This window comes from Callospermophilus lateralis, chromosome 1 (genome assembly GCF_048772815.1).
Source record: "Callospermophilus lateralis isolate mCalLat2 chromosome 1, mCalLat2.hap1, whole genome shotgun sequence".
NCBI lineage: Eukaryota > Metazoa > Chordata > Mammalia > Rodentia > Sciuridae > Callospermophilus > Callospermophilus lateralis.
Window position 1 is genome coordinate 157,388,207 of NC_135305.1, and position 237,879 is coordinate 157,626,085.

Below are 237,879 nucleotides of genomic sequence, written 5' to 3' on the forward strand. Positions count from 1 at the left end.
AATGTGTTTTTATCTTTATGTGCCAATAACATATCATCCATATAGTGAAATATTTGTAGTTCAGGATTTTGATTTCTAAGTGGTTGGATTGCTTTGTTAACATAAATTTGACACATAGTTGGACTATTAGCCATCCCCTGAGGGAGTACTTTCCATTCATATCTCTGATCAGGACCTTCATGATTTAGTGCAGGGATATTAAATGCAAAATGTGGACTATCCTCAGGATGAATTGGAATTGAAAAAAAACAATCTTTAATATCTATAGCTAAAACATACCAGGTTTTTGGTAAAGCAGACAATTGGGGAATCCCTGATTGAGCAGGTCCCATAATAACCATCTCTTTATTAATGGCTCTTAAATCTTGTAATAATCTCCATTTACCAGATTTTTTTTATGACAAAAATGGGAGTATTATGGGGAGAAACGGAAGGTTGTATATGTCCCTCTGTTAATTGTTGTTTGACCAGGTCATGTGCTACTTGTATCTTTTCTTTAGTCAAGGGCCACTGAGGAACCCACACTGGTCTGTCTGATTTCCAAGTAATTTTGATTGTCTCAGTGGCCCTTTTTGAAAACCCAATCCATGTCTATTTATTTCTTGATCTATTTGAATTGGTGCTGTCATACCTTGTTCTTGTTCTCTTAATCTTTTTTCTTTTTTAAAGCCTTGTCTAGCCCTAGTAGTGGGCACGTTAGGACTGATGTTATTTGTTAATGTCAAGCCTAATTGATCTAGGACATCTCGTCCCCATAAATTTATAGGAAGATGATCCAATACATAGGGCTGTATAGTTCCTTCACATCCTTCAGGATCCTTTCAATCTAATACCATTGCACTTCTATGGGGATTAGTCGCCACTCCTAGGCCTCGAAGCATTTGAGTGGCTTGTTGTAATGGCCAATGTTTTGGCCATTCTTGACGAGATATGATGCTGAGGTCAGCACCTGTGTCCAGCAGCCCATTAAAGTCATGTCCTTGAATATTTAGTTTTAGCATGGGGCGAGAATCTAAATTTAAAGACAGCATAGCCCAATCTACACCTGTGGAGCCCAATCCCCTGGTACTTCTTTCTACAGTACGACTGGAAAATTTATCATGTAGGCTGGGTACTATTAGTAACTGTGCTATTTTATCCCCTGGTGAAATTACTGATATACCTCTTGGAGAACTAGCTATAATTTTTATTTCACCTTCATAATCGGGATCAATTACCCCGGGACTTATCATAAGTCCTTTTAGTGTAGAATAACTGCGTCCCAATAATAAGCCTACTGTTCCTTGGGGAAGAGGTCCTTTTACTCCTGTGGGAATGATTTGAATTCCCATCTCTGGAGTTAGTACTGCTCTTGCAGAGGCGCAGATGTCCAACCCTGCGCTCCCACTAGTTTGTCTGATGAGGGATTTAATGGATAATGTGTCCTGGGTACTACCTTGATGGTGCTGCTGGGTTCCTCCATTGCCCCGTATATTTGTGGTTTTGGGCCCCGGAGCATTGGGCCCTCTAGTTCGTTTTTTGGCAATGGAGCCTGATGCCTTTCTCCACGATATCGTGGGTAAACACTTGGTCCTTGTCCGTTTTTTGATAACGGAGTGCCCTCTATAGTGGTTTGAGAACGGCATTCATTAGCCCAATGTCTCCCTCTACGGCATCGTGGGCAAATACCTGGTATTTTATTCCTTTGATACCTAGCTTTGTTAAACCCTCCTCCTATGGGGCAATTCCTTTTAAAATGTCCTGTTTGATCACAATTGTAGCATGTTTTTGGCCTGGCATCTAAAGCCTGTTGTACTGCTGCTAAGACTTGCCCTTGTTCATTAATGTCTCTACATAATTTAATATATGTGTTTAAATCTTCATGTTTCCATGGTCTAATGACCTCTCTGCAGCAACGATTTGTTTGGTCATAAGCCAGTTGTTTTATAAATGGCATTGCCTGTTCTACATCTCCAAATATTCTAGAAGCTGTCTGAATAAGCCTATCTACAAATTCAGCGTAAGGTTCGTTAGTTCCTTGTATTACCTTAGATAACTGTCCTTGTAAATCTCCATGCCCCTGTAAAGTTTTCCATGCCCTAACCGCATCTACAGCAATTTGTGCATATACACTAGGATCATATTCAATTTGTTGCCGTTGACCCTCATAAGGTCCCTTTCCTAACAACATTTCCAGATTTCTTTGAGGGTAACCGGCTGCTGCATTTCGCCTAGCTGTCTCCATGCAGAATTCCTCATTGGCAACCTTCCATAACAAATATTGTCCTCCATTTAGCACAGATCGACACATGTTAGCCCAGTCTGCTGGTGTCATGTCCAAGTTGGTAATAGATTCGACCATACTTATGGTGAAGGGTGCTTGCGGGCCATAGGTTGTTACAGCCTCCTTTAATTGCTTCACTGTTTTGAAATCTAAAGCACGGTGAATTCGTTGCCCTCCTGCCTGCTCAAGTACAGGGCATGCTAATCTTTGGGATCCTGCCTCAGGATTTTGTCCATCAACTACGGGAGTTGAGGGCCGCTCAGCTGTAGGTGGAGCTGTTGGTTGAATTACGCCCTCTGGTGATAGAACGGAGTTAGTAGCAGCCTCCTGTTGTAACTCCCCACTTGATGGTCGTTTTTCCTCTAAGCTTTCTTTCTTCAAATTTTCCTCTATCTGACTAGCTGGAGAGACCTTCTCTTTTGCTTGACCTGACATGTTTTCTACCACAGTTTGGACCTCTAATAATTTACTTAACAGTTTTTCGGTTTGTTTTTTACTAGTTTCTAATCTACTATAAAGGTAACACAACCCAATAAAATAGCATAAAACAAAACCGAAACAGAATGAAACAAAAACGGAGCAAAGAATAGTTGTATCAATTTTCTCTTTCTCAGGGCCAAACGACTTCAAACTTTGAGCCAACCATTTTTCCCAGTTTGCCTGAGAAAATTCTAGGGATAGGTAGCTTGAAACAAAAACAAAATAAATCAAAAGAAGAACACATTGTTTTTTGAAATGGTCACCCATTCTGTCGCCTTCCCTCAGGGGCGAGCAATTTTACTCACCTCCAAGCTTCAGGTGTTCCCCATACGGCTCACCAGTTGCTGCAGTCTGGCTGGGCACAAGATCACGAGCCACTCAAACAGGAACAAACTTTATTTTTGAAATAACCGCCAATACCACATATGTGCCCGGGAAGATTCCCGATCCACCCACGCGGCGTTCCGCCGGTCTCCTCCCGGCTCTTAGCAATCAACTATGGGGGTTGAGGGCCACCCAGCACATGCTGTCTCTGTATACATAGGTGGAGCTGTTGGTTGAATACTTATACCCTCTGGTGATAGAAAGGGGTTAGTAGCAACCTCCTGTTGTAACTTTTCCCCTGATAGCCCTTTCTCCTCTAAACTTTCTTCCCCTATCTGACTAACTTGAGAGACTTCCTCTTTTACTTGATCTAAAATGTCTTCTCCGTGACTAAGCAAACAAGATCTTATCAACGTCCATAATGGCAATGTGCCAACTGGCAGAGTTCCTGAGCTTTCCTTTTCTATCCTTTTTAAATCTTCACCATGATGGTTCCATTGTGATACATCCAACAACCCCTCTTTAATGAACCATGGGCTACATTTTTGTATCGTCTTAATGCCCTGTTCTTGATTTTAATGAGATGCCTCTTTCCTTTAGCAATTTACTTAACGCCCTTTCGTTTGGTTCTTACTAATTTTTAATCCCATATTTCTGTGATGAAGATACTGCTCACTAAGATAATGCAAAACAAAACCGAGACAAAACGAAACAAAAATTCATTGTATCAATTTTTCTGTTCTCTTGAAATGTCCATCCGTCCTCTCGCCTTATCTGTTCTCCTTCGATGTGAGCCCCATGCTGGTGGGGCGCAGCTTGCTGCAGAGGCACGCATTCCCCCCCCCGCCCCCGCCCCCGCGCGGCCACACGCATGCCTTTGAGCAGCTTTTCTCCCGGCCTATTTATTTCCAGGGACAGGCAGCTCAAAAATGAAACGAAGCAAAACAAAACAAGAACACACTGCTTCCTGAAATGGTCACCCATCCTTTTACCTTATCACTTGCTCCCAAGCATCCTGAAGATTCCCCATATGGGCCACCATATGCCGCAGTCCAGCTGGGCAAATGACTGAGAGGTGACAAGCAACTTGAAGGTTGAAGCAGGAACTACTTTATAGCAAGTGAACTCAGCGGGAACTGAGCGAGAATTCAAAGTAGTGGGCTCCTAAGGTAGCAGAACCGCTTCTCTGCCGGAGGCAGAGGTATATATACTTAACTAATTACACACAGCTTGACCCAATTAACATCATCTAGATACAGCAGTCAGCCAATAAGGAATCATCATCACAAACCACTCCTCCTGGCAAAGTGCCAGGCGCCATCTTGACTGGATTTGCATCCCCAACACATGTGGCCTTTGGAGTCTTGCTGAGAGCCATAGCCAAGTAGGAATAACGCATGGCATTTTTGGTTGAAAGGTGACCCCAGCAAGCCATTGAGATGATAATGATTATGTTAAGATGTGCATTCAATTGGAGATTAGACCCCTGCTGTCTGCCTAGGCCTGCTACTTTGGAGCTCTCATGGGACTCCAGGAGAGTTCCCATTGGTTGGGGAAGTGCGGTAGGAGGGAATTCCGGAGGAGGGATTTCCTGTTGGTGAAGCGTGTCCAGGGAGAAGGCTGCATGCATGGCATTCGCGGGAGGTTTGGAAATAAAGCTTGTTCCTGCTTGAGTGGCTCCTGATTTTGTGCCCAGCCAGACTGTGGCAGACTCTGATTTTTTAAAATTTGTATGTGAGGGACGGGCATTGGGGAGTGAACCCAGGAGGGCTACGTTCCAACCCTTTTTATTTTATTTTGAGACAGGGTCTCACCTAGGTTGGCTTCATACTTGTTATCCTCCTGCCTGAGCCAAGTTGCTGGGATTAGATAAATTACACTACCACACCCAGTCCATCATTACTTCTAATGGATGAATAATATTCCACTGTGAGGATAAACACATTCTGTTCATGCAGTGATTAGTTGATGGAAATTTGTGAATCATATTGCTATGAACCTACTTTTACAAATTTCAGAAATATTTAATCTTCTCAAAGGGCCACCAAAGAAAATAGTGTTTAACAAAATATAATATTTGAATGGCTGAATTTCAGCAAGTGTGGGTCAAGAGCTTTTGAATATCCCCTAGACTTCGCTCCCCTTGGCACATACTAAACAATCAGTACCTATTGGTTGAATTATAATCTACTCTCTGTCTCTATATATTTGCCTATTCTGAACATTTCATATAGGTCTGTTCATACAATATGTGATCTTTTGTGTCTAGCTTCTTTCCTTTAGCGTAATGTTTCTGAGATTCATTCATGTTGTAGCATGGACAATACTTCATTTCTGTTTGTGGCTGAGTAACATTCCAATGTATGAATAGACTACATTTTGTTTACCCATTCATCTGTTAATGGGCACATGGGTTCTTTTTTTAAAAATAATTTTAGTTGTAGATGGGCATAATACCTTTATTTATTTTTTATTTATTTATTTATTTATTTTTTATTTGTATGGGTGCTAGGATCAAACCCAGTTCCTCACATGTGCTAGGCAAGCACTCTATGACTGACAACCCCAGCCCCACATGGGTTCTTTCTACCTTTTCACTATTGTGGATAAAGCTGTTTTGAGCATTCATGTATACTTTTTTGGGTGATCTTCCTTTTGGTTGTTTTGATTTTGTTTTTTGATATTGCCAGGAATTGAACACAGGGCCTTGTGCTACCAGGCAAGTCATCTACCACTGAGCTACCCTTCTCCCAGCCCCTGAACATATATATATATATATATATATATATATATATATATATATATATATATATATTGATACTTTGATACTGGGACTTGAACTCAGGGTTGCTTAACCTCTGAGCCACAGCCAAAAATATTTTATTTAGAGATAGGGTCTCACTGAGTTGCAAGTGCCTCGCTAAGTTGCTGAGGGGATCCTCCTATCTCAGCCTCCCAAGTGACTGGAATTAGAGGCATGTGCCACCGCACCCGGCAAACATGTTTTCCATTCTATTGGTTGTATATCTAGAAGTGGAATTTATGGGTCATATGGTAACTCCAAACTAGTCATCCCATTTCACATACCCACCAGCAATGAATGATGTGGACTATGCATCTAACCGAGGACCTAGCTCGCTATTTAATTGTGTATCATATTCAGAAATATCATGATTATAAAACAAATAAAAATTATCAACGATTTAAAAACATCCTGAGTAATGGATGCTCAGGGTCATGATTTTCTATATTTCTAAACGCTACATATCCTGGTGAGGACTGTGGCAAGTAGAGCCCATTTTCCCTGTTGCTGACATGGCATATTCAGCTCCCACTACAGATGGCAAAGGCAGCATCATCACAGAACAGCATGCCTTAGCTGCTGCTCATCAGATCTAAAACTTCTGGGAGTGACAGACTCTACCCAGGGTGGTTGTGCAATTTTAAGACAGCACGTTAGAGGAAATGGGCGAGTGCTCTGATTCCTCCAAACTAGGGAAATATAAGAAAGCCAGTCCTCCTGCGTGCATACAGAAGCACTGCCTTTTGATAATCCAAAAGAATCCAGCTGAGAGGGAAGAAAATAACTCCTATTGAATAAAATGAGCCCTGATTTTGAAAGAGTCAATGAGAGTCTCAATCAATACGGAAGATTCCGGGTTATTAACTGAAATGCTAGGGAAACTTGATCACTAGCTTGGCAAGTATTACTAAATATTTCCAGATCCAAAGTAACATCCCAGCTTCTCAAACTAAATGGACCCCAATCCCTGGGGAAGGGAATTCTCCTCATTGTCTCTGGACTTCCTATTTCATCCAAAGTGGACATCACCATCTGCAGTTGGAAGGATCAAAGCACAAATCAATTCCCTAGAGCTAGGTTTACATTTCTACCATCAAATTTTGTCACTTGCTTGGTTGAACCCACTTCCTGTATCTCTTTGGTGATTATGAGCAAAAGATAATTCATGATTTTCACAAGTATATGACTACATTTACACTCACTTTTCTCTTTTGTTTCTGGGCACCCTGACTTATTCTCAATATCAGAGTAACTGTCAATGTCCAATAGAAGCAAAAACATTATTTGTTTGTTGTCTTTGCTTATTTACGGGATGTTAATTCCTTGCTTTGTAAAAATTTCAGACAGTTCATTTTGAAAGAGTTTCTGGACCTGTGAAGTCTGGTGAATATCTAGTGCCAAATAGTGGCAACATATCAGTTCTCTACTCCCACGATAATGCTGTGTGACAACCATGACAAACTACAGGGGTATAACAATGAGCTTGCTTGCTCACATGTTGGGGCAGCTGGCAAAGGATCCCTGCTGCTCTTGTGGGGAGGGACTGGCTCACAGATCTGGAGGCTGGCTGATAGATGATCTAGAATGAATGTAGTTAGGTGGCTCTCTTCCTCCAGCCAGCCTCCCCAGGGAGAGTACTTGTGGTAAAGGTCCTCAGTTCAATGGTGCCACGCAACAATACTTCTGCCACATTCTGCAAGCTAAAGCATAAGCCAGTCCCGATTCAAGGGTTCCTTAGCAATAGGAACAGTAAGTCACATGTCAAAAAGCCCAGATACAGGGAAAGATGAAGAATTGGCAAAAAAAAAAAAAAAAAAAAAAAAAATTACAACATACTGAAGATAAGTCCTTTTTCATCTTTGTTTTCCTCTTTTCTCCTTCTCCTTCTCCTTCTTCTTCTTCTTTAGCAGTGCCAGGAATGGAGCCCAGGCCTCCGTCCAACACACTGGCCAAGTGCTCTACCGCTGAGCTCCATTCCAAGCCCCTGCTCACTGCTGGGGTCCAAGTCCCAAAGAATGAGAATTTTTTCCCTTATTTTTATTTTGAGGCAGGATCTCGCTAAGTTGCTCAGGGCCTTACTAAGTTGCTGAGGCTGGCCTCTAACTAGCTATGCTTCTGCCTCAGCCTCCAGAATGGTCCCGCAGTCAGACCGTTCTTAAATTTCAGCTGGTTTAGGCAAAGCAAAGGGTGGGAGCCAAGAGAAAAAGATAAGACTAGTTTTTAATCACAAAAAACATTCTCAGAAATAGCTTTAGGTATCGATTTCATCACTTTAGATTTATTATCCTAATTCCTTTTTGATTCTTTCACCCAAATATTTCATTCCTCACATCTAATTGGGGTCAGCTGTGAATAAAACTTCCTAATATTAGAAATCAAAGTCAGAATGTAACTTTGCAAAGTCTTAGTGATAAATCAGAACAAATTGGAAGCATGTCCTTAGCCCTTTGTACATAGTCTTTTAAAAAACACCCTTATTTGTATTAGAGCTTAGCATATAATATGTGCTTGATCTAATGCCTAACCTGATTTGAGGGAATGATTAATAAGTTCTCGTCAAGTCAAATTTATTAGAGTATTCAAAGTGGTTTCATGTTACCAAAGCAAAGCATTGAAGCTCCTGTTTCTCATAAGATTCTGGAACTTCTGAGTCTTATCCATTCAATCTTAAAAGTTGGATGATTCTTGATGAGTGTGTGGCATACTCCTGTGACTCAGGAGCCTGGAGCAGGGGGATCACAAGTTCCAGATCAGACTTAGCAACACAGTAAGGTCCTAAGCAATTGAGTGAGCGAGACCCAGTCTCAAAATAAAAAAATAAAAAGAGCTGGGGGTGTAGCTCAGTGGTAAAGTGCCCCTGAGGTCATCCCCAGTACTAAAAAAAAAAAAAAAAAAAAGAGAGAGAGAGAGAGAGAAGAAAATACAAGTGAATGATTGTTTCACTCCTTCTAATGGTCTTGAACCACAAAAGCAATTAAGTTGCCAGAGAACATTTCAAATAGTTTGCTCACTTTAAGTTCTTTGAGAGGTATTTTATTCATTGTGTGTGTGGAGAGCAGAAAGGATGGGAACATTTTTTTTTTCAGAAAATTAATTTGTGTCAATTAATGAATAAAAGAATGAACTGCCCCCCCCTTTTTGCTATGGATTAAACCTAAGGCTTCATGCATATTAGGCAAGTGCTCTAGGTTAAGCCTCTAGCTCCAAGAATGGACAATTTTTTAATATCTTTATTTTATTTTCATGTGGTGCTGAGGATTGAACCCAGGGCCTCACACATACTAGACGAATGCTCTACTGCTGAGCCACAACCCCAGCCCCAAGAATGGACATTTTAAAAAAAATTTGTTTTAACTAGTTATACACGACAATAGAATGCATTTTGACACATCATACACAAATGGAGCACAACTTCTCATTCTTCTGGCTGTACATGGGGCAGAGTCACACTGGTAGTGTAGTCATAAATGTGTATAGGGTAATAATGCCCATCTCATTCCACTGTCTTTCTCTCCTCCATACCTCCCCTCCCCTCCCCTCACTTCCCTCTGTTCAATCCAAAGTTCCTTCATTCTCTACTCGCCACCACATTATGGATTAGCATCCTCTGTCAGAGAAAACATTCGGCCTTTGTTTTGTTTTTTTTTTTTTTTTTGATTTGGCTTATTTCGCTTAGCATGATATTCTCCAGCCCCATCCATTTGCCAGCAAAAGCCATAATTTCATTCTTCTTTAAGGCTGAGTAATATTCCATTGTGCATATGTATCACATTTTCTTTATCCACTCATTTGTTAAAGGGCATCTAGGTTGGTTCCATAGTTTAGCTACTGTGAATATAGCTGCTATAATTTTTTAAAAATATTTTTTAGTTGTTGATGGACCTTTATTTTAGTTATTTGTATGTGGTGCTGAGAATCGAACCCAGTGTCTCATGCATGCTAGGCAAGCACTTTACCACTGAGCCACAACCCCAGTCCCGAGCTGCTATAAATATTGATGTGGCTGTGTCACTGTAGTATGCTGATTTTTTAAGTCCTTTGGGTATAAACCAAGGAGTTGGTAGCTGAGTCAAATGGTGGTTCCATTCCAAGTTTTCTGAGGAATCTCTATACTGCTTTTCAGAGTGGTTGCAACAATTTTCAGTTCCACCAACAATGTATGAGTTAACCTTTCCCCCACATTCCTCACCAACAGGTATTGTTGCTTGTATTCTTGATAATTGCCAAAGAATTAACATTTTTTTAAAAGGAAGAAAGTCTCCAGAGAAGGAACTCTTTAACCTAGAGGAAAAGAATTTGTTCAGAGGAAAAGAATTTGTCCATTAAAAATGGACTCATATTTATGAAATCTTTCCAGCCTGGCTTTCCACCATCCACATGTCTAGAGAAGAATAATCCTGAGAATAGACATTCAGGAAAGCAATTCTTCAACCTAAATGGTATCTCAGGGAAAAAGATAAATTTTAATCAGCAAAAGAAAATTTTAGAGTTTTATAGTAAAGGACTAGGGATGTAGTTCAGTGTCAGGGTGTTTCTGGATTCAACCCCCAGTTCTGAAAAAAAAAGTTTTAGAATCATTAAATAAAATATTTTAAAAGGCTGTGGGTGTCGCTCAGTGGCTAAGCAGCCCTGGGTTCAATATCTGGTACCAAAAAAAAAAAAAAAAAAAAAATGTAATATAGAGCTAGGAGCTAGGGTTCAGTGATAAAGTGTTTGTTTAGTATGTGCAAGGCCCTGGGTTCAAACCCCAGTACCACAAATAACAACAAAAACAATATAAGGTTGTAGTATAAAACTTTAAAAAATACAAGAAAAGGGCTGGGTTTGTGGCTCAGTGGTAGAGCACTTGCCTAGCACGGGTGAGGCACTAGGTTCGATCCTCAGTGAGGCACTAGGTTTGATCCTCAGCGCCACATTAAAATAATTAAGTAAAATAAAGGCATTGTGTCCACCTGCAACTAAATTTTTTTTAAATACAGGAAAGGATTAAGCAGAAATAGTACAATTGACTGTCATTCCTCCACCCAGTGATAAATTCCATGTCATTCTATATTTCCTTTACCTCTGCTCATTGCTCCACATCCACACTTAGAACAACATCTAGCATGCAGTTGGCTTGTAATAATTGCTTGTTAAATATCCCAGTTATTGGATTGGATCCCTATTGAGGGAAAGCTAAACCAAGCTAATTCTACCTTAAAAGCAGTTAGAAGTCATGCACAGTGGCCCACACCTGTAATCCCAGCAGTTTGGGAGGCTGAGACAGAGGATCATGAATTTAAAGCCACCCTCAGCAATTTAATGAGGCTCTAAGCAACTCAGTGAGACCCTGTCTCTAAATAAAATACAAAATAGGGCTGGGAATATGGCTCAGTGGTCAAATGCCCTGGTATGTCCCCACACATGCCAGAAAAAGCTGTTAGAATATAGATAATAATTGTGTTAACCCTGTATCTTTTGGTTTTCAATTTTGTGGGACTGAGGAAGTTTATAGAGAAGCCCAAGATTTGGAAGCTACATGAACTTTTTCTGGCCTCTGGAGCATGGTATAGATTGTCAAGACCCTTTAAAAATTTTTTTTAGATATTGATAGACCCTTATTTTTATTCATTTCTTCATATGTGATGCTTAGAATTGAACCCAGTGCATCACACATGCCAGGCAATTGTGCTACCACTGAGCCACAGCCCGACTCTTATTCTATCTGAAAGCTGAGTTCCTTGAGAATAATGAACAAGTCCTTTTTTTTTTTTTGTAGAAGCCTGAAATTGTTTTAATATTTATTTATTTATTTATTTTAGTTGTAGTTGAACACAACACCTTTATTCCATTCATTTATTTTTATGTGGTGTTGAGGATTGAACCCAGGGCCCCCGCACATGCTAGGCTAGATGATGAGCATTTTTTCATATATTTGTTGATTGATTCTATATCCTCTTCTGAGAAGTGTCTGTTCAAGTCCTTCACCCATTTGTTAATTGGGTTATTTGGAGGTTTTTTTGGGTGCTTAGCTTTTTTTTTTTTAATTTTTTTAATATTTATTTTTTAGTTCTCGGCGGACACAACATCTTTGTTTGCATGTAGTCTGAGGATCGAACCCGGGCTGCACGCATGCCAGGCAAGCACACTACCGCTTGAGCCACATCCCCAGCCCCAGTGCTTAGCTTTTTGAGATCTTTATATATCCTAGAGATTAGTGCTCTATCTGATGTGTGAGGAGTAAAAATTTGCTCCCAGGATGTAGGCTCTCTGTTCACCTCACAGATTGTTTCTTTTGCTGAGAAGAAACTTTTTATTTTGATTCCATCCCATTTATTGATTCTTGGTTTTAATTCTCAATGTTTATAGCAGTACAATCCACAATAGCTAAACTGTGGAGCCTACCTAGATGCCCTTAAGTGGAGGAATGGATTTTAAAAAATGTGGGGGCTGGGATTGTGGCTCAGTGGTAGAGTTCCCACCTAGCACGGACGGGACCAGGGTTCGATCCTCCACACCACATAAAAATAAAAAAAAAAAAAGATGTTGTGTCCATGGAAAAACTAAAGATAAATATTAAAAAATTCTCTCTCTCTCTCTCTCTCTCTCTCTCTTAAAAAAATGTGGCATATATACACAACGGAATTTTATTCAGCATTAAAAGAGAATAAAATCATGGCATTTGCAGGTAAATGAATGGCACTGGAGAAGATAATGCTAAGTGAAGTTAGCCAATCCCAAAAAACAAATGCCGAATGTCTTCTCTGCTATAAGGAGGCTGACTCATATTGGGGTAGGGAGGGGGAGCATGGGAGGAATAGATGAATTCTAGATAGGGAAGAGGGGAGGGAGGGAAAGGGAGGAGGCAGGGGATTAGCAAGGATGGTGGAATGTGATGAACATCATTATTCAAAGTACATGTATGAAGACTGGAGTTGGGTGTCAACATACTTTATATATAAACAGAGATATGAAAAATTGTGCTATATATGTGAAATAAGAATTATTATGCATAAGGATGTGGCTCAGAGGTAGAGCGCTTGCCTAGCACGTGCGAGGCCCTGGGTTCAATCCTCAGCACCACATAAAAATAAATAAATAAAGGTATTGTGTCCAACTACACCTAAAAATTTTTTTTAAAAAGTAATTGTAATGCAAAAACAAAGTACATGTATAAAGGCATGAATTGGTATGAACATACTTTATATACAAAGATACGAAAAATTGTGCTCTGGTGAAGGTGTTCCTATACCCGCTGTCTGACAGGGTTACAGCGTGGAACCATTAGGAATGTTAAGTGTTTTGTTTGTAATACTCATGATATGGATAACAGGGCATATGTCAATCAATAATAAAAATTCGTATTGCCTGAGATTGCAGGAAAATTCCTAGAATGAGATTAAGGATACAATGGAGACAAGCCATGAGGTGCATTTCAATGTCTCTCAGGATACAAACAATGGTGTTATTCCTCAAGCCTGAGCAAGGAGAAATATTTATCCCATGATTAACAATTTATACTACCCACCCCACCCCCATCTTAAAGCCACAATCTGTATAGTAGCCTAGCTACAGAAAAACAATTGCTGTTCCAACAGTACAAGGACAATCATATGTAGCTTATGGTATCCTCCTAGGGGGCAAGAGGCTAATAAAAATACATTCCCCAACCAATAGACCCTCCTTTGCTTTACACAGAAACTTATGATGAAAATGGAAAACACATAGTTAATATAAATGACAGATGAGTTGAGGTGTAAAGCCTGCCCTTTAGTTAAAGATTACAAAGACATAAGAATTGGTGTGCTTTGACCAAGGATCAAGGAAGTTCTTTAAGAAAGCAGTTGAATAGGTCATAGGAAAAAAGGAAATTACCTTGGAAATTAAAAATAGAATAATGTAAAATTAACATAGATATATTTTAGAGGCACTTCAGTAGACTTTCACTACTTTAAGTGTGTTTTACTGGGATTTTAGTTTAGAAGTAAGAAAACTTACCAATAATCATAAGTATGCTTTAAAGTTAAAGGTTAATGAAGTAATTATAGGTATGCTTTAAAGTTAGAAGTAAATAATAGGTCAGGAGTCATGTAGTCTAGTTGTGTCGCCTAGCACTTAGTGATTGAGGTGAAAACGTAAAAGCTTAATCATGATTGTCTAAGGTTACAGAAAAATATTTTGAACAATGTACTCAATATCTTAGGTAATCAATGTATGTCAGAAAATATTGTAACTATTGAAAATCATGTAAATCAAAAAAGTTTCAGGCTTTGAGTTAATGGAAGCTATCCATTAACTATCTGAAAAAACACCTGTAAAAAAAAGTATAAAAATTAAGATCCCCCCAGAGGCAAGATGAGATGTCTTCTGAAGGTTGCTCATAACTTGCAACCTGTCATCCTGACTCTGCTTCTTTCGCTGATGCCACTCCTCCTTCGGGATCACCCTGGACCCTCACTCTTCCTGCTGGGGCTGGACCTCGGCAGTACTCTATATGTGTAATAAGAATTGTAATGCATTCCACTGCCGTGTAATTAAAAAAATCAAATCAAATCAATAAAACTAAAAAAAATGAAAAGAAAAAAGAAAGAAAAAGAAAATGTTTAAATACAGACTCTGATTTAGTTGGTCTGAGACAGGCTGGGGATGACTAGCAAGTCCCCAGGTGATGTTGAGGTTGCTGGTTCTCTGACCAACTTTGAGAAGTAAGGTACCATCACACAATGCTGAAGAATAGCAAAATAGGTGCCTACTATTAAAACCCCAGGGCAATGAATAAATAAATAAGATCTCAGGTTTCTGTGCTATAGATTCAACAGAGGTATTTGGCTGGGTTTCATATGGAGTTATCTCTTTAGCTGATCTAAATCATCTCTATTTTATTTTTAATGTTTATTTTATTTATATGTGGTGCTGAAGATTGAACCCAGGGTCTCACACATGCTAGATGAGCGCTCTACAGCTGAGTCACAACCCCAGCCCCATCTTTGTCTATTTTTGAAGTGCCAATAAATAGACAAAGCCACATTCATTATTTTCTCTTTCTTCATCTCTTCTTAAATTGAGGTGAAATTTTCATAACATGAAATTAGTTCATTTCATTTTTAATGGTACTGCATCAAACCCAGGGCCTTGCAGGTGCCAAGCATGGGCTCTGTCAGGGAGCTACACCCCCAGACCAAATAAACCATGTAAAAATGAGCAATTCAGCCAAATGTGGTGGTGCACACCTGTAATCCTAGCTACTCAGGAGGCTGAGGCAGGAGGATCATGAGTTTAAGGCCAACCTCATCATTTTAGACAGACCCTATCTCTAAATAAATAGATAGATAGACAGATAGATAGGGCTAGGGATAAAACTTAGTAGTAGAGTACCCCAGTGTCACAAAAGAAAAAAAAAAAGAGCCTTTAGTGTGTTTACAACGGGGTGCAACCATGACTTCTATCTTATTCCAAAACATCTGCTTCCTATCTCTATGGATTTACTATTCTGGATATAGTATTCTATATCCAGATGAAAATGTTCTGAAACTTTACATACAAAGGTAGAGGTAATGGTTACATACACTGTGAAGATTCTAAATGCCACTAAATTGCATACTCCATCTGGTTAAAATGATGAACTATATTATGCTATGTGATTTTACCACAGCAAGAAAATATAGACATCTGCACATTCTAGTTAAAGCCTCTTTTTAGTGATTTTTTTTTTGGATGTAGATGGACAGCTTCCCTTTATTTTGTTCATTTATGTGGTGCTGAGGATCAAACCCCGTGCCTCACACATGCTAGGAAACACTCTACCGCTGAGCCACCACCCCAACCCCTCTGGTGATTTTAAGAAACTATTCGAGGCCTACATGACGAAGAAACCTAGACTGCTTATCCCCTGAGCCTACTTGTTTTCAGCCAATAAGGCAACAACCCATTTTTATTTTTTATTTTCTTGGTACCAGAGATTGAACTCAGGGGCACTTGACTACCAAGTCGCATCCCCGGCTCTTTTTTAAATTTCATTTAGAGACGGGATCTCACTGAGTTGCTTAGTGCCTCACTAAATTGCTGAGGCTGGCTTTGAACTCGTGATCCTCCTGTCTCAGCCTCCTCAGCTGATGGGATCACAGGAGTGGGCCACCACGCCGACCAACAACCCATTTTTGACATGACACTCTATAGCAAAGAAATCAAAGATCAAGATCTGCTCCTCAAGGTTTGCAGTCTAATTGGAGAAACAAAATTGTCACATGAGAGCAAACAACCTATCACCAGATAAAAAATAATAATATGTGCAAAATGAAAACAGGTAAACATTAGCATACAGTCCGGGAACTCTCTACATACAGCTCTGAGGATTCTTTCCTCCCTGCATGGAAAGCAATTTTTAAAAATGAACCATGCAAACCAGGCCAGAATAGGCACTTTGTTAACCTATTCAAAATGCAACATCTCTGTTCTGAAATCAATGGTGAAGTTGCTAGTTCTAATGTTGTACTTTGAAGTGAGGCTCATGTAATTGGACTGCCTGGGTTTGAACATGGCCTTCCGACTATGTGGAACTTGGGCAACTTCTTAACCCTCTGTAAATGAATATCTCAGAGTTATTGCACATGCTGAAAATCACATCCCTTTCAATATATCATGATTCAGACTTTTCAATAATTCAGATAGACATTTTCTGAAACAGCACAAATTATTGAGATTTTATTTAATGTCAAAAGAAACTAGTGTGTTGCTAGGCTAGTGGTACATGCCTGTAATCCCAGTGACTTGTGTGCTAAAGTTGGAGGCCAGCTTTGGCAACATAGTGAGACCCTGCCTCAGAATAAAAAAATAAAGACTGGGGATGTATTTCAGCCGTTAAGTGCCCTTGGGTTCAATCCCCAGTAGCAAAAAACAAAACAAACAAACAAAAATTGTGCATTTTTTTCTCTTCCAGGGATTTGAACAAGATTTCTTTTTTGGTACCAGGGATTGAACTCAGGGGCACTAGATCACTGAGCCACATCCCCAGCCCTATTTTGTGTTTTATTTAGAGACAGGGCCTCACTGAGTTGCTTAGTTCCTTGCTTTTGCAGAATCTGGCTTTGAACTTGCAATTCTCCTGCCTCAGCCTCCCGAGCAGCTGGGATTATAGGCGTGCTTCACTGCTCCTGCTCTCGAGCAAGATTTTTAAAGTCTCTTTCAAAATCAGGTTGAAGAAACCTAGACAGACAGAAAAAAAGAAAGAAAGAGAGAGAGAGAAACACCTCATAGATGGGATGACATCAAATTAAAAAGCTTCTATACGGCAAAAGAAACAAGAATATGAAAAAAGTCCTTACAGAATGGGAGAAAATCTGCTACCTATTCTTCAGATCGAGGATTAATATCCAAACTATAATAAAAAACTTAACAACAAAAAATATCCCCCAAAATAAAAACAAATACCCCTATTAATAAACAGACAAATGAACCAAAAAGACACTTCTCAAAAGAGGAAATCAAATAGCCAACAAATATATGAAAAAATGTTCAAAATCATGAGCAATTAGGGAAATGCAAATCAAAACTACACTGAGATTTCATCTCCAACCAGAATGGTAGCTATCAAGAGTAAAAACAATAATAAATGGTGGAGAGGATGTGGAGAAAAATACTTTTACACTGTTAGTGGGATTGTAAATTAGAATAACCACTGTGGAAATCAGCATGGATTTCCTCAAAAGATTAGGCATGGAACCACCATGTGATCCAGGTATATCACTTCTTGGTATTTATCCTGAAGAATTAAAGTCATCATGTTACCGATACCTGCACACCCATGTTTATAGCAACACAGTTCACAATAGTCAAACTATGGAACCAGTGTAAAAGTCCATCAACAGATGAATGGATAAAGAAAACGTGGTATAGTATGGGTGGTGGTACACACCTGTAATGCCAGCAGCTGGGGAGGCTGAAGCAGAAGGATCACAAGTTCAAAGCCAGCCTCAGCAAAAGCAAGGCACTAAGCAACTCAGTGAGACCCTGTCTCTAAATAAAATACAAAATAGGGCTGGGGATGTGGCTCAGTGATCGAGTGCCCCTGGGTTCAATCCCTGGTTCTAAAAATAAATAAACAAATAAGGGGCTGATTATGTGGCTCAGTGGTTAAGTGCCCCTGGGTTCAATGCCTGGGTGTGAGGAAGGTCGGTGGACTAGGTGAATTTGATCAGGAAAAATATTTTAAGTAAAAGATCTGTAATTTGGGGCTGGGGATGTGGCTCAAGCGGTAGCACGCTCGCCTGGCATGCGTGTGGCCCGGGTTCGATCCTTAGCACCACATCCAAACAAAGATGTTGTGTGTGCTGAAAACTAAAAAATAAATATTAAAAATTCTCTCTATCTCTCTCGCTCTCTCTTAAAAAAAAAAAAAAAAAAAAAAAAAAGATCTGTAATTTGGGAAAAGGTAGGGAAGCATAAGAGAGCCAAGACTAGAAAGATAGTAGGGTGAGAAAAAAAAAAAAAAGTTGGCAGCAATTGTCTTATCTGTTCAAAGATTCTGGAATAATATCCATTTTCTTCTTACATGTTGCGATTAGTCAGCCCAAACTGACTAATTGCAACATGTAGCACATAGCCTGGGTGACTTAAACAAAAGAAATGTACTTTCTCCCAGGCTATGAAGGTCAAGGCCAAAGTGCTGGTCAGTGCAGTTTCTCCTGAGGACTCTCTTCCTGGCTTCCTGTCTCCTCACTATGTCCTTACATAGTGGAGAAAGGTTGCTTTCTCCTTTTCTTCTAGGGATATCAATCTTCATCTGTCCTATTAGATCAGGGCTGTCCCCTTATGACCTCATTTGGCCTTAATTACTTCTTAAAGGACTTATCTGCAAATATAGTTAGAGCTTCAACCTATGGTTGGGGGAGGAAGGGACGCCGTTCTGTTTACAGTATTTTCTGAAAAAATTTTTTTTGTGTGTGTATGGGGGGTGGGTACTGGGAATTGAACCCAAGGGGGTTTTACCACTGAGCTATATCCCCACCTTTTTTATTTTAAATTTTGAAACAGTTTCTCTATAAGTTGTCCAGGCTGGCTTGAACTTGCCATTCTCCTGCCTTGGCCACCCAAGCCATGATTATAGGTGTTCTCCACCATACTCAGCAGCATTTTCCAAGTTTCTGTGAAGAGCATTCATTACTTTTATGATATGAGTATTTGTTTGTTTGTTTGTTGCAGTGCTAGCCTTTGAACCCTTAGCCTCAAGCATTGCTAGGCAAATACTCTACCACTGAGCTATAAAAGACTGAAATGAAAGGAAAGGGGGTACTCCTAGAGGTACTCAAAGGAGTTGCTGATCGGAAAGAATGTGAAATTACTTCCCTAAGTTAAACATAGGAATAGGGAGCCCTATAAATGCACAAGTCAGAAAGGGGTTCTAATTTGAAGGATAGGGTGGTGAGTTTCTCTGTCTCACCTGAAGTAGGATGAGGTCTCAAGTGCCTGCAAGAGAAGCCATGAAGGCAATCATAAAACAAGGCTGGGGACACTGGATGGTCAGGTTATCTCAGAATACCCCCAGGAAGTCTACACTCAGGTCACCCCAGCTAGGATGATTTCTTCCTCTTTGGAATTAATGGAATATCAGTCCTTGCCTCACATTTGGCACATCTTTTATTTATCCATTCATTCTGGAATAGTTTATGAATATCCTTTGTTCAGTATCACTCAGGGTAGGGAGTGAATAGACCAGATGTGGGGTTCAGCAGTGAGTAGGGAGGAAAAGGAAGAGATGAAGAGTAATGGAAGAGCTACCCACCCCCGCCGGATTTTCCCCCTGACAGATTTCAGAAACCTTCAAAATTATGTAGCTGATTGCTAATATGTCTCACACAAACAATAACTATTCCTTCTTCATGCAAAAATTTTTAAAAATGTCAATATGAAATTGAAGATAAAAATGTATCTGGCAAACAGGTGCCAAGCATCAGCTGTCTTTACAGGTAACTGAGCATCTTATGATTGTCTCCATTGATAATGGAAGTAAACATTCAGCTAATCTCTTAATTCCCCTACAGTCACCCTTGAGTAATAGGAAAAAGATGGTAATCTTTTGAATTTGATTTTTCCTTTCCAAGTACGAATTATCCTGTGAACATCAATTACAGGACTTTGCTACTTTTTTTTTTTTCCAGATAAAAGACTGAGGAGGAAATTAATTTGGAAAACATCCTGTCAGGGCTGGGGTTGTGGCTCAGTGGTAGAGTGTACACTTAGTACACTTGAGGCACTGGGTTCGATCCTCAACACCAAATAAATATAAGGATATTGTGTCCACCTAAAACTAAAAAATAAATTTAAAAAAAGAGAATCTGGCTCTCAAAAAAATCCTGTCAATAATTTTCTATATAAACATTAGTGATTAAATAAGCATTGAAAACATAAACATGTTAGGGAAAATAAGAATATTATGACCACACTATATTTGAAGAGTTTGTCAAACTTCTCATAAGACCAAAATCAAAGACTAATTTTTTTTTTTTTTTTTTTTTTTTTTTGGTACTAGAAATTGAATTCAGGGGCACTCAACCACTGAGCCACATCCCCAGACCTATTTTGTAATTTATTTAGAGATAGGGCCTCATCATTGCTGAAGTTGGCTTTGAACTCCTGATCCTCCCAACTCAGCCTCCCCAGCTGCTGGGATCATAGGGGTGCGCCACTGCACCCAGCTGAAACACTAATCCTTTATTTTGTAATTTTTAAAAAGTTTGAGGGCTGGGGATGTGGCTCAAGTGGTAGCGCACTCGCGTGGCATGCGTGCGGCCCGGGTTCGATCCTCAGCACCACATACAAACAAAGATGTTGTGTCCGCTGAAAACTAAAGAATAAAAATTAAAAAAAAAATTGAGATGAAATTCACATAATATGAAATTAACCATTTTAAAGTGATCAATTCAGTGATATTTAATATATTCATCATTTGTACAACTACCACCTATATACTTATTCCAAAATATTTCCATGACATAAAAAGGAAACCCCTGACCCATTAAACCCCTTTCTCCACTGAGTTACATCCCCACCCTTTTTATTTTTAATTTTGAAACAGGTTCTCTATAAGTTGTCCAGGCGGGCATGAACTTGCCATCCAACAGTTGGCTTTCTGTCTCTGTGGATCTACCTATTCTGGACAATTGAGACAAATGGATTCATATGTGTGACTTTTTGTGTCTGGCTTCTTTGACTTAGCATGTTTCCTATGTCATTCATTTCAGCCTGAGACCCACGCTGGCTTCATGAAAGAAGATTTGAGTTGTGAGAAAACGCTAGGAAATTTTAAATTAAAGAGACACGACTCTAATTACCTTTAAACCAGCTCCAGGGGGGCTCCTCCTAGCTCCAGCCTCCAGCCACCTATTGTGGTATCGAGGTTTACTGAGGAGGCCAGAGAGAGAGAACACACCAGGGAGTGGACTTTTATTGGGGAACAAAAAATTCTGGGGAAAAATCACATCCAATGAAGATTAAGGGGGCAGCATCCCAAGGTCAGGGGTGACGATTGGGTCTTTGGAGTACTGGCCAGACATGCCTCTGCACAGACAAGCCCTCAGACCTAGAGAAGGGTGAGGAAAGCTCCGACACAGCTGTGTCTAAGCGCCTCTCACCCAGTCAGGGAGGTAACTCAAATCACGTGCAAGGATGGCCTCCCACAATTCATGTTGAAATGTGTATCTGTACTTCATTCTTTTTATGGCTGCATAGTATTCCATAATGTATCTACAACAACTTTTTATTTCATTCATCAAGTGATGGACACTTGTGTTACATTTATCTTTTTGCTATTATTTTTAGTGCTGCAAAGAACTTTTACAAATAAGGACTTGAGTACCTGTTTTCAATTTAGGGGATATATACCTAGGAATGGAATTGATAATTCTTTTTAAATTTCCTGTTACTCTTAGAATACAGCATAGCCTAGGCCTGAACTGCTTGATGAATGATTTTTTTTTTGACAGAAGCAAATTTTTTTAGCAGGGTAGAGCGGTTTTGTATATCAAGAGCTACAGTCTGACTTATTCATCAGACAGTAAAAAAAAATTCTCAAGAGATCTACATGCAATATACATGTTTTTTAAAGATTTTTTTAAGTTGTAGTTGGACACGATGCCTTTATTTTATTTATTATTATGTGGTGCCAAGGATCGAACCCGGGGCCTTGCATGTGCTAGACAAGCACTCTATTACTGAACCATAACCCCAGCCCCATGCAAGCAATATATTTAAGAATATATTCAAACTGAATGTGGTAGAGCTCACCTGTAATCTCAGCCTGGGAAACTTAGTAAGACACTGTCTAAATATAAATAAATAAAACTATGTTTGAAAATGTACTTGTTAAGTTGTTGTTGTTGTTTTGGGTATCAGGGATTGAACCCAGGAGCATTTAACCACTAAACTATATCCCTAGTCCTATTTTTTATTTTGAGACAGAGTCTTGCTAAGCTGCTTAGGGCTTTGCTAAATTGCCAAGGCTGTCTTATGAATTTGTGATCCTCCTGCTTCAGCCTCCCAAGTTGCTGGATTTACAAGCATGAACTAACACTCACAGCCACTTATTAAGTTTTGACAATCATAGGAGCTCTGTGTGTGTGTGTGTGTGTGTGTGTGTGTGTGTGTGTGTTGCTGGGATTGAACCCAGGACCTTGTACATTCAAGGCAAGCACTCTACCAATTGAGCTATATCCCCAGCCCAAGGAGCTACCTTTTCATATTCAAGAATCAGTTCCATGGGGTGGGGGGGACATGGGTGGATTAGATGAACTCTAGATGGGGCAAAGAGAAGGGAGGGGAAGGGAGGGGGAATGGGGGTAGAATGAGATGGACATCATAACCCTAAGTACATGTATGAAGACACAAATGGTGTGACTCTACTTTGTATATAAATACAGCTATGAAAAATTGTGCTCGGGCTGGGGATGTGGCTCAAGTGGTAGCACGCTCGCCTGGCATGCGTGCGGCCCGGGTTCGACCCTCAGCACCACATGCAAACAAAGATGTTGTGTCTGCCGATAACTAGAAAATAAATATTAAAAAATTCTAAAAAAAAAAAAAGAAAGAAAAAAGAAAAATTGTGCTCCATATGTGCAATAAGAATTCTAATGCACTCTGCTGTCATATATAACAAGTTTTTTAAAAAAATTTAAAAAGTATCAGTTCCAAACCAGTCACTGTTGAAAGCATGTTTATTTATTACAACATGACTAGCCACTCTTATATATGCAGACAATAACACATTTAGCTTGGTTAAAAAAAAATGTTCAACTCAAGACAAATAATGCATAATTTCATTACATACAGAATCTAAAGAAATTGAACTCATGGAACAGAGAGCAGAAAGTCGACTGACAGGAGATGGGGGTAGGAAAAGTAGAGGGGATCAAATGACACAAAGTTTCAGTTACAAGAGGAATAAGTTTTGGACATCAAACATACAGGATGGTAACTCTACTTAATAATAATAAATTATAAATATGAAATTTGCTAAGAAAGTAGATTCTAAGTGTTCTTACCACATACATACACACAGGAAAGTAATTCAAAGAGATGATGGACATGTTAAATAACTTGATTGTGATGATCATTATACAATGTATATCAAAACATCACATTGTACACCTTGAGTATATACAATTTATTTGTCCATTATACTCTAATAAAGATGGGGAAAATGTAAAAGATAAAATAATAATAAATAAATAAAATAATAAATAATAAATAAAAAATAATAAATAAAAAAATAATCAGCTCTACCCAAGATAAAGGAGACACAAACCCAAAGAGGAAAGATGGTATTAGTTAGATGCAATATTAGCCAAGATTTAAATAAACTGATAAATAAGTGATAATCATGGCACAAGAATCATGTCTGCTGGGTGCAAGCTTCTAATCCTAGATACTCGGAAGGCTGAGGCAAGAGGATCTTAAGTTTGAAGGAGCCTGGGCAATTTAGGGAGATCTAGTCTCAAAATAAAATTCAAAAAGAGTGCACACCTGGAATCCCAGTGACTCAGGAAGCTAAGATAGGAGGATCCTAAATTCAAAGCCAGCCTAGACAAAGTAGCAAGACCCTGTCTCAAAATAAAAAATAAAAACAGCTGGGGATGTAACTCAGTGGTGGAGTATTCCTGGGTTCAAGCCCCAGCATCAAATTTTAAAAAATTTTAAAAAAGAAAGAATTGATTCCTTTCTTTGTAAAATTGATAGGTTGGCAGGAATGTAAATTGATACAAACTTTCCCTGGTCAAAATCCACAGTGCTTATCAAATCCCTAAAAAATGTTTATATTCTTTGAGCCTATTATCCTTTCTGGGATTTAATTTAAGAGAAAAATCATGAATATTTATGATAATTTATGAATTCATCATTCACTGAAGTGTTCATTAAAATGAAAAATTGGAAGCTATCTAGAATCTATAAATAGAGATTTAGTGACATGAATTATGGTTCATTCATATGAAGGAATATGGTGAAGCCAAATTATTTTGTAGGCAATATGTAATGACTTGGAATAATGTTTGTGTCATGATATATTTTTAAAGAGAAAATAATATGTACACTACAATACTAAAATTTTCCAAATAGATCTATGCATAGAAAAAAAGTCAGCTTCCCTGCTCTAGAATATGGAAATAATAATATGCATCTCATGTAAAGATTACAAGAATAAAATAAAAACATCCAAGTTCTAATGCTTCACATATTGCTTAGGTTATTTAAAAAACTCAGTAATTAATTTATAGATAGATAGATAGGTAGGGAGAGAGAGAGAGAGAGAGAGAGAGAGAGAGAGAGACAGAGACATACATACATACATACATAAAGATATTATAAACAGAGTCTCACTCTGTTGCTCAGCCTGGTCTCAAACTTAGGGCTCAAGTGATCTTACTACCTCAGCCTCCTGAGTAGCTGGAACTACAGGTGTGAACCACTCAGTAAATTTAGTAAATGTTAACTATTGCCATTGTAGTTGTGGAAGGATGTATATGTACATGTACATCAACATGCTAACAGAAGTTATCTTTAAGTGGTGGACTTGTGAGTGATTTTTAATTTTCTTTTGCATGTTTTTCAGTAGTTTTCACAATTAACATTTTAATTTCATAATCAGAAAAAATAAAGAAAGCATTAAAAGAAAAACATTAAGACTTTATAGCCATATAAGACTTTATAGCCATCTTTTCAATCAATATAATTCTGTTCAGGATAAATCTCACTTTCTTGGGAGAGTAATTCCATAGCGAATACCATAAAGTTTGAATATTTTTGGAACATCATTCTGATCTTTGCTAGTCTCTCTTCAGGAAAGAGTAGATGCAAACAGCCAATGGAAAAATACTTCTATTAAGTCAGTTCTACACACACACACACACACACACACACACACACACACACACACGAATGCAGATTGAACCGAGGGATGCTCTGCTACTAAACTACATCTCCAGCTCTTTTTATTTTTATTTTGAGGCAGAGTCTCCTTGAGTTGCCCAGGCTGGCCTTGAGCTTCAGATCCTCCTGTCTCAACCTCCTGAGCAGGGGGATTACAGGCATGAGCCATCATGCCCAGCTTCTCCACAATATTTATATTTTTCGTTCTTAGACATAAAATAAAACGTTCAGAGCACTCCTTTAGAGGCTTGTCAAGAATTTTAGAAACTCAGGGATTATGACAGATCTGGACATTCCTCTCCCTACCTCCCATTAAGTACTAGGAACTAAAAAACTCAATGATGAGTCATCATTTACAGAAAAAACAAAAAGCAAGAGAGTTGGATTATATCATTTCGACGCCCTTTTTACCTATTCTAGTAACTCTATATGACTCAGTCAGGCATTTAAGGTCAATTGAAAGATATTTTTTCAGAGTGACTTGAAACGTGGATTTTTCTGAATCTAAGTATTGGAGTTTCAGTTTTGAGACTTTCTAGTTCACACCCAGAAATAAAAGTGTCAAAGAGAAAATTCCAAGAACTTTTCTTTGGTTTTCACTTCCAATGCAAGTAGTTAAAAAGAAACCGTTCACAGAAAGATTCCTCTATTTAACCATCATTGGGTATGGTGTGAAAGCCCCAAACTTCCCAGCCTTTTAGTTGGGTGAGACTGGCAACATTTTCAGCCAATGAAACGGCTCCTATTTCTCAGCCACAGTGATAGGTCCTGTAATAGGCACATGACCCTTGTTAGATCAATCAGAAGCAACCAGATTCAGTTCTGGGGGTTTCTTTATACATTCTTTCCCATTAAAGGAGACTGGGTACGGTTGTGGCTTGGAGCGGGGACCTCTCCTCTAGACTCTTGCTTGGGAAAACCTACTTGGAACTGCGAATCTGAGAAATAAATCGAGTTCTGGTAGCAGTGTGAAAGTGCTAGATTAAGCTTGGCCTAAACGAGTGTTGCTGAATTGGCCTGTTTAGGCAGTTCTTCACCCTCTGTTTTTGGTGCAAGCATCTTTGATTCATAATTTGGATCGGTCACTTAAAACTAAACAATTCTAACTGACATAGAAGGAAAGAGTGTACAAAATTCATAATTAATTATAATGAAACTACACTGGATAATATTTCCCAAAATTTTTTAGTTATAAGTGGACACAATATCTTTATTTTACTTTATGTGGTGCTGAGGATCGAACTCAGTGCATTCTTCTCTCTTTTTTTAATTTTTTTTAATTGTAGTTGGACACAATACCTTTATTTTATTTATTTTTATGTGGTGCTGAGGACCAGACCCAACCTCACATAGCAACCTAACCTGGGTTCATTCTCAGCAACAAAAATAAATTTAAAATAGGCTTAACGTAGAACTCATCCTACTTCAGGATTTTTTCCAAGTGTCAAATGGTAGGATAATTAGCCATTCAAATAAAAGAGGCCATTCTAAAGAAATAACTCAATAGAATTGAGGCAGTTAAAACAAAAACATCTTCAATGTAAGGCTCGAAGAGCTATATGTTGGAAATCTTGCCAACAGTGCTTGGAAGAAAAAAGCTATTTTATTTTAGCACAGACATAGTCAGATGTGAATATGATATTTGGGAATATCATTCAAATTCATGGTTTATAATCATGGTATATAAAATTGCTACAAGTATTGTGTCCCTAGAAGGCATAAGGGTTTCAGAATGAGGCTGGATAAAAGCTTGAAATTTTGGGGAACAATTGTGAGGCATGTATATATTCTTGTATGACTGTAAATGAATGTGATGATGGAGAAGAGTTCTAAATTTTTTTATGTTGTACAACCTGAAACTGGAATTTTTAAGGCAACTCTACTTATTACGACCTAATAAGTAGAGTTGCCTTAAAAATAATGTTTTTAATAATGTTTGCCTTGTTCCTTTATCAGTTTATTTAATGTTTGTATTTCAATGTATCTGTCCAATTTGGCTATAAATGGGCAAGAGCGTCAGCCTGTCTGCCTTGGATTGTAAACTGCTGGGGGGGAGAGGCAAGGTTTACCTAATTTTCTCTGTGAATCATTTACCATGACATAGCAGGGCACACAATTATGGATTTAATAAGGGTGTTGATTTTGATCTTTAGGATGATGGTTAGTCCCATTTATTATCTTCTTGATCCTGCCAGCACTTCTAAGAGTGTGGGGAAAGTTGACTTGATGTACTTTTAATACATTGTGATCCCTGGAAACTTATGTTAAATAGGATAACTGAGATCTATCAGTGATGTCTATTGGTAAATGCCTGAAGTTTTATATTTTCACTCTTCTGTAGCTGTTTGATGTGATATATATATATATATATATATATTTGGAAACTTGAATGTTTTAAATTTTGATTCACTTCATATGAAACTCAAAAGTTCTGTTATTCAAAATGATGGCTTTTAAATAGAGAATTTCAAATCTCATTTTGACTTTTACCAATTGTTATTAGAAACAGAATACTTACTTAATATTTATTAGTATGATTATGGTTATTCTTGTTTCTTTTATAATTATTTTTTGTTGATGGACCTTTATCTTATTGATATGTGGTGCTGGGATTTGAACTCAGTACCTCACACATGCAGGCAAGTGCTCTAGCGCTGAGCCACAACCCCAGCCCCTGATTATGGAATGAACTGGAACCAGGGTTTTTTTTTTTTTTGCATGCTAGACAAGCACTCTATCCCTAAGTTACAACCCTAGCTTCTTTCCATACCCCCACCCCCACAAAAAAAAAAGAAAGAAAGAAAAGAAAAGAAAAGAAAAGAAAGGAAAAAGAAACCAAAGGATTAAAACAGGAAGAGAAAAAGTCCAACTTATGGTATAGGAAGCTAATTTGTTCACAAGGTGAGAAATGCATTGGCAGAGAGCTAGACTAACAGAGGGAGGCAGGAGACAGGCGCCCTTGCAAGAGGTGTGGCCTGAGCAAAGTTCAGGGGCTAAGGGAATGGAGAAGTGTCTCAATGTGAGTGGCACATACGGGATAGAGTTGCTTGGATATGGGATTTATGGAGAAAGTGAAAGATGACTCCCAGATTCTTGGTATGGATTCCATATATCAAGATAAGGCACTCAGGAAAAGCAGCAGAGTAGGAGGGAGGTGGGGCAATGAGAGGGTGGATTTGATGGGCAGCTGAAGATGAGGATGGTTAGGGCATAGGACATTGTTGATAGGTCTAGACTTGGGGGCTGGAGGTGTGGCGCAGTGGCAGAACATTTGCCTAGCATGTGTGAGTCCTGGGTTTGATCCCCAGTACTAACAAAACAAAACAAAAAAAACAAATCTAATCAAAACAAAATACCCAGATCTAGACTTGGAATTCCTGAGAATGATTACAGTGTCTGGAGCGTCAGGGCCCGCTGGATGAGGTCCTCCAGGGAGAATCTGTAGAGTGAGAAGTAGAAAGGCCCAAAGAATTTGTATGAAGACCACAATTCAAAGGGTGGATGGAGGAGATCAAGAAGAAAATGGCAGAGAGAGAGAGAGAGAGAGAGAGAGAGAGAGAGAGAGAGAAAGAGTAGATGACAAAAATATAAAAGGGAGGAGAGTTATTGTGTGCATATTTGATGATTGTTTGCATCAGTAGTTCTCAACTGGAGTGACTTTGCCTTTTAGGGCACATTTGGCAATGTCTGTGGACATTTAAAATTATCACAACAGGCAGCGGGGCGAGTGTGCTACTGGAATCTAGTTTTTAGAGGTAGGGATGTGCTTAATATCCTAGAATTCACAGGATGGCCCCTCCCTTCTCAACAAAGTATCAGTATTGCCAAGATTGAGAAATCCTGGTGAAAAGTTCATATTTTCCTTACTTAGTATAATGCTGTGTGCAGCATTATTCAGAACCTTATTACTTTGTTTTATAGTAGCTAACAATCTGTTATATGTCAGGTACTATTGAACGCACCTTAAAAAACAAACACTTAGCTAGATATACACCTGCAATTCTAGCAACTGGGGAGGCCAAGACCAGAAGATGACAATTCTGAGGTTGGCTTCAGCAACTTAGCAAGGCTCTAAGCAACTTAGTGAGACACTAACTCAAAATAAAAAATAAAAGGGGGGCTGGGGATGTGGCTCAAGCGGTAGCGCGCTCGCCTGGCATGCGTGCGGCCTGGGTTTGATCCTCAGCACCACATACAAACAAAGATGTTGTGCCTGCCGATAACTAAAAAAAAAAAAAAAAAAAAAAAAAAGGGGATGTGCTTCAGTGATAAAGCACACTGAATTCAATCCTCAGTACAAAAAAAAAAAAAAAAATCTTAATTGCACAGGGAAAGTATTCTGACCCTGCATTTATTTCATGGAGGTGAATTGTTTCTCAATACTCTTCAGTGTTTACAATCACCATTAAAAGATTGTGAATTCAGATTTACTGTACAAGAATGAACTTGTTATGCAAGATCTCTTTATTAGAAGAATAGAAGTACAAGTGAACCTGACATTGGACTGGGGATAAGAGTTGCTAACTTTCATCACTGTTCACTGATCACTGTGAAGACAGTTCAGTGGTGGTTCAATTTCCCAAGATATGAAAAAAAGAAAACTATCCTGTTCTCCCTACTAAGGAGGATTATGGAGGGGGAGCATGAAAATTGTCTCTACTTTATTTATTTATTTTTTTACTCTCTGGAAACCACTTTAAAATTCTGTTTCTGTTTCATTTTCAGTATTCTTCAAACATTCAGCAAAGTTGAAGACATAGGCTCCCAGTTAATAATCCTTAACTCCATTTTACAGATGGAAAAATTTAAAGTAGAAAATTACATGTTCAAGGCAACAAAGTGGGCTGGGGATGTGGCTCAAGAGGTAGTGCACTCACCTGGCATGTGTGCGGCCCAGGTTCGATCCTCAGCACCACACACAAAGATGTTGTGTCCGCTGAAAACTAAAAATAAATATTAAAAAATTCTCTCTCTCTCTCTCTTAAAAAAAAAAAAGGCAACAAAGTAATTCACTGGCAGAATTCCAAAAAGATTCCATGAGCCCAAACCAAAATGATTCTCTAGAGCTGCAGAGATGGTTTTCTAAAGTGCAGTAACTGTTGTTGAAACCATTTTTAACTTAGTGGAATTTGATCCAACAACCCAGCCAGGATTCAGATGAGACCTGGCTTAAGCAATCAAATGAAGACATACATTTTCATTCTACCAATGAATACACTTTTTATGACTTGTCCACAGCCTTGCCATTTGCAAATTTAGGCTAAACTAGGTTGGTCTTTTAAATCATGATAGTTAAGCAATGGCTACAAAGATGAATTACCTTGACTAGGTTAAATAGTTATATTTGTGAAAGTGACCAAGGACAAATAGAACACAGTGAACTAGCTTCAGTTCTCAAATACTTTCATTTGGCTCATATCTAGGCAACCAGAGTCATGCACCCATCTAATGATGCAATTAAACTCAGATGGGGGGTGGGTGGGGAGTGGGTAGAGAGACACAAGTTCTGGAGATGAGACAAGAATGGCAGAATATAGAGAACTGTTAAAACTGGGTGATGGGTACATGGGGGTTTCATTATAATCTATCTACTTCATATATATTTGAAATTTTCCAAACTAAGAGTTTAGTGCAGCAAGTTGTTAACCAACTTCGCAAATACATTACTTTTATTGAAATTGTGTGATGTTTAAAAGCACAAATATTTGTCAATCTTCAGGTCTCCACTCCAAGTAGTTAAGAATTTTTTTTTTTAAGTTTTCCAGGTGATTTAAACATTCAACAAAAATATATTTATGTGATTGCATTGGATTCCGCTCCTGGAGGTCTACTGGGGGTCCCAGGAATCTGGCATTATATCCTACCTTTATTTTATTTATTTTTATGTGGTGCTGAGGATCAAACCCAGGGTCTCCCACATGCTAAGCAAATGCTCTACCACTGGGCCACAACCTTAGCCCCATAATGATATTATTGAAAGGAAAGCAAGGAACCGGGAGACGGGCGAGCAAGAGATGAAACACAGAGACCAGGCAGAGATACACATAGTTTGTCACAGCTGACAAGTAAAAGCCATCTCTCCATAGATGTAGAGAGGCAACACAGGCTTAGGGTTTGAGACTTTTATGGGGGGAGGCTCAGGGATTAGAGCTGGGTGGGCCCTAATGTGGGCCGTTAAGGGTGGTTTTGGTATGAGGGAATGGTGGGCCTTTCTCTGAAAGATCCTTGGGTGGGAAAGCAAAACTTTTTCTTGAGATGGCAGCTGTCACTTAAAGATGGCCATCCAGATGCTAAGCAAGGGCCTTACAATTATTATTGTAACTACTTTATTGATGTATAATTCACATAGCATAGAATTCACTTATTTAGATTTCACAATTCAATTTTTACTATATTCACAGAGTTTGGCAACCATTCCCACAGCCAATTTTAGAACATTTTCCTCATCCAAAAAGAAATGTGAGCTAGCCAGTAGTGCATGCCTGTAATCTCAACTATTTGGGAGGCTAAAGCTAGAAGATTCAAAGTTCATGGCTGGTGAAGCCAGAATTAGACAAGCAGTCAGTATAGGTAGGTAAATCTGGCATTACAGGGCAACTTAACAAGACTGTCTAAAAAACTTAAAAAAGGGTTGGGGTAAAAGTTGGGCATGGTGGTGTAATGCCAGATTCGTGAGACCCCAATAGACCTCCAGGAACCATATCCGATGCAATCATACAAGAGTCTTTATTGCAACTGGAGCCTGGACTCACAACCGTCTGCAAGGCAGCAGTGCCGAGGAGTGAGTCCTGACCCTTAGTTCAGTGAGGATTTATAGGTTTTTTGGGGGGATACTCTATGCGTCACAACATCACACAGCAAATCATTTCACACCATAGGAAATCAAACAACAACTCTTACAATTGATTAGCACATTCATTGGCAGTGACCAGTCAGGTAAGGGTGATTGGTTAGTTCAAATGGTGGATACATTTGAACTGATTGGTTTGGGCCAAGAGGGGCTGCAAGAGTGTATATGCTAAACTTGCAAGGTCAAGGGTCATCCCCCCCTTCCTTTGGACAGGCCCTGATCTGACGTATAGGCTGGTTTTTCAAAAATGGAGTCACATCAGTTTCTCAGAACATCAATTTAAAACGGCACCTGGGATTTGAGAGCCCTTTGTTGTCCAAGTGTTTTCAATAAACCTTGTTCTTAAAGGCTTAGCCTACTACTTGCAGTTTGGCTGCTAGAGGAGACCCTAGGTCATTATCATCCAGTGGGCACAGTGAACCCAGATTTAAAGATAGGTCGTTAGTGTAGTTGGGTAAATGCGGTCTAATATCCAGTATGATAAAGAAAATAGAAACCATATTGAGTGGAGTTCAAAAAGAAGATGTCCGATGTGAGCCCAGGAAACCAGAACAACACCTGGGGAAATTAAAATGTTAATATCTCCAAGGCTTAGGGTCCATCTTAAAGAACTGTCAATGAAGTAGCTCTCAGCAAACAGGGACATGCTAATCAAAACACCCCAGGCCCTCCCTGCCCAGTTGGTCCACCAATTTCCCACCTTTTGGCCTTCTCACCTGCATTCTATCACTGCAGGAAAACAAAGGACAGGAATGTGGGGGAACTAAAAGAAGACCTTACATATAAAAAAGGGAGGATCTCCTCTTTCCATGAATTCCTCCTTTCCGGTCCCCTTTTTCCTGGGGGGCCAGTCTTTTCTGTTACCCTTTAATAAAGCCTTCCACTTTCCCCTCTACACTTGCCTCCAGTGCTTCTCTCATATACTTGAGCATTTGGGAAATAAGGATTGGTAAACAGCAGTAACAAGGAGGCAGTGTTACCACCAGTTATCAGTGACAGTTCTGCTCCCTCATATGTTGAAATTTGAACATTAGAGAAGTACCCCAGGCAAGCACATAAATCAGGGTTTATTTAAAAAAGGGGTAACATAGACCTCTCCTGGGAGGGAGAAGAGGGCCATAGCTGGTATCCCCTGAAGCGAGGTGTTCTTGCCCTTGGTATGTGTCTTAGGCTTCCTTTGTTCTCCTGCTCTCTTCCCCTTATCTTTTCCTTCCGGTGTACATAACTAGGCCCAGCAAATGCTCCCTGAGATGGCCAAAAGGTGTGAAACAAGTGGGCTGAAGAGGGAAGGACAGGGTGGAGCAGCCCAGGACACATTAATTAACAACTTTTATCACTCTCTGTAGGGAGGGGCCATTCCTGGGACTGGTTACCTTAGTAACAGGTGGGAGCAGGGGCAGGTTCTTGATAAGGGTGGAGGAAGGGCACAGAAGGAATTAACATTTCAATCCCTCAGAGTATAGTCTCCAACTTCCCCAACTCACTCAAAATTGGCCTCCTTGATCCGCCCATATTCCATTTACTTACTGCCCAATTCCTGCCTCAGCAGGTCAGGCAGGAGGAGTGGGAGGAAGACCTGAGGCCTTGCTCTGAGGTTTTAACAAAAGCCTTCCAACCATAGGCGTTTTCATATTCACCATGGCCCTTCCAGCTCTCCGCGCCCCGTAAACTTGACCCACGCACTCCAGAAAGCCCACTCTGCAGAAGCAGAGCCCTCAGGTGACGCTAACTTCCATTTCAGTCTCCTAAGAAGGAGGGTATGGAAAGCCCCTTCCGCCACGCCCACACTCGCCCATCTGGGCTCAGGACGGAGCAGAGTCCTCCTAGGTCCGCCCGCCTGCGCTAGAGGCCCCACCCCTCCCTGACCCTTCATTGGCTCTGTTGACCGGCCCCCCTACCTTTGGCTTTCTATTGGTCAACAAGGCCGCCGCTCAGCTTTCTTCCCGGGGCGTGCGGCGAGCGTGACCACGCCCCTCACGTCCGGACGCTAGGTCGTCTCGGGAGGCGGCGTAATCACCGCCTAGGAGGAAGGAGGTCGGCTGTTCGAGGAGCTGCTATGGTGTTGAGTTCCCCGGTATCGCTGACCGAGCCGAGGCGTTCGCTGCCATGAAGGTGAGCGGTTGGTGGAGCTGGGCAGGCCCTCCTCGCCTCTCCTGTACGAGAGGAGTGCCTCCTTTCTTTCCGCTTTAGCGGGTACCCCACCGGCTCCTCGGAGACCTCTGCGGAGGGTGGTCTCCGGCCGGCGACTGGGGCCCTGGGTTGGAGCCTGGTCTCCCGGACCCTCGAGCTCGCATGAGCGAGCCTAAGGAGCCGGGAGAGGCCGTGTGGGCCCGGCGCAGAGAGGGGCTTTCCTCGGGGGCAGGAGGCAGGACCAGTAGTGCTCGCTTTAGCCCTCCGTGGCTTTGCCCACGGCATGCCCTCTCCCTCCCCGAGTCCTTGAACTAACCCAAATGTCGGGAACATCACGAGACCAAAAGGAAAAAGAGTGCCGGGAGTGAGGAGGCTGGGGCCAGGCTAACAGGCTAGAAATGCCTGGGATAGGGGATCCCACCCTCAAGGAGTTCTTGGTAGGTTTAACGTTGGGACGGTGACCTGGAGCGCCAGCAAGGTAGATGTGGCTGCATCGCCACTAGGTACGCAGCAAGTAATTTGACAGCTTTTCTCCCAGGTGGGAGTGAGAGCGTGGGAGCATCACTGATGAGAAGTTTAAGAAAAGGGGGCAGAGGGGAAATTCTGGCCTACTTTTCAGAGACGATTCTCTCAACTTGGTCGCTGAGAGTTCTAAAGGGCTTCTCCATACAGCGATCAATTCAAGTATTGATTCATTTGCCGAACTCAGATGAAGTGGGATGAGTCATAAGGTGGTGATACGCTTCCAGACATGGACGGTTTCATTAATCTCAATGAACTGTGTTTGATGTGGGTAAAGAAAATAATAGTGAGCTGTTTGTTAGGTTAACTACCTTCATAAAGCCTCGAAGTTTTACTGTGGAAGATTGAAAAGGGGTAGGGACAAGTGGGTAGGGACATTCAATAAATATTTTGTTGAACACTCTCTGTTTTGGCCAAGAGGAAGACATGGTGAGTAGGAATATTTCAAAATACAGTTTCATCCTTAGTAAAGAAGGATTTTGCTAATCGAAAGGGAAAAGACATTCGCTTGGCAGCTAATTACATTTCAAGGCAGAATGATCTAAGTTATCCACCCCCCCAAAAAAAAAAAAAAAAAAAAACAGGCAGGAAAAGATACCTGACTGCAGGAAACAAGATTTTTGGAATAGGTAACTTTTGAACAGTGCCTTGAGGTATGAAGATATTATAAGAGTATTTATAATTCCCATTTTAGTTATAAAATATTTCAACTTCGGATACCTATTAAAATATCTAGATATATTTTATTTCCTGAAAATCATTATCTTACTGTTAAGATTTAAAATCAAAGCAGGGGAAAAAAGACAATAATAAACGGAGGTCTCATACATATACCTCAAAAATATCATTGACTTGTTAATGTTAAGTTTTTATTTTTAATATTTTTTTAGTTGTTGATGTTTATTTTATTTGATATGTGGTGCTGAGAATCCAACCCAGTTTCTCACACATACTAGGCAAGTGCTCTACCAGTGAGCCACAACACCAGCCCACCTAATGTTAAGTTTGTGCCCTCTCAAGGAACTAGATAGATACAGAAGGAGAATTAGGAACAGGCCCAGTGTTGAAATTTTTAAATATGTTCTTTAAAAACAAGTGTTTTTGAACTTAAGTGGAAGATACTGCTAGGTTGAAATTTTTAGAAACAGTTAAATGGTATTTGGAAACGTAGAAAAGATATTTTCTGAAGCACATTGCAAACTTGGGTAGTTATATATCTATGCAAGATGATAGGAATCTAGCTTTCATTTTTGGTTTTGTGAAACTGGATTTACAAAATTTAGGATTGGACTTTTTTTTTTTTTTAATATATTGAAACTGTGTAATTGTGGATATTATTATCTGTAGATTTCTGGGAAAGACCAGTGACTCCTGATGTCATGGAATGGTAACATGAATATTCATGTAAGCAAATACTTTGTATTTATTTATTTTTTTAGTTGTAGTTGGACACAATATCTTTATTTAGTTAATGTATTTATTTATATGTGGTGCTGAGGATTGAACCACAGCCTGGCATGTACTAGGCCAGCTCTACTGCTCCCCCCCCCCCCCTCCACGTAAGCACATAATTTGAGTTAGGATTAAAGTTACTTCAAAAGCTAAGTGACTAGATAAAAATACATCTTCATTCAATCCCAGGAATATGTGGAATGCATGTATTCTTTTATTTTTTTGATTTGTTTAGAAACTGATGTTTTGGCATCAGTTTGCTTCTTATATGAGTGAAGGACTAGAATTCATCTGCTTACCTCCCCACAATGGATTGTTTTAAAAATCTAAATTAGTGTCCTATGTTAATTTGATTTTGCTCCTCCTTTCTGTTTTTCCAAGTTTATATTGATCTCATCCTTAATTGTGCTAATCACATTCATTATTCCTAGCTCAAAATGAAGTTGTCAAGGATAAAGTAATCTACTAACTGTAATTTCCTGTTGTGTTTTTTTTTCTCTGAAAGGAGGGGGAGTGGTGCTAAGGGTCAAGTGTACTGTTTTAAAAGAAAAAAACCCAACATGAGGAAGGCAACATTTATGGTTTATACATGCTTTACCTTAATAAATCTATCAACTTGCCTACAATATTACATTTTAAAGGCCAACATCTGTTTTAGGATATAGCATTTATTTTTTTGTGGTATAGGGTTGGATATTTTATTGTTAAAAAGGCGGAGTTCCTATGTGTTGTATTTCATTTGAAGCAGCAATTTGAGTAAGAAGTCCTTTTACATTCTAAGGACTGTGTTTCTCAAGTGGCTCTAAATAGGGTAAAGATTTTGTTTATCTCAACTACTTTTTTTCTGTTTCTTTTTAACTTCTCTAGGAAGGTTTAACTGTACTGAAATTTAAACTATAAAATGTGTTCTTTTATATCACTGGTACAAAGATTTGAAACATCTTTTTCTTATTTTTTAACAAAAGTGCATTCACTGAATTTTATAAAATTAAAAGTTGTCCATAATTTAAAACAGAACCCATAGTTATTTCTTAATAATAGCTGAGAAAATTAATATTCCTGAATATGAAACTTTTATGTTCATTTTTAAGATAACTGTAAAAATATTACTGCATTTAGATTTAGAATTTTCATAAGCAAAGTAGTACACTCTTAAGAGATGGCATTATTACTGCTGTTTACTTAATCAAAAACAAATGACTTAGATTATTTTGTTTTTATACCTAACTTTCCCTACCCTCTGTGCATGTGTCCTCCCTCCTGTGTCAGTCTTCATGGAATCTGCCATCGCTTTTCTAATTCTTTATTCTGAATAGTCTGGGTGGTTAGTATTACATTTGATGGAATCATTAAAAGGGCTTCTATGCTAATGCAGTTGAGAATAGGATCCAAAAATTTGTAGTAAACTTCAGTTAATTCTTTAGATTATTTTGAAATATTTTTACATGGATTCTAAAAGGACATTAGATCATGCACACAATCAAAAACTGCAGAACCTGAGGCCATTTGAAAACTGGCACTCTGCCACAGAGAGGGCTGGGCTATTGCTCTTGTAAACAAACAGAACACATTTCCTCTTGGTTTAGTTGACTGAAATAATGATTCAGAATGAGTTTGTATTGTTTGAGTCTGATGAACCTGAGAGAGTACTTATAACATTGGTGGTCTATTGTTGTGGAAACCACAGTGCTGGCAATTGTCACCTTCATCCAAATTATATAGGCTTGTAGGTAGTACCTTCCTTTTGCTCCTGCAGAGGGGTAGGACAGTTTGTGAACACTTTTAGCCTTCCTGCTACCTGGAGAATATAGAGGAACTTTGATGTTGGTGAATTTGAGTGAAGGACTAAGTATGCTTGGCTCAGTACATTCAGGATGAGCTCACATCTGCCCTCTGAGAGAAGATGACATTTTGGTTTCCATTAGCTAGCTAGGTGGTAAGCTGCCCTTGATTAATTATGCCAGTGGCTAGAAGGCATATTAAGACCAGTTAGTTGGCTGTACAGCTGAAGTCATGTTCTCCAATTGGTGTTTTCAGTACAAAAGCAAACATTTTAATTTTCATTTGTTTCTTTGTTCACATTGGGAGTTATGGGTATGAGCTGCTTTAAAATCTTGGTGCCTGGGCTTTGGGGAAAAAAAAAAAAAAAAAAGGCCAGAAATGTCATTGGATGCTAGAATAACATAAAGAAAACTAATTGTTAGGGGCACTCCAGGTGGGTTTTAGAATTTCTTACTACAAACTATGTAAGTTTTTAAATGATGTCTGGTTCTTAACTGATGCACAAGACAGGAAGACCATGGTTTCATGACTGATCTATCAGAACCAATTTTGGTCAAATGGTTTAGATAGGAAATAAGCTGCAAACACAGCTAAATTCTCTGAGGTTGGGATTTTGTGCCAGGCATAAATTATTATGTTTCAAATTACATTCATGGTCAAGGGAGGGAATTTAGCATCTCTGTAGATTGCTGTTCTAACATCTTGGACTCGTGATATAGCCTATATAGCCCTGCTGTCAACCATGGCCCTGAGTAGGGCATGTGAGTCCCAATCAAGACTTAATTTCTAGTGATCCTGACTTTTGTTTTTTTTTTAAATACTCTTTTAAAATTATTATTATTTTTATTTGTTCTAATTAGTTACATAGGACAGTACAATGCATTTTGACACATTGTACACAAATGGAGCATGACTTATCATTCCTCTGTCTGTGCATGGTGCTGAGTCACACACAGTATTTATGGGTTGGTGTAGATAGGGTAATAATGTCTGTCTCATTCTACTGTCCTTCCCATCCTTACTGCCTCACCCCTCACCTCACTCCCCCCTGCCAAATCCAAAATTCCTTCATTCTCCCCCAACCCCTGCGCAACCCTGACTTTGGCTTCACAAATAGAATAGTTTTTTTTTTTTTTTTTGTAGTGAGAATTGAACTCAGAATGCTCTACCACTGAGCCACAACCCTTACTCTTTTTTGTTCATTTGTTGGTACCAGGGATTGAACCCAGAGGCACTTAACCACTGAGCCCCCATCATCAGCCCTTTTAAAATATATATTTTATTTTGAGACAGGGTCTTGCTAAGTTATTTAGAGTCTTGCTATATTGAATTTGCCATCCTCCTGCTTCAGCCTCCCAAGTTGCTGGGATTATAGACATGTGCCTGCGCCCTGCTCATTTTGTTTTATTTTGAAACAGGAATTCAGTTCCTTAGGCTGTTCTTGAACTTGCAATCCTCTTGTCTTAGCCTCCCGAGTTGCTGTGATTACAAGTGTGCATCACTGTGCCTGGCAAAATGAAACATTTAAAGGGGAGCCAGGTAGATGAGTTCAAGCCTGGAAATATTTTTCTTTTGGGTGGATTCTTAACTATTTAACGATGAAGGACAAAAAATAGTTTAAACAGTAGGATTGCGCTCAGGGCTACTTTACTACCAAGCTATATTTTTTGCCCTTTTTATTTTTTACCACAGGGTCTTGTTGAGTTGCCCAGGATGTGATCCTCCTGCCTTAGCCTCCTTAGTAGCTGGAATTGTAGGAAAGCATCACCATGCCTGCCAATGGCTGCTTTTGACACACCCTGAAAGTCATACTTTCTCTCTATAGTGGAGATTTCATACACCAAAACATGCATGAGTGTTAGGAAACAAAAGCTTGGGTAAAGAGTGAGTTAAAAGAAGAAAATCACCAAATTTTAGCAAAAGTAAGAGGGAAAGGAACTAACTTAATCAGATCAAGTTAAAAAAAAAAAGCTGAGCATTTCTGCATGGACTGGGGGAAACTGTGGACTGATGTGAAACTCTAGGGATATGTCCCGTTACTGCAGGCATGGCTAAGGTATTTGTCTCAGAAAGGTAGAGGCACAGGCTTCAGAAGTACCTGTGGCCCCTTTTGTTCAGTAGTCTGTGGATGGTGATTTTCCAGTGGAAATAGAATAAGCAGGAAGGAGAAATCTTCAGACTGAATATCCTTGACTTAAAAATTTTTTTTTTAGTTGTAGATGGATATAATACCTTTATTTATTTTTATGTGGCGCTGAGGATCAAACCCTGTGTTTCATACATGTGAGGCAAGTGCTCTACCACCGTGCCCCACCACCGTGCCCCAGTCCCAGTTTTTGACCTTTTAACTTTGGCTGTATATCAAAATCACCTGCTTAGGTTTTTTTTTGGCCCAGGATGAACCTCAGACCAGCAAAATAAGTCTCTAGGACTGAGACCCAGGCATCAAGATTTTTTAAAGGATCCTTTGATGAGTCCATGCAGCCAAGATGGAAAACCTCTCCCTGTCTTAGGGCAGTTTCATAGCCTTAGGCAGTTCTTAACCAAGAGGCAGTGACCAGTCCCTGAGGTACAGGACTAAAACTACTCCAGAGTTGGGGAGGTTAAATCACTAATGAAATTACTTCCATTACCACACCAGGATGCCAGGAAAATGGGGTTTAATAGGGAAGTGGAAATAAGTTTTTCAAACACACTTAACGGTAAAGAAAGGTATTTCACATAAAACTGGTGATTGGGGCCTCCGTTTCAAATTTCTGAGCTATCAAGAAGGTTGGAGTGTTGCAAATGCTACTTTGAAGATGAGAGCCGTGCATACATGGATACCTTTCAGTATTCTAAGAGTATGCTCTCTTTTTTTTTTTTTTTAATTTTTAATTTTTTTTGAAAGAGAGAAAATTTTTAATATTTATTTTTTAGTTTTCGCCGGACACAACATCTTTGTTTGTATGTGGTGCTGAGGATCGAACCCGGGCCACACGCATGCCAGGCAAGCACGCTACCGCTTGAGCCACATCTCCAGCCCTAAGAGTATGCTCTTAATGCATGACGTATTATTGGTTTATTTTGTCCAAATTTAAATTCACAGATCCTAATGAGGCTGCAACCTATACTTTCCAGTGTTGTTTTTTCTCCTTCTCCCAGACCCCCTTTTATACCAGGGATTGAACTTGGGGGGCACTCAACCCCTAAACTGCATCCCCAGCCCTGTTTTGTATTTTATTTAGAGAGAGCATCTCACTGAATTCTTCAGCACCTTGCTTTTGCTGAGGCTGGCTTTGAACCAGCAATCCTCCTGCCTTAGCCTTCCAAGCTGCTGGGATTCCACACTGTGCCCAGCTGCTTCTTTTATTCTGTGATGTCTTTGGCTAACAGCAGTAAAGTACATCTACACTGCACTGAGTATTGGGTTAGAGCAACATACTCCTGCCTGGGATATTTTGGAGGTTGTCTTGGGCTTTTTTGTTTTTAAATCTGGAGATGGCTGAGGGGAGATAAAAGTATTCTTTTTCGTTATTTTCTTTTTGGGGATGTAGAGGAAATTCCTATATTCTTGTAGAAATAATGAGGAATGGGACAACATTGTTACCTTCTAATACTGACCTCTACACAGAGATTCCACCTGTTTTCCCCAAATAAATTCTCTGTTCCCTTCACTAGATCTGTGTAGATAAAAACGTTTTTAGCCTGAAGAATTTTTTTTTGAGAGAATATATATATATATATATATATATATATATATATATATATATATATATATATATATTTAGTTAGTTAGTTAGTTAGTTTTTTGGTGGACACAACATCTTTGTTTTTGTATGTGGTGCTGAGGATCGAACCCTGGCCGCATGCATGCCAGGCGAGCGCACTACCGCTTGAGCCACATCCCCAGCCCTAGCCTGAAGAATTTTTTTTTTTTTTTTAAGAGAGAGTGAGAGAGGGGAGAGAGAGAGAGAATTTTAATATTTATTTTTCAGTTATCGGCGGATACAACATCTTTGTCTGTATATGGTGCTGAGATCGAACCCGGGCTGCATGCATGCCAGATGAGTGCGCTACCACTTGAGCCACATCCTCAGCCCCAATAGCCTGAAGAATTTTGATGATCATTCTCATTAACATAGTTTGAAAAATTATATCCTTCCTTAACTTGTAAGATTGTTTCTGGTAGAAAGGGTGAAGTATGACTTTTTAGAAGTACTGCCTTTAAAAGGGAGTTTCATTGAGGTTTTCACCTGCTAAATCATGATCTCTTTTACTTTAATTGTTCTTTACAAGAAAACAATTTGAACCACTTAATAGTGTGCAAAATTTAAATAATGTTACATTGCCTGTAAAGAGGTAATACAAAGAAACCTTTTGCACAGGTGTCAGCCATGTGGAACTAGAGTCCTTGGGAGAAAGAAGGTTGTGGTCAAGGAAACATCTAGGGGAATGAGAAGAGGGATAAAAGCAAATAGGCCTCCTAGCTTATCAGTAGCTATATTAGCAGGAGGCTAAAGCTTCCTTAAGACTTTGTTTCTTTTGACTTCTATAATGAAGTGAAATTTGCCCAGTGGCAGTTCTGCAGTTGAATTCCCTCCTTTCTCCCAAAATTATGTGCAATTTGAATTTTTTAAAAACAATATGTTTTCAGTTGTTTTAACAGGGCTTACTCTTTTCTTTTATTATTTTTAAAAATATTTTTAAAAATAAAGGTATTAGACACAATATCTTTATTTTTATGTGGTGTTGAGGATCAAACACAAACACATGCTAGGTAAGCGCTCTACCTCTCAGCCATGACTGTAGCTCCCTATTTTCTTTTTATTTAACAAGATCTGAGTGTTTTCAATGCCAAATATTCTTTGGTAATACCAGAAGATTATCTTTCCAAATAGCTTGAAATTTTGGTGCCTAGAGGAATGCAGGTTGAGCTTCTCTTATCCAAAATGCTTGGGATTGAAAGTCTTTCAGATTTTGGTGTTGTCTGTGGAGGCTTCACCTGTTAAGTGTCTCCTATTCAAAAATCCTATGAGCATCTCTTATTAGAAAATTCAAAATCTGAAACTTTTCGAGCATCACGTTGGTGATTTCAGAATTTCAGATTAGAGATTCTCATCTCTAGATGTGAGAACTGTGTTCCTACAGTTAGTTAGTTACCCCACCAGAGTGGCATTCCCTGGGGATCACAGACAGCCCAGGTTCCACTTAGCTTTAAACTGTGGCACTTGTGTTCCTTTTCAGGCGGGTGCCACATCTATGTGGGCTTCGTGCTGTGGGCTGCTGAATGAAGTCATGGGAACCGGAGCTGTCAGGGGCCAGCAGTCAGGATTTGCAGGAGGCACTGGTCCTTTCAGATTTACACCAAACTCTGATTTTTCCACCTACCCATCAGCAACTCCGGAAGGGCCTAATATAGTTTGCAAAGCCTGTGGACTTTCATTTTCAGTCTTTAGAAAGAAGGTGAGTTGGATGACTTGTTACATGCAAGACACATGGGATAAGAATTATTAATCGTAGTTTATTTTGAATAGGTAATGAATTTTTTCTTATAAAAATATGAAAACTTGGTCCCATTGACTTTTTTTCCCATTTAGAGAGGTATGCAGTCAGGGATTATATTCCTGACGAGTGTTCTACATAGACAGTTATGTGTCACATTGTCAGGCATCCTTTTGTCTGAACTCTGACCTGTTTGTACCATTTCATTCTTCCTGATGACACTTATTTTTTTGAAGCAAGAGATTTAATTAATCTGCAGTTTCATTCAGAGATGATTTACTATAATTCCGATCTCAAGTTTCAAAAAATTTGTCTCTAACCATGCTCTTAACTCACATGAAGAAATGAGTGTAATAAGCTAAGTGCTGTTTAGAGGCTAAACATAAAATGGGCTTAAATTCAGCTCTTTTCACTTTTCTTTGATCTTCATTTCAGTCTTTTGAATATGCAGAGAAAAAACTGTTAGCTTATGAGAATAGCGCACCAGGTAGAAGTGGCCACAGCTGAGTCTGTGAAGTTCTCTAGGGCATTGGTGTGGGTTGTGATTAAGGCCACGTAGGTGACAGGTTCCTGGATTAGTGGGTCCTCTCTTGAATTGACTTGGAAAGATCGGTTGCCTTTCTCTTCATTCTCTGTGGGATTCATTTTTTTTTTCCTCATCTTGAAGTGAGGAAGTCCTTCAAATGGGAGACCAGGCAGAGAGTGTGTGGCTGTGCTTTCTGCTCCATGTGGTTCAAGTCAGCTGTGTTCTGCTAATTACATGTTTGCACCAAGGGGCGGGAAGGTTTTAATTCATTAACACAAGAGTGTCTTTTTCCTTAAAGTGCAGTATTTGAACTTCAGTGAATCCAGACTGCCTTGGCATCGACCGTGTTGAATTTTGTGGCTTTTGGAACATTAAGATTCCTGTGAAAATGGTGCCACAGGGGATTTCATAAGAACTAAAATTTAAATTTTAATAAAGGCAAGAATAAGGCATGGTTTTCATAATAGCTTGTATCTTGCTATCATTAAATGCTTCCCTTCTGTCTCTTCAGCATGTGTGTTGTGACTGCAAGAAGGATTTTTGCTCCGTTTGTTCAGTTCCGCAAGAAAATCACCGTAGATGTTCTACTTGTCACTTATTACAAGAGACAGCCTTCCAGCGCCCTCAGTTGATGCGACTAAAAGTGAAGGATCTTCGGCAGTATCTCATTCTTAGAAACATACCAATAGATACTTGTCGAGAGAAGGAAGACTTGGTAGATCTAGTACTGTGCCACCATGGACTAGGCTCTGAGGATGACCTGGACACAAGCAGTCTGAATTCTTCACAGTCCCAGACTTCTAGCTTTTTTACACAGTCATTTTTTTCAAACTACACCGCCCCCTCTGCTACTGTGTCTTCCTTTCAGGGGGAGCTTATGGATGGAGACAGCACCTCCAGATCTGGAGCACTGGCACAGGTACGAGAGGGTGATAGATTGCCAGGGTCCCTGCATGCTTACTCTTGGCCATATTTGGTGGCCTTTAGTGCCTGATGACTTCAGATAAACCGGAAGTTAGGATTTGGAGCGGTGGTTCCGCACCCAGCTGAATTGGCACTTGCAGCCTCTCTTGCAGCATGTGGTCTTTTGTGTAGATATAGGGTGGACCCAGGGTCCACTGCCTGGAGTGTCCAAAAATAGCTTGTGGATTTCTTGACCTTACTTCAGCACTAAATAGTACTGACAGAAGCCGGGCATGGCAGCATACCTAGGTCATTCCAGCTACACTGGAGGCCAAGGCAGGAGGATTGCAAATTTAGACAAAGCTGGGCACCTTATCTCAAAATATAAAATAAAAAAGGGCTGGGGGCGTGTAGCTAAGTGGTAGAATGCCCAGTGTTCAATCCCCAATGCCAGACACACACACACAAGTGATGACTAAAAAAGCAGCATGTACATATTTGCATGACTATTTGTACAAGTGTAACCATAGAAATAATCAGTACAGTAAATTAATCTGATGCCCCCTCTCTTGACATTAGTGAAATTTTTCCTAGTTTAGATAATGAAAGAGCCATCTAAGTAGAAAAATGTAGTTATTTACTAATTTTAATTTGAATATTATCCCAATGAGATTCTTGAACATCCTGGTTGAATAATATGTAAAGATTTGTAGTGGATATTCCCTGGTGTGAGTGATTATAAAATGTTGAGTTAAGCCCGGCACAGTAACATTCACCTATGATTCTGCTACTTGGGAGACTGAGGCAGGAGGATTGGGAGGTTGAGGCTAGCCTGGGCAACTTACGAAGACGTTTTTTCAAAAATCTCCGAAAATAAAATGATTTTTTTCCACATTTAATTTTCATCCCTGAAGAAAGGGGTTTTTGTTTTGTTTTTTGGGAGTGAGGGGTACTGGTGATTGTACTCGGGCACTTGACCACTGAGACGTATCCCCAGACCTATTTTTTTTTAACCATTTTTTGTTGTTGTTTTTGTGCTGAGGATTAAACCCAGGACCTGTACATGTGAGTGCATGTTGAGTCAAGCACTCTACCAACTGAGCTATATCCCATGTTGTAGACGGACAAAATATCTGTTTTATGAGGTACTGAGTATCGAACCCAGGACCTCATGCATTCGAGGCAAGTGTGCTACCACTGAGCCACATCCCCAGCCTTGTTTTTATTTTATTTAGAGACAGGGTCTCACTGAGTTGCTTAGCACTTTGCTTTTGCTGAGTCTGGCTTTGAATTTGTGATCTTCCTGCCTCAGCTTCCTGAGCTGCTGGAATTACAGGTGTGTGACACCACACCCAGCAAGAAAGGGGTTATTAAAAGTAGATTTTCATCTGTATTTTACTCAAAAATAAGCCCAAACTGGGAGATTTTATTATTTTCTCAAATAAGAACTGGCATAATAAGACTTTTGTATCCTTTTCGGGTATAAGATGCCATTTGGGAGATGTGGGTGGTTGGATGCTACAGTATGGTACCTATGAGTCAGTCAATTGGGAATTGACCTAGACTACAGTAGAACTGTGGTTGAAATGTATTTAGAGAAAAGATGTGCAATGTGTAGTGGCATGTGCCTGTAATCCCCAGTAGCTGGAGGACAATGGCAAGATCCAGGCCAGCCTCAGTAACTTAGTGAGACCCTGTCTTTAAAAAAAAAAAAAAAAAGCCTGAAGGTATGGCTTAGTGTTCTAACCTCAGTGTTCAAGAATAGGGCTGGGGCTGGGGCTCAGTGGCAGAGCACTTGCCTAGCACATGTGAGGCACTGGGTACAACAATCCTTGGCACCACATAAAAGTAAGTAATTAAAGGTATTGTATCCATCTACTCTAAACAAACAAAAAACAAAAAATATCTGAAAGGCATATGATCAAAATTAAAGGGATTTCTGTTTTCCTTAAAGCAGACTGATTGTTGAGGATTTTTAAAAACTAGAACCAGCACAAACACTCTGAAGCAGATTAGAAAGCCTCCTTTGGAATTAGAAGAAGTGTGACTTAGTAGGATTGAGACCTTTCAAATTGGATGCCTATGACACTGGGGTGGATCCTGGTCAAATTAGCTTTCTGTCTGTCTGTTCAGTTAAACTAGCCTTTTGCATCTTGTAGTGTTACCTCTTATCCTTGGTGGCTTTGGCATTCCATAATGGGATGTTTCTCAGGGAGTTAGTCCTTTGGTTTTATTACAAATTCTCTCCATCCCTCCCTTCTTCCCCCTCTCCCCACCCCATGAATGTTTCCACATAACTTGATGGAATATAAATTCTTTTTCTTCTTAATATTTTTTAGTTGTAGTTGGACACAATACCTTTATTTTATTTATTTTTATGTGTTGCTGAGGATCAAACCCATGCTAGGCAAGCTCTCTACCACTGAGCCCCAGCCCCAACCTGGAAGGTAAATTCTTTACAGTCATGTGGGGCCCAACTCTGTGGGAGGGGCAGCAGCATTGAGGATCCAGAGAAGATGTGGAGTGTGCAAGGTATTTGGGTCATCCTTTTTTTTTTTCCCCTCAGTACTGAGGATGGAATCCAGGGGTACTGTATTGTTTTTATTTTGAGATAGGGTCTAAGTTGCATTGGGCCTCCTTGCTAGATTATGAAGGCTGGCCTGGAACTTGTGATCCTCTTGCCTCAGGCCCAGTTTGAATCATTCTTAAGGATGATCAGTGGAAAGCTTTTCTCTCCTGATAAATATTGGTTGATAATGTTAGGAAAACATGATTCCTGACCTAATCAGATGCATCATGTGTATAGGTACAAAGTGAAATAGCTTCAGCAAACACAGAAGACGATGATGATGATGATGACGACGAGGATGATGAGGAAGAAGAAGAAGAAAATTTGCAGGATCGGGTGAGACCACTTATAAAATTTTCCCCTAGGGGCTATGGTGGTAGCTCAGTGGTAAAGCACTTGCTTTACATGTGTGAGGCCCTGGGTTCAACACTCAGCACCACATTAAAAAAGATAAGTAAAATTAAAGATATTGTGTCCTTCTACAGTAACAAAAAAATTTTCCCCAAGGCCTGGGGACATAGTTATGGTACATTGCTTGCCTAGCATGCCTGAGGCCCTAGGTTTGATATCCAGCACAACCCCCCCACCAAAAAAAATTGCTTTTCTAATATTTGTGAGCCAGCAGGAAGGGCAGGTGCCCATATAGACTTCTCTAGGATAGCACTGGTTTGAATGTAAGACAGTACATTAAAACCCTTCAAGGACTTCTGAGAAGACTAGGAATCCCCAGTGGGGATTGTCTGGTAAAAGGGGTCTGGACTCGTGGGAACAGAGGTAATGGGACACTCTGATTTCAGACCCTTGGGCTCTCCAAGAAGCGAGTGAGAGCTTCGCTGTCTGACCTGTCAAGCCTTGAAGAGGTGGAGGGGATGAGTGTGCGCCAGCTGAAGGAAATCTTGGCTCGGAATTTTGTCAACTATTCTGGCTGTTGTGAAAAATGGGAACTGGTAGAGAAAGTTAACCGGTTATACAAAGAGAATGAAGAAAACCAAAAGTCATGTAGGTTTATTTTTTCTTTTTTTCCCCTATAGTATCTTTCCTTAGGCTTTAAAAAATGGGGTTGTGTCAGACTTAGTTTTGGGAAAACTATTTACTTTTTATTGAATCTGAATTAATTATATGAGCCTGTGTATAGAACTGTTGGATAGTAACATCATGTGATGTTGCTCTGAGACCACCCTTACCAAGTGTGTTCAAGAAATTATTTGTTGACTTGAAAGGTCCTTTCATCACTCTGTCATTTTAGTGTTAATCTTAAATCCTGGCTGTGATATGGCATCCATTGACAAGTTTATGCTCAGAATAGGCAGGAAGTCTTTAGGCACATCTACTTCCAGGGCAGTGCCACAGTGGCAGGCTCAGGAACCAGTCCACAGAGGCTTTAGAGGTTGGAGGCCACTGGCTGAGGAATGGCATCCTGGCAGTGTAAATCTTCTTGAAGAGTTAAGAAGATTTAAGAGTTTTTTGGTTAACTGTTTAATTTAACCCTAGGTCAGTCTGCTTGGTGGACACGAATTTTGTTTTGAGCAAGCTGGGACTTTCCTATCTTGACTGTCTTGATGCCACTTATGCCAAGATTGACCTAAACAGTCTGTACTCATAACCTGCTGCTGGACTATTTCCTTTCTTGGGCCCATAAGTTGTAAAGAGTTGGAAGGAACCATCCTACCCAGGAGAGGGGGCCAAGGCCCAGATTCCAATCTTACTTGAGTCCTCAGATGCCTGCGCATCTGCCATTTTACGCTATATATCTTCTCTGCAGGTCCATACCAGTCATGGACCATGAACTAAGACCCCACATTACAAGATCTCTTGACATTGCAGGCTGTGAAGTTTATTTGTCTTAAATCAAAATATTTCAGTCCTTCAAGCTTGAATTCTGGTTCTGTTCTAACCATGTTTCCCATTGCTCCCCTCTCTGACCTGTAGAAAGGGAAGCCTCCAAACTTCTAGCTGTAGGGTCAAATCTCAGCCGAGGTTAACTTTTTAAAACTCATTCATTGCCTTTCTTACTCAGAGCCTGGATTTTCTCAAAACCTGAGTATGAGTCATGGAGCCAGAAAGGTCCGTCTTGTTTTAGGTAGATGGACTTCCAAGAATAAAATGGCAAAAGTATTTCTAGGGTTGTGGCTCAGTGGTAGAGCAGTTGCCTAAAATGGGTGAGGCATGGGGTTTGATCCTCAGTACCACATAAAAAACAAGTAAAAATAAAAGTTAAATTCTAAAAAAATTTTTAAAAAGTATTTCTAAGGCTTCAGGGGAGGGGACACAGAACTACTTGATATAGGCAGAAGGGTTAAAAGTTTAAGGCCAAGACTGGAGATGTAGCTTACTGGTAAAGCATTCCTGGGTTTAATCCCCAATACTAAAAAGAAAATAAAGGGAAGGGGGGGCGGGGGGGAAGAGGCTCTTTTTTCCTACTGAGATGAAATTCCAAAGTGGCCCGACTCCTAGTCAAGTGCACAGTGTTGCATATCTGTCATCTCAGCACCTGGAGAGGCTGAGGCAGGAGGACTTCGAGTTTCAGGCCAGCCTGAGTAACTTAGACCCTATTAAGTAAAATAAAGTATTAAATAAATAAAAAGGGGGGCTGAGGAATATAGCCCAGTTGGTAGAGTGCTTACCTTACATGCACAAGGCCCTGGGTTCAATCCCTAGCACCCCACCCACTAAAAAAATAATAAATAAAGGACTGGGGATGATGCAGGTAGTAGCGTGCTTTGGGCTTAGTCCCCAGTACTACCAAAAAAGGGGGGAAAACCCATTGTGGCCTGACTCCGGTGGCCCACATTTAGAAGGCCAGGCTGGGGTTTAAGTTTCTTTTTTCTAAGTATAGAGTCAATATGTCCTTATGAAAACACCTTAAATTACACCAAGATATAAAATAGAAATAAGTAGCTGACATTTGTTGTGCATCTTACCTGGCCCTAAACACAAAACCTTAAGGTGTAGACTCGGCGATTTCTAATGAAAAGAACCAAAGTACACAGAGGTCAGGGATGGTTTCTTGTACAGCACTGTGCTGGTATCGGGCCTGCGATGGTCACCCAGCAGGTGGCTGCTCAGCGGTGGGCAGTGCAGCAGGGCAGGAGGCCTGGTCCACATCTCCAGCTCTGTTGCCTTTCAGATGGTGAGCGGCTGCAGCTGCAGGACGAGGAAGACGACAGTCTGTGCCGCATCTGCATGGATGCTGTCATCGATTGTGTCCTACTGGAATGTGGGCACATGGTCACCTGCACTAAGTGCGGCAAGCGCATGAGTGAGTGTCCCATCTGCCGCCAGTACGTGGTGCGAGCTGTGCACGTGTTCAAGTCCTGAAACCAAGGTTCTCCCCAGTGGGACACGCACCCCCAGACTCCATCCCAAACATTTCAGTGCACAGAAGGGACTGGAAACTTACTGTTCAAAGGCAGAAGCTATTTTTAAAAATTATTTTCACTACTTATTGGGGGCATAAAGTTTCATCCTAAGTTGAAGAAACATTGGTCCGCGCCATGAGCCTGCCTGCGATCACGAGCTTCCTAGGTTTTACAGGGTTCTGTCACATGTCCCTCGTGAGCGCTAGTTGTTGAAGTCAGACTGTTGACACGTGGGCATCAGCTCCTGCTCTCTGGCGAATACTTACCCCATTCTTGTTTCCCTTTGATCCTATGTTGGAAACTTCTGTTCTCTTTGGGTGAGGTGAGCTCACTGTCCACAGTGGCTCATGTGGAATGTGCTAAGCAGCGGCCCCTTTGAATGTTCAGTTTATTAGTCATGTATATTTTAAATGCTAATATTTGAATGTAAGTTTCCACATTATTGCCATTTCTGGGTTTAAACATAATTGGGAACAACTGACATTCTGGTCACCTGTCAGGGCCTTAGATGAAACATGTCCATTTTTGTTTAGGTGCAGCTTTTTATGCTGTGCCTAGCTTCTTACATTAGGAGTGTGTGTGCTTGATTTTTTGTTAATGTGTAATCAGTTTACACTGTTTTGTATAGTGAAGGTGTATTTTTAGTGCTACCTGGCTAGCTAATTTCAACTTTAGGAATAAAATTAGATTTAAAGGAAATGTTTTTGTTTACATTGTCTCAAGTTCCTGATTCATTTGCATACAGTCTGAATGGTATCTGCAACCTGGGTCTAGCATCCTCTTCAGAATAAATGAGAGCACCTTCAAAGATATCATATCAAATTGCAATGCTTATCTTTGCTGCTTACTTACCAGAAAGGTCAAGTACTGTTTAGCTGTGTGTTAAAATCGGGTGTTATGCTAGATGTTGTGTAGTTTCCAGCAGTTCTCAGTATGAATCTGGATAGATTCTGAGAAGTTAAAAGACTGTACAGAATCTCAGTTAAAATGTGGCTGTAGCTGGGTACAGTGGCACACACCTGTAATCCCAGCAGCTCAGGAGGAGCTTAGCGAGACACTGTCTAAATAAAATACAAAACAGGGCTGAAGATGTGGCCCAGTGGTTGAGTGCCCCTGAGTTCAATCCCTGGTACCCTCCCCACCCAAAAAAGGTGGCTGTATCAGGACCTGGGGTGCTGTTTAGTGGTAGAGCACCCTGTAAGCATACACAAGGCCTGGGCTCCATCTGATACTACCAGGGGGGGAAAAAAAGACGGTTATGTCAGAATAATTCGAACCTAGCTTGGATGTCAGTTTCTTTTAACCTTCTCAATACCACACAGCAAATAAGAAACTTCAGATAATTATGTTTCTTTCCTTAGGTCCCGTTTGAATCAGGGTGTGCTTTTGGTTGATCCCAGCTGTGGATTCTTCCTATTGGTAGAGGGCAGATGTTTTTAGAAATGGCCAACTTAAAAAGTTTCCAGTTTTTTTTTTTTTTTTTTTACCATGAAGTTGGTAACTCATGCCTCATGTACTGGGGGATCTACTAGTAGACCTAAAAATAGCTTTGAACTTAGGGCTGAAACATGCCTTTCTGCCCTCCCCCCACCCTTATCAAGGCCCTGAGGGTATTTTCAAATGCTGAACCCAGGCTGGGCTGGCAGCTCCCAGCTTGAGCGATCTATGTAAGCTACAGCTTTGCTGCCCATTCCCTGCCACAGCTGCAGGGGCACTGGCACCTGGTCTACATTTCAAGAGTGAACTCTTGAAATTTAATATTACCCCTGCACCCCCCGGCCCTGCAAATCTCTAACTTGGTGGTGGGAAGCCTTTAAATTCAGGCCAGCAAATGATGGTACACAAATTCAGATTTATTTACATGTTAGCTTAAAACATGCTTCTTATTCTTGACTTTTGGATTTATATAGTTGGACACAATACATCTGTTTTATTTATTTTTATGTGGTGCTGAGGATTGAACCCGGGCTCTGCATGTGCTAGGTGAGCGCTCTACCACTGAGCCATAACCCCAGCCCAAATGGTGGATTTTTTTTTTTTTTTTTAAAGGTAGTGCTGAGCTCACTTGGTTTAGTGACAAACTGACAGAGATGTTTAGTGCAACAGGCTTGACAAAGTATGGACAGCCCTTTTGTATCTGTGGATTCAACCAACTGAGGATTAAAAATATTTGAAATATTATACTAAACATGTACAGACTACTTTTTCCTTGTCATTAGTTCCAAAACAATTAGTTATTACACTGTAACAACTATTATGTAGCATTTACATTGCATTAGGTATTATAAGCCATCCCAAGTGACTGGGAATATATAGGAGGAGGATGTGTGCACCATTTAGTAAGGAACTTGAGCCATTGCAGACACCAAGGGATGGCTGCTAACTTGTGTGGCAGAAGGCCAGTCATTTCCCCTGCAAGTTGCATGTTTTAACTGGCATACCATGCATCTTTACGTTAATTCTTTGATTAGGTAATGTCACATGGATAAAATTATGCAGGTCCACACTGGAATATAGTGAAGTGCCCTTATCCTCCTCTTTTTTTTTTTTTTTAAATATTTTTTAGTTGTTGATGGACCTCTATTTTATTTATTTTTATGTGATGCTGAGAATCGAACCTAGTACCTCACGCATGCTAGGCAAGCTTGCTATCACTGAGCCACAACCCCATCCCCCTTATCCTTCACAGTGAGAGGGTAGTCATTTGAAGCTCCACTGTACCTTCCTTCATCAGCATCAAGTTCCCTAGACATAGGACCTCTCCCCTGAGGTGGGAAGCTATGGTTCAGCACAGCGAGTGCAGTCAAGCATGTGACTCTTTCACTACTTTATCTGCCCTGTGTGGGCCTACAGCTGTTGGCAGCAGGTAGCTTAGGCTGGCTTCACCCTAAGTTTATTTTTTTTAAATGGAAATCTTTCATTTTTAAATTTTTTAAAAGTGAATTATTTATTTTTTTAGTTTTCAGTGGACACAACATCTTTATTTGTATGTGGTGCTGAGGATTGAACCCAGTCCACATGCACACCAGGCGAGCACGTTACTGCTTAAGCCACATCTCCAGCCCACCCCAAGCTTATTTTTAAAAGGTCTATACAGAGACCTTGGATTTGCATTGGGGTGAATCTCACCAGGCTGTTTAGTATTCTTGTGGCAAGCTCACCTATGGCCTGTCTTGCATGCTTAGAATATGTCAGGTCATTGCTGTGGGTCCCTAGCAAGTGGCAGTCCTGCCACAGGCGCTTCTCGTAGACCTGTGTGCTTCAAGAGTCCTTATAGGAGAGGTACTGCCTTCTAACAAGGAACTCTGCTATATTTTAAGCAGTCACAGCTGCAGCTCTGAGCCTCAATGTTGGCTACTAACAAATGAATACAAGGACCTCTGAAAACCACTATTACTCTTAAAGCTATTTCCCAAGGAAGAGAATAACCCAAGTAGCAAGGTAACTATCATTTGCAAGTTCAGAGAACTAAGGCTGCTAAGAAACAGAACTGTGTCTCTCCATCATGAGCCATCAGGATGAGCAAAGATAAGTTACACTTTTATAAATAAACCAGAGTGTTGACCAATCTTAATTCTGTAAAGTGGACCACCAAGTTAGTTATAGGGTGCAATGGCTTCAGTGTCATTTTGCCACAATGGCATAATAAGATAAAGGAGAGTAAATAAAAAATTGGACTGTTGCTGGGCATGGTGGCACACACCAGTAAGGCCTGAGGCAGGGGAGGTTGAGGCAAGAGGATAACAAGTTCAAGGCTACCCTGTCTCAAAAAGGGATGGGGACATAGCTGGACTATTAGAAGGAAGGGATTGTCTAAGGGGGACAAGGTTTTATGTTCTTGACTATTGAGAAAAGAAGTTGGTTATCCTCCCCATCTTCAAATTCGCCACAGCAGTTATTTCTGTACATGATTACGAGGTTATAAGACCCTACTTAAAAAAAAATTAAGTGATCTAAAATTATTTCTAAGAAGCCAATCCTGGCAATTGGGAGGCTGAGGTAGGGGTATTACAAATTCAAGGCCAGCCTCAGCAACTTAGACCCTGTCTCAAAATGAAATATAAAAATTGGGGCTCAATGGTTAAGAAGCACTGGGTTCAATCCTTTACCAAAATTAAGAAAAAAAAAAAATTCGTCACTAGTTTTTCTGCCACCTGGGTAAGTTACCACATAACCAGGTGTCCTCTCTAGCTACTTTGCAGGAGGGGAACCTCTCCTTGAGTTGTCTCCTGTGGGAGATTTTTTAAAAATATATTTTTAAGTTTTAGGTGGACACAATATTTTACATTTATGTGGTGCTGAGGATCGAACCCAGTGTCTGGTGCATACTAGGCGAGCTCTCTACCACTGAGCCACAACCCCAGCCCCGTGTCTCCTGTGGGGGATTTGAGGAGATGATGCCCAACCCCCACAAATCTTGGAAACTTCTAGGGATAGGTGATACCAAGCAGCCATGGAAGTTGTTGTACAGATATGGCAAGAGGCCTCCACACAGGTGAGCTGCCCTGCCCCTTAGGGAAAGTCTGTTCCTTAATTTCTATATTTGGCCATATTACTTTATAGTCCAGAAACAGCTGAAGGAAAAAAAAAAAAAATCATGTACTCTGAGGCTGCTAAACTTTTCAGATAAAAGAGAAATTATATTGACCTACAGACCCTGAGCTTTCCAATTAAAATTCCTAGTCCTCTCCTCAAACAAAAACCCCCGAACACAAAGATTTTTTTTTTTTTTTACAACTGTTTATACAAATTCAACAAAGGTAAAATCGCGTCAGGGAAAGTCTAGGAAACACCACCATACGACAATGGCACTTCTGAATGCAGAACATTACAACTAGGAAACAGCCAGGTTACGAACCTAAATGAGAACTCAACTCACACTTCAAAGGAGAGGAAAAAAGGAAAAGAGGCTGTGTGGGCGCATTTATTCTACTTCTTGTCTCACGGTATAAATTAGATCTATGTAGAGTACAAGAGCTCATGCTGGAGCAAAACCCTCCTGAGTGCAAAGGCTGAAGTCTGATTTGTAAAATTTCAAAAAAGGTGGATTCTCTCAGAGGAAACTTGGCAGAGTGTCTTACTTCGACTGTAATTTACATCTGTCCATATCATGCTCGTGTAACTTCTTGACATACCAAGCAGGCTCCCCTTCCAGTTAAACATGCTTTTAAGTGGAAGGTCTTGGCCCACTCTGTCAGATCTGGGCACATTTGTAGATGAGTTCTTTGTGTTGATGAAGTACAGGTTAAGTTCTCTCCTACCTGAAGGAAACCAGGAAAGTTGGCAATCTCAAAACAATAAAAACACTGGTATGCATTCAAACCTTGCATAAATAACTTTTAACAATTTGTACAAAAATAGTTCTGCATAATGTAAGATGTAACAAAACCAACCAAACAAAATGTGTCAAGACGGCAGCAGATGTGGTGTGTGGTCCACTTTATATTGACACCAAAAACCTCAGCATTTCAAGGAACAAGGTGTCCAAAACAAAAACACCACAGGGGGTGGGGTAGGGAGAACGCCTAAAGCTCATGCTTCAAAGAAAATTCCTCCAAAGCCCATCTTCCTGCAACGGGAATGTCTTCTTGTAAAGGCCGCTTAACTGTGGTCCAGAAAGCAGTGCAATTACAACACAGAAAGACCAGAGGGAAGAGTCTGGCTCACACATCCCCAAATGGGTGGCTTCTCCCTTGGCAAGACTTGCAAAATGGAATCGTTCTATGGTCTGTTGTTCCAAGTTCCATGAGAAATAAAAGCCCTCGTGTTTTGTGAAGTCTTTCCCCTCCCCGGCTGCGCCCACCCCCACCTACCCCATATTTACATACTTGTCCATGGACTAACTCAGTTTTTGCAGGAGTTTTTCTTCCACTTGCCCAAACTGGACACTCACAGACATTTCAGCTATGAACTGCTCACAGCCTTCCTTGGTGACTTGCTTGCAGTACCTCAGGTCAATATGACAGATATTTCCACAGCGTTTGAAGAAGGACAGGCACTGATCAGTGACCTTATTGCAGTCTACAGGGAAGACAAAATTATGTTAAAAAAGAAAATGTGAGGTAGGGGAAAAGGTGCATTGTACAAAGGCTCCTCCTGGCACTCTACAGTGGAACCAGGCACAGCTCTCTCATCTGCCTGTTCCCTTTCAGATAATGCTCAGGGGCCATTGCTGGATCAGAGAGAATATTCTGTAAGGTCATCTTGGAATCCTCCTTTGCCTCCTGGTTCATTTCCCCTGTTTTTTTTTTTTTTTTTTAAATTCTGAATGTCTACCTGTGAAGGATATGCCCAATATGCTGGAAGGGGATGGAGAGGTTCTGTCCAGAGAATAAATCAGAATGTATAACCCTAAACCACATAAGGCACCCCCCCTCAGCTACATATGTCCATATGTCCATCAATTTAAACTTTCTATTTTCCTTGAAAACTGAATCCACGGTCAGTTGCCTTAAATGTCAGTCAACATCTGAGATTCACCATACAGCAAAAGGAATGATTTCTTTTAGGGCAAATTAAATGGAGGAGATAATGATTCCTACCTTCCTCTAAATGGTGTCAACCCAAGCTTTCAATTCTGCAAATATTTCAACAAAATTGATACAGGTGCACTAAAATAAGTTGGAAACCATAAACAGAACATGGGGACAATGTGCTATCTTTTATACATATAAGCTGTCCTATAAAGAGAACAGGGCAAATGATCCCTGGGATGCTGGGACATGTAAAGAGAACTCATAAAGGCAGTGGGAATTCATGAACAGGGAATAGGTGGTGCTGAGAGGCTGTCTACACCACCTGCAGAGACATTGACAATGAAAGCTGGGCAATTTGCGAAGGTGGGAGAATTGACAAGGACCTTGGCAAAAAGATGCCTCTCACTTTCTCTATGGCAATCCCTTAATCTAACTAATCCTTCAAAAATGTTCCCCCAAGAGAGCCACATCCCCAGTCCTATTTTGTATTCTCTTTATAGTCAGAGTCTCACAGAGTTGTTTAGCGCCTCACCTTTTGCTAAGGCTGGCTTTGAACTTGCGATCCTCCTGCCTCAGCCTCCCCAGCCACTGGGATTACAGGTGCCCTGCTCACTTTATAATCTTGTACAAAAGTCAAAGGAAGGGTATTATATATGCTAACATATTATTCCTTCAGAAAAAGATGCCCTCAAAACAATACTTGATTCATTTTAAGTGTAAAGATAAGGATTTTAGCAGTGATAAAATATACTTGTTTTCGCTACTCAAAATTTGACCTGAGGCCCTATATTGAACAGGTCTTTTCCCCTGAGATCCAGTTATCCTTAGATGGCAAGAGTTGCTTACGGTGTTCACCTAACCCGGACAATATGAGCAAACTCCATGGATGACCAGCTAACCAGGGGCTCTGGTGTCAGCTGGTAGGGTGCACCTGTCTGTGGAAGTCTGAGAAACAAGGCTGGAGGAAGTCTAATACAAAAAAGGAACCTCCCCACAAGAGTCCTTTCTATTCAGCTTTCTGAAGGGACATGCCTTTGGGCTTCAGCTTCAGGGATTTTTTTTTTTTAAGACCAAGGGGGCTGGGTTGTGGCTCAGTGGTAGGAGCTTGCCTAGCACGTGTGAGGCCCTGGGTTCGATTCTCAGCCCCACATAAAGATAAATATGTTGTGTCCATCTATAACTAAAAAATATTAAAAAAACAAAACAAAACAAAACTTCCCCAAAAAACCCAAGAGCCAAGGAGCATGCTGGCTGACATATAATCCTCCAAGGAGGTGTCAAGGCTGTCTGCAGGAGCTAGATAGATAAGCACAACAGAAAGGTAAGCATCAAGACACAACTGAGGCCACTTGACAGCTCCAGGACTTGTCCAGCAGGCCTCTCTAGCTAGGGGACCATTTCATGGGATGAGTGTAATGGCAGTTGGGGTGGGAGTACAACTGGACAGCTCTGGAAGGACCCCCTTCGGGAGGAAGGTGGGTGAGTCTGGAAGATTCTCAGGAGGACTCAAGGGAGGGGTCTAAAAAAGGTGCCTGAGTGTGTCAGCAATGGCAGCCAGGAGAAGGGACTGCCTACAGCAGGTGGGGCCATTCTCTGGTGTAACGGACTCTGACCAGCAGTTCCAAGGCTGGGAACTCACCCTAAAGAACACAGTATACGATTATCACCTGTGATGTTTTCTTGTCAAAAATATCCACATTGAATTTAAGCAAGTCTAGAGTTCACAGGAAAAATGAAAACAGAACAAGCTAAATACCACAAAGTCAACAAATTCTGAATGTGCACATTCTTCTAAGAAAACCGTAGAAAGACTAGGGGGACTGTAAGGCTTTTAAAAATTTTTTTTGATGGCTTTTATTTATTTATATGCAGTGCTGAGAATCAAACCCAGTGCCTTGCACATGTGAGGTAAGTGCTCTACCACTGAGCTACAACCCCAGCCCTTCAAAGTATTTTTTTAAAAATATTTTTAGTTGTTGTAGATGAACACAATACCTTTATTTTATTTTTATGTGGTGCTGAAGATTGAACCCAGTGCCTCACCTGTGATAGGCAAGCATTCTATCACTGAGCCACAACCCCAGCCCTAAGCAGCTGTTTTGATAATGATTTTTTAAAAAAATATTTATTTTTTAGTTTTTTAGGTGGACACAATATTTTTTTTTTTTAAAGAGAGAGTGAGAGAGAGGAGAGAGAGAGAGAGAGAGAATTTTTAATATTTTTATTTTTTGGTTATCGGCGGATACAACATCTTTGTTTGTATGTGGTGCTGAGGATCGAACCCGGGCCGCACGCATGCCAGGCGAGCGTGCTACCGCTTGAGCCACATCCCCAGCCCTGACACAATATTTTTTTAATCTAATTTAATTTTTAATTTTTTTTTCGGACACAATATATTTTTTCATTTTTATGTGGTACTGAGAATCGAACCCAGGGCCTCACACATGCTAGGCGAGCGTGCTACCACTTGAGCCACATCCCCAGCCCAGATAATGATTTTTTTTTTTTTTTTAAAAGGGCTGGAGATAGAACCCAGGGTGTCATGCATGCTGGCAAGTGCTATCACTGAGCCAGACCCCCACCTTATCTAAGGATAGCTAACTGATAACAGGAAGAGGCCTGTTGAATATGGGGGCCCTTCACCATGAATAATGGAAAACAAAAATATATGGAAATAAGCATATTTTATCAAATAGGCAAAATCCCTCTCCTATTTACACTTTTCTTCATTTGACTTGCAGGGTCAGCCATCTTGGTATGTTTGAGGGATTAATTAGAAGAGTAAGCAATGCCTTTAGAAAAAGTTAGAGGTTACTTAAAGCATATTTTTTGTGCATCTCCTTTTTGACAGTTTTCCCGTCTTCAGTCTCACTGAAGAAAAGGCTACATTTGGTGATTTTTAATCTTTTTAGGTGTGGGACTATTGTTGTAGTCCTTATTCTTAGCAAATATACACAGAAGTATGTAAAGATGTTTAGGGGTGAAATGATGTTTGTAAACCTTCAGACAACTAAAAATAAAAAATATGTAGAAAAAGCACGTGTGACACAATATCTACAACTGCTGCATCTAGCTGGAAGGAAATGTTTCATTTGTACCATTTTCCAGTTTTCCTGTATGTTTGGACATGTTCAAAATACAGAACTGGTGGTGTGAGGAACGATAGGTGAAGAAAGATGTTTTTCCTCTACTTTTGTAACGGCGAAAAGTACAAGAGTCCAATGAAAGTAAGCTGATTAAAGAGATACAAACCTCAAATAGAACAGTCCATAATAAAGAAGCGTTCCTACATGATAACAAAATTCTAGACAAAACATTCAGTGTAAAAAGTAATAAATAAAAATGATCTGTTTGCAGATGACATGATCTTACACAAAGAAAAGAAAACCCTAATGATTCTACCCAAGAGGTGTGGGGGAGAGTGCTTTTTTTTTTTTTTCTAATAAACTAAAATTCAACAAAGTTGCAGGATACAAAAACCACACAAAACTAACACCAATGAACAATTATGAAAGGAATTAAGAAAACAAACATTCACAATAGCATCAAAAAGAAGCAAAAAGGGGCTGGGGATGTGGCTCATGTGGTAGCGCACTTGCCTAGCATGCGTGAGGCACTGGATTCGATTCTCAGCACCACATAAAAATAAAATAAAGATATTGTGTCCACCTAAAACTAAAAAATAAATATTAAAAAAAGAAGCGGGGGCTGGGGATGTGGCTCAAGTGGTAGCGCGCTCGCCTGGCATGCGTGCGGCCCGGGTTCGATCCTCAGCACCACATACAAACAAAGATGTGCCTGCCGAAAACTAACTAACTAAATAAATATTTAAAAAAAAAAAAAAAAAAAAAAAAAAGAAGCAAAACTTAGAAATAAATTTAAACAAGGAAGTGAAAGACTTGTACATTGAAAACCATAGAGCAGTGCTGAAATTAAAGATACATAAATAAAAATATTCCATCTTCATGGACTGTTCATGGATTAGAACACTTAATACTGTGAAGACATCACAGAGATCTATAAATGCAATGAAATTGCTATAAAATCCCCAATGTGTTTTTTGCAGAAATAGAAAAATCCATCCCCAAATTGATGTGCAATGCGATGGACTTGAAATTGCCCAAAATTCTTGAAAAAGCTAGTTTAGAAGACTGCTCTGATTTTGAAACTTAGCTGCAAAGCTAAAGCAATCAAAACACTTGGTACTGGCATAAGGATATCATAATTGAGAACTCAAAAACAAACTCTTGACTGTAGAGTCAAATGATTTTTGACAAGGATGTCAACACCGTTCAACGAGGGAACAGACAGTCTTTCCAGTAAACAATACTAAGAAAACTGAATATCCATATGCAAAAGCATGAAGATGGACTCCCTACCATACACCATATACAAAAATTTAACTCAAAATGACCTAAACATAAAGCGTAAAGCTGTAAAACTCTTCTAAAAACAGAAAATCTTAATAAGATTTGGAAAAAGACTTGGGAAAAGGAGGAAAAATTGGCCTTTAAAACTATTCTATGTAAATGACACTATTATAAGAGTGACAAAACCACCCAAAGAATGGGAGGAAATATTTGCAAATCATTACCATCTGATAAGAGGTTAATATTCAGAATACACAAAGAACTAGACAACCTGATTAAAAAAGTGAACCCTGAAAGCATTATACCAAGTGAAATAAACCAGTCAGCCATAAGAAGGACTGGATGATTCCACTTCTATGGGGTATGTATAGGAGTGGAATGGAGTGCTTAGGGGGACTGGGGTTCTGCCAAATGGGTATACTTTTTTTAAAAAATTTTATGTTTTTTTTTTTCTTGTAGATGGACAGCATGCCTTTATTTGATTTGTTCTTATTTCTATGTGGTGCTGAGGATTGAACCCAGTGCCTTACATGTGCTAGGCAAGCATTCTGCCACTGAGCTACAGCCCCAGCCCAGGTATAGCCTTTTTGACTGGGTGATGAAAAAATTCTGAAAATGGATCGTGGTGATGGTTAAAAAACTGAGTGTATTTCATGTCACTGAACTGTATACCTAAACATGGTTAAAAGGATCAATTTATTTACATATTACAATAAAATTATTTTATTTTGGAAGCTAGCTACAATACATAAAAACTTAGCAGGTTTAAAAAAGCTGAACCCTACTCCTAATCCTAAACTTATTCCTAAATGTCTGAAGAGAAAGCAGGGAAACACCTCCAAGGGATTTGACACTATTTGTGGATCATGAACATGTCAACTGCAATCTATTTTGTGGCAGAGACTTATTTTATAATTAACTAGTTATAATGGTGGGAGAGGCAGGAAAAAACCACCAGAAGAGACTACAGTAATATACCTTAATATACTTCATGGTTAATAACAAGAATGCAGAGCTCCATCTGTGTGTAGTGAGATGAAAAGGTGACTTCAATGTATTATGGTGGAAAGATAAAATACCCAGAGATGATTTACACACACATATCCCCACCCCCTATACTTCCTGAACTACACTATTTAGGGGAGGGGACTTAGATGGAGATCTTTGCTACACACCCACAGTAACTAAGCCAGAACACGAAGAGTCACATCAAGCACTGAGAACAAGACACCTTCTAGCCCTTCTCCAAAAGGCAAGTCCAACACCAGTCCAGGCCAATGAACGGAGCTTCAAACCGGTGCCTCTAAGGAGAAACCTCTTTTCAGCACAGCTCTTTTCTTTGCCTCTAGGAGTGGGACAATCCCTGTCACCAAAATTTCATGAGGAAAGGAATGGTATCCTAGGTACAGTGGGATCTCACCCGGCAGGCAGGCCTGGTGTGCAGCATGGATGGTGGTGGGGGTGTTCATCTGCCATGAACCGGGATGTAAAGACAGACAAACAGTGAACCCTGAAGAAGCAAAACCCCAAATGGAGTCATGTCAAAATGGAATTTAAATGAAGTGAGGGTATGCTTTAATACTTAGTAATTTCACGGGAGAAAAAAAATAAAGATTTAAGTTTCTATTTCTTTCTTTTTCTTTAAATCTCATCCAAATGTGACACTCCAACCCAAGCCATCCTAAGCTATCAAACCAACACTGCATTAGATGAGTAAGGTCAGGCAGCACTGCCTCTTGGCTACTGTACCATACATACATACAGCCAAGCTCCCAGTCCTTCAAAACCAACTCCCGCCCCATTAGTAAGTGAAGGAGTGAGGATTCCATGGTGTGACAGACAAGGAACAATGGAACTAACTGAAGTTTTTTTTTCTCTCCCACAACAGGCCCTAGATAGCAGGGCCATGAGGAGTACACACAACAACAACAAAGGCAGAGACTGTTCCACTGCTTCCGCCTGGCCACTGGTCTCTAGATAGAAGCCCTGTCACCATGATCCTTGCCCCATGCCTACTGCTGTCCCCTACCCTGGCTGGAAGGCATCAACTCAGTTGTACACCTTCAGGAAGTTATCCCTAGCCTGTATGTTGGGTTAGAAGCCACTGCCATATGCTCTTACTGCTATCAATACTATTTTTTTGGTAGCTGTTACTGCATTTCCAGCAGGGACTTACATATGAGTCTCCTCTAGACCAGGCTGTTTCACTCCCTGGTGTGCCCTAGCACCTAACGCTGATAAGAGTGGGCACACCATTTTCAACAAACATGAAACTCCCACTGTGTTCTATAGACTTGGGAGGAGGGGGAACCTCACCTGACAGGTTGATCTCGGTTAGAGAGTCTCGGGTGGTGGTGCCGACAGCGGTAAGCAAGTTGATGGACTGGTCGGTGACATGGTTACAATAACTAAGGTGGAGTTTGGAGAGCAGAGGCATGTGGCGGATGATGAGCCGCAGGGAGACATCTGTGATGTCCAGCCCTGCCAAGCGCAGCTCCACGATGTTCCGGAGCTTACTCCGATTGTCCATCTGACCTGGTGGGGCAGGAAGGAAAGGGGCAACCTGTCAACCTGACAGGAGATCAGGTCATACTGACATGACTTTAAAAGGCCTACAGACAGATATAACAGTTGAATTTCATTTAGCCACAAAGTGCTTCCTCCTAAAACTAGAATTCTAACATTTAAAAGTCAGGAGTCTACATAAGGAGTTAATTTCCAGATTTTCTAGAAAAAGCAGAAGATCTAGAAACCTGAACTAACATTTGACTCAGCGGCAATCAGCCAACTGAAACAAGGTGGCCCAGCATCACTGCCCCCAGTACCTTGGGCACCATGTAACCACCATGACCCAGACAGTGGACCGGGAGTGGGCTGTGCTAAAAGCTCTTCTCCAACCACCCGGAGGCTCAAAGAGGTCAAGCCAGCAAGAGGCAAGTTAATATGGAAGCAGCCAGAGTGTGCTGAGCCTCAGGTGCAGAGTCTTGGCACATGCAAAGGAGCCTCTGCCTCCTCCTGGATCCCCTCTGTGCCCAATGCTGACTGAGAACACAGCAGCAGGGACTCTTCCCTGTGTCCTCTAGAGAAGGGCTGACGCTAGAGGAGGCTTCAGGACACATGCACAGGATCCAATGGCACAAGTCACCCCATCCACAGGACCCCCTTGGCACAGTTCTGGACTGGAACTTACCTGGCCTGTTATCTGTAGGTGGAGACAGGAGATCCCGCATCTGGGCATCCTTTAGTCCTTCTACCCACTGGACATCCAGAGTCCGGAGCAATGGACAACTGGAGCTACAGAGGGCTGAGACTGCGATCCACGAGCAGCCCGACAGCACCAAGTCTCGGAGCCCTGGAGGGACAGGGAAGGAGTCATGGGCCAGATGATAAACTCTAGCACCCATGGCTTCCCACTCGGGTCCCTGGCCCAGGGCTCACCAGGCAACCGGTTGATGAGCCAGCTCAGCTGCTTCTTGGAGATATTGGTCCAGCTAAGGTCGAGGGAGACAGGCTGTCGCCGGATGATGCCACTCAGCATCAGGGGCGTGATGGACTTGCAGTGGTTCAAGTCGATGCGGGTCCACAACCGCTTATCGCAGCACCTGGGGGCCCAGCAGGAAGGACAGCATCAGAGATGGGGGCTCATTTGGGGAGCCCCTGCATGGCCACCAAATCCAAATGGGAATCTGTTCTCTGCACCTTTCTGTTTAGCACTCATCCTGTCCACATGTGGACACCTCTGCTCTGATGGCCACAGGCCATCAGTGGAAGGAGCTGGCATCCACTCTCCATCAAGTATTTCCTGCGGGCCTTACTACATTCTCTAAACCACCCTGTGAAGCAGGTATCATGCCTATTCATACATGAGGGTGAGAACTTGGCCAAGGCTACAAAGTTGATAAATGTCAAGCTGGGTCTAAAGCTGGTACTGGCACCCCTTGCTCTTAACCTAGGCTAACTCTAGGGACAAGGATTCCACTTGGTCTTTACTGAGCTGTAGGGAGTTAAATCAGGAAAGAACAGGCTGACAGGAAGTCCTTGGTGGACAACAATTAAGCTCTATCAGGGCTCGGCAGGAGAGAGTACCATAATTGACTAGAGTGGGGATACACGCCCAAACGGGCCATTCCAGGCTGAGCCAAGCCTTAACCGAGAGCCTAACACAGGGAAGCCCCTCACCAGCGGTTCCAGGTCCTGCAGACCCGCATGCAGACACACAGGTCTTGGTGGCTGAGGTAGCTGAAGACGGCCATCCACACCTCCCTGTGCATGACATGGGCTGCCCCATCATCCAGGGGCAGTGAGTCGGGTGGGGGGCTGATAGGGGGTGGCCGGATCACGTGGCGCTCCATCTGGATGCACTTGGGCGGGGACACAGAGGGTGGGGGCCGGGAGATGACTCGGGGTGGGCTGCGCAGGCTGGGCCCCAATGGGTGCCTCAATTCCCGTGGGGTGCCATTGAGCCCCTTGCTGAAGCGGTGGGGGCGCTCACAGAGGCCCAGGGGCCGCTTGGGTTCCTCGTTCTCACTCTCAGGTTCTGACTTGATGGGCTGGTGGTTCTCATGGGCCAGGCTGCTCTCTGTCTTTTGGATCTCATGGTTGAGCTCCTTGCTCAGCTCCTTGCTCAGCTCCTTGTTGGGAAGCCGCCGTTTCCGACGCATCTTCACCTTTTTCTTCTCCTCTGGGCCCTCAGCCCCCTCATTGCTAGGCCCAGCCGTGGGCGAGCTGGAGCGTGAGTGGTCACTCTCCCTGGTCTTGGGGGGCGCCTCAGGCAGATCATCCTCTGGTTCCTGCTTGAAGCGCCGGAGGGGCTTATTGGCCATCCGGTCCTCTGAGTTTTTCCAGGATCTCCGCTATGGAAGAGAGGAGCCAAGGGCCAGTGGTCAACCCGTACAGTTCCGTGTGGTGCCCACCCCAGAAACTCCCAACCCTTTGCCACGGGACTCATGAACCACCCAGGTGCTGCCTATACCTCTGACAGCTGGGAATGGGCTGGGAGCACAGGGAGGAAGGGAAGATGGTACCTTTTTCCTGAAAAGTTTATCTTCTTTGCCAGGTTTTAGCTGTCATGAGGAAGAAAGGATGCAGTTTGCTCATGGGTTAGAGGAAGCCAGTCCCCTCTACATCCAGCCCCACCACAAGCCCAGACTCCAGAGCAGGGGCTGGAGGGATGCCTTTCCCACAAATGCCATTTTCTCCTTCCCATCTGACTTTCAGTGGACCTTGTCTGCTGCTTTCAAGGAGGAAGCTGGAAGTAGAGTAAGGCCAACTGTTCCCACCCGGCTGACATCCTTCACCACAGAGACCCAGAGAATGTAGTCACCCATCTCACGTTAGCCTCGGCTCCAGGAGCGCAGGCCTAGGAATATCTCACAGTGGGCTGGAGCCAGGAGGTTCCATGCGCCACCTTGTGGCCAGTGAAGGCAAGGCCAGTGGGTGGAGCAGGGCCACCAGGATCCTCAGAGGTTTCAGAGACTTCAGGGTTTCCTGGGCAGCTGCGCCTTCAGCTTTGATCCCAACCAACCAAGGCTCTCCTCAGAGAGCTCCCATAGACCTTGGGACCAGGGGACAGGGTGGGGGACAGCCCGGGACTCGCAAGTCCCCATGGCCTGGGGTGGGGTGGGGCATGGGAGCACCTGCTGCTGGAAGTAAGTGAGACTGGATCTCCACCAAGGGCTGAGGCTGCTGCCTAGAGGGGGCCTCGGCGAGAGGTGAGAGGAGGAACCGGGGGACGTTTGAAGCGTCGAGGCCTAAAGGGGGTGGGAAGAGGAGTGACTTGCTGTTTTTTCTCCCTTCTTTTGGGATGGGCTCTCAGGACTTGGGTGACCTGCTCAGGGCAACAAGAGGCCAGGATCCCGAGTTCTACCCATTGCCCATCCCTTCCCCCACCCTCCACCCTGCACCCAGGACAGCCAAGCCAACCCTCTACTGCCCAGGGCCTGCCCATTCGTACTCGTTTGCGTCCACTCAGCTCTTGGGGCTTCTCATATTTCCTCTTCCTCCTTAGGTGTACATCGTCAGATTTTCGGCGCAGGATGCCATCAGGGGGCACCTTCTTGGGGTGCTCGTCTGACCTACGCCGGGGAGCCTCTTCACACTCACTCCTCCGCTTGACAGGCTCTGGTCCTTCCTTGTTGTCCCGGTTCATCTTCTGCTCCTTGAGCAGGGAGCCAGGCAGGTTGGAGGCATATTTAAAGCCAGGGCCACGCTTTTGCTTGTAGGCCAAAAAGAGAGAAGAAACAACCCCACTGTATATCTTTGGACTTGCTCTTCCTCCTCCCCAGGCTGCCGCACCCCACCTGCCTGACCACCCAGGGACAGGCTGGTCCTGACAAGGCCCAGCCTGGCCCCGCCCGCCCGCCCCTCTCCGAAGATCTCGACTTGGTGCCCGCACTCACTTTCCCGGTCTTGCCGGCATGGTTACACTTGGGACACTCCCAGCAGTTTGGAAGTTCGTCGTTGACCACACCCTCTGACTCCTTAATCTGGAAGGACAGGCCAGGACTCAGCAGGCAGAGAAAGTTGCTGAGATGGGGCCTTGAGACACAGGGTCGCTATGTCTTCAACCCCTCCCAAAAGCCATGTTCGTTCCATTTATAAAGCCAAAAGAAAATACAGCAGTACAGAGCTGGTTGAGATGGGTAGTTCTAGGTTCAAATGCTCACCCTTTCTGCCTCTGAATGGCTCAGCCATCGTGAGCCAAGCACCTCATCTCTGTGGCCCAGTTCCCTGGACCATGAGATGGAGTTTGAGTGCCCTTCTCACTGGGGTTTGAGAAAATTCAATGAGGATAGAACAGCTCAGGGTCTGACACACGGGACTTAGTGCAGGTTGAATCCTGTGTATGAGCTGAGGCAGAAGAGAAATGACCAGGCATTTAACAGGAAGGGCTAACTTCCAAAGCCTCAGAACTCACAGCACCCCTGCCAAGAGGGGTGTATGTGGCAGAAGGAGAGAAAGGCAAGTGAGGTAGGAGACTGACATAGAGCTGAAGGACTGTCCTCGGCAGACCCTGCCCGCCCACGGGTTCTGACACCGTATTTTCTTGGCACAGAGGACACAGCCCAGAGTGGGCTCTTCCTTTCCAAGGTAGAACCTGCTGCCTGAATCAGGCAGGCACAGAGGTCACCCGGAAGGTAGTCCTGCCCTCGACACACCAAGGGAACCGGTTCCTGATGCAGAGGCACAAAAAGGCAGCCATCTGTCATTCAGGATCCACCCTCCCTGTCCCAGGCATGGTTCTCCCAAAAGCCAGGACTCCAGGGAGCAGCCACCTCAGGCCCATGTCTTCTGTCTGCTAAAATGCTGGGATCCCTCTGTGAGTCTGAGGTACTAGAAGGTGTTGTGGTGATGGGTTCTTTCCCCTAGGAAACTGCTCCTGACTCTTCTTGCCCTGGGCTCATCACTTGATACAGAATCCCCCAGATTCAGGGTCCTCTAGGAATTCAACATGCTACCTGCATCCCACCATGTCACCAGTGCTCTCCAGGAAGGAAATCTAATCCCACCCTACCATGCCATCACCACCAGACACCCCAGGGTGGGGTGAGGAGATGCATGCCCAGTGCCCACAGGGCCACTTACCTTAAGGCATCCAGGGTGGATGATCTCATTGCAGATGGAGCACTCCATGAGCATGAGGTTAAACTTGCCCTCTTCCTCTTCCACTGTGTCCTCCTTCCCCGCCTCGCCACACACAAGACACACAGCAGTGTGGGGCAGCACTGGCTAAGGAGCCGGGAGACACACAAGTCAGCAGGAAGGGAAGAAAGACCCTCCTGAGGACCAAGTCAAGGGCACTGAGCTACTCTCCTGTGCCTGCCAGGAGACTCCAGAAAGCTGGCCCAGGCACATTCATTCATCCATACACTTACCAGATTGTTACCTCTACATGCCAGTCACTCTGTAAGAGCTAGAAACATAGCAATGAACAAGACAGATCAATCTCTCTGCCATCCTGAGCTCTCAGGTAAGGAAGGCCCACAGAATGAAGAATAATGGAGTACGTTAGATGGAACAAGAAATACCAGGGGAAAAATAGAAGGGGGACTGATTTTAAATGTGGAGGTCTCCCATTTGGAAAAGACCTGAAGGAGGTAGGGTGTGAGCCTAGTCCAGATGTCCAGAGGGCTGAGGCTTGCCTCACCAGCAGGTATCAGAGCTCAGTCCACAGTATGGAGGTCCTTAAGACTTTTACAGGGAAAGGCTGTGAGGTCAAAATTGTGTTTAGAACTAAAGTTAAAAATACTTTTCCCTCTGCAATGTGTTGATTTTTGCATGGATGGTGCAAAAGCACTGGTGGATGAAGCTGCTGGCTCCTCAGCACCAGCAGGCAGGCAGGCCCAGCTGTCCTGGGAGTTGCTGAGGACTTGGGGCCATGTGCACAACGAAAAGATCACCAGCTCCATTTAGGACTTTCTGTGATTTTATGAAAACTTCAACCCTTGAGCATACACCTTCTCACACAGGAAGGACACACACAGCACTTCTGCACACTGAGGGACCTTACTGAAGGACATACTCATGTGGCTTATCTTGTGAGCTCAACTGACCACTTTCTCCAAAGAACATCATTTTTTTTTTACTTGAAATAAAGACTGAATAAACCACTGGATACTGGTGCGTTTTCTTGAAGACAAAAGAAGTAAAAATCTGTTGTTTCCAGGGGAGGAGGAGGAAAAAAAAAAAAACGCAGCACTTGGTACAAACAACAAAATTCAAGTATTTGAGGGAAAATGAGAAGTTTGGAAAACTTACATGAGCCATCATGAACTGGAAGGCTTCCCAACCCTGAAAGGCTTTTCTGATGAGATTAGGAGTGGTATTACCAAATGTCACACATCTATATATCTATAGATAAATAATATAATGGCATGTGCCAATATTTTGGGAAATCTGCCTCAGTGAACCAATATTTTCCAAGTGACCAATGAATAATGTTACAACATACTACATAAGCAAGATGAACTACTCAAAGGGCAAGAATAATGACTTGTAATGTAACAGTATGAAAAATCCTTGATACAGTTTCAGACTCCACATTGCAACTAACCTTTAAGTAACTGCCACCCATTCTGGTGGAGTATAAGAGTATCCATGATTATGAAATGAAGGCTTTTAATATACCCCATCCCTTATCCAACTACTTATTTGTATAAGGCTGGATTTCCCTCATTCTCCTTCTAAAATAACATATCCCAACAGATGAAATATACAAGCAAACATGAAAATCCAGGTCCTTTCTAATGAACTAGACTTAAAAGATTAATAAACAATGTCTTTCTTCCTCTAGTTATTTTAGTTTTGGAAAATATAATTGGTCTTCAAAAAAATGTTATTTTGGTTAATATATAATGGGTTTTTATTTTTAAAATGAACTTGAAACATTTTTAAAATTTTGTTTTAATTTTATTATTTTTTTAGGTAACACGAGATTTATCTTTATTTTTAATCCAAGAAACAAGTTCCTTCAAAATTGTGACTCCTCAAAAGTTTCTATTCAAGAAGTGGAAAATGTCACCCATCTATGACAGACTCATTTGAAGGGAAGGCTTGAAATGATTTCCACCAAGTCACAGGCTGAGGTAAAGAGTTCCATGCCTACCACCTCTTAGGCTAGCCCCACGGTAGCTCTCAAACCTGTAGTGATTTTTTTCCTTTTTTTTTTTTTTTTTTTTTTTTTTTTTGGTATTTTTAGGTACACATGACAGCACAGTGTATTTTGACATATTAAACATACATGGAGTATATCATCTAATTAGGATCCCATTCTTGTGTTTATACAGGATGTGCAGCTTCACTAGTTGTATATTCATGAATCAGTTTTAATTTTAAAAATAGCAAATGTCAGTAAGTAAATACTTCACATGAAAACGAGAGCTCTTTGGGGGTCTTTGTAATTTTTAAGTCCACAAAGTTTGAGCACTATATACCCCTCCCTAAGGAGAGGGGCCAGCTTAGACCTACTCTCCTTTCTGTTCTTGCCTGGCCTCCTACACCCATTAGTACCTGCAATGTAGCAAAACCACACAGTTTTTATTAAACTACTTCAAATAAGCTTGGGTATACTCCACCAATAAGTGTGCTGGGGATGAACTCAGCCAGGGCCTTATGTAGGCTAAGCAAGCGCTCTACCACTGAGTCACACCCCCAGCCCAAAATGTCTTTACAAAATGGCATGAATACTTGAACTCAAATAGAACACAAAAGACAAGAGCATCATCAATTGTTCAACAAATACTTAGGGAACACCTGCTACAGCCTGATCCAAGGTACCCAGGGGCATAAGAACTAGCAGTCAGCTGCTCCCCTGCAGACACCTGGGAAGACAAAGACATAACTCACTGAAATTCAAAGGAACATGGAAAAGTTACATTCAAGGGCTACCTGAAGCAGCAGAGGCTTACTTCTGCAGAACAAGAAAGGCAGAAGGAACCTCAAGGTGAACAAGGCCAGAGAAGGCTGCGCAAGAAAACTTCAGCATGGGGAGCAGGTCAGAAAATAGACCCCCATAGAAATTGGAGTTAGGGTGAAGAACAGCCATGATGTAAGAAGAGAGTCTGAGAAAGGGGACTGACTTGAGATGGGTGAGAGGAAGCACCAAAGGGGAAACTACTGTAAAAATTCATGAGGGAGCCCACCCGAGGCAGGGAGAGCAAGGCCCTGAAGGAAGCCACTGGGGACAGGGAGCCAAAGCAGGGAGGCTGGCACATCAAGAGAGAAGGACCACAGAAGGGGTCGGAGGCAGATAGGTCACAGGTGGGCAAAACATGGGATACTGAAAGGCAGAAAGACTGAAAGAGCTGAAAGATACAAAAAGGCAGAAAGACTGAAAGAGCTGTCAGAAGGGCTTGAGAAGCCAGAAGTAGCCGAACAGGAGACAAGCAGAGTCGGGGTACTCTCTACCAACATGATCAAACAAGCCGGGACTCCTGGCTGCAAAGATAAGGTGGCATACAGCACAGGTCTCCTGTGATGACTAGGTCCAGGGCCAGGGGAAGAGAAAAGATAGTCATGTCTTCACTGCCAACAGACTAAGTTTTAGGTGATACTGTCCTCAAAGTCTCTATAGGCAAACCCCTTAAAATCCTGACAGAATCCAATGGGTCACCTGAACCCTCTTCTCCAGAAAAATGCACGTACACACAGACAAAAATCTGTATTTAATCTAGGGGATTAATACTGAGAATAAATAAAAAAACTTGTATAGCTCATCAACAGAATACCGAAAAATCCTACTAAAAAGGGGGCAAAGGACTTTAAATAACATTTCCCCAAAGAGGATACACAAACAGCCAAGAAGTACATGAAAAGGTTCAAGGCATGGTGGCACATACCTGTAACCCAAGCTATCAGAGGCTGAGGCATGAGAATCACAAGCTGGAGGCTAGTCTGGGCAACTCAACAAGACCCTGTCTCAAAAACTGAAAGGGTTGGGATATAGTGCTTGCCTAGCATGTGTGAGGCCCTGAGTTCAATCTCCTAAGATCCCTCTCCCCCACCAAAATTCTGTCAGAAGTTACAACAGAGAAGAACCTTGAGGATATTATACTAAGTGAAACAGGCCAGTCACAAAAGACAAACACTGCATGGGCCCACTAAAAGGAGGCACCTAGATTAGTTAAACTCTTAGCATCTGAAAATGGAATTGTGGTTGCTGGGGGCTATGCAGAGGGAAAAGGGCAGTAGTTGTTCAATGGCTGCAGGGTTTTGGTTTTAAAAGATGAAAACGGTCTATCCAGGCTTGGTGGTGTGTATCTATAATCCCAGCAACTCAGAAAGCTGAGCCAGGAGGATCTAAGTTGAGGCAACTGGGCAACTTAGCTGGAGATGTAGCTCTGGAAAAGTATCCCTGGGTTCAATCCCAGTATCCCCCTCAAAAAAAAAAAAAAAAAAAAAAAAAAAAGTTTTAGAGATCAGCTACATAATAATGTGCATATATGGTTACCACCACCTTGTACTTAGACATGTTAGGGTGGTAAATCTTATGATATGTATTTTTTGACCACAAAAACACAAGCAGAGTATGTGTGCAGGGTGAAGGGAAAATGCGGCTGGGTTTGGAGGGACATCAGTACTTAGGGAGAAAGGGCTCATCCTCTGTCAGGCTGGGCCTGCAGATGAGCTCACCAAGGCTAAGGAATCCTGCCTCTCCAGCTGAGCTGGCTTTTCAGGGAGCAGGGGGATGATCACTCCCACAGGGAGGACCACTGGGCCTCAGGGAGCAGTGCTCCAGGGAAGGCAAAGTGTGTGGGCATGCGGAGGAGGGAATTGAGAGCAAATCCCTTGCCAGTCCACACCAAGGTACCAAAGGCTGCATCCACCGCCTGATCCAGGTAAGGCCAGTGGCCCTGGGCCACCCTGGAAGAAGTGGCAAGGCAGTCTGTAGGTCCTAGCTCCCGGGGCCTCCATATCACTCCTCTTTGGGACAACTCCCTCAGGAGGGACACTAACCTTCTACATAGACTTCTGTCTCTGAGGGAAGGACAGGAAGAAGAACAGGCCCAGAACCTTCAAGAACTGGACCATAAATGCTGGCTACAGGGTCAGAGATAGGACAGGCTGCCCAGACAACTTCAATGGGAGGGACTTTGAGGTTCCTGGCTACCTCAGAAAGGGAGGAGTTACAAGACCACCAGACTATGAAGACACAAGAGCCTGACGTGTGTTCAGCAATGGGAGGTCTGAAAGGAGCCCTGGCCTGAGCCCCCTCCTGCCCACCGAAAACTCCTCTTGGATGGACGGGCCAATGAGCAGAGGGTCATAAAGGGCTGAGGCAGTGGGGCAACCCAGGACCCGCGGCTAAGAGCGGCACTCACCGCGATGCACTGCCGCATGATGCAGCTCTGCTTCATCCGCCCGGGGCCCCCGAACTTCTTCATGTCCTTGCAGAAGTGGCACTCTCCGCACTCGGTCCGCAGGCAGGCCTCGCACTTGCGGCATCGCGTCCGGCGCCTGCGAGCTCCTGCTGTGGTCCTGTTGGCGGCCAATTTCACCGCGGAGGCTGGGCCCAGCTTGCCCTTGGGCCGACCCACCGCCCGGTTCTGCAGGAGAACAGACAGGATGGATGAAATGGGAGGCTACCAGGGTGGCCGGTCCCCTAGGAGAGAGTATGAGCTGTATCTCCCAGAAAGAGATGCTGAAGCCCTAAGCCCTGGGGACCTCAGAATGTGATCTTATTTAGAGAAAAGGGCCCTAGAGAGGTAATTAGGCTCAAGAAAATCATGAAGGTGAATCCTAACCCTGTATGACTGGTGTCCTTCTGAAAAGGGGGAAATCTGGACACAGGCAGACACACCCGGTGGGAACACATGTGAAGACATAAGGAGAAGTGGCCATGTGACTGCAGTCTTGTCTATAAGCCAAGAGACACCAAGTATTGCGGGCCAAAACCAGAAATTGGAGAAACAAGGAAGGTTCCTTCACTAGAGCCTTTAGAGCAAGCTTGTGCCTGCCAGCTAACACCTTGAATTCAGGCTTCTGGCCTCCAGAACTGTGAGAGCTTAGGTCTGTTAGGACAGCTCTAGGAAACTTACAGGGACCCCCCACACACACACACCTCTGCTGGCAGCGCACTCTACCTCAAGACCTTTCAGGTCCCACACCTCAGGACAGGGCCCCACACACCCCCTCTAGCTTCCCCCTATCTGCAGCCAGGCTGTGCTTCCCCAGAAAGGCTGCATGGGGCCAGAAGTTGTCCTCTGTTCCCTGTGCCAGGAACACCAGTCCCCTCCCCACAGTACCTGGCTAATCTACACATTCTGCAGGACCAGCTCATACACTACTTTCTTCTGGAAGCCTCCCCCCCACCTGTGCTGCATTCGGTGCTCCTGCCATGGGCCCTGTCACAGCACTCATGACTGGTAAGCATCTGTCTCCAGCTGGTCTTCCCTCTGAGGTGGGGCACGGGAGGGAGCTCAAACACTGCTATATTTCTATGAAATGGCCTGTCACCCCAACCCCTGGGAAAACAGGAACCTGAAGGGCCCCTAAGTACTGAAACCCTCCCTAAATGAGAAAATAGAACAGATCACAGAAAATGGTGTTAAATTCTTAACAATGAAAGAGAGCTGCAGTTCCTGCCTCCAGTTCCCACAGACCCCAGCCCCAGAGCCTCCTGCAAACTCAGGAAGCATGGTGGAACTGCTAGGACACTATCCACCAAGGATCTGAGGTGGGGGAGTTAGTCCTGTCTGAAGCATCCTTCTCAAGAACACGACTTTGCTGGGACACAGTACTCTGTAGGGCACACGCTGCACTTACATCAAAACCCTCTAATTGGCATCCAATGCTAAAGCCTGTTTTAGTCAACTGACCCCCCCTTCAGTATGGTGCTATCCTTTCAACTTTCATTGTTTATCATACTTGGAGGGGGAACCCCAATCCTTCTGTTACAACTCCAGAGAGTTGTAACTGCACCCTATGCCAGTGAAAGGGGTCTTCCTTCCAGAAACCCCGACCCACAACACAAACAAATCCCCAGAGTCAAAATAATTCCCCTGGGGTCAAAGGCAATGCCATTAGTATGAAAGGTGCAACGAGAGGCACAGACAATATGGCTACTCCAAAGCAGAAGCCCCAGGAGTCTCCCCCTCTCCGTACAGCCCACCATGCTCTCTTTTCCCCCTAACAAGGCCCTGTGTCCTGTTACCAACTCAGTCCTCAAAACTCTGAAACCTAGGAAATGACCTTAGCTTTCTGAGAGCCTCAAATAGGTAGAGCAAATAGAAGGTAGAGCACAGTCCAGATCTAAGGACAAAACCTGAAGGAAAGGGCTCAAACTTAGAACTTTAGAGCAGGAGAAGGCAAAGACCAGCTGCTTTGGTGAAAAACTGAAGAAATTCCAGAAGTCCAAAGGAATGTCTGGTGGTATCAAGGGCCAGGGAGGCCAAAGGGGCTCACCTTCCCTTGCTTCCCAAAGCACATTCCCATCCAAAGAAGAACATTTCCCACCTATGGAAAACAAATCTGCCTGGACTTCATTGGCAACTGAGACATTCTGGAAAATGACAAAGCAGATGACAGGCAATGCTTTGAAAGAAGTCCTGTTTCCAAAGGTCGCTACTGTGCCCGCCAAATCAAGCTAGAAAAGCTTCCTCTGTGGTCACCAGTTGTCAGGAAGAAACTGAGCAATGGTGAAGTACAGGAGCTTATAAAAACCAATGAGAGGGGCCAGGGTTGTGGCTCAGTGGTACAGCACTTGCCTAGTGCGAGTGAGGCACGGGTTTGATCCCCAGCACCACATAAAAATAAACAAAACAAAACAAAACAAAAATGAAAAAAAATCAACAGGTGAGAAAGCCATTAGAGGGTCTCCATTAAAAAGTCCATTAAGAACCATCCAGGAAATCTGGTGAAGGTAAAATAATAGATGATAGTGACACCCAAAGAATAAAAAGGAAGGTGAATTGGTCAAAGTCATCTCATTCTGTCATGAAGCTTTTGTCCTAACATCTTTGGTGTGCTACCCAGAATTTCAAACACCTAACTTGGCCCAGTAAAAAAAAGGATGGCAACCAGACATTCACTCACAAACATGCGGCTCAACCCAAGGCCACTTTCCCAACTCAAAAATTGGAAAACTCTGGGCTGGGGATATAGCTCAGTTGGTAGAGTACTTGCCTTACATGCACAAGGCCCTGGGTTCGATCCCCAGCACCCCCCACACACACACACACACACAAAAAAAAAAAAAAAAAAAAAAGGAAAATTCTGGAACATACTCTTTAGTATTCCAATATCATTTCTCTCCATGGCAACTCAAAAGCATCTCCATTAAAGGAAAAATTATCAAGGTCATTCACTCATTCATTCATTCATTCCATCAAAACTTGAGTCCCTCCCAGATAGTGTCCTCTAGAAAATTTATGGGTATAACCTCCTCAATCCCTCATCTCAAAAGTACTGTGCCATGGTACACACCTGTAATCCCAGTGACTCAGGATGCTAAGGCAAGAGAAACGGATGGTCAAAGCCCACCTTAGCAACTTAGTGAGACTGTCTCAAGATAAAAAGATCAAAAGGGTTGGGGATGTGGCTCAGTGTTGGAGCACACATGAAGCATTAGAAAGGTTCTGGATTCAATTCCCTGAACACATAAAAATACATACACAAAAGGAGAAAAGCAGAGGACTCAAACTCCCCGATTTAACAATTTATTACAAAGGTCCAGTAAACCAGACAGTAAGACACAAATACAAACAGATCGATGGAAATAAACTCACTTTTTTGACCAACTGATTTTCAATAAGGGATAGGTGCCAAAATAATTTAGTAGGGGAAAGAATGACCTTTTTCAACATATGGTGCTGAGACAAATGGACATCCACGTGCAAAAGAATGAAGGTGGAACCCTACCTCACACCATATACAAAAATTACCTAAAAAAAGGATCAAAGCCAGGCATGGTAGCACATGCCTGTAATCCCAGTGGCTCAGGAGACTGAGACAGGAGGATCATGAGTTCAAAGCCAGCCTCAGCAAAAATGAGGTGTCAAGAAACTCAGTGAGACCCTGTATCTAAATAAAATACAAAATAGGACTAGAGATGTGGCTCAGTGGCCCAATGCCCCGAGTTCAATACCTGGTACCAAAAAAAAAAAAAAAAAAAAAAGGATCAAGACCTAAACACAAAGCTAATGTGATAAAATTTTTACAAAAAGATATAGATAAAAATCTTCATGACTTCAAATTGTCTTTTGGATACGACACCAAAAGCACCAGTAGCAAAAAAAAAAAAAGTAGATTAGATTTTACCAAAGTACACTACATGATTAAAGAGCCCATCAAATGGGGGAACATATTTGCAAATCATCTATCTAGTAAAGGGCTTGAATCCAGAATATAAAAAGAACTCTAACAACTCAGCAATAAAAAGACAAAAATGCCAACTTAAAAATGGGCCAAGGATTGAAATAGCTATTTCTCCCAAAGATATACAAACAGCCAATAAGTACATGAAAAGACACTTAACACCACTAGCCAACAGAGTGTGCAATCTGCACTTGGGATTCATTCATTAACCCCCTCATTCACACATTCACCCACCTACCCACCCACTCAAATGCTTTCTGGCTGTGAATTATATGCCAGATTCAATGCTAAATGCTGGGACTACAGGGATGAGTAAAATGCGTTCCCTACTCTTAAAGGCCTGAAAGACACGTGACCACATAAATACAATGCAGTGTGATTATAAGATTACAAGCTAATGCTGATTGAATTTCTTCAATATTTGTATCAACAACCAATGAGGTAGGAATTACTATTATCTCCATTTATAAATGAGGAAACTGAGGCATCTGCCCAATGTCACACTGCCGATAATTGAAGAAGTTGAAATATGAGCCCAGGCAGATATGAGATATGGAGGTAGATATGACCCCAGCTCATAGGGAAGGCAGGTTGGGAAAAGTACCCCAGACCACAGGAGTTGGTGATTAGGTGGACCTCAGAGGGAGAACAGGACTCTTCTGGCCAAGGCTGGGGGTGGGGTTAGAATGGATATTCTGGTCAGAGGGAAGAGTAAGACAGAGATGTGAAACTACATGACACAGTCAAGGAACTGCAAATAGCTCAACAGAGCTGCTGGAAAACAGCTCTGAGGCAGCAGGAACCTAACCTGCAGGGCCTCATATGCCACACTAGGGAAATGCACCCTATACGACTATGTGACAAGGCCTAATGCACAGGAGCAATAGGACTGTATTCTGGCAGCAGTGTGGGAAATGGATATTTTTTGGGTAGTGAATGAAAGGCAGATCAGCTGAAGATTATGAAGGTATGAACAGAAGCAACAGACAGGGCGACAGGGGAGCATGATTCAGGAGACATCTTAGGGCTCAGTGGCAGAGCGCTTGCCAGGCTTGTGCAAGGCCCTGAGTTCAACCCCTAACACCATAAAAACAAAACAAACAAACAGGAAATATTTTAAAGACGACCTAGTTTTAGACTCAAGTAACTTGAGGGAATGTGGGAATGCAGACAAGAAAAATCCTGGAAGACTGAGATTTTTAGCTGCAGGAGCATGGGGGCTCAGGAAAGGAGGGAAACAGTGACTCTGGAGTGGACCTGTGGACTCTAAGGGACACAAGGGACACCCAAGGAGGGTGGGGAGCCAAGCTAAGATACACATCTGGGAATCAACACCACATAGGTGGTTAGACTCATGAGGCTGTCTGGGGAAATGGGCAGAGTTAAGAGACTCATGGAACCCCTCAAGACTGAAAATATTCAAGACGAAGGCAGGAAAGGCTGCCCAAAGGGCAGAAAAGCAGAGAAGCAGCAGGAGGTGGTGCTATGGCAAGAGCTTGGGAAGAGTCTCCAGAAGGGAGTGGTCAGGAGTTTCCACTTCAAGAGAAGTGAGGAAAACAATAAAACTTAACTGAATGCTTTTACAGTTAAGACAGTTTTAAGTTTCTCACCAAACTACCCCTAAGGACAGCACACCTTTAGCCCTAGGGTCTCTCTGAACATACTAATGTTGCTTCCTGCTCCACGGAATTACTTCAACACTGTCTGTCCTCAAATCCTCTCACATAATGGACATCCCAGAAAAGCCTGGATTTGACCAGAGTCGCAGGCCCTGAACACACCTGCCAGATTCCAGGGAAGGCTCTGGTTTATTTATGTACTGACTGTAGGGAGGAAGAGAATAAAAACACAAGAATTACCAAAACACCCAGGGGACGAGGACCTCAGGAGAATCTGAGGAAAGATAAGGACTTCTTCCCCAGAAAAATGCAGATGGGCACCAAAGTCACCAAATTTTTACACACATTTTTGGGAAGGTTCAGGGACCTCTGCTTTAAAATTTTACTATTTAAGAAGCTATGGTGGGTAACGCAGTAGTATCACCACATAAATTTCTGAGGGATTCTCTTCTCCATAATTCACCAATTCTTACTATTTTCAATGACAAGTTGCAGTCATTTTTATTGAGGGGGAAAAAAGAAAGCAATTTTCACTTCAGGGTTGAAAAACACATACTCCAAGATGGAACAAAAATTCTTACCAACAGAGCTTCTTTAAGGTGGGGGTGGGGGTGGGTCTCGGTACAACTTTCACCTCCCCAACCTGGAAAGCAGAGCTTAAGAATTTTCCAACACATTCTGTACCACAGGTGCACACCAGCAGAGTAGGCAAGGAACCCCCTACCAACGTGGCTCAGTGGCCATTATCCCTGCTATCCTATAGGCTGTGACCCTTGGGAGAACCCAGGAGGCTAAGGGAGGGCATGGGGTAGAGTCCAGCCCAGCAGGGCAGGCCCGATACTGCCCAGGACTGAACACTAGTCTCAGGCGGAGATGAGGGAAGAGCAGACTTTTGTGGTGGCACAGCCAGAACTCTGATGAGGAAAGGGCACCAGAGCTTCACCAGTGGCAGGGATGGCCAGAGCAATACCAACTCCCCTGGAGGGCCTGTGTTCAGCAGGTGGCTGATACTCATGTACTTCCACATCCAGGACTTGCACCACTTCCTCATGAATTGCCTTTTCCTTTGGTGCCAAACCCATCAAGAGCATAGGGTGAGGCTGGCAGACAGAGAGACTCAGAGAAGAGCCATGTCTAGGGCCTATGATGCAGAAAGTTGCAAGTGCAACAAGGGGAAGCACCTCTTTTCAGGCCCCAAATCTCTCAGTGAGAAAAACTGCAGAGGAAAGTGGGGGAGGCAAAGGGCACTGAGCCACAGCTTGGAGTGTCCCCATGTGCAGGGTACTTAAGCAGACAAAATCTCTGAGACTGAGAAAAATTGCTGCTCACTTGCTGAGCTTGGACGTCATCTTCCTCAATGAACCTATGTGGAAAAAAAAATCATCTTAAACTGAATATCAAAATCCAGGGAGAATTTCTGTTGCTAAACACCACGGATGTTCCCAACCTGGCAGACCCATGGGAACAGGAGGAAAACTACCTGGCTACAGGAGTCCAGGTACCCTCCTAATGGCAGTCTTGCTTGGTAGCATCAGAATTTGAAAACATTCTTTAAAGCCCAGACATGTAAGTCTTATCCTGTGCAGTGTTAAAAATTTTATCTACCACAGACCAGAGGGTGGGATCAAATTTTAATAAACAGGTAAGAAGCCATGCACAGTGGTGCACACTTGCAATCCCAGCTACTTGGGAGGCTGAGGCAGGATAGCTCAAGGCCAGCCTGGGCAAGGTAGTAAAACCATGTCTTAAAACAAAATATTAAAAAAAAAAAGGAGGGGCTGGGGGTGTAGCTCAAGTGGTAGAGCATTCCTGAATTCAATCACAAGTACCACAAAAACAAAACAAAACAAAAATAGGTAAAAGGAAACTCAATCTTGACACACCAAAGCCTAATGGACACTGAACACCAACATCCTATGAATGACCAGATGCCACAGGAAAGGTCAACTGTTGGCAGGTGAGGTGGACTCAAATCATACTGCAAATGTTCAAACCAAGAACTGAGGTGTGAACAACAAAACAAGAATCAGAGCCATTCACACACCGTGCTACTGAAGCAACAGAAGTTCCAAGTAAAAAAATCACTTGAATGCCCCTGGGTTAATCCAGTCAAAAGACCAGTGAAATTCAGGAACACTCAGAAGGTGCACACGCTGAAAAATGTCAGCACAGTCAAGAAACCAAAAGAAAAAAATTAACTTTGTTAAATAAAACCACTTAACAATATGCATGATACGATTTAAGTGCAGCCTATGTGGTACTTCCTCAATGACGCCTAATGTTAGGAAAGAAGAGTTCCCACATATTTCATTAAACATTCCAAAACATCTTTATTTCACTAAGGAAATGCATCAAGATTATAAACAAGCATCTTATTCACCCAGTCTGTCCAATGCCCGAAAGATAACCCATCCTGTTAATTCCTTGCACAAGTCTACCTGGCCTGCGTCTTGTTACAACTATTATTTTGCACATTACACTTGGTAAAACCACAACTTTCTTCCCCCACGTCCTAAACACGAACCTTCCCGGAGTAAATCCACGCCGTAAACACACCCAGGGCTTTGTTTTACACACAGATTTCTCGTCCTGGTCCCGAGATATGTCCCTTGCCTTCAAAACCCCACCGAGGCCGAAGCCTGCCATCTGGGGTCAGGGCTTCCTCCGCTGCCGCCTCCCGGGCGCACTCGCCGGGTTCCGGATGGCCCGCGCCGGCCGCGGCTCGCACCCCTTCCTGTCTCCGCTGCCCACGGCGGGCGGGCGGCGAGCGCGCGGCGCCCAGACAAAAGCTCGGGCCGTCGGGCCCACGGGCCGCGGGCGTCCTCCAGGCAGAGGCCGAGGGTCCCAGCGCAACTTTGCCGACGGGGAAGAAGGAGGCACCGGCGCCCGCAGGTCCGGGTGCGCCCGGGGCGCCGGCACGCGCGTGGGCCGCGGGAGAGGGCGCCAGGGAGGGCGCGGCGCGCCCTGCGGCCGCCCGCAACTTGCCCGCGGGCCGTGGCCCGCGCCCCGCAGGCCGGCCCGACGGCGAGGCCCGGCGGCCCACATTGTCCCCGCGGCGCCCGGCGGCCACCCGCGCGCACGCTCGCCCGCACACGCCCCCTGCCCGGGCCGGCTGCGGGGCCCGCCCGCCGCGTTCCTCCACGCCCCGCTCCGGCCGGGCCCTGGCGGCTCCGCCGCCGGCGGCTGCAAAACTTTCTCCTCATCGCCGCAGTGGCGGCGTCGCGGCCGCCTCGGCGCGTCAGGCAGGCGGTCGGGAGGTCTGGCGGCGGGTCCCTCCCTCAGCCCCACCCCGGGCCGCCGACCTGGTCCGGCTCCGATTCATAGTCGTCGTCTTCGGCGCTCACGGACATGGCCATGGCTCATGGTGGGCCCAGGCTCGCGCGCGCTGACATGGCTGGAGCGGCGCCGCCGCCGCCGCCCGCCGGGAGCAGGCTCGGCTCGCCCTGGCTCGGGCTCGGGCTCGGGCTCGGGCTCCCGCTGCCGCGAGGAGGGAGCCGCCGCGCGCCTCGCACGCCCGCGCGGGAGGGGGCGGGAGGGGCCGGCGCGGGGAGGGCCGGGGCGCTCATGCATATGCATGAGGCGAGCCAGGAAGGGGCTGGCCCCCCGGGCGGGCGGGCCAATGGCGCGGCTGCGGCGCTCGGGCCGCACACAAAGGGAGACCGGCCTGCGGTGACACGGGGGCGGGCCCGCCGAGGGCGGCCCCTCGCGGCCGGCGCGCGGGGACTGGGGCTGCGTGGGGGCGTGCCCCGTGCGCCGCGGGATGCACATGGGTGGCTGCACGCCGCAGCTGCTGCAACAGGAAATGCACGCCCGGCCTGGGGTGGGGTCTTTTGTGTAGTTCTGCGGGGCGTTGCACTGGAGCCCCCGGGCGCACGGGCCACCGGGGGGCGGCCCCGCGCGCGATGCCAGGCGCGGGTCTCTACGCCCCCAGCAGCGGGCACACGGGCTACCGGATTTGCAGACGCTCCGGGATCAGGACCTGATGCCTGCGAGTCTGAGCGTCCTCTACCCAGAGCCTGCGGGCGGGCCTGCCTGGATAAAATCCGAGGACCTGGTTTCCCAGGACGCGGGTGGTTGGGCTAAGCGGCCCTCTGGACGCTACCCTTCTGCCTCAGGTTTGCGTTTCACGGAGGAGATTCGGCGTCAAACATGGAGTGGTGCAAGCTGGAGCTTTCAGACTTCGGAGCTGTCAGAACGGCCCGGACTCTGCCCTGAGGTGGGCGCCCCACCCTCTTGGACAGGAACCTGGATACTTTCCTCCTAAGCTTAGGAGTCGACCTCAGGAGGGTTGAGGGCGCTGCAGACTAGAGCCCAGTGCTCCTAGGAGACTGGCAGGTCCCTGGGCTGGCCTGGAAGGTGTGGGTTTCTAAATCTTAAACCGTGAAGGTTCACTATGCCTACTTCAAAAGCAGCCCACTCCTGCAGAAAATTGTCACTAGAAATCCAGATTGATATTCATTGCAAAGGAAGTCTATCCAGCACTTATGCCAGCAATCCTTACTGTGAAAGAGTTCATGACACCCTAAATGGCTAATGATGTTACCTAGGTCAAAACCGTAGTTAAACATCACCTATGGAGCAGGATGACTTAGCTGGACAGATGGCACACATATCATCCATCCATCCATGTGATGTGCACACCTGCACCTCAGTTGCTCCACCTATGAAATGGGAAGGATTTATGGAGAGATGGGTAACCTCTGTAAGAGATCAGAGGCTATTCCAAGAATAAACCTATTAGCTGTGAAATCTAGTGATCAACTCTACAATGATCATCCAACTGTTACTCATGCCTAGGCCACTGGTCAAGAAATTCAGAGAACAGAAGGGCCTGTAAGCTGGTCATGGCCTGGGCTTTTAAAAAGGAAGAATGTGTGTGGAGACCTTATAAATAAAACTTGGAAGGCTTCTAACAGAGTCGGCAGGAGTGAATAAGCAAGCAGGGATGTCAGTTTTACTGAGTGGATTTTAAAGTCTGAAATTTATACACCCAATGACACTAGGGAAAAAACCCAGCACACTTGCTCTTTACTGAAACATCTCTCTTCTCAGTTTCCTTCCTAACCTCTTTTATTTTTCACAGTCCACTCAAAGTTACAATGAAAACAGGTTACCTGAAAGGTAACCAACTTTTTAAAAGCTATTTTGTCTGGACTGAAGTCTATCTCTGAGCTCTTAGGGACCACTCCACCCAAAAAGAAGCCTTCTGAAGAAATTGGAAGGGTCTGATAAAATGTTAATCATTGGGCTGGGGGGCAGAGAGCTAGCAAGCTCAAGCCCCTGGGTTCAATTCCCAGCGCTACAACAAACAAAAAAACAACTAACCATACTTTCCCTTCATTATAATTGGTCCAACCTGCAAGGGGACAGAGACATCCAGATGATATGATACATCATGAGAAAAGTCTGGAAGCAGGAATTTATTTTATAGGTCTCTCCTGTTACGAATCAGGAATGCAAATCTATTTAATAGAATTGTCCTTTGAGGACTCTCAAAAGCTCACTCCTGTATTTAAGGCAGTAAAATGGCATTGGCACAGTTCGATGATCATGGTTCAAAGAAGAGAAAAAGTGTGGACAAACAGAAGCTGCACAGAATACAAACACCCTTTTCTATTTATAGCATTTCAGAGCTACCTTACCAGACTGCCCCCCCCCAACTTCATGGATAAGGAAATGGAAGACCCCAAATTATGAAACAGCTCTCAAGCTCAGGGTCCCTTATATAACACCATCAGAGACAGCACCCCTCCTAGAGTGCAGGCAATAATAACAGCTAATAGTAACTAAGCAGGCTTAAGGGCTAGACCTGGCACTGTGCAATGGTCATGATCTCATTGAGATCACAGGCAGGTATGGTTTAAACCACCCTGTGAGCTGTGGATAGTTGTCCAGATAAGTGAAAGGACCTGAATCTGACTCTGTGAGCCACCCCTGCCTGGGCTCTTCACCATGCCACTCCACTGCCTCATGCCAGAGGCAAGAGTAGAGGATGCCAAATAAGATCAGTGTCATAATTGAAGTGACACACTCAAGACTTAGGAAATTCTGTATTCTTGGTTCAAATCCAATTCCAAGGTGGGCAGGTATGGCTCGGATGGCGAGCCTGCTGTCTGATCTGCCAGGGTCAATGGTGGAACCAGGAAGATATGATTAGGACTTGACAACATGATGGGTCCTCTCTAAACATTGAGAAGGTGCCTGCTAGCCACTATCCTAACACCTCCCACAAATTTTCTCTGACACTGGCCAAAAGCTTCTTCCCTCCTCTATCTGTCTCAACCAAGTTTCCTTTAGTTAACTGGTCTGTATAATTATCCAACATCTGTTTTGTATTGATAATGTTTCGGACTGTATGTAAAATGCAAATTATGCTACCCCCTGCCTGGCACAACTGCCACCTTAAAATGCCTTGTTTATGCTGAGCCTTCAGCTGGTCCTTTGTGAAACCCTCTTGATCTCAACAAGGATTTGACCCAAAGGACTGAAAGCTCTCCCTGCTCACAAAGCCAAAACTTCCTTATGTTCTTAGAAAGAGCTCCCCAAAGCGGTTGCCACCCAGGCAGTTGTACTTGCCCTGAGCCAGGAGGATCCAGAACTTTCACCATGTGGTAAGGAAATAAACAAGGACAGATGCCAAGTCCTCCTTGGTCACACCTGCCACCCACTTCCCTGCTTTCTCTGGATGTCACTTAATTTTCTGGACTGCCTATCAGATCCTGAGACCTCAGGAATGGCCCCTGGTTGCCCAGAGGTTCTGCCCAGACACCCTTGTCCCAAGGACAGGGACAGACAATATGCTAAGATGAAAAGAGAGAAGTAGTATAATACCCAAAGCAGGGAGGGCTGTATGTACATGGTAGTACAGCCATGATATGGAGTATGATGCAGCAGCCCCTATGCCCAGCCTCTAATCCCAGCAGCTCAGGAGCTGAGACAGGAGGATCTCGAGTTCAAAGCCAGCCTCGGTAATCGTGAGGCGTTAAGTAACTCAGTGAGAAGCTGTCTCTAATAAAATACAAAAATTGGCAACTGGGGTTGTGGCTTAGTGGTAGAGCATTTGCCTAGCGTATGTGAGGCACTGGGTTCAATTCTCAGCGCATATGTAACTGAATAAATCAATAAAAATCTAAGGAATGAATCTTTAAAAAAAAAAATACAAAAATTGGGCTGGGGATGTGGCTCAATGGTTGAGTGCCCCTGAGTTCAATCCCTGGTATCCCCCCTCCCCACAAAAAGAAGTTACAGAAAAGTATGCACAAAATGTATCACTTTATATTAAATATGCATCTATAAATATGATACTATATATTCTGTTGATTCATATTTGGTATATGTATGTTAATTTACAGTAAAACACCTGGAAACATCAATTCCAGATTAATTATAATGAAGAAAGAATTAGGGTAATGAATGAGGATAAGGTCAGAACTGGGAGAGACGGTACAGGAGGATTTTGGTCTATATGCAATGTTTCATTACTCTTAATAATTCAGACATTGGGCTGGGAATGTGGCTCAAGCAGTAGCGCGCTTGCCTGGCATGTGTGCGGCCTGGGTTCGATCCTCAGCACCACATATAAAGATGTTGTGTCCGCTGAAAACTGAAAAATAAATATTAAAAAAAAATCTCTCTCTCTCTTTAAAAAATATTCACGAATTCTTTTTTTTTAATTTTTTAAGAGAGAGTGAGAGAGGGAGAGAGAATTTTAGTATTTATTTTTTAGTTATCGGCGGACACAACATCTTTGTTTGTATGTGGTGCTGAGGATCGAACCCAGGCCGCACGCATGCCAGGTGAGCGCGTTACCGCTTGAGCCACATCCCCAGCCCCACTCACGAATTCTTTTTAATGTTATAGTCAAGAAGACAGAATGAAGGTTTATTCATATTCTCCTTTATTTTTCCCATAAAAAAAAGGGAGGAAAGGCCAGTGCGGTGGTGCACACCTGTGATCCCAGTGGCTTGGGTGGCTGAGGCAGGAAGACTGCAAGTTCCAAGTTAGCCTCAGTAACTTAGTGAGGCCCTAAGCAACATAGTGAGAACCTGTCTCTAAATAAATAAAACATAAGAAGGGCTGGGGATGTGGCTCAGTGGTTAGGTGCCCCTGGGTTCAACCCCTTGTACACCCCCCAAAAAAAAACAAACAAACAAATAAATAAATAAAAGAAAAGATCACCATCATCCCAAGGACAAGTATTCCATCCCCCGACAGCACCTTTAGTGATCCCTCTTAATCCCCATCCTCTCCTAACCCCTAGAATGGACAGAGGACAGGCAGACTAGTCAAAGCCTGGACTCTGGGCTTACCAAAGCTGGAGGGTCTCTTCAGTTTGTGTCCCCTTTCCTTGTATCCACGTCCAAAGAATGATATCTTCTTTCTTTTCATCTTAGTCACAGCCAAAGCTTGTGAAATTATTTTCCAGAGATTCAGGACAGGGAAAGAGAATCAATTCTCTTTATGTCAAGTCCAATGACTACCCTCCTGAACCAATGAACACCGTTTGCAAACGAGTCCCTTAGGAGGGGACAGAAATGACAGAGCATGCCTGCAGAAGACCACTTCATGACACAAATCAAAATTCATGTTTAGCAAGCAGTAGAGAATGCACTCCAGTTATTTTACTGTACTTTAGCATTTGTCTGTCTGGTTTTCAATAGGTTTTCCCCTGTCTTAATAGCAAAAGCAAAAGGTCTTTTGGGGAGTTATTCTTCAAAGCTAACAGGAAGAAGAGGAATTTTAAAATCTCATTTTGTAGGGTTACTTGGATTGGTTCACCTGTGTGCTCTGACAGACTAGGGATTGCAGTGAATTCTATTAAGGAAATTACTAACACTATTTAATTGCTTTTTATATTCCCCTTGGAGAGTCATTCCATGAGCATTTAAAAACTTGTCATATGGGTCCCTCTACACAACTGAGCTTTCTGTTTAGTGGGGGTTCCTCTCCTAATCACGTCTCCTTCATCACCAAATCAACCAATAAATATTCATATGCACTGGAAGATGTGTGAGCATGCACAGGATGTTTTAAAAATCAGGTCATTTAACAGGCGGCTGGAATTGATCTGAGAAATGTTTCTCTACCATCCACCTCATTTTCGATGCCTTCTCTAACTTTAGAAAGTTACTTTCCTTCTTTATTCATTTCCCACCAAACTCTACACCAAGGATGAATGCTCACACAACTTGAATGAAACTAATGAGTTCATTTTACGTCCCCTTCCAGGCTCTGGGGGTGTAACTGAGGGCAGAGTATGAGGCCTCAGTTCCAACCCAAAACTATAAAGAAAGAAGAAAAAAAATATATAGGTATACAATATTTTATATATGTGTGTATGTGTGTGTGTGTGTGTGTTCATTTATTTATTTATAGACCATAGCTCCCCCTTGGTTTCCCTGTTAACTGAAATGCCCATCACATTGTCTCCCTGCCAACCCCTGAAAAAAAAAAAGACCTCGAAGAATCAGGATCTAAAGTTCTATGGAACTTGGACTCCAAAGATCACTCCAAATGGGATGGTAGAGGAAACAGAAAAGGAGCAGAACTGTGGGTAAAATATGTTGATCACTTATAGCCCAAAGCTGGACACCTCTCAAATGCTCATCAGCTGATAAATGGATAAACAAAGCTTGCCCTGGCCCTACAGAGGAGCACGATTCAACTCTAACCAGCAAGGCTGCACTGAGGGGTGCCACAACGCCATGAGCCTTGACACTGTGATCCTGAGCGAAAGAAGCCCAGCACAGAAGACCATGTACTGTGTGATCCTGTGTTTATGAACTGTCCACAGAAGGCAAATCCACAGAGGCAGAAAGCAGACTAGCGGGTGCCAGCGGACAGGGGAAAGGGGAGTAGGATGGACAGTTGATGGGTCCAGGGTTTCCTTTAGAGGATGATGAAAATATCTGGATTTAGATAGAAATGGTCATGTGACATTGAGAATGTACTAAATGTACCAAATTGTTCACTTTGAAATGGTTAATTTCATGTTAAGTAAATTTTCCTTCCAAAACAGGCATATTGTCCATGTATATGCATACACAATATATACATATCTATATATACATATACTTCTTTCTTCAGCAGCCACGTTTTCCTAGCTTATTAGCTAAACTGGCCAAAATGGAGGCAAAAAAACTTAGGAATGAGGATTAGTTCTGATCACCACTGCTGGCCTCCTCCACCCCAAGGTCTTTGAATGAACTTTCTTTGTTTTCCAAAGGTGGGGGCCATCTTCCTAGGGCTCTAACAACACCATTCCCATTCCTATTCCTATTCCCATTCCTGAAAGGAACCCAGCTAAGAAGGTAAGCTTTGCAGCTAACCATACCAAAGCCATAGCTTAATCACCTCTTAAAGAGCTGCTAACAGTCACTGTGGGGAGCCGGAAGGGCTCAGACTACACTTGCAGGTCTCAAATACACACAGGTCAGTACAGCTAGGAGCCGGGATAGAAGAACACATCCTCACACAAGCACTGTATCTCCCTCCTCTCTCTCTCTCTCTCTCTCTCTCTCTCTCTTTTTCCTGTTATGGGCCTTTCTTTGTTTACCATTATTATGCTTTGTCTTTAAAAATGGCTCCAATAGGCCAATCTGCCTCATCTATGAAAATCCATGAATTTATGATGACAGTCATCAAAACAGAAAGAGCTTCACCAATCTCAACTGTCACTATATGAAGCAGCCACTAAACTAAACAATACCTTTGAAAATTGGCATTTAAAGAGGAAAAAAATAATCAAATATGCCTACTGCCTTTCCAGGAGGAATGTATTTTAGGGTAACCCTGATCAATGAAGGAACGCTCTGCAAAAGAATGTCCCCTGATTCATAGGCAAAAAGGGTACGCTTCAAAAATCATTTTCATCTCCTGATAAAATAATTGATAGAAGAAATAATGATCAAGAAATATTGAAGCCAGCGCTGGGAGCGGAGGTGTACACCTGTAATGGCTTGAGATGTGAAGGCAGGAGGGTCCGAAAGTTCAAGCCTAGCCTCAGCAATTTAGCAAAGTCCTGTATTTAAAAAAAGGCTGGAGGGGCTGGGGTTGTGGCTCGGTGGTAGAGCACTTGCCTAGCATGTGTGTGAGGTTCAGTTCTTAGCACCAAATAAAAACAAATAAATAAAATTAAATGTATTATCCACAACTAAAAAAAAATTTTAAAAAAAGAAAGGCTGGATGGAATGTGGGTCGGTGGTAAAGCACTGACTGATTTCAATTCCCAGAATCTCCCTGCCTAAAAGAAGTACTGAAGCCAGCAATGAATGGTTGGCAGTAGGGGAAAGAGGAAGGGTAGCAGGAGCCCAGTGAAACCCCATCCAGATTCTCTAGGAGAAGAACATTCACTAAATAATGAAGGATCATACTACCATTGTCTTAACTATAATATTTACTTTAAACAAGACTTTTGATCAAATTTCCAGCTTGCAGAAATTGAGAGATAAGTGAGTTAAATGACACCATGAGGTCACACAAACAAATGCAAAAAGTGGGATGGTCTAGAAGACATGTGGCTTTGTGTCTTCTACAAACTGCCATGCTGAGAAAAGTCTAGATGAAAAGAGAAAATCAAGAACTGATTCAATTTGTTGTCCTAGATTGGATTCTGATGTGAAAAAAGCATTTGTAAAAGATTATCTGGAAGGTCTGAGTATGACTAGGCATTAGGCAGTACCAAGGAATTATAAATTGTGTTAGGTGTGTACCAAGGAATTATAAATTGTGTTAGGTGTTTGGCTATATAGAAAATCTTTCCCCTTTTTTGCTGGGCGAGGTGGCGCACGCCTGTAATCCCAGCAGCTCAGGAGGCTGAGACAGGAGGTTTGGGAGGTCAAAGCCAGCCTCTACAAAAGCAAGGCGCTAAGAACTCAGTGAGACCCTGTCTCTAAGATTACAAATTCAATAGCTTCAGCAACTTAGTGAGTTATTATCTCAGAATAGGAAGAAAAAAAAAAAAAAAAAGACTGGGAATGTGGTTCAGTGGTTAAGTGCTTCTGGGTTCAATTCCCAGTAACCCCCCCACCAAAAGTAACACCAAAAGTAACCACCCTTTCACACCCATTAAAATGGCAATTGTCAGGAAGAAAAAAAAGAAAGAATATAAAGAGTATTGGTGAGGATGTGGAAAAATTGGAACCCTTGTGCACTTTGGCAGGAATGGAAAATAGTGTAGTCATTACAGAATAGTCAGACAGTCCTTTAAGTTAAACACAGAATTATCATGTGACCTGACAATTACACCTGTGGGCATACACCAAGAGAATGAAAACAAGAACTCAAAAAGAAATGAATAATAAAATAAAACTTCCTTTCATGCACTAGATTCCCCAGAAACTTCCTTGATGCTTTGCTGCTGAGTTATTTGCATTGATATTTTCAGTGATTTCCAACAGGTTTGACGGTCACTATAACTCCTCACCCACTTCCTTCCTTCCCCATCTTTGATAAATGAAGCCAAATCAGGTGAGATGTTTGGGGGCTGGGGGTTCAGTTCAGTGGCAGAGCACAGAAATGGCATGTTCATGCTTACCACGCTCAAGGCCCGGGGTTCCAGCCCCAGCACCATAAAACAAATATATGAATCTCCCCTGTCTTCACCCAATCTTGCCCTTTTTGTCTTTACATCACATAAACTAGGAGGATTATCTAAAGGTATCAGGAGACCAAACACATACCCATCTTCATGACAACTTATTTGCAATATAGATGGCATTTGATGACTCATCCCCAAAGTCTAAAGGGCTTGTCTTTGCAAATAATCACCTCTAGTGCCAGCAGGCTTTCTAACAACTCCATCAAAGGCAGAAACATTCAGTATCTCAATGGCTCTCCAAGAATCTGTCCCTGGCATTATTAACACAGACAGCTGAGCAGGTTATCAGAAAGAAAAAAGAAATCCTTGTCTACAGACTTTAATTATAGGTTATTTCAGCTGAACTCCATCTTGAAGTTCCAATAACATTGTACTAAAAGATACAAATAATGTTGGCTGAAAAAAATCCCAGGCGCGATATTTCCAGTAAGATAAAGGGAAATGCCTCAATTTGAAGGACAGGAGGGGCTAGGAAGTTAGAGGTGTTTTCTTACTTCTTTTCCAATTAATGTTCTTTTAGCAGCTGGCTGGGACTAGGATACAAAAGTTCAAGTACGGATGGAGTAAGTTAAGTCACCAAAGAGGATACAGAAGCATCCAGAAGCAGTGGAAAAAAAAAACAGAGATGAGAGCTGGAGCTATAGCTCAGTTGGTAGAGGGCTTGCCTTGCACACACAAGGCCCTAAGTTTGATCCCCAGCACTCAGGGGGAAAAAAGAAAAAGAACAGAGATGAGACTGAGTTTGACTTCATCTTTTAAAAACTCTAGGAAAATTGTGCTATCGAGTTCATTCATTCATTTAAATATCTCCCAGGCCTTGCTACATTGCAAGCAATCTTGCATTAATAGGATATAAAATGGATAAGGAAAAAAATACATAAGAAGAGCTCTAACCTCAAAAGCAAGGGGACACCGAGGACAGGTTATGTTGACAGTGAACATACAGAGGAGAATGTGGAAATTGAAAGGGAAAAGAAATTGGGGAAATCTCTCCATCAGGATCTTGGCAGGAATTAGAGGGTTAATGCTCATGGAGGAGAGTGTAATAGAAGCTGGAGATGCACCCTAAGCCTAGGGACAATGATGAGCCATTACCCAATGAGAAAGAGAACACAACTGTTAACAGAAGAGTTGAGCAGGTCACATGGTAGAAGCTGTGGTCTTCCACAGTGGGAAACAGTCCACCTGCAATGATCCTACAGGAAGGAGACTGGGAAAATGGACACCTCCCTCCATCTCCTCCTACCTTCCCTTTCCTGGTAGAGCCTCCCGCCCACTAGCTGTACTCAGCCAAAAGCCAAAGGCAGGGAAGCCCTTTGCTGTAGCCCACAGAGCAGGTGAAGGAGGAATTTGGCTGGGCCTGGAGTGGAGGGATCTGTTCATGGGGAAAGGAGGAGGATGTTTTTGAGAAGAGGAATAGTTGGCGGGCAAGGAAAAGGAAACTGTGGAGAATCTGGTTCTGCTGCATGGGAGGGAAGACAAGAGGCAATCCTGAGCACCTGAGGTAGAGCTCCAGCTGGTGACGTGGGCACCCCAGGATAGGCCCAGGACTCAAAATGTGATTTTAAAGAAGATGGAGATTCAATAACAAGGCTAAGGGATGACTGTGTTAGCCTCAGAAACTCCCATGGTGTATTCTAATCCCTGGAACTGCTTAAGGTGACTGTGCTCATGATCACGCTCCATCAGGGTGATCAGAACCCAACGACAGGAGTCCTTATATGATGAGGAAATTAAGACCAAGATGCATCCAGAGGGAAGGTGATGAAGACACATAGGGAGGTAAGGGTCAAACATAAACCAAGCAAGGGCCGGCCTGGAGATCTTCCCTCCCAGCCCTCAGCAGGAACCAGCCCTGTTGACACCTAGAACTGCCATCATTTAAGCCACATGGTGTATGGTACTCTGCTACGGTGGCCCTGGCTAACTAACAAGGGTGTGATCAGATCTAAACTTGGGAAGTTTCGGGCTGGGGATGTGGCTCAAGCGGGCGCGCTTGCCTGGCATGCATGCGGCCGGGGTTCGATCTTCAGCACCACATACAAACAAAGATGTTGTGTCCGCCGAAAACTAGAAAATAAATATTAAAAAATTCTCTCTCTCTCTCTCTCTCTAAAAATAAATAAATAAAATTGGGAAGTTTATACAGAAAGCTGGGAGACAGGAGACTGGAAGCAAAGCTGCCATTCCATCTTAAGGATGTTGAAAATCATCCCATGTTCGAGTTTCCAGGTAGAAACGAGGACACTAACCCCAAGTACCTCCTGTCTCAGTAAATGGAACACCGGGGAGCCATGGAACACTTCCCCCTACCCCAAGAGCAAAATAAATCAACTCTGGTCCTGTCCATTCACCCCCAATATGCCAGCACCCATTCTCTTGATCACCACTTGCCACCACCCTAAACCAGTCCAGACCTGTAGCCACAGTCTCCTAACTGGCCAATTGCTCCCAGGTGCCCCAACTTCAAACTGTTCTCAATCTTCCCCACTCAGGAGTGCTCCCCCACTGGGCTACAGCCCTTTCTATGCTAGTTTTTAAGAAGTTTCAGTTTCCCTCCCAGGGGAGGGAAGAAGCAGGAAATAAGTGTGAAATGGTCCAGCGTTTGAATCCGGTGCATCATTGGTGGTTACAGCTGCACAGCATGGTGAATGTCAACACCAGCTAAGCGTACACTTGACAATGCTTAAAACAGAACTTTTATGCAACATATACTTTAATCACAATTCATAAAAATTCAACTCTTCAGAGTATAATCCTTCTAATTATGTACTTATTTGTGTGCCTGACATAAAATCTCTAAGTTCCATGAGGACAAGGAAATCTTCTTCATCCAATACCTAACCCAGGAGTGTATAGAGGTAAAGGCTAGTCACTCGTCCATTTGGGAAGGCAAGCAATGAAGAATCACAGCTGATTCTCTGAACTCGTGGCTGCTGCATTCTATAAAATCACTCCAAACACTGCATTAGTGAACACCAGGCCGTCACTCCAAGGGAAGATACAGAATTAGGTGCCTTCCAGTCTCTGGTCCCAACATTTTCCTCAATCAATGTATCACCTTGTTTTTTGTGTTTCTCTTTGAAGGCGCCTTTTAAATATATATTGCTGATCCATTACATTGAACTTGGGACCAACAGCGCCACAACCCGTGCCTGAAGGAGGCTCATCGAACACCTAGCTTCTCTGCACTGCAGAACCTCCTTGCACTCGGTAACAACAGACACCAACCGCCACAGGTCGGGGGGCATTTGGAACAGCGAAATCACCAACCAAAAAAGAAAAAAAAAACTAGAATTTTGAAAAATGGGACACCTGGAAAAGGACCCTTCTTTACAGTATGAGACCTGCAAGCAGAAGGTAGAGCACTGCCTCCTCAGTCCCGCTGCAATGCACCTGTCATCTGGCTCATGTGCATGTCTGCAAGTGATCACAAAAGCACTCCAAATATTGGTTTGGGGGCAACAGATAAATTTTATGGAATAGGTGATCACCCCCCTTAGAAGGGCCTGAAGAGGATGTTGATGGGCCCCTGGTCAGCAGACTTGCCAGCAGGTACAAAATACTATGGTTTCTCACTAACAAATCTGGACCTGGAGCCAACACTGACTTCCGGAGACCTAAGTCTCAGCTCCTGAGGAACTTGGATGCTACAGCATGGTTCAGGGATGTCCCCTGATGGCCCATGGGTTAGAGGCTTGGTCCCCAGTGTGGCGCTCTGAGAAGGTGATGGAAACTTAAAGAAGTGGGGTTTAGTGGGCAGTCTTCTGGTCTCTGGGGCTGTGCCCTTGAGGGGGATGTTAAGACCTGGCCCCTTCCTCTCTCTCTCCCACTTCAGCCACAGGGGGAACAGCTTTGCTCCACCTGAGCTAGGATGGGCTCAAAGCAATGGGGACAAGTGATCATGGCCTAGGAACTCCAATACTGTGAGCCAAATATACTCTCCCTCTTTTTAAGTCGACAGTCTAGGTATCTGTTACCCTCACGGAAGATTACACATGGAGTCTCCCTTTACCACCGACAACTTCTTCTCAACTGGGTTTTTCTGTGGTTGATATTCATATGTGAAAGTCCTACAGGTTGCAGATTAGGAGCCCCTCACCACACCCCGCCGGGGTCGGCTTGCTTTGCCTGCTTTTCTTAGCCCTCTTGGGCTCCTCTGTTCTGGCCCAGCTACTTCTGTCATCTGTCTCTTCCCGTCATTCTCTCCTAACAGACTTTCACAAGGCCTATCCAGCTCCCTGGAGGCTGCAGGGACAGGGTACCCCAAACCCCTGGCCCTTCATGCCCGTTCCTCCTACCTGGACCCCATAGCAGAACGTGTAGCCTTGGCCGCCTCAAGCCCCAGGGGCACAAGCTAAAACACAAGCTATAGGGCCTGGGGCTTCTCCAGCTGGGCCAATGTGGCAGGGATGAAGGAGAAATGGCTTTTTTAAACCAGTCCCCTCCTCCCAGGAAACATCAATCCACTTCAGCACAGCCATAACTATTTCAAAGAAATTAAGCCATCAAAGTACCCACTCGAGATTAAGTTTTGTACAGGCAATTTGTAGTCTAGGGATGCACGCTGTCTCTGCACCCTTCGCCCTCCTTTTGGTATTCTCTATTTCCGTCGGGAGCCGGAGGGGGGCCGATTCAGGGTTACCGAATACATATAAATCATAATTCTAAAAAATTACAATAGCTACCAGTATAATTTTTTACAATGGTAGGTTGATACTACAGAAGCATTTCACAGGCAGCATCTCACAGGGATCCTGCCAGGACCACTCAATGAGCCCCTTTAACAGATGAATAAACTGCGGTTTAGACTTATCCTTTAGAATAATTAGTCAATCCTCAGGTGCATCTGACCCCAAAGCACATCCAGGTTATGCATGAGAATGACCTGGAAGCTTTTAGAAAGTCCAGATTCCCAGGCCTCGCTTCAAATCTACTGGATCACAATGTTCGGGGCAGATCCCAGGAAATTATATTTTTAATTTTTTTTGTGTGGGGGGAGGTACTGGAGATTGAACTCAAGGGCACTGGACCACTGAGTCACATCCTCAGCCCTATTTTGTATTTTTATTTAGAGACAGGGTCTCACGGAGTTGCTTAGCACCTTGCTGTTACTGAGGCTGACTTTGAACTTGCAGTCCTCCTGTCTCATCCTCTTGAGCCACTGGGATAACAGGCATGCACCACCATGTCTGGCAGGAAGTTATATTTTTAAAACAAGGTCCCCAGGTGAAGGGGATGCCACCAATCTAAGGACTGGTCATCATTAGACCACATGCCTTCCTAGGAAATGATGAACCCTGAGTAGGGGACGTGAAAGGGCAGCCACTGCCACAGTTGCCCCTCCTCATCATCAACTGTACATTGTCAACTTAATGACTCTGTGACAGGAATTGAGAGGAGGACACGTGTGAGACAGGAAGTACACGGGGCCTCACACTGAATGATGTGCCTCCTCTTCTGGGACAGGCCACGTGTTACATCTGAGGAACCCCAGCTGGATCAGGCCTCCCAGATCTCCCTGCCCCACTGTAGAGGAAGGGGAAGAGAAACATACCAAAACCATGGGTGGCAGGGCAGCAGGTGGTGTGTCGCTTCCTCCTGTAGCCTGCAATGTCCCCATAAGAAAGCTGATCCAGTAACCACTGAAGAGGGCTGTCCCCATATCCCCTGCCAGAGCACTTGTCCTATACACCCCAACCCCTCTGCTCCTTTGCTCCAGAAAAACTGCCAATAATTTAAATTCAAGTGGCACCTGCTTTGGCCACTGCCTCCATAGGCTCACCTGCCAGCACGGCCCTGGCCCAGCTCCTCTCCTTCCCCAGTCTACTCCTTTGGGAAAGATCCAGCAAGATCCAGGAAAAGCAACCGGCTGAGGAGCAGTTCAGCTTGCTAATAAGGCCAAGGTCAGAGGCCGGGCTTCAAATAAGCCCAGCTCCCTTCCTTTGCCTCTGGGGTCACAGACAGGGCCCTGAAAATCCTGCCACCTGGTCATAAAAGGAAGCGGCTAGAGTGTAGACAGATCAAAACAAATCCAACGCCATTCGTGAAAACAGCCAATCGGGTGAACAGTGATGGATGGTGACTCGGTGGCATCTCAGATTTGAAGGACACCACATCAGAAATGACCTCAGAGCCTAATCAGTTCCAGAAAAGGGCTTTGTTCTCCTGGAGGCAAGGTGGGAGATCAAAGCATTTCTTGCTAATCACCATTGGGCATTAATTACTTGTTAAGAAACCCGACCCAGGAGCAGAACCCACTCCGGGCAGCCTCAAGGAGCACCCTTGATCTTTCAACCCAACCTGCATCAAATTGGGAGGAAGCAGACTGCAACCCTGGGAACCCAGAGACCCCGGGTGGCCCAGGCAGCCAGTCGTTCAGTTACTTCTTCCTTTCCTGTTAACTTTTTAACCCCACCAGCCAGGAAGTGCAGAAACATAATGCCTTCCCCTCCCCACGCCTCCACCACCTTTCATTAGGTTCTCACAGCAGCCGTAACAGAAACAGGCAGATCGGGACAAACACCTCACCGCTCACAAGCCATGTGACTTGAGGCATACCCCTGAACCTCTCTTAGCCCCTTGGTCTCCTTGACTGGACTGCACAGCTGAGACTATCCACCTCCTGCCATCATTGCAAAGATAAAGGAAATCTAAAAACTGCATTTAAAACTTGATGCTGGGCTGGAGGTGTAGCTCAGTAGTAAAGCCTTGCCTAGCACAGGTAAGGCTCTGGTACCATCTGGTTCCAAAGAAAGACAGAAAAAAAAAAAAAGGGCTGGGATTGTGACTCAGTGGCAGAGCACTTGGCTAGCACATGTGAGGAACTGGGTCAGCATCACATTAAAAAAAAAAGGAAAAAAAAAAGGAAAGAAAAATTAAATAAAGGTATTGTGTCCATGTATAACTAAAAAATTAAAGAAAGAGAAAGAGAGAGAGAAACAAAATAGTCTATCCATACAATGGGATATTATTTGGCCATAGAGGGAGGAGGACTAGTCCATGCTTCATCACGGTAGACCTCTAAAACATTAGGCAAAATGAAAACAGTCAGATACAACAGGTCACCTTCTGCATAAGTTCACTTATAAGAAATGGGCCCCACAGGCAAACCCATGAATGAAAATAGAAAGTAGATCAGAGGTAGAAGGAGACCACGGGGGAGGGGCCGAGCACTGATGAGGTTCCCCTTTCCTTTGTGGTGCTGAGGGTGGAACTTGGGGCCTCACACACCCCAGGCAAGGGCTCTCTACCACTGAGCTACATCCCCAGCCCCGACTGATGAGGTTTCTTTTGGGGGTATAAACATGACCATAGATCATGGCGATGGTCATACAAATCTTTGAATGTGTCAAGAAAACACTGTTTTATTACACTAAAAAAAAAGTGCTGTTGGACACCCCCTGTCCTCCCTCCTCCCTCCTACCACTTCTTCCCCACCCAGCCCTTGATCCTCCCTGCAGTGTTGACCAACCAGCCAAGCTGAACTGTGCCCACTGAGTGTTTGGGAACCCACCCTCCCCAGGAATCCCAGAGAAGGTCTGTGCCACCAGAAGCCATCCTCCTGACCTAAGCTTTTGGAGAAAAGGGAAAAGAGGTTTGTTTGTGTGTTTTGGTTTTTTTTTTTTGTTTTTTTTTTTTTCTACCTATAAAGCCCTTGGAGGGTGGGGTTAGGGTCTCAGCTCCAGACAGGGCCAGTTGTCTGCCTGAAGTGATTCAGGGGTCCACTGGGGCCCCTTTATTAATTCTGACAGTGGATGAAGGCGGGTTTGTCCTTTCAAAATCTTGTGTTCCACACACCCTAGTGCCCCTCCTGGAGCAACTGCCAGCTAGGAGGGACCCGGGTGTGGAGGACAGGCAAAGCCTTGCTTTCCTCTTTAGACTCAACACACCTATGGCCCAGCCCATTGGTTTCAAGATGCTGTGCCTGCAAGCTGTTTGTGGTCTGATAAACGGCATATGCTATTGCACACACAGGGGAAGGCAGCTTTGTGACCCTGTGCACCTCCACAAGCTGGGAAGAGGGGAAGCCCTTTCCACTCCTACCTCCACATGGGGTCCCGCTGAGCTTCAGAGAGAACTCACACCCACAAGTAATGGGCTCCTTTCCAGGTAATTCCACACCCAGAAATATACCCTCTAAGGAGATAATCAAACAAAAGTGAATCATCTAGAATAGCACTATCCAAAAGAGCTACAAATAAGGTGAGCCACATATGTACTTCTCAACTTTTTTAGCCATGTTTTAAAAAGATAAAAAGAAACAGAAGAAATGAATCATTTTTTGTTGAACCAATATATCAGAAATATTGCCTTTTCAACTAGGGTTACCAGATTCAGCAACTAAAAATACAGTGTGTACGTCATGACATTCCAGGTAAATGAGTAATCGTTTTGAAGATAGTTATATCCCATGTAACATTTGGGATATACTTATACTAAAAAAATTTTTTTATCTTAATTGTTATCTAAAATTCACACTTGGGCTTGGGGTTGTAGCTCAATGGTTGAATGCTTGCCTCGCATGCATGAGGCACTGGGTTCGATCCTCAGCACCACATAAAAAAATAAATAAATAAAATAAAGATATTGTGTCCATCTACAACTAAAAAAATATTTTAAAATAAAAATAAAATTCACACTTATTTACTTTTATTTGTTGGCACTAGGGATTGAACCCACAAGCACCCTAACATTGAGCTACATCCCCAACCTATTCTAATTCTTATTCTATTTGAGACAGGATCTTTACTAAGTTGCCCAGACTATGCTCCTGCCCCAGCCTCCCAAGTAGCTGGGATTACAAATTTAAGTCTAAACTTCTTCTTACACATGAGGAAAGTCAGGTTCAGGAAGCTTATGTAACTTGCCCAAGAAAATGGCAAACTGAGTGTATTTGGATGGATGGTAGATGGAATCATCCGTGCACAACCCACCCCACATGGCCTTTGGAGGGATGGACAGCAATATGTCATTGTCTTCTCTGCATGGTGGATTTTGAGATGGACATCCACCGACCATCAAGCACTGACTTGTCCCAATAAGTGACTTTACCTTTTTAAACCTCAGTTCCCTTTTCTGTAAAGTCACTATGATCTACCCCCGTGACCTGCTAAAGTCCAGATAAAACAAAGAATGCAGAGGAGTAGACAGCAGCAACTTGCTCCTAATAAGTTTCATTGATGTAAATGTTATCATTCTTTCTAGTCTCTTTATCCTTTCCTGATTAGACATTTTTATGTGCAGCACTGAGCAGTTAAATGAAGATAAAAATATTATGTTCAAAAGAAGGGAAAACAGTCTATGGAGCAGCTGGACGAAAAGGGATGATGGAAAGAAAGAGGTAAAGGAGAGAGTGAATGAGAGAGATAAAAATCCACTTAAAGACAAAGTGAGACATTGCTTCCCCACAATTATCTGGGTGACCACCAGGGGGCACTACTTGCAGCTTTCACAGCTAGGTGAAAAAAAAAAAAAAAAAAAAACGAGCCCTTTCAGAAAACAAAAACTTGTGATGAACAAACATATCACTGAAATCATTCAATTCATGATAATTGGGGTGCTCTCTCCCGAGAGCCTCCTGAAAAAGATGCCAATATTCACAGAAGGTGTCAAAGGCAGTGGACAATGTTCTCCCCAATGTGAGCAGTTTGCATCTTACCTTTGGAGTCTTCTTTGGCCAACTGACCACAGGGACACCAGTGATGGCCAGATTAGGGTCGTCATCTGCATGTTCTTTCAGGACATTCTGTGGCCAAACAAAGAAACCAGCCCAGGGTGAGGGGTGGTGTTTGAAAGAGGCTGAAGGCTGGACCTAACCCAGCAGAAGACTGAAAACTCTCTACACACACCCCCACCCACACCCACATCCACTGGCCTATCTACCACCATCCACTGTGCAATAACCAAGTCACCAGGGTTCCCTGGGGTCCACAAAATACACAATATCCTCTGGGTTCAGTGGTACCCAACTGTAATTCCAGTGGCTCAGGAGGCTGAGGCTGGAGGATCCCACGTTCGAGGTCAGCCTCAGCAACTTAGTGAGACCATCTCAAAATAAAAAATTAAAAAGGGCTGGGGAAGTGGCTCACTGATTATGTGCCCCTGGGTTTAATCTCTGGTACCAAAAAAAAAAAAAGACTGAGGATGGAATCCCCCAGACAAATGCTGGCAGAGAAGTGGGCTGTGTTGGACACACCAGGAGGGGTCTCCAATGTAGTGCACTGTGTCCATTCCTTTGTTAGCAATTTTAAGGTTCTGCACAGGTAACTGATTCTACCAGATTTTGGCCTACGTGCAGCTGATTTTAGAACCTCTTTCAGGTGTAAGATGCCATTCTACTGAGTAGTCCTAACTTGCAGCTGAGATGACCAAGACTCAGAAAAGCTCAAAAGAGCTTCCTCAGGCAAGGAAGGGCAGGGCCCCGAACCCTGCCTTCTAGTACCCGACTTTCTGCCCCATGAAATGTGGGTATGTGTGGCAGAATCCACAGCACACCTGATAAAACATGTGTAAGGACACTGGCCTGTTGTTACAGGCCATGAATTCTAGATTGTGCTACTAGGACATTTAAGAACAGAATAAATCACACATGAGCACTTAACAGGAATAACAGAGGAACCCAAGATAAACACAGACAAAGATCATTTTAACTCACTTTCTCTAATCCACTTCACCAGAAATGACTCCAATTCAGTTCTGACTTACTTTATTTACTGTCCTATTTTCTCAATTGTCATTTGGTTTCCTAATTTTTCAAGATGTGCTTAATAGGGCTGGGGATGTGGCTCAAGCAGTAGCGCGCTCGCCTGGCATGCATGTGGGCCCGGGTTCGATCCTCAGCACCACATACAACAAAGATGTTGTGTCCACCGAAAACTAAAAAAATAAATATTAAAAAATTCAAAAAAAAAAAAAAAAAAAAAAAAGATGTGCTTAATAACATCTCAGACCAGCACGAAGAACTCCCTTCACTTCCCACAGGAGGTCGCGACAGCATGTTGGTGGAGGGAGTTGACTCTTGGTCTGGATGTTTAAGTTCAGATCCCAGCACAGGCACATGCAGCTTTCTTGAAGCTCCTCGATCAACATCAATGACATGAAAGCTTGATTTACTGGTATGAGCCCAAGGCCCAGCACAATGACTGCAGTAAGTTTTCAGGAAGTGAAATTTAAAAGAAAGCAAGCCACATATCTCAAAAGGAAAAACTGACCAGTATTCCTCAAAACAGTCCAGGTCTTCAAAAACAAGGAAAGGCTGAGAAACTATCACAGTTCAGAAAACCCTAAGGAGACTAAATTCAAGATGGTATCCCAAGTGGGATCCTGGGACAGAAAAAAGGACATTAGGTAAAAACTGAGGATATGTGCCAGGCATGGTGGCACACCTATACTCCCAGTGACTCAGGAGGCTGAGGCAGGAAGATGGAAAGTTCAGTCAGCATGGACAACTGAGCAAAACCCTCAGCAACTTATAAAATTAAAAAATAAAATGGGCTGGGGATGTGGCGTAGAGGTTAAGATTCTCTGGGTTCGGGCTGGGGATGTGGCTCAAGCGGTAGCACGATCATCTGGTATGCGTGCAGCCCGGGTTCAATCCTCAGCACCACATACAAACAAAGATGATGTGTCTGCCGAAAACTAAAAAACAATAAATATTAAAAAATTAAAAAAAAAAACTCTGGGTTCAATCCCCAGGACCACACACAGTTGCTCCTTGGTATCCATGAGGACTGGTTCCAAGATGTCCCATGGATACCAAAATCTATGAATTTGAAAAATCCATGAATTTTCAACTACCATATATAAAAAGTGTTGCAGCATTTGCATATAACCTATACCCATCCCCCCAGACTTTGAGTATTGATTTTTTGGTACTAGGGAATGAACTCAGGGGCACCCTACCACTGAGCTACATTCCCAGTCCTTTTTTAAAAAAAAAAAAATTTCTATTTTGCAATAGGGTATCGCTAAGTTGCCCAGGCTGACTTCAAATTTGCAATCCTCCTGCCTCAGTTTCCCCAGGCACTAGGATTACAGGCATGTACCACCATGCCCAGCTCAACATCACCCCCAATACTTTAAATTATCTCTAGATTATTTTAATACTTAATCACAATGTAAATGCTATGTAAACAGCTGTTGCCTGGTATTTTTGTGCTATTTTTTACTAGTATATTTTATTTTTTATTGTTTTAAATATTTTTTAGTTGTAGATGGACACAATACCTTTATTTTATTTATTTATTTTTATGTGAACCCAGTGCCTCACAAGTACCACTGAGCCACCACCCCAGGCCATATTTTATTTCTTAGTCTCTCCTCCCCATTCTATTTTCAATGCAAGACAGGCTGAAGCTACACATGGGGAGCATGCAGAGACAGGAGGCCACCTGTACATTGCCAAGGAATCACCAATAGACATGGTTCAACTTCAGCATGGTCCTCCCACTGGGTAAAAGAAAAGGCTACCAAAAAGTTTGCAATAGTGAAATGACCCATCCCTGGGGAGAGAAGTATTTCATTACCAATATTTAAAACTGGCCGTTCACTTTTTTTTAATATTTATTTTTTAGTTATAGGTGAATACAATATCTTTATTTTATTTTTATGTGGTGCGGAGGATTGAACCCAGTGCCTCACGCATGGTAAGCGAGCACTCTACCTCTAAGCCACAACCCCAGCCCAGGCAGTTCACTTTTAATTGGTTTTATTTTTCAATTTTTTGTTTGTTTGTTTATTTTATTAGGTGCTGGCGGTGGAACCCGGGGCCTCACACACTGTATGCCCTACCACTGAGCTGCATCCCAGCCTAATTCTTGGTTTTAAACATACTGCAATGGACCTCTTTTTACTTGCCATTTCCAAGTCCTATCTGCACTGTGGTCCACCACTCAGGGAGGGCTTGGACTGGCCAGGTGAGAGGGGTGCAGGGAGAGCCTTGGGGGTACAGGGCTGCACCTTTTGCTGAATGATGACAGTAAGAAGTTCTGAGTATGTTCTCTATTCAGACGACTATAAAAACTGTCTCATGTCACTCTCATTTGACACCTGTGACCACTCTAGGACAGGGACTGTCATTTCCAAGTCACAGATGAGGAAACTGAGAGATTTAGATAGATGAAGACCACAGAGCTAGTAAGAGGTGGAACATGGCTGAATCCTGATGGAGAAAAGTATGGGGGGGGGGGGGTGAAGCTCAGTTCTAGGGCATTCCTAGTCCCCCCTGAGTGGTGGACCCTGTGAGGCCCTGGGCTCATCCCCAGTACCCCCCCACCCCCCCACACACACAAATGGCAATATCATTTAGCCTATATTAAATTTTATAAAAATTTTTAAAAAAGAGTAGGGAGAAGCCCATGTTCAGAGCAGGGCTATTTGTAATAGACAAAAAGAAGGGGTTCCAGTGGTGGATGAATAGATACATGAAATGTGGTCTATCCATACAACAGAATATTATTCAGCCTAAAAAAGGAAAATTCTAACCTGTGCTTCAACCTAGATGAACCATGAGGACAGACAAAAAAGGACCAAGGCTTTATGATTCTACTTACATGCAGGACCTGGAAAGGCAAATGTACAGAATGGTGTTACCAGGGGCCGGGGAGATGCAGAGTAAGGCCTTAATGTTTCATGCATAAAGAGTTTCAATTTCAGTTGTACAAAAAGGGAACATACTTAAGGCCACGGAGCTGCCACCTGACTGTGGTCAGGATGGCCAATTTAATATTATGGTTCTTACTACAATTTTTACAAAGTGGTGAGGGCAGTAAGGATTCTAAGCCATGGACTCAGAAATTCTAGAAAGCACAGGGTAGGGATATGATACTTCACTAGTTGAATTGTTACTATAATATCTGGGGGTGGGGGTGGGCGGGGGTGGTCTTCTTCTCTGAAGACCTGGGGTCAAGTTCTGCAATTTATGGGGTCAAGTTCTGCAATTTATGCTTCCTACAGTCTCACTAGGGATAGAACACTGACATCAACTGTGAAGCCATCCATAATTTTGTTACCATTCTTAGGAGCTGTTTAAATCCCTGCTCTGCATAACAATGTAATCCTATCTTGAGGCAAGACTGATTCTCCCCACTTCAAGAGAGGTTAAGTGACTTGCCCACAGTCACATAGCTAGGAGGTGGTAGAACTTGGAGTTATCAACCAAAACAAAGGAACAACAACAACAACAACAAAAAAAACAACACCCAAACCACTAATACTTGGGAGGCCAAATTGGGAGGATTGCAAAGGACAAGTTGGGCAACTTAAGAGGCCATGTCTCAATAGTTTTAAAAACGGATAGAGATGTGGCTCAGTGGTAGAGTGCTTGCCTCACATGCAGGAGGCCCTAAGTTCAATCCACAGCACCCCTTCCCTGCAAAATCTTTAAGAGGTCAACACTTCCACTGGGCTTTCTGTCCCCTTAGCCCTGTCCTGGACTCTAGAGGGGAGAGAGGATGAAAACCTCAAAGGCCTCCAGGATCCAGGCAGTAAGGCGAAAGATGTACGGAGACTAAGACAAAAAGAGTGGTGAAGCCTGTCCAAACTGGAGACCACGTGCCCCATTTAAAGGAGTCACTAGCTGGGCTGGGGCTGTAGCTCCCCAGCAGAGCACTTGCCTAACACATGGTGAGGCAGGGGTTCAATCCTTAGCTCTACAGAAAACTAAATAAATACAATAAAGGCCTTCTGCCCACCTACAACTACCAAGAAATTAAAAACAAAAAAAGTCACAGTCGACTCAATTCCAGCCTACTCACTTCCCATGGATAGGAATGCCCCACCGGATCTCTGATTTTTTTTCCAAAGAAACCAAAGATCTAGAGTTTTACTTAAAATCTCTGTATTTTAAAATGTTGAAAATTTTTAAAAATATTTTTATTTTAGTAGGTGGACACAATATCTTTATTATGCTTATTCATTTTTATGTGTTGCTGAGGATCAAGCCCAGTACCTCACATAGGCGCTCTACCACTGAGCCACAAGCCCAGCAGGTTGAAATTTAATTAAAAAAAAAAAAAAAAAAAAATCAACCAATGTAAGTCGAATGTATGGCTGAAAACAATGCAGACTCGCCTTGTATTCTTTGAGTTTCCCTCTGAATTGTCTCAAAATTTCTTGTGATTTCTGTGTCAGAGATGAATTCAGTAACTCACAAGCACAGAGGCAGAGGGAAGTCTGGTTACAAAAAGTAATTACTGGATTAAGTGTGGATAACAACTAATAAATAATGATCAATAATAATTTATTTTTATGTATATACATATTTGTGTGTATATATATGCATATGTGTGCATGTGTGTGTCTGTGTGTGTATATATAAAATATATAATATAAAATTTTTTTTTAAACTTCCTCCTGGAACAGAATTCTCCCTAAGTACTTCAGGGAGACAGTCCTCTCTCCACATGTGGCCACCAGAGGGTGCTCTTGGCTCTTCCCTCAGGGAAGTATTTTCTTTTGTAGGTGACAAGTGGGATGGGTATCCTAATAGGAGATTTTGTCTTTGAGAAATAGACTGTTGTGGAGGGAATCATGCCACTGGCTTCCCTAGGCTCTGCCTGAATTTATACATTCCCTGGGGCTCTCGAAAGCATGGTATAAGCAGGCAGGTTGCCTGCAGCTCAGTCCCCTAAGCCTTCAAGCCTCAGGCTGGGAAAAGCCCAGGGGTGGCCCTCTCTGCTGGAAACTGCCCCATGTTTGACCCATGGAAGAGAACCACAGACCATGGATGGCTGGGCTTTGGCTCCCCCTTATGCCAACTTCTCTCGAAGAGCTTAATTAGTTAAAAATGGATTCGGCCCGCTGCTCCCCAGGGTGGGGCGTTAATAATTAGAAACTCCATCTATGCAGTGACTAAAAATACCACCACTGTGATAACAAGGCAGAGGCAGGCCGCAGGAAAGCAGCACCAACCCGGCTGGTAAAAGAGAGAGCAGCTGGGAACCCAGCTGCCTCAGGGGTACCCGCCCCCCTGCCAGCAAGAGCCAGTGCCAGGTATTAATGTACCTTGGCTCTCTGGGCACCTCCCTCTGTTCCAGCCTAACCATCTTGTGCCTGCTCCTAAAAACCCATCTGTAGTGGGTTGAATTGTGCTCCCTGCCAAAAGACAAAAGTGAATGCAAGCTTACTTGGAAAAAGTGTCTTTCTTTGCAAATGGAATGGCTACCTATGAATCAGGTATGGAGTTTGCCTAGGTATCTGAATCTGAGCCCTAGGTCCCTGTCTTCTCTCCTTTGTTCTCCTGAGATTTCATGGCTTGTTCTGTAATCAAACTGGAAGCCAGTCCCCTACCACTGGCTCCCGGCCTTTTGGTTTCTCTGAAGTGGTTAAGGCAACAGGGGGCTGGGGCTGCAGCTCAGTGGTAGAGCCTGTGCTTAGCATGTATGAGGCCCAGGGCTCAGTCCCCAAGCAGGACAAGAAAAAAAAAAAAAAAGAATCCAGAAATGAATGTCTGGGCTCTGTGCCTCACTGTTTTGTAAATCAGCAGGACCTGAGAGGGACAGCTTAAGTGAGAAGGTATGTTCCAGAATCAGGACTTGATGGTCCCAAGAGAAAAAGCTAAGCACGCTTGTTCTCTATGGTCCAGAGTTTGTCACAGGCTCTTCCACGTGACTCAAGGCCAGCCTGTTTTCATTCCATGGTGAAATAATGATACAAACAACATCAGTTCTAGTTTACTGTGCATTTGGCCCAGCTGAAGGCTTTACACCGGTCAACCCTGATGCAGGTCTTTCTGTGTGCTCCCCAAGGGCACCCAGCTCAGGATGGATGGCACAGGGAATTCCACCTCCCTCCAGAACTTTTTTTTTTTTAATATTTTTTCTAGTTGTAGTCGGACATAATACCTTTATTTATTTATTTTTATGTGGTGCTGAGGATTGAACCCAGCGCCTCACACATGCTAGGTGAGCGCTCTACTACTGACTCATATTCTCAGGCCAATAATGTACTCTTAATTTAGGCTTAGTTTCATATTATGTTTGGAGTTTGATATAAGAACAGTACAACCAATCTCAATTTCAGTGTTAAGGAAAAAAAAAAAAAAAAACACTTGGGGCTGGGGTTGTGGCTCAGTGGCAGTGTTTGCCTGGCATGTGTGAGGCACTGGAATGGATCCTCAGCACCACATAAAAAATTAAATAAAGGTATTATGTCCACCTACAACTAAATGTTCTTAAAAAATTTAAAAATAAAAATAAAGGCATTGTGTCCACCTACAACTAAAAAAGTATTTGATTAAAAAAAAAAAGGCAGATGTTCAGGTACAGTGACTCAGGCCTATAAGCCCAGGGACTCAGGTGGCTAAAGCAGGAGGATCTGAAGTTGAGGCCAGCCTCAGCAACTCTGCATCAAAATTAAAAAAATTTTTTAAAAAGCTAGGGATATGGCTCCATAGTAAAGCACCCCTGGATTCAATTCCTGTCACCAATGGGGGCAAAAAAAGAGAGGGAGGTTAAGACACAAAGGCGGTTGTCCACAGTGAGTGGGCATTTCTACCCAGAGGAGTGTGTCATCTCAAGAAGGAGGGTGTGACATGACATTATCTTAATGAAGATGGGGTCAGCAGCACTCATGGGAGCAGCTGCAAAATCACCTTGCAAAGAGGTATCTGACAACATCCCTCCACCTCCAGCCTTGGTGGTCTCTGTCCGAACCCTTCACAAACCTTGCCTTCTAGCCAGTTATTTTTAAGTCATTTAGAATCAATTTGAAGAGACTAGTCCTGTCCCCAAAGAACTACATGCCCTCCTCTGCTGCCATCAGGAGTCATGGCTATCTCCCTAAGTTCTAATTGAAAGCAGAGATGCTTCTTGGAGGGACGGCACACAGATCAGGGTGGCCAATCCAAGAAGGAAAGATGATGTCTTGGCTTCATAGTGTACCCCTCGAACATCCTGAGCACCCACGGCCTCCCAATGCAACTACAGGGTCTTTGGAGACTGAATCAAGCTGAAATGAGGTCATAATGGATTAGGTTGAGCCTTAATCCAATGACTGGTATCAGTCATTGACAGCACATAGAGAAGACAGCCACTGACAGTCACTCATCCCCTGGGGGAGTTGGAAGTGACACAACTACAAGCCAAGGAGGACAGCCAAGGATGGCCTATAGCCACCAGGAGCTGGAGAAGGCAAGGAAGGGAACCCAGGAGCCTCTGGAGGGAGCATGGCCCTGGTCACGAGGCAAGTAGCTAAGGGTAGAAACCAAATGTGAAGCTGGGCATGGTGGTGCAGGCCTGTCTCCTCAGGAGACAGAGGCAGGGGGATGGGGTAGCCTCGGCAATTTAGTGACAAACTGTCTCAAAAAATAAAAAGTGCTGGGAATATAGCTCATTGGTACAGTACCCCGGGTCCAATCCCCAGAATCAAAACAGAACAAAAAGAAAGAAAGAAAGACACCAAACGTGACTCCTGATTTCCCATTCTTCCCATTTTGTACAGGCCAACTTCCTGACACCTTTGTTGGAATAAGTGTCCTGCAGAAGGGAGTCACTGAAGGCACCTGGTGCCAACTTCCTGGAGGATTCCACCCAGAGAGGAAAGAGACTTTCACAAAAATACTGGAATCTCCTTTCCTTTCATAAATCAAATTAAATAAAGTGGTTACTTCAGCTTGAATCTAAATAAACTCCAGTCTAGGCAAGTCACCAAGGTACTGTCTTGCCCACAGCATGGCTGAAGGGGACAAGTGCAACTTTAAAAAGTTCTGTCCAAAAAAAAGAGTAGGAGGGCTGGGGCTGTAGCTCGGCGGTAGAGCGTTTTCCTGGCATGTGTGAAGCACTGGGTTCGATTCTCAGCACCGCAAATAAGAAATAAAAATAATAAGAAATAAAATAATAAGAAATAAAATAAAGGTCTATCAACAATTAAAAAATAGGGGCTGGGATTATGGCTCAGCAGTAGAGCACTCGCCTAGCACGGCGGGACCCGGGTTCGATCCTCAGCACCACATAAAAATAAAGGCATTGTGTTGTGTTGTGTTCATCTACACCAAAAAATAAATATTAAAAAAAAAACACTAAAAAATATTAATAAAAAAAGAGTAAGATGGATTTATAGGTATGAACACACAAAAAAGAGAGTTTCCAGGGAGAAAAAGAAATCACAGAGCAGTATAAACTAATTTTCTTTTTCTTTTTTTTTTTTGCTGGGGGTGAGGGGGTGGGGGGGTACCATGGATTGAACCCAACGGTGCTTTACCACTGAGCCACATCCCTAGCCCATTTTAAAAAATATTTTATTTAGAGACAAGATCTCACAGGGTGGGGGTGGGGGGTTGCTTAGAGCCTAAGTTGCTGAGGCTGGGTTTGAACTTGTGATCCTCTTGCCTCAGCTTCCCAAGCTGCTGGGACTACAGGCATGCGCCACCATGCCAAGCCTAGAACAAACTATCTTTATTTAAAAATTGGGGGCCAGGGTTGTGGCTTGGTGATAGAGCGCTTGCCTAGCATGCATGAGGGACTGCGTTCAATCCCCAGCACCACATAAAAATAAACAAATAAAATAGAGGTATTGTGTCCATCAACTAAAAGAAAATATTTTTTAAAAAATTATACAGTCCTCCCAGCAGCCGTTCATGTCCATGGATGCAGCCAAGGATCATATTTTATATATATATATATATTTTTTTTTTTTTTAACTGCATCTATACTGAACATACACAGACCTCTTTTTCTTATCATCCCCTGAACAATACAGTATGACAATTAGTTACCTAGCATAAACATCGCCTGAGGGGTTATAAGTTATCTAAATATGATTTAAAGTGTTTAAGAGAGTGTTTCTAGGCTATCTGCAAATTCTCTGCCATTCATATAAGGAGCTAGAGCATCCATGGATCTGGATGTCTGTGGGGGCCTGGAACCAACCTCCCAGGGATTGCAATGGACGCTGAATGTGTTTAAATATGTGGGGGTGAGAGGAAAACTCTAGAAGTCATCCTTTTGATGGTTAGTTACCTGCTGGGTGTGAGAAGAGGGGGATATTTTCTATCCTCAGATGCTAATTGTTTGTTAAATCTTTTATTTGGATCATGTAACACTGTCACGCTTACAACTTGACAAAAATATTGGGGAGGGGGGGTACGAGAGATTGAACCCAAGGGCTCTTAATCCCTTGAGCCACATCCCCAGCCCTTTTTTCTATTCTATTTAGAGACAGGGTCTCACTGAGTTGCTTAGGGCTTTGCTAAGTTGCCCAGAGTTGCTGAAGCTGGCTTTGAATTCTCCATCCTCCTGCCTCAGCCTCCCAAGCTGCTGGGATCACAGGCATGCCCCACCAGGCCACAAAAATAATTTTTAGAAGCAAATGTCAGAATTTAAAACTGAGTCACAATAAAATATCCAGAACAGGTAAATCTGGACAGAAAGCTGGTTGAGGTTGGAGGTGGGAAGTGATCTCTAATGGGCATGGGATTCTGTTTGAGGTGCTGAAAAGGTTCTGGAACTAGACAGAGGTGACAGTTGCACTATATTATGAATGTACTTAACACCGCTGAGCTGGACACTTAAAATGGTAAAACTTGTGCTTGCTGTATTTTCCTACAATTAAAAAAAAAAATTACAAATGAAACAAAACAAAACAAAAAAAGTGGGGGCGGGGGGGGTGGGGTAAAAGCCAAAACTAGCCATCAAGGAACTGAACCAGAGTCAGAAAGAGCCCCTCCAATCCCAGGGGCTCTGGTCACCGTGAGCCACCATGAGCAACACCTCTGAGATTCCAGAGGAAGACAGAGGACAGAGACCATTTTCTGGAACACAAGCCAAAGATCGAAACTAGTCAATCACCAGGGAGAACCACCTCTGGCCAGAAGCAGGAATCGTTCAACAGCAGCAGTGGAAGTGGGCATCAGCAGTGACTTCTGTCTCCAATCCAATTCCTGAGCTGTGTGTCTTTCCCCCACCTCCCTCAACCAAGGCCAAAGAATCCCTGCCATCTAAGAGAAAACTAAAGAGACAAGAGCACACAACTGGGAAGAAGGGGCTGCCCACTTTCTGTGACAACAGTCCCCAAGGTGAGTCCCAGGTTCAGAACCTTGTCAGGGTTTGTGGGATAGTGAGGGGCAAATGGCCTGTCCAGACAACCAGGAACTTTCTGCTCTTGAAGACGACTAGACTCGCCTTCCCCTCGCAGGCACCTGACCACAGAGCATTGAGACATTAGGGGAACTTCTGTTTCCCTGGGGCCCTAAGGAGGGTAGTGCACCCAGTTTACAAGCTCTTTAGCCTGAAAGAGCCGCTCAGACAATGCTCAGGAATATAAATATCTCTAGAGACAGCTAAGTTCAATAAATGAGCTAAGCGGCTAAGGTGTGTGAAAAAGAGACTTCGCAAAACTAATGGTAAGCAGCAAGTGACGCTCAGGGAAACAGTAGGGAGTGGTGGGGACTGGGACACACAGGGTCAATTGCTACCCTCCTGTGATTGCAGTCAATAAGGAACGTGGACCAGGAAACTTATATAACTCCCCATCTTTTTTTCTTTCTTTTTCTGGCACCAGGAATTGAGCCCAAGGGTGCTTAACCACTAAGCCACATCCCTAGTCCTTTTTTACATTTTATTTAGAGACTGGGTCTCACTAAGTTTCTTAGGGCCTCGCTAAGTTGCTGAGGCTGGCTTTGAACTGGTGATCCTCCTGCCTCAGCCTCCAGAGATACTGGTATTACAGGCCTGCACCATTGCACCCAGCTCCATATTTCTTAATGTTGACAGCTATTTACAAACTATGTTTCATACTCTGTAAGCCAAATGCAATCCCTGGAGTCTAGATTTGACCCCAGGAGTTGCCGATATACAACTTATATTCTTGGACCAAATCTGTTGCTTGTTCTATAGAGAAGACCAAGCAGCCACCTCAGTGTCTCCCTGAATGTGGGTGACCTCTTGAGAAGTGAGAAAATCTCTTTCTGTATATCCACTAAAACAAAACAGTATGGCAACAGCAGGCACACACCCCACCACCACCACCCATTGAACAGCAAGTGTAGCCTAGGCCAGTTACTTTTAACCTCTCTTGTTCCTCAATTGTCTCATCTGTAAGATGAAGATAATAAAAGTAGCTCAGTGGTAGAGCACTTGCCTAGCATGTGTGAAGGACTGGGTTTGATCTTCGGCACCACATAAAAATAAAGGGTATCATTGTCCATCTACAACTAAAAAAATTTTTTTTTAAATCATCTTTTTTTTTTTAAGAGAGAGAATCTTTTTTTTTTTTTTTTTTGTAGATGGATACAACACAATGCCTTTATTTTTATGTGGTGCTGAGAATCGAACCCAGGTCCCGCCCATGCTAGGCGTGCACTCTACTGCTGAGCCACAATCCCAGACCTTTAAATCATCTTTAAGAAAAAAAAAAGTAACACCAAGGGTTGCTAGTTTACACACAGAAACACCTGCACTACACACAGTCACTGATAGAATCACACATACAATCATGAGCTGCCACTGAACCTCAGGGCAGGGCACTGGGCTCTTCGCATTTTGTTTAAGACCCTGCCTGCCCCAGGCTTCCTCCACACCATCAAGAGGTCTAGGCTGGATCCAGCCTTAGAGGTACATCTGGAGGTACAGGTGAGGGCCAGAAGCGGGGCCAAGTCTCATCTCCAGAAAGAAATCTGACCACTCAGCTACTAGGATAGGACACATGAGGTATTTTATAATAATAATAAAAATTAAAAAGGGGGGTTTTCCAAAAGTACGGACCATTTCTTCTTCAGATGAATCAGTTTTTAAACCATTTGCAATATTTCCAGAACACAATGCCATTCTTTATTTTATGATTGATGAAAATACCTTTGTTTTCATTTTAAGGGATCTCAGAAGGAAAAAAAAAAAAGTAGCCACATGAAAGAATCCTAAGGTTTCCTTTAGGAAATCTAACTTAAAAAAGCACAGTTAGGGCTGGGGATGTGTTCAGTGGTAGAGCGCCCACCCAGCATGCACAAGGCATTGAATTCGATCCTCAACACCATATAAATGTAAAATAAAGATATTGTGTCCACCTAAAACTGAAAAATAAATATTAAAAAAAAAAAAAAAGGCTGGAATTGTGGCTCAGTGGTAGAGTGCCTGCCTAGCATGTGTCAGGCACTGGGTTCGATTCTCAGCACAACATATAAACAAATAAATAAACAAAGGTCCATCAATAACTAATAAAAATTTTTTTTTTTAAAAAAAGCACATTTAGAGCCAGATACCATGGCACATGCCTATAATCCCAGCATCTCAGGGGCTAAGATAGGAAGATTTCAAGTTCAAAGACAGCTTCAGCAACTTAGAGCCTGTCTCAAAATAAAATTTAAAAAGGGCTGGGGATATAGCTCAGCGGATAGTGCCTGCCAAGCATACATTAGGCCCCAACTTTGATCCCCACTACCACAAATGAATTTTTAAAAAAGCACAGTTAGGAATGGGGATGTAATTCAGTGGTAGAGCTACTGGGTGAAGAGGTTGGGAGTGGGCATAGACAACACACAGCAAGATTAGGAAATGGGCTTAGGAGCCCAAGATATCTCTGTCTCTCTCTCTCTCTCTTTATTTTTTTAAAATCAAGTCTTGCCATTTCTTTTTTTTTTTTAAACTTTTTTTTTTAAGTTGTAGATGGGCACAATACCTTTATTTATTTATATGGTGCTGAGGATCGAACCCAGTGCCTCACGCAAGCGAGACAAGTGCTCTACCACTGAGCCACAATCCTAGCCCGAGTTCAAGATCTCTTAATGTTGCATGTAAAATTTTATAGATTTTTGGAGGGTGGAGAGTTTTATTTTCATAAAACGCTTAAGAGGTCAGCAACCTCCAAAACTCATAAAGTAATGAAAAAGACCCATTCACAAGTAAAGATCTGCTGGGGATGGGGGCACAGGGGAGGATAAGAGGAAAGCGGGGCAGGGATCATGAACTGAAATAGATTTCCATGCATGTGGCTTACTCTTAGAGCACCTGCTTGGCATGCAGGAGGCCCTGGGTTCAATCCCCAGCACCGCAAAAAATAAAACAAGGTTGGAGTTAGGGGTTTTGTACACCAGCACCCTCTACTAATAGCACCTGCCAGGCTACCTGATGCAAATCCCAGGTCTTTGACCCCCAAAGTTCAGTCCTTGGTCAGTGAGCCCCTCGATGGCAGGAATAGTCCTAATAGTTCTGTACCCCAGGGCCCAACACAATGTTTCCTGAAAGAATGAACCACCAATTCCTAAAGAACAGGCAAGTTCAGTTTGCAGCCCCAGAAGGCAGGTGGCTTTCCCTGGGCATCAGACATTGTAGGAAGAAGCCCAAATGTCTCTGTAGCCTTACACCAGAGCCTTAGCCACACTGAAACAGGAGGCAGTTCTATGTGGTTGGATACTCTCTCCTGCATCCTCATATCTGAGACTTCAGGGAAGTCCCTTAACCTCTCTGAGCCTATACCCTTATTGGTTAAATGAAGATGAAAACAAAGACCTCTGAACCTCAGGCCATCATGTGATAACCACATTAGCTGGAAGAAGACCATTGGGATATACAACCTATTCACATGACACAGAGGCACACTCCAGGGACGCAGCCATAGTGGCAAGTCCTTTTGACCAGGAGGGAGAAACCAAATTACTGCACATTCAACCCCTCGGCCAGCAAGACCTCAGCCTTCCAACAAGTACAATGAAAGAATCTGCTGCCAACCACAGAGCCAGCTGCTACCAGGAAGTCCCTCTGCAGCCATTAATGGTGACCCCTGCTCAGGTGCCCTAGGCAGTCCTGCCTGGACAGAGGCCCTCCCTGCACTTGGGTGATCCTCTGAACATGTGCACTAAGCCATCCTGAGCCAAGCTGCCCACTGTCACAATGGAAAGAACCTGCCCATCTCCCCAGCCATGACCCCTGCCCACCTTCACGCCCTCCAGGAGGGCCTGGGGGTCCTCGATGCCTTCGGGGACACACTTCTTGTTCTCTGGGAGGGACTCAAGTTTCTCCACCAGGGCTTTCAGGCCCTTCAGTTCAAATTCGGTGAGGTGGGTCCATTTGGTGGAGACCTCGGTGGCAGGAGAGCCGCTGGGTGTCTTGGGGTAGTCTATGGGCATCGTCGTAGACTTCACGCTGTCCTCTGACTCATTGGACAAGGTCCTTTTGAGGAACTGCATGGCAGGTGCTTTAGGCTTCTTGCCAAGGTTCTCCTGCTCCTCGGAGGGGGTGCTGGTGGGGGAGGCAGGGCCATCGGCTGGCAGCTTGGGCACCTTATCTGCCCCATCCCCCTCCTCCTCCTTCTCCTCCTCCTGGGGCTGCTGCTCACAGGACTCCTCCTCCATGTCCAACCAGGAATCAGATGAGAAGCCGTCTATGCTGGCCTTTCTTGGGGCATCTGCAGGGGTAAGACAGACAATGATCACCAACCCCTGTGGAAGTTCTGGAACTCCTTTCTCTACACCCCCCCGCCCCCACTGTAGAAATCAGCCTTCTCTGAAGATCCTGAGGACCTCCACCTCCCGACTTCCAGAAAGACTGTGGTTAGCTGGACGTAGGTTCACATCCCAACTCTGCTTCTTCCTGGCTATGTGTTGAGAGAGGTTGTTTCACCCCTCTCATCATAACTGGCAATTTATTGAGTGTATAAAAAAGACCATGTGTCATCTGATTCCAATGGTATGAAAAGTCCCTAATGATCCTGGCACAGTGGCACACACCTATAGTCCCAGCCACCTGGGAGGCTGAGATAGGACTACAAATTTAAGGCCAGCCTCAGCCACTTGAAGAGGCCCTAAGCAACTCAGTGAGACCCTGTCTTTAAATAAATACAAAAAAGTGGGTGCAGAGGCTGTAGCTCAGTGTAAAGTGTTTGCCTCGCATGGAGGCACTCGCCTCAATCTTCAGCACCACATAAAAATAAAGATACTGTGTGTTCATCTAAAACTAAATAAATGGGCTGGGGATGTGGCTCAAGCGGTAGCGCGCTCGCCTGGCATGCGTGCGGCCAGGGTTAGATCCTCAGCACCACATACAAACAAAGATGTTGTGTCCGCCGATAACTAAAAAAATAAATATTAAAAAATTAAAAAAATAAAATAAAATAAATAAAACTAAATAATGGCTGGGGATGTGGCTCAGTGGTTAAGTGCCTCTGGGTTTAATCCAGAGTCCCTAATGTATAAATCTCTACAGACAAGAAAGTAGATTAGCTCTTGGTGCAATGGCACACATCTGTTATCCCAGTAACTCGACGGGCTGAGGCAGGAGGATCACAAGTAAGGATCATAACAGCAAGATCCTGTCTCAAAAAAAAAAAAAAATTTTAAATGGTCTGGGGGTGTAGCTCAGTGGTATACTGCTTAACCAGCATGCATGGGGCCCTGGGTTTAATCCCCAGCACTGCAGAAACAAAATGAAGAAGGGAAAAATAATAATAATATAGTAGATTAGTAGTTGCCTAGGGCTGGGGTATAGAAGGAGAGATAAGGAGATGAAAGCTAAATGGCACCGCTTTCTTTTTGGGTGATGAAAATGCTGTAAAACTAATTGTGGTGACAGTTGTTCACACACCTGTGAATCTACTAAAGTCCACTGAACTACACACGTTAAATGGGTAAATCCTATGATATGCGAACCTCATCCCAATACAGCTGTTTTAAAAACACAAGGTGTGGGCTGGGGATGTGGCTCAAGCGGTAGCACGCTCACCTGGAATGCGTGCTGCCCGGGTTCGATCCTCAGCACCACATATAAAAAACAAAGATGTTGTGCCCGCCGATAACTAAAAAATAAATATTAAAATTCTCTCTCTCTCTCTCTACCTCTCTCTACCTCTGTCTCTCTTTAAAAAAAAAAAAAAAAAACACAAGGTGTATGGGACACAAGGTGTATGGGCTGAGGATGTAGCTCACTTGGTAGAGTGCTTGCCTCGAATGCATAAGGCCCTCGGTTCAATCCCCAGCACCACACACACACAAAAAAACTGCAAGGTGTGGACTGAGGGTGTAGCACAGTGCTGCTGTGCTTGCCATCATGCACGCAGTCCTGGGTTTGATCCCCATCCCCACAGGAAGGGGGGGAAAAAGGCAGCTGGGCTCTGTGGCCCACACCTGCAATCCCAGCTACTTGGGAGACGGAAACAGAAGGACTGCAAGTTCCAGGCCAGCCTAGCAATTAGCAAGACCCTGTTTCAAAATAAATAAATAGCTAGGGATGCAGTGGCAGAGCACCATGGATTTAATCCTCAGTCCCAGTACCACACAGAGGAAACTAAATACAAGGCAAAGGTTGAGGATTAATCAAGCTGCACCGAGCCAGCTCCAGCATGCAAGTGTCAGACAATAAACCAGATGCCTCCCTAACTCCTCTCCCTCTCTTTGGCAGAGGCGCCAGAGGGCCAAGGGCAAAACAGTGGCAAGAAAATGTAAACCAAAAGTGGGCACTGATTACCCAAACAGCCTCGGTAGTCCTCTGTGTCTGCTAACAGAACTAGAAATGTTCTTCTATTACCCTAAATATCCAAGCAAGAGAACAGACTCTCTGTTTCCAGGTTTGGAAACTGCCACAAAATCAGAAGTCCTTCCACTCTCCCCAGCCTCTGGACCCCACAGGAGCAGGTAGCTGCTGCAGTCACTGAGGACATCCTGCTATTTCTGGGTTATTTCCCATCTCTCCTGCGCAGCTGGGAGCCCCCAGAAGAGAAGGTTGTGAGGCTTCAGGATTTTCCAACACACCGATATTGCCATCACCTGACTGAACAAGACTCCCAACAGTTCCCACAGACAAAGCTGACATCCCAGGTGGCAAATGAATGCTACCCTGTAATGACCCCAGCAGGAACATTCGTTGCCATTCCATGCCCAGCCTGAACCCCCACAAGTCAGCAAGGATGGGAGCCAAAGAAGCAGAGGAAGAAAGCTTATGGGGGAGCGTGAATGTGCTACACATCAGAGACTGCAGGAGAAATCACGAGACCTTAGGAGAGAGGAACCAATCTCACATCTGAGATGGGATATATGACATCCAGGAAAACCCCTCAGCACTAGCAGCTCAGCAACACAGATGGGAAGAATTGTGCTCTTCCTACATATTGCAGGTCACGGCTCACTGTCACTGCTAGACACAACTCCAGAGCTGGCATCTATGAGTCAAGACTCAAGGATAGGGCTGGGGATATGGCTCAAGTGGTAGCGCGCTCGCCTGGCATGCATGCGGCCCAGGTTCAATCCTCAGCACCACATACAAAGAAAGGTGTTGTGTCCGCCATAAATATTTAAAAATTCTCTCTCTCTCTCTCTCTCTCTCTCTCTCTAAAAAAAAAAAGACTCAAGGATAAGCTGGGTGCGGTGGCACATGCCTTAATCCAGCCATTTGGGAGGCAGAGAGGCAGGAGGACTACAGGTTCGAGGCCAATCTTAGCAACTTAGGGAGATCCTTGTGTCAAAAAATAAAAAGGGCTAGGAATGTAGCTCAATGGTATAGTGCCCTGAGTTCAATCCCCAATACCAAAAAAAAATAAAAATAAAAAAAGATTAAAAAACAGCCATGCAGCAGGGATGATGTCCCTTTAAGTACCAGTGGCCGTGCAGGGCACAGCAGCTGCAGCTCTGAACACTCCCCTGTGCCTCCAAGCTAGCTTCGCCACCACTGCTACAGCACAAAGGCAGCCTGGGTTGTGTGGAAGGCCTGCGCACGGGCCTGCTCAGTTAGAGCAAAACCCAACCCCCAGGGAGTGTCTGTGTGGGGGTGTCAGCTGGTGACCACAGGGGAAGAAAAAGAACCAGGATTCTTTGTTCTGTGGGACAGTCCTGCTTCTGTAACCTGCTGGTGACCTGCTACTCCCCCCATCTGCATAGCTGTAAATTGGAGGTGACAAAGTGACTCCTTGGGGGTCATGGGTTCTTTTTCTTGGCTGCTGTATTCCAGTTGAGAACCTGACAAGGTTGCCTTCCCCTGAGGGACGTCTAGGATTCTGCCCAACACTCTGGCTCAAAAGAATCCCCTGAATCCCAGACTGTCCCCAGTCCCCAATGAAGAGACAACTCTTGCCCCAGCCGTGAGGGCTGTCCGAGGGCTCCGGGGGACACTCACCAACGAGCATGGACTCTCTCTGGTATTCCTGAGTGAGGTAGGACCGCTGGGTCACACAGTACACATATCTCTCCAACACATACCAGCACATCTCATAGTAGAAGGGGTAACGGAACTTGGGCTGCACCTAGAAGCAGAGACCAGGTGGGCACAGGTCAGTTTCTGAGGGCCACGGGGACAGGAGGGAGAGAAGCGGGGGCAGGTTCCACAGGTTGGGGTCACTCTTATCATCTTAGCAAGAGCACAAATGGCAGCAGGGAAAAATGGGGGATGTCACTGGAGGGGAGGGGGGAGGCAGGCGCTGGAAGGGAGGATGCCAGCAGCATGCACCGATGAGGCAGAGGAAGAAGCCTGGGTGAGGGCATCGCTTCAGAGGTCCCCAGGCTGCACGCCCGGGAAGGTGGAGGGCTTGACTTCGTGCTTCTGTGAGATGCAGTCAAACAGAGCTGTCCCCTGCCCTGCTGACAGTGGCTATGGGAATCTGTAGGTGGGAGCCCAGCCTGACCCCAGCTTACAACATACATGGGCTCCTTTGTTCTAGAATGTTCTTGCGCAGACTCTGCTGTCTCTCCCTCCCCATTGAAAGGGAGAAACCCACCCCAAGCCTTACCCATCTGCAGACAGGCTATGGAACACCCTCCTCCTGCACTCTGGGAGGGAGGCTGTGGGGAGAACCAATGAAGATGGGGTGTGGCCTCACCTACCTCCAGGGGCGGGGGCCTCAGGTGTCCACCTCCTGCTCCTCCCCACACCACTTGTGCTGCCCCAGCCTGTATTGCTACCAAGGGCTCCCTGGGGCACAAGTCCCTGGCATGACGCAGACATCCTGACACCAGGGCGCACACACCTGGAAGTCCACATGGAGGCCCCCTTGGATGTTTCTTATGGGGGGAAGTAAAGGTGAGAGAGTGAATGGAATCTAAAAGGTTTGGTTCCCCAGGGGTGGGGGGAATTCCAATGGGTGGCAGTGTGGGATCTGCACAGTGGAAATGGCAGCAGAAGATGGGAAGGAAGCAATACCCTGGCACAGAGAAGCCTTCTGGAAACTGCATCCTGAGTGGGTGAGGGAAGAGCAAGGATATGAAGGGTGGACCCCATCTCTCACGGCAGGGCCCTCTTCTCCAGATACCACACGGGGGTCTTGCTCGACCACGCTTGCCCCTGGCCTGCTCTCTAGCTCTCTTGCCAAGGGTCTGTCTGTGCCAGTCAGAAACCCCCTCACCTCTTTCACCCACCAGGAACTCAGGGAGTTGGAGGTTAAGCAAACACGCTCTGCCAGCCCAGCTCCCCTGGTCCGTCTGCTGACAATACAAGCGCAGCGCTCTACCTCTGGGATGGAGACAAATACAAGCACACCTGCTGTTCTCCAGGCACCCACCTGGAAAAGCTCCCACCTGCCCTCTGCTCCTTGCCCTCGCCTGCTAGCTTAGTTTCTGAGGCCTCCCATTGGGTCCATTTGCACTCCCTGCCTCTGGTGGGTGGTATGCTTTGGAATGAGGTCGTGGCCGTCGCATGCTTTCCAGCTCCTTGGGGAGATGCATGGAGGTGGGATCATAACCTAGCGTTTTCCTTGGCTCCAGCTACTTTCTGAGAAGCCCAGTTTTATTGCTGTGGTATTAATCTTTTTGCACAGTTACTGGATCCATGTCCCCTGGAGATTACAAAAGAGAGGGGCTCTTCAGCATGAAGCAGACCTTGACCACCTGTGACTAAGGGTTTGGGGGGTCTTCAGCTCCTCCCCCCATTGGAATTTTGAAACAAATCACTCAATCCCTCAAATGCAAGCTGAGGAAGACAGGCTCTCACTGGTATATCTTTACTTGACTGGTAAAACTCTGAAGTTCATTTTGACTTTTCAAATTTTTTTGGACATCATCCAAGCCACTGTGCCATGGATGAGCACTGTGATGCCTGAGAATCTTCCTAGATTAGGAAAAAAAAAAAACAGAAACATGGAGGGGCTGTATTTCAGGAGGGGAAGATAAATCTCCCCTCTTTGTTGCTGAACCCAAGGGAAACCAGCTGGGTGAAAATAAATGCTGATGAAGGAATTTGAGGGTTTGTTTTTTGTTTTTTGTTTTTATTTTTTATTTTTTTTTCCAAGAGAGGAGACTGCGCAGAACAAAATTTGCAAAGAATTGACTTACAAACGAGTTGTCGCCTTCCACCCTTCGCCTTCAAAAGGTTTCAGCCACATGCCTGGGAACATTAAACACACGATTGCTCAATATTATTTGGTGACAAACTCGGAGCCTCACCAAACTGAGTTGTTAACTGACCTCAGTCCAAAATGCAGGGCAAGGCAGTCAGAAATGGCATGCACTGCGGGGTGATCGCAAGGTTCAATTTGAGTTCCAAAGGCCCATTCAAGGGGCACCTGGCCTGAGCCCTACTTTGGAGGCCTCAGTCATCTGAGATCTGAATGGCCTTTGGAGATGACAGCCGAGGTGTCTCAGTGCATCTAGAACTCCCAGGTCTCAAGGAGTTGCACAAGTCAAACACAAGGGTGGGTGGAAGTGCCTTAAAATTTGTTTTTCTCCTGGAAAAAAAAAATCAATGGGGGAAAAAAATCCAATGGTGGGGGGGTAGGGAGGGGGAGAGGAAGGGTAAATTATTTGCAATTTCCAAACAGATTTGCTGGCTGCGAGGGAATGGATGTGTTGGCATTACCTTTTCTGGGAAGGCTGCTTTCACTAAAGCCATTAGCAGGGGGAAAAAAAAGATAAGCATAAGAGACGCAGCAGTTTGATGAGTGATCATTTGGACCATCCCTGTCCCTTATTAACCTAACCGGATTTAAAAGCGCATCGTGATCATGACGACATTATCTTAGAAGACCAGCATATCGCATCCATACCAGGACACTTCGTCCATCATTCTTATCTTCAGAGTGGGGAGGGAGTGGAACTCCACCAGACACTAAGGCTGTACCTGACCTGCCACCTTACAGGCAGTGGCACTGCCAGGTGAGGTCACCTACCATCCAGCCCAGAAAAATTACAACAGTGAGAGCAAGACATGACCTCCTGGAGAATCTCAGGGCTTTCCAGCCAGGATGAGGGTCCCCCATCTTCAGCCACAAAGGCAAATTCCTTTTCTAACACAAACCTACATCACAGGCCTTTTAGACTGAGAGTCCTCCAGCCCACCTCCTGCATGTGGTTTCCACAAGCAAAGCCAGGTTTAAGGACTTTTGGAAAAACTACTTTTTATTTATTCATTCCTTTGAGGTGCTGGGGATTGAACCCAGGGCCTTACACATGCTAGGCAAGTGCTCCACCACTGAGCTATATCCCTAGCCTGGGAAAAACTATTTTTAAATGATGATAACCTTCTTAAGGGAGCTCAGGGGGATGCAAAGAATTAAGCTGTAGCGAGCTGACAAGGAGCCCTGGCATTTTATCTGGCTTCCAGGACTCTCTCTGCAGTGCCTTTTGTCTGCCTTGGCTCATAAGACATAAACAATTGAGCCTTGTAGCCAAGCCCCTCTCCAAAGACCAGAAATCAAAGCAGATTAAAAAGCCTGCCGCTGGTTCCAGCCCAGCCTGCCCGTCAGCCAGTCCCCATCCCCCCATCTGGCAACCTGCTCCAAGGAAACCAGATGGGGTGCCCACTCAGAGGACAGGGACAGGGGGTCTTGGGGGAGGGGCCCTGCCACACATCTCAATATGGACACAATATTCCACAAGAGCTAAGCGTGAAGCCTGCCTTCTGCCTTGAGCACCGCCAGTAGGGGAGGGAGGCTGGCTTCTCTGGGAATGATGGGGCCCAGATCCTGAGATACATGCTCAGATTCCCAGGGGAGGGGACGGCTGCCCAGCAAGTTGCCAAAGTCTTTAGAAATCCCAGCCTGACTCTGGATTTCAGGAATTGCCTGGAAAGTCCTGAGCTTGACCTCCGGCTCTAGATTGTTCTGTTTCTATCCACACCTGCTGGTATGCTCACAAATTGGCCTGCTCTTCAGGGCCAAAGAACAGTTGGCCTGAGCCCCAGACAGCACTGACCTAGACTATGAGACACCACTCGGGCCTCAACTGTGCCTTCCCCTGGACAGCCCAGAGTAGCACACTCCAGATCAGGGCTGGGCTGGTCTTTCCAGACCAGGACAGGAGGGTAGGGTGGGTGACAGAGGGGAGAAAGCCCACAAACAAGGGGTTTGCACAGAGTCACAGACCACAGTGTCTGCAGACCTGGGCATCACAGGCAGCAAATACACCAGCTGCAAATGTCCACATGCCCTTGGAGTATGCATGACTGCCCACCAGGGCTTTGGGTCGTCTCCAGAGAACCTCTGGACCAGGCCCCTCCACATCAGGACTATTGAAGGGATCCGGTTCACATAGTGGCTAAGACTTTGACTCAAGGATGTGATTCCATGAAGAAGACCTGGGCCTGAAAAAAAGATCAGGAAGATGGACTTGGCTCAGAGCTGCTCTTTTGTGAGATACTTCTTTAGGGTCCAGGCACATCAATGCCTCTCTGAGGCCAAAAAGAAGTAACTCCAAGGCAAATCCCAAGAAGAAAGGGTACCATCTACCCACACAATGGAGGGTGCTGAGCCCTAAGAAGGAAGGATGCATTGATACACACGACAGTGTAGGGTGACCTTGTAAACACCGTGCCAAGTGAGAGCCAGACACAAAAGAACACATATTGTCCAATTCCATTTATAGCCAATGTCCAGAATAGGCAAATCCATACAGAGAGTTGATTGGGGGCTGTTGGAGCAGAATGGGTGGGATAGGGAGTGACAGCTGATGGGTACGAGGTTTCTTTTTAGGGTGATGAAATGTTCTGGAACTAGCGACGATGGTTACACAACGTTGTAAAGATACTAAAAACCCAGATTTGTGCACTTTGAATGTACACTTTATGGTTATATGAATTATATCTCAAAAGAAACATTGAAATAGCCATGTTAAAAAGAGAGAAAGACAGAAAGAAATGGCCCCTCTTTGCCTCAGGGATCCAGTTTCCAACCCTTGGTCTTGTCTCAGATACCTGGGGACACTTGCTCAAGCCCCAGAATGGGGAAAGCGGATGGTAAGTTCCCAGCCACCAGAGATCTGTAGGGAAAACTCAAGGAACACAGGACACACATGGACCCTTGGTCTTGGGGCATGGGTTGGGGAGACCCGATATAAGAGAAATTGTCACTGTCAAAGGCAGAGGAAAGCCTTGGCCTCAAAGACCTTGAAATGTCCCCAGTAGGCACTGAGACTAGCTCAGAGAGGGGACCTGGGGGAATTCAGGCTTCCTCTCCATCAGATTTCAGGTCCCCAGGGAGAAGGCATAGCCAATAATACCTGAACTTGGACCAGGGTAGACCCTCTTTCCAAGGCCTCCAAACATCAGCAACAATAAGATCCCCCAGCCCCTCACACCCCTTCCTCACAGGAGAAGAAAAGGGCTAAGTTCCTGATCTCTTATGTTGTTTTCTCAAGAGACACTTCCTCTTCCACAAGGAGGCTTGGCTACCTTATGTCTGGAGATGATCAAAAAACTTGAGGGACTCTTTGGGGATACCCTCCCCTCCACCCTGTAAGACTACAACCCAGGCCTGGCTCAAGACAGGGAGTAAGAGGGAAAGGGGGACTGCAGAGGACTTCATAATGGTTGGCACCACCACCACCCCCCCCAGGAGAGAAGGAAGGCTCCTTACCCGGGTTCTGTCCTCAATCTCGTAGATCCGCAGCTGCATGGGCACGTTGAAGCTATGCAGGATGTTCCCACCGAAGACCAGGGAGTCTACGGGGGTGTAGACTGCGTGGATCCAACCTGGGGTGCAGAGGGTAAAGGAAGATGAGCCTCCAGTCCCCTGGGGACTCCTCTCCGCACAAGGCCTGAGGGAGGGAAAGATGGCACTCAGGAGGGCCTGGGGGTGCCGCGGGTGTGTGCCTAGGGCTGGGAGAATTCCAATACAGGGGGATAGTTGGTGTAGAAAGCCAAGACTCCTGGTTAGCTTAGAGGAACTGGGCTGGCAGCCACAGTGGCCCCTGGCTACTTCTAGTCAGGTATTAGAAGCTGCAGACCAAGCCCGACCTGGAGGACCCTGAGGGCCAAGTCTTTCTCCTGGGACCCCACTATGGCAGCCGACAGAGAATCAGGCCCTGTTCCCAGCTTCCACGCTGGCTAGGCAGCTGGAAACACCCCTCCCAGGCTGCACATCTGTCCCGAGCCTTTTTCTCATCATTGCCACAAGCACCAGGACAGCTCAGAGCCACAACAAAGGAGTGATATCTTGCCAGAGAGGCAGGACCCAGACACTTTCCTCTGCAGAGTACACCTTGTCATTGAATCCTCCAGGCATGTTTCCAAGTGGCCTCCTTCACCACACGATGCCTGCTCCCCATCTCAGCTCTGCTTCTACTCGGCCCCCAAGGCTAAGCGGCCTAACAGGTCTCTTTCCTGCAGACTGCAGCTTCAACAGCATGGGCCCTGGCTGTTCATCTCCCTGGGATCCCAGGCCACAGCCCCACAGTCACCACAGTAAGGATACTGAAATACTCACTTGTGCCAGGCACAGCCTCAAGGCTTTCCAGACCTTTCCTCGGCTCATTAATTCTCCCAGAAGCCCTCTCAAGAACGTGTATTCAACCCGAATACACGAAGAAACCAAGGCACAGAAAAGTCAAGTCACCATGGGGATTTTGAACCCAGGCAGTCAGCCTCTGCTTAATCCCGCTAGGGACAAAGAAAGATGCAGAATTCATCCAACAGCCACCCCTCAGTTCAGGCTGGCCATCCTGCCAAGTGCCTGAGAGACCAACACAGCTCCTGGTTGCCAGACAGAGGCAAAGTGAGGGGCTAGAGAGCTTTGCATCGAGTCCAATTCACAGATGCCGAAACTGAGGTTCAGAGGAGGCCAGCCACTCGCTGAGCAAAGTCGCAGCTGACAAGAGAAGCAGCTCCCTTTTTAGCTGGGAAGTCCCACGGGATAGGCATGGAAACACACAGGAGAGGCAAAAGGAGAAACACGGTGAGAAATAAGAGACAGAGGCAGAGACAAGAGCAGACAGAGTCAGAACAAGCCCCGGTGGGAAACGGAGGTCAGTCGGGGGGGAGGGGGCAAGTGGGCAAGGGCAGCAGCCATCCAAGACTCTTCTCCCATCCATCTGTGTGCCTAATTCTGTTTCTTTTTTGGTTTTGTTAGGTTTGTTTGCTTTTGCAGTGCTGGGAATCAAACTCAGGGCCTCGCACTTGCTAGGCAAGCGCTGTACCACTGAGCTGCACCCCCAAACCCTATGTGCCTAAGTCTTTTACTCAAAGGAAAATGACAGGGAGAGACCCAATCCGCCTCTCCCCACAAGCCCAAGCAGTTGAGTCGCTCCCCTGTGAGCTATGACATGCCAGCCCTGAGTCATAGGCGGCCACCGCTGCTAGGAGCAGAGCCACCACCTGGGAAGAGCATAGGGAGGCTAAGACCTCAGTTGGACACTCGGCTGCTGGCCCTTCCTACCAGGGCAGACCTGGTGGTCCTCAGGGGAGAGCAAGGGAAAGATGGTATAGGAGACAGCCACCCCTAGGCGCAGGAACAAAGGCTTCCCTTTACCAGCCCCGCTCTGCCTTTCACTCCCAGGTTCGGGCTTGGCCATCAAACACAGCTGCTCCGTGGGCCAGGTGTGCCACTGCAAGCCACCTGGGCCCTCACACCCTCTGTGCAGAAAGACAAAGGCTGTGCCTCTGAAAGGCCTTGGCTCCCACAGTTCTTCAGTCTCCAGCCTCTGCTGCCTGCCGGCTGCTCTTCCTAGTCTCACGCTTCCTCCCTTGCCCACCTCCCTCCCTCCACAAAGCCCAACCCAGTGGCCAGTGTTCCAGGCTGCCCCCAGCCCTGATCACTGTGTGACAAGAGCATGCAACTGCCCCCTCTCCTGGCCTCAGTGTCCCTGCCTGACAAGAAGGAGAGCACTCCCTTCCTGGTGGAGAACTCACTGTGTAGGGAACGTATCACTGATTGTGATGTTCTTGCCAATCACGAGGGTCTGGGAAAGGCTGGCACGCATGGAAATCTGTATTAATCAGCCTCGGACTCTCCCTGTTCTCCTGGCAGGTGGAGCCGCAGACGCACCTGGCTTATATCCATGAGCCCGATGTGTGAGCAAAGAGGGAAACAGACGGGAGTTGCCACTGCAGGAAGGGAGGAGGGAATCTGCACACCCCAACATTTGAGGGATTCTGGAAGCTTCTTCTGACCCCAGGGCTCCCTGGTAGGTCAGGTGGCCTGCCCTGGATTACAGTGGCTGCTGAATCCCTCCCCCGCCTGCTCACATCTGCCTCACTGCCCAAACGCTGGCCTCAGGAAGAACCCGGGAGGAGAAACCACAGCCGTCATGAGCCCCATCCATGCCCACCCTCCCAACGGCAGCCCGCTCGTGACAATGCTCCAGGAAGTCTGAGAGCAGGTGTCCCGGGCTGGTGCCTGGACAGGGGAGGCTGGCATCTGCCATTGGTTTTCAGTCCAGAGTCATCAGCAATATGATGGCAATAAACAGAGGCTATTCAGGCCAAGTGACAAGGGACAGATGCACTCATGGAAGGAGAGCAGCAATCCACAAAACCCACTGCCAGGCTGATCTCTAGGACCTGAGGGGGCCAAGAAGAACAGTGAAGGCATAAGGAGTCTCATCCACAATGGATATTTCAGATTCAGAATCAAAAGCCGCCTCCGTACAGCTGCCTCTTCCGGTGGAGGTACTTCACACAGAGGCCCATGACCCACAGAGGCCCATGACCCACAGAGGCCCATGACTCACCGGGGCCCTGGCATCACTCCTGAGCACTGATGAGCATCCTGTCTGTGTAGGGTCAGGCCCTGGGTGGGCCCTGGGGCTGCCAACATGAAGTGAGGACCTCGTAGCTGGTAGCAGGAACCCAAACTGGCACACCACGGACTGTATCAGATCCAGGGACGTGTTTAGTTTGATTCAACTCATGTTACAAAATGGAGAAATTTCATGATACAAGGGGTCAAATGGCTTCTCAGTCACCTGTCAACAGTCTTCCTCTCCCAGGCAGCTCTCCAGGACTGTCCAGGAATGAGGCTTGAAGAACGAACAGCCCTGACCACAGCCCCTCAGACACAAGCCAAAAAGTTCAATCACATCTCACAAAAAACACTGCACCATTTAAAATCTTCCTAACTCATCAGCGTCCCATGGGCTTTCAGAGAACTGAAGAGGACTTACTCAAGGACAGATGGGGGTGGGGGGGGGAATTGGGGGTAGCACGAGGTGAGACACTTACCTAAAGTCACACCAGGGGACAGAACACCCAGGTCAGAAGCAGGAAATGCCCAAATTAGATTCTCCAGTAAGGAAAAGCTCAGGAGGCTGCCAACCCTTCCTGGAATCCCCAAAGCTCCCTCTCCACCCGAAGCCACAACCAACTACCCCAAATCTCAGATGTGGGTGTGTCATGGCTCACAGGGTGTGGACACCAGAGAAAATCTGAAGTCCCCAGAGGAGCCAAAACATTCGTCTATGTCCTGTGGGTCTTTTGGTTTTCACTGGTTGGCAACAGAATGAGAAAACTAAAGATGGCATAGATTTTCATACACACAAAACTACCAGAATTAAAGTACCATCCCTTATTCTCTAGTTTCTTCCTGTCATCCATGCTTATCCACACCTTCTGCATCTATACTTTCAACCAACTGCAGATCAAAAATATCCAAACAAATTGCATCTGTACTGAACCTACACAGACAAGGTTTTCCTTGTCATTATCCCTTAAACAATACCGCATAGCAACTGTTGGCACAGCGTTGACCCTGCTCTGGGTACCGTCAGTCATCTGGAGACAGAGCTTGGTATCCACCCAGAGTACTGGAACCAACCACCAGGGATGTCAAGGTGGGGCTGCATGTCACCTGCTTTACTGCAAGAATGGTCATGAAACAGCAGGATTACACAAGTAGGTTTTTTGCTCTTGGTTTTGTTGGGTTTTGCAGTGCTGGGGATTGTGCACTTTAGACAGGTGCTCTACCACAGAGCTACAGCCCTCGTGTTTTTAATTTCATGTCCATCTTTAGCAAAATTGTAATTCTATATAAGATCCCAACTTTTTTTTTTTTAAATTCATTGGTCCAACAAATGATGCCTGGGAACCACCAATTTATGTTGTTACCACCCCTGTCACACCACCACCAGGAGGCAGGTGGTAAATTCCAATGGTCTCTTATCTTCCTTTCTCTCACTTTCATTCTTCTTCTTCTTCTTCTTTTTTTCCTTGTACCAGAGATTGAACTCAAGGGTGCTTAACCAATGAACTATATCCTCAACTCTTTTTATTTATTTTTTTTATTTCTGAGACAAAGTCTCACTTAATTGCTTAGGGCCTTGCTATGTCTTTGCTGGGGTCTAACCCCTGCTTGCTGGGGTTCAAATCCACATCTCTTCCAGCCCTCAAGACAGTTATATACCTTCTGTGGCTGTGATGCTGCTTCCCAGGACCTTCCCCAACGAGTGGAAGTCACCAGTCAACAGAATGACCAGCCCCCTCCCAGTTCTGCACAGGGCCCAGAGCTGAGGGAACAGGGATGAGAGGGATCTCGAGGGTCCCAGAGTTCAGTCCCAGGACACCACTCCCTCTGTAGAGATGCAATAGTTGAGGCACAGAGATAGAAAGGTCACGGAGGGTGACCAGGGCTGTGTGTGTCCCCCACACACCCCACAACACCTGCATGGGCTGGAGCACACTCCAGGACCCACCTCCTGCCCAAGGTTCCACGCTACTCTGCAGGGTCCACATACCTGCTGCCCACCAAGTGCTATCCCTTCTGTCTCAAGCAGGGGCCTGGGACCACGGTAACAGAGTCACCCCCACTGAACCCTGCTACCCCCAATTCCCACATTTTCCTAATAGGGCAGTCTCTACCTTCTGCCCAATCTGCTAAAAGAGCTCTGATGTGCAGGCCCTTCCTCCACTGTGAGAACTACTGCCACAACCACAGCCCTCCTGCTCCACGGCCAGACCCAAGGTCAATGATCAACAATCTAAGTATAGCCAGCTTGTCCATTCAATGGATCTCCATGGTCTCAAGGATACCCTTATCCTCTGGTACACGCTTCCACCCAGTGGCAGTTCCCCTAATCTTCTTAAGACACCAATAGCTAGTTTCTACTTGTATATCTTCAATGGCGGGGACCTCACTACCTACCCACAGAGCAAGTCATCCCAGCACCACCTTCTTCCAGGAGACAATCCTTCACCTGGCTAACTATAGTTACCACACATCTGTTTCTCAGATTAAAAAAAAATAGTCCCTCCTTCTCATTTTACCTGATGTGGTTTCTGGATTCCTTTCTCTTAATATTAACCTCCCCTCCAAAGTATAATGACCAAGAGGTACACAACCTCCCACATGTGGCCTGACTCCTTCACTCTATGCATAGTTGGACTGTAACCTATCTCAACCTGGATAGAATGCTTCTGTTAATGCAGCCCAAGACCTAGAACATGACTCCTAGGTCTTCAGTCACATCCACTAGTGACTCAGCCTATAATCAGCCAAAAGCCTTCAGTCCATCTCCAAAGAACGGCAGGCAGGTAGATCTCAGTTTATTCAGTCCTCACAACCACCCTGAAGCCCTACTCCCATTCCGCAGATGGGAGCAGAGGCCTAGAGAGGCAGTCACAGCTCATAAGCAACACAGCCACAATTTCAACTGACACTATTCACTGCACTTCCCCAGAACTTGCATCCCAAATATCTGGGGTGCACTCACCACGGCACCTAAAGGGTCGCTGTCATCATCTCACACAGAAATCTCCCGAGGAAGTCCCAGGGAAAACATGAAGAGTTCCCCCAAGGCAGGGCCTGAGGCCTTCTCAAGGACAGACATTCTAGCCCACAGGCACAGACATGTAGGTTACATCTTTCCCAGCACCTGAAGCCCACCACCCTCGGGAACTACACGCTACACAGCCAATCAAACCTGCCAGGCTCGGACAAGCTTTCCCTCGGCCTCAAACCCTGTTGAGGCCACTGGGCTGCAGAACCTGGCTCTGAAAGCTGGGGGAGCCAGTGGCAGACCAGAGCCCAGGGCCAGCCACGCCAGAACCTACCGGAAGGGATGAAAAACGTGTAGCCCTGCTTCAGCTCAATTCTTTGGCATCGTTCCACACGGTCTCCCAGGAAGATGTCGCTCTGTTTGCCTGACAGCACCCACTCCTCATACAGCGCCAAGTTGTGCAGGGTTGGTGGGATCAGCCAAAAGATCTTGGGAGGAAAAGATGTCATCAGCCAGTCTCCGATCTCTTCCAGGCCCTGACACAATCCAGGCAGCCTCACCTGCCTGGGCGGGGGGGGGGGGGGGGGGGGCAAGAAGGGGAGAGGCTACATCCCCCAAGCCCCTGGGTCCCCTCCAAGATCAGGTCTAAAGGGCCTCTGAGGAAGCAGGGAGGACTCAGATCAGCTTTAGGGCATCTCCATTCCCGGTGAAATGCCAGGAGAGGAATACTGTCTGTGCTGAGGGCGTAGGGGCACATCCTCTTGAGCCACAGAGAATGGGAGGTGGGGGAAGGAGAGGAAGGGAATTTCCTAAGTTGTATGATAAAATGGCCCAATAAATAAACCCAGCTTGCTCTCACTTTGGAGGAGAAAAAAACATCTGGAATCAAGTGGGTTGACTTCCTCCCAGACTCTCTTCCAACATGTTCTCTCAAAACAAATGCACATGCTGACCCAGACGAGCAGGGAGGCACACGGGCATTCTCCAGAGGCACCCACGTCCGTGCAGGGCCACCTACATCCGTACATGGACACCTATATCCGCACTTGGACACACACACAGAAGAGACCCATTGGGAGCACCCTGAACGCACACCCCCCCTCCCTGCTCAGGTGGTGTAAAGCATTTTTGGAGGCAAGTGCTGCTGGCACTAGACTCTGAAGTTGAAAGATCCCTGGGCTGGAGCTTATTGGAAGTCAAGCTCAGCTCCAAACTGGCTGAAGGTGCTCAGGACACTGAACTGGGCAAGTAGGAGGGAATGGATAACCCGACATTATGCCAAACAGCTGGTAGCATTGACCTTGCCCTCCAGAAGGAGGCAGAGAGTCCACAGATGGTCCTAGGAGATGGAGTGGCCCTGAAAGTACTCACGGGGCAGGGTTGGCTAGAGGAAAGGTGCAAAAGGAAGGGGACAGGTAAGTGAGCCCTCTGTGCTCAAAGAGTGAGAGACACACAGACAATTGGAGAATCATTGGAACTCACCTTCCCACCCCGGAAAACATGGTACCACACGGAAGTGCCTCCAAAGTCAATGTGGAAATCAGTGAAACAGCCCTTCACGCTCATCAGACAATACCTGCAGCACAGAAGAGGGGAGGGGACAGGAGTTTAATGCAGTCGCAGGAGGTGGGCAACCCTTCAGAGCTGTCTGACCTGGTGCCTTTTATACATGCTGATGCTGGGAAATTTCCTTTCCTTTTTTTAAAATTCAAATCTACATGGGAGTTCCCCCAGAGGGGATGCCCCTGTGATCAGGTGACAAACCTCAACCATAGGCCACCAAACCCCAAGACTGGGAATGGCATTATTTTTTTTAAGGGGGATTGGTACTGGGGATTGAACTCAGGGGCACTCAACCACTGAGCCACATCCCCAGCACTTTCTTGTAATTTTACTTAGAGACAGGGTCTGAGGATGACATTTTTGTTGTCAGGTTTCTGAGAGTGGTGGCTACCCATAGACTCCTTCGTTGTCAGTATCCACCTCTGCCCCACCCACAACCAACTACGAGGCTTTCTCTCTGCTCCTTCACAGCTCTGATACCCACAGTTCTCCCAATCTGCCAGCCCCTCCATAGCAGCTGGGCCCCCTGGAATTCAGTTGTAAACCACCTGCATAGCTTGCCAATTACTAGTTCCCATTCATCTCACTCACTTGACCAGTGGGCCAGCCCCAAGTGACACAGGGCACTGAGAGAAATGAACAAGAATGCATAAGACCCTGTGGATGGAGCAAGGCACAGACAGGGACAGCGACGTGGCAAGAGGATCTGCAACTCCAAGTAAGCAATGCAGCTAGAAGCCAAGAGGGACAGGCCATGAAGGCCCACACAGTGTGATACCACCTATGAAATGTCCTAAGTAGGCAAATCCACAGAGGCAGCAGATAGATGGGTGGGGGCCAGGGGCTGGGGTGGGCAGAAGGGGAACAACACTAATGAGTGCAGGGGTTCACACTGGTTCTAAAATTGATTGTGGTTGCACAACTCTGTGAACACACTGAAATCACTGGACAGCACACTTTTCACGGGTGAATGGTATGGGAATTTTATCTCAATAAAGCCGTTTAGAAAAAAAAAGAAAGTAAAGAGATTTAACAGAAGCTCCTGGGGGTGTTGGCTAGGCAGGGAGGGGGAGAGGAGCTGGACCTCCAGGCTGGGGTGGAGGGCGTATGCTGGGGGGAAGAAGGACCGCCAGAGGCTGCCCTCCCTCCCGAGCCCCAGGGAAAGCCAGAGTCCACCCTTCCTGACAGGATCACACCGGTCCCTCTCCTCTGCCGTCATGCTGCCTTCCTAGGGGAGGACAGAGCTTGAGGAGGGGGTACAGAACAGGGTTCCAAGTCCAGGCCTGGAGGACAACAGTGCCAGGGCCCCCCACCACCACTCACCCCTTCCCACAAGAGCCCTGGATGGCACAGATGGGGGCAGCCTCCCCTCCGCTCATGCCCATGCACCTTGGCACCTCCAGAGGCCCGCGCACACGCTTACCCCACTGACCTCTTTTCCCTGCTGCACTTTGCTTTTCATGGTTTGGGGACGAGGGGAGGAATGGGGCGGGGACAGGCTGGGAGGAGCCAGCAGCAAGCCCGAGTGGAGAGAATGGGGGGCATGGGGCTGGGCTGGTTAGCAGGCGGTAGGGCTGGGCCCCTCCTGCTGGCTGCCTTGTGCACCTTGCGTTCAGGTGGACCTGGGGCTCGGCAGTATGCAGGCGGCGTGCCCCGCGTCCCTCCTCCGGATAGGCTGGAAGGAGCCTTAACCATGTGTCTGCAGGAGGCTGACAAATCAGAAGGCCTTCCCGTACATCAGAGCCCCGCTGCCTAGCAACCCCATCGGAGGGGTGTAGTTGACAGCCCAGGACGCAGGCTGTCACGAAGCTGGCACTAGGGCTGCTGAAGTCCTCACTCTGGGTTCCACGCCCTCCCGCCTGTCCGCCCTGGGCCAGGCACGTCCCCAGACTGAAGGCCTCTGAGAGCCTCTTCTCTCCAAGGAATGGGGGGTCCTGAAGCCCTCACTCACCCCACCCCCACGGACACCACCGGCCTCTTCTAAGCACCACTTCAAAATATTAGTCCTCATTTCCCTAAAACCACCTCTTCAGCTAGGTTTGGTTTTTCCTTTTCTTTTTTTAATCTAACCTTGGTTTCCACCCCCTCCAGGCCTCAGCTGAACACAGTTTAGAGAAAACAATTTAAGTGTGTGCAGGGTGGAGCCGGGAACCTTCGAGCTGCCTTCCGACTGCAGCTAGAACCCACCAGGGGTGCCCACAGTAGAGGACAGGAAGGGTGCTTGGCTCCCCAGCTCCGAGCCCCATGACTGCCTGGCCCCAAATCCTCACCCAGACTCAGCTCAACCTCGGCCCCCAGCCCTAACCTCCACAGCACGTGGAAAATGGGGATTCCTGACTGCTGTGTGCAGGGAAAGTTATCCAAGTTGAGTCTGTGACTGATCTGCCTTCAGGGTCACCCTCCAGCATAAGCGGAGGCCCCTTGGGGCCAGGGGAGGCCACTTCCAGACCAGCCTCTCCTGAAGTGGCCCCTCCTCCCGATGTCCCTCATTTCCTGGCAGCCAGCCCTGGGCTGCCCCTCCCACCCTGTGATTGCGAGCCTTAGAACAGCCAGAGTGGCTGTGACAGGGTGGTTTTGCCCTGGCCCCTACAGGCCACCCCAGACTCCCGCCTGCACCGACTTGGGGCTCCCCGCTCGCTCCTGCTCGCTCTGGCGTGACGCCTTTGCACTGACCTCTACAGCTTCCTCTTCCCAAGCACACCGCAGTCACATGGGCACCCCGGCTTGGTGCCACGGCCGCTGAGCTCTCCCCGCCGCCCGCCCGCCAGCCCGGCTTCCGCAACAGTCTCGGGGGCCCCCTGCCCGGACAACCTCCCACCAGAACGCCCCTGCCCAGGTGGCTTCCGTGCAGGAGGGCACCCAAGTTGGCGACTGAAAATCGGGAGCCCCCTTCCAGCTGAGCCCTTGAGGGGTTCCCGCCCTCCAAGGCCCGAGGTGGCGGGGAGGAGCGGGGAAGGAGGGGGCGCTGCACCTGCAGCAGCAACTTTGGGGTGCGCTGCCTGGGGCTGTGCGGGCGGGCCGCCTCACCCAGTCCTTTCCCCTCCAACTTAAAGAAACTCCCCCTGGGTGGCCCAGCCGCTGTCCCCTCGGGCAAAGGTCTGGTGGGGAGGGCCCTGGAAAGCTGTCACCGGGTGGCGGTCTGGAAGCGCCGCGCGGGCGCGAACGCACACACTCCACACTTGCACCCGCCCCGGGAGACACAAAGAGCAGCTCCGCGACGCCGGCCGCGCAGCCCGCGGGCTGGAGGCCACCCACACCCCGCCCGAAGCGCCACAAAGGAGCGGGCGCAGCGCAGGGACGCCCGCCCGGCCCGCACGGCGCGCCCGCGGTTACCCTCGGAGGCGGCGGCGCGGCTCCCGGGCGTCCCCTTCGGCGGCGGAGGCTCGACGCGCGCCCGGCCCCAGCGGCGACGGGAGCCGAGCCCCCTCCACGGCGCTGCCAGGCCCCGGCCGAGGACGCTGGGGCCCTCGCGCGCCGCCTTCCTTCCTCGGGGAGCCCGGCGCAGCCTGCGCTCATCCCCGCGCTGAAACTGAACACCCGCGCGGCGCGGCCGCCGCCAGGGAGGCGGAGGGAGGCCGCGGCGGCGACGGGGAAGCGCACCCGGCCCGCGCCAGGGGACGCCGCCGCCGCCCACGGCCGCCCCCTGGCCCGGGCTGGGCCGCGGCACTAGGTTAGCTCTCCGGGCAGCCGCTTGGCCTGGGTTTTCCCGGAGTGTAGACGCCACCCTGCTGCTGGGGTGACGACTAGCAAAGCAACCTTATTTAAATGTACACCTCCAGGCACAGCTGAAGGAAGCAGTGCTAGGGGATCAAGGAGTGTCAGATCTAGAGCAGCAGCCAAGAAAGGAAGGATGAGGCTCTGACCCTTAAGAGAAGAGACCCTAGGAAGCTAAGAGCTGTGTGACCTAGAGCAGCTTACTTTCCTTCTCTGAGCCATTTCCTGATCCTTCTAACATGGAATGAGGTGACCTGAAGGAAGTGCATTCTATGAGACTCCCCTTACCTGACCCCTTAGCTTGTAACTCTACAGAATTATGCAAATTGTGACAAATACCCATTAACTTGAACGGTGATACTTAGATTATTTAATCCAAACTTCACAACAACTGTATGAGGTCATTCCCAGGGACCACATCTTTCAGAAGCTGAACATAACAGGTAGTTTCTCATCTTGGTCACCCAGACTGTTAGGTGGTAAGGCTTACCTGTCACCAGTGTTGGGGTCTGTCACGCCTTCTGCCTGGCAAATCCCAACTCTAACTAACAGTGTAGAAGATGCAGTCGAACCTCAACCACTGGCTTCCGGCTGAAGGAGGTGATCCAACTCAAATCACAAGTCCCACCCTACAGGTCACCAGGGTCACCGCCCTCCCACCCTGTCCCCACACCCTTCCCCTGAACCACAAGGAGGCAGGAGACAGTCTTCTGCAGGGGCAGGAACCAAGCTTCTCCATTCTTTGGCCAAACACCATTCACTAGGGCTCCCCAGCAATATTAATAGGTTCCCATTATATAATCGGTAATAATAACGCAGCTATTAACACACATGATCTCATTTCATTTTGGGGATGCACATACTGAAGCCATTTCAAAGTGGCCAATGACCTGGGCAGGGAGCTGCTTCCTGGTGATGTTAATGGCCAATTCCACTTTTAATACATGACAGTGTGCTCTGCCCATGAGGTTAGACTATCAAATCTCTGTAACTGGTTGGATTTTCTTAGCAGGTATATGTTTTGCCTATTTAAAAGAAAAATTAACAACTCTGAGAAATGGTCTCCATCTTAGATTTGGGCAACAATCACTGGGAGGTATCCTTCAGCAAGAATTTTGTCACACTTATGAAATGGATGTGGGGTTAAATAAGTCAACAGAGGAGACCACCCTAACAGCTGGACCATGCTGTCCACGTGAAAGATTTATCTTTTAGAGTCACAAAAGCCTCAGCTCCTTGCTGGCAGGGACCATATCTGGTTCCTCTGTGTAAGTGCAGCACCCAGCAACAACCCTATCGTTATTCTAATCAGCTGTGCAACCTCAGACAGCCTTCCCCTTTCAGAAACTTGGCATCCCCATCTGTAGAACTAGTCAAGAGCCTCTAAACTGGTGGCCTCAAGGGTCACACCAGGATGTATTAGCTTTGGTGAGCAATGCTTTTGCAAAAAAAGAATTTCTGAAGGCCTGCCTCTCTAGTTATCCACAAGCCCCACCAGTCTCTATTGTCTTAACACTCACCTGCTACGTTATCTGCACTGAACCATTATGAACTTCAGTTTCTTTATCTGCAAAATAAGGATACTACATCTGCCAACAGGATTGCTGAGATAGTCACAGAATGTTGGTGCACACCTATCTGGACAGAGAATGGTAGAGAGGTAGAAAAAGAATCAGGAATCCGGGCTGGGGATGTGGCTCAAGTAGTAGCGCGCTCGCCCGGCAGGCGTGCGGCCTGGATTCGATTCTCAGCACCTCGTTCAAAACAAAGATGTTGTGTCCGCCAATAACTGAAAAATAAATGTTAAAGTTCTCTCTCTCTTCCTCTCTCTCTCTGCCTCTCTCTCTTTAAAAAAAAAAAAAAAAAGAAAAAAGAAATCAGGAATCCAAAGACCTGGGGTGTGGCCCACAACTTCCTCCCTATTTGACACTGGCAGCCTCTTAAGCCAGTTTCCCTGCCTGATGGGACACAGGGGTGATGATTTATGAAGCCAGCAAATGCAGATGATGAGAGGCGGTCTTGGAGTTAAAAAGTGAATGTGGTTGGAGAAAAGCTCTATACCGACCTGAGGGAGGGCAGATTAACAACAGAGGATGCCAGGGTCCAACAGGCCACAAGGGCAAATATTCTGTCCCACGTGGGGACAGCACTCCACACTTCACATCCACTCCCACATCAAGGCAGGGAGGCAGGATAGGGATGACAGAACCCCCACTTTGCAGAAGGTAAAACTGAGTCTCCGAATAAAAGATGAAAGATTTGCAGGGTCCGGAGAATGGTCGAAGCAGAATGGCTCATGCCTGTAATCCCAGACCAGAGAATGGCAGAAGCAGCCCCTGCAAGTTGCTCAACCCAATGCCCATTTTCATCCTTTCAGCTTCTCACCCATATAGTTCCCCCCAGTTTTTCCTACCACCCCCATAAAATAAAGAAAAAAGGAGAGGTTTGCATTTAACTCTGAAACATATGCGCCAAACATATGCTTTATGTGAAGTCCCCTTTCGGCTGGGCTTCTGAGTTCCTTCACTGCTTCTTGGCCCACAGCATATCTTCATTTCACCAGCAAACCTCATTTCTGCAAACCCTGGTGTTAAGGGAGCAGCAGAGAAGGGAGGAGACTCCTTAATACCTTTCTGGAATGCATTACAATGCCCAGTCCTTCTTAGTGAAAAAGGTACACCTATGTCATAAGGGATTGTGAAGGCTTTGAAATGTGTCCACACATTCTTCGAGGCTCCTCTCTTCAAGAGGTAGAACCAAATTCCTACCCCCTTGAGTATAGGCCAGACTAATTAACAGATGACAGCACAAGCAAACAGGATGTGACTTTCAAAATTAGGTCATGAAAAGCACTGTATCCCCCTCCTTGGTCTTTCTTGAACCACTCATTCTGGGGAAATAGCTGTCAGTCACAAGGATGTTCAAGTGAACCTGTGCAGAGATCCATGTAGCAAGAAACTGAGGTCTCCTGCCAACAGCCATGTAAATGCCCATTTTGGAAGTGAATCCTTCAATCTCCCCATTAAGCCTTTAAATAAATGCAACCCAGGTGTAAGACTTTTTGTTTTTGTTTTTGCAGTACTGGGCAATTGAATCTAGTGGAGTTCTATCACTGAGCCATGCCCAGCTCTTTGAATTTTGAGACAGAGTCTTGCTAAATTGCTAAGGCTGGCCTCAAAATTGTGATCCTCCTGCCTCAGCCTCCAGAATAGCTGGGATTACACAGGGTGCTCCCTATGCCCATCAGACCTAAGTCTTGACACAGATCATAAGAGACCCTGGGCCAAATTTATCCTACTAAGTTATTTTCAGATTTCTGATCTACAATTGTTGTAAGCTGCTAAATTTTTTTTTTAGCTGTGAAGTTTTAGGGTCATGATTATGTATCAATAAAGAGCTAAAGCAGCTGAGCATCATGGCTCATACCTGTAATCTCAGACACTAGGAGGCAGAAGGATTACAGGCTCCAGGCCAGCCTGGGCAACTTAATGAGACCCTGTCTCAAAATAAAAGATAAAAAGGGCTGGGGATGTGGCTCAGTGATTAAGTGTCCATGAGTTCAATCCCCAATACCACCAAAACAAACAAACAACAAACAAAAATAGTACCAAATAATAATTATTTGGATAGTACCAAATAATAATTATCAATTGCTTAGACATAAAAGGAATTTCAAGACAAACAATCCTACACAATTCAAAGCATTTCTATAGGGTACAGATGGAGATAGAGGAAATGCCAAGATGCATATCAATTGGATCACCCTTCATCCTGCTTTATATTTTTGTTCTTGTTTGTTTGTTTGTTTGTTTGTTGCACTGTGTAATGAATCCAGGGGTACTTTACCACTGAGCCACATCCCTAGCCCTTTTAATTTTTTTTTATTTTGAGACAGAGTCTCACTAAGTTGCTTAGGGCCTCACTAATTGCCCAAGCTGAACTTGAACTTGTGATCCTCTTGCCTCAGACTTCTAAATAGCTGGTACAGGTGTGCGCTTGCCTGCCCTGCCTGCTTTATGTCTCTTTGAGACACTTAGCAACAAATTATTCCCCAGCTCCGAACACCCTGAACACCCTCCGTGAGAATGGGGACTTGACCCTATTCCTTGTGATCTATCAACCACTTAGAGAAGTGTCTGGCACCATATCATACATTAGCATACTCTTTACAAACCCTTTGTCTCCCAAGGTTGCAAGTACTCCCAAAACCTGCTGAAATTCTTAAAGCACCCCCAGACCACAAGTGAACAGCATAAATCCTGGAGCCAGGGCGCAAGCAGCAGTGCCTCACACTCCCCCTCCGCGCCTGCAAACCTTTGATTCAGGAGGACCAGCAGCTGTCTCTGCTCCGCGGGCGCCTCCAGCAAGGAAGCTCTGCGATTTCCAGAAACAATGTCATTTTAATTAAATTCCACAGAACCATTCCACAGTCCCAGAGGACTTTATCGTGGTAGGATTTTTACCTTGCTTATGAACATCTGAAATCAGCATTCTTTTCAGCCAAACAAATGGATTATTTCCAAGGTGACAATTTCCTTCCTAACAAGGTTCAAATCCTATAACAAGTTTCTGTGGCTGCTGACAGAGTTTGGAAATCTATTTGCTGCACCATGCCTCAAAGACGTGTGGTCCTAGCAAACTGTGAGCCCGGATTTTTTTTTTTTTTTTTGGTCCTTAGAGAAGGGTTTTTTGGTCCTTAGAGAGGATTCAAAATGTGCTTATAGAGCTTGCTATTTAAAGGAATCTCAGGAAGGTAAGGCAGACCTTAACTGATATCTACATCCCCCAGTGCTACCTATTTTACTTCCTAAATACATGTCCAAGTGCCCCCTCCTTTCTTCTCTCCCTTGCCGGATCCTTGTCTATCTAGGCCAGACAGTGGCCTCCTCCCATCTGCTTGGCCCTGCCCACTTCAATCTACATAGAGGAAGATTTGCAGAATAAAACCCTGAACACATCCTGCCCACTTAGAACCTCAGAGGTTTCTGAGTCTTTGGGGGGAAAATTGGGGCATCAGGCTCTATTCAGTCTGGCTCTTTACAAACCCTTTGTCTCCCGAGGTTGCAAATACTCCCAAAACCCTGCTCCCATATCCACAGCTGTCCCCTTGTCCCTCCCAAACCATCCCAGGTCCTCTGTACCCACCCAGAAAACCCCTCAGTCCTCATCATCTAAGGAGCCCCCTAAACCCTTTAGAACCCAGTGCAGAATTCCTTGCCTGACCTCCCTGACCAGGTAGTCCCCTGGTGCCAGTGCCAAAATACCATGTGTCCCTTTGCCTGATGGCTTCATCCCAAATGCAAGCATCCAAGTGTTGTCTCTCGTTACAGGATTAACATCTGTCTCCCCATAAACTACACTTCATGTGGGCAGAGGCCTCATCCGTCTCCCACCCACACACAGTGTCCCCAGTGCCCAGCACAAGTCAGAGGCTCAGTACGTGATTGCTGAATGAATCAATCAAATGATTGATTCCCTTCCTCTCTTTCCTTCCTCCATCCCTCCCCCTCCTCCCACTGCCTCCATCCCCTAACGCCCAGGTTAGCCTCTCTGCCCAGATTCCTCCTTCCCTGTCCTCCTCTCAAGAATCTGCTTCCCGGGACTCAGGATCAGAGCCGCAGGGTAGTAGCCTGGTGCTGCAGGGCACTTTTTCCACAGGGTGGGGCCCTTAGTCTTTTTTCCCTCTATTTCCCCTCCCAGGGGCTCTGGCTGCAGTCAGAAAAAAACAGAATTGGAAACAAACTCTGCTACTCTTCCTCCCCGCCTCGAGCCAGGTCTCTCTCATGGATGCAACTCTGTCCAAGTGATGTATGGAGCTTTAGCCTGAAGTGGGAGGAGAAATGTCTAGGAAGCAATTAGAGAAGGGGGTGGAGGGGAGTTGCTGAAAGCAAAACCTTTAGAAGCCCAGGACCAATTGGCCTCCCCTAGGAAGCCTGGCACGCACTCTGCATTCAAGACACAGCACTGAATGGAAGGCAGAGGGATGGAAAGTTCACAGCCTGTAAGCTCTGAGGGTATTGCTGGCAGCAGGGAGAGAAGCTCTTCTAGGAAGCCCAGAACTCCAGCTCTGGCTGTGACAGCCAGCAAATCCTTCCCCTTTAAGGGATGGAAACAGAGGGCCTGAGCTGGTGGAAATCCCAAAGGTGACTTCTTCTGCCCAGAGATCCATTTATCAAATCCCTGTACATGGAAAGGCCCAGAGGTGCCGCTGCTGGGGTTGAACATCAATCACAGGCTGTGCCGCTGGTCATGCTGTGTCTAGCAAGGTCTTTGCTATTGACCAGGGTCACCTTCCCTGCCCTGCACCAACCCCCTGCTAGGAGGGCACCCTGTAAGACACTTCTGGTGAATAAGATGACTCCAAGTTCTGCTCAGGAAAGGTTCTTCTGGGTCAGAGATCCCAGGTCTCAGCGCCAAGGAAAAGAGAAACACTAGACCCCCCTCCCCTGCTCTGGCCTCAAACAGTGTCCACTGTGGACAGGTTCCCCTTAAAACGCCCAATCCCAGGACACGCTATCACATGGAGGGAGTAGATCAAGCTTTGCACAAATGCGCGTGCGCGCACACACACACACACACACACACACACACACATACACACACAGGTGTATGTACATGGAATCTTGGTCCATGACTCCTCCTTCTCAGATCATGTCCTCCCCATGGGAGCTGTGGGGAGGGCCGAGGGCCAGCTAGTTGGAAAGCCTGCCCAGTGCAGGAATCAGAGCCCTGCGTTTCAGAGAAGCAAGATGCTAACCTGCCCAAACCAAGGCCCACACCCTTCTTGTCCCAACTGTGGCCCAGCCCAGCCCTTCAGCTCTGAAAGAGGTCATTGCAAAGTGACACTCAAATTCATGTGGACAGCCAGGCATCCCCCTGCTGGCCTCCCCAAGCTGGAGGCCACCCCTTCTTTTCCCCACCAACCAGGCCGTCTTACTTCTTTACTTTCGGGTACTTCATCTCTGCGATGGCGTTGGTGGCTTCCGTCTGCTTCTCCTTCAGGTGCTGGGGCCACATATTGTCCACCCAGTCCACCAGGTCCACCTGAAACCCAGGCCACTCAGTGTTCCTGGCCCCACTACCAGGTCAGAAGCAAATGCCCCCTCTGCTCCAGGGACGGCTCTGGTTGCCTTGAGCTGCTGCCCCCATCCACTCCATCCCGTCCTCCTGCCTCAGTCTGCACAGAAGGCAAAACCCTGCTCCCAACATCTCCTCCCTGGCACCCAGGGGACCAGCCTTGACCACACCCATGCCAGCCATTCCCAACTCAGGAGCAGGGCAGGAAGGAAGGGGACCATGGCATGTGCCGGAACAGCCAAAGCCAGACTTACTACAGTGGGGCGCTTGACCAGGTGCTCCAGCTTGGTGTGGCTGAACTCCAGGCTGATGACGTTGTATAGTTTGTCCCGCTGTGCCTCAGGTGTCTCATAGTAGCGCACGAATTGGGACATGCTCATCTCCGTGCCTTTCTGGGTGTTCACGTCCATCACATCTACCAGCCGCCGGCTCCCTGGGGACACAATCCACATGCTGGTCACTCCTGTCTGCACAGGACCTACTTGGAAGCCCCCCACAAAACAACACCTGCTCCTCCTCCAGGGGTCCCATTCTCCTAACCTCTGCTCCATGTCTGCTTAATGCCCTTTTCCTGACCCATCCTCTCTCCACCCTGTCTGCCTCCCTCCACCAGAGTGGCAGCCCATGACTGCTTCCTAAGGTGTCCTCAATGGCTTCTTAAAGGGCCTGCAGACCAACCCTCCCACTGAGCACCACCTGCTGCCAGTCAGTGCTGCTGACTGACGAACTCTTGAGGCACTCTCCACCCTTTCTGAGACTCATTTTGTTCCTTTGTGACATGGGAACAAACTGTCTCTAGAACTTCAGCCACACAGGGAAGAACGAGAGAGGGGAGAGAAGTACTGGGAAAGGGAAGAAAACACACACAACACAGACTGCCAAGTTCAAGGTGACTTACTAAGGAGGTTGGCACCTTCTGCGTGTCACAGGCACAAGGAGCATTATGGCTCTTATCTTATCTTATCTGGAAAGACCCCCAACTCCCCAGCAGCTCAGTGGCAAATGCATGGTCCATGGAGACTCAGAAATATTGAACAAAACAAAACAAGGGCTGGAGTTGTGGCTCAGTGGCAGAGCGTTGCTTCGCATGCGTGAGGCCCGGGGTTCGATCCTCAGCACCACATGAAAATAAATAAAAATGAAGATATTGTGTTCATCTACAACTAAAAGAAATAAAAGTGGGCTGGGTACAACAGCACATGCCTGTACTGTAATCTCAGCAACCTGGGAGGATAAGGCAGAAGAATCATAAGTTCAAGGTCACCCAAGCAACTCAGCAAGACTCTCAAAATAAAAAATAGAAAAAGTGGTCCTGGGTTCAATCCTCAGTACGGAGAGTGGGGGAGGGGGAATGAAACAAGTGACCCCTTATTCACGGCTGCTGCAAAACTTTATGGGTACCCTCACTAGGGGTCAGCAAATGACAGTCCCAGGGCCAATCCGGCCCATTGCCTAGGACAGCTGACAAGCTAAGAATGTTTTTTACATTTTTAAATGCAATGGTGAAAATCAAAAAAGTATTATTTCTTGATGTGAAAACTATATGAAATTCAAATTCTCAGGGGCACATATAAAATTTGCTTGGTACCCAGCCATGCTCCTTGGCTTCCATATTGTCTAGGGCCACTAGCATGTTCCAAGGGTGGAGCTGAATAGTTGAGACAAAAAGCACATGGCCTGCAAAGCCTGAAATGTTTACTCTTTGGCTCTTTACAGAGAAAAGTGTGCCGGTCCTTGAAATAAGGTGAAACTTTGAATTAACATGGATGCTGATATGGGTTAACAGTCTCATCTCTCCTCAAAAAAAAAAAAAAAAAGCCAGTCTCATCCTGTTCACTGCTACATGTCCAACTCTGGACTCAGAACTTGCCCTAGAACAGGCCTTTGGTCAATATTTGTTGAATAAATAAACACAGTGCCATTCACACAGTAGGAACTAAATCATAAAATTAACCTCTTACATGTGTAGCAGAACATAGGTGTTCTAAGTTTGAGTTCAAGGTCTAATTTTCACAACCAAATTTCACAATTTGTTCTTGTCTTGCAAAGGGGGAAACCAAGGCCCACAGAGTAACTGGTTCCGTTCCATGGAAGACAACCATGCACACTCACTGAGCATGATCCCGCCCTCTACAGAGCTCTCATGGCCCCAGCTCTATGAGGTGGAACTTCAGTGACTCTCATTTGATGGATGAGAAATTGAAGCCCAGACAACTATCTAGATTTAGAATGTCCAGTTCGCGAGTGACAGCTGACATGTGAAGCCAATCCTATCAAATACCAGAGCCCGGGCTCTTATCCTACATCCTGGAATAAACACTATGCACTCTGATTACATGCTAAAACACAACAAAACAGAAGGAACCCCAGACTTCAGTGGTCAGGCTTCCCAGCCTAGACATCCTGGGAAGATGATCCAAAAGACAGCTCTGCATCTGGAGGGTGTGGATCCACCAGGGGGCATCCCTGGTCTTTGCTGGAAATCCTGGCTACTATCTTGGCAGTGCTGGTCCTTCCTTAACCAGAGTAACTGAAACAGGTGGGCTCCATTCAGGTTTTCTGGGAGGCCCACCTGACAGAGAATCTGCTGCTTGAGCCCTCAAGGCCTCCCCCTTCTCTGGATATTCTACCATTTCTGCCCACCTCTCAGCCCTAACCTTGCTCAAGGTCAAATTCAAGAAGGTTGCAGGGGAGGTCAGAGATAAGATTAAGATAAAATCACAGCCCCTGCGGCTGGGGATATGGCTCAAGCAGTATCGCACTTGCCTGGCATGCACGGGGCGCTGGGTTTGATCCTCAGCACCACATAAAAATAAAATAAAGATGTTGTGTCCACCGAGAACTAAAAAATAAATATTGAAAAATTCTCTCTCTCTCTCTCTCTCTCTCTCTCTCTCAAAATAAAATAAAATAAAATCACAGCCCCAACTGGGTGTGGTGGTGCACACCTATAATTCCAGCAACTGGGGAGGCTGAAGGATCACAAGTTCAAGGCCAGCCTCAGCTACTTAGTAAGGCCCTTAACGAGTTAGTGAGACCCTGTCTCACAATAAAAGTAAAAGTACTAAGAATGTGGCTCAGTGGTTAAGCAACTTGGGGTTCAATCCCAGTACCAAAAAATAAAATAAAATGAAATAAAATCATAACCCCAGAGTCAGTATGGAAGGCCAGAATTCAGCTGCCCAGCCAGCACCACACTAAGATGCATGAATCCAAATTCCAGCTGGACTTCCAACTGTGCCTTGGACCACTTAGCATCTCTTAGTGTAAGTTTCCCTGCCTATAATATAGGTACAAAAATAGTAGCCAACCCAGGGGTTGTCCTGAGATGAAATGATTTAATACACATTAAATACAAGCAGTGCCTGCAGGGAAGGTAGTATTACCTAATCAGTCAATTTCATTTATAATTAGTTATCCCCAGTATCTGAGAGAGTATCTGAGAGAGTATCTGAGAGAGTATCTGAGAGTTTCAGGAACCCCCCCAAAGACACCAAAATCCAAGAATGCTAAAGTCCCTATATAAAATGACACAGTATTTACATTTAAGGTATGCCCATCCTCCCATATACATTAAATCATATTCTTTTTTTTTTTTTCAGAGTAGAAATTAGAAGTTATTAAAGGACAGCAGAAAAGACTTCTCCCGGAGGAAGAAGGGGACCCAAGAGGTGGAATCCCTTAAATCATATTCTTTATACTTAAATTTTTATAGTTGTAGATGGACAGAATGCCTTTATTTATTTATTTATCTACTTATTTTTATGTGGCGCTAAGGATCGAACCTCATACAGGCTAGGCAAGTGCTCTGCCACCGAGTTACAGCCCCAGCCCTAAATCATATTCTTATAATACCTAATACAATGTAAATGCTGTGCACATCGTCCGTACACAACACTATTTAGGGAATAATGACTGTAGCCCCTGTCCAGCTTGGGCTATCAAACCGGGGTCATTCAGGTCACCGGGGTGACATGAAATCACCACACAGACACACAAAATACCTTTTTCCTGGCCCGCCTCCAGTCTCAAGCTCCCACAAGTTGGGCAAAGAAAATCAGGGGAGGCTGGAGAAAGGGGGGGGGCACGTCCTGAAGCTTGGCTTTTATTGGGGAGAGTTACTCGATGGAACATTCTGTCCAAAAAAAGTGGCAGGAGTAGAATTACAACATACAGGTGGGAGTAACTCAACCCATCAGGGGATGCCCACCCACAGGGATGCACCTTTCTATGCCAGCAGAGGTTAAGTCGACAGGCATTACAGTGGGTGCAATGCCAGACCAGTACCTCCTGGCTTAGGACTTCGAGCTGTGTGTATAACTCCTTCCTGTTCAAGATGGTCCCCGACAAATGACCAAAGAAATTCTGTACATGTTCAATATGGACCCCATTTTTTTTCTAGCATATTTAATCCATGTTGGGTTCAATATGCAGATGAAGAACCCACAGGTAACAAGGGTCAACTAACTACACAGGTGGAGAAATTGGGGTGATATGAAGCTTATGCAGCTGCCTAACATCAAAACCAGTGAAATCTGTGCCCTCCAGTCTCACTGGACTGATCACTTAGGATCCTAAAACAACCATGATAGCTAATAAACGGCAGTTTTTTGTTGTTGTTTTTGGTATTGGGGGTTTAACCCAGGGGCACATTACCACTGACAAAATCCCCAGCCCTTTTTGTTTTTTTGAGACAGGGTCTCATCCCAATAACTTGGGAGGCTGAGGATTACAAGTTTGAGGCCAGTCTGAGCAACTTAGAGACACCCTATCTCAACAAAATAAAAAATATAAAAAAAGGCTGGGAATGGTAGTGTGTCCCTGGGTTCAATTCTGATACAAAAAAAAAAAAAAAAGATGTATTACTAAACTGTAGGAATACTTATGAATATATGGTAATATGGTATGATGATTATTTAAAATATGGTACTGGGCTGAGGGTGTGGCTCAATCGGTAGAGCGCTTGCCTGGCATGCATGCAGCCCAGGTTCGATCCTCAGCACCACATACAAACAAAGATGTTGTGTCCGCCAATAACTACAAAAAAATGAATATTAAAAAAAAATTCTCTCTCTCTCTTAAAAAAAAATTTAAAAAATAAAATATGGTACTATTATTTAAAAATAAAAAATGTCTCAAAGCCAGTCTCAGCCACTGAGAGAGGCCCTAAGCAACTTAGTGAGATCTTGTCTCAAAATAAAAAATAAAAAGGGCTAGGGATGTAGATCAGTGATAGAGGATTTATTTAGCGGGCACAAAGCCCTAGTACTACACAAAGAAAAGAAATGAAGTATGGACACAGGCTACAACATAGGCAAGCCTCAAAAACATTATGCACAGTCAAAGAAGCCAAACACAAAAAGCCACATGCTGCATGACACCATTTATGTAAAATGTCCCGAACAGGGAAATCCATAGAGATAAAAAGTGGATGGGGGTGGTGGCGCACGCCTGTCATCCCAGAAGCCCAAAGCTCTGTAGGCTGAGGCAGGAAGAACACGAGTTCAAAGCCAGCCTCAGCAACTTAGCAAGGTCCTAGGCAACTCAGTGAGACCCAGTCTTTAAACAAAATATAAAAAAGAGCTGGGGATGTGGCTCAGTAGTTAAGCACCTCTGGGTTCAATTCCCAGTACCAAAAAAAAAAAAATAAAGACAAAAAGAACAGGGATGGGAGTGGAGGAAGGTGGTTGCTTAATGGGTCTGAGGTCTCCTTTTGGGGTGATGGTGGCGGCTGCACAATACTGTAATGTACTGGATGCCACTGAATTGTTCAGTTTAAAATGGTTAATTTTAAATGGTTAATTATCTCATATGAGTTCCATAAGTTATTTTTAAATAGAGAAATTTCAAACATTAATTTTAAATCCCATAAAAACCCTCCACTCAACAGTTAAGGAGTCAAAACTTCAGCTACAACAAGAGCAAGAACTTCATGTCTCCTAGTCTCTTTTTCCTTAATAGTTTCTGGGATGTGGATCTCTCCCCTCCGCAAGGCTCAAGAACTTGGGTAGCCACTGACTGTCCCAAATCACCTCTCCAAGGAATCTTCACCCCCAACCCCAGGCATGTGCTTGGGTTCCATTCTTCACAACTTGAACCTACAGCTTGGGAACACATTCCGGTGACAAAAGCTAGGCCAGAAAATGAGAAACATAATCAAGGAATGGAAGAATCTAGCAGTGGCCCCCAAATATATGTCCACCCAGAGCCTGAAATAGCACCCTATTTGGAAAAAGGGTCCATGCAGATATAAGTGAGGAAAGGATCTCAGATGAGATCATGTCAGATTCAGGGGAGGCCCTAAACCCAATGACTAGTATCCATTATAGGAAGGCCATGTGAAGACAGAGACTGGATTGGAATCATGTCTCTGTGCCAAGAAATCCTGGAGTCACCAAAAACTAGAAGGGGAAAAGAGGGTTGCTGAAAGCCACCAGAGGGAACCAAAACTGCCAGCATCTCGCTCTAGACTTGTAGGCTCCAAAAACTACGCAAAAATAAAATTCTGTTGTTTGAAGTCCCCTGCCAAACCAGTATGTGGCCCTGTTATGGCAGTCCAAGGAATGGAACCACCATTTGAAGCAGCTATCCCTCTCCTCGGACTACACCCAAAAGACTTAAAAACAGCATACTATAGGGACACAGCCATATCAATGTTTATAGCAGCACAATTCACAATAGCCAAACTGTGGAACCAACTTAGATGCCCTTCAGTGGATGAATGGATAAAAAAAAAAAAAAAAAAATGTGATATATATACACAATGGAATTTTACTCAGCATTAAAAGAGAATAAATTCATGGCATCTGGGCTGGGGATGTGGCTCAAGTGGTTGCGTGCTCACCTAGCATGCGTGGGGCACTGGGTTCAATTCTCACCACCATATAAAAATAAAATAAAGATATTGTGTTCACCTAAAACTAAAAAATAAATATATATTTTTTTAAAAATCATGGCATTTGCATGGAAGGCATTGTAGAAGATAATGCTAAGTACAGTTAGCCAATACCAAAAAAACAAATGCTGAATGTTTTCTTTGATATAAGGAGGCTGACTCATAGTGGGGTAGGGAGGGGGAACATGGGAGGAATAGATGAATTCTAGATAGGGAAGAGGAGAGGGAGGGAAAGGGAGGAGGCAGGGGATTAGCAAGGATGGTGGAATGTGATAGACGTCATTATCCAAAGTACATGTATGATACTCTGGTTTCTCTTCATATCATATAAATCTTTCGCCTTTTACAAAGCACATGTATGAAGACAAGAATTGGGTGTCAACCTACTTTATATACAAACAGAGATATGAAAAATTGTGGTATATATGTGTAATAAGAATTATAATGCAAAAAAAAGTACATGAATAAAGACATGAATTAGTGTGAATATACTTTATATACAAAGATATGAAAAATTGTGCTCTATATGTGTAATAGGAATTGTAATGCATTCTGCTGTTGTGTATTTTAAAAATAAAGTAAAATCAATTTTAAAAAGTTTCTAATAAAAAAAAAGAAAAGAAAAAGGGAAACAGTTTGGGGTTAGGGCTATGGCTCAGTAGTACAGCATTTGCCTGGCACACATGAGCCCTGAGTTCCATCCCTAGCACCATGAAAAATAAATAAATAAATTTACAAAATTGTACATCACCACCCTCAAAATGTTATTTATTTTTTATGTGTCAAGGTTTCAAAATAAATAAATAAATGCTTTAGTAATAACAAAAACAAAACAAAAGCCAAAACTAAAATTAGAAAGAAAAACAATTTCACAATGCTAGTTCTGAAACTGACTGAGATGACCCATATAAAATGCCAAATGTTTCAATCCCTGGCAACAACAACAACAAAAAAAATTAATTAATTTAATATACTTGATAAATTGAGTGTTGAACACACAGAAGGGGGAATCGGCTCCCCCTTCCCAGGCCAACCGGGTTTCCTCTAGTCTGCTAATGTGTCTTTGGTGACTCATGTACCTCCAAAGGTCTTGGGAATAGAATGCCCATGCCCCAAAGTGACACATTCAAGTCCAAACCTTTGACACCTGTGAGTGTGACCTTGTTTGAAAACAGGATCATTATGGAAGTCAGAAAACCAAAATGAAGTCACACTGGATTGGAGTAGGCCCAAAACCAGTGACTGGTGGCCCTGTGAGAGACAAGGGAACTTTGTACACAGACACACGGAAGGAAGACAGCCATGTGAGCCATGTGAGGAGGAGGCTGAGACTAGTGAGATGCAGCCACCAGCCAAGGGACCTGGGAGTAGCCAACAGTCACCAGCAGCTGGAGGAGGCAGGTCCTCCTCAGGACACCTGGATTTCAGACTATGAGAAGATAAACTTCTACGTTTTTTTTTTTTTTCATAGTTGTAGATGGACAGCATACCTTTATTTTATTTGTTTATTTTTATGTGGTGCTGAGGATTGAACCCAGTGCCTCACACGTGCAAGACAAGTGTTCTGCCACTGAGCTACAGCACCAACACTTCTGTGGTCTTTTGTTATTGTTTTTGTTGTTGTTTGTTTTTGGTACTGGGGATTGAATCCAGGGACACTTTACCAGTGAGTGACATCCCCAGCCCTTTTTTTTTTTTTTTTACTTCCAGACAGGGTCTCACTGAGTTGCTTAGGGCCTTGCTAAATTGCTGGGGCTGGCTTTGAACTTACAATCCTCTTACCTCAGCCTCCTAAACTGCTGGGATTACAGGTGTGTACCATGGGGCCCAGCAAACTTATGTGGTCTTAAGCCACCCAGTATGTACTGCTTGGCAGCATAGGAAACCAATAAAAGGTCTAATGAAGGGATTACTGGAAAAGTCTACAAGCCTCCATAAATGTCAAGTATTCAGGCTCCTCCAGGAGCCTAGCACAAACTGGAATGGGGCAGATACGCCATATTTGAAAACTTTGTGAATAGTAGATTAACAAAGAGAAAAATGAGATCACATAGATGACATGATAACATTTTGCCCTCAACATGTGTTTTCTGTTGTTTTGTGGAGCTGGGGGTTGAACTCAGGGCCTCGCACATGCTAGGTAAAACTCTACAATTGAGCCACATCCCCAGTATGCGTGTTCCCTCGCTCTCTGTCTTTTCGAAACTGAATCCAGAGGCATAGCACCACTGAGCTATAGCCACAGCCCTTTTTATTTTTTATTTTGAACACATTTCTCACTAAGTTGTCCAACCTGGCATTGAACTTGTGATGCTCCTGCCTCAGCCTCCCTCCTGAGCTGCTGGTATTACAGGCATGCACACCTTCACCCAGTTATTCAATACAAGTTTTTTGTCTCTTGTTTCTTGTCTCTCTCTCCTACCATTCTGTAAGCACTGTGGAGTTGGATCTGTCTAGCTCATTCCTCTATTTCAGATTTCCAGATTGGAGCTCAGTAAATCCCTGATTAATGAACCAATGCATTTTTTTTATTGACTCTTATGTCCTGCCTAGTGTATCCCACATGACTTCACATGTAAATTACAGATGACCTGAAGAAATGGCCTGAGGACCTGTGGGTGGGTGTGCATAGCCCTACCTGGGCAAGGAAGACAACCCCATCACTACTGCTGAGAAAATACCCAGTGGTCCTGAACACCCAGGAGCCCCAGCCCTGAAACCACTAGACTAAACATAGAAAGACAGACACCATTTTACTCTTGGGGGCACTAAGCAGGCCCCCAGACTCCCCATTGCAATCCCTGATCTCCTGTGCCCTCTCCCTGCCCTCTGCTCCTCTGTAGCTTTCCACGGTCACAGAGGCCACTGGGAACCAAAGCTGGAAGACTCCTCCCCAGCCAGCCAAGGTCCCCAGCTGACCTTACCTCTCAGCCTGCCCTACTCACTGATGACAGAGGAATCAGGACTTGGAGTGGCTGAACTCAGTCACATTCCTCTTCAGACCAGGGAAGGGTGGTGGGGAGCAGCAGCTGGGACAGAATGACAGCACTGGGAGCAGAAGGCTGGGACACTTTGTTCTAAGAATAGCTTCCTAGGGGCTGGGGATGTGGCTCAAGCGGTAGCACACTCGCCTGGCATGCGTGTGGCCCGGGTTCAATCCTCAGCACCACATACAAACAAAGATGTTGTGTGTGCCGAAAACTAAAAAATAAATATTAAAAAAAAAAAAAAAAAGAATAGCTTCCTAGTGTGCTGGGCAGTCCATTCAGCTCCCCAGGAAGTCACAGTCCTGGGGAGGGGTCAGGGTGGGACTTAAGGGAGGGAGAAAGAAGTGGTTTCTGTGGTGCTCTGGACTCCATGGACCACCCAGACCCCCAGGGAAAAGAATGCACCAGTAAACAGCTAGAGCAGCGGGCAGGTTCTAGCCCTGGCAGGCAGCAGGAAACGCAGGCAAGGCGGCAGCTGCCTGCAGAGGCAGGTGATTTGGGTAGAAGCAACCATGGACTTCGGAGTCTCATCTGGGGTAAGGGCCAACTCTAGACCAAAAGGCAGATATGGGGGAGTTTCTCTCCACAGACAGATCCCAGCCAACGAATGACAAAGGAGTGACAAAATTAGACCATCACCACTGTGATGATGCTGAGGAACTGGCGCTGAGCATCAAAGACTGCTATCATCAGAGGGAGAACGAGACCCGACATTTCCTGCCTCCTGAAGGAGAGCAGAACACCAACCATGAAGCAGTCCTGCCAGACATGAGTGAATGAGAGAAAGACACACTTGAACTGGGCTTTTCTTTTCCTCCTTTTTTTTTTTTCTTGTGGCGGTACAAGGCATTGAGCATGCAAGGTAATGTTCTACCTGAGCTACCCCTCAAGAGGGACACCTTGAATCTGCAACCATCACATGCAACTATCAATTCACAGGAACATCAGAAAATAGAGCATGTTAAACAACTCTCCAGGATGCCATCAGGAGAACCCAGGAGGTACCAGAGATTTCAGAGACTTCTCAACCAATCAGAGTAGTGAGCTTACTAATATTCTGATTCATATGACTGTCAAAAAGAAGGAGAAGGAGAAGGAGGAGGAGGAGGAGGAGGAGAAAGAATAAACTGGCATATATTAGGGTCTGTAATATACTTAGCTACCTATCCTGTCTGGGTCTATGAAAAGAACTGGGAAGCTCTGAAAACAGATGAGTGTCCCAGGTAGACCCAAAGGGAAAGAGGAGCTCTTTCTCCCTTGCACATGAACTTACTGGCACCCAGGGTAGAGGCATGGGTGCCTGACTTCTTCCCATAATCAAGGCCCACAGGAGGCCATGGAATGCACCAAGGGTTCCTCCAGGAAGAGTACCCGGGCCAGTGCCAAGAGCCCTGGTCTGAGTTCTAGTCCCAACAACCCACAGACCCTTTCCTAGGCCTCAGTTGCCCGCTGGGTAAAGGCAGGAAGAAGGGACCTTTATACACACCACACACACACACCCCCACCCCGCCCTTTGCAAGAGAACTGTTTCTTCCAACAGAAGCTTTGACAGAAAAATTCATAAATAAAAACAAGCAGCTCAGGCTGGAACAGGAGGTAGGGACTTCAGAATTGGACCAGATTCCCGGGACTTCCCTTTGAAAATCACTGGATTAGGTCATTTTTAGGTCCCTTCTCTAGGCTGACAAACTGACTTTTAGTCTAGTTCCTGAATACTCGTTTCATTTCTCATCAGGGTTGACTAGAGGGAATTTGGGGGAGACCTGGAGGCTTGCCTGAGGGACCACCGCGACCAATGGAGCCCACCAGCCCTTCTGCCTGGTCCACCTTCACAAAGGGCCAGGTGTTTGAGCAAGAGGCTCAGCCCTGGGGGAGGAGGTAAGTGCCCCAAAGGGACAAAAGGGACAGATTATTGGGATGGGAAAAGTCACCCCTGGAGCAGGTGACAGGGAAAAGCTGCCCATTGGAACCAGTAAAGAATCCATATAACTGGAACTCTTAGGCCCTGAAATCACTGTGTTCTTGGGGAAGTGTTCCACCTTCAAGCAAATCCTGGAGTTCCTAAGTAGGCCAGCAGTTTCCTGGCCTCTGAGTCTCCCAGACTGTGCACACATCCAACAGACCAGCTACAGGAACTGATCCATGGCCCTGTGGCCCTTGCTTTGAAGGCTCCATCAGTCAGCTCCAAGAGCCAAGGACTTGGAGCCAGAGGACGCTGCTCAAAGTCACCTTGAAGGCTAACAGGAAGCACATACAAGCACTGACACCAAACTCCTCCTCAGACCCCCTCTTGAGAAAGGTCACAGAGCTGTTCCCCTTCACAGTCCTGGCATGCTGTCATCCCAGGCTTCTGGTCTGAGTTTACATCCTGCTCCTTGGGAGTAGCTCCTCACCAGTCTAACACTAGCAGCATGTGTTAGGGAGGTCACCGGCCCCAGGTTCAAATCCCCCTCCACCCTACTGTTTATAGCAGTGAGGCCTTGGGTATGATCCTGAATCCCTCTGGGCTTCAGTTTCTTCATCTGTAAAATGGAGATACAAATCCTGGCACTATCATGGAAAGCACTTGGTAAACTTGATAGCAGGGGATCTCTTGAGGATATGGTCCCAAACTGAGGGCTTAAATGCACTGGAAAGAAGAAGCATTGAGGCCAAGAGTCACTGCACAAAAAGGACAAGCCTCCTCAAGCTGAGTCCTCAGTTTCCTCATTATGAAAGGAGAGGATGGGTGTCACCGTGCCCAGATGTTCCCCAGGCCCCAATGCCTTCAGGCTCCTTATCTCAGCACCTATTTGCTTTTGTTGTTGTTTTTGTTCTTTTACAGAACAGGGAATTGGACCTAGGGCTGTATACCGCTGAGCCCTTTTTACTTATATTTTATTTGAGACAGAGTCTCACTAAGTTGCCAAGGCTGGCCTCGAACTTGCAATCCTCCTGCCTCACTCGGCCTTCTGAGTAGCTGAGACTATTAAGGCTATGCCATCATGACCAGCATCTCGGCACCTTTTCAAATGACCCCAGGACTGCTGTCTGTGCTGCAAAACCCTGACCCTCATGGGTGGCCTAAGGGGAACAAATATAGACTGACAAATCTTGGCTAAACCCAACCAAGCAAGGACATCCATCAAGTTACCCAAGACAACAAGGGAAACCTGGATGATTCGAGGCTGAGACCCAGCTGCAGGGCTGTGCGGAAGTTGAGACAGCAGGAGCTGTCGACAGTCAGACCCAGGAACAAACTCTGTTCTTCCACTCACTACCTACACGATCGTGGACAAGAAACTGTGAGCCTCAGGGTTTGTTTTTGGTGCTTTTATGGAGATGGGCACCAAAGCCCAGGGACTCAAGCATGCCAGGCACTCTACCACCAAGCTATATCCCCTAGCCCTAAGCCTCAGTGTGGTTTTTTAATATTTTTTAGTTGTAGATGGATATAATACCTTTACTTTATTCATTTATTTATTTTATGTGGTGCTGAGGATTGAACCTAGCACCTCACACATGACAGGCAAGTGCTCCACCATTGAGCCACAACCTCAGCCCCTTAAGCCTTGTTTTTGACATCTATAAAATGGGAGTGGGGCCAGGTGCTGTGGTGCATGCCTGTAATCCCAGCAGCTCGGGAAGCTAAGGCAGGAGGATCATGAGTTCAAAGCCAGCCTCAGCAACAGCGAGGCGCTAAGCAACTCAGTGAGTCCCTGTCTCTAAATAAAATACAAAACAGGGCTGGGGATGTGGCTCAGTGGTCAAGTGCCCAGTACAAAAATTAAAATTAAATTAAATTAAATAAATAAATAAAATGGGAATGGAACCGGGGCATAGGTCAATGGTAGAGAGCTTTCCCTAGGTTCAATCCCCAGCACCATTGGAAAAAAACAAGACTAAGGCAGAAGGATCACAAGTTCAAGGCCAGCCTCAGCAACCAAATGAGACCCTGTGTCAAAATAAAAAGGGTTGAGGATGTAGCTAAATGGAAAGCACCCCTGAGGTTTCAATCCCTAGTACTAAGGAAAAACACACACACACACACACACACACACACACACACACACACATCTGTGTGGCATTGGCTTCAGGATAGGCAGATGGACAAATGGAGCAAATTAAAGCATCCAGAAACAGCCCCCACCAATGGGGCCACCTGATACATGAGAAAAGAGCACTCCAGGGCCATGGGGACAGGGGATCCTTTTCAGTAATGGTGCTGGGTCAACTGGATATCCATATGGGGAGATAAAAGAATCTTGACCCCTATCTCCTACCAAACATGAAAATCAATTCCAGATGAACTACACATTTAAATGTAAGGGTTCAGGGCTGGGATGTAGCTCAGTAATAGAGCACTTGCCTAGCATGCGTGAGGCCCTGGGTTCAATCCCAGCACCACAGGAAAAAAAAAGTCTTAAACAATAAAGCTTTTTGAGAAAAAAATGTGAACATCTTTGTGACCTTGGAATAAGCAAAAATTTTTACAAGACACAAGAAAAACTAAAGGATCAAGCAAAGCTAAGTAGTATCTGTTAAAATTAAGAACTTTGAGCTAGGCGCAATGGTGTACCCTATGATCCCAGAGACTCAGGAGGCTGAGACAGGAGGATCAAAAGTTCAAAGCCAGCCTTACAACTTAGCGAGACCCAAAGCAACTTACTGAGACCCTGTCTCAGAATAAAATATAAAAAGGACTGGAGATGTTGCTGGTGGTAAAGCACCACTGGGTTAAATTCCTACGATTCTAATACCCCTTCAAGAACTTCTGCTGGGTATAGTGGCATGCTCCTGTAATCCCAATTTACTTGGGAGGCTGAGGCAGGAGGATTACTTGAGCCCCGGAGCCCAAGGTCAGTCTGGGCAACATAGCAACATCCTGTCTCAAAATTTTTAAGAAAATTTTCCAGCGACTCAGGAGGCTAAGACAGGAGATAGAAAGTTCAAAGCCAGTCTGGGCAACTTAGTGAGGCACTTAGCAACTCAGCAAGACTCTGTCTCTAAATAAAATATAAAGAGGGTTGGGGATGTGGCTCAGTGGTAGAGCACTTGCCTAAGCATGGGTGAAGCAGTGGGTTCAATTCTCAGCACCACATATAAATAAATGAAATAAAGAAAGGTTCACTGACAAAAAAAAATTTATTAAAAGGGGGGGGGGGGCTGGGGATGTGGCTCAGTGGTTAAGCATCCCTGTGTTCAATCCCCAGTATCAAAAAAAAAAAAAAAATTTTTTTTAGGGGGATGGGATATGGTTCAGTGGTAGAGTGCTTGCCAAGCATGGGTGAGGCCCTGGGTTCAATCACCAGCACTACAAAAATAATAAATAATAGATAGCAGCCATGTATGATAGCACACACCTATAATCCCAGCAATTAAGAAGCCTGAAGTAGGAGATTCCACATTCAAAGCCAGCTTCTATAAGACCCTCAGCCACTTACTGAGAACCTGTCTCAAAACAAAAAATAAACAGGTCTATGGGTATGGGTGTAGCCCCTGGGTTTAATCCCCAGCAAAAAAAAAAAAAAAAGAAAAGAAAGAAAAAAGATTATTAAAAGACAATCCATAAAGTTAGAGAGGATTCTTTAAGATAGATTCTTTAAGATAGATAAAGAACTCATATCCAGAATACATAAAAATCCTTATGTTAAAGGCTAAATCTTGTCTTCCCCCAAAATTCATATGTTGAAGTGCTAACCTAAGGGAGTCAGAAGTAGGCAAAAAATTTCTTGAACAAGACACAAAAAATCTGGGGCTGGGGATATAGCTCAGTCCATAGAGTGCTTTCCTGTCATGCACAAGGCCCTGAGTTCAATCCCCGGCACCACCAAAAAAAAAAAAAAAAGACACAAAAAATCTGAATGGATTTGCTGAGTGCAGTGGTACCTGCCTGTCATCCCTGCAACTCATGGGGGGAACAGGGCTGAGGCAGGAATATCCCAAGTCCAAGGCCAGGATCAGCAACTGAGTAAGACCCTGTCTCTAAATAAAAATGAAAAGGTATAGGAATGTAGCTCAAAAGTAGAATAAAGGGGTCAATCCCCAGAACTTCAAAAGAAAAAAAAAAAATCAAGAAAAGATACATTGTCTCTGTTAAGAATTAAAATAAAGAATTCGTGCCAGGGCCAGGCAGAGGTCTGTAATACAAACCTCTTGGGAGGCTGAAGCAGGAGAATCACAAGCTCAAAACCAGCCTCAGCAACTTAGTGAGATCTTAACAACTTAGCAAGACCCACTCAAAATAAAAACTAAAAAGGGCTGAACAGGCTGGGGATGTGGCTCAGTGGTTAAGCAACCCTGGGTTCAATCCCTAGTACCAAAAAACACTTATGCCAGGCACACACCTGTAGTCCCAAATTACCCAGGGGAACCCGTGAATGTAACTTTGTTTGGGAATAGGGTCATTAAATAGGTAATTAAGTGAAAATGAAGTCTTTAGGGCAGGCCCTCATCTAAAAACTACTGGTACCCTAAGAAGAGGAGACTAAGACAAAGATACATGTAGAGGGAAAACCATGTGAATCAGGGACAAAATGGACAACAAGCCAAGGAGAGAGACTTGAAAGAAACCAGACTTCCAGCCTCCAAAACTGTGAGAAAATGAATTTCTATTATTGAAGGCCCCCCAGTCTATGGTACATTGTTAGAGCAACTCTAGCAAATTAATATACTCTCCAATCAATAAGCACCTGTTCCAGGCATGGGGGGTACACACCTGTAATCCCAGTTACTCAGGAGGCCGAGGCAGGAAGATCCCAAGTTCAAGGCCAGCCTGTGCAATTCAGGAAGACCCTATATTAAATAAAAGGGGCTATGGTGTAGTTCAGTGAACAGCACTCGCCTAGCATACCTGAGGCTGAGATCAATTCCAAAATATTACCAAAAAAAAAAAAAAAAGTAATGAAACATAAAATTACCAAAAAATAGTAATGAAATATAAAATGTAAAAATGGTATCTAGGGGTTGTGGTTGTGGCTTACTGGTAGAGCGCTTGCCTGCATGTGTGAGGCACTGGGTTTGGTTCGCAGCACCACATATAAACAAATAAATTAAAGGTCCACTGACAACTAAAAAAACATAGTATCTATTTAAAGTAATGGGGAAAAGGCTTGATTAAACATCTCACAAAAAGAGCATATCCCAGGCCAGGCAAGATGGTTCATGCCTGTAATCCCAGTGGCTGAGACAGGAGGATCGCAAGTTCAAAGCCAGCCTCAGCAACAGCAAGGTGTAACCAACTCAGTGAGACCCTGTCTCTAAATAAAATACAAAATATAGGGCTGGGGATGTGGCTATGTTGAGTGCTCCTGAGTTCAATCCCTGGTACCTAATAAATAAATATATTTTAAAAAAGGCAGAGGGGTGCTGGAGATGTAGCTTAGTGGTTAAGTATCCCTGAGTTCAATCCCCAGTGCCAAAAAATAAAAAATAAAAAAAGAGCATATCAAAATAGTTATTAAGCTCTGACGTGGAGTTCAATTACATCAGTCATTAGTGAAACGCCAAAAACTACAGTGAGGGACTGGGGTTGTGGCTCAGCGGAAGAGCACTCGCCTAGCAGTGTGAGGCCCTGGGTTCGATCCTCAGCACCACATAAAAATAAATAAATAAAATAAAGGTATATATTTAAAAAAACACAGTGAGACACAACTCCATACCCACCAACAGGGGAGTGCGGCTAAAATAAGAATAATGACACTAATTCCTTAGGACAATTATTTGACAGCATCAACTAAAACTGAATATACATATATACTCTATGCCCAATGATAGTTCATGCATATATTTACCAAAATCATGTTCTATAATGTTCTCAGGAACACTCTAGATATAGCCTTAAACTGGCTGGTACCCAGGTACCCATCAACTGTAGAACGAATAAATTGTAAAATATTTGCATAATGGAAAACTACACAGAAATAAATAGACACAACAAATGTAGATGAATCTCATAAAAACAAGGTTGATTGCCACGCATGGTGGCGCACACCTGTAATCCCAGAAGCTCAGGAGGTTGAGACAGGAGTACCGTGAGTTCAAAGCCAGTCTCGGCAACAGTGAGGCACTAAGCAACTCGGTGAGACTCTGTCTCTAAATAAAATTCAAAAAAAGGCTGGGGATGTGGCTCAGTGGCTAAGCACCATTCGGTTCAATCCTGTTACCAAAGAAAAAAAAAAAAAGAAAGAAAGAAAGAAAAAAGGACAATGTGGACAAAGTTGAGTGACAAGAAGTCAAAAGCAAAAGAGGACATTCAGTGTGATTCCACTGTCATAAAGTAGGAAAACAGCAGAACTCATTCTTGCCATCAAGGTGACAGGAGGGGAGGGGCCAGATTAAAGCACAAGAGGATTCTGGTGTACTGGGTCCCTGGCTGTTTGCTTAGTTAAAATGACTCAAGTGGCCAGGCATGGTGGTGCCCACCTACGGTCCCAGTTGCTCAGGCGGCTAAAATGTTTGAGTCCAGCCTGGGCAACTTAACAAGACCCTGCTCAAAATTTTTTAAAAAAGCTTTTTTTCAAGGGTTGGAGATGTAGCTCATTGGTGGAGCACTTGCTTACTATGGGCAAAGCCCTGGGTTCAATCCTCGACAGTGGAAAAAAAAATTAATGGATACAGTTACTGTATGTGCACCTATCTATACATACATTTTGCTTAAATTAAAAAGTATTGTTTTGGGGGGCTGGGATTGTAGCTCAGTGGTGGAGCACTTGCCCAGCACATGTGAGGCCCTGAGTTCGATCCTGGCACCACATAAAAATGAATAAATAAATAAAACAAAGCTATTGTGTCCATCTACAACTAAAAAATAATAATAAAAAAAAAAACTAAAAAGCGTTTTTGGCTGGGGTTGTGGCTCAGCGGTACAGCACTCACCACATAAAAATAAATAAGTGAAATAAAGGTATTGTGTCCAACTACAACTAAAAAATAATTTTAAAAAAAAATTTTTTTTTTTTTTAATGTAGTATTATAGAAACGGAAAGTGTTTTTTTTTTTCCCCCCTTGTGTTATTGGAGATTGAACTCAGGGCCTCATACTTAACTATATCTCCAGCCCCTTTTTAAATTTTATTGAGACAAGGTCTCAATAAATTGCCCAGGCTGGCTTCTGCTCCTGCCTCAGTCTTACAAAGCACTGGATCACAGGCGTGAGCCACAGTGTGTGACAGTGTGCCTTTGCAGTTCCACTCAGGAGACTGAAGTGGGAGCCCAGTATCTCAAGCCCAACCTGAGCAACATAGCAAGATCCTGTTTATAGAAATAAAAGACAGGGAGCTACAAGCTGATGGCTTATAAAGAAAGCCTGAGAGGGGGGTTGTGGCTCAAAGGTAGAGCACTTGCCTACCAAGCGTGAGGCACTGGGTTTGATCCCCAGCACCACATAAAAATAAAATAACGATATTGTGTCCAGGGCTGGGAATGTGGCTCAAGCGGTAACGCGCTTGCCTGGCATGCGCTGGGCGCTGGGTTCGATCCTCAACACCACATAAAAATAAAATAAAATAAAGATGTTGTGTCCACCGAAAACTAAAAAATAAATAAATAAATATTTAAAAAAAAAAAAAAAAAAAGATGTGGCTCAGTGGTAGAGTGCTCGCCTAGCATGCATGAGGCACTGGGTTCGATCCTCAGCACCACATAAAAGCAAAATAATGTGTCCACCTAAAAACTAAAGATACATAAATTTTAAAAAAAGATACATAAATAAATAAATGTTTTTAAAAAAAGATATTATGTCCACCTATAACTAAAAAATAATTTTTTTAAAAAAAGAAAAGCCTGAGAAGAGTCTAAGACCCATACTGTGGCCCCTAAAGCTAGCCATGCACCTTTCTAAAACAGTCAACTGATTGGGCCAGCCTCCCCACACTGCCCTCTCAAGCAAAACTCTTGGTTTATGTTAGGGACACTTCTGTCACCCAGCAACCCTGGAGAACTGTTGCTTCCCCAACTCAGTCGGTTGACCTGGGCCCCCATTCTACTCTGGGGTTGTGCTAGGTCTATCAGAGCCAAGCCAGAGATGCTGAGTGGAAGTCTGTGGGTCGAGGAAGGAGGACCCTGAGCTGGTAGGATGTGAACCTGGAGCCGCTGGCTGTAGCTCTTTACATGGAGAGATATCCTCCTGAAAACTAAAGAGACAGAGGAAGCAAATCAGGACACAAAAAGCAGGCAACCTCCTGGGATCATCTTGGAGCACCTAAGCCTAGATGTGCCTGCAGTTTACGCCCCAGATGTATATAAATCAGTAAGTTTCGTTTTGCTTAGGCCAGCTTGAATAACATTTGTCACCCCCATCAAATGTGCCTATCACCACTCTCCAAAAGCCTGTGCACACTCAGAGATGAAAATGGACATTTTTAATACCCCAAATTGGCTACAGCCACTCACACCCCTCACAGCGACAAGTGCACCATACCTTCCCAAAGCACCAAGAGACATGGGGCTGGCTTACTGTTCGTGCTTTCTGTACCTTCCTAGAAAATTCTAGCACTGGCAAGGATGTTGGGACCATCTTATTAGACCCTTCTGTATCCTCTGTGAGAAGAACGAGGCTCAAGGGAAGAGACTGCCTGGGCACATCCAGAGCAAAACAAAACCTCAAAAGGCTTGAGAAGCTGTTCAAAAGGGCCAGGCAGGCAATGTTATTTAAGAAAGCTTGCTGGGCTGGGGATGTGGCTCAAGCGGTAGCACGCTTGCCTGGCATGCATGCGGCCCGGGTTCAATCCTCAGCACCACATACAAACAAAGATGTTATGTCCGCCGAAAACTAAAGAAATAAATAAATATTTTTTTAAAATTCTCTCTCTCTCTCTCGCTCTCTCTCTCTCCTCGCTCTATCTTAAAAAAAAAAAAGAAAGAAAGCAGCGGTGCACACCTGCAATCCCAATGACAAGGGAGGCCGAAGGTTCACAAGTTCAAGGCTAGTCTGGGCAATTTAACAAGACCATGTTTCAAAATAAAAAAGGGCTGGGGAGGTTGATCAGTGCAAGAGCAATCCTGAATTCAATCCCCAGTATGAGGAATGGGGGCAGGAAAGGGGAAGCAAGCTGCATTTATTAAGGTTGTCATGTTGCCTCAACCCCAGGTTTCAGAACTTGGCTTTAATATTTACTCATAGACATTATGATAAATAAAAACAGGGCCTCATCTGGCACAATGCTATGCATTCATTCATTCATTTTTTTATTATCCTTCTTCAAGACACACTCTGATAATTAGCTTCATTACCAGATGAAGAAATTGAGACCTAGTCAAGTTACCTTGCCCCAAATCACTCAGTTAAGTAGCAAAGGTAACTTCAAAGCAAGGTTGTCAAATAACAAAGGCTTGACTGAGTTGGAAGCACCAGGCCAAGTTCCTGTGCATAGAGTTGATTTAAAAGGTACACTGTCCCATCTTCTGCCCTTGATGGAATAGTTTGTCCCCTTCAGCTCTGATATTCACTTCTTTAACATATCTAGTAATCCAGCTTTAAAAAAAATAAAAATTGCCAGGCACAGTGGCACACACCTGTAATCCCAGTGACTTGGGAGACTGAGGCAGGAGGATTTCAAGCAGTCTCAGCAATTTAGCAAGACACTTGTCTCAAAAATTTATTATTTTACTTATTACTTATTAAACCCAGGGACGCTTAACCACTGAGCCACATCCCCAACCCTTTTTATTTTTTACTTTGAGAAGGATCTTCACTAAGTTGCTGAGGGACTTGCTAATTGCTGAGGCTGAATTTTCGACCCTCTAGCCTCTGGAGCTGTTGAGATTATAGGCATATACTACTGTACCCAGCTCAAAAAAATTTTTTTAAAAAGGGACTGGGGATATAGCCCAGTGGTAGAACATCCTTAGATTAAATCCCCAGTACTTTGGGGTGGGGGGGAAGCAGAAAATAATAACTGTTGGTGAGGATAAGGAGAAATGAGAACCCTCATACATAGCTGATGAGAGTGTACAATGGCATAGCTGCTGCGGGAAGCCAGGCTAATAGTTCCTCAGAAGTTTAACACCGTCACCGTATGCTATGGTTTATATGTCCTGCAGAAGTTCCCCGATGCAGCAGTATTAGGAGGTGGGAACTAGTGGAAAGTGTTTGGGTCATGGGAAGGAAGTCCTCGTGGTTAGATTAATGCTTTCCTCATGGCACTGGATTAGTTACCATGATAGAGGTTAAACGCTATGATGCTCTCACCAGAAGCCAAGCAGATGCCATCACCATGCTCTTGAACTTCCCAGCCTCCAGAACCATGAATCAAAATAAACTTCTCTTCTTTGTAAATTATCCAGTCTCAGATATTCTGTCATAGCAACAGAAAATGGACTAAACCACCACATGACCCAGCAATTCCACTCCTCAGTACTACATAGAATCAAGAGAAATGAAAATGTATGTTTATACAAAAACTTGTATGTGAATATTTCTTGCATTATTCATAACTGCCAAAAATGGAAACAACCAAAATGTGTATTAATGCATGAATGAATAAACAAAACATGGTCAATCCATACAATGGAATATCATTCAGCCATTAAGGGTTGGGGATGCCAGCTGGGATTGTATCTCAGTGGTAGCATGCTCACCTAGCATGCATGAGGCACTGGGTTTGATCCTCAGTCACCACATAAATGTAAAATAAAGATATTAAAAAAAAAAAAAAAAAAGGTTGGGGATACAACCCCAAATGTGTTAGATAAGTTAAGAATGCATGCATAGCATGCAAAAGGTTCTGGGTTTCATCCCTACTACCAAAAAAAGGAATGAAGCACTGATTCATGCTGCAACATGGATGAGCCTTGCATACATGCTGAGTAAAAGCACCCAGTCACAAAAGGTCTGCATTATTTGATTCCAGCCCATAATCCCAGTCACTCCGGAGGCTGAGGCAGGAGGAGCACAAGTTCTAGGCCAGTCTGGGCAACTTAGCAAGACTATCTCAAAATGAAAAAATAAAAAGGGTTAGGGATATAGCTTAGCAGACAGCAGTCCTGGGTTCCATCCCCAGCTCCGTAAAAAATCAATGTCAAGGCAAATCCATACAAAAAATCATGAGATTAGGAGCCACCAAGGGATGGAAGGAGAGGGGAACTGGGAGGTGCAGGGTTTATTTTTAAGGTGATGAAAGTGGTCTGGAAATAGTGGTGAAGGTTGTACAAATTGTGAATATACTGAAGTGAAATGTACCCTTGGAGATGGCTAAATGGTGAATTTCATAGTGTGAGAATTTAGGGTTAAGCCATTGTTATTCAAATCACATGGTACCCCCTGCGCCCTACTTTTAATCTCCCTAGGGGCTTCCCATCACACCAAGAGTCAAATTCAAATTCCCTGCCGGGGCCTACAAGGCCCTAATGACTTAGCCCTGCAACTTCCACCACCTCTTCCATTGCTTGCCCCCTCACTCATTCAGGTCCTCCACACACGGAGCTTATCCTCACCTCCTAGCATTTACACTTGCTCATCTCTCAACCTATAATGTACTAGAATGTTCTTTCAGGGAGCTGGTGGTAGAGCGCTTGCCTACCAAGTGGGAGACCCTGGGATAAATCCCCAGAACTACCAAAAAAAGAAAAGACCCAGGGATGTGGCTCAGTGGTAGAGTGCTTGCCTAGCATTCAGGAGACCCTGGGTTTGATGACTAGACCTGACCCCCCACCCCTGCAGGGAAAAAAAAAGTGCTTTAGAATGTTCTTTCCCATGGCTGATTCTTGCCAATCAAGTCTTGTTCAAATGCCCTCCCCAGACACTGAGAGGACCGCCCTGACCACCTGCCTAAAATAATGCCCCACATTAAGGATGGCAACAGTTCTGATCACTATTAGAAAATATATGTAGTTTACTTCTTTATTGCTGGTTGCTATAACCAAAAGGGCAGGAACCATATCTGTCATATTCAAGACCACCATGTCAGCAAGAAAAGATTTTCTGGAAATAATGGATTTAATGGAAGACTTCCTTTAAGATCTGAAATGCCACCTGCTGCCCAATCCAGAATTCAGAGCACCAAGTCCTCAGTCACACTCTGCAGGTGCCCAGAGAGTTAACAGGCATTTGCTGAGCACAGAGTGCCAAGCCCCACCCAAGGCTTGTCTAGAACCCTGAAGAAGCAGGAGGACTAATCCCTCCCCCCGGAAAGCCTGAAAGTCTTTAGGGGTCACAAAACGCCCAGTGTTTACCCAGCAACTCACAAACAAACACACAGCAGAGATCTAAGATTGCATTGCTGACACCCAAGCTGGAGGCTAGGGTCCAAATCAGCCTCATAAAAGCATGTAATGGCAAACACACTCTGATCCAGGCCTTCTCAGGACTTTGCAATCTGACCTGTTCTCCACAATGAGACGGTTGCAGCTCACACCTGCCCCTGCCCCTTCCCAAGGGGACTTTCTTTTTAGAGGCAGTTAAAAGTCTAAATGGGCAGGTGATAGTGAAAGCCTCTCCCTTTTCCCTTCTCCTATTCCTGTTCCTCAGCATCTCTGAGTCACACACACAGCCAGAAACTTACCCACTAGGAGTTTGACGTCTCGGACTGTGAAATCAGGATCAGGCATCCTAGAAAAAGAAGCACAGACATTGGTGAGAAGCCAGAAACAACAGAGCCAGACTCTACCCTGCCCAGGGTGAAGCCATTTTTCCAAGTGGGGTCCTTGCTCTCTGTTTGGAATCCAAAATGAGATAACCTGGATAGAGGGCAGTAGATCAGGTAGTACCTCAAGGGAAGGTCACCCAGAACCATGGTGCCCCTTCCCCACCCCTAGAGGTACATCACACCTAAATCTCAGCTGGTACTGTGCCTGCCTATAATTCCAGTGATTTAGGAGGCTGAGGCAGGAAGATCACAGTTCAAAGCAAGCCTCAACAAATTAGCGAGACCTTAAACCACTTAGTGAGACTCTGCCTCAAAATAAAAAAGGGACAGTAATGTTGCTCAGTGGTTAAGCACCCCTAGATTCAATCCCTAGTATCAAAAAACAAAAACATAACAACAACAAAAAAACTCTGAACCTCAGCAGAGAATGGGACATCTACCTGCCACCCCACTCTCACTTCTATGGGAAAGACTCGAGTGTGGTGTCAAGGGCCAAACACCGGCTTTCTTTCTAGGGACAGCCCTCTCTGTGTCTCTTTCTCCCTCTAAAAAAATACTCTCCACAGTTGTATGGAAAGTGGAAAGAACCCCTTTAAGTTCAGAGGGAAAAGAAGACAGACATTAGACCATTTCCAGGAATTTGATAACCCTGCTACAATGATTATGGGAACTATTAACTAACAGAGATGCTGAAGGTTTACTTTCCACTCCTAGGAACATGACTGGTGAGCAAGTCCAGCTTCAGAGGCTGGAAAGGAGATGGCCTAGGATGACACCCTGAGCCTCCTCTGTCCCTGCCTAAGGGGCAGAAACCTGTTCTTCTAGCCTGGCTCTGATCTCTCCCCCACCTGGAGCTCTGGTAGATCTCAGCCAGAATATAAACCAGACACAGTGGCAGGCAAAGAAAGGGGAGACGCTGGTGCCCAGGGAAATATACCCTCCATGGAAGGGAGCCATTTCCCATACACTAGCTAACACAGCTCAGGGTCTGCCAGTTTCTTGGTTCAGGGTTGAGGAGCAGGACAGGTACGATTCTTGGTAAGAGATTGCAATGTGAAGCCAGATGGATCAGGGCAGAAGTCATCACTGTTCAAGTACCCTAAGTCCTCTCTGCCCAAATTCCTAAAAAAGACCAATCTTTAGAGAGCTTTCCCCTTGGTCAGGGCTTGAACAAGGAGCTGCTATTCCCAGATCATGAAAAAAAGTTCCCTCAGTGATGAGTGGGGGGAAGAGGGTAGAAGAAATCCACCCAAGCTAGAAATTGAGTTAGGGAGGAAGACAGGGGAGAGGCAATTAGTGTCAGCAACTTACTTAATTCCTAGTCCGTCCTTTTCTCGAAATATCAGGGGAACCCTGAGAGCTTCTCTCTGTACGTACTCATAGTTGAAATCTGTTTGGATATTTGAATTAAAACAAGTTGGTTAAGTTATTCAGGAGCAAATGAACCACGAGCCATTGGTGAGGGGAAGAAAAAATGGCAAAGGAAGGGAGCGAGGGGGTGCTAGAGGGAGGCCTGACCTCAGTGGCAGAAGCTCCCTGGAAAATGACAGGGAAATGGCAGGGCCTAGTCCGAGAGAAGCCATGCCAGCGATCGCTCCTTTGCCTACTCAGTCATTCTCTGCATGCCCCACGGGTCCGAACTTGTCAATGAACAGCCCAAGGTTAGCCAGGGTTGGGGAGGAGACTTATAAAGAGTCCCACACTGAAAGAGACCCAGCTAGTGCTGAGAAAGGGGGACAGACAGGAAAACGCATCCCTGGCTGAGCTCAGAGAGTAAAGGGACTGCAGAACTGAAGAATGCCACCTGGGAGGATCTGAAGCCCCAGAGAGGAGGCTGGGAGGAGGGCTCTCATTGTAGCTGAGCATCAGTGAAAATCTTATTGTAATATCCTGCATCGTGAAGGGGAGGGGGGGAAGCCGGTTTCCCTGGAAACTGTGTATTTGGTGCCAAAATAACTAGGGAACTGGGCACAGCTTTGTTGTCTTCATAGTGAAATTCTGTCGGAGCCATCACACCGCTTGCTTCCACTGGATCACCAAGAAGGATGCTCTCCAGGTAGGCTGCACAGAGCAGGCACAGCAAGGCTCAAGAAAAATCCACTGGGTAATTTCCTAACTGGGATTTGTCTGGTAGAGACCCCCAAATCTTTATCAAAAGCCCTGGAGATTGAAGGGGGCCTTTGATTAATTTCTTTCCTTCCTCAATTCTCCCCAAAAATCAATGAATCTGACCCAAACACAGCCCTAAATATGGAGGTGAAGGAAGCTGATATCAAACCCCCGCCCTCCAAAGTCCAAATCACGTCCCCCAAGTCCTCAGGTGACTAAAGTATCCCACAAGGCTACAAGGCCTCTCTGACTGGTCTGAAGTGAGAGAAGAGTCCCAGGGCCACTGAAGGCTGCGGCCCCTGGCGAACAGTTCACTAGGGCCTTGGGGGAGGAGGCCAAAGCTACTGGCTCAGAAAAGAGAACAAAACCATCGCCGGGAAAGCCCTGACCTCAGTGGCTCAGATCCCCAGGGGCTCACAGTGAATGGGGATTCCTAAGGATTTAAAGGAAGGGAAGTTTAAGAAGCTTCTATTTTTGAATCCAGGCGAAGGGCTCCTTCTGTTTCTCAGCTCCTCCCTCAAGTTTTGGGACCAGATCTGAATTAACTAGTGAAACCCTAAGGCCCGGTCCTTTGAAAGGAGCCAGGACAGCAAATTTAAGGATGCCATTTAGAGCCCCTGGCTGGTAACCTTCCCTGCCAACACACCCAAAGCCCGGCACTACCCCACCCCCAGCTTCAACTTCCTCAAATGAGCCTGAGAAAAAGTGCCGAAATCCTTGGCTGAGGATTCCTGACAAATGACTAGGAAAAGTTTGCTTACTGTTTTCTCATAGACTCTGCCAAATGACTCCATAAAATGGGGGGAAGAAAGGAGAGAAATTAAAATCCCATTTATGTGGAGAAAATTTACATGCTGTTAGGACTGGCACCCTGCTCTAGGACCAAACAGGCTAGAAAAAATATCTTCTTCCCTCCCCACATTTCTCCCCAACACCACCAGAGCCCAGGGGGGCAACAAGCACAAAAGAGAAATTTCAAAAATGCAAAGCCAGAAAGAACTCTCCTCCAGGCCAACTCAAGGCCTAGCCACTCATCCAGAACCCACAGGGAGGCACCTCAAGGCCGTCAGCTCCTGGAGAGGGAAGGGTTTCCAAGAAGGTGGGGAAATACAAAATGGAAACTGAGTAATTGAAAGGACAATCAAACAGCTGAGAGGAGAAGAAAAAAAAAAAAAAAAAAAATGAACACCATACCCCAGGAAGGCCTGGGGTGAGAAAGGGCATTTCCAAAACCCTCACCCCACAGGCCCTGCGGAAATCCAGGCTGCAGGGTGGGGTGGGTCATGGCTCCAAAAGCCTCAGACCCAAGCAGAAGCAACACCCCAAATCTGTCTGGAGGACACCCTGAGACACTCTTAGTAGGAAGGTCAGGGAGAAAAGCAGGCCTTGCTAGATCTCAGGCTAGGCTGTACTCTAGCACCCTGAACTTCCCCAACTTCTGCTCCAACTGGGGAGGGTTGACAGGAGACAGAAAAGCCTCAGGCATGGGAAGAGACCCTATTTCCCCTAGAAGTGCCCCAAGACTTTACCAGGAAACAGGAATCTCTCAGCCTTAAGCCTGAGGGGAAGTCACCCATATCCCAGCTTCAAACTGTCAACGCTGCAGGCCTCAAGCTTAGGTGGCAATTTAGACCAACAACCCTGAATGCACCTCCCCAGGCCTATAATGGGATGTGAAATGCGCTCCAGAGACCCCAAGCCTGAGGAGGTGTAACCCCAATAACTCAAGACGTTCCATCACCAGCTCCTAACTAACAGAGCCCGAGATGACAGCGGTTTAGGAGGCTTCAAGTCCGGGGGGCCTCACCCCGATGTCTCAGGAGGACCCCAGAACTGGGCTCCTCCAGTCAGGCGACTGCACCTTGGGCAGCGCAAGAGCACAACCGGCTGAGGAGGTGGAGGACGCGGCGCTCACGCCCTCCTTCGGTCCGACTGTCTGTTCCCAGGTCCCTCAGTCCATCAGCCCTCTGGTTCTGCCCACTGTGGTGCTGGTGGTGGGCGCAAGCCAGGCCTAGGCCTGTGCCCGGCCCCCTTCCCGCCTGCCCTCCTCCCTCGCCACCCCACCCCACCCCCCCAGTGCTCGGCCTCGTTTCGTCACCGGATCCCCTGGAATGGGGGACGCGGGCGCGAAATACGAACCCAGCCACCGGCAGCTCCCTCCCCACGTGCGCGCGGCCCGCGGTGCGGAGGACGGCCCGGGGAGGGGGCGCCTCACCTTTGCCCTCCATGGCGTGCACGAAGTCCCCCTGGTACAGCTGGCTGCGCAGCTTCTCTTCCAGGCTAAATCCGCGGACGCTGACAATCTCCTCCACGTCCGACAAGTCTTCGTTCTCGTCGTATCTTTGGCGATCAATCGGGCGCTGCGAGGATCCAACCAGAGAGCCCGCGATATTATTGTGGGAACTGGGGGGTCGCCTCCTACCCCGGGCCAACACGAACAGGTGCAGGAGTGCACGCCCCCTGTACCCCACCATTGCAATCTGAGCAACTTTGCGCAAATGCCAAAGATGATGAAAAGCAGGAAAAGGACAGGGGCCCACACCCCCAGGGTCCTACTGCGTCCTACACGACGAAGCACTCTCCTCCTGCATCTTTGGAAGCCATGGAAAGGGTATCTAGGGGCTCTCCCACGTCCCCCATCCCCGTGATGTGTTGAGCTTTGCCCACTCAGCCGGGAGCCTGGTTATGTAACCCGAGAAGGGGGCTCCGGACACGGGCTGGCGGGGCAGATGTAGGCCCCGGGAGGAGCCGCTGCAGCTCCGGGCTCGGCGGTAACAGCCGCCCCGGCCGCCGTGGAGGCAGAGCCGGGAAGCCGGAACCCGGGCCGGCGGCGTTTCTAAGGCTGGAGCCGCTCCCGAGCTACCGGGGAAGCTGAAAAGCTGAAATGGAAGGGCTGAGACCCCAGCCGCCCCCGCCGATCGCCCGCCAGTACAAGAAGAGGAGGTGAGGGGAGGAGGTGAGGGGCTTAGGAGGGGGAGAGGCAGACGACCCGCCACAAAGCTCCCATCGGAGACCCCAAAACGCACCAGCAGCTGCCTCATCTCCCCACGAGCGCGCGCGCACACTCACTTCCTAAGGAGACTCCCCCACCACTCCCCGCATCCCCCTGCCTCCTCCCTCCACCGCCCAGCGCCCAGCGCGGCAGCCCCCCAGATTCCGGGCGAACCCCCATCCCGCTTACCACCCCCTACGCCTTTCCAAGCTACCATCTCCCCACTTAAGTGTCTGAGACTCTGAGCCTCACAAGGGACTGGAGGAGTAAGCTGCTTGCTTCCTTTTGCATGCAATTTATTATTTTTTTCCGGTCCTCTTGTAAAATACAGAAAAGGAAAGAAAAGGCAGCAAGAAACAACCGAAAAAAAAAATAGAGCTATCATATACCAGATACAGATTTGGAAAAAAAAAAAAAAAAAGCTACACACCAATCTTCTTCCAGAGTCTTTCTCTGCCTCCATTTTTTTAGGAGAGTTCACCAATTAATTGTCAACACTCCTGCCCCCTGCATTTTGGCGGAGGGGGGAAGGAGGGAAGACCAAAGAAAACAAACCAAAAAATAAATAAATAAAGCAAGCCAGAGCCGAGATCTACAAAGTTTTGCACCAACACTTAGGCAGATCCGTTTGCAAAGTCCTAGGAAACCATTTTCAGCAGTTGTGGGGGGGGGGAGGCGTCGACGTCATAATCCCCGGAACGTAAACATTGTTGCCGATCGCGCTCTGAGCCCGCGGCCGGGCTAGTTGGGGGGGCACTCGGCCCGGGATGGGGGGGCGGGGGCAGCGGCCCGAAGAGGTATGGGACTGGGAGGGAGCCCGCGAGGCACCGGGCGCCGTTAGCGCCCTGGCATCGCTGTTTTGTTGTTGGGTCACGAGTGCGCCTCTGCACGCAGGCGCCGCCGCCGCCCGGGAGTTGTGTGCAGAGCTGACTTTTGGAGGGCTGAGTTGCAGGCGACTGGCGCATCCCGGAGATGGCGGGGCAGGGAGGGAGGGAAGGAGGAGGGGGTGGGGAGGGAGGTGGAGATTTGCACGGCTGGCCTCAGCGGGAGGCGCGGAAATGCAAGCCGAGCATGCTGGCGTGAAAGCCCCCGGGCCCTGGCACCCACAAAACGACCCCCCACCTCAGCCCTGCCCCCACTGCCCACGGCTGCCCTTCTTCCTTTTCCTTCATCTACCCTACCCCACAACTTGCGTTGGCGACCCAAATTCAAAGCATTTGGTGTATATATATATATATATATATATATATATATATATATATGTGTGTGTGTGTGTGTGTGTGTGTGTGTGTGTGTATTTTTTTTGCTATGTAACTTCATGTCTTTTTTTGGGGGGGAGGGGCAACCCTATTCAGACCCCCATTTGCGAACCCGCCAAATGGAGGTCGCATTTGATGGGCTCAGAAAAAAAAATTAGTACAGCTCCATATCTGCATGGACTCAATACTTTTAAACTCTCGGACTGAAAGATAAGAACACACAGGTACAGGAAATACAGCCAGACCGGAGCCTTTTCAGACCGCAGGTGACCGGAAGACGTTGCCTTTCATTCATTCATTCTGCTCGCCTCCGTGGAGTTCTTCACTAGCCTACGATCCCTGAAAGAGAAGTTGGACTTTTTTTTTTTAAAGGTCCTTTCGCCCGCCCAGTGGAGAAAATTGATGCTCTGGAAGGAAATACTCAGAGAATCGGATCTAGCGTCTCCTAACGCAGCTCGCAAACAAGCGAAAGGTAAGCCCTGGTTGGTTGTTGATAGGAGAAGAGTTGTGGAAAGGCGTGTGGCTCTTGGGATGGGATACGAAAACCTTAAGCGCACTTGGACTGATATGACTTTAGCGGAGTCCTAAAGCATATATAGAATGTCATTAGGTCCGGGAGTTCTCCCTTGTCCCCCTTCCCAGTGCTTGTGACAACCTCCAGAGTTGTCCTGTAATTGCATCGTGAACACGGAGAAACGCTTTACTCCAGGCCAACTCTTGTGTCCTGCAAGGCCTGGTCTTAGGGGTTAAATCTCCTGATAAGATGACAAGGCACCGGGACTACAATAAGGGACATAGTAGGTGCTCACAGCTGGTGTCCACGTGCTATTTTATTTCTGCCCCTAATCCTGTGGGCTAGTTGAAGCAGGTCATTTTGCAAATTGGGAAACTGAGGCTCGGAGAAATTATGAAACTGGATGACTACTCAGCCTTCAGTCATTCCCATGTAACAGGCCATTAGACCTGGGGAAGAAATGCGTCCCTCACTCACCTTAATTCACTGTCATTTCATTCTTGTAGTTTTTTTTTTTTTTTCATGTGACCCCAAAGACTAATCTTTAAAGTTTGTTTTACTCTGTGTTCACTAGCTGTAAAAATCTTTTAAAGTAGGTATGAAGCTAGCAAACGCCAACTTTTGTCTCCAAACCGAAATGGCCTATGTTGGTTCTGCTACATCCAATGGACAGACCTTTGTATGTGGTGAGCTCTTTAGCCCTCTATCAAGAAGTGGGACTATTTTATTTGCTTCTGTCTTGAGAAAGAGAGAACCCTTTCAGGGAAACCATCTCGACATTCCCTCTTTTGCAAATGATGAAACTGGCACTCAGGAAGGCAAAGCCACTTTTACCCAAGATCATACAGTTTTCCTGTGGGCTATTTGTGTTCCAGTTGGAACCTGGCTTGTCTATCACATGCCTTTTCCTATATTAACCAGGGTCACTGCTCCCACATAATGAAAAAACAAAAACGCTCAAAGGAGGGCTTCTGGGCTGGAGGGTGGTGAGAAGTGAATTAAGTGAAATAAAACAAAATTGGCAAGTAGGACGCAGGATCTTCATCCTTCACCTTTTTTCCCTGGGATTCCTCTCTCCTCATGTGGCTTCCTGGTGTCCCCCCAAAAGCTGGCACTAGGAAAATGATCCAGGGCAGCCACCTTAGTGTGAAAACAGTTAAGCCTATATATCACCTCTATGGGGAGTTCCTGGTCTGTCAGAGCAGGAAGGGGTTGACTAGTCACCTAATTTAATCCCCTCCCTTTACAAACCTCGAGGAAACCGCAAACCCCAGAGAAGAATGGGCCAGCCAGGGGCTTGTTCCCCTTTGACTCCCCCAGAATGCCTATCCTGCTGCTGGGCCCTAAGTGGTCACTCCATAAATGTTGGGCCCTTGATGGATCACCTTCCCCGGCATATTTGCATTTTCTCTTTATCAGTAATTGGCAGATGAAAGGCTTTGTCCTCCTGTTGAAAGAATTCCAAGCATTTGCTGAAAGTGGGGGAGGAGGTTATTTTGGGCCAAAGGGGGAAGGGCCAAGACCCTTGAGCTCCAGCTTGGCTGATTGTCCCTGAGGAGCTGAGAGTAGGTGAGGGAGGGCACAGAAACTGAAGGTGCTTATTTAAATGGTGAATTTTTTTTGTAGGAAAACACCAGGCCAATTGCATTGGAAATTAGATAATAATGACTTTCCTGGACTCTCCGGGTGTATTCTTGCAACAGCAGTCAAATCCTGCCTATTATCCCCATTCATTCATTTCTTCCATCCTCAAAGGTTGATGATGCAGCTCTGTGCCCAAAGACTGAGAAGACAGGAAAGACAAAAGAAGAAACAGCTACACTTCCAGGCATACTCCAGGCAGGGGCTGGAGAAGGACTAACAACTTCCCAAGGAAGAGGCTGACTCTGGATGGAGCCCTCAGAAATCAGAATCCAGGATTTGGGGCTATTAAGACACTGAAGCTCCTGATTTTTGAGAATTTAATATGCCTTCAAGCAAAGTCCCTCACATTTGCTATCTCTTTGAATGCTTGCCAAAACTCTTAAGGAGGAGCAATGGTATAATTCCTTACATTATAATTATACATTATAATTATACATTATAATTATAGCTGAGGCTCAAAGAATTGTCAATTACTTGGCCAAATTTTACAGCTGTGAAATAACCGTAACAGGATTTGAACCCAGACCTTGTAGGAATCCAGAGCCCAAGGACTGACCATTCTGTAAGCCCCTTGCAGGGCTGTGCCATACAACCAGATAATGGAAATATTGTATATTTGCAATTGTTTTCTCTAGCCACATCTGGCTATTGAGCCTCTGAAATATGGATACTGGGCTTAAGGAATTAAAATATTTATTTTTGGTACTGGGAATTTAACAAAGGAGCACTTTATCACTAAGCTACATCCCCAACCCTTTTTCATTTTTATTTTGCGATGGAGTCTCACTAAGTTGCTGAGGCCAGCCTCCCTAGTCACTGGGATTATATGCTTGTACCACTGCACCTGTCAAGGAATTGAATTTTAAATTGTGCATGTGTATGTGATGTGTGCATGTTCTGAGGGTTGAACCCAGGGCCTCAGGCATGCTGATCGCTGCTCCACCATTGATCTACACCTGCAGTCCAATTTTTAATTAAAAAATTAAAACTGCCCCAGAGTGTTTTACAACATTTGTCTTAATGCACTTACTAAGCTATATATACACATCAAGGTCTGATTTGGCCTCTGGGAAACATTTGTGGAATGAGTGAAAGGTCCATACGGGAAACAAGTTACTAATATCAGTAACCCCTGGAAGAGGACATCTGGTACAATGTGAGTGCCTATAATGTTAGCCTTTAAACCACTTACTCTAAGAACCTTCCAGGAACATGGTACTGTATGGGAGCCTGGGGATACAAGTGGATATTAGACTGGCCCACCTGCCCAAATCGGCCAACTCTCAAGGACAAATAATTGGTGATGAAGCAGGAATCCTAAGACCTGGGTAGCCACTTCTAGACATACATTCCAGGGACAGACCAGGCCTGGTGACTCACACCTATAATCCCAGCTGCTCAGAGGCTGAGGCAGCAGGATCACACATTCTAGGCCAGCCTCTATAACTTAGTGAGACTCCATCTCAAAAAAAAAAAAAAAAAAAAGAAGGTAGGGCTTGGAATGTAGCTCAGTAGTAGAGCATACCTAGTGTGCCCAGGGCTCTATTCCCATCACTAAAATAACAATAATAATAATAATCAGCAAGATAACTATTATATGTGTAGAATTTCCTTTGGAAAGACCAAAAAAGGTTGGGGGGTGCCGGTAGAACTGGAGAAAAATTAAAAGGAACTATTTAGTAGAATGTCAGATTTTACCACATGTATATATGGCTGTTGCCTGATTTTGAACCATACAAATTCAAGTGTCATTTTTTCACCAGTACTGGGGATTGAAGCCAGGGGCACCCTACCACTGAACTACCTCCATTTTCATTTTTTTTTTTTTTATCTTTGAGACAGGGTTTGGATAAGTTGCCAAGGCTGATCTGGAACTTGAGATACTTCTGCGTCAGCATCCTGAGATGCAGGTGTATGCCACCTTGCCCAGCCCTTTCACTACTTCTTTTTTTTTTTTTTTCTTTGTGGGGGGCAGTTTAATGGGGAATGAATCCTCCAAGGGCATTCTGCCACTGAGCTAAACCCCGACCCAGTCCCTTTTATTTTATTTATTTTAGTTGTAGATAGACACAGTACCTTTATTTATTCATTTTTATGTGGTGGTGAGGATCAAATCCAGTGCCTCACATGTTCTAGGCAAGCATTCCACCACTGAGCCACAATCCCAGCACCCCCGGCCCTCCCCCCCCCCCCCCCCCGCTTTTATTTTTTATTTTGAGACAGGGTCTCTCAGTTGCTGAAGGTCTAGCTAAATTACCCAGGCTTGGAATTTTCAATTCTTCTGCCTTGGCTCCCTCAAATTATAGGGTGCGCGATCACACCTGCCTGAGTTAATTTCACTTTATATGTTGTAGTGCCTTTTGAATTTCATTTTTTTCCAAAAATGAATTCTAGGAATAGCTTAGAGGTAAAGCACTTGCCTAGAATGCATAAGGCCCTGGGTTCAATCCCAGCATCTCAATAAAAAGAAAAAAGAAAGATGTAGAAAATAAAAAGCATTGCCAAATCTTAAAAGAGTTTTGTCCCATTTTATTTTATAAGACTTATTATTAACTTTATCCTAGGGAGACAACAGATGGTGACATATCTGTTAAAATTTCTGTTAAAGTGATTGTTCTCAAAGAACTTTTTTGTTTGTTTGTTGTTGGGTTGGTTGCTTTCTATTTTTTTTTTCTTTTCTTTTTAATTTGTTCCTTTTGTATTAAAGTGGAAAAGTAAGAAAGAACAAATTAGGGGCTGGGATTGTGGTTCAGTGGTAGAGCATTTGCCAAGCATGTGTGAGGCGCACTGGGTTCCATCCTTAGCACCACATAAAAATAAATAAATAAAGGTACTGTGTCCATCTACAACTGAAAAAAAAAAAAAAAGAGAGAGAGAGAGAGAAAGAAAAGAAAAAATATATATATACAGAGACCAATCTTCAGGCCTTAACTATTTTGGGAAGCTTGATTTTCTATTTAAAATTAAGCATTTCATATTCTCTCTCTTCCTATGTGAGGATTGGAAAGAACCTTGGAAATAACAGGTGAGTTAATTAAAGGGTTAATGCCAGGAAGCGAGTCATAAAAGTTCAAAGATTCTTTTATAAACTTACATCTTTGGATTGATGAACAAGTGTGTGAGCCAATGGAAATAAAAATCCAGGCATTACTTCATCGTGCTCAACTGTTATTGGCTGACAATCCCCGAGAGATGGACCAGAGGGCTGGCAGTTAACCCTTTCAGGGTGGAGCTTGCCCTCTGCATTCATTTTAATTTCAAAGATGAAGCAGGGACAGAAGAAAAGTCTAGAAGAGTCCTCAGATCCTCAAGTGCCAAGTTTGGATCTAACCTCAGAAGGCAGATTTTACCTAGCAAAGAAATACTCAGGGACAAATTTTCTGGAGAAAAAAAAGTTTTGAACTTTTCAAATGGGGAAATGAGCTGACCTTGCTGAGTGGGAGGAGAGGGGAGGAGAGAAGTTTGATGCACCTTTTGTGTTGTCAGAACAGAGACCTAGGTTGGAGACGATTCCATTAATCTTGCAAAGTGATCAGTCACTGAGAGGATTGAATTGCATTTCCTGCCCAAAGATGTAGAGACAGATGACCTTTGCAGCAGCCCTCAGACCCCCAGCTCACAGCTGGAGAGAGGATGTGTCAGCATCTACTTTCGGGTCTCACCCTGCCCTTTGTTCAAAATTCAAGCCCTTTGTGTTGGAGCTGCTCAGGGGTTTTGGTCGTCGTTGATGCTGCTGATTTTTTTAACCGCCCACATCTTGAGACTTCTGAGAAGCGAACTCTCTGTTTGGCAGAAGATAATATCTGGAGGTGCCCCAAAGAGAGAACCAGAACAGACATGGGGAATTGGACCTTTTGGCTTTAATTACTGCCCTTTCCTGGGCTCCCTGAGTGCTGCAGGATGAACCAGCAGAACTAATCATGCCTCAGGTTTAGAGGGTTCTGTTAAAAAAAAAGCTTTGAGTACATTACCCCCACATAAGAGGCATTGCTAAAACAAAAGCATTTGCATAAAGAAAACATTCTAAATTCCCCAACAGTGGGTTACCAGACTTTGAACAAAAATGCTTAAACTGAGTCTCAGTTTCCTGTCTGTGAAATCGGGGTGGTGACAAAGCAGTGGCTTGGGGATTGTCTTCATTCACATGAAGAGGACCACCTGGCTTCCATGACCCTGACAAGAAGCTTACCCCTAACAGGTTAGCTGTCCCCAAGTTGAAGGCTGAGGGGGAAGGCTGCCTGAGAGGGATGGCAGAGCCCTGACTCCCCAGCAGGGCTCCTTCCAAACCTGACCATGCTGTGCTATGGATTTGGATTAAATATGCTCCTTTTTCCACCTTTAGGCCTTTGCACATGCTAATCCTGTCCCCCACTCTGTCCTACCCTCCAAACCAATGGCTTCTCCTGGAATCTGCTTAGATAGAGCCTCTTTTCCTTCCCCCTCCTAACACTGATCACATTACTGGCTTTGCTAGATATCCTGGGGAGTGGGGGGGGGCAATTCCAGGACCCCCGAGGATTCCCAAACCCAAGGATGCTCATATCTGTTTTATAAAATGGCATAGCATAGAGCCAGGCTCTGTGGCGCACACCTGTAATCCCAGAGGCTAGGCTGAGACAGGAGGATCATCAACAGTGAGGTGCTAAGCAACTCAGTGAGACTCTGTCTCTAAATAAAATATAAAAAAGGGCCGGGATGTGGCTCAATGGCTGAGTGAGTGCCCCCTGAGTTCAATCTCTGGTACCCCTTAAAAATAAATAAAATGGCACATCGTAAACATAATCTACCCACATCATCACATCTTCTCCTAGCCTTTAAATCATCTTGAATACTTAATAACTAAACACTATGTAAATAGTTGTTAACACTTGCATTGTTTAGGGAATAATGACAAAGGGGGAGAGTAGGGAAAGGAAAAAAAACTGCAGAAGTCTCCAGATGAAGTTTTTTTTTTTAATAACTATTTTTAGTTGTAGATGGATACAATACCTTTATTTTGCTTGCTTATTTATTTATATTTTATTTTAACGTAGCACTGGGGATGGAACCCAGTGCCTCACATGTGCTTGGCAGGCACTCTACCACTGAACCACAACTCCAGCCCCAGATGGAGATTTTTGTGATGTTTTCTAGGGATGGGGATATAGGACAGTGGTGGGGTGTGTGGGGGGTCCCGGGTTCCATCCCCAGAACCACTAAAAAAAAAAAAAAAATTCCATCCTCAGATGCTGAACCTGCATATAGGGAGAGCTGACCGAATATACAGACGTATATTCTCGTCTGTGTTCTCACTAAACAGGGATCTCTGGGAGGGCAGGGACTCCACCTTCCCTTTCTCTGCATCTTCTACCTCACACAGCATCACTGTGTACTTACTCTAAAAACCCTTATTGAATGGTGGCCCAGCACCCCGCAGGGTAGCTCCTCCACCAAACTGCTCACCCTTGCACAAATCTAAAAGTCACAGTGTTGAAGATTTTCTTTTTCATGGCTTAACCATATTATAATGCCCTTTGCAGATGATGTCAGTGGCTCTTTAACCCTTCTCTCAATGACATTAGTTAGCCAGTTCTACATGAAGTGTGACCTTGATTCATACACAGAGCAGCCTTAGTAGGAAACCCCTCCTCTTCACCTGGCAGCACCTCTTCCTGGCAGAAATAAGGGCTTCCCCTCCCTGGTGAGGATGAAATGTCTTGAATGAGGACCCTGGCTCTTCTCTCTAGCCCTAAGAAATCTCTGACACCACCTCCTGCAAATAAATGGAGAGCTGGCAAGTTTTTTGCAGTTTCTCCTCACAGTAAACTTCTCTCTGGGAAGGAACCTGTGTTCACCACCTAACATCTGTTGTTAAAAGGCAAAGTCCCTGAGAATATTGACCTCCTCCATCTTATTACTGTCTTCAGCCCTTAGGACCTGCCTCCTGAAACTACTAAAAAAATAAATAAATAAATTATTGAATGAATGAGTAAATTCCTCTAATGCCAAACTGTGTTTCTTTTCAACTAAACCTTAAAGTATACCTCTTTGAAGAAGATACAAATATTCTTGGAGGCACTCTTGAAGAACAAAAGACTAATGTTAGTGTGTAGAGTAGGGAAGAAGAATGATGCTATACACCTATCTAGCTCCACAGCCCAGGATGTTCCACACACTGCCTCCATGGATCATGAAATCAGTTGGGCAGAAATTGAGCTATAAGGCCACCTGGAGGCAGAGGACCAACTATCCTCACCTCCAGTTGAAACACTTGCACCCTGCATCCTCCACCAGGACCCCCAACCTACAAGTACTGAGTGGGAGAGGAGAGGCCACACTGTTGGCATATGGCAAAGGCATCCCTAGGGCCAGGCCTGGAATTAATCACTGGACCCCTGGGGTCTCCCTACCTGTGTCCTGAGGGCTAGAGACAGAGGGCTAAAGGAGCAAGAAGGGGGGCCAGCTAGGGCAGACTGGGGGCCTTGCTGCAGGGAGAATTCGACTCTAGAAACTGTAGTTGATATGCACTTTGGTTCTTTTTCCTGCCCTCCTTTTCCCTGAAGCAGTGGTCATATTCTCTTTTCTTTTTTTGGTCCTGGGGATTGTACTACTGGCCTACATCTCCAGCCCTAAATTTTTTTTTCTGACTTTTTTATTTTGGGACAAGTTCTCCCTAAATTGCCCAGGCTGGCCTCAAACCTGCAATCTTCCTGCCTCACTCCCAAAGAGCTGGGATTACAGGTGTGCACACTGTGCCTATCGACATCAGTCGTTTATGTATTTTACTTTCTTTAATTCTTTCTTTTTCTACTAGGATGTCAACTCCACAAAGCAGGGATTTTATTGTTTTGTTTATCTCCAATCCCCAGCCCCCAAACCAGAGCTTAGAACATTATAGGTTGTCAGTAAATATTTTTGGAATAAAATGAATAGAGTTGATAAGTGCCCAGTAATGATAGACATCGTTGATTATCTATGACAATATTATGATTAAGAACTCAGTATCAGGGGCTGGGGTTGTAGCTTAGTGGCAGAGCACTTGTCTAGCACACGTGAGGCACTGGGTTCAACCCTCAGCACCACATAAAAATAAAATAGATATTGTGTTCAGGCTGGGGATAAGGCTCAAGCGGTAGCACGCTCACCTGGCATGTGTGCGGCCCGGGTTCGATCCTCAGCACCACATACAAACAAAGATGTTGTGTCCGCCGAAAACTAAAAAAATAAATATTAAAAAAATTCTTTTTTTTTTTTTTTTTTTTAAATAAGATATTGTGTTCACTTATAACTAAAAATATATATATATTTTTTAATAAAGAACTCAGTGTCACCAGGCGCAGTGGCACATGCCTTTAGTTCTAGCTATTCAGGAGGCTGAGACAGGAGGATTACAAGTGTGAGGTCAACATGGGCAACTTATCAAGACCCTGTGTCCAAAACATAGGGCTGGGGGTGCAGCTCAGTGGTAGAGCACTTACCTCACACGTGAGGGGCCCTGAGTTCAATCCCCAGTATTGCAAATAAATAAATTAATGAATTAATTAATTAATAATAACAAAACAATAACCTTTAGAATCTTTAGTCTCTGGATTAACTGAAATTAGTATAATTGGGACAGAAGAAATGTAGCATGATGATAAGCAGTACAAATCAGGAGCTATGGCTGAGAAGGCCTATCTGCACCATTTACTTTCTCTGTGCAGCCTAGAATGACTGACCTCACCTTCTTGAGGCTTAGTTTTCTTACCTGTGAAATGGAGGTAACAAGAGAACTTCCTAGGTAGGATATGAGAATGTGTGAGAGGGCAAATGTAAAGCATTTAGCAGGGTTCCTGGCATATAATAAGTGCTCAACAAATACACCATTATTATTATAGTAATAATCTAGAGCGGACCTCTGAGTTAAGCAGTTGCTAAGCACTTAAATATACTATGCTCTAGCAAGCGCAGTGTTTATTGATGTGAATCTGTAAGCCCACAAGAGAGAGACCATCTTGGCCCCAGTAGATACTAAGTAATATTAAAACGTGCTGGGAGAAGCCAAGCAGTGGCACACACCTGTAATCCCAGTAGCTTGGGAGGCTGAGACAGTATGATCGAAAGTTCAAAGCCAGTTTCGGCAATGGTGAGGCGCTAAGCAATTCAGTAAGACCCTGTCTTTAACAAAATACAGAATAGGGCTGGGGATGTAGCTCAGTGGTTGAGTGTCCCTGAGTTCAATCCCTGGTACAAAAAAAAAAAAAAAAAAAAAAATCCTGGAATATTTGACAGATTGTTCTGTGTATGTTCAAAATGGGCATAATGAATCCCACTTTTACATATAATGCATCAAAAAGTAAATAAATACCCACAAAATGCTGGAAAAGTTACACAATGAATTCAAGGAAGAGTGAACAGAACAGCTAGTAGACTTGTATCAATTGCCCACTATGCATGCCAGGCACAGTGTTGGGTGCTGCAGATTGATCTGTGAGCTGAAGCAAACATAGAAACCACTGCTTTTAGGGAATACAATTTGGTGGAGAAGAGAGACATTGTTCCAACAGTTGCACAGATAGATGGAACATTGCAAGGGCTAAGTATCACAAAGGAGTAGTATACATGGATTTGCGGGGGGGGGCATGGTGCTAGGTATCAAACCCAAGACCTCCTGTATGCTAGGTGAGTTCTGTACCACTGAGGTACAACCCCAGCAGAAGTAGTAGGTGATACTTTTTGATACTTTTTTTTTCTTTTTCTTTTCCTTTTTTTTTTTTGGCACTGGTGATTGAACCAGGGGGCGCTTTACCACTGAACTATTCCCCAGCCCTTTTTATTTTTTATTTTGAGACAGGGCCTTGCTAAGTTACCCAGGCTAGTCTCAAACTTGCAATTCTGCCTCAGCTTCCCAAAGGTCTGGGATTACAGGCATGCACTACCATCCCCGGCAGTGTATGATACTTTGAGGTCCATAATGTAGGAGGAGGTTATGTGGTCTGCAGCTGGCGGGGAAGTTAGGGAAAACTGTTCAAGGAGACTTGGCTAAGAGGGAAGAGAAGAGTTTAGCTAGACTGCTCTTGGGAAAATGCCCTTAGCAGAGACAAATAACAAATGCAGAGGCTTTGTGATAGGTTACCCATGTAACCAGAGTGCAGTGAGCTGAGGGAGGGGTCAGGAGTGAGACTGGAAAAACAAGTAGGCACTTGGGAACTACCTGGGCCATATCCAGTAAAGCTGAAGATGCGTGTCACCTAGGATCTAGCAGTTAGACTGCTAAGAACACTCTAGAGGAGACGCAAATCACTGGGAAGCATGGACAAGGAGGCTGGTCCTAGTAGCATCCTTTGCAAATATCAAAAACATGAACCAGGCACTGGGTTTGATCCTCAGGACCACATAAAAATAAATAAAATAAAGGCATTGTGTAAAAAAAAAAAAAAAAAAAAAAGAACCAGCTTAACTGCTCATAAACAGCAGAGTGCACAAATTGTAGAGTATTTCTTAAGCATGGAATCCTCAGAAAATAGTCCCAATCAAAAGTGTCCGGAGTGCCGTGTCAGGGAAGGAGAGTAAAGCAACAGGAAGGTACTGAAGACAGGCCATACCCATGGTGGCACCTAAGGAGGAAAAGGGGGAGAATTTATCCATTGGTTCCTGGTCAAAGGTTAACTCCATGATGTGTGAACTGCCTCCCACTTCAGGATCCACTGGGTAAATCTGCTAGGCCCCTTAGCACTTCACACTTCAGCAGGCAGAGGAGCCCCAGCCATAGTTAAGAGGCATTTAACACTGACTGTGGCAGGTTGGCCAAAGTCCATAGAACTGATCATCCTCCCAGGGGTCCTGGAACAAGTGGCCAGGAGAGCTTACCTGAAGAAGGGGAGGTATGAGCAGAAACTGCAACTGGTGAGAAGGCATCTACATGGGTGACTTTTTTTTTAAATTTATTTTTTAGTTTTCGGCGGACACAACATCTTTGTTTGTATGTGGTGTTGAGGATCATCAAACCCGGGGCCGCATGCATGCCAGGCGAGCGCACTACCGCTTGAGCCACATCCTCAGCCCCCCCACATGGGTGACTTGACCAAAAATCTTGAACAAAAAGTCAAGTTGCAGCTGGGCAAGGTGGTGCATCTCTGGAGGCTGAGGTAGGAGGAGTGATAGTTCAAAGCTAGCCTCAGCAAATTAGTGAGACTCTGTCTCAAAAAAATTACATCTGGGGATATAGCTCAGGTAGAGTGCTTGTCTTGCATGCACAAGGCTCTGAGTTCAATCCCCAACACCACAAAAAATATAAATAAAAAGTGCAGGCATTGTAATTTAGTGATTAAGCACCTCTGGGTTCAATCCCTAATAATGGGGTGGTGGGGAGGTCAGGTTGCAGAAGTCCATTTGGAACCGAATCATACACGACAGAAATTTCTCTCTCTCAGTTCTGGGGGCTGGGATGTCCAGGATAAATGCATCATCAGCTTGGGTCTTTGGTGATGGCTCAGATGGCACCCTGTTGCTATGTCTTCATGGTTGGAAGTGGTCTAGTTAGTCCTTCCTCACCCAGACTATTTTATTTTATTTGTTTTTGGTACCAGGAAATGAACTCAGGGGCCCTTGACCACTGAGCCACATCCCCAGCCCTTTTTTGTATTTTATTTAGAGACAGGGTCTTACTGAATTGCTTTGTGCTTTGCCATTGCTGAGGCTGGGTTTGAAGTCTGGATCCTCCTGCCTCAGCCTTCCAAGCCCCTAGGATTATAGGCACATGTACCACCATGCCCAGCTACCCAGCCTCTTTTATAAAGGAACCAACCCCCTTCATGAGGACAAAATCCTCATGATTTAATCACTTCCTAAATGTCTGAATATTATCACATTAGATATTGTACTCTGACATAGGATTGTGGTCTAATATCACATTCACACTGTAATGGTATATATGGTTTAAAAAATAATAATTCATTGTGATCACTAACAGCTTAAGAGAACATTGCCAGTTTCTAAGCAGTTCAAAAACAGCCCAGTGTAAAATGGTAACTATTGGGGGTGTAGATGTGTTCATCCATGAGACCAGAGTAATCAGTACACAATGTATATGTACATTGCACACCCTGAATATACACAATTTTACAAAATAAGAAATAGGGCTTGGGCTGAGGTTGTGGCCCAGTGGCAGAGAGCTCGCCTAGCATGTGCAAGGCCCTGGGTCTAATCCTCAGCACCACATAAAATAAATGAATGAAATAAAGGTATTGTGTCTAATTACAACTTAAAAATAAATATTAAAAGAATAAATAAAGGGCTGGGGATGTGGCTCGAGTGGTAGTGAGCTGGCCTGGCATGTGCGGGGCACTGGGTTCGATCCTCAGCACCACATAAAAATAAAGATATTGTCCACCTAAAACAAAAATAAATAAATATTTAAATAAGTAAATAAATAAAGGGCTGGGGTTGTAGCTCAGTGGTGGAACGCTTGCCTTGCATGCTTGGGGCCCTGGGTTTGATTCTCAGCACATGAAAATAAATAAATAAAAATAGAGATATTATGCTCATCTCAACTATAAATAAATATCCATCAACAAGTAAAATAAATAAAAGAAAATAAAAAGAAAAAGAAATACGGCTGAGCGGATATAGCTCAGAGGTAAAGCACCAGCTTAGTATGAGGGTCTGGATTTAATCCCTACCACCCCCAAATAAGTACATTTTTGAAAAAGGAAGACAATAGAGGCTGGGCTTGTAGCTTAGAGGTAGAGTGCTCGCCTAGCATGCATGAGGCACTGGGTTCGATCTTCAGCACCACATGAAAATAAAATAAAGATATTGCGTCCACCTATAATTAAAAAATAAACATTTAAATAAAAAAAGGAATACAGGGCTGTGGTGAAGCTGGGTGGCGGGACGCTTGTGTTTCATCCCTGGCACCACAAAAAAGAAATAAATGAACAAAATTTAAAAAGAACAAGCAAATGGACAAAATAAACTATGAAAAAGCAAGTGCTGGGGGTGTGGCCCTGTATTGGAGTGCATACTTAGCATGCACAAGCTCCTGGGTTGCATCTGCAGCACCAAACAAAAAAAAGGGGACAATCAATAAGAGGTAAATAACAAAACTCAGCATGGCAGCTGTTTCCAGGGGTTAGCAGGAAGAGACTAGGGTGGGGCCATGGACAATTTCAAAGAAAGATGCTGGTACTGCTACAGTGGTGCTGGGGGTGTAGCTCAGTGTTAATGCTCCACAAATTTGCCCATAGTCCTTTCTGAAGGGCCCTGCTCTCTTGTTTGTGTCATTCCAATTTTAGTATTTGTGCTACTAAAGGGACCACTGTTGTTTTTTTTTTGTTGTTTTGTTTTGTTTTTGTGTGTGTGTGACAAAATATATTTAACAAATTCACTATTTTAACCATTTTTTTTAAAGGTTTATTTGGGTTCATTGTTTTGCAAGTTTCAAGAGGGAGAGAGAGAATTTTAATATTTATTTTTTAGTTTTTGGTGGACACAACATCTTTGTTTGTATGTGGTGCTGAGGATCTAACCTGGGCCACACGCATGTCAGGCGAGCGCGCTACCGCTTGAGCCACATCCCCAGCCCTATTTTAACCATTTTTAAATGTGCTTTTTGGTGGCATTAAGTATATTTGCATTGTCCTACAGCCTTCACATCAATCTGCAGAACTTTTTCATCTTAGGGGGCTAGAGATATAGCTCAGTTGGTAGAGTACTTGCCTCACCTGCACAAGGCCCTGGGTTCAATCCCCAGCACACACCAGTAAATAAATAAAACCTTTTCATCTTTCCAAACAGAAATTCTGTCCACATTAAACATTTGACTTTCCAAGATTCCTCCTCCCCAGGCCCAGGTTCCCACAATTCTACTTTCTGTCTCTAGGAAGCTCTAGGGATTTCACATAACTAGAATCATATTTGTCCTTCCTGTCTGGCTTATCTCACTTAGCATGTCTTCAGGGTTTATCCATATGGTAGCATGGGTCAGGATTTCCTTTTTGAGGCTAAATATTCCATTATAAAGATAGACCCCATTATTTTTTCATCCATCCATTGAGGAATTTGGGCTATTTCCACCTTTGCAGCTGTTGTGAAAAACACTGCTATGAAACTGGCAATGTTCTCTCTCTTTTTTTTTTTTTAAGAGAGAGAGAGAATTTTTTATTTATTATTTTTTTTTAGTTTTCGGCAGATACATCTTTTTATTTGTATGTGGTGCTGAGGGTCGAACCCCGGCATGCCAGGCAAGCGCGCTACCGCTTGAGCCACATCCCCAGCCCGCAGCAATGTTCTCTTAAGCTGTTGGTGATCACAGTGAATTATTATTTTTTTAAAACCATACATATGTTTATATCCTAATGTTTAAGCTTAGTGCTTGTGATGTTTTAAGTATATGTTCTTCATCACAGTTTCCTGGCATAAGATTTCTTAAATCCTTGGAATCTCCAAAGTGGTTGTCTTTTTATATGCTGATGAGTTGGCTGGAGGCTGACCATTCCTAAATAGCTTCAGGATGAGGGCTGGTTAAGAAAAGACCCAGGGGCTGGGGATGTGGCTCAAGCGGTATCGCGCTTGCCTGGCATGCTTGCGGCCCTGGTTGGATCCTCAACACCACATACAAACAAAGATGTTGTGTCCCCTGAGAACTAAAAAATAAATATTAAAAAAAAAAAAAGAAAAGACCCAGGAAGGCTTACAGGGTGGGGACTTTCAGCCCTACTCCTACAACCTGGAAGGAGAGAGGGTGAGGGGCTGAAGGTTAAGTTGATCACCAAGGGCCAGGGATTTGATCCATCATGCCTATGTAATGAAGTCTCCTGTAAAAAGAACAAAAAGGGGACTGGAGAGGTAGCTCAGTCAGTTGGTGGAGTCTTGCCTAGAATGCACAAGGCCCTGGGTTCAGTCCCCAGCACCACAAAAACAATCAAAAAGGGGCTAAGGATGGGGGAAAGTGGCCTAGGAGCTTCCTGCCAGGCACAAGACCCTTGGTTCCAACTCCAGCTATGAAAAACAAAAACTCCAAAAGGTCAGCTTTGACCCCAGCACCAGATCTAGATTCAATCCCCAGGGCACAAAATAAAAGAAAAAAAGAAGACAAAAGGGCTGAGGGTGTAGGTCAGTGGTAAAATACTTGGCCTAGCATATCTATAGGAGGCCATCAGAGGGGAGGGAAGTATCCCCCCCCACAAAGCTTTGTGCCCAGGGGCGCTTAACCACTGAGCCACATCTCCAGCCCTTTTTGTACTTTATGTAAAGAAGGGGTCTCCCTGAGTTGCTTAGAGCTTCACTAAGTTGCTGAGGCTGGCTTTGAATTTTGAATTTGTGATCCTCCTGCCTCTTGAGCTGCTGGGATTACAGGCGTGCACCACCACGCCTGGCTCACTACCTCTATACTTTAAAAAAGAATTAATTTCCTATTATAAAATCCAGGCAAGTGGTTTAAACAAGGAAGAAGAGTAAAAAATCCATTCCCCACCAATCCCCAGCACTGGGGCTCAAACCCAGGGCCTTGCACATGGTAAGCAAATGCATGAGCTACATCCACTGAGCTATATCCCTAGTCCTTTTGAAACAGGATCTCACAAATTTGCCAAGGTTGCCTCCATCTTGAGATCTTCATACTTCAGGTCCCTGAGTAGCTGGGATTACAGGCATGCACCACCATGCTTGCCTCAAATTCTTTATTTGATACCTGGAAAAGTCAGGCCAAATAGAGGGTGGGCAGCCTACTGGGCTGCAGCCTTACCACCAGCAGCATCAGGTATAGACCTCAGCTGCTGCCCTCTTGCCAGGTGAGAGGAAAGTGGCAGTACTCAGAGCCCAGACCTTGATGGAGATTGAGCTACACAGGCAGAGGTGCCAGGGGATGGCCAAGCAAATGAAAGGGACTGGTAGGACCTCACCTTCAAAGAGCTGTTTCCAGGAGAAAAGATAAGTTTCTGAGAAAGGTACCTGGCAGTACAAGGTGATAAGGGGCCCTCTGTACTCTGAACACACCCACATTATAGCCTTTATCTTTGTATGTGAGAGTTATTTATTTACAGGCATTTCAGCAGGAAGACCAGGGACTCCTCAGGGGCACTCATTCATTCAGACATTTATTGAGCTACTATATACCCAGGCATTGACTGGGGATAGTGACATCCAGTAGATGCTTGATAAAATGTACATTGCACTGAATGATAAGTTCACACTCATCATTCAACAGTCATTTGATACATGTTGCTCAGATTGAATAAGTAATACGTGAATCAATCACTTCTATCAGGCTTGGCACAGTGGGCATTTAATAAATTTGAATTGACTGGGAATAGCAGTACACACCTGTAATCCCAGCTACTCAGGAGACTGAGGCAGGAGGATTCCAAGTTTGAGGCCAGTCTAGATCTTGGAATTTAAAACTCTGGAATTTTTTTTACAGAGGGATGGGGGTATAGTTGGGTGTCTATCATGCATAAGGGCCCTGGGTTGGATTTTCAGTACTTCAAAAAAAAAAAAAAAAAATCAAATTAATGGGCTGGGGTTGTGGCTCAGCATTAGAGTTCTTGCCTAGCATGTGCGAGGCCCTGGGTTCGATCCTCAGCACCACATAAAAAAATAAATAAACAAAAAATAAAGGTATTGTGTACAACTGAAAAATAAATATTTAGGGCTGGGGATGTGGCTCAAGCAGTAGTGCGCTCGCCTGACATGCGTGCCGCCCGGGTTCGATCCTCAGCACCACATACCAAAAAAAAAAAAACAAAAGATGTTATGTTATGTCTGCCGAAAAACTAAAAAAATAAATGTTAAAAAAATTCTCTCTCTCTCTCTCAAAATAAATAAATAAATAAAAAGAAATAAAATAAAATAAATATATGATGAATTGCATGTAGGAATTAATAACAGGAGGCCTGACATGCAAGAAGCTCTCAACTGTTGCATGATCCTGCATTTCTGTCCTACTTCATCCTGATTCTGAATCCCAGACACTTTACTCAGAGACCAAATTGGAAGTCTAAGCCAGCCGGCCGGCTGTTCACCCACATGTACATACACACATACTGCCATCCATCTACCTGCTCACTCATCCATTCATCCACCCTCCCTGCCACTTGTCCATCCTTCCATTCCTCTACTCACGCACACATAAACCCATACATCCACCCTTCCTTCCATCCACCCACTGAGCACTGATCAAGAGACCAGTGTACCAGTCACTGGGGAGACAGTAATGAACAAGGCAAGGGAGAGTTTTTCTCTCATGTTCACATCCTGATAAACAAAAATGTTAAAGGCAGGTAACAAAAAGGACTTATGTTGACACTAAGTAAACTGAGGTGATGAGAGAGAGGAGGCCAGAGGGAGGGTCAGTGAGATGGATTCACCAGGGAAAGGCCTGTCTGAGAGGGTGACTGCTGAGCCAACCTCTAGAAGGGAAGAAGCCAACTGTTTGTTGTTGTTGTTGTTTTGAGGCGGGGTACAAGGGATTGAACTCAGGGGCATCGACCACCGGACCACATCCTCAGCCCTATTTTGTGTTTTATTTAGAGACAGGGTCTCCCTGAGTTGCTTAGCACCTCGCTGTTGCTGAGGCTAGCTTTGAACCTGTGATCCTCCTGTCTCAACCTCCAGAGCCACTGGGATTACAGGTATGTGCCACTGCACTCAGCTCCAGTTTTTAAGTCCAAGATGCAGCAGAGTTTGGTGAGGACCTGCTTCCTGATTCACAGGGGTACCTTCTTGCTAGATGCTTATGTGGTGGAAGGGATGAGGGTTTCTGGGGCCTCTTTTATAAGGATCTAAATTTCCCTCATGAGGTTCCACCCTCATGACCTATTCACCACCCAAGGGCCTTACCTACTAATAATTTGCCTTTCGGAATTAGGCTTCAACATATGAGTTTTAGGGGGACCATAAACATAAACATCCAGGCTATACTGTAACAATCTGGGGAAAGAACATTACAGGCACAGGGAATCATACGTCAAGGCCTTGAGATAATAATGAACTTGACCTGTGGAAAGAAAAATGAGGGCAATGAGGGCACCTGCGTAAGAGAGGGAGAGAGGAAGGAGACTATGGTTTGGGGACATAGTAAAAGGCTTAGATCAGACAGATCTTCCCAGGTAAGGAGCTTGGGTGGGGCTTCCAAAGTATAGCAGGCTAAATGATGGTCTTGTGCTATCCATGTCCTATTCCCTAGAATCTGTGACTATGTGATCTTATATGGAAAAAGGGCTTTGCAGCTGTGAAGGATCTCAAGATGTGGAGATTATCCTGGGCTTAATGTCATCACAAGTGCCCATGCAAGAGGTAGACAGAAAAGGAGGTGGGATGTTGGAAACAGAGACTGGAGTGGTGTGTTTTGAAGATACAGGAAGGGGCCACAAGCCAAGGACCACTGGCATCTGCTAGAAGGTAAGAAAGGTAAGGAACTGAGTTTTCCTTTTAGAGCCTCTAGAAGGAGCCAGCCCTGCCATCACCTTAATTTTAGCCCTTGCCAATTCATGTTGGACTTCTGACTTCCAGAAGGCTTAAGGGAATAAATTGGTGTTGCGTTGAGCCATTACATTTGTGATCACTTGTTACAGCAGCAGTAGGAAACTAATACAACCAGAGAAGGGACATGATGATGTGTAGGTTATTGATTTTTCTGGCTGCTGTTACAGAATTGGCTTTAGGAGGATCAAGAGTAACCAGAGTCTGGGGGCAGGTGACGGCAGATATGTGGATGAGCAGCAATGGCAGCCTGGATGAGATGGAAGAAGCTGGAGGAAGGAGCTCAGATTTTAAGGTGTTAAGTGCCTAAGCTGGCTAGATCTTCTGGTGGTTGGATGTGGTGGGAAAGGGCACAGTGAAGGAACAGGGTGTCTCTGGTAATGAGCACTCCAATTTCCCCTCTTTCCCTGGGGCCTCACACAGCCACCCTGTGCTCGACAGGCTGTTCCCTGGACGCCCAGCGTTTTTATGTGATTATCCTGGAACAGCTCTCCGGGAAATAAATGCCCTTGGTCTAAAAGGCTTTTATGAGCCAGGGCAGGGGATTAAAGGCGGCCAGGCTGTGGAGAAATCCCAGGGTCAGGAGACGGCCGAGCACCGAGACTTTTAATCTAAACCTTAAACGTTTTTATTTTTCACTCCCTGAACTCAGGGTGTCACTTTAAATACATGTTTGGCAACATCAGCTGTTCTATTTTTCTTTTTAATTATACAAAGAGAGATCCTGGGAATGGCTCAGCCCCAGGCTGGGGGAGGCGAGTGAAGTTTGGCAGCCACAGTTGGAGGCAGAGGCACCAACTAAAAATTGAGTGGATTTAAAATCCTTTTGAGAGGGAGCAAGGAGCCCAAACTTCCAACTACCCAGAACTTGGAATGGCCTACCCTGAGTCAGGACTTCTAAAAAGAGTCTGATAAACTCACCAGCTTAGAATGGACATAGGACAGATGAACATATCTCTAGGATAAAAATATCACCCATGCTTGCACTGTGCCTGTACCTTGAATTTATTCCCAGGCCCCTCCTTGCTTGCTTCCTGAGTGGAAAACAGTTCACACCATCGGTCATTCCTCAGCATCCACACTGTCTACCATGTGCCAGGCACTGAGCCAAACCATTAATGTGCATTCTCTCCTTTTATGTACACAACTGATCTGTGTGAGTAGGTGCTATTAGTATGATTGATTCTAGATGGGAAATCTGAGGCTCGATAGAGTAAATTGAACCTTACTCCCCAGGGCTGGGGCTGGGTTTCCTTGCCCTCAAACGTATCCCTTGCCCTTCCTCTGCTGTCCTCTGGACCACAGAGAGGCCAACCCTTGGAGCGGCCAAATCAGGAGACTTACTGAGCCTACCTGGTGACTCCAGTCCCTCCTGGGTCCCAGAAATGCCACCTCCTGTCTCCATCCTTCTAGCAGTCAGAGTGATGGTAGACCCCCTGCTCTTGCTAATTTGTAGGGGCTTCCCCTCTGGTTTGTCCCCCTCCCCGGCCTTCCATAGCCTGTGGGGCAGCTCTGTATTAATTCCTCTCTTCTGGTACCTCTTTTTCCTAGTTGGAGTCTCAGGAATATATGGCCTTTGGTAAAATCAGATCAGCCAATTCATTGGATTTGAATGAGGCAGTCCTCCTTCTCTGAGCATAGTATATTCAGTAAGAGGGAAAAGAGTAGCTACCACTTATTGAGCGCTGTGCTGAATGCCAGACAAATGTTCTTTCGTGGAATACTCAACAGTCCTGGTGTCAAGTGCCATCCCTGTTGCCACTTGACAGATGGGGCTTTGAGAGGTTGGGTTGCTTGCACAGTTATAAACTGTGGCACAATTATAAACTGTCAAATCAGGGGTTCAAATCCAGGTGAGCCTTGATCCAAAGTCTGCAGTTTTCTAATCTCTCTTGATATTTTGAACACACTGGCAGCCCCAGCCCACAAACACGCTAAGATTCCACTTCCTTGGCTGGCTAAGGCCCCAACCCAGCTCACTTACTTACAGAAATCTCTAAGGGCTGCTATAACAGCCCTTCATGTCACAACCTAGGGGCTTTGAACTACAGAAATTTATTGTCCCCTAGTTCTGGAGACCAGAAGTCTGAAATCAGCTGATATCGATAGCCATACCCGTGAAGTTGCACAATCTTGCCCAAAATCAGTGTGTCAGCAGAACCTCACGCTCTGAAGGGTTTAGGAGAAAATCTATCTGTTCAGGCTTTTCTCCCAGCTTCTGGTAGCCTCCAGTGTTCCTTGTCTTATAGACAGCTCTCTTATCCAGTGTCTGTCTCCTCACATCACCTTCCTCTGGGTGTGTCTGCCTGTTGTTTTGTTGTTGTTGTTTCTTTGTTTTCTGTACTGGTGTTAGAACTCAGGGGCACTTTACCACTAAGTTACATCCTCAGCCCTTTTTATTTTTTATTTTGGGACAGGGTCTTGTTAAATTGCTGAGGCTGGTCTTGAACTTGGAATCCTCCTGCTTCAGCCTCCTGAGTTGCTGGGATTACAGGCCTGCACCACTGTGCCCAGCTTCTAGGAAAACATTTAATCCTGCTGATGTCCCACCCTTTTAAAGGATACCTAGTAGTCCCCAATATCACCAAAATATGCACTGATAAAATTTATTCCAATATTTTACTACAAAACATATATAAAGGATTTAACACTGCTAATTTTGAAAAAGAACAAAACTGAAAGACTTACCTCTACTTCAAGATTTATTTAATTAAAAAATTTTTATTTAATTTTGCCAGGCACAGTGGCGCATACCTATAATCTCAGTAGCTTGGAAGGCTGAGGCAGGAGGATCACAGGTTCAAAGCCAGTCTCAGCAACTAGGCAAGGCTCTAAGCAACTTCGTGAGACTCTGTCTCTAAATAAAAAATAAAAATAGGGCTTGGGATGTGGCTCAGTTATGAAGCACCTCTAGGTGCAATCCCTGTACAAAAAAAAAAAAAAAAAAAATCAGTTTGATTGGGAAGATGAGACAGAGGATCAGAGGATCACAAGTTTGAGGCCAGCCTGGTCAACTTAGTGAGATCCTGTCTTAAAAGATTGGAGATGGGCCAGGGTTGTGGATCAGTGGTAGAGCACTTGCCTAGTATGCATGAGATACTGGGTTTGATCCCAGGAACCACATAAAAATAAACAAATAAAATAAAGGTATTGTGTCCATCTACAACTACAAAAATATTTATAAAAAAAAAGAAAAAAGATTGGCGATGCAGCTCAGTAGTAGAGCACCCACCTAGCATGCATCAGGCCCTGGTTCAATCCCTAGTACTTTTCTCCACACACCAAAAAAAAAAAAAAAAAAAAAGATATAGGTACAAACCCATGAACCCAGACATTTTTCTGATGGGGGCTAGGGTATGGGACTGGACTGAGCCCTACAAGTTGAAGAACTGGGGAGCAGGAGGCAAAGCATACGTTCCCCACAGAATGGTCTCTAAACTCCCAGTCCAGAGAATCCTTTTGAGATCAACACCAGACACAAAACCTAATTATAAATTTTGCACTAGTCCCTTGATAGTCTCTAAATTTTATTTTTAATATCTTTTTTTGTAGTTGTAAATGGATACAATACTTTTATTTTATTTATTTATCTTTATATGGTGCTGAGGATCAAACCCAGGGCCTCATATATGCTAGGCAAGTGCTCTACCACTGAGCCACAACCTCAGCCCTTTTTTTCTTTTCTTTTTTTTTTTTTTGATACCAGGAATTGAACTCCAGAGCACTTACCACTGAGACACATCCCCAGCTCTATTTTGCATTTTATTTAGAGACAGGGTCTCACTGAGTTGCTTATTGCCTTGCTTTTGCTGAGGCTGGCTTTGAACTTGTGATCCTCCTGTCTCAGCCTCCTTAGCTGCTGGGATCACAGGCATGTGCCACCGTGCCAGGCTCTAAATTTTTTTCTAGCCTTTTAACCCCAATTCATTGACTATGAAAATCTGGCTCATTCAGAACTGCCTTCCAATATGAAGCTGGCACCTGGGTAGGGTGGCAGAAGGATTTCACACATTCTATGTGACACATACAGGGACTTGCTGACAGGGAGGCTGATATCAGCTCCACAGGACAAGTCTTGAACCATTAGAAACAACTGATACACACATGCATGGCTTTCAGAATGAGTGAGCTTCCCACCACCTCGGGTATACAAGTACTATTCTGCAAGAGCAGAAGATCAAGAAATAGTGACTCTTTTATTATTACTAATTTGGGGGGGGGGTTCTAGCTTTAGAGCAGTGAGAAGAGTCAAGCCATCATGATGGCTCCAAGAAAGCATGCCTTTTAAACAAAATATAAGTGGACATTTCTTTGAGAACTTGTTTGGCAAGAGGAGGCAGAGAGTTTCTCCAGAGCTGGATATCAGATTGACCTCTGCTGAATATCTGAGTGAAGGCTTGGGCGTCCAACTTTGGGGTCCATGAGTAGATATCTATAATATCTCATTTTTGCTTAGAGAATCAGGGCTCAGAGAGGTTGGGAAATTTGTCCAAGGTCACATTGCAACTGAGCAGCCAATGGGACACACAACCTTCAGCACCATAAAAGACTCAAAATATTTGAACCCTAAATACCATCTAGTTCAGTGGTTCTCAGACTTTGCCTGAAAAAGTTGCTAAAGTTAAACTGCTTGGATAGGTTTTTATTACTTGCATTTTAACAAACATACCTTTGGAAACTCTGATGTTGGGGACAGGGATGATCAAGGTTGCCGTGAAGTTCCGGATTCTGGAGACCCATCAACTGGGTTAAAAGACCTATCCTACTACTTCTTCTGGGCCTCATTTTTCTCATCTGTAAAATGGTGACATTAACACCATGGGATTTTTGTGAAGAATTCCCAAGTTTAATGCAACATATTTAGTAAAATAATAAACTAAATAATTTGGTATTAGCTAACATAATCTTACATATTTAATATATTACAGTGCTTAGAATAGTGCCTGTCATTAGGAAGCACTAGTTTAGTGATAACTACTTTTTTACCCCACGTGAAGGAGAACTTGCTACCTCCCAAGGCAGCTCATGACACCTTTGATCAGCCCTGGACTGTGGCCATTGGTTAGCATGGGCCAGATAGCCACAGTCCTTTCAGTTGGATTTCTATAACCTTGTGCATAGTTGGGTGAAAATATTTTATTTGGCTTTTTCAGTTGTAAGCCCCCAAAGGACAAGAGCACACCTCCAAGCCACAAGGGGGAGCCATGCGTGATGCTTGAAGGCATTGCAGGAATTGGAAGTCTGGATTTTGTGTCCTTTGGAAAGGTGCTCTCCCCCTCTCTCTGTCTGAGGTCTCAGTTTCTCCATTTGTTAAATATGGGTTTGGTGCATCTGGCTCTAACAAGGTCAAGTTATTACAAACTGGCCCTTGAGCACTCTTGAGACAGGAGGCAGACCCTCCCAGACCCTCCCCATGGGGTTGAACCTAGGCCCTCACACATGCTCTATCCCGAAGCTATATCCTGGCTCTTTTTATTATTTCTGATTTGTGCAAATGATGAGATTCAAAACTAGAGACTTAGAAGAGGGGGGAAAGGAATGATGTAGGAACTTGAAAAGGAAACCATCCTCACTCCCTTTCTGAATCACCACTCCCAGATCCTTTTGTTCCTCCTCAGTCAGCAAATCTCTGCTCTTGGCTTTCAGTCTCTTCCCCCTCCAGACCTCAGACCCCATCCACCTCTGGGTATTGTGTATCCCCAGATGGGGTTTCTCTGTAATAAGGGACATTCATTATTTTATTCATTGAACTGCTTTCTTTTGGGAAGCATGAACTCCACTCTCAGGAAGGTCTTCTGCCAGTGGGGAACAGGGACAAATAGGGCAACAAATAAGCAAGCTAGGTGACTTCAGATACTGTGGTGATCAGAGGTATGAAGGGAAGACATCAGAGGGAACAACCAATGGGCTGCTTGGTTAGGGAAAGTCTCTACAGGTGATATCTGAACTGAGACAAAGGGAAGGAGTAACAAGTACAAAGACTCCCAGAGAAACAAGCCCAGAGGGGTGAGATTTCAAATCCCAAGTTTCCAATCTTCATAAAAACACGGAGGGCCGCGTCTGGAGCAATCCCAGAAACTTGGAAGAGGGGGCCTTCAGTCTTATCCCATAATGCGGTTGGGTTGAGGGCCGCCCTCTAGTGGTAACAATAGTTAAATGTCACATTTGCAGACCTGGAATGCCACATGCCAGTGACTTTATGGGCTAATTCTGTCACTCAGTCTTGTTTCTCCCACATTTATTCACTCAACAAATATTTCCTGAGTGCTGAGTATGTGCCAAGGGGTCTTCTCAAATGCTGGGGCTAGAAGCTGTGAAGTCAATAGGTTTCTGCCCTGAAGTTGATATCCTAGCTGGCAATTCTTAAGCCCAGTACTCTACCTCTGCTCACCTCTTCCCCACTCCCCACCAAGGAAAATTGGCTTTCTAACGCTCCAACAGCCAGAGAGCTCAACTTCAGAGTGTTTCTTTTGCAGTTCCGTTCCCCCTGGAGGGCTAGGCCCTGGCTCTGCATTGTTGGCTCAGGTATCAGCTCAAATGTGACCTAGTCAAAAAGGTGTGTACTTATTGTCTGGCCCCCAAATATAAAATTCCACGAAGGTTATCATTTTCCTGGATTCCCTCAGCTTCCCACTTTTCTTAATGTGTATTCAGAAGACACCTATTGAATGGGTTTGAGAGTTCACTGTTAGGAAAATTATTAATGGGGTACTGCCAGGCCCAATGCGTGTCAGATGCTTGAAAGTGTAAGCCAAAATCACCGTCCTGAAAAAATATAAATAAATCAAAAGCTCCTAACATTCTAAAATTTAAACAGCATCCCTGGTACTACCCCTCCTTACCCTATTTTATATTTTCCCACACATTTACATTAAAGAATTGAAATGTACTTATCGGTATTTGTGTGTCTCTGCCGCTAGAATATGAGCTCCAAGAGAGCAAGGGATTTTGTCTCTCTTGTTCACCAGCCTACCTGTCCTTAGCGCCAGGAACAGTGCTGGCACCCAGTAGGCATTCAAAAAACACAGAAACAACTTCAGACCTCAGTTTGCTGTTTTTCCAACAGACCTTGCGCCACCTTGTTCCAAGGGGGAAACGTGCCTCAGAAGGCGCCCAAAGGTGACCTTAGACGGCCCGACCGAGGGGTCTGAGCTCTGGGAGCAGGGCCATAGCACAGCTGCGAAGGGACACGCCAGGAGCAGGAGCGCAGCAAAGCCTACAGGCTTGTGGCGCTTCCAGGAAGAGGCGCGGACACGAGCAGCTGCGCGCCCGCGGCTGTGGGCGGTGCCATCAGAGGCAGTGGGTCACATGACCCGCGTAGGCGACGCCCACCCAGTGGTGGGCGGGGGCCCAGTGGGAGGGACGCATGCAAATAACGCCGGGGCGGCGGCCAATCGCTGTACGCGCCGAGGGTCCGGACCCGGGACAGGACGCTGGCCCGCGCGCAGGCTCGGGTCGCGACCGCCTGGGGCTTTGGCGAGCGGCGCGACGGGCCTGAGAGCTGGAGCTGCAGCTGCTTACTACACCTCCTCCTTGTCCTGTGCCGCCGGCCGGGAGAGGCCGGGCCCGCGTGGGGGGCAGGCGGCGGTGCGGCGGGGGCCGCGACCGCTGCCTTCGCAGGCGCCCGGGCCGGCCCGCGCCTTTGCAGCGTGCTCCATGCATCCGGAGCCCGCCCCGCCCCCGAGCAGCAGCAGCCCGGAGCTTCCCCTCAGCGGCGGCAGCACCACCAGCGGCAGCCGCCGGAGCCGCCGCCGCAGCGGGGACGGGGAGCCCCCGGGTGCCCCACCGCCGCCGTCCGCCGTCAGCTATCCGGACTGGATCGGCCAGAGTTACTCCGAGGTGATGAGCCTCAACGAGCACTCGATGCAGGCGCTGTCCTGGCGTAAGCTCTATTTGAGCCGCGCCAAGCTCAAAGCCTCCAGCCGGACCTCGGCTCTGCTCTCCGGCTTCGCCATGGTGAGCTCGGGCCGCCCTGCCCTCCCCCCTCCTGCTCTGGCCGCTCCCGCCCGCAGCCCCGACGGGGCCCACTGGGGAGCAGGCTGGGCGGGCCGCGGTGAGGGGAAGAGCTGGGAGAAGCCGTCGTGGACTCGAGAGGGGGGCCAGAGGCGCTGGACGTGAGGAGAGGTGGGCGACACGGGATACCCGATGTGGGGTGGTGACAAGTCGTGCAGGTGTTCAGGGATACAGGTGCCTTAACCAGAGCAAGTAGGGTGCAGCAAATGGGAAAGGGACAGAGCACGAATGATGCGTCCCCAAAGTTAGATCTGTAAGAATACCACCCCGCGTGATGAGTCAGGGAAAAAGGAGGAACTTAGAGCGTCCGACCTATTGGAGGGCAGATGTCCGGAGGTGAGGATAGGGAGACCCCGGAGCTGTCTTGTGCCCCAATAGCTGAGGCCGGAAGGTGTTGGCTATATTCTTTTATCAACTAGTAGAGGGGATTTCCTGACACCCTTTTTTTCCGCCCCACTTTCCGAGAGCCTCAGCCTGGGAGTTTGACAACCACTTTCCACCCTCAAGTTTCTTCTCCTGAAACTAGCCACTGAGTCACTGGGTGTGGGGGAGGAGGTGGGACATATTCCCCTTGAACAGGCTCTTCTTTGATTGCAGGCATGTTTTCCTCTCCTTTGATTCCAAGGGGCTGAAGTGAGAAGCCTCTGTTTGGGGTGGGGAAGGCTGCAGATTTGGCCCCAGAAGTGGCTCTGGGGATACCTTCAGGCCTGGGATCTTGGCGTTTCTCTGGGACAGGACACTACATAACAACTACATCATTATTGCTTTCAGTGACATCAGCCTGCATTAATGGAGCCTACCCCCCCCCCCCCACCCCAGCACTCCTACCTCCGCTATGATGAGCTAAGCCCTTGGCCTTGAGGATGGGAGTGGCTGCACCCTGATGTTTTCTTGGGAAGGGAATGTGTGGCGGGGTCTCTCCTTGTGCTCTACAAACAAGTGGGCCAGTGCAGCAGGGCCCAGAGTACACTGGGCCACAGTGGAAAGGCCAGGAGATTAGGGGTCAGGAAGCAGCTCTCCAGCTTTGCCACTTGCTGCCTGTGTGACCTCAGGCAAACCACTATCCCCTCTAGACATTATTTATTTATTTATTATCTTTTTTAGCACTGGGAATTGAACCTAGGGCCTTGTACATGCTAAGTGAGTATTTTACATTCCCAGCCCTTTTTAATTTAAAAAAAAAAAAATCTTTATTTTATTTATTTATTTTTATGTGGGGCTGAGGATCCAACCCAGGGCCTCAAACCTGCTAGGCAAGCACTCTCATGCCGAGCCACAATCACATCCCTAATTTTTTTTTTTTTTTTTTTTTTTTTAAGAGAGAGAGAGGTAGAGAGAGAGAGAGAAAATTTTAATATTTATTTTTAGTTATCAGCGGGCACAACATCTTTGTATGTGGTGCTGAGGATTGAACCCGGGCCGCACGCATTCCAGGCGAGCGCGCTACCGCTTGAGCCACATCCCCAGCCCCACATCCCTAATTTTTAAAAAAATATTTTTAGTTGTAGATGGATACAATATATTTATTTTATTTAATTTATTTATATGCAATGCTGAGGATTGAACCAAGTACTTCACACGTGCTAGGCAAGTGCTCTACCAGTGAGCCACAACCCCAGCCCCCCAACCCCCTTTATAATTTTTATTTTGAGACAGGGTCAGTTTAAGTCGTGATCTTCCTGACTATCGCCCCAGCCCTGAATCTTGATTTCTTTTTTCTTTTTTTGTGGTGCTGGGGATTGAACCCAGGGCCTTGTGCATGTGAGGCAAGCACTCTACCAAGCCCCTGGATCTTGATTTCTGAAATGATAAGAAGATTTCTCTTCCCAACTGAGAATGAAATTGAGGGATCCCTTAAGAGTAGATCCGAGGGGCTGGGGATGTGGCTCAAGCAGTAGCACACTCGCCTGGCATGCATGCGGCCCGGGTTCCATCCTTAGCACCATATACAAACAAAGATGTTGTATCTGCCGAAAACTGAAAAATAAATATTGAAATTCTCTCTCTTTAAAAAAAAAAAAAAAAGAGAGATACGAGAGAGGAGAGTAAAGGGAGATCTCGAATTTTTTTGTTTAGGACAAAATGATGAAATTCTGTTCTGTCAGTCTCAAATTCTAAGTGACCAGTTTGTCTTGTGCCTAAAGAATCTCTTAAGAGGGGCTAGGGGTATAACTCAGTTGGTAAAGTGCTTGTCTCACAAGGGCTGAACTCTGAACAAGGCCCTGGGTTCAACCCCCAGCACCAAAACAAAAAAGATCTCTTAAAAATAGTTGACTTTTCAGGGCTGGGGTTATGGAGCGCTTGCCTCGCACGTGTGGGACCCTGGGTTCGATCCTCAACACCACATAAAAATAAATAAGTGAAATAAAAGTATTGTATCCAAATACAACTAAAAAATAAATATTAAAAAAAAAAAAGAATAGTTGACTTTTACCGAACACTCACTGTGTGCAGGTTCCCTCCCCCCTAACCTCACTCCTCAGCAATCTCTTGATTTTTGTCAAGAGACTTTCCCAACGCCACACAGCTAGTGTGGTGGAGCTGGATTTGAACCCAGGTCTGCTGGTGCACAAAGAAAGATTTTTTCAACTTATGGGGAGGGAGCCACCAGTTGTCAGCTTTTCCCTGCACCACTCTGGGTTTGAGATGGTGGGATGTCTGTTCCCTTTTCCTCAGGGTTATAAATCATAGTTGCCCCAGACACCTTCTCACCCCAGTACGGGTGAGGATCCGATGGGTAACACTTTCTGGCTTCTCAAATTCTCTTCCTCCTGACGAAAACAGGCCTTCTTCCTCTTGCTAAAAACAAGTGCAGGGGAAGTCGAGAGGCGGGCAACAGTGATCCTTGGGTGGGCCTTGATTCACCCACACTGTCTCTTAGGACCTTTATTTTCTTCAGCCTGTGTAGAGAAGGCTTCCTAGCGCTGCTGAAGGAACCCCCAAGTTCTGCAGGCAGGGAAGGGCTGAACTCTGGGCCTCCATTCTGGGGCAACAGTTACCAAAGGGTAACTGTGTTTACCTCGCAGCCGGAATTCTATGGGAGAGATCTGGGTGCAGGGTGGGCGATCTGACCGTTATCCACCTTCGCCAATACCACCCAGTCCTTGAGTGAGCCTCAGAGAAGAAGGGGTGCCTGGCAGCCCCGACACCATGGCAACAGAATGACAAGTTTCCTGGATTACTCTCCCTTGGCCTATGAGTCAGCACAACCAGCTTCCTGCCCCCAGAGGGCTTCCTTCCTACAGATCTGGAAAATCTAGGAGCTAACATGACCTTTGAACTCTAGGAGGCAGTAGAGTTTCCTAGAATGCCAAATTTACCTGCTCACCAGGTGAGGTTGAGGGGGGATCTTCCAAAAAGCCTAGTAAGAATTCAGTGATTCCCTATTCAGGGGAGAGGCCTGGCCCAGTGCCCAAAAGTGTTGGGGATAGGCCTGGGGACCCAGGGCAACTTGCTTTACTGTTTTGAAGCCAGTTTTCTCATGTATACAAAAGTGGAAAGAGTCTCCTCTCGACTACCATAAGGATTCATTTTAAGGCCAGACTGGGCCCTTGAAACATTGAAGACTTTCAGCATCTGATGATGTACACTTTGGCTGGACGCTCTCTGGTTGGTAGACAGGGTTCCGGCTCCTGACAGCATTTCTACAAGCAACCACCTGTTCATAGAAATGTACCTGGGCTCTGCTAATACAAAACAAAGGCCCCTGGGCCAGGTGTGGTGGCGTATACCTATAATCCCAGCAGTTTGGGAGGCTGAGGCAAGAGGATCACAAGTTCAAAGCCAGCTTCAGCAAAAGCAAGGTGCTAAGCAACTCGGTGAGACCCTGTTTCCAAATAAAATACAAAATAGGGCTGGGGATGTGGCTCAGTGGCCTAGTACCCCTGAGTTCAAGCTCAGGTACCACCCTCTCCCCCAAAAAAGAGGGGCCCTAGATCTGAGGGTATCCTTGGGGACGTTGCTTCATGCCTCTGTGTGTCAGTCACCTTTCAGCCACAGGTAAACCAGTCCCAGCTTGTCCCTGTCCCCTGCAGGACTGTGGTAAGCAGGCGTGGTGATCCAGTCCACTGGGGAGGGCAGGCTGTAATGTTAGCCTAAGCAGACCATAATTGGGAAGGTCGCCCTGCTGCCGTAAACAAAATGCTTTCCACGACCTGGGATCAATTATCTTTGGATTATCTGCCTCCTCAAATTCTCTGCCTGCCAGCACCCTTTGTTCCCAGGTTCCAAAGCAGGTTCAGCAGTTTGTTGGGATTCCTGTGAAAATAAACTGGAAGGAAGGACTCAAATCATGAGATGTTAGTGAGCCTTCAGGACATGATTGGCATTCAGGGGGCATGGAGTTGAGCAAGAAATGACTATTTCTACTCAGTCCTAATCCCCGGGAGCAATGGTTACTGCTGTGGTTGACTGGGCTCTTGCACTCAGCTAGATAGTGCCAGATGCTCCAAGTGTATCATCTAGCTTTCTATAGCCTGCTAAAGGTTGGTGGTCATCCCAGATGAATCATTTGCCTGAGGTCACCTGACTGGGAAGCCACAGAGCCTTGGGATTGTGATAGAGGAAGAGAGGAAACATCCAAGAGTTGTAGGAAGACAGAGCTGAGAAGCTATGTAGTAGAGGAAAGCGGAAACGTTGACTCCAGCCAGACAACATGGGTTCAAGTCCCTGGTCTGTCTCTTATGACTGTGAGACCCTAGAGAAAACACTTAAACTCTCTGGGCCTAAGTTTTCTCACACTTGTAATCCCAGGTAATGGGAAGGCTGAGGCAGGAGGATCTCAAGTTCAAAGCCTACCTGGGCAATTTTGCAAAACTGTGGTAAAGTTCCCCCTCATTTGATTCCCCAGTACCACCAATAAATAAATAAAAATTTAAAAAGTGCTGGGATATAGCTCAATGGTGCAAGGCCTTGCATGTACAAAGGCCCTGCTAGGTTCTTTCCCATCTTCCACCAAAAAAGCAGGAATAAATAGTGCCAACCTCATCGGGGTGAGGATTCACTGAGTTAGTGTTTGCAAAGCACTTCCATACAGTACCTGACTTGTTATCCAGGACTTGCTTATCCTTGTACCCATGGTGTCAGGGCTGCTTCCTAAGAGTTGAGTTGGAAGAATGGGATTACAGCTGTACCTTGAGAATGGCAGAGTTAGGGTTTGGAGAAGAGCCCTCTAGCCAGGCAATGGCAGGAACCGTTACAGAATTGAGAAGTTATAGTCTCAGGGAGAAGCAGGGATATGGCTGAGGTGGTGGGTGTGTACTATGATGAAGGACCTTTGGTTGGCTGTTGAAGAAGCTTAAACTCTTGTGCAGGCAATGGGGAGCCATCAAAGGTTTTCAAGGAGTTGCGTGAATTCTCTGATACTAATGACAAAGGTGGTTACTATTTACCAAACCCTTGTTGTGCCAGGCATGAGCCTCAACCCTTTCCTTTCATTCTTGTTTAATCCTCACAATAGGTCTTCAAAATGTGTTCTGTAGACAGGAGGTTGAGATCACCAGCTAGGAGGACTGAAGCGCTGGTCTGTCTGATTGTAGTCTTCTCTCCTTTCCCATCCTCTTGCCTCACCCTGCTCAGCGGATTGAGACCTGGGTCCTTGGAATCTTCCAGATTCTCAGTTCTACATGCTAGATTTATACCCTGGGCTGTGTGTAGATGGAATTTTGCTGAATGCCTCAAGAGGAAGGTGTCCTCCACCCAGCAGAGAAGCCTTTTGTAAAACTTCACAAATGCCCTTGTGGCCTGTTTCTGGAGTTCTCAGTGAGGAGCAGTATAGAGAGCCCTGCGGCTGCTGGGTCCCTGGCTGGGAAAGAGGGCATCAACAGTGGCAGAGGTGGGGGTAGAGTTCCTTGGAGGAAGGAAACCGAATGTAAGATTTAAACATAAGTCAGCAGATTTCCCTCTGATGGAACTGTTAAATGCCCTTTAATGTACTCACCGAAATGTCAGACTGATCAGATGGGTAGAGTCTTGTGGGACTGTGATTGGACAGTTAGTTGCCTTCAGAGAGCATGGAGCTAACCCAGGGATGGCCAACCTGTCTGCAAAGGGCAGTTCACTAGCTCTCAGGGGTAACCATTCAACATTGCCATTGGCCAGAAGCTATATGTAAATTATGGACGTGGCTTATGCCAATAAAATTTTACTTATGCTGTGGTCTCCAGACTTTTTTTTTTTTTTTTTTTTGGTGCTGGTATTCAAACCCAGGGCCTCAACCATACTAGGCAGGTGTTCTACCACTGAGCTACACCTTCAGCCCCAGTCTCCAAATTTTTGAGCATATATTCCTAACAAAGAACTTTAGCACTTAGCCTCACCAATTTATATGTGCTGTAATATGTAAGTATAAGAATACAGAATAAATGTGGAAAGGACAAGGTAAATAATCAGTAAGTGTCGTAGAAGGTCTAATAGGATGTTCTGTTTCCCAGGGGATCACCTGTGATTGTCCTCCAGACACTTTGGAGACCCTGGGCTGAAATGGTTAAAGTCAGGCCTTCCTGTTTATATTCCTTCAGCCTCCTTTTATTGAGACCCACAGTGGAAAGTAGAGGGAGCAAGACTTTTTTTTTTTGCCCTATACTGGGGATGAACCCAGGGCCTCACATGTGCTGGGCAAGTGCTCTACCACTTAGCTATATCCCCTTTTTACATTTTATTTTGAAGCCACGTCTAAGTTGCTGAGATTGGCCTGGAGCTTGTGATCCTCCTGTCTCAGCCTCTGAAGTAGCTGGAATTAGAGGCGTGTGACAGCACACTGAACTAATTCCATTTTTAGGACATAGTTGGTAAATGTGGCAAAGGGATAGCATTGATTGAAGGCACTTCACACGTCTGGAAATATTTAAGTGTTTAGTGCTTGTCATCCTAATATCCTCACTACTAGGCAGGGATCTTGCTGTCTATTCTCTAATTCCTCTCTAGCAGAGGTACATAGTTTTTTGGACAGGTAACTATTTTCCCTGAATGAACAAATGGCCCTGATCCTCCTCACCCGGGGTCCAGGGACAGCTGTGACTTGGAGACAAAGAAGATAATATCCGAACATTCTTTTTTTTTGGTCAGTGATTGAACCCAGGGGTGCTCAATTGAGCCACATGCCCAGTCCTTTATTTATATATTTATATATATATATATATTTTTTTTTTTTTTTTTTTTTTTTTTAATTTAGAGACAGGATCTCGCTGAGTTGCTTAGGGCCTCACTAAGTTGCTGGTTTTGAACTCGGGATCCTCTTGACTCAGCCTCCTGAGCCACTGGGATCACAGGCATGCGCCACCACGCCTGGCTGCAAATTCAGTTTTTTCAAATGAAGCAAGAATTAAATGAAACAGCAGCAGTGTGCGAGTGTCTTGTAAGAACAGGCTATTGGCATGCTTCAAGGATAAGCGGTGTTTGGTAGAACTTTCATTTCTATTATAAAAGTGTGTGTATTTATAGAAACATTTGGGACTAGTAGGCTGTGTTAGTCAAAAGAGTTTGTAGAGCTGGGGATGTAGCTCAGTGGTACTGCACTTGCCTAGCATGTGTGAGGCCCTGGGTTTAATCCCTAGCACCAAAGAAAGAAAGAAAAAAAAAAGAGTTTATAGACCACTGATTGAGGCCTTGGGCTGTAGCTGCCCACCCTCCTAAAAGGTTAACAAGAGAAGGCCTAGCTAGGGAGAGAAAAGTCATTCCCCCCATCTGTGGGTGCTGGGTTAGGCCACTTATGGGAGAAGGATTGCCTCAGAGGGACCTGGACCACCAGGTGCCCCAGGTCTCCATGGAGGCCAGCAGGAATGAGGAGGGGTGGCTGGCATTCAGGTGGGGTGGGCAAACTCCTGGCCAAGTCATGTCGGTCAGGATCATGTAATCCTTTAGGGGTCTCATTTGAGGCTTGGTACCTCCAGCAGGGGTCCCTGGGCCAGAGTGAGGTGGGGCTGGTGGTCTTTCCCCGTTCCTATCCCAAGGAAGCCCAGTGTGTCCAGGTTCAAAGAGGCTCATGACTGGCTGGCTGAGAGCTGTTTATTTTGGGTTTATGGGCCCAGCTCTCGGGCTATATTTACCTTGTGAAGCTGCATGCAATCTGATCTGATCTGATGTCTCTGGGACTCCTCTGGGGCCCTGGCAGTCAGCTGCCAGATTCTGTGAGGTCCCCCTGACTTTACTCTTCCCACCCATGGGGACAGTTCCCAAGCAGGAAGCTTTCTGGAAAAAGCAACGACTTTTATGCCTGTGAATAGTTTCCATCGAGGTCTATGATTGACGCCAACTGTTCTTTCTTCTCACTCTGAGTCCTTTGTTGTAGGCAGCCCCATGGCATTGAACTTGGTTCCAAATGTGACAGTGGTACATTCAGCCTACCTGTGCAGCCGGAGTTCTAGGAATGGTAGAGTCCAGTGAGGTAATGGCGTTTCTTCCGGAACACAGGAAGAGGCCCCTTCCTCTTCCTCAGAGGACCCAGCCTCTCCTCAGCCTAAGGCCTAAGGAGGGCTGGCTGGTTTTGGCATCTCCAGGCTGGGTGTATCCCAGCAGCTGCAGAAAACTTAGTTTTCTGGCCCTGGAGGCCATGGGTGTGACAAATGGTGTGGAGTGGGCTCTGTCCTGCAGAGGTGGCCATCTGGCCAGGTGTGGTACAAGGTACACATTCTCCTTGTGCCAGGGTTGGGCGGCCTGGCTACCTCACATGGGGCAGGTAAGGTCCAGAGTGAGGGACGGAATTGGGGCTCATGGGCTCAGCCCCCTCCGGCCCCAGGCCAGCGTGTCCGGGAGCTATTTCTCTTCCGCTTCAAGCTGTTTTTTCTTTTTAACTAAGATTTATTGAGCTTCTCCTGTGGCTGGTCCTATGCTAAACATTTAGACGTCAAAACCTCATTTAACCTCCTCGGCAGCCGCACTCTGTGATTCCCATTGCTCACAGGCTTCCAAGAGGCTTGGAGTTGGGATCCCCCACGCAGCAGCCAGGGAGCTCTTGGGGACAGCTGATCTCACTTCTCGGAGCCTCAGTTTCCTCATTTGTAAAGGAAGAATAATGGTATTACTAAGAATCGTCAAGTTTATTACATGCCAGGTCTCATTCAAATGGCTCTCTTCATTAACTTTAGAGTGACCATAAGGAGTGGGCCCCTATTTTATAGATGCAGAAACTGGGTCACACAGAGGTTGAAATACTCGTCCAAGGTCACCAGCTTTGTAAATGAAGGTGCCAGTTTCACACCCAGCTGTGGGTCTGGGTGCTGAAGGATTATCTAGTGGGGGAGATACATGACCTGGAGGTGGCTGGGATGCAGGGGAGGCACCAGGTGGGGAGCAGATTGAGAGTTAACTGTACTCGTCCCTTCCGCCAGAGACACCCCAGTGCCTGGCTTAGAGCCTGACCTACCCGAAGATGCTAGACATTCCCATTGAGTAGATCAGTAACTAGTGGGCCTGGGGCAAACCAGCCGCAGTTCCCCTACTTGTCCTTTCTGAGGTTTCAGGTTCCAGGACAACAGGCCAAAACAGGAAGAGGAAGTATGGGGAGGTGGCAGGATGCCTGGCTGCAGAGGGTGCCCCCACTTTTCCAGGTGTGGGCAGCCTGGGGGCAGAGCAAGGAGCCTTGGAATATGGTCCTTGATCTGCCTGCCCTGGTGGCCTGCCTTGCTGCCTCAGTCCCTCACCCGCATGGGCTGAGATGCCTAACACCTTCACCCGCATGGATTAGGAGTGTTCAGCGTTGGCTTTAGGCCACCAATGATCTTAAAAGAAAAACAGTCAAAATCCTGATGGCACTGCCCCAAATTTACATGAGCTTGAACTGTTTTGTAAACTCGCTGGCTGAAAAGTATATATCCCTGTCAGATATGGGAATTCTCAGGCACAAGTCTGTGAATCCCATTGAAAAGGTCCTTGAGGATATAAACTGGGTGTTTTGAAGTCGTCCATCCCTTTTCTCCATCCTCAAAGGTCAGCTCTAGACTGACCTTAATCCTGCTGCTTCCCTCCCTTACAGACAGGGCACAGTCTTTACCAGTGCGCCACATAGAAGCAGGAGCCAGGTGTGCTGACTGGCCTTGCTGCTCTCTGGCTAATCCTGCTCCTCCATCTGGAGGCTAGAGACCCCGCCGTGGGTTAGAGGGGGATTTCAGGAAGAGACAGTGGGTTTTTAGGGTGAGGTTTTCAAACTGAACTCACTTTTTGTGCCATTCTATTGTGTGCCTGGCACTAAGTAGGTCACATGGATTAACTCAGTCCTTCTGACAACCCTCTGAGGCTTATGCTATTATTCCCATTTCACAGAAGTGGAAACTAAGGCATAGAAAGTTGAAGGAAACTGCCAGAGTCACACAGCCTAATTAAGGGAGAGGAATCAGGGTTCAAAGCCAGGCAGCCTGGCAGAGGATACTGGTGAGGAGGAAGGAGCCCACCCAGCTACCTAGAGGTGCACGGAACTCAGTGTGTGGGGCAGGCCACTGTGAGGCTAGTGGTACAAGGTACACATTCTCCTTGTGCCAGGGTTGGGCGACCTGGCTACCTCACATGGGGCAGGTAAGGTCCAGAGTGAGGGGCGGAATTGGGCCTATATATTTTTTGGGTATGCTCCAGCATCACACACCCCCTCTTTGAGCCTGCCACACACACACAGTCGCTTTGTAAAGAGCCCTGTCTTTAATGACCTGGTGGTGCGCTGCTATAATCCCAGCCACTCTGGAAGCTGAGGTAGAAGAATTACAAGTTCAAGGCCAGCCTCCACAACTTGGTGAGACTTTCAACAATGTAGCCAGACCCTCTCAAATATTACAAAAGGGGTTGGGGGCATGGTTCATTAGTAGAGCACCCCTGGATTAAATCCCCAGTACCACGAAAAAAAGATACTTCCTTTGATGTTATTGTCACTGGTGCCTGCTGCTCCCATCCCTCCCACTGAGCAGGCAGACCCTGGCAGCCTGCCTGCTGCCTGCTGCCTCTGGCCCAGATCTGATGAACTGGCTCCTTCACATAGGGGTGACTGGCAAGGCCCAGGTGAGAAGAGCAAGTAGCAGGCCTGGAGCATGCCCTTGGTGACCCCAGATCCACAGGTCTCCAGGAACTGGAGGGCAACCAGTGCATTGCCCTGGAGCTGGGCAGGAGAAGGCCTTGGGACACCAGGGTTGAGTGTCTCTCTTCTGGGAACCTCTTGGTTCCTTGTTGGTCTGTGCACTGTGTTCTCAGAAGGGGCCTGAGGAGGGAGGGCCTTCACCTCTCCATCCCCCAACCTGTTCCTTGTCCCAAGAGCAGGGTGTAAAAGAGAAGCCCTGCTTGATGTGAGAGTTGATGCCAACAGAGATGGTGATGGTTACCTCTCTTTTTTTTTTTTTTTTGGTGGTATGCTGTGGGGATTGAACCCACAGCCTCGACCATGCTAGGCAAGCATTCTACCACTGAGCCCTAGCACCAGCCCCTATATATATTTTTTAATCATGGTAAAATATGCACAATCTAAAACTTAACCATTTTGTCCATTCATGGTGATTGGTTGCTAATGTAATTTGAGAGGTGTTTATCCTGTACCTGTACTCTCACTTAATTGTTAAAGTAATTCTTTGCGTTAATATGATAGCCCTTTTTATAGGTAATAAAGTTGAGGCTCTGACAGGTTAAGTGACTTGCCAAGGGACACACAGCTAATGAGCTCCAGGCTTGCTTTCTTCACCAGTTCTTTTTGCTACTTATTTGTGGTGCTGAAGATTGAACCCAGGACCTTGTGCATGCGAGGCCAGCACTCTACCAACTGAGCTATGTCTTCAGCCCCTCTTTCTGTTACCTCAAAACCAAGTGGGTAGGCTTCATTATCCCCATTATATACATATGGAAACAAGCTCAGAGAGGCAAGTGACTGGCCCAGGGTCCCATAGTCTGATGAGAGGCAGGATTACTTATTTTTATTTTTTTAATATTTTAGTTGTGGTTGGACACAATACCTTTATTTAATTTATTTATTTGTATGTGGTGCTGAGGATCAAACCCAGGGTCTCGCACGTGCAAGGAGTGTGCCTCTACTGCTAAGCTACAACCCCAGCCCAACTTATTTTTATTTTTGATTGATTTTTTTTCTTTCTTTTTCTTTTTCTGTCTTTCTTTCTTTTTTTTTTTTTTTTTTTTTTGGTGATTGGGTCTCACTGAGCTGCCCAGGCTGTTTTCAGATGGCTCTCCGCCTCAGTGTCCAGGTACCTGGGATGACAGGTGTTCACCACCATGTCTGGCTTTGGGGAGGCCAGATGTGCACGTGGTTCATTCAGTCCTGCCACTCACCCTGCTGTCTCTCTCCCCCAGGTGGCCATGGTGGAGGTGCAGCTGGATGCTGACCACGACTACCCGCCAGGGCTGCTCATCGCCTTCAGTGCCTGCACCACAGTGCTGGTGGCCGTGCACTTGTTCGCACTCATGATCAGCACCTGCATCCTGCCCAACATTGAGGCTGTGAGCAACGTGCACAACCTCAATTCCGTCAAGGAGTCGCCCCATGAGCGCATGCATCGCCACATTGAGCTAGCCTGGGCCTTCTCCACTGTCATTGGCACGCTGCTGTTCCTGGCTGAGGTGGTGCTCCTCTGCTGGGTCAAGTTCTTGCCCCTCAAAAAACAGCCAGGCCAGCCGCGCCCCACCAGCAAGCCCTCACCCAGTGGTGTGGCCACCAACGTCAGCAGTGGCATCACCCCGGGTCAGGCAGCGGCCATCGCCTCTACCACCATCATGGTCCCCTTCGGCCTGGTCTTTATCGTCTTTGCTGTCCATTTCTACCGCTCCCTGGTCAGCCATAAGACGGACCGACAGTTCCAGGAGCTCAACGAGCTGGCTGAGTTTGCCCGCTTACAGGACCAGCTGGACCACAGAGGGGACCATCCCCTGACGCCTGGCAGCCACTATGCCTAAGCCCTCCTGCTGGGCCCTTCAGAGCTTTGGCCTTATGCCCTTCCTCCTGAGGACAGCCTGCAGGAGGCCGGGCTTGGTCAGGGCACAGAGTAGAGGGAAGGGGCTTTTTAAACAAGAAATTACTGCACTTTGAGACTTTCCTCTAAGAGAGTAAGCACTTCCTGTTCTTCCAGCTCCGGGGCCACCTCCTGGTAGGAGGCAGTGGGGGCCAGAGTGGGGACAGATGCTCTCTTTGTCCCTGTTCCATCACTGTGCCAGTGCCACCCGGATGCTTCCTGTCCTCTCCGTCTCATCCTCCCTCCCCGTTGAGTGTCGAGTGTGTGCATGTGTGTTAGCACATAAATATACTCATAAGGGACACCTCTTCCTTGTGTCTGTATTTGTTGTGTCCTGGTTCCAAGTCAGGCAAGCCTCTAAACAGTTTTTAAAATATTTTGGAGGGGTTGGGATGTAGCTCAATGGCAGAGTGCTTACCTAGCATTTGTGAGACCCAGGGTTTGATCCCTAGCACCAGAGAAAAATATAAGTTTTTAAGTTTTTTGTGTCTGTGTCTGTACATATGTGTGGTACTGGGAATGGAACCTAGGGGTGGTGCGGGCTAGGCAAGCACTTTCCCACTGAGCTACACTCCCAACCCCTTTTCCATTTCTTTCTTTTCTTTTTTCTTATCTATCTATCTCTTTATTTATTTATTTTGAGGAGGTACTGGGAACTGAACTAGGGGCACTCAATTACTGAGCCACATCCCCAGTCCTTTTTTATATTTTATTTAGAGACAGGATCTCACTGAGTTGCTTATCACCTCACTAAATTGCTGAGGCTGGCTTTGAACTCACAGTCCTCCTGCCTCCAACTCCTGAGCCGCTGGGATTACAGGTGCCCAGCCTCAACTCCGCCCCCCCCCAGAACTCTTTGGAACCTGCAGAAAACCTGTATAAATAGTAACTAAAATATGTATAGTCATTTTTTTTTATTTGAGGTAGTTGCATTCTATAAATCACCATGAACTTTAGGTGAGCAGTACTGAGCCATTGCTCCTAGGGAAAATCCAGGGTTGGTTGCCTGCCAGCCTCTGATATGATATTTTTGTCATTTAATGAAAACATTACCTTGTTTTAGGTGTAATTCTATTTAAAGACATTTTTATTGTTGATTCATTACCATTGAACTTACAGCCAACAGCAGCATTAAGTCATGCCTAAACAAAGCTTATTTAACACACATGTTGTCTCTATAAGAGACATTATCACCTTGTGTTTAGGATTGCTAGACAGATTTCTAATACTGTATTTGGGAATCTTTTCTTTTTGTGCTGGGGATTGAACCAGGGCCTTAGCCTCATTCCTCTACCACTGAACTACTATATCCTCAGCCCATTGGGGACCATTTTAAATAGCAGGATCAAAATGTAACACTAAATATTAAAATGTGAAGCTGGACACAGTGGTATACACCTGTAATCCCAGCTACTTAAGAGACTGAGGGAAGAGGATCTCAAGTTCCAGGCCAGCCTGGGTGACTCAGCAAGACCCTGTCTCAAAATGAAATGGAAAAAGAGCTGGGGATGTAGTCTGGTAGCATACCTGGGTTACATCCCTAGTACTGCCAAGAAGAAAAAAAAGACGCTTGTTTGCAATAGAAGCAGAAACTAGAATAAGTCAGTGTTAGGCATTATTCGTCTTCTTGTTAGACCTCAGCAGGTAGGCAAGTTCACAAATACTGAGACCACAAATGAGGCTGGACTGCATAAATCCCCCCACCCTATGTCATATCCTTTAGTTGTTTAACATTCATGTTCGGTTTCTCACTTGTCCCAGGAATGAATGACCTTTCTGATGATGCTTTTTCCAATCCTGAACCATGCATAGCAATGAATCATCCTGTCTTAATCTCCTTTAGTTTGGAACAGGTTCTCAGCCTTTCTTGTCTTCTGTAATTTTAACATTTTCAGAGTCCAGGCCTATGGTTTTATGTAGAATGTCCTATCAATTTGGTTTCTCTAATATTTTCTCATTATTACAATCAAGGTGGGTGTTTTGGCAGAAATAGTGTATAAGTGAGATGGTGTCAGGATCCATTTAAAACAAACAAGCAAAAATGTTAGTTCACCATTCACCAATATATCCATCAGCTCATTTAATCCTGAGTATCCTTACCAGGCACCAGGCAGGTTCAGACCAGGAAAAGTCTTGCTCAGATACAAGGTCTGTGCAAAAGTCCTACCTGGGCTTTTTCTGGTTTTGCTTGAAGAATGGGAAGACACAGGAGCACTGAGCTTACCTTGCAGAGAAGCAGCAGGAGCTGAGTTGCCACCACCCTCTCTCCCCAAGACCTATTTTTATCACAGTCTCTACCTCTCCCTCTTTTTATTTCATTCTTTTTTTTTTTTTTTAATATTTTTAGTTGTAGATGGACACATACCTTTATTTTATTTATTTATTTTTATGTGGTGCAGAGAATCGAACCCAGTGCCTCACACATGATAGGCAAACACTCTATCACTGAGCCACAACCCCAGCCCCTCCACCTCTCTCTCTTGTCCCACACCAGACCAGTTACTTGCCTGGTCCCAATAGGCGCCGAGTTTGAGATTTCTGTATCTCAGAAACTCACTATGTAAAGTGGTTTTAGAAAGTGCTCTGGCTAGTCAGGCATGATGGTGCATGCCTATAATCCCAGTGGCGACTCCAGAGGCTGAGGCAGGAGGATCACAAATTCAAGGCCAGCCTCAGTAATTTATTAAGGCCCTAAGCAACTTAGTGAGACCCTGTCTCAAAATTTAAAAAAGGCTGGGGATGTGGCTTAGTAGTTATATGTCCCTCCTTTTAACCCTGATACCAAGAAAAAAAGGGGGGGTGCTCTGGCTGAAATCAAAGTCGGGTGGGGCATTGGTAAGCCTAATACTCATCTCCCTCCTATGACTTCACATTCAACCTGCACCCTAAGATCTCTACTTCACTACTTCTGCAGAGACCCAGGATTTGGCAGTAGTCATTTCTGCTGTGATCCTATAGTCTTAGATTCGCTTTCCTAAACTTGCCTGGGCTCAAGAATCCCCGGCCTAGCTTGCAGGATGCAGATTTCCAAGTCCCCACCCCCAGGAGATTCTGATTCAAGTTGGTTTGGGTGTGTCTCTGGAATCTATTTCTAATAAGCACCCCAGGTGTCTCACTCCCAGGCAACTTGGGCAAGACTCATAGTTAAGAGCAGTCTGGGGCTGGGTGTAGCTCAGTGGTAGAGCACCTGCTTAGCATCTGTGAGGCCCTGGGTTCCATCCCCAGCATCCAAGTAAATGAATAAGGTCACAGTCCTTTAATTACAATTTTATTTATATTTTGAATACAGCAGATAATACATTCACAGGGTTCCAAATATAACAGTGAAAAGTTGCTCTCACCCCTGTTCCCAGATCCTCTGTTCTCCCCAGAGATGACCATCATTACCAGTTTTGGCTCCTGCCTAGCACTATTTTATACATGAACACACCTTCCCTCCTCCAGCTTTTTCTAAAACAAAATGGTAACCTTCTATACATACTCTCCCGTGCCTTGAAAGCAGATAGATTCAAGTTTAGACACAGTACTAGCTTGATGACCTATGAACCTCCCTCAGTTTCCTCCTCTAAAATGGAATTAATAATAGCAGGACAACTCACAAGTCTGGGCAAAGTCACTGGAGAGTAGGCACAGGAAGTTGTTCACACAGGCCTGGGCATAGGATAAACACTCTGCATCTGGTAGTTGATTCTATATCCTGTGATGGCCAGCCTTAATTCTGATGTCTGGTACAGACGGAACCACACCTTGGGTCAAACCACTTAGGATGCAGGGGGCAGGGAGCATCTTTACTGAGCTTTTTATTATGTGCCTAGCACATCTTGAGGGCTTTACAAACATCACTGGATTTCAGTGCTTCTCTACCTGGACACTGTTGACTGGGATGAACAGCTCTCCTGCAGCATTCTTACATTGTAGCATATTGAGCAGCATCCCTAGTCTCTACCCGCCAGACCCCAGTAGCATGCTTCACTAATCATGACAGCTCGAAATGTCTCCAGACATTTTCAAATGTCTGAGGTGCTGGGGATAAAAAAATCTCACCTGGTCTAAAACCATTGCTTGGTTCCATCCTTGTAGTAACAAACCACAGTAATCCTGGCAGCTAAGTCTTGTTCTGACCCAGGTTACAGGTGAGGAAGCCCAGAAAACTGAGAGTTTGGGTGACACTCCCAAGAAGGCACAACCCACACCCAGGCAGGCTAGCTCTAGGTGCATTAAGCAAGAGTCCCTCTTATCACTCAGGAATGCTGCCTACCTTAGAATTCTGCAGAACTCTTCCCAGGCACATGGTCCGCAGTTAACCTCAATACATGCTATTGCATCAAGGCCTCCAAACACTCCTGTGAAGTTTCTAAATTTGATTTTACAGATAGAGCAAAACTAAGGCCACTAGCTTAGGGATCCATGGCCAGAAGGTCAAGGGTTCTTGTCTTCAGCTCCACATCAGAAACCCCAGGGGAACTCTTTGAATGCCTAGGCCTCATCCTAGATGGGACTCCCTGGGAATGGGACCTGAGCATCCACAGCTTTTATTTATTAGGTAATTTATTTAGGTACTGGGAAGGGAACCCAGGGTGCTTCACCACTAAGCTACACTCCCAGTCCTTTTTATTTTTATTTTTAGGGTCTTGTTAAGTTGCTGAGGCTGGCCTCAAACTTGAGATCCTCCTGCCTCAGCCTCCCAAGTTGCTGTATTATAGGTGTGTACCACTGCACCAGGCTGTCCATAGCTTTTAACGTTTCCATGGATTCCAAGATTGAGAGCTTCTGTGCGACATTGAGAAGGTGGGTCAGGCTTTAATACCAAATCTTAGTGGCCAGTGTGGTAGAATGCAGGTTCACCCTCCTCTCTGGAATGTCTGAGAGGTCAGAGACCAGGAGTCATGTGCTTTTCTCCACCCAGAAATTCATGCAACGATGAGGCAGTCTTGCCCTCCTCCACCTCAGTCTTTCTGAGCCTTCCCACCCCTTCCTCACACCACAGACCCTGGGCTAAGGCCACCAGGTTCTTTATTTCTCATGCACTCAAAGATGAGGTCATAGGATGAAAGACTGAATGAAAGTCCCAAAAGCCAGCTGGTTCCCCCTATCAGCAAAGAATGATCTAATGCTGGGAGGAGTGCCCTCTGAGGGTGCCAAGGGCATGCCCAGAGTCGCTGCTTGCTCCTCCAGCAGGCGCCGCACCAGTCTGAGCAGTTGGGTGACATGGCTTGAGTTTCTCCTGAGCCTTGACACTCTCTCTGCAGGGGTGAGGGGGACATGGAGCTGGCATTTGAAAAACAATGCCCTTTCCTCAAGCCTCACTTACACCCACTCCAGGAGGACCTACCCCTGGACAAGGCCCCATCACACAGATGTGCAAATGGAGGCTTGGGACCCACTCTCCTCACCTCAAGGGCATTTAGGAGTAAGGGAACCACCTGACTCCAGCCCAGTGCCCACCCCAGAAAAGCCCAGCATGCAAGAGGGAAGATTCAGGCAGGACTAGAATGCACTGGTCTCCAGGGACATGGGTTTTGAAGGGGAGGAACCAAAAAGGACCATCTGGACCACAGGAGGCAGGAAACCTGCCTTCTCTGGTCTTGCCCCGCAACCCTTTGGAGACCCCAAAAGACCTACGTATCCTTCTGGTCCCTGGAGCTGCCTCAATCTCTTCAAAGGTGTCAAGTGTGGCCACCTCCTCACCTGGCATCAATCTCCTTCTTTTTCTGTCTTCTGGAACATGGCCAAGGCTTCCTTCAGCACACCATCAGGGTCTAGAAGTTTGACCTGGAGGGAAAGAGCCAGGGTTTGGTTTGGGGAGCATGGGAGTCGCCTTGCTGGGGATGCCCTGCCTGAAAACAGAACCTCATCAGTTCCCTGGCTGGGTGGGGTCAGGGGCTCCTTTATTTCTCTCTGGGTGTGGCTGCAGGTCCCTGGGAAGCGACTCACCTCAGGAATAGGGAACCGAGTTGGCTCAGGGGCTTCATCACGGCCAAAGTCGATCATGGTGCCACACTTGGCCACATCGTCCACCCAGAAGCCTTCAAACAGCTGACCATGGTCCAGGTGGAAGAAACGCCCTTGTCCATTCTTCATGCCTCTCTCCCAGAAACCCTCATAGCGGTTCCCATTCTCTGGGGAAACGACAGGGAGGCGAGGATGCTGGCATATCAAACCAGTCTGGGCCTGGTGTGGTTGTGCATCCTGTAATCTCAGCCACTTAGGAGGCTGAGGCAGAAGGATCACAAATTCAAAGCTGACCTCAGCAACTTAGCAAGGCTCTAAACTACTCAGTGAGATCCTGTCTCTAAATAAAAATATTTAAAAGGGGCTGGGGATGTGGCTCAGTGGTTAAGCACCCTGGGTTCAACCTCCCGTACACTCCTGCCTAAGGCAGGAGGATTTTAAGTTCAAGGCTAGCCTCAGCAATTCAGCGAGACCCTCAGCAATTTAGTGAGACCCTGTGTCAAAACAGGAATAAAAAGAACTGGGCTGTAGCTGAGTAGTATAGGGCAGCTGAATTCAATCCCAAGTTTAAAATTTAAAAAATTCAGCACTTACTAATAGGTTTCAGCCTCCATGCTAAGGCACTTTACAAACATACATCTCATTTGACCTTCACAATAATCCCAGAAAGTTTTATTTTATTTTATTTTGATGGTAAGGATCAAACTCAGGGCCTTGTACATGCTAAGCACGCACTCTGTCACTGAGCCACAACCCTAGAATGATTTTATTTTTTATCTACAAGTTATGGACAAGGAAATCAAAGCACAGTTCAAGCAAATTGCCTGAGGTCCTAGCACTTGTACAAGCTCAGGACAAGTTCTCAAACCAGGCAGGTTGTCCCAGAGTCCAGGCCATGGGAATGAACCACTTAGCTGGGTATGGTGGCAAAGGCCTATAATTTCAGCTATTTGGGAGGCTAAGGCACGAAGACTACAAGTTCAAGGTCAGCCTGGGCAATTTAGTGAGACCCTGTCTCAAAATAAAAAATAGAAAGGACCAGGATATAGCTCAGTGATAAAGCATCTGCCTAGCATGTCAGGCCAAGGGATCAACTCCCAGCACTCAAAAAAAAAAAAAAAAAAAAAAAAGGAAGGAAGGATACACTTAAGGATACACTCACACTGGCAGGCCACAGCAGGTTATTCACAGAGGGTGATTAGGCTCACAGCTGGGGTATGGGGAAGACTAGAAAGACAGAAAAAAATGGCCCACCTAACCTTCCCAGTGGCCCTGATGCCTCAGCTTGGCTGACTCTCACTGGAAATTAGAATCTTGTGGCCACACAAGTTGGCACATGCCTATAGTCCTACCACTCTGGAGGCTGAGGCAGGAGGATTGCAAGTATGAGGCCAGCCTCAGCAACTTAAGGCCCTAAGCAACCTAGTGAGACCCTGTCTCAAAATAAAGGGCTGGGGAATATAGCTCAGTTGGTAGAGTGCTTGCCTTGCGTGCACAAAGCCCTGGGTTCAATCCCTAGCACCACCAAATAAATAAATAAATAAACAAAAATAAAAAATAAAAAGGTGTGGGGACTTATCTCAGTGGTAAAGTACTCCTGGGTTCAATGCCCAGTAGCAAAAAAAAAAAAAAAAAAAAGGACTTTTTGTAAAGTTCTTAGAACTTTACACAGACTGATGACTGACTCATCTTCCCCCTAGACAACTCTATGAAATGGATACTGCTATTATCCCTATTTTACAGATGAGGAAACTGAGGCACAGAGAGGTGAAGTCACTTGCCCAAGTTGATACACCTAGTGCTAGAAAGAAAGGAAGCAGGTATTGAGAATAATGAGAAGAACCTCACAAAGGAGGAGATACTGCAAACATCTAGGGGAAAGCATTCCAGACTAGTGCAAGGTCCCAGTATGGGAGCCGGGCATGGTGGGGCATGCAGGTGAAACTAGAGGGGTGTGAGGGCAAAAACCACAGAAAGGAACTTGAACTCAGTTTGAGTTCATAGCAACAGAGAGCTATGAAAGATTTAAAAATAGATGAGATCCAATTTATGCTTTTAAAAGCTCAAATTGTCAGGCATGGTGGTAATCCCAGTAACTCCAGAAGCCCAGGCAGTATTGAAAGTTCCAGGCTGGCCTGTGCAATTTAGCAAGACCCAGTCTCAAAAAATAAAAAACAAAAAAGAGTGGAATGCAGCTCAGTGGTAGAGTGCCCCTGGGTTCCATCCCCAATACTTAAACAAACAAAAAAACCTCGTTTGGGTTCCTATGCATAGACAAGACTGAAGATTAAGTCCTGGCCCACTGTGTTTTTCACTAGTAATTAGTGAAAATTAATTATTGCTTGATGTGCCCTTCTCAAGCTCACTGCAACTCTGGCTCTCCCTCTTCCTCAGGTTGGCCTTCCAAAAGTTCAATATCACCAACTCTTGGAGGCATTGCCTGACCCAAGTTCTTTGCCATTTCCCAACACACCTTCCTGTTTTTTAAGAATTCCTTAGGACCTTTGACCCATAACTAAAAGCCTGTATGACCTTGAGCAAAGGACTTTGCTTCTCTGTAACTTCTGTGATTAGAGCTTCCAATTCACAGGATTGTTGTGAGGATTAAATGAACTCCGTGCTATGATTACTATGGCAATAAAAAATTGTGTTATTTATCTGCTTATAGTTATGCTCCCTTATTAGAGCACAGGATCCAACAGAGGGAAGGATCCAGGCACCTTAAGCCCTTATCCCGCTAAGGGGCGCGGCCAGCGGCCAGCAGGCGTCAGGGGCGTGGCCACAGGGCATTGGGCGTGGCTTGCTAAGGTGAGGCGGAGCCAGCGTTGGGGCGTGGTCAGCAGGTGGGGCGGGCCCAGCTTTGGGGCGGGCCCGGCAGGGAAGGAGCACTCACTCAGGCGCAGCATGCCCTCCCCGTCTGGCTTGTCTTTCCACCACTGGCCCTCATAGATGTCTCCGTTGCTGTAGTACATTCGGCCCCACCCGCAGCGCTGGTTGCTACACCACTCGCCCTCGTAATACTCCTTGGGTCCGAAAAATTGGACCCCATAGCCCTGAAAGCACAAAAATATTTCTGTTCACAGAGCCCCCACCACAAGAGAAGCGCATCACCTTCCCAGGCACTAAGCCACCCACCTGAGCTCTGTCCTCGCTCAGCTCTCCATCCAAGCGGAGGGAGGGCCATACCTTGAAAGACCTCAGACTGTCCACTTCTCTCTGTCCCTCTGCTACCCCTGCACGCAGACCACCATCCCCTCTCCCTCCCTTCAGATCCCCTTCCATCCTTGTCTACCGTCCTTCAGCAGCCAGGACACCCTTCCCCCACCCCACTGTACTGCTGGGGTTGGAACCCAGGGGTACTCTACCACTGAGTTACATCCTTGGCCCTTTCGATTTTTTTTTTTTTTTTTTTTTTTTTTTTTTTTTTTTTTTTTGAGACAGAATCTTGTTAAGTTGCCCAGACTGGCCTCAAACTTGTGATCCTTCTGCCTCAGCTTCCTGAATCAGTAGGACTGCAGGTGTCCTGCCACCAAGTCTCCCTTGCCATACTGTCTCCATGTGGCTTAAAATGAAGATTCCTCCAAGTCTGTGAAAATAACTTGAGGGAACCTGTCCCTGTTTGGGAGTTCATGGCTCTTCTGACTGGCTTCTATCCCCTTCTTCCTTTCCTGTGCTATGGCCAAGGGTGTGGCTCTACATTTTGTTCCCAGTTTCCTACCCTCCCCTTTTATCCAGGCCCAGTATCCCCCAAAAGGGGAATTCTCAGAAGAGATGCCCAGGGAAAAGAAAGGCAGGAAATGACGAGGAGGAAGGTGGAGGAGATCTCAGCCTGGCCTGACAGGCCTGTGGTCTCCTTGGAGCCCCAGGGTTTCGTGGGCTCCTCCCTGGGCCTGCTCCTCTTGCTTCCTGTTTCCTGGGTTTTGTTTTGAAAAGCTTTGACCCTTGCTAGGCAAGCACTCTACCACTGAGCCACAACCCAGCCCTGCCAGTCTTACCTCTTAACATTACATGACCATTAGTGGCCAGGTTTTCTAGAACATGCCCAGAAAACAGTTCTAAACACACAAAGAGACCTATCTCCTACTAATCCAGCCACACCACCACTCCCACCTTCCAGATTACAATCCAATCACTATGGTTTTCATACCAGCCATGTTCCTGCCTCAGAGCCTTTACACTTGCTTGTCCTTTGTCTAGAACACTCTTCTCCAGGGGGTCTTTCCCAATGTAGGTCACACTCCCTGGGCTCCAGGCTCTTACACACTGGCACTCTCACACTCAGCAGGTATCAGACCCACCCCCACCCAGGACATGCTGGGAACCACACTCACAGATTTCTTATCCTCTTTCCACCAGCCGGAGTAGACTCTCTGGTACTTTCTACTTCCTTTTTCAGGAAAGCTGAGGGTGCCATAGCCATCTCGCTTCCCAAACTTCCAGTCCCCTTCATAGATGGCTCCATTCTTCTTCCAGACCTGTGTTCCCTTCCCTGGTGATACATAGATGGGTCAACACTGCAGACATTGCCACCCTGGGGCTGGAGGCCATGTGCCCGAACAGGCCTCAGGGACCCCTACACTGGCAATTCTCCAGGCCTAGGACAGGGTCTACACCTCCTCTCTAGACTGCCAGAGCCCAGGAGAACCCCAGGAAAGCTCCATTTCTACAAAGAGCTGTTCACTGACAGCCTTTTGCCCTAAAGCCCAACAGATATAGCAAACCCCAAGGAGAAATCCACCCCTTCAGTGTTTCAGCCTCATCTCTTAAATATATATATATATGTGTGTGTGTGTGTGTGTGTGTGTGTGTGTGTGTACACATATATATGTGTGTATGTTGTAGATGGACACAACACCCTAATTTTACTTATTTATTTATTTATTTTTGGTACCAGGGATTGAACTCAGGGACACTCGACCACTGAGCCACATATCCAGCCTTATTTTGTATTTTATTTAGAGACAGGGTCTCACTGAGTTGCTTAGGGCCTCGCTGAGTTGCTGAGGCTGGCTTTGAACTCTCAATCCTACTGTCTCAGCCTCTGAGCCACTGGGATTACAGGCGTGTGCCACTGTGCCCATCTTACTTATTGATTTATTTTAAAATATTTTTTAAGTTATAGATGGACACAGTACCTTTATTTCAATTATTTTTTTATGTGGTGCTGAGGATCAAACCCAGTGCCTCGCACATGTTAGGCAAGCACACTACCACTGAGCCACAACCCAGCCCCCCCAGTCTTACCTCTTAATAACACTACATGACCATTAGTGGCCAGGTTTTCTAGAACATGCCTAGAAAACAGTTCTAAACACACAAGGAGACCTATCTCCTACTAATCCAGCCACACCACTCCCACCTTCCAGATTACAATCCAATCACTATGGTTTTCATACCAGCCATGTTCCTGCCTCAGGGCCTTTACACTTGCTTGTCCTTTATCTAGAACATTCTTCTCCAGATACTCATTCCCTACTTCCAGCAAGGCTTGGCTGAAGCTGAAAGAATTCCCCACGCAAAGACACTTCGCAGGGAGAATTCCAATTTTATTGCAAAAGGCTGTGTGCTTATATAGAACTAAGGGGAGATGGTAGGGCTTAGATAAATGGCAGACCACCTGTTTATTGGCAAGTCCTTCCAGATATCAGCTCTGGAGCCCAGGAATTAGTTCTTATTGGGGCTAGAGTTCCCCGCCAGCGAGATTTGAAATTGGCGCTGGTGGGAAAGTTCACATGGGTGGGAACTTTTCATTCCACTGCAGAAAAGAGGAAGGTAGGAAGAAGAGGTCCTTAGGCGCCATGTTGGGGTTTTTCTCTGGGGTGCGGCTGCCGTTTATACTTTTCCCAACAGAAGCCTTATTTCCTTAATGAGGTCTCCCCTGACCATCTGACCAAAATTACAAAGCCTCTCCCACACCCTTACCCTGCTCTGTTTCTTTCCAAGTCCCTTATCAGCTCCTGACACAGTAGATAATTCTTTTGTCATTTTTTGTGTGTTGTCTGTCTCTTCCAAGAGGATGCACTGTTGATATGTTTTGTTCATCATGCAAAAGAACAGTGTCTGACATACATGACCGATATTTATTGAACAAAGGAATGAATAAAATACAAGCCAATTCATGGCTTGATCTTTTTAATATTTTTTTAATGTTTTATTTTTTAGTTGTAGTTGGACACAATACCTTTATTTTATTTATTTATTTTTATGTGGTGCTTAGAATTGAACCGAGGGCCTTGCACATGCTAGGCAAGCGCTCTACCGGTGAGCCACAACCCCAGCCCCATGCTTGGTCTTTGATAGCCTGGGAAAAAATCCAACATTGCCTCTGTGAGCTTTGTGACCTCAGGGAAGTAACTCTTTGGACGTGTCTAGGTCTCAAATGCCTCATCTATAAAATGGAGATGAGATTGTCTCATGGGACAACCTAAATATCTATATATGGGTGAATGAAGAAAGAAAATGTAGAGCTGGGCATGGTGGTGGCACATGCCTATAATCTCAGGTACTTGGGATGCTGAGGCAGGAGGATTGCAAGCTTGAGGTCAACTTTGGACACCTTAGCAAGACTCTGTATCAAAATTTTAAAAATAAAAATATAAAGTGGGCAGGGGATGGAGTTCAGTGCTGCAGTGCTCCTGGTTGGTTCAATCCACAATACTTTAAAAAAAAAAAAAAAAGGAAGGATATATATGTGTATATGTATCTGTGTATATATATGAAGTGGGAAAGAAAGGAATATTATTCATTCTTAAAGAAAAGGAGATTCAGCTAGGTGTGGTGGTGCACACCTGTAATCCCAGCAGCTTGGGAAGCTGAGGCAGGAGGATCGTGAATTCAAAGCCAGCCTCAGCAAAAGTGAGGCACTAAGCAACTCAGTGAGACCCTGTCTGTAAATAAAATGCAAAATAAGGCTGTGGCCGTGGCTCAGGGGTCCAGTGCCCCTGAGTTCAAACCCAGGTATCAAAAAAAAAAAAAAAAGAGGAAATCCTGCCATTTGGGGCAACATGGATAAACATGGAAAAACCTAGAGCACCTTATCTTTTTTATTGCTTTTTTTTTTTTTTTTTGGTAATGGATTGAACTCAGGGGTGCTTAACCACTGAGCCACATCCTAGCCCTTTTTATCTTTTATTTTGAGACAGGGTCTCACTAAGTTACCCAGTCTGGCTTTGAATTTGAGAATTTCCTGCTATGGCCTCCCAAGTTGCTGGGATTATAGGCATGAGCCACTGCACCCAGCTGGAGCACATTATCTAGATAGTAAAATAAGCCAGACACAGAAAGATAAATATCACATGATGTCACTTATATGTGGAATATAAAAACGTCAAACTCGTAGAAACAGAGTAGAATGATAGTTACCAGGAGCTGGGTATGAGGGAAATGGGAAGATGTTGGCCAAAGGGTATAAAGTTTCAGTTACAAAGCTCGGCTCTATGGTACACACCTATAATCCCTGTGACTCAGGAAGCTGAGGCAGGAGGATTGAAAGTTTGAGACTAGCTCAACAATTTAGCAAGGCCCTAAGCAACTTAATGAGAGCTTGTCTCAAAATTTTAAAGAAAGGGCTTGGATGTTGCTCAGTGGTAAAGTGCCCCTGGGTTCAATCCCCGGTACCAAAAACGAAACAAAAAACCCTTTCAGTTATAGTGGTCAGGATTGATGAGGATTTAGTGCTGACTAACCCCAACCTTTAAGGCATTTACTGTTTGGCCATGATAGATATATATGTGTGTGTGTGTGTGTATATTTTTTTTTAAAGAGAGAGAGAGAGAATTTTTCAATATTTATTTTTTAGTTTTCAGAAGACATAACATCTTTATTTGTATGTGATGCTAAGGATCGAACCCGGGCCGCACGCATGCCAGGCGAGCGCCCTACCACTTGAGCCACATCCCCAGCCCCTGGCTGTATTATTAAGAAAAGCACAACTCACCATGGCCTTTGAAGCCCTATGTAGTTGGCCCTACTAACCATCCTGCTCTCCTTCTTTCACTGTGCTTCAGTCACACTGACTTCTAGTGTGGACAGCCACACGCCCTCTTAATATTTCAGACCATTCCTCCCCTCTGGTTCCACTGTCTAGAAGGCATGCTGCTCTGCCTTCCAGGGTCTGAGACACATTCTCATCCTTGGGCCCCACTCAAATATCACTGCTACCCCTGACTATCTGTCTCTCAGGGCCCCTTAGCTCTCCTCTCTGGTCCCTTATCATCCTGATGCCACCACTTTTAGCTGCTCCATCTTGGGTAGTTACTTCCTGTCTGTGAATCCCAGTTACCCCATTTGTGAGATTTTTTTTTTTTTTTCCTGGTACTGGGGATTGAACTCAGGGGCACTTGACCACTGAGCCACATCCCCAGTCCTATTTTGTACTTTATTTAGAGACAGGGTCTCACTGAGTTGCTTAGTGCCTTGCAGTTGCTGAGGCTGGCTTTGAACTCGAGATCCTCCTGCCTCGGCCTCCAGAGCTGCTGGGATTATAGGCGTGTGCCACTGCACCCGGCCCATTTGTGAGATTTGATGTTACCTTATTGTGCAGGTTCTTGGCAAGACCAGAGGATCCCTGAAAATTGGAATTGTGTCAGTTGCCCAGCACTGGGTCTGGCATGGATGGGCAGTTCAGTAAGTATTTTTGTATTTTTGAAGTGAGCAGTCTTAAGAAACCTCTGAGAGTCCCAATCCTGCAATCCCGGCCCCTCATGATCTTTGTTTCTTTTTTTTTTTTTTTTGCAGTGCTAGATTGAACCCAGGGCCTCATGCATGCTAGGTGAGTACTCTATCCTAGCCCCAGCACTCGCTCTTGTGACTGCTACTAATCTGTCCATATTCACTTCAACTTAGTCAAATGTGTCCCAAAGAGCAGGGGTCTGGATTCTGCATTCCCAGAATTCACCAACAGCCCCAGGCTCCTCTGCTCTGGGTGTTCTCCTCCAGGGTCTGAGACACATTTGACAGAAGTTCCCCTATTGCATGAGCCCTGGGCTACAAGATTGATGGATGCCATCTCTTAGCTTTACATATGGTTCTTGGGGTGTGGCTTAGTATTAGAGCTCTCGCCTAGCATGCATGCGGCCCTGGGTCTAATCCCCAGGACTGGAAGGCAGTAGAGGGCAAGGATTGAGAGCTGGCAAAAGTGAAGAAGCGGGCTGGAGATGTAGCTCAAGTGGCAGCGCGCTTGCCTGGCATGCGTGTGGCCCGGGTTCAATCCTCAGCACCACATACAAACAAAGATGCTGTGTCTGCTGAGAACTAAAAAATATTTTAAAAAAATAAAAAATTAAAAAAAAAAAAAGTGAAGAAGCCCGGTCAGGTTTTTGAATAAAAAGGCTGCCTTTTCCTCTTGCCAACCAGTCCCAAGCTTAGCCCCTATCTCAGAGAGCAGGGACGTCTCTCAATCCCCAGAGCCCCAGCGGCAGGCTGGCTTCTGGAGGCCCCTTTGTCCCCTGCTGGTCCCAAGACCCTCAGGCAGCTGAGGTCAGGGCTGAAGTATGTTCCAGATCCCCAGCACGGGAGGTCCTTTCTGGTCCAGGTCAGCACCCTACTTGGAGAGCCTTAGGGTTACCTCTTATGTCCCCAATGAATTCCGCACAGTTTTCTTGTGCCTGTTGCCTGCCCACCACAGCTCTGACCTCACACTGGCTACCTGAGGGTCCCCCGCTCACCATGTTTTGTGTTGTCCTTCCACTCGCCCACGTAGTGATCACCGTTCACAGCATACACTTGGTGTCTCAGTCCGTTCTTCTGGGCCTTCTGGTCCCACCCCTTCCATAGGGGCTCCGACTTTGGGGGGCATTTGAAGACTGGCATGTTGGTTGCTTCTGTGGGGACAGAAGGTGCTGGAAAAGGGTCAGGGACATAAGGGGTTCAGTGTGCCTTGTTTACAGGCTGGGATCCTAGGGTTTCCCAGGGTGGCACCTGAGTGCAGATGGGGTGATTCATGTGTATTCTGAGTCCCCAGGGCAGATGAGCAACCTGTGGAAGGGGGTCCTTTTGTGCTGGGCTGACTCTTAGCTATTCCCTCCCTTGCCTTCCCCTAGGGCCCCCTCCATGGGGATCTGATGGAACAATTGCTTGGAACCCAGGGAGACCATTAGGAACCCAGGGTTTATGATGGCATCAGAGAGAAGCTGCCGTTTGGAGGAATGACAGTCACATATTTGATGACTAGAATGATCAATCAGAGTAGGTCCTGATCCTGTGGCTGGAAGAACCCAGGGGGAAGGGCCAGGTGGTGGGAGCAAGGGGGTATCTGGCAGACATCTGGCTTTTGCAGAGCTTGCAGGAAACGCCTGCCCCCCAGGGCCAAGCATTGCACTGTGGTTCCCCATGGTCCCACCTCATCTATCTATCTGATAGGATGGTGGCAAATCCCAGGGGCTGAGTTTGACAATTAAAGAGACGGTGGGGGGAAGGGCAGGTGGTGACCAAGTGAGCAGGTTTCGTGGGGCTGAAGGGTTTCCTGGCACCTCAGATTTTTGGTGCTAAAATATGGGACAGTCCCAGGCACACCAGGACTGTCACCCTTCCATGTGTGACCTTTAACTTCCATCCCACTGCCTTGTTAGGTTTTTTCCCACTGGACCCAGCTCTGCTTAGTTTAGTCGCAGAGGGACTTTGTCGGGGGGGGGGGGGGGGGGGGGGGGGAATGTAGGGCTTTCCTTCAGGGTCTGGGATCCTGCGTTTCTATTCCTTGTGTCCCTAGAATCACCAACACACACATTCACGGCCAGCTGTCTGTCTTCGTTTGTCTTGTACATGGGTGATAAAAATGGTCTTCTCCAAATTTTGGGGACCCTTGTCTTCCCTTAGCAGCTGCATGGTTTCTGGGGCTACACATAAGCACTCCCAGATACTGACCTACTCAGATACTGACCAATTAGAATGGCCTCAGAGACAGCAGATTCCGAGAGATCATGGTGTCCCAGCAACCATCCATGGGGCCAGCCTGCTGGGCATGTGCCCCCTGTGCAGCTGCATAGCAGGTCCTCCTTATAAGCCCTGAGCTACACCCTTGGTTTACTGTTCTTCTATTACCATTTCAAAATTCTTATACTTTCGGAGCAAAGGCCCCTGAGTTTACATTTTGCACTGTGTATCCGTGCCCTCTTTAGATAGTCTTGGTCTTGTACATACTCTTCAGTTGCTGTATTATGTGGTAGCTGGAGCTCTGGGGGGGCCTCAGATAGGAAGAGGGAGCCTGGCTAGTATGAACAGATTTGGCTGCTGGCTGAATGCTGGTGTTGCCCATCTACATTTGAAGCCCCCCCAACCCATGCCCCCCCTCCCCCCCCCCCCCGTTCTGGGGATTGAATCCAGGAGCACTTTATTGCTGAACTACATCCTCAGTCCCCTCTGCCCTTTTATTTTGTCAGGGTCTTGCTAAATTGCTGAGGCTGGCCTCAAACTTGCAATCCTTCTGCCTTGGCCTCCTGAATTGCTGGGATCATAGGCATGCACCACCACAGCCATTTTTTAGCATTCTTATATGTTCTTCAGCATCAATCTAAATTGCACCATCTCTGAGCATGCCTGAGGTTGGAATCCCTCACTACTATGCCCTCCACCCCGAAGAAAAGGGGTCTCCTTGGGACCACCAGGACTCTGTCTTTCTTTTTTCCCACTGGTGACTGTGGGAAAGGATACTCTCGTAGCTAAGAAGAGTTAAATGGGCTCTGAGGGTACTCTCTCCTCCTTTCTCCCCTCTCCCCATTTTTTCTTTTTTAAACTAGATGTGGGGCAGGGGGAAGTCACAGCCTCTTGCTTTGAATTGAAAGACTGTCTCCCCAGAGTAGGACCTCTAGGATTTTATTATTTTATCTTTTTTAAAAAAATACTTTTTTTGGGCTGGGGCCGTAGCTCAGTGGCAGAGCGGTTACCTTGGACGTGGGAGGCAGTGGGTTCAATCCTCGGCACCACATAAATAAATACACAAATAAAATAAAGGCATGCTGTCCATCTACAACTACAAAAAAAAATTTTTTAAATACATTTTTACGTTGTAGATGGACACAATACCTTTATTTTATTTGTGTTTTATATATATATATATATATATATATATATATAATATATATAAATGGAGAGAGAGAGAGAGCATGTGCACTTGCGCCAGGTATTGTACCCAGTGCCTCATGCATGCTAGGCAAGCACTCTACCACTGAGCCACAACTCCAGCCCCTTATTTTATCTTTTATACTGGGGATTGACTTCAAGAGTATTTTAGTACTGAGCTACATCCCCCGTCCTTTTTACTTTTTAATTGTGATACAGGGTGGACCTAAGTTGCTGAGGGTATCATTTAATTACTGAGGCTGGCCTTGAACTTGGATTCTCCTGCCTCAGTCTCCCAAATAATTAGGATCACAGGTGTGTCTGCGAATGAATAATCTTTTATGTTAATTCACTTTAAAAATTTATACCTTTATCCAAACAAGTAGACTTTACACACCCTTACCAAAAGTAGAAAACTGGAACCAGGTACTTTAGGATGAAGAGAACTAAAAATAAAAGTACCCAAAATGGGGCTGGGGTGGTGGCTCAGTGGTAGAGTGCTCGCCTAGCATGCATGAGGCACTGAGTTCAATCCTTGGCACCACATTTAAACAACAACAACAACAACAACAACTTAAGATACATAAATAAATATTTTTTTTAAAAGTACCCAAAATAACCAATTTAAATCTTAGCTAGGTTTTGTGGCTTACAGCTGGCTGAGTTCCAAGGTCTCTGCTAAAATGAAAGATAAGCAAAAACTAAAACAAGTGTTAATGCGATGTTAGCCCCATATTGACACTTTCTCCTTGGCTTACTCAGAAACAAAACAAACCACAGACTCTAATAAACTTTCCTTTTCATTTTCGTTTTTGCAGGGGATGAACCCAGGGCCTTGCACATGCCAGTCAAGTCCTCTACCACTGAGCTACGCCCCTAGCACAAGTAATAACTTTCTTATGATGTCACTGGTGTTATTTACTGCTTCGTTAGTGCCACATAAAGTCCACTTCCCATCCACACTTCCGGAACTTAGGTCTACTCCGGGGAAGGTTGCAAGTTGTAAAACAATAGCTATTGATAGGAAAAGAAGAAAGGCTTGCACGCCTGTCCAGGCTGTTTTGATCCTAAATAATAATGAGGACCACAGAAGAAGGTGGAGGGGGCGGTGCCCAGGCCGCTGGGGGTTAGCTGGAGCCCCAGTCCACCTACGCTCACCTGCATTCACCTGCGGTCCCCCGAAGTCTCCCGCCGCCTCACCTTCCAGCTTGCCACTTTAGTCCCCGCAGGTGGTGAGCAGAAGGGGTCGCTATGGCAACGAGACGCTCGCAGCAAAACAATCAGTTTCCGCCCCTTCCTGCTGAGACCCGGTAGCGGGAAATTTTGAAGGGCAAACCAACCCCGCTGGTTCTTAGTCTCATGGGGGCGGGGGAGGGGGTGCGGTCTGCACCGCTTCAAGCTTCTGTGGGAAGCTCTGGGACCCCCAGCCCTGGACGGTGCATTTGTATTGCACAGTCCCTCCTCTGCTCTCACCCGACAGTATGGGGGAAAAAGTCCTTACGGTGACCTTCAAGACCCCGGGTGACCTGCCCAGCCCCTCCCCTGCCCTCTTGGCCACTTTGCCTCTTGCTCCTTGCACCCAGTCTCTGCCCCAACCACACACTTGCTTCCTGACTGTTCCTGGAAAGTGCTGGGCACGTTCCGGCCTCAGGGTCTTTATCTCTTCTTTGCCCACTGCCAAGACATCTCTTCCTCTAGAGAGCAGCATGGATCGCTCCTTCCTCTCCTTCAGGGTTGTATTCAAACGTCACCCCCTCACCGAGAAGTTCCTGGAATAAGCACCCTGTTTAAAATTGGAATCTCCACATGTACTTGTCAGAGCTCATTCCTGTTTTGTGTTCTGTTAGCGCTTGGCGCAGGCGCCTCCACACATTACTGTTTGTCTCTGAAGACTAAGATTTTTTTCTTCCCACTTTTGTTTTCAATGAAAAATTTCAAACACAGAAAAACATAATAACTACAATGAACACCTGCTACAACATCTGCCTATATTCAACAATTACTGGCTTTTACCTTTTTATTTTTGAATAAGGCATTGAATCTAGGGACTCTAACCACTGAGCTACACCCAGCCTATTTATTTATTTATTTAGTTGCTGGTGATTGAACCCAAGGGCCTTAACCACTGAGCAACATCCCCAGCCTTTTTTTTTTTTGTATTTTATTTAGAGACAGGGTCTCACTGAGTTGCTTAGGGCCTCACTAAGTTGCTGAGGCTGATTTTGAACTCTTGATCCTCCTGCCTCAGCCTCCAAAGCTGCTGGGCTCCCAGCTCTTTTTAGTTTTGAGACAGAGTCTTGCTAAGTTGCTGTTATATCAAGTAGCTGGTATTACAGGTGTGTGCCACCATAACCGACATTTTGCCATACTTGAAAGCAGAGAGTCCCCCCCCCCCCCCACGGCTGTCTCCATAGAATCCAGAAGACTGCCAGTAGCACAGTAGTTGCTCAATAATTATTGTTAAATGAATGAATGATGTGCACTTAGGAACTCCTGCTTTGGGAGTCTGTGGTCCTCAGGTAAAGTCCCTTGCCAGAGACAAGCAGACTCTCCAACATGGTTGCAGAAATATAAATAGGATCCTGCCCAGGAATATCCAGCTTGTTGGATCTGCTGCTGGGATCTGAGAGGCTGTGCCTTCCTGGAGGACCAGCTTTTTTTAATTTGCACAAAAGTGTGGTATGGACCTGACATAGCCCTGA

At 45.3% G+C, this 237,879-nt stretch overlaps 4 protein-coding genes, 1 long non-coding RNA gene and 1 other non-coding gene across 19 annotated transcripts; 4 read left to right on the forward strand and 2 right to left on the reverse strand.

Annotated features, from left to right (window-relative positions):
- The first annotated feature begins 34,057 nt into the window (after positions 1-34,057).
- On the forward strand, positions 34,058-51,550 carry Rnf34 (ring finger protein 34). 9 transcript variants are annotated; one of them, XM_076849090.1, is made up of 7 exons: positions 34,109-34,224; positions 36,112-36,168; positions 43,225-43,443; positions 44,520-44,927; positions 47,718-47,816; positions 48,278-48,479; positions 50,608-51,550. In XM_076849090.1, the coding sequence occupies exons 2-7, from the start codon at positions 36,139-36,141 to the stop codon at positions 50,796-50,798; spliced, it is 1,149 nt and encodes a 382-aa protein (XP_076705205.1). In that variant the 5' UTR covers positions 34,109-34,224; positions 36,112-36,138; the 3' UTR covers positions 50,799-51,550. The 9 variants fall into 9 exon arrangements, with proteins under 9 accessions (XP_076705282.1, XP_076705205.1, XP_076705456.1 ...); XM_076849341.1 differs by having other exon boundaries at positions 44,877-44,927; XM_076849167.1 differs by lacking the exon at positions 36,112-36,168 and having other exon boundaries at positions 34,058-34,224.
- A 3,917-nt stretch (positions 51,551-55,467) lies between these two features.
- On the reverse strand, positions 55,468-176,172 carry Kdm2b (lysine demethylase 2B). Of its 5 annotated transcripts, none has more exons than XM_076848617.2 (23): positions 175,807-176,172; positions 174,600-174,744; positions 171,587-171,665; positions 170,192-170,238; positions 146,085-146,263; positions 145,691-145,797; positions 134,959-135,052; positions 133,811-133,964; positions 127,407-127,522; positions 121,745-121,871; positions 117,580-118,049; positions 102,376-102,462; positions 74,504-74,728; positions 69,270-69,413; positions 68,084-68,170; positions 67,639-67,899; positions 67,322-67,435; positions 66,710-66,748; positions 65,865-66,538; positions 65,124-65,287; positions 64,876-65,037; positions 64,002-64,220; positions 55,468-56,860 (listed from the first exon to the last, which is right to left on the reverse strand). In XM_076848617.2, the coding sequence occupies exons 1-23, from the start codon at positions 175,837-175,839 to the stop codon at positions 56,679-56,681; spliced, it is 3,909 nt and encodes a 1,302-aa protein (XP_076704732.1). In that variant the 5' UTR covers positions 175,840-176,172; the 3' UTR covers positions 55,468-56,678. The 5 variants fall into 5 exon arrangements, with proteins under 5 accessions (XP_076704732.1, XP_076704807.1, XP_076704872.1 ...); XM_076848692.2 differs by lacking the exon at positions 175,807-176,172 and adding an exon at positions 175,411-175,441; XM_076848757.2 differs by lacking the exons at positions 170,192-170,238; positions 171,587-171,665; positions 174,600-174,744; positions 175,807-176,172 and adding an exon at positions 146,729-146,809.
- On the forward strand, positions 77,276-77,348 carry Trnav-uac (transfer RNA valine (anticodon UAC)). Its single transcript has one exon. It is a non-coding gene; the product is annotated as a tRNA-Val (tRNA).
- Positions 175,119-179,742, forward strand: LOC143394358 (uncharacterized). Its single transcript, XR_013090692.2, has 3 exons — positions 175,119-175,327; positions 177,008-177,107; positions 178,905-179,742. It is a non-coding gene; the product is annotated as an uncharacterized LOC143394358 (long non-coding RNA).
- Positions 179,743-203,655: 23,913 nt separating this feature from the next.
- LOC143393984 (calcium release-activated calcium channel protein 1) lies at positions 203,656-217,475 on the forward strand. The gene is made up of 2 exons (XM_076848518.2): positions 203,656-204,188; positions 216,516-217,475. Exons 1-2 carry the CDS (start codon positions 203,889-203,891, stop codon positions 217,113-217,115), a joined length of 900 nt encoding a protein of 299 aa, XP_076704633.1. The 5' UTR covers positions 203,656-203,888; the 3' UTR covers positions 217,116-217,475.
- Positions 217,476-222,865: 5,390 nt separating this feature from the next.
- Morn3 (MORN repeat containing 3) lies at positions 222,866-232,933 on the reverse strand. Of its 2 annotated transcripts, XM_076866679.2 has the most exons (5): positions 232,789-232,933; positions 227,455-227,612; positions 226,017-226,176; positions 223,106-223,290; positions 222,866-222,943 (listed from the first exon to the last, which is right to left on the reverse strand). In XM_076866679.2, the coding sequence occupies exons 1-5, from the start codon at positions 232,931-232,933 to the stop codon at positions 222,866-222,868; spliced, it is 726 nt and encodes a 241-aa protein (XP_076722794.1). The 2 variants fall into 2 exon arrangements, with proteins under 2 accessions (XP_076722794.1, XP_076722800.1); XM_076866685.2 differs by lacking the exon at positions 223,106-223,290 and having other exon boundaries at positions 222,924-222,943.
- Between the last annotated feature and the right edge of the window lie 4,946 nt (positions 232,934-237,879).

Coding starts and splice junctions, on each gene's coding strand:
- Morn3 (XM_076866679.2), bottom strand. CDS start 232,933: ATGCCAGTCTTCAAATGCCCCCCAAAGTCGGAGCCCCTATGGAAGGGG. Junction 227,613..232,788: donor GAAGGACAACACAAAACATG/GTGAGCGGGGGA, acceptor ATGTATCACCAG/GGAAGGGAACACAGGTCTGG. Junction 223,291..226,016: donor GGAGGGCATGCTGCGCCTGA/GTGAGTGCTCCT, acceptor TCGTTTCCCCAG/AGAATGGGAACCGCTATGAG.
- LOC143393984 (XM_076848518.2), top strand. CDS start 203,889: ATGCATCCGGAGCCCGCCCCGCCCCCGAGCAGCAGCAGCCCGGAGCTT. Junction 204,189..216,515: donor TGCTCTCCGGCTTCGCCATG/GTGAGCTCGGGC, acceptor TCTCTCCCCCAG/GTGGCCATGGTGGAGGTGCA.
- Rnf34 (XM_076849090.1), top strand. CDS start 36,139: ATGTCATGGAATGGTAACATGAATATTCAT. Junction 44,928..47,717: donor GATCTGGAGCACTGGCACAG/GTACGAGAGGGT, acceptor TCATGTGTATAG/GTACAAAGTGAAATAGCTTC. Junction 48,480..50,607: donor TGAAGAAAACCAAAAGTCAT/GTAGGTTTATTT, acceptor GTTGCCTTTCAG/ATGGTGAGCGGCTGCAGCTG.
- Kdm2b (XM_076848617.2), bottom strand. CDS start 175,839: ATGGAGGCAGAGAAAGACTCTGGAAGAAGATTG. Junction 174,745..175,806: donor AAGACTCTGGAAGAAGATTG/GTGTGTAGCTTT, acceptor GGATCCTCGCAG/CGCCCGATTGATCGCCAAAG. Junction 118,050..121,744: donor GAGAGAGTCCATGCTCGTTG/GTGAGTGTCCCC, acceptor TTACCCCTGCAG/ATGCCCCAAGAAAGGCCAGC.